This window comes from Homo sapiens, chromosome 1 (assembly GCF_000001405.40).
Source record: "Homo sapiens chromosome 1, GRCh38.p14 Primary Assembly".
Classification (NCBI taxonomy): domain Eukaryota; kingdom Metazoa; phylum Chordata; class Mammalia; order Primates; family Hominidae; genus Homo; species Homo sapiens.
In genome coordinates, this window is record NC_000001.11 from 115,557,406 (window position 1) to 115,841,627 (window position 284,222).

At 42.2% G+C, this 284,222-nt stretch overlaps 3 protein-coding genes, 1 non-coding gene and 3 pseudogenes across 8 annotated transcripts, besides 9 other annotated features; 3 read left to right on the forward strand and 4 right to left on the reverse strand.

Annotated features, from left to right (window-relative positions):
• Positions 6,795 to 6,993: a silencer, noted in NCBI's record as "fragment chr1:116106821-116107019 (GRCh37/hg19 assembly coordinates)". NCBI's record gives its function as "represses an EF-1alpha promoter that drives an FKBP-Casp9 reporter gene in an ReSE screen in K562 erythroleukemia cells {active_cell/tissue: K562}" and the evidence as "EXISTENCE:reporter gene assay evidence [ECO:0000049][PMID:32094911]".
• Positions 6,905 to 7,899, forward strand: CNOT7P2 (CCR4-NOT transcription complex subunit 7 pseudogene 2; annotated as a pseudogene).
• LOC100287840 (tetraspanin 12 pseudogene) lies at positions 19,821 to 20,380 on the reverse strand (annotated as a pseudogene).
• Positions 38,463 to 38,757: an enhancer, noted in NCBI's record as "tiled region #11441; HepG2 Activating DNase matched - State 12:CtcfO, and K562 Activating DNase unmatched - State 12:CtcfO". NCBI's record gives its function as "activates a minimal TATA promoter and a strong SV40 promoter by Sharpr-MPRA in HepG2 and K562 cells {active_cell/tissue: HepG2 | K562}" and the evidence as "EXISTENCE:reporter gene assay evidence [ECO:0000049][PMID:27701403]".
• Positions 49,066 to 49,363, forward strand: RN7SL420P (RNA, 7SL, cytoplasmic 420, pseudogene; annotated as a pseudogene).
• On the reverse strand, positions 64,467 to 64,600 carry LOC124900438 (small nucleolar RNA SNORA42/SNORA80 family). Its single transcript, XR_007067393.1, has one exon. It is a non-coding gene; the product is annotated as a small nucleolar RNA SNORA42/SNORA80 family (small nucleolar RNA).
• Positions 84,297 to 85,286: a silencer, noted in NCBI's record as "silent region_1223". NCBI's record gives its function as "represses an Ori minimal core promoter by ATAC-STARR-seq in GM12878 lymphoblastoid cells {active_cell/tissue: GM12878}" and the evidence as "EXISTENCE:reporter gene assay evidence [ECO:0000049][PMID:35858748]".
• Positions 84,422 to 85,180: an enhancer, noted in NCBI's record as "H3K27ac hESC enhancer chr1:116184448-116185206 (GRCh37/hg19 assembly coordinates)". NCBI's record gives its function as "activates a minimal SCP1, AML or CMV promoter by ChIP-STARR-seq in primed H9 embryonic stem cells {active_cell/tissue: H9 hESC(primed)}" and the evidence as "EXISTENCE:reporter gene assay evidence [ECO:0000049][PMID:30033119]".
• On the forward strand, positions 84,565 to 140,816 carry VANGL1 (VANGL planar cell polarity protein 1). Of its 3 annotated transcripts, none has more exons than NM_138959.3 (8): positions 84,565 to 84,681; positions 93,872 to 94,079; positions 102,236 to 102,368; positions 106,256 to 106,863; positions 124,959 to 125,092; positions 126,539 to 126,671; positions 127,888 to 128,122; positions 133,714 to 140,816. In NM_138959.3, the coding sequence occupies exons 2-8, from the start codon at positions 94,009 to 94,011 to the stop codon at positions 133,972 to 133,974; spliced, it is 1,575 nt and encodes a 524-aa protein (NP_620409.1). In that variant the 5' UTR covers positions 84,565 to 84,681; positions 93,872 to 94,008; the 3' UTR covers positions 133,975 to 140,816. The 3 variants fall into 3 exon arrangements, with proteins under 3 accessions (NP_620409.1, NP_001165882.1, NP_001165883.1); NM_001172411.2 differs by having other exon boundaries at positions 102,236 to 102,362; NM_001172412.2 differs by lacking the exon at positions 84,565 to 84,681 and adding an exon at positions 85,224 to 85,301.
• Positions 93,643 to 93,937: an enhancer, noted in NCBI's record as "tiled region #4355; K562 Activating DNase matched - State 5:Enh". NCBI's record gives its function as "activates a minimal TATA promoter and a strong SV40 promoter by Sharpr-MPRA in K562 cells {active_cell/tissue: K562}" and the evidence as "EXISTENCE:reporter gene assay evidence [ECO:0000049][PMID:27701403]".
• Positions 113,981 to 114,535: an enhancer, noted in NCBI's record as "H3K27ac-H3K4me1 hESC enhancer chr1:116214007-116214561 (GRCh37/hg19 assembly coordinates)". NCBI's record gives its function as "activates a minimal SCP1, AML or CMV promoter by ChIP-STARR-seq in primed H9 embryonic stem cells {active_cell/tissue: H9 hESC(primed)}" and the evidence as "EXISTENCE:reporter gene assay evidence [ECO:0000049][PMID:30033119]".
• Positions 138,807 to 139,306: an enhancer, noted in NCBI's record as "H3K4me1 hESC enhancer chr1:116238833-116239332 (GRCh37/hg19 assembly coordinates)". NCBI's record gives its function as "activates a minimal SCP1, AML or CMV promoter by ChIP-STARR-seq in naive H9 embryonic stem cells {active_cell/tissue: H9 hESC(naive)}" and the evidence as "EXISTENCE:reporter gene assay evidence [ECO:0000049][PMID:30033119]".
• Positions 142,616 to 211,309, reverse strand: CASQ2 (calsequestrin 2). The gene is made up of 11 exons (NM_001232.4): positions 210,903 to 211,309; positions 187,423 to 187,507; positions 183,323 to 183,423; positions 180,819 to 180,930; positions 175,496 to 175,569; positions 169,587 to 169,717; positions 168,103 to 168,148; positions 160,435 to 160,489; positions 147,787 to 147,887; positions 145,516 to 145,590; positions 142,616 to 144,021 (listed from the first exon to the last, which is right to left on the reverse strand). Exons 1-11 carry the CDS (start codon positions 211,134 to 211,136, stop codon positions 143,836 to 143,838), a joined length of 1,200 nt encoding a protein of 399 aa, NP_001223.2. The 5' UTR covers positions 211,137 to 211,309; the 3' UTR covers positions 142,616 to 143,835.
• Positions 153,479 to 154,121: an enhancer, noted in NCBI's record as "H3K27ac-H3K4me1 hESC enhancer chr1:116253505-116254147 (GRCh37/hg19 assembly coordinates)". NCBI's record gives its function as "activates a minimal SCP1, AML or CMV promoter by ChIP-STARR-seq in primed H9 embryonic stem cells {active_cell/tissue: H9 hESC(primed)}" and the evidence as "EXISTENCE:reporter gene assay evidence [ECO:0000049][PMID:30033119]".
• Positions 214,362 to 214,621: an enhancer, noted in NCBI's record as "active region_1555". NCBI's record gives its function as "activates an Ori minimal core promoter by ATAC-STARR-seq in GM12878 lymphoblastoid cells {active_cell/tissue: GM12878}" and the evidence as "EXISTENCE:reporter gene assay evidence [ECO:0000049][PMID:35858748]".
• Positions 273,939 to 283,721, reverse strand: NHLH2 (nescient helix-loop-helix 2). 3 transcript variants are annotated; one of them, XM_047421407.1, is made up of 5 exons: positions 283,543 to 283,721; positions 282,811 to 283,139; positions 280,364 to 280,975; positions 277,478 to 277,653; positions 273,939 to 276,944 (listed from the first exon to the last, which is right to left on the reverse strand). In XM_047421407.1, the coding sequence occupies exon 3, from the start codon at positions 280,965 to 280,967 to the stop codon at positions 280,560 to 280,562; it is 408 nt and encodes a 135-aa protein (XP_047277363.1). In that variant the 5' UTR covers positions 280,968 to 280,975; positions 282,811 to 283,139; positions 283,543 to 283,721; the 3' UTR covers positions 273,939 to 276,944; positions 277,478 to 277,653; positions 280,364 to 280,559. The 3 variants fall into 3 exon arrangements, with proteins under 3 accessions (XP_047277363.1, NP_005590.1, NP_001104531.1); NM_005599.3 differs by lacking the exons at positions 273,939 to 276,944; positions 277,478 to 277,653 and having other exon boundaries at positions 278,972 to 280,975; NM_001111061.2 differs by lacking the exons at positions 273,939 to 276,944; positions 277,478 to 277,653; positions 283,543 to 283,721 and having other exon boundaries at positions 278,972 to 280,975; positions 282,811 to 283,298.
• Positions 283,722 to 284,222: the final 501 nt, after the last annotated feature.

Genomic DNA, 284,222 nt, shown 5'->3' on the forward strand with positions numbered 1-284,222 from the left:
ATTCCCAGCTGCACCTCAAATTGCACCAGAATTGCTGATGACTGTGAACTTCCTAGATTGTTAAATAAATTATAATAATTTTTTAAAGTACCAAAAGTTAACCTTTGAACAATGCAACAATCCGAAAAGCTGGCAACCGACAAATATATAATCTCTACTTTAAAATGATGTTTTTAATTATGAAGCCAAGAATGTAAAATGACGTAACATAAAGTTTCTTTATCCTCATATCTGCTTTCTGAAGTGACAATGACTATAAAGTGAGAAGGGCATCAATCGGTAACAGAACAGGCAAGGGAAATAGAGTGTGAGTAAATTGTTACATTGACCAAGAATCTAATAATCTTGCTCACAAGGGTGAAATCAAAAGTAGGAACTTAAGTTTCCTGGTGAGTTGGATACCATTCCATCTTCATTGGTGATAATGAATCAGTACTCTGGGCAATCAATGATCTCACCAGGTGGGCAGACTCAGAAGGAGGAGCCTTAGTTCCTTTCTAAGGGAGCCTCCCTGCGAGGATCTACACTACACAAGTGATTAAAAAGCAATTCATTGGCTTGTGGCCAACTGCTGACACCATCACTCCAGCAGACTCTGACAGCTGGAGAATTGAGTTAGTTGTTGTTTATCCCCATCCTTATTGGTGCCTCCCTGGGGTGTCTGTACCCCAACCCCACAGTTTTCTAGCTGGGCCTGATGTTTCTCTTTAGACATTTCTAGCAGACCATTTTCTCAGTTTCTCCTATGTGGCTTAGCAATTCTCTCTAATGTCCTTTTTGTTTCATAGTTCTCTTCATTAATTTACTCAAAATGCATTGAATGGCAGGTGTGTTCAAGGCCCCACGCTAGAGGAGTTATACAGTGGAAATGCAGTTGGTTAAGAGACAGATATCATTAAATAGTTCTCAAAAAAGTAGTGAGTGCTAATCTAGGAGAACAGGTACCTGGACAGCGTTGGCCAACCCAGCTTTCTCCCTTGTCACTTACAGAATGCAATGTCCTGGGATAAGGAGGAACTGTCCAGAACAACCCAAACTATGCCCTTGTTCCTACTAGAACAGGGTGTTCTGCAGTCCTTGTGTTCTACAATCCTTGTGTGAGCCCAGAAATGCTCAGGGTATAAAACCCATAGCAGAGCGATTGCAGAGTCTCTCAGCTGCAGAGTGACATGGAACACAGGCAGACAAGATTCCATCTGCCCTGGAAAGTTGTATTGAGCCTTGCTGGACCAAATCCTTGGTTTCTTTTTTTTTTTCTTTTTCTTTCTTTTTTTCTTTTTTTTTTTTCTGTTTATCTGTCAGTAACAAATCTGCTTTGACTAACTTGTTGATCATGGATTCTGTCTCACTGGACTAGGCCTGCAAACCTTTGCAGTAATAAATGTCCCAAGTGGTAGAATGAAGGGTCAGAGGAAAGAACTATTCCATTATGCTCTTCCTTCAGTGACCACTGTTTTCCAGCTTCCTTCATAAGCTCCTTTTCCTTTCTGCCAGTACTCACTTTCCACCCTCTTTTCTACTTACTCACTAGGTAATGCATCTATTCATTTGGCTTTAACACCTAATTCCCAACCCTGACCATTCTCCTTAACTCCCACCCATATTTTCAACTATCTGTTAGATGTTACTACTGAAAGTTTATAGGTCTTCTCTTATGCAGTATGTCTAAAACCAAAGTTATTTTTCTGGAACTTACTGATCCTCCTGTATTCCCAGACTCCAACAATGGCTACAAGCTAGAAACCTTAAGTAGTTTTGATACATCCTATGCCTGGACTCCTAAACCTAATGCTTTGCCAAGTGTGGGTGTTTTTACCTTGGTTTTAAACTTTTTTTAAAACCAATACCATGTTTTACCCCTTAAACTCTTCATCTTATCTGCTTACTGAATCACCTGGTTGTTCTTTTTCAGAACCATTACACCAACCTGTTAACTGTACTCCCAATCTCCATCTCTTTCTTCTCAAACTATCCTCCACTGATACTAGATTGATCACTTTAATATATAAAGTGATCATGTCACTTCCCTGTTTCAGAATCTTATTATTGCACAGAGTAAAGCCCAGATTTTTTAGCATGCCAGAGAAGGCTTTCACAATCTGGTCTAATTGGTGATATATAAATACCCCCTCCAACCCCCAACACACATACATACACACATACATGTTAACTCTTCCAAAAATGTCCTAGCTTCTTAGGGAGAAAAACTTAAAGATTTGAAAATGAAGAAAAGTGATCACTAGCGGTGTCTTCCATGAAACGCTGGCTTTGTCTAGTAGGGCCTTCAGGGATGATCTGATTCTATAGGATTGTATACCTTTGATTGCCTTTGATTAACTAGGCTGTCTTACAGTTCTGTAGAAGTAGAGATTAAACTGTAGAAAATTGACAGTAATAAAAATATCTCTTCCCAAATGTCACTCTCTGTGCCTGAGCTAGGACATCTATCTTCTCCTGCCCCTGGGACATAGGCGTGCCTGGTTCTCTGGCCTTCAAACTCAGACCAGGGCTTACACTATTTGCTTCCATGGTTCTTAGGCTTTTGGGCTCAGAATAAATTACACTGTCAGCTTTCCTGGTCTTCCAGTTTATAGACAACAGATCGTGGGACTTTTCAGGCCCATACTCACCCCTTAAATCTTCGGCTAAAGTCTTCTATTTATCAAACCCAACCAGAAGCCAGAGGACAAGAGACCCCCAGTAGTGTGCTACGTAATGACACGCGGCCTGATGCGCCATGAGGGGAAAAGCCAGCTGGTAAAGACCACCCATGGAGATAAGCAGGGGAAAGCCAACAGAGCCTGGGCCCCTGATGACATCATCTGGCTGCTGCTTCATCGCATCATCCCAGAACCATGTTCTACAGCCTTCTTGTCAGTGCAACAGATGTCTACATATATAAATATGTAACATATATACAGATGTTTACATATATATGTAATATGTATGTTACACACATGTGAGTGTGTGTGCGTATTTCACCACATCACATGGTGAAAGCAGGAGCAAGTGAGAGAGAGTTGTGGGGGGAAGGTGCCACATACTTTTAAATGACCAGATCTCATAAGAACTCCCTATTGCAAAGACAGCATCAAGCCATGAGGGATCCACCCCTCATATATATATATATATTTATATATAGGCCACCAGTGCCATACTCACCTTCCAGGGACCTGGGAATCGATCTGCTCCACCTGATGCAGCTAGCACCAGTGTCCACATACATTATCCATGGGCCTAGGGACTGGCTCACCCCATTCACCACTGCCAGCACCTGTGGACACTGAAAACAGGGGCCTGAAAGCAAGCCTTTTCTGTCCATTGCTGCCACCACTGGTGCCTGAGGATCAGCCCACCTAATATTCCCATTCCCAGAAAAGTTTCATCATAACCTTCACTAACGACTGCAGTGTAAGCCACTAAGGAACTCACAAATTTCACTAATGCTAATTATCACTAAAGAAATCACATGGAAATTATATAACTGCACATGCCCAGAATCAAAGCCGAAGCACCCTGCCTGACCAACACTATAGATAAATCTATAAGTAAAAAATCTTCCCTATGAAAGCCAATTTATAAAATTGGAAGAAGTGACTGTTACACCAGATGCACAGATATCAGTGTAAAGACACAAGAAATGTTAAAAATTAAGAAAGCATGACACATCCAAAGGAACACAATAATTCTCCAGTAACAGATCTCAAAAGAAAGTTATGAAATGCCTGAAAAACAACACAAAATAATAATATTGAAGAAACTCAGTGAGATACAAGAGAACACAGATAAATAATACAAAGAAATCCAGAAAATAATTCATGATCTGAATGAGAAATTCAAAAAAGACATAGATATTATTGAAAAGAAACAATCATCAATCCTAAAACAGAAGAAATCAATGAATGAAATAAAAAAATACAATTGAGAGCATAAACAACAGACTAGATCAAACAGAAGAAAGAATTTTTGAACTCAAAGACAGTTGTTATGAAGTAATCTAGTCAGAACCCTCCCCCCCAAAAAAACAAGAAAGAAAGAAAGAAAGAAAAGCAGAAGAGGAAATAATAAAAAAGAAAAAAAAGGACTGAAAAGGCTGCATGACATATGGGACACCATAAAATGACCAAATATTCAAATTCTGTGAGTTCCAGGAGAAGATATAGGCAAAGACATAGAAAACTTATTTAATAAAACAATAGCTGAAAACTTACTGATATCATTTGGATGATTGTCCCCTCCAAATCTCATGTTGAAATGTAATTCTGTGTCGGAGGTGGGGCCTGGGAGGTGTTTGCCTCATGGCTTGGTGTTGTCTTTGTAATAGTGAGTTCCCACAAGACCTAGTCATTTAAAATGTGTGGCACCTTCCCCCCAGCTCTCCCTCTCCTGCTTCTGCTTTCGCCTGTGACATGCCTGCTCTCCCTTTGCATTCAGCCATGATTGTAAACTTCCTGAGACCTCCCTAGAAGCCAAGAAGACTCCAGCACCATGCTTCTTGTAATTCCTGCAGAACTGTGAGCCAGTTAAAACTCTTCACTTTATATATTACCCAGTCTCAGGTATTTCTTTTTTATTTTTATTTTTTGAGACAGGGTCTCACTCTGTCACCCAGGCTGGAGTGCAGTGGCACAATCTCAGCTTACTGCAACCTCCACCTCCTGGGTTCAAGCAATTCTCGTGCCTCAGCCTCTCGAGTAGCTGGGACTACAGGAGTGCACCACCACACCAAGCTAATTTTGGTATTTTATAATTCAGTTGCCCGGCTGGTCTCGAACTCCTGAGCTCAGGCAATCCACCTGCCATAGTCTCTCAAAGCGCTGGGATTACAGGTGGGAGCCACTGTTCCTGGCCTCAGGTATTTCTTTACAGAAATGCAAGGACAGCCTAACACAATTAGTGAGTTCTCGTTCTGAGTTCACACAAGATCTGATTGTTTAAAAGAGTGTAGCATCTCCCCCTCTCTCTCTTGCTCTTGTTTTTGTCATGTGACATGCTGGTTCCCTTTCCACCTTCAGCCATGATTGTAAGCTTCCTGAGGGCCTCATCAGAAGTAAATGCTGGCACTATGCTTTCTGTACAGTCTGAAGAACTGTGAGCCAATTAAACCTCTTTTCGTTATAAATTATCCAGTCTCAGGTATTCCTTTATAGTAACAAAAGAATGGACTAACACTGTTTCCAAGTCTTGCAAGACATGTAGACACTCATATATAGGAAGCTCAAAGATCACAAAATAGATTCAACCCAGAAACGTCTTTTCAAGGCACATTATAGTCAAACTGTCAAAAGTCCAAGAGAAAAAAACAATTCAAAAGTCAGAAAGAGAACAGCATCAAGTCACATATAACAGAATCTCCAACAGGCTAACATCAGATTTCTCAACAGAAACTTTACAGGCTAGGAAAAAATGCTATGCTATATTAAAAGAGCTAATATAGCCTTTCCCAGACAAGTAAAAACTGGGAAATTATCATCACTAGACTGATCCTACAAGAAATGCTTAAGGAGTCCTACATCTAAAAGTGAAAGGATGATATCTACCATCATGAAAACACATGAAAGTATAAATCTCACCGGTACAGCACATGTACAAATGAGAAACAGAAAGGAGCCAAACATTACCACTACAGTAAACCACCAGACTGCAATAGTAAGCAATAAGAGACAAAGAAAGGAATAAAGGATATACAAAAAAACCCCAAAACAATTAACAAAATGACAAGAATAAGTCTTCACCTATCAATGACAATTTTGAACATGAACAGATTAAATTCCCCACTTAAAATGTGTAGACTGGCTGACTAGATTAAAAACAAAACCAAAACCCAATTATATGCTACTTACAAGAAACTCACTTCACCTGTAAAGACACATATAAACTAAAAGTGAAGAAATGGAAAAAGATTTTCACACAAATGGAAATTCAAAATGAGCAGAAGGGGCTATACTCCCATCAGATAAAATAGACTTTAAGTAAAAAACTGTAAAAAGAGACAAAAAGGTCATTATTTAATGATAAAGGGATCAATTCAGCAAGAGGATATAATAATTCTAAATATATATATATTTATGTATATTTTTGTACATTTTGTACATGTATATTTTTGTACATTTATGTACATATAAATACATGTATATTTTGTACATATAAATATATGTATATCTTATACATATATATGTGTATATCCAAACTTGGAGCACCCAGATATATAAGGAAGCAAATACTATTAAGTCTATAGGGAGATAGACTACCATACAATAGTATTTGGGGACTTCAACACCCCACTCTCGGCATTGTACAGATTACCTAGATAGAAAATTAACAAAAACGTTGGACATAAACTGCACTTTAGAAAAATGGACCCAACAGACATTTACAGAACATTTTATAAAACAAATGCAGAATGTACATTCTTCTCAGCAGCACATGGAACATTCTTCAGTATAGACAATATGTTAGGCCATAAAACCAGTTGCAACAAATTTTTTAAACTCGAAATTATATCAAGTATCTTATTTGGCCACAGTGAAATAAAACCAGAGATAAATAACAAGAGGAACTTGGAAAACTGTACAAGTACATGGAAATGAAACAACATGCTCCCAAATGACTGTGGAGTCAATGAAGAAATTAAGAAGTAAATCTAAAATATTCTTGAAACAAATGAAAACGAAAATACAACATACCAAAACCTGTGGGATACAGTAAAAGCAGTGCCTAGAGAGATGTTTATAGCAGTAAATGTCCACATCAAAAGAGTAGAACAATTTCAAATAAACAACCTAACAATGCACCTAAAGGATCCAGAAAAGCAAGAACAAATCAAACTCAAAATTAGTTAAAGGAAAGAAATAATAAAGATCAGAGCAGAACTAAATGAAATAGATATTAAAAAAAAAAATACAAAGGACGGCGCAGCACGGTGCCGCGGCGCAGCTCCTGCTCGTCTTTCCCCCTTCCTGGGCGAGAGGTGCCTATGGCGCCTGATCGCCGCCGCCGCCGCTGCCGCCGCCGCTACCGCCACAGCCATCGCCGCTGGGCTGGGTGCAGTCTCTATGGCGAGGAGGAGGAGGTGGAGCGCGAGCTCAGCGACACAAGTACATAAATAAAGGAGAAAACATTTTATGAAACAAATCTTCAATCAAGTATAACATTCTGATGCTTGGCATCGAGACCCCCTTGTGCACTCACTACTCCAGCAGCAACTGTAGCTCATAGCCCAAGAATTTGTGAAGTTTGGGCTTGCAACTTGGATGAAGAGATGAAGAAAATTCGTCAAGTTATCCGAAAATATCATTACGTTGCTATGGTCACCGAGTTTCCAGGTGTGGTTGCAAGACCTATTAGAGAATTGAGGAGCAATCCTGACTATCAGTATCAACTATTGCAGTGTAATGTAGACTTCTTAAAGATAATTCAGCTAGGACTGACATTTATGAATGAGCAAGGTGAATACCCTCCAGGAACTTCAACTTGGCAGCTTAATTTTAAATTTAATTTGATGGAGGACATGCATGCCCAGCACTCTATAGAGCTACTAACAACATCTGATATCCAGTATAAAAAACATTAGGAGGAAGGAATTGAGACCCAGTACTTTGCTGAACTTATGACTTCGGGAGTGCTCCTCTGTGAAGGGGTCAAATGGTTGTCATTTCATAGCAGTTATGACTTTGGCTATTTAATTAAAATCCTGACCAACTCTAACTTGCCTGAAGAAGAACTTGACTTCTTTGAGATCCTTTGACTGTTTTTTCCTGTCATTTATGCTGTGAAGTAGCTCATGAAGAGCTGCAAAGGTGGTGGCAGAATAGGTAGAGCTGGAACGGATAGGACCACAGCATCAGGCAGGATCTGATTCATCGCTCACAGGAATGGCCTTTTCTAAAATGAGAGAAATGTTCTTTCAAGATCATATGGATGATGCCAAATATTGTGATCATTTGCATGGCCTTGGTTCTGGTTCCTCCTGTGTACAGAATGGCACAGGCAATGCATATGAAGAGAAAGCCAGCATTCAGTCATGACATGAAATAGTCCTTTTATTTTTATTTTATTTCGAGCTACACACATGCTTGTATATAGATTTTATCTCTGGTTGAATCCCTTGAACAACAGACAGTACCTCCCCCCATCTTTCATGGCCCATTTTATTGTCTGCCTTTCAGTACTAAGCATGACCATTCCTATCTCAGATCTTAATAAAAAGAAACACAGTCAGGTTAAATTTGGCCTTAATTTAATATAATTTAATGGGGAAAGAGACATCATATTGAATATTTTGATAAACTTTACCTACTCGAATTTGGTTTATTTTTCCCTTTTCGTAAATTAACTAGCACTGACTGTAATTTATTTCCCTGTCTCATATCTCTCCCTTCCATTCTGCAGGCGTTTTAGCTATTTGAGATTGTGAACCATCAGTTTTGCACTTTAGAGAGTGATTCTGACTCAAAACCTCTGTTTTATCAGAAATTTTGTTTTTTCTTTATCTTAGCTGGAAAAATGACCATCTGCCAACTTTACACAGTATTTACTTGTTTTTGACCCACAGAATATAGCACATTCATTGTGCAAACTGTCAATTCAGCAAAACCAAAAAAAAGACAAGAAACTACTGAAGAGCTTAGTAAGTGCTGTTTCTGTACATAGCGTTTAATCTTCCAAGCACTTCTAGTGTCTGTCAGTTTCTAATTGGCATGTGTAGGCTGCTCTGTGACTGAAGAATTTTAAAACCAGCTTTACACCGTTCAGGAAAAATCCTTTGTGATTGGATGTTTAGTATCTGCCAGGAAACTGGTACTCAAGATGTTGAAGCTACTGTTATTTTATGATAGCACACTTCCCTTGATCTGCTTCTTTTGTTCCATCACTGTTTACCCTTTATTTTATTTCATTTTGTAGCCATACTTATGATACTCTTGATTTGTTGGTTACACAAATCAATTTTATTAAAATCCAAAGATAACAAGCCTTTAGGTATATTTTGTACCAAATTAAATTAAAGACAAAAATTATGCTTTCATAGTTGCTGCAAAGATAAATAATGAAGAAATTTGGTACAAAACAACAAAATATAACATATATATACATATTCATTTTTATGTATGTATATATATATATATATATACAGCTAATAAAATTACCTGAGGAGTGTAATGCTTTGTTTTGTGTGTGTATATCTTTGCAATCTATTTTATATATATATTGACAAAAGAGACTGAAATATTTAGCCATGCAGAACATGTGACCAGACCAGAGCATTTGTAGGAAGACTTTTTGGTAATCATTAACTCTACCCTGAAATGATGGACTACAAGTTATAATGTGTGTTACCTACACTTCAATCAGTAATATTAGCAAATCTCCAAATGTTAGCCACATTGTTTGTCTCCCTTGTACATTCTTTATTCATGATACTACAGTGCTGTAACTGGGTAATCCTTTTTAAACAAAAGATTATTTACAGAACAGGAGGTATTATTTGTTTTTAGAGCTTTTGTAAATAAAGGCTTCAAAAATATTTTCTTATGAAAAAAGTAAAAAAATACAAAGGATTAATTAAATAAAAAATTGGTTTTTTGAAAAGAAAAAATTGATAAACCACTAGCTAGAGTAAGAGGAAAAAAAGAGAGAAGACTCAAATAAATAAAAGCAGAAAAAAAGGAGACATCACAACTGCTACCACAGAGAACCAAAGGACCATTAGAGACCATTATGAATAACTACACATTAACAAATTGGAAAACTTAGAGGAAATGGATAAGTTGCTGGATACATACAATCTACCAAGATTGTATGAAGAAATAGAAAGAAATAAAATAGAAAACCTGAACAGACTAATAACATTTAATAATATTGAATCAGTAATAAAATTATCCCAACAATAACAAAAAAGCCCAGGAGCAGACGGCTTTGCTGCGGAGTTCTACCAAACTTATAAAGAAGAATTAACACCAATTATTCTCAAACTATTCCAAAAATCTGAAGAGTAGGGAATTCTTCCTAAGTCATTCCATGGGGCTACCATTACCCTGATACTGAAACCAGATAAGGACACAATAAAAAATAAAACTACAGGCCAATATCTTTGATGAACACAGATGCAAAAACCTTCAACAAAATACTAGCAAACTGAATCCAACAACACATCAAAAAGATAATATAGCATGATCAAGTGGGATTTATCACAGAAATGCAAGGATGGTTCAATACACACAAATTTGTTGTGTGATACATCATATCAACAAATGAAGGACAAAAACCTTATGATCATCTCAATAAACACAGAAAAAGCATTTGATAAAATTTAACATCACTTCCTGATCAAAACTCTCAACAATTCAGGCATAGAAGGAACCTACCTGCTATGGTTTTGTTTTGTGTCTCTACCCAAATCTCATGCCAAATTGTAATTCCCAATGTTAGGAGAAGTACTTGGTGGGAGGTGATTGGATCATAGGTGTGAATTTCCCCTTTGCTGTTTTCATGATAGTGGGTGAGATCCAGTTGTTTAAAAGTGTATAGCACTTCCTTGTTCACTCTCTCCCTCTCCTGCTCTGCTGTGGTAAGACGTGCTTGCTTTCCCTTCCAACATGGCTGTAAGTTTCCTGAGGCCACTCAGCCATCCTTCCTGTACAGCCTGCAGAACTGACTCAATTAAACCTCTTTTCTTCATAGATTACCCAGTCTCAGGTAGTTCTTTATAGCAGTGTGAGAACAGAACGGACTAACACTACTTCAACATAATAAAGGCCATATATAACAAACCGATAGCTAATATCATACTGAATGGTGGGGCTGGGACTTGGGAGGCTAAGGTGGAAGAATTGCTTGAATCCAGGGGTTTGAGGCTGCAGTGAGCTATGATCACATCACTGCCCTCTATCCTGGGTGACAGAGCAAATGAGATCTTGTCTCCAAAAAGAAGAAGAAAAAGATACAAAATATCCAACAGATATATGAAAATATGCCCAACAACACTAATCATCAGGGAAATGCAAATCAAAACCACAATGAGATATTATTTCACCCCAGTTAGAATGGTTATTATTACAAAGACAAAAAGAATAACAAATACTCATGAGGATGAGGAAAAAATGGAACTCTCATACACTGTTAATAGGAATGTAACTTGGTATAGCCATAATGGAAAAAATATAGAGGTTTCCTAAAAGTAACTTGGTATAGCCATAATGGAAAAAATATAGAGGTTTCCTAAAAAACTAAAAATGAACTACCCTATGATCCAGCAATTCCACTACCGGGTATTTATCTAAAGGAAAGGAAGTCAGTGTATCAAAGGAATACCTGCACACCCATGTTTATTTCAGCACGGTTCACAAGAGCTAAGATAGAGAATCAGTGTAAGTGTCCATCAATAGATAAATGGATAATGTGATATATACATAATAAAATACTATTCATCCATGATAAAAGGATGAAATCCTGTCATTTGTGACATGGACAGAACTAAAGATCTTTATATTAAGAGAAATAAGCCAAGAACAGAAAGACAGACATTGTATGTACTCACTCATATGTGGGAGCTAAAAAAAGTTGATCTCATGGAGATAGAGAGTAGAATGATGGTTTCCAAAGGCTGGAAAGGGTGGTAGGGAGATGAAGAGAGGTTGTTTAGGGGGTACAAACATACAGTCAGATAGAAGTAATAAATTATTAGTTCTTAGTACCACAAAACAATGACTATAGTTAACAATAGTTTGTTTTATATTTCAAAATAGGGAGGAGAGGCTGGGCACGGTGGCTCATGCTTGTAATCCCAGCACTTTGGGATGCCAAGGCAGGGGGATAACCCGAGGTCAGGAATTCAAGACCAGCCTGGCCAACACTAAAAATATAAAAATTAGCCAGGCATCATTGTGCATGCCTGGAATCACAGCTATTCAGGAGGCTGAGGCCAAGAATCGCTTGAACCCAGGTGGTGGAGGTTGCAGTGAGCTGAGATGGTGCCACTGCACTCTAGCCTGGGTAACAGATCAAGACTTTTCTAAAAATAATAATAATAATAATAATAGGGAGAAGATTTGAAATGTTCTCAAGACGAATGATAAATGTTTGAGATGATGGATATTCTAAATAATTTGATCATTACACATTTATGCATATCTCAAAATATCACATGTACTCCATAAATATGTATAATTTTTATATATCAGTAAAAAAGAATGTTATCAGTATAGTTTACACTTTTTAAATTTTAATAAAAGTTCCTTTAAACAAACAAAAGTGTTTTCTTCCATAGCAGTAAAAATGATTCCTCTCTATAACTATGTAAATGGATTTTGCCCCACAGAGACTAGAAATCACTGGAGGTCAAATCTTGATTTAAACTGATTTTAATATCTTACCAGTTTCCTCATTATTTAAAGAGTTATGTAAAGTGTTGATACATGTTTATTTTAAATTTCCATGAGAGTCATGAATTTGCCATTCTGAGACTATCTTAGCACTTTTGAAGATCATCCACTAAGCTGCTCCAGTGACTCTCCTGAAGGAGTCAGGTGAATTGCACTGCATGAGACAGGCACCCCATGAGCTGCCTAAGTCCAGGCACATCTTTTGTTAGTTCTCAGAGTGGCTTCCAAGTGGCAATGGAACCTCAACTTCTTTGCTGAGTGAACTTTTAATATCAGCAGAAATTATGTTTTATTGTATGTCAGCTTAAACATAATTTTGAAGGTCTTAGAAAACCTAAAACATGGAACTAATATTAAAGTGAGCTAATAAAAGGAAAATATTGGATACAAGCATTGAATACTAAGAATAATTTTAATTTATTTTCTTTTGCTTCTTATTTTCATATGCAATAGAGCAGCTATATCTTTCAGTCATTTTTGCCACTTTAAGAAAGTATAAAAGGATTGGGTGGCTGTAGAAAGTTGTGCTTTGTGTATTCAAGATCTTTGATGATCTGCTAAAATGCTTGTATATGACAGAAGTCAATTACCTATTCCCAATTTTCTGCAAAACAGAAATTAATTACTTTGATTAAAAGTAATAATAATATAGGTGGCTAAAACTATATCAGAACAATAGTAACAAGGAAAATAACCTGTATGTTTATTTTTCAAATGAAAAGAAATAGTCCTAAAGTAACAGTTTCTTCCAGTTAGAGGAAGAAAGAGCATAATGAAGGACAAAGCTCAAGCAGAATGAATTGGATTTGCCTTGGTTTAAAGCATCTGAGTCTGAAAAGAAATTATGAAAAGAAATTATCTACTAAAATTTTGGCAAACTTTGGTCAGTTCTGATGGACCTGCTTTCTGGGTTTATTGATTAATGACTTCATTTACAACGTGAAAGGTTATTAATTATCATCTCTTCAATCTGCCTACAGATAAAAATTTCCATGTCTTAGAATAATTTCCTGTGTTTTGTTGACTTTATGATTATTAAAAAAAACAGAAGTACTAAGTTTCTGTGGAGCTGTATTATTTTCTTTGGTTTATTTTTTAATATTTTATTATAATTAGGTTAAGTTGCTAAATGTTGCTCCTCAGTCACCCAAGACCCTGTCTACATCAAGTGATCAATTCTGTTCCTACGACCTTTCGAATTTGCTCTCCCAAGATCAGGTCCTACATTTAGGACAAATAAAAAGTAATATTTTCAGAATATTATTTATACCTAGAACTATTATTAAGATAACCCCAAGAGCCCATGGAAAATAGCCATAATTTTTTATTTTACCTTATAACTAGGAGAGATGTTAGGATAATTAGGTTTGCTTGGCATGCTTCGTATTTCTTAACCAGCTCAGCATTTATTGTAAGAGCTGCAGAGGAGGCTGGGTGCAGTGGCTCACACCTGTAATCCCAGCATTTTGGGAGACTGAGGCAGGTGGATCACCTGAGGTCAGGAGTTCGACCACCCTGGCCAACACAATGAAACCCCCTCTCTACTAAAAATACAAAATTAGCCAGGCGAGGTGGTGGATGCCTGTAGTCCCAGCTACTCTGGAGGCTGAGGCAGGAAAATCTTTTGAACCTGGAAGGTGGAAGTTGCAGTGGGCCGCCGAGATCATGCCAGCCTGGGCAACAGAGCAGGACTCTGTCTCAAAAAAAAAAAAAAAAAGAAAAAAAGTCGGGTGCAGTGGCTCATGCTTGTAATCCTAGCACTTTGGGAGGCCAAGGCAGGCAAATCACCTGAGGTCAGGAGTTCGAGACAAGCCTGGCCAACATGGTGAAACCCCATCTCTGCCAAAAATACAAAAAATTAGCCAGGTGTGGTGACTCATGTCTGTAATCCCAGCTACATGGGAGGCTGAGGCAGAAGAATCACTTGAACCCAGGAGGCAGAGGTTGCAGTGAGCCAAGATTGTGCCACTGCACTCCAGCCTGGGTGACAGTGCAAGACTCCATCTTTAAAAAATAAAAAATAAAAAATAAAAAAAAACTGCAGAGGAGGAATTATTAAATCATAGAAAACATAGAAAACACTTAGCCCTCCCTGAATTAAGTTTGAATGGGTGAAATATTGTTAATATAAATATTTCAAAAACAATATGCTTTATGTGAAGGCCCTGGAGATTTTTCAGTGTGTTCACTATCCATAATATGTTTTTATCCTCAAGGAAAAATATTGATCAAATGTATACAAAATAGTTATAGGCCAGGCATGGGACTCACACCTGTAATCCCAGCACTTTGGGAGGCCAAGGCAAGAGGATTGCTTGAGTCCAGGAATTGAAGAACAGCCTGGGCAATATGGTGAGACACTGTCTCTACAAAAAAATAATAATTAGCCAGGCATGGTGGCTCGTGCTTGTTGCCCTAGCTACTCAGGAGACTGAGGTGGGAAGATTGCTTGAGTACAGGAGGTTGAGATCACAGTGAGCTGGGATCATGCCACTCCACTTCAACCTGGGTGACAGAGTGAGACCCTGTCTCAAAAAAAAAAAGTTCTGTATTATACCCCAATGGGGAATTTTACTTTCCTACCTTATGATATAATTGGCCTCATCCTTCTAGTATTTCTCATCTACAAATAATTTTTGTTTTACTCTGATTCTTGCCAAACAGCTAAAAAGCTTTTAGAGGCTGTGTTTTCAACTAAGGAAAGTTTCAGAACCCCATGGAAAGTTTTGCATCAATAATTTTCAACTATTGATATTTGATATGGTTTAGCTCTGTGTCCCCACCCAAATCTCATCTTGTAGCTCCCATAATTCCCACCTGTTGTGGGAGGGACTCAGTGAGAGATAATTGAATCATAGGGGTAGGACTTTCCTGTGGTGTTCTCATTATAGTGAATAAGTCTCACGAGATCTGATGGTTTTAAAAACAGGAGTTTCTGTGCACAAGCTCTCTCTCTTTGCCTGCCACCATCCATGTGAGATTTGACTTGCTCCTCCTTGCCTTCCTTGATGATTGTGAGGCCTCCCCAACCATGTGGAACTGTAAGCCCATTAAACCTCTTTCTCTTTCCAGTCTTGGATATGTCTTTATCAGCAGCATGAAAATGGACTAATACAGTAAATTGGTACCAGGAGTGGGGTGGTGATGAAAAGATACCTGAATATGTGGAAGCGACTTTGGAACTGGGTAACAGGTGGAGGCTGGAAGTTTGGAGGGCTCAGAAGAAGACAGAAAAGTGTGGCAAAGTTTGTGGAACTTACTAGAGACTTGTTGAATGGCTTTGTCAAAAATGCTAATAGTGATATGAACAACAAGGTCTAGGCTGAGGAGGTCTCAGATGGCGATGAGGAACTTGTTGGGAACTGTAGTAAAGGTGACTCTTGCTATGTTTTAGCAAACAGAGTGATGGCATTTTTCCCCTGCCCTAGAGATTTGTGAAACTTTGAACTTGAGAGAGATGATTTCAGGTATCTGGCAGAATAATTTCTAAGGAGCATTCAAGAGGTGACTTTGGGTGGTGTTAAAAACATTCAGTTTTATAAAGGAAGCAGAGCATTAAAGTTTGGAAAGTTCACAGCCTGAAAATGCAATAGAAAAGAAAGACCCATTTTTTGAAGAGAAATTCAAGCCCACTGCATAAATTTGCATAAGGAACGAGTTAATTAATGAATGTTAACCCCCAAGCAATGGGGAAAATTTCTCCAGGCATTCAGAGGTCTTCACAGCAGCCCCTCCCATCACAGGCTTGGAGGTCTAGGAGAAAAAGATGGTTTCCCAGGCCGGGCCCAGGGTCCCTCTGTTGTGTGCAGTCTAGGGACTTGATCTGCATTGCAGCCACTCCAGCCATGACTAAAATGGGCCAAGGTTCAGCTCGGGCTGTTGCTTCAGCGAGTGGGAGCCCCAAACCATGGCAGCTTCCATGTGGTGGTGAGCCTGCAAGGGCACAGAAGTCAATAATTGAGGTTTGGGAACCTCCACCGAGATTTCAGAGGATGTATGGAAATGCCTGGATGCCCAGGCAAGAGTTTGCTGCAGTGGTGGGGCCCTCATGGAGAACCTCTGCTAGAGCAGTATGGGAGGGAAATGTGGGGTCAGAGCCCTCAAGCAGAGTCCCTACTGGGGCACCACCTAGTGGAGGTGTGAGAAGAGGGCCAAGGTCACCCAGATCCCAGAATGGTAGATCCACTGACAGTTTGCACTGTGCACCTGGAAAAGCCGCAGACACTCAATGCTGGCCCATGAAAGCAGCCAGGAGAGGGGCTATAACCTGCAAAGTCACATGGTCGAAGTTGCCCAAGACCATGGGAAGCCACCACTTGCATCAGCATGGCCTGGATATGAGACATGGAGTCAAAGGAGATCACTTTGATACTTTAAGACTTGACTGCCGGGTTGGTTTTTGGACTTCCATGGGGCCTGTAGCCCCTTTGTTTTGACTAATTCCTCTCATTTGGAATGGCTGTATTTACCCAATGCCTGTACCCCCATTGTATCTAGGAAGTAACTAACTTGCTTTTGATTTTACAGGCTCTTAGGTGGAAGGGACTTGCATTGTCTCAGATGAGACTTTGGACTGTGGACTTTTGAGTTAATGCTGGAATGTGTTAAGACTTTGGGGCACTGCTAAGAAGGCATGATTGGTTTTGAAATGTGAGGACATGAGATTTGGGAGGGGCTGGGGCAGAATGATATGGTTTGACTCTGTGTCCCCACCGAAATCTCATCTTGTAGCTCCCATAATTCCCACGTATTGTGAGAGGGGCCTGGTAGGAGATAACTGAATCATAGAGTCGGCACTTTCCTGTGCTGTTCTCATAATAGTGAATAAGTCTCACGAGATCTGATGTTTTAAAAAATGAGAGTTTCTGTGCACAAGCTCTCTTCTCTTATCTGCCACCATATGAGATGTGCCTTTCACCTTCTGCCATGATTGTGTGGCATCCTCAGCCACATGGATGGAACTGTGAGTCCATTAAACCTCCTTCTTCTTTAAATTGACCAGTCTTGGTTATGTCTTTATCAGCAGTATGAAAACAGAGTAATACAATATTTCAAATAATAGATTCTTGAATACATAATTCCAAGATTACACAGCTTAGAGAACCTCAGACTGTACCAGTGGGCTAAGCAGGATTTCCATGTCTAGTTTTACTCAGGAAGCAAACAGCTTTATGAAGGCAAACTACTACTGATGGAAAACCCAGTAGCAAAGAATTAATTACAGTATTACGTTAAGTCTCCTTTTTTCCAGGTTTTTTATCTTTACTGAATTTTTTTTTTTTGTTTTTGGCCAAAGAAACTTTTTGATCAAAAAGTTATTCTCTACTGGTAGCAGCAATAATTGAGAATTTGGTTTTATGCACTCACAATTTGGGTTATTTTTCTAGATAAATGATAGACATCTATTCTCTTTTGAGAGAGATGACAAATAATCCCATTTGACACCCCTTTTCCTTTATTTGTCCACGTTTATCTCAAATCAACTAAGTATTTGGTGCACACTGAGAAGAAAAAGAGATTTTTTATATCTGTAATGGTGATGTTTTTGTTTTTGTGTCTATTTTTTATTACTCTCTAGAAAGCATTTATTAACATTTACTTTAATTTTCTTTCCGTATTCTGGAAAATAAATATAATACACAAAATGCAATAAAATGCTCTCTTCCCATTTCAAATAAATATAATTTGCTCTTGCAAAACATGTAATAATCTGTGTAATTCACTACAGTATATGTGTTAGTCCGTTTTCACACTGCTATAAAAAAAATACCTGAGACTGGGTAATGTATGAAGAAAAGAGGTTTAATTGACTCAGTTTCACAGGCTTAACAGGAAGCATGGCTGGAAGGCCTCAGGAAACTTACAATCATGGCAGCAGGAAAAGGGGAAGCAAGCATGTCTTACCATGGCAGAGCAGGAGAGATAGAGTGTGTGAGGGTGTAAGTGCTACACACTTTCAAAAAAATCAGATGTCATGAGAATTCACTCACTATCACAAGAACAAAAGGGAAGTCCACCCCCATGATTCAATCACCTCCCAGCAGGCTATTCCTCCAACACATTGGGATTACAACTTGACATGAGATCTGGGTGGGGGCATAGAGCCAAACCATATCAATTTACTATCAGGAAAATAAGGATAATCCCTAGTTACATTGTCACTTATTTTAATGACTGCCACAAGCATCTTACTCTGGAGAAAAAGAACACCATTGTCTGTGGGATTATATTGACTTGGAGACTGTTGCTTCTTGTTTGGAGGAGGCAAAGATAAACTCTTTTAAAAAGCATTTAGTGTCCACCAGGCACAGTGGTTCATATCTGTAATCCCAGCTCTTTGGGAAGCCAAGATGGGAGGATCTCTTGAGGCCAGGAGTTTGAGATTACAGTGAGCTCTGATTATGCCACTGCAGTCTACCTGAGTGACAGAGGGAGACTCTGTCTTTAAAAATATATAATAAATTTAAATTATGTGTGTGTGTGTGTGTTTAGTGTCAAAAAGTATCTTAGTTTGGGAGAAAAATAGCATCTAGGTCTTTGCTAAATCAACTAAATTGTGTGGTAACTTTCCTGTTAATACTTCCTAGAGACCAGACCACATTCTGAATAATGATTCCTGTGTATCACACTGATAATTTTCAAATTAGTGGTTAAGTATTTGAATTCATAGTTATGTATATGCTATTATATAAACCCAAAACAGAATTTTAAAGCTCCATTAACAGGAAAGGCTAAAAATAATGGTGCTTTACAGGACAAATTTATCTTTTTTACAATTGTTATTATTAACATTATAAAAACTGAAATCTATTGAATTATAAAGACTTAACACAGGCTTATAAATGCTTGTGTCCATGATCACTTTAAGACAATGTGTTAGTTTGCTCTTACAAGTGGTAAGAATATTTTACTAACCAGCAAAAATTACATGTAGGTATTCACATTCACCAATCTTAAAAATTTTCTTTTGTGTAATCTATTCACACTCAAAAGAATATATCGCCAAGGAATAAAAGTCATTATTACTGTTTGTTTTCTTATGTTAGCAGTTGATTGGTACTTTATATACTACCTGGTAGAAGTAAACTAACATTTACTGTAGTTCCAGTCCCGCCATATGTGGCTTATTTACATGGATGAGAAATGCTGATCAAACCATGCCACCTCAAAACATACTGTGTTCAGTAAAAAATCTTACACAGGCTATAAAGTGGGTATTAAATCTGTCCTCAGTATTATAAAGGACATCAATTAGTGTCCAGCTGGTGACATAATATGAAAACTTTTTTCTTCATTTATAAGGGTAGAAAATTATATGCCCAGGCATTCCTTTATAGCAACATGTTTATTTCTACAAATTTCTGTAACAGTTAAGTGTGTACTCAAAAATTCACAAGTCCAATAAAATAAGTTTGTGGTTTCCTTCTTTGACATTCTTAATATTTACTCCATTTCAAAGGGTGTATTAAAGTTGTTTGCCAAGGATGTATGTTCAAAGATCCTTGACAAGCTTGGTATGGACAGTTCTACTGAGTGACATGAGTTGCTGAGAGGTGCTTCAGGGATGTCATTTGGTCTATCTCAGGCTCCCTTCTCTCATAATACAGAGCCCAGAGTTAAGTAGTGGTGAGAATCATGGCCAGGTTTGTGTCACTTTAATGGAAATTCCCAGAAAACTTAGCACTTGTGATTGTTTGGTTCCTTTCAAAAGGAAACATTTTTGTTCCCACAGTCCTCTTGATAAAGGTCACTAAGATCTTCCTGGTGGGAATTCTCTAGCATAGCAGGATTCTGGGGGCTAGTCCGTCCCTGTCATTTCCAACCAGTCACTGAAACATACTACTTCACAACACTTAAATGCCCACCGAAAACTTTCCAACCATGAGTAAGCCACTGGTATCCAGGTAAGTCATATTTGCCATTCTGGCTTTCAAAGTGACTACATCTAACCACTGTACTGGAACCACACACTTCTGTTCATATGTCCAAATGCCACTAGCCTCAGCCTCCTGGGTAGCTGGGACTATAGGCATGTGCCACCAAACACAGCTAATTTTTTTCATATTTTTGGTAGAGATGGGATTTCACCATGTTGGCCAGGATGGTCTTGATCTCTTGACCTCGTGATCCACCCACCTCGGCCTCCCAAAGTGCTGGGATTACAGGCCTGAACCACCACACCCAGCCAGAAATAATTAGATTTATTTGATGTCCGTCTACTATAACAGTTACATGGGAAGAGTTGTCAAATCAGAAAAGACACCCAATCTGCCCTAGGCTAAATTTGCATAGGTAAATGCATAGGTAAATGATATGCAAATACATACATTTGCATAGGTAAAGTGATGTTTGTATAAATATTCCAGGAATTATATATTTTACAAGAACTTCCTGGATATTTCTCAATATTCCTTGCTACTGTATTATTTATTATTTATTATTTATTATTATTTATTATTTATTATTATACTTTAAGTTCTAGGGTACATGTGCAGAACGTGCAGGTTTGTTACATAGGTATACATGTGCCATGTTGGTTTGCTGTACCCATCAACTCGTCATTTATATTAGGTATTTCTAACGCTATCTCTCCCCCAGCCCCCCACCCCATGATAGGCCCCAGTGTGTGACATTCCCCTCCCTGTGTCCATGTGTTCTCATTGCTCAACTCCCACTTATGAGTGAGAACATGTGGTGTTTGGTTTTCTGTCCTTGTGATATTTTACTGAGTATGATGGTTTCCACCTTCATCCATGTCCCTACAAAGGACATGAACTCATCCTTTTTTATGGCTGCATAGTATTCCATGGTGTATATGTGCTACATTTTCTTTATCCAGTCTATTATTGAAGGACATTTGGGTTGGTTCCAAGTCTTTGCTATTGTGAATAGTGCCACAATAAACATACATGTGCATGTGTCTTTATAGTAGCATGATTTATAATCCTTTGGGTATACTCAGTAATGGCATTGCTGGGTCAAACGTATTTCTATTTCTAGATCCTTGAGGAATTCCCACACTGTCTTCCACAATGGTTGAACTAATTTACACTCCCACCAACAGGGTAAAAGCATTCCTATTTCTCCACATCCTCTCCAGCATCTGTTGTTTCCTAACTTTTTAATGATCGCCATTCTAACTGGCATGAGATGGTATCTCATTGTGGTTTTGATTTGCATTTCTCTGATGGCCAGTGATGATGAGCATTTTTTGATATGTCTGTTGGCTGCATAAATGTCTTCTTTTGAGAAGTGTCTGTTCATATCCTTTGCCCACTTTTTGATGGGTTTGTTTATTTTTATCTTGTAAATTTGTTTAAGTTCTTTGTAGATTCTGGATATTAGCCCTTTGTCAGATGAGTAGATTGCAAAAATTTTCTCCCATTCTGTAGGTTGCCTGTTCACTCTAATGATAGTTTCTTTTGCTCTGCAGAAGCTCTTTAATTAGATCCCATTTGTGAATTTTGGCTTTTGTTGCCATTGCTTTTGGTATTTTAGTCATGAAGTCTTTGCCCATGCCTATGTCCTGAATGGTATTGCCTAGGTTTTCTTCTAGGGTTTTTATGGTTTTAGGTCTTACATTTAAGTCTTTAATCCATCTTGAATTAATTTTTATATAAGGCATAAGGAAAGGATCCAGTTTCAGGTTTCTACATATGACTAGCCAGTTTTCCCAGCACCATTTATTAAATAGGGAATCTTTTCCCCATTGCTTGTTTTTGTCAGGTTTGTCAAAGATCAGATGGTTGTAGATGTCTGGTGTTATTTCTGAGGCCTCTGTTCTGTTCCATTGGTCTATCTCTCTCTGTTTTGGTACCAGTACCATGCTGTTTTGGTTACTGTAGCCTTGTAGTATAGTTCAAAGTCAGATAGTGTGATGCCTCCAGCTTTGTTCTTTTTGCTTAGGATTGTCTTGGCTATGTGGGCTCTTTTTTGGTTCTATATGAAATTTAAAGTAGTTTTTTCCAAATCTGTGAAGAAAGTCAGTGGTAGCTTGATGAGGATAGCATTGAATCTATAAATTACCTTGGGCAGTATGGCCATTTTCATGATATTGATTCTTCCTATCCATGAGCAGGGAATGTTCTTCCATTTGTTTGTGTCCTCTCTTATTTCGTTGAGCAGTGGTTTGTAGTTCTCCTTGAAAAGGTCCTTCACATCCCCTGTAATTTGGATTCCTAGGTATTTTATTCTCTTTGTAGTAAATGTGAATGGGAGTTCACTCATGTTTTGGCTCTCTGTCTGTTTTTAGTGTATAGGAATTCTTGTGACTTTTGCACATTGATTTTCTATCCTGAGACTTTGCTGAAGTTGCTTATCAGCTTAAGGAGATTTTGGCTGAGATGATGGGGTTTTCTAAATATACAATCATGTCACCTGCAAACAAAGACAATTTGACTTTCTCTTTTCCTAATTGAATACCTCTTATTGCTTTTTCTTGCCTGATTGCCCTGGCCAAAACTTCCAATACTATGTTGAATAGGAGCAGTGAGAAAGGGCATCCTTGTCTTGTGCTGGTTTTCAAAGGGAATGCTTCCAGTTTTTGCCCATTTGGTATGATATTGGCTGTGGGTTTGTCATAAATAGCTCTTATTATTTTGAGATACGTTCCATCAATACCTAGTTTATTGAGAGTTTTTAGTGTGAAAGGCTGTTGAACTTTCTCAAAGGCCTTTTCTGCATCTATTGAGATAATGATGTGTTTTTGACATTGGTTCTGTTTATGTGATGGATTACGTTTATTGATTTGCAAATGTTGAACCAGCCCTGCATCCCAGGGATGAAGAAAACTTGATCACGGTGGACAAACTTTTTGATGTGCTGCTGGATTCAGTTTGCCAGTATTTTATTGAGGATTTTCGCATCAATGTTCATCAGACATATTGGCCTAAAATTATCTTTTCCTGTTGTGTTTCTGCCAGGCTTTGATATCAGGATGATTCTAGCCTCATAAAATGAGTTAGGGAGGATTCCCTCTTTTTCTATTGATTGGAGTAGTTTCAGAAGGAATGGTACCAGCTCCTCTTTGTACCTCGGACAGAATTCGGCTATGAATCCATCTGGTCCTGGACTTTTTTGGTTGGTAGGCTATTAATTATTGGATCAATTTCAGAACCTGTTATTGGTCTATTCAGAGATTCAACTTCTTCCTGGTTTAGTCTTGGGAGGGTGTATGTGTCCAGGAATTTTTCCATTTCTTCTAGATTTTCTAGTTTATTTGCATAGAGGTGTTAATAGTATTCTCTGATGGTAGTTTGTATTTCTGTGGGATCGGTGGTGACATCCCCTTTATCATTTTTTATTGCATCTATTTGATTCTTCTCTCTTTTCTTCTTTATTAGTCTTGCTAGCGGTCTATCTATTTTGTTGATCTTTTCAAAAAACCAGCTCCTGGATTCATTGATTTTTTTGAAGAGTTTTTTTGTGTCTCTATCTCCTTCAAGTTCTTCTCTGATCTTAGTTATTTCTTGTCTTCTGCTAGCTTTTGAATTCGTTTGCTCTTGCTTCTCTAGCTCTTTTAATTGTGATGTCAGGGTGTCAACTTTAGATCTTTCCTCCTTTCTATAGAGGGCATTTAGTGCTATAAATTTCCCTCTACACACTGCTTTAAGTGTGTTCCAGAGATTCTGGTACTTTGTGTCTTTCTTCTCATTGGTTTCAAAGAACATCTTTATTTCTGCCTTAATTTCATTATTTACCTAGTAATCATTCAGGAGCAGGTTGTTCAGTTTCCATGTAGTTGTGTGGTTTTGAGTGAGTTTCTTAATCCTGAGTTCTAATTTGATTGCACTGTGGTCTGAGAGACAGTTTATTGTGATTTCGGTGCTTTTACATTTGCTGAGGAGTGTTTTACTTCCAATTATGTGGTCAGTTTTATAGTAAGTGTGATGTGGTGCTGAGAAGAATGTATATTTTGTTAATTTGGGGTGGAGAGTTCCGTAGATGTCTATTAGGTCTGCTTGGTCCAGAGCTGAGTTCAAGTCCTGGATATCCTTGTTAATTTTCTGTCTCATTGATCTGCCTAATATTGACAGTGGGGTGTTAAAGTCTCTCATTATTATTGTGTGGGAGTGTAAGTCTCTTTGTGGGTCTCTAAGAACTTGCTTTATGAATCAGGGTGCTCCTGTATTGGGTGCATATATATTTACAATAGTTAGCTCTTCTTGTTTCACTGATCCCTTTAACATTATGTGATGGCTTTCTTTGTCTCTTTTGATTTTTGTTGGTTTAAAGTCTGTTTTATCAGAGACCAGGAATGCAACCCATGCTTTTTTTGCTTTCCATTTGCTTGGTAGATCTTCCTCCATCCTTTTATTTTGAGCCTACGTGTTTCTTTGCATGTGAGATGGGTCTCCTGGATACACCACACTGACGGTCTTGACTATCCAATTTGTCAGTCTGTGTCTTTTAATTGGGGCATTTAGCCCATTTACATTTAAGATTAATATTTTTATGTGTGAATTTGATCCTGTCATTATGATGCTAGCTTGTTAATTTGCCTGTTAATTAATGCGGTTTCTTCATAGCATCGATGGTCTTTACAATTTGGCATGTACTGGTTGTTCCTTTCCATGTTTAGTGCTTACTTCAGGAGATCTTATAAATCAGGCCTGGTGGTGACAAAATCTCTCAGCATTTGCTTGTCTGTAAAGGATTTTATTTCTCCTTCACTTATTAAGCTTCTTTTTGCTGGATATGAGATTCTGGATTGAAAATTATTTTCTTTAAGAATGATGAATATTGGCCCCCACTCTCTTCCGGCTTGTAGGGTTTCTGCAGAGAGATCCACTGTTAGTCTGATGGGCTTCCCTTTGTGGGTAACCTGACCTTTCTCTCTGGCTGCCCTTAACTTTTTTTTTTTTTTTTTTTCTGAGACAGAGTCTCACTCTGTTGCCCAGGCTGGAGTGCAGTGGCGTGATCTCAGCTCACTGCAAGCTCCATCTCCTGGGTTCACACCATTCTCCTGCCTCAGCCTCCTGAGTAGCTGGGACTATAGGCACCTGCCACCATGCCCAGCTAATTTTTTTTTGCATTTTTTAGTAGAGATGGGGTTTCACCATGTTAGCCAGGATGGTCTCAATCTCCTGACTTTGTGATCTGCCCACCTCAGCCTCCCAAAGTGCTGGGATTACATGCATGAGCCACCACGCCTGGCCCTTGGCTGTCCTTGACATTTTTTCTTCATTTCGGCCTTGGTGAATCTGATGATTATTTGTCTCAGGATTGCTCTTCTCAAGGAGTATCTTTGTGGTGTTCTCTGTATTTCCTGAATTTGAACATTGGCCTGCCTTGCTAGATTGGGGAAGTTCTCCTGGATAATATCCTGAAGAGTGTTTTCTAACTTGGTTCCATTCTCCCTGTCACTTTCAGGTACACCAATCAAACACAGATTTGGTCTTTTCACATAGTCCCACATTTCTTGGAGGCTTTGTTCATTTCTTTTCATTCTTTTTTCTCTAATCTTATTTTTAGGCTTTATTTCATTAATGTGATCTTCAATCACTGATATTCTTTCTTTCATTTGATCAAATCTGCTATTGAAGCCTGTGTATGCTTCATGAAGTTCTCGTACTGTGGTTTTCAACTCCATCAGGTCATTTCAGCTCTTCTCTACGCTCATTATTCTAGTTAGCCATTTTCTTTTTTTTTTTTTTTTTTTTTGAGACAGAGTCTCGTTCTGTCGCCCAGGCTGGAGTGCAGTGGCACAATCTTGGCTCACTGCAAGTTCCGCCTCCCGGGTTCACACCATTCTCCTGCCTCAGCCTCTCCGAGTAGCTGGGACTACAGGCACCCACCACCACGCCCGGCTAATTTTTTGTATTTTTAGTAGAGACGGGGTTTCACCATGGTCTTGATCTCCTGACCTCATGATCTGCCCACCTTGGCCTCCCAAAGTGCTGGGATTACAAGCATGAGCCACCGTGCCTGGCCTAGTTAGCCATTTTCTAACCTTTTTTCAAGGTTTTTAGCTTCCTTGCAATGAGTTAGAACATGCTCCTTTAGCTCAGAGAGGTTTGTTATTACCGACCTTCTGAAACCTACTTCTGTCAACTTCTGTCAGACTCATTCTCCATTCAGTTTTGTTCTGTTGGCAAGGAGTTGTGTTCCTTTCGAGGAGAAGAGGCATTCTGGTTTTTGGAATTTTCAGCCTTTCTGCTCTGGTTTCTCCCCATCTTTGTGGTTTTTATCTACCTTTGGTCTTTGATGTTGGTGACCTATGGTTGGAGTTTTGGTGTGGATGTCCTTTTTGTTGATGTTGATGCTATTCCTTTCTGTTTGTTAGTTTTCCTTCTAACAGACAGGTCCCTCAGCTGCAGGTCTGTTGGAGTTTGCTGGAGGTCCACTCCAGACCCTGTTTGCCTGGGTATCACCAGCAGAGGCTGCAGAATGCTAACATTGCTGCCTGATCCTTCCTCTGGATGCTTTCTCCCAGAGGGGCACCTGCCTGTATGAGGTGTCTGTCAGCCCCTACTAGGAGGTGTCTCCCAGTCAGGCTACATGGGCATCAGGGACCCACTTGAAGAGGCAGTCTGTCTGTTATTGGAGCTTGAATACTATGCTAGGAGAACCATGCTCTCTTCAGAGCTGTCAGGCAGGGACATTTAAGTCTGCAGAAGCTGTCTGCTGCCTTTTGCTCAGATATGCCCTGCCCCCAGAGGTAGAATATAGAGAGGCAGTAGGCCTTGCTGAGCTGTGGTGGGCTCAGCCCAGTTTGAGGTTCCCTGCTGTTTACACTGTGAGCATAGAACCACCTACTGAAGTCTCAGCAATGGTGGACGCACCTCCCCTCTCCAGCATCCCAGGTGGATCTCAGACTGCTGTGCTAGCAGCAAGTAAGCCTCCGTAGGCTTGGGACTTGCCAAGCCAGGCACTGGAGGGAATCTCCTGGTCTGCCAGTTGCGAAGACCATGGGAAAAGCACAGTATTTGAACAGGAGTATACCGTTCCTCCAGGTACAGTCACTCACGGCTTCCCTTGGCTAGGAAAGGGGAATTCCCCTGACCTCTTGTGCTTCCCAGGTGAGGTAATGCCCCACCCTGCTTCTGCTCACCCTCCATGGGCTGCACCCACTGTCCAACCAGTCCCAATGAGATGAACCAAGTACCTCAGTTGGGAATACAGAAATCACCTATCTTCTGCATCAATTCACTGTGAGCTGTAGACTGCAGCTGTTCCTATTCTGCCGTCTTGGAAGTGTCCTGTAATAGTATGTTTCACCCTCAGAATAACACCAATCAAAAGTCTAATGATATAGCTCTGCTGCCTTTTCCTATACTTATCAGAGTCCTGGAGGTACTTTGTCTGATATTAGGTCACCTTATCTGTAATAATTTTATATATTATTGAAATATTTAATTGGCCACAATCTTACTTCTTTAATTTGCATAAAGCATCTTCTAGGCCAGTGGTTCTCAAGTTGGGTTGCAGATCAGACTTATTCTTGAAGTTTTATAAAAATATAAATGTCTAGCCCCTACTCCATACTTACTGAATCTTTTTAATTAATATTCTCAGAAAAAAAATGATGTCTCAGGATTATTATATGTTGACCTCAAGATTTTTAAAATCTTTACATGCCTTGAAACAAGCAAATTTCCTCAACAGTTGCATTTTTTATTTTAAGAACATTCATCAGAACTTTTAGGTTTGAAAATTATTAGTTATAAAATAGACCAGGCACAGTGGTTCATGACTGCAATTCCAGCACTTTGGGAGTATGAGATGGGTGAATGACTTGAGGTCAGGAGTTGGAGACCAGCCTGGCCAACATGATGAAACCTCATCTCTACTAAAAACAAAAAATTAGCCAGGTGTTGTGGCACATGCCTATAATCCCAGCTACTTGGGATGTTGAAGCATGAGAATCACTTGAGTCTGGGAGGCAGAGAATGCAGTGAGCTGAGATTGCACCACTGCACTCCAGCCTGGGCAACAGAGTGAGATTCTGTCTCAAAAAAAATAGTTATAAAATAACTGCAGCCATTAAGCCTCTGTTATGCAAGTGAATAGAGACAACCCAAATGAAAACAAGGAAAGCCTATTTATCCTGAGCTTGCTATAGCAAAGGAGCCACCAGCACTTGCATCTTGACAGAGATTCAAAGGCAGGCAGAGGAGTGGGAAAGCTTTACAGTGGGAAGAGGGAAGACTTCAAGAGTGCCCTTACTAAAGGCTGTTGGCCTGGAGAAGTTGTAGGTGGGCCAGCTGGAAGTGGGGCATCCTGTGTGATTGGTTGGGGAACATACTTGGCTTTCTCTGGTTGGTTCTAAAATTGGTAGCAGGGGTGAAAATTAGGGAAACTATCAATTATGAATCAAGTCCTGGCCATTTGAGGACAATTGCTTCCAGGGTTATCATCTGATTTCTTGGACTGGTTGCTACAGAAAGTACGTTGGCTTCCCAGGCTGGTTGCCACAGTCGTGGGTCAGTTCCACTTGTATAGTTTGGTCCATAGAATTGCCTGTCTCATTGTCATTTACAGATAGCTTTTGTTTCATCCAGATACTTGCTTAAAGTTTCTGCTAAAAGCTACAGGTCAGCATTTGTTTCTTCAATAAAGAAGACCACAGTGCCTGCCTTGAGAAAAAGGACTATACAAACTATGAATACTTCAAAGAATAGACTTTTAGGTCCAAGATTCTGTGCTGACATTGCTTAGACAACTTTCATACCACAGCAGTGGGATCAGTCAGAATTTTCAGAATCATTTTTAGTCTAGAAATAGATAGCTTCATGAAAGCAGACTGCTAACCCAAGATCTAACACAAAAATTAATTACATAAGACTGAATAAACTGATGAAGGAAATTTTTTGGTAACTGTTCATTTTTTATATTGTTGATATTGTTTTAGTGGTCTATCTTCCATATGTACATGTAGAATATATAGCTATAGATATAGATATGTATTCTATCTCTTCCTGAGCTTTCTGGATCCAAAAAAATTAATAAACTCAATTTCTGTAAACTCAAGTAAAAAATTTAAAATGATACCTGATTATTCCTGAACCCCAGATCAGAAATTCTAAATTATGAGTCTCCTTGCTTTCTGTGGCAACATAGTTATTTGCATAGGTTCTTACCAGGATATGATTGGACAAATCGTGCAGCATTAGCTGGAGTGTCACATTTCAGAATAATCCTCACTGAATTCAGTATGACCAGCCACTTTTGAGGAACAAGGGTTGACTTCACTTATAGAGCTGGTGCATACAAATCCCCCTTGGGAATATGGTCCTGGTTTATAAAGTCTCATTCTCAAAGGCAGTAAGGAAGATCACTTCCTGGAAAGCCTGGGACTTTAGCAAATTTAGGGGACCTTAAGAAGACAGGGATTTGCTCAAATGTACAGGTATCACAGGTGATGTCTGGTGGAGAGAGTTTCTTGGATTTGACCTTGTAGTGATAGAGACAGGAGACAGCCAAGTGTCCCCTGCCCCCAGAACTGGTGAAAGCCTGCCTTCAACCCTAAAACATCCTGAAGGCTGAAAAACCAGACTGCAGGTCCTAGATGAAGCCTGCCCTTTCCTGACTGATTCTTTCTGAATAATGCCCACCTGAGCACTGGGAGGACAGGGTGGAGCCTCTGGAAGTTCATGTTGTTTGCAGTGGGGAGGAGCATGGCCTCTCCTGTTCCTGTGTAGCAACCTGAGATTCAATCTGTGAGGTGAGAAAGCTGCTAACAGAATTCTCTCTAGCTTTGTTGAGAGTTATTTTTCCTTTTTGCCCAATAAATTCCATTTTTTCTCACCCTTATATGTGTCTGTGAGCCTAATCTTTCCTGGGTGTGTGACAAGAGCCCTGTTTTAGCTGAACTAAGGAGAAAGCTCTGCAACATTTTTGGCACCCAACATGGGGCTTGAGGAAGGGTGAGTAACGTGCAAACCAAAAAATCTTTTTTCCTTTTGCATCTAAGCCTTTTTGTCCCTGGACTTCTTCTGAGGTTAGAGGAAATCATGCCCCCACGGAACATTGCTCCCAGGGGTAGGGAATGTTGGCCTTTTCCTTCTCTTTTTGGGATGGATGTGTGAACTGGTGGCTCCCCAACTCCCTTCTTAAGTTTTTCTCCCTGCTAGAGGAACCCATTGGCATATGAATAAGAAGTTCTTCCCCTAGGCATCTTTCCAACCCTGCACTTTAATTTCTTTTTCCTTTTCTCTACCCTGTCAGCAGTTAATTTTTATGTGAGAGGTTTTTTTCTTTTTAGAAAATATTTTACTAGGCCGGGACCCCAACTATCACTGTTTATATTCTCTGTAAAGTTTTAATATTGAAAAAGAATTTGTGAGGTTGGTCTTAAGCTGTAGCCAATCTGGTGTGCTTTGCATGACTTTTTCTATGGTCAGTAGCAAACTTTGCTGTAGGCTTTCATTTTGTTTTACATCCTTGGGAGTATGACCTGTAACTATGTAGCAATGTTTTGCTTAGCCTCTGCCATTTCACAATGGCAGCTGGATTCACTTTTGGCTTAGGATATGAGTCCTTTCTGGTTTGATATCTGTGCAACCTTTGTATTTGTTGATTCTCTTCCCCTCCACCATGAATCACCTTGGATTTTCCTTTCTCTGAGCCTTTAATAAAGTTTGAAAGCCAGAATTATTGGTCACTTGGTGTGGCTAAAGTCAGGTAATAGGGGATTTAAAAGGATTTTCTTAAATAGCATTCAGCTTAATTAAAAGTGGGTACACAAGATATAGGTATATTTAAAAGGCCTTTATTTTTTTCTTTACTTTGACCTTGTTTTGCTGGAAAAGATTTTTTTTTGGTTGACTGAATTATTTTTCTCCATTTTACTTTGCCACTTTTCATGCATGCACAAGAGGAGAGATACCTCTGTTTTTCTCATGAAACCCCAGGAATTAAAGGCAGATCAATCCCTCTCAAAGTCTGTTTTTGACTCACAGTTATGCCTGTCTATTAAAAGGCCTTAAAAGTGGAATGTTTTCCTAATCTTGTCTCTTAAAGGGCTCCACTCAGAGTCCAATAATCCAATTAGGAGATTGGCAAACAAAAAATCTTATGGCTGCTGGGTTTTCTTATGCCTGTCTCTGTAGTTATATATGTGTTGTGTATGTGATGTCTATAAAAAAGAGCTCTAATTAATTGGCCTAAAGGAATACAAGTGCTTGGATCAAATATTTTTTAAAGGGAAGATAAAAGCTGTGGTACCTTTTAGTTCACATGACTTTAATCTTTGAGAAATAAAAACAGCCTTAAAAATTATTGGTAAAATGCAGATATCAAAATGTAAATAGGTAAACTAAATTATGCAGGTAAGATACTAGGTTTGCTAAATGTTTTAAGGTTATAAACTGCCTTTAAGAATTTTCAACTTGCTGGCTTCACCATTGGTAAGGACTGGGATATATGGAATTAACCATGCCCTTAATTACGCTGGAAGGAGTCAAACCTTGGCTGCATCTAGCACATAATTAAAACAACTTATCAGGTTTTACATTAAAGTTAGAATTGCTAGGAGTTACCATTATAACATGTAATTGCAACTACTAGAAATAGATTTACATGTGAAGTGTGTAAGAACAGTAAGAAGAGTTTTCAGTAAAAGATTGTAAGAAGGCATGGAAATGTAAATTCTTACCTAGGGTTAAAGGATTGCTTTTAATTAGATAATATAAAGCTGGATGTTTGAAAAAAAATGATGGAAGGATTGTCAAAGTTAATCTTGCAAAAAATTCCATGTGTGAACATATTGACTAAATTCAAAATGGTATTACATGGTTTCTCTGTAAATTGAGCATTGAAATAAAAGTACAACAATGTAATCTGAAGGCACTAATCTGCTCTTTAGCAAAATTTGTAAAGGGTTATATAAGGTTTTTGCTTTTTAAAATTTTGAGTCATTTTGGCAAAATAAATTGTAATCTGGAATTCTATTTCATGACAGCAAGTATTTTAAACCTCTAACATATTTAACAAGTTTCCCAAAATCAAACTTCAGTTTCAAAATTGTCTTTCCTAATGCCTGGCTTTTGGATGCTACAGAGGGCCCCTGAAGTATCCAGAAGAGAGGGAAACAACATTTTTGAACATGTTTAGTTACATGGGACTGCCAAAATAGTGTTCAATCTTCTTTCAGTTATATTTTGGTGAATAATACTAATATATGTTTCATAATTGTATGGGATTTCTAAAATTCTAATGTCTAAAGTGTATGCTATCAATTATAATTAAGGTTGTTAAGTTACTATAAACCACATAGATAACCGAACTTCTTTGTCAATTGTGTTTCTAACTGCAACTACCCTGGACATTTTGTTATTCACAGACAATTGCTGTCTTGTTTTGATCCTTTTCAAAAATGGCTTATAATAAGCTATAGGACTCTGATAGGTGCTCTCAAATACAAGTTTCTGATACATTCGGAGATTTTAACACTTGAATAAAGAAAAAACACACAGGACTCTTGAAGAGCTAAAATGTTCATGAATATCAAGCAAAACAAGAGTTAGCTAAATGGACTGAAATATAACACTGAAGCAATCTTTTCGACTTTTGTTTGGAGTAATGCTGATCCTCGTTATGTTTTTCAGAATCAAGGAAACTTATTTTGAACTATTTATGGCCTTTAATAATTGAGTAAGGTATACTCCTGTGAACAAAATTTGGAGCATATTTGTTTCTCTCTCTCTTTGCCTGGCTTCTCCACAATTTGGAAACTAGTTGTACATATTATTAACTTATGGCAATATAGTTGTTTGCATCAGTGCAATAAGAATCCATTTTCTTTTGCAACTGGATGCAATTGGAGAAACTGGTTGTTTTACCAAGGCTTCAACTGGAAAGGTATGCTTCCCTTTAAGGAGTCAAGTTCAACTTGCAGCACCAATAAAAGCTCCCTGGGAAAACTGACCTCATACCCTTGTCTATGCAGTCCCTGTACAGGGTTCCTGATCTGTGGTAAGTAAAGAATATCACTTTTTGACAGGCCCAGGAGCTCCAAGTTTATCTTGGGACCTTAAGAAAAGAGGATTACCCAACTCACAGGTACTCAAGGAAAAAAAACCAATGGCTGGGCTTGGCTTTAAAAGGTCTTATCTGAGATTCCTTGTGGAACAGAGTTTCATCAAAGCCAATCTAAAATCCTTATGTAGAAATAATTATTATTGCTGCACTTTATACAAATAATCAGGCCAAGTGTAAGACTAACTTCTATTTTGCAAAGAAGTCAGTCCTATCATGATTTGTTTTTGTAACAAAAATGAGGACTGGAGAGAAAGAAATTATATTTCAAAACTTATCATACATTTGTCATTAGATTCTAGACTCATTAGCTGTTTTTTAAGTTTTGGCCTACACTTTAGACTAACTCTGCTTCTTCCTGTGAACCAACTAGCAATTTCTGGCTGCAGCTCAGAAAGAACAAAAGGGATGGATGATATAAAAATCTGGATCAATATTCTAGTTCTGAGTAATCATCCTGCTAATCCTGCCAGATGATGTGAATAAATAGGGTGCCCATCACCCGGAGGTTTCCTTTTTGGGAAAGTAAGACCAAGGGTGCTGACCAAAGTCAGGCCCCATGCACCCAAATCTTAGCAAGCATAACTACAGCCACCAGTTATCTGGGCATGTCACAAAACATCCTTTTCTCTTTCTTGTTGGAGGAGGACACAATTCCACAGCTTCACCTTAGCATTCAGCATATGATAAGGAGTCCATACAACCCTCCCATCTCCCCACCACAAGACACATTTTTGTACTGAACTCAATTCCAAGCTTTTGGTCAAAGCCCTAGAAATGAAAATTGGATCTGAGGGATCCAGAGGCAGACAATAATGGAGGTTAAAAGGCAGAGTACAGGTAAGTGTGACTGATTCCTGCCAATTAAGCCAAGCTTCCCATTTCATGGATAAAGGTCACACTAGTGTCCATTGCATAAATGAAATCTAGGGAATTCAAAGGCTACTGACAACAGGAGAGATTCAGTGTACGTGGGTAAGAGCAGATACTCCCACCCCTTAGGCCCCTCTGTTAACATGGGTGAAAGCCACTTTGACACCCATGGGCAGCACCCTGTCACGGTCACTGGGACTTGGTGATAAAAGGATGGTGAAAAGAAAGAGGAATGCCTCATTTTCCCTCCCTCATGTACCCCAGGTATTCATTAGGAAGAGAAGGGAGCCAGGGATGCCTTGCTCCCCATTCTTCTAGATGAATAGCCGTTCATCTTCAGTCTGTACCCCTTTTGAATGCATCCTGAACCCCTGGGACTCCTTTGAAAAAAAAATTCTTCTTTTTTCCTTTCTCCTCTTCCCTCTCTTCACTGATAAGTAACTGTGTCTCCATACTATGGGACACTCCTTTGGATGCATCCTCCAAAGTAGGAAAAGTTAATTTCCCAAACCTTAAACTGGTTAGAATTGGGCTAGGGGAAGGGAACCCAGAAACCTGACATGCCAGAAAAAAGGTAAATTTTTTTTCCAGTCAAGTTTTTGCCCCCTTCCCATCCCTGTACAAACTGGTAAAAGGCCCTGGAATTTTTTAGCTCTCCTTAACCAGCACCCCTTTTGTTTCATTTTGATACATGTCTTCTAATAACCCAGTTTGTCTCTTCTCACCTTCAGGCCATCAAACTCCAAACAGTCATGCAACCAGAGCCTTGGATGATGGCCTCTTCTGCCAGGGACCCTTAGATAGGCCTCTGAGGGAGATCTGACTGCTGTTTTCCCAAAACAGCACCCCCTGTCAGCAGGAAGGAGTTAAGATCAATCTTCATGCTTATCCTTATCCTTATTCTAACAGCAGTTAAAGGTGCTTCTTTAGAAGGGGTAATGATAGAGACAGGAGGCAGCCAAGGGTTCCCTGCACTCCCCAGCAAACCCCGCCTTCAAGCCTAAAATAGCCTGAAGGCTGAAAAACCAGACTGCCAGTTCTGGATGAAGCTCGCCCTTTCCCAGTTTATTCTTTCTGAATAATGCCCACCTGTGCAGTAGGAGGATGGGGTGCAACCTCAGGAAATTTGTGCCATTTGCAGTGGGGAGGAGCCTGGCCTTTCCTGTTCCTGTGTGGTGACCAAGGACTCAATCTATGAGACGGGAAACGTGCTAGCAGAACTCTGTCACTTTGCTGAGAGTTATTTTTTCTTTTTCCTTTTTGCCCTATAAATTCCATTTTCCTCACCCTTCTGTTGTGTTCGCAAGCCTAATCTTTCCTGGTCATGTGACAAGAGCCCAGTTTTAGCTGAACTAAGGAGAAAGTTCTGCAACAGTAGTATGCTGTTTCCTCTGCCTAAAATCTCTACTTAAACCTCTCCATCAGAAGGATTTCCACACCAAACCAAAACATCCTTCCAGACCCAGCTCAAATGCCTCCTCGGGGAAGCCTTCCCTCATTCCTTCTCTATCCAGAAGACCTCTCCCTCTGAGATTCTCAATGCACTTGCATGTTTTTAGTTATCTTGAGAGGCTGAAGGCAAAGAGCAGCACATGACACAACACAGGAGCTGAAAATAGGATGACTGAATGAATGACCAAGTAATGAATGAATGGCTAAGTGATAGATGAATGAATTAATGAAGAGATGGCTTGTGCTAAGAGAAGAGATAGCATTTGAATTGAGATTTCAAGAGGGATCAGATTTTCAAACCAGGAATAAGGTAGGTCAAGTTTAGGCTCTTGACAATGCTACACCTCTTAGCCTCGTAGCATTGACCCACTCACGATCTGCTTGCTGGCAGAGAGATTGTCCCACTTCTCCCAAAAATAAGGTTATGAAACCCTAGTGCTACAAGCTTGGGAGGCAGATCTGGGCTGGAATCCTCCATCCCTTTCTCTGGGGTGAGCCAGCAAGTTTACCTAATCTCTCTTAGCCCTCAATTTTCCTTATCTATGGAGTGAGAAAAACAGTATCCAAATTCTAGTTTGGTTGTTAGGATTTAAGTAGATAATGTCTGTAAAACATTTAGCTCTGTTACTGGCACAAAGTAAATGGTAGCTATTATATTATTATCATCACTTCCTCCCTGGGATCCCCAGGGCCTATGATGTTAGTAAGTGAAAGAGCTGCCTGACCTGGTTGCTGCCCTTTGACACATTTTGAATCCCCAGTGACTGCTTCTACTTGCCAAGCTTTTACCTCCAGAAGTCAGGGCCCATGATTTGTGATTTTTCCCCAGCTAGGTGTATGTGTTTTGGGGACCCTGAGGACCTGGGTGCCCCAGGTGACTGAGCCCAGCCTAGGAGTTTATTCCTGGAGAAGGCTCTGCAGTGACCCCAGTGCTTTCTGTGTGTGGATTTTGGCGGGGCAGCTGCTGCTGAGCCCAGGAAAGCTGGGCTGTGAGACCTGGCCCCTCTTGGGTGGACCACAGCCTCCTTGTGTGTCAGAGAAGAGCTGGCCCACCCACCTAGAGAAAGTGAAGGGAAAGCTGGGCTGCTCCAAGTCCAGGCCAGACCAGAATTTATTGTGTGGGTTTCTCTTAACCCAAAAGGTTTCCTTAGCGAGGAGAGGAGGGGAGGGGAGAGGAGGAGCTACAAGCTAAGACTCTTCTACCCAAGCACCTGCTCCATGTTGGATTCTTTGGGATCCTCTACAGCAGGGCCTTTCACGATTTGAGAATGGCCCAGTTCTCTTCTGTCTGTTGAAGCTTCTGCTACATTTTAAAGAAATGGATAAAAGCTATAACGGGATCATAAAAAGGGCAATTTATAAATTATTAATTAATGTTTTTGACAAAAAATGTATAACTGTATAATCACATTGGGAGAAAGTATAGGGCTCACATTTCAGGCTTTCTGGGCAGGGGAGACTCGGGCCCTCCTAGCCCTGCGCCTGCACACCTGGCTGTCTGATGTGGCCCTCCAGGTGGCGATGGACATGAGGGAACATGTGGTATGTCTGAGGAGAGCAGGCTGTGAATGTGAGAAGAAGGGAACTGGCTGTAGCAATACAAGGTGGGTGCCCCTGGATCTGGGTGTGAGGACTCAAGGACCCCAGTCCTTCCTTCCACAGCCTTCCCCAGCCTTGGAACCACTCCAGGCCTGTCTCCTGTTAGTTTGTAAGTGGTCGTTTCCTTGACTCTGGGAACGCAACCAAGTCCCGTTATTGCAGGATGGATTCCCACACCCTGCCCTGGGCCCCAGGAGTGCTGCTGTCCCTACCTGGACTATGGGTTGCTTTCTGGGGCCCTGAATATGGGAAGAGCAAGACTGAGGCATAGGGACCTGAGGAAAGAGAGGGTAGCCAGAATAACCATAAGGATTGTCTCAGGGCCTAGAGAATCTCTGTGTCGAGAAAAGCAGAAGTGATGCCCCTTGGGCTTTGTGTTAGGCGGATGGGTTGGGGGCAGCTGGGTGGGCTCGCCAGTCTAACCAGGCACAGAGCTGACTTGCTTCCTCTCAGACCCTGTGGCTATCTCTGGTCCAGAGAATCCAGTAGAAGCCTTTGTGCTTGTCCAGAGGCCCAGTGGCCCCCAGGTCTTCCTCTTCACTCCCCAGTCCCCCTCCATCAGCACTTCTCTGCCTAAGGAGCTCCAATAGTCTGATACCAAAGGGCCAGAAGATGCAGGTCCTCAATGCCAGGCAAGGGGTGCGACTTCTCAACAGTAGTGCTTGAAGCTCCAGCATGGATATGTGCAGATTGGTAGGAGGTCATGGAGACTCGGAGGTGCATGCAAGTCGTTGCTGTGGAAACAGCTCAAGTGTGAGGCGCTGGGGGCCAAGGGGGAAAGCAGCGGGTGGAGGAAGGGTCAGCTTCTAGTTCTGTGAGAGGCTGGGAGACTGTTTGAGCCTGGAGACAGGCGGCAGGCAGAGCCAGTGTTAGGCACCATTGCAGCACCATCAGGTCTCCTAGGACAGAAGAAGGGATTGCTTCTGTCCTCTCTGAAGATACCCTGACTGGGAACGGTGGTGGTCTGGGATGTGGGGGGACCCCTGGCCTCTTACAGCTCTGCCCCTGACTCGGTCTTGGGAAATCCACACCATTACTTCCCAAGACTGCCTGCTGGATCACTGTGGCTCAAAATGGGTGGCTTTGCAGAGAATTCTCCTTATTTACGCTCTGCCAATAACTGGAGCCTCTTCCAGGCAGACCATTGTGGGGGTGACTGATAGTGCCAGTGACTACAGTTTAGTCAGCCTGCTAGCTCTGTATTTCACTCCCCTTGAGGAGGTGCTGGCAGAAATCCCAGGAGCCCCATGAGGCTTCCTTTTCTATGCTGGCTGAGGAAGCCACAGCACTGGAAAATTACTGTAAATGTGCGTCTGGCGCCACCTAGTGATCGAGGCCCTCCTGCACCCTGTCAGACAGCTCTCTCAGGAAAGCAGTTTGCCTTCTTGCAGTGCACACTTCCTCAGGCTTTGGTGTGTGTGACGGTCACCTAGGATGCTTGTCAAAAATGAGGACTCCTGGCCGGGCGCAGTGACTCATGGCTGTAATCTCAGTACTTTGGGAGGCCGAAACAGGAGGATCGTTTGAACCCAGGAGTTCAAGACCACCCTGGGTGACATGGTGAGATCCCCCACAAAAATTCCTGGGCTCCAGACCCTGAGGTTTTAACTTAGTTTGTCTGGGGAGGAATCTAATAATGTGTTTTCCTAACTAGTATCTCAGGAATTTGTAAGGCAAGTCTCTGGACTACATTTTGAGAACCAGTCTCTTGAAGGACCATGCCTCTTAAGTGTCTGCTTTGCACAGATCATTATGTGCACTCACTGAGTTTTGAGAACTGTACTGAACACTCCTAAATCTGTATCTTTAGGCAAAGTCTCTTGAGTTTCAGCTGCTATTTTTTGACTGGTTGCTTTCTGTCTCCAGAACAGACGCACAGAATTATCATGGCCAGCTCTGAATTTTTAATCTCTTTACATCATCCCAAACCGCCAAATAACCCTTGTATTAGTCAGGGTTCTCCAGACAAACAGGATGTACATATATTTGGAAAGAGATTTATTAGAAAGAATGGGCTCATGTAATGATGGAGGCTGAGGGGTCCCAGGATCTGCAGTCAACAAGATGGAGACCCAGGAGAGCTGATGGTTGAGTTCTCATCCAAAAGCCAGAAGGCTTGAGACCCAAGAAGAACTGATATTTCAGTGCAAATATAAAGGCAGGGAAAGTTTGTGTCCTGGCTCAAGGCAGTCAGGCAGGAGGATTTCCCTCTTAAAGGAGGGGCAGACATTTTGTACTAATCAGGCCTTCAACTCATTGGATGAAGGCCACTCACAATTAGGGAGCGCAATTTGCTTTATTCAGTCTACTGATTCAAATGTTAATCTCTTCCAAAAACACCTTCACAGACAGTCCCAGAGATAATGTTTGACCAACTTGACCCCATGGCCAAGTCAAGCTGACACAAAAAATTAACCAGCACAAGTCTACTCCTTCTCAACTTGGCATGCATATGCATGTACTTGAACCATGCTAATCTCCAAACAAAGATGGTAACATGGTCATAATTTCACCTACACTGATACAACTGTCCTTTGTACAACAGAAAACACAATAAACCCTTCCACAGAGGAAGAAGCAATGTCTTTGAGCTATGTTCACTCTTCTCTGTGACATACCAAAACTTAAATACTATCATATAAAATTAGCAATACTTAAATACTATGACATAAAGTTAATACATCTTATGTTACATGATAAGGGGAAAAGAGGAGGAAAACAAAGATATTCAACACACACACACACACACACACACACACACACACGCATATGCACACGTATACATATCTTGTTACCTTCTTCCACTACCCATTACATATTTCCCTTATCTTCAGCAAGCACCTCAGCTGTTTGTGGTTCTTTACCTGGTGGGGTGATATAAACCTTTTGTCTGAAGGGTTTGAGCCATTAATAATCTTGTCTGAATTGCGTTGTTTTGCTTTTCCATTGACCTTCATCACAGAGCATGATAATACTAAGAGATATCCTAAGGGATCTACTATATTCCAGAATACTCCTCTTTACCTTCACTGTGGAGCAGTAGTCCAATTTCCCCTTGGTGTCCAGATTGATCATCCCAGCTGACACTGTAACTTCCTTCTTGGGCTGTTGACTTGGAGGAGCGCAACGTGTCTGAGTGTCATTCTTAACTTCCAGTTCAATAGAACCATTGTTGTGTCTCTTGGTGAAGCATTCCTCCCTTTGGAACAAACATCTCTTAGCCACCTGAGCATAAGGCCATAGGAACAGGAAGCAAACATTTTGCTAGTGGGTCATTAAGGGTAGTACTGAGTAGTGTCACTCCCATTTTCATCCCTTGATTCCTGAACCTATAAATCCTGGCTATGAGAAAAAGAGCACCATGTACTAGATGCTGATTCAGAGCATATATAGCTTTGTGGAAAACCTTGCCCTAACCCTGAAAGGTATTGCCACCTAGCTGGCACTGCAACTGAATCTTCAAAAGGCCATTCCACTGTTCTATCAAGCCAGCTGATTAAGGATGGTAGAAAACATGGTGAGACCATTGAGTTCCATGAGCGTGCACCCACTGCCCCACTTCTTCCTGCCTGACTGCTTTTGTACTGAAACACTGTTTTTGTTTTTTTGTTTTCTACCTTCAAACTCTAACTCAAACATTGGCTCTTCCTGGGTCTCAAGCCTGCCAGCCTTTGGACTAGAACTACACCATCAGCTCTCCTGAGTTCCAGCTTGCTCACTGCAGATCTTAGAATTTGTCAGTCTTCATAATTGCATGAGCTAATTTCCTATAATAAATAAACAAAGAAACAATCTCCCACAGAACTCTGACAAATGCAGATTTTGGTACTGACAGTAATGTTTGACCAATTGTCTGGGCAACCCATGGTGCAGTCAGGTTGACACATAAAATTAACAATCATAACTTTTTTGCTTTCATTTAGCTGTTTTAGGAACCATCATATTCCCAGTCACCAAACTAGAAAGCAGGGAATTATCCTTGAGTCTGTCTTCTTCCTTACTTCCCCATAGCTATTCAGTGATTTATGCTGATTTTGCCTCACAGAACTCTGTCTTCTCCTCTCTATCCCGCCTACTATTTGAGTTCAGGCCTTTCTCCATTATTTCATAGATATTTCGATTGCCTCCTAACTGGTTTTACTGATTCTCTCTTGCCCCTTCTTAAATCCATGCTTGATACACTAGCCAAAGGGATATATTTGTTGGTTCACTGTTTAAAACACCTCAATAGTTTCCCATCTCCTAGAGCAGGAATTGGCAACGTTTTCCTATAAAAAGGCACATGGTAAATATTTTAGGCTTTGCAAACCATATGGCTTCAGTCACAACTACTCAGTTCTACTGTTTTAGAATTAACAAAAGCAATATCCAAAATAGAAAAATTCACTGGATGGGTGTAATAGGAAAATGAGATGTCAGAAGAAAGAATGAGTAAACAAATTATCCAATCTTAAGAAAAGAGAGAGGCCAGGTACTGTGGCTCATGCCTGTAATCCCAGCATTTTGGGAGGCTGAGGCAGGAGGACTGCTTAATCACTAAAGTTTGAGACCAGCCTAGGGAACAAATTGAGACCCTTTCTCTACAAAAAAATAGAAAAATTAGCTGGTTGTGGTGGCACATGCCTGCAATCCCAGTTAATCAGGGTCTGAGGCCTGAGGTTTGATTGATCCCAGGAGGTCAAGGCTGCAGCAAGCTGTGATTGTGCTACTGCACTCCAGCCTGGGTCACAGAGGGAGACCCCATCTCAAAAACAAAAAAGAAAAGAAAAAACAGAGAAGAAAAGATATTATAAAGTGAATGGAGCCCCAAGTACCTGTGAGCCAATGACATGGAAGTTCTAACAGAGTGGCGAGTCGCAGAAAGAGAGGAAAACAAGATAGGGGAGGGTAGAGTATATGTGTGTGTGTATGTGTGTGGCAAAAACTTCACAAATTTGATGAAAGACAAAGCTTAAACTGGATAAACTCTAAGAAAACTATATCTATACACATCACAAGCTGCTGAAAACCAAAGATAAAGGAAAAAATCTTGAAAACACCACATTATATATAGAAGAATGATTCAAATGACTATGGAGTTTTCATCAAAAAACCTTGGAGACCAGAAGGCACATCTTTAAAGTGATTTTTTGAAATGACAATCCAGAATTCTATATTGAGGAAAATATCTTTGAGAAATGATAGCAAAATATAGTCATTATCAGGTAAAGGAAAACTAAGAATTTGTCATAAGTCAACCTGCTCTAAAGTAAATGCTAGAAGAAGTTATTTGGTCTAAAGACTAATGACACCAGAGCAAACTTTGGAACTTTAGGAATGAAGAACTAAGAAAAAAGTAAAATATGGGTAAATACAATAGATTACTTTTCTTCTCTTAATTTCTTTAACATAAGTATGAATGTTTAAAGCAAAAATTATAACATTGGTTGGGTTTCCAATATACATGGATGAGATATATATGAAAATTATTTTTTAATGGGAGTTAAGGGATTTATATGGTTGTAAGACTTCTACATTTTACTTAAAGTAGTAAAATATTAACTCTATGTAGACTATAAAAGGAGACAAAAACAAATCATTAGGGATAAATTTAAAATAATAAAAAATAAGTCAGATAAAATATTACATTACATATACATAGTCTAAATACTTCTATTTGTTTGTTTGTTTGTTTGTTTGTTTGTTTGTTTTAAAATAGAGATGAGGTCTCGCTATGTTGACCAGACTGGTCTCAAACTCCTAGCCTCAAGCCATTCTCTCATTTTGGCCTCCCAAAGTGCTGGGATTACAGGCATAACCCACCATGCCTGGCCTAAATATATCTACTTAAAGATCAAAATTTTCCAGATTAAATTTTAAAATCAAGATCCAGGCCTAGTGCAGTGGCTCATGCCTGTAATCCCAGCATTTTGGGAGGCCAAGGTGAGAGGATCATTTGAGCCCAGGAGTTTGAGACCAGCCTCAGCCACATAGTGAGACCTTGTTTCTTTGAAAAATTTAAAAATTAGCAGAGGATGATGGTGCACACCTGTAGTCCCAGGTACTCAGGAGGCTGAGATGGGAGGATTGCTTAAGCTTGGGAAGCAGAGGCTACAGTGAGCTGAGATCATGCCACCGCACTTGAGCCTGGGTGACAGAGTAAGACCTTGTCTCAAAAAAAAAGCAAGACCCAATTAATGTTGTCTACAAGAAAATCACTTTAAATATAAAAGCATAGACAGATTAAAGGTCAAGGGATAGAAGAAATATATCATGCAAACACTAATGAAAGTGGCTATATTAATGTCAGACAAAGTAAACTTCAGAACAAAGAATAATACCAGGGATGAAGAGGGTGATCACATAATGATTAACAGGTTATTAATTCACCAAAAATATATAACAATCTTAAATGTGTATGCACCTAATAACAGATCTTCAAAATATAGGAGGCAAAAACTGACAGAAGTGAAAAGATAAATCAACAAACCCACAATTACAGTTGCAGATTTCAACATTAACCTCTCAGTAATGATAAAACAAATAGAAAATCAGCAATGGTACAGAAAACCTGAAGAAGCTGGGAGCAGTGGCTCATGCCTGTAATCCCAACACTTTGGGAGGTTGAGGGGGGCGGATTACCTGAGGTCAGGAGTTCGAGACCAGCCTGGTCAACATGGTGAAACCCTGTCTCTACTAAAAATACAAAAATTAGCTAGGTGTGGTGGCGGGTGCCTGTAATCCCAGCTACTCGGGAGGCTGAGGGAGGAGGATCACTTGAACCTGGGAGGTGGTGGTTGCAGTGAGCTGAGAACCTGTCATTGCACTCTAGCCTGGACAACAAGAGTGAAACTCTGTCTCAAGGAAAAAAAAAAAAAAGGAAGAAAGAAAGAAAGAAAGACCTGAACAATGCTATTGAAACAACTTTACCTAACTGACATTGATAGAATGCCCCACAAAAGACAACAGCATAATATACATTATTTTCAAGTACACATGAAATTTTCACCAAGATAGACCATATTCTAAACCATAAAACATACCTTACTTAGTAAATCAAAAGAAGTGGAATTTTGCAAAGTATGTTTTCTGACAACAGTGGAGTTAAACTAGAAATCAACAACAGAAAGATACTGGGAAAATCTCAAATTATTTGTAAATTAAACCAAAAAATTGAAATAACTCATGCATCAAACAGCAAGTCATAAGAGAAACTAGAGTCCTTTGGGTATATACCCAGTAATGGGATGGCTGGGTCAAATGGTATTTCTAGTTCTAGATCCCTGAGGAATCGCCACACTGACTTCCACAATGGTTGAATTAGTTTACAGTCCCACCAACAGTGTAAAAGTGTTCCTATTTCTCCACATCCTCTCCAGCACCTGTTGCTTCCTGACTTTTTAATGATTGCCATTCTAACTGGTGTGAGATGGTATCTCATTGTGGTTTTGATTTGCATTTCTCTGATAGCCAGTGATGGTGAGCATTTTTTCATGTGTTTTTTGGCTGCATAAATGTCTTCTTTTGAGAAGTGTCTGTTCATGTCCTTTGCCCACTTTTTGATGGGGTTGTTTGTTTTTTTCTTGTAAATTTGTTTGAGTTCATTGTAGATTCTGGATATTAGCCCTTTGTCGGATGAGTAGGTTGCGAAAATTTTCTCCCATTTTGTAGGTTGCCTGTTCACTCTGACGGTAGTTTCTTTTGCTGTGCAGAAGCTCTTTAGTTTAATTAGATCCCATTTGTCAATTTTGGCTTTTGTTGCCATTGCTTTTGGTGTTTTAGACATGAAGTCCTTGCCCATGCCTATGTCCTGAATGGTAATGCCTAGGTTTTCTTCTAGGGTTTTTATGGTTTTAGGTCTAACGTTAAGTCTTTAATCCATCTTGAATTAATTTTTGTATAAGGTGTAAGGAAGGGATCCAGTTTCAGCTTTCTACATATGGCTAGCCAGTTTTCCCAGCACCATTTATTAAATAGGGAATCCTTTCCCCATTGCTTGTTTTTCTCAGGTTTGTCAAAGATCAGATAGTTGTAGATATGCGGCGTTATTTCTGAGGGCTCTGTTCTGTTCCATTGATCTATATCTCTGTTTTGGTACCAGTACCATGCTGTTTTGGTTACTGTAGCCTTGTAGTATAGTTTGAAGTCATGCTGCTATAAAGACACATGCACACGTATGTTTATTGCGGCTCTATTCACAATAGCAAAGACTTGGAACCAACCCAAATGTCCAACAATGATAGACTGGATTAAGAAAATGTGGCACATATACACCATGGAATACTATGCAGCCATAAAAAATGATGAGTTCATGTCCTTTGTAGGGACATGGATGAAATTGGAAATCATCATTCTCAGTAAACTATCACAAGAACAAAAAACCAAACACTGCATATTCTCACTCATAGGTGGGAATTGAACAATGAGAACACGTGTACACAGGAAGGGGAACATCACACTCTGGGGACTGTTGTGGGGTGGGGGGAGGGGGGAGGGATAGCTTTAGGAGATATACCTAATACTAAATGACGAGTTAATGGGTGCAGCACACCAGCATGGCACATGTATACATATGTAACTAACCTGCACATTGTGCACATGTACACATATGTAACTAACCTGCACATTGTGCACATGTACCCTAAAACTTAAAGTATAATAATAATAAAATAAAAAAAAGAGAAACTAGAAAATATTTTAAACTCAGTGAAAATGAAATTACCACATACTAAAATTAACATAGTGCACAGAGGGAGATTTATTGCGTTCAAACTTTAATTATATTAGAAAATAAGAAAGTTTTCAAATCAGTAGTCTTAACTCCAAAAAAATTAGGAAAAGAAGACCAAATTAAACTGAAAACAAGCAAAGAAAGTCAATAAAGAGCCGAAGACACCAATTACCAATTACAGGAATGAAAGAGTAGAATCACTGTGCATTCTACATACATTTTAAAGGATAATAAAAGAATACTACAAAAAACTTTATGACAATACATTACATAAAACTTAAATAAAATGAATCAATGTCTTGACAAATGCAAATTACCAAAGCCCACTCAAGAAGTTAAACAACCTGAATATTTCTAAATTGATAAAGAAAACTCTATGTCCAGACTGCCTTGGTTGAAATCATGGCTCTATCACTTACTAGGTATGTAATGTTGAGAAAGTTTCCTAATGTCTCTAGGCCTCAGTTTCCTCATACGCAGAAACTTAATAATACTTACCTCATTAGGTTGTTTTGAGATTTAAATAAGTTAATATTTGCGCGGTGGTTGGAAATGTATGGCATCTAGTAAAAAACTCTAAGTATTTATTAAATAAACTAATTAAATAAAAAGAAATCCATATAAGGATGACACAGAAATTCACAACTGAACAGATGATTATCTGATCAAAGACAAGGATGCAAGACAAAAATATAGTGGAAGAATATCTTTAATTTGCTAAGAGAAAAACAACTAAAATTATATAACAAAATACTTTCCAAATACAAGGATGAAATAAATTCATTTTTAGGCAAACAAAATCTGAAAGAGTTGATCACAAAGGACCATCATTAAAAGGTATTCCTAAGAGTATTCTTTAAAAAGAAGAAAAACCATTCTAAGGGAAATATCTGAGGTGTGAGAAAGAATGAGAAAATAAAACAATAAAGATGTGAGTAAATCTACGTAGTACATAGTAATGCCTCATGAAATTTAGAAAAAGAATGACAATAGCATGACAACAATAGCACATAGGTTGCAAGGGGATGGTCACCGTTAGAGTTCTGAGCTTCTCTTATTTTTTCAGAGGATAGTAAGAAGATTGATTAACTGATTAGTATGCATGTTAGCATTTCTAGATTACTATAATGTGAGAAAAAGAGTGAAAAGCTTCTAAACTAGTGAAGTAGAAAAATGTAATATGAAAATGTATTTAATTCAAAAGAAGACAGGAAAGAAGAAAATAATTTAAGTGAGAGAAATAGAATTTATAAAAAAGATGTTAGAAAATCATATGTCAGTTATAATAATAAATATGAATGTCTTAAAAGCTCTAGCTAAAAAATAAAGACTGTCAGACTAGATTTTTAGAAATTCATCTATGTGTTAAGAGACACTGCTGAAAACTAAGGATACAGGCTTGGCGCAGTGGCTCACACCTGTAATCCCAGTACTTTGGGAGGCCGAGGCGGGTGGATCACTTGAGGTCTGAAGTTTGAGACCAGCCTGGCCAACATTGGTGAAATCCCATCTCTACTAAAAATACAAAAATTAGCCGGGCACAGTGGCGTACACCTGTAATTCCCACTACTTGGAAGGCTGAGGCATGAGAATCCAGGAGGTTGCAGTGAGCCAAGATCATACCACTGCACTCCAACCTGGGTGACAGAGAGAGATTCTGTCTCAAAAAAAAAAAAACAAAACAAAACTAAGGATACAAAGAGACTGAATGCAAATGCAAAAGGATGAAAAAATGGGAAAAATATATGTCAGGCAAATGTTACCTTTGAAAGTAGTGCAGTTATATATTAAAATCAGCAAAATAGACTTTGAGGCAAATAGCATTATTAGAATTAAAGAAATCACCCATAAAAAGATTTACTTACCAGAAAAAGTAGCATTCTAAACTTATATGCACCTAATGTCCCTGATCTATAAAAAGCAAAATTGACAGACGTACAGAGAGAAATATATTATTCCATCGTGATGGATTTTATCACACTTTCTCAGTAACTAATGGATCAGTCCTGACAGAAAATCAGTAAAGATATTGACGATTTGAACAACACAATTATCTAATGGACATATATGAAATTTCGCATCCAACAACTAGGGAATACACATTTCCGTCAAACACACATAAAACCAATTTTTGTAAATGCTGGCCTTAAACATCCATATATTTAAACACTTAGAAACATATTTTTAAATAATTTATGGGTTATAAAATTAATCACACTGGAAATTAGATATTACTTAGGTTTTGGGAAACAAACCTTGTGTGCCTTCTCAGTCTCTCAACTACCTCCCCTTTGTCTCTTGGTCAGTGGTCCACCACACCAGGTTGCCTCTACACTTTGGACTTCAATGAAACCCCTCATTGTGGAGTATGGGATCTGGCTTTCTGAGCAACCAATGAAGTCCCTATATCCTGGAAATGTAGGGTATTGAGTATGAATTGGGTATGAATGTTGACTAATGGGAAGTGGGAGATGAAAAAGGCAGCTGGGAAAATAAATTTCTCCTTCTTTCACTCTCCTACAGTTACGTCTGAGGTGAGGTCCCTCATTGCAACCTTTCTAGGGAAATTTAACCCACTGAGTGAACACAGCTGCTGGGTAACAATTGCCTGTTCATGGCTCATGGTGAAGTAGTATGTGGCACAATTGGGCACTGCATCGTATTGCATCAAATGCTACCTTGCCTCATCTCTTTTCTCTCACTTTCACTGCCCTGTGCTTATGCTTTCCAAACATGTGAACATCTTAATTATTGTGTCAAGCTCTGCCTTCTAAAGGACCTGGGCTAAGACAACTTAAAAGTGAATGATGGTGAACATGCCACATATAAAAACATTTGAAATGTAGCTAGAACTATCTAAGAGGAAACTTTATGCTTAAAATATCTAGATTAGAAAAGAAGAAAAGGTAAAAATTGATGAGTTAACTATCCAATTAGGAAGTTAGAGAAGGAATAATAAAATAAATCCAAAGAAAATAAAAGGAAAGAAATAACAAAGTTAAAAGGAGTTAGTGAAATGAAAAACAAAGACATAAGTCAATAAGCCCAAAAGTTTGTTCATTTATAAATGCTGCCGGGCACGTTGGTACTCGTCTATAGCCCCAGGTACTCAGGAGGCTCTGAGGCAGAAGGGTCGCTTGAGTCCAGGAGATCTGGGTTGTAGTGTGCCAGGCTGATAGGATGTCCACATTAAGTTCAGCATCAGTATGATGATCTCCAGGGAGCAGGGGACCACCTGGTTGCCTAAAGAGGTGTGAACTGGCCCAGGTTGGAAATAGAGCAGATCCAAACTCCCACGTGCTGATCAGTAGTGGAATTGTGCCTGTGAGAGGCTGGGCGCCATGGCTCACACCTGTAATCCCAGCACTTTGGGAGGCCAAGGCAGGTGGATCAAGAGGTCAGGAGTTCAAGACCAGCCTGACAAACATGGTGAAACCCCATCTCTACTAAAAATACAAAAAACTGGCCAGGCGTGGTGGTGGGCATCTGTAATCCCAGCTACTCTGGAGGCTGAGGCAGGAGAATCCTTGAACCCAGAAGGCAGAGGTTGCAGTGAGCCAAGATCGCACCACTGCACTCCAGCCTGGGCGACAGTGCGAGACTCCATCTCAAAAAAAAAAAGAAAGAAAGAAATCGTGCCTATGAATAGCCACTGCACTCCAGCCACACAGCATGGCAAGATTTCATCTCTGTTAAAAAAAACAATTAATTAATTAATTAATAATAAATATAAATACTTTAGAAAAGTCTGTGATAGAATGATCAAGAAAAATAGAAAAGGAACAAATAAATGAGTAATGAAGAGAGGGACAAAACTGTAGCAAAGATTTAAAAAATAGTAAGCAAGTATTTTAAGTAAATCTTATGCCAATACATTTGAAAACCTATGTGGAAATAATGATTTTCTGGTTATAACTTCAATACTGACTCAAAAAGAAATAGGAAACTGGAACAGAAGTTAAATCGGGACTTTTGATTCTCATTGGCGAACTGCAGCCACCTAAAGAAAGATCTCTACAGACATCCTCCAAAAACTATGCAGATTAATGAGGAGAACAAATAAGATTACTCTTAACCCACATCTATATTGGAAGATAATTTACATATATGTGGCTATAAATCTCCGCAAGGAGCAGACCCAGCTTTAGAGCCCCCTTTGGAGTGGAGAATCAAGCAGGGATTTTGTGTAAGAAAAGTGCAACAAGATCCAAGCAGTAGCAGAAAATAAATAACTGTCCCCAGAAGCTGGGCACGGTGGCTCATGCCTGTAATCCCAGCACTTTGGGAGGCCAAGGTGGGCGGATCACGAAGTCAGGAGTTCGAGACCAGCCTGGCCAGCATGGTGAAACCCTCTCTCTACTAAAAATACAAAAATTAGCTGGGTGTGGTGGTGCGCTCCTGTAATCCCAGCTACTCAGGAGGCTGAGGCAAGAGAATTGCTTGAACCCAGGAGGCGGAGGTTGCAGTGAGCTGAGATAGTACCATTGCACTCCAGCCTGGGTGACAGAGCAAGACTCCGTCTCAAAAAATAAAAATAAATAAATAAATACATACATACATACATAAATAAATAAAAACAGTCCCCAGAGTACAGCATCAGAAGAAGAGCCTTCCATCCTAGTAGAGAAATATTGACAATACATTTGAGACTAAGTAAATCTGAGCAAAACAAAGAGCCTTAGAGAGTGTGTGAGCCATAAAAACTTCAGGGAGAGAGCGAGGTAACTTGGAAGGAGGCATCCCTTAAAGGCTTGGTAGTGAAAGAAAAGAAGGAAGAAATATCTGAATTAAGTGTCATCAGGTACAGTATCACGAATCACTAGCATGCCCTTTCTCTTTCTCTCTCTGTGTCACACACACACACACACACACACACACACACACACACACACACACACACAATTCATTAAAGAAACTGAACTTCATTATATCATCAGAAGAGGGCACTGTTGAATTTGAAAATCCAGTAAAGCCTGCTGTCAGCCTGGGTTCCCACAAAAGCAGCTTGAGAACAAGGCTTGCATGCAGAGAATTTATTTTGAGAAGTGATCTCAAGGAATAGGCATGAAGGACTAGAGGAAAGGTGAAAAGAAGGAGGGAAAAAGCAAACCAAGTGTGCATTATTGCGCTAATTATTGTTGTAGGCAACTAGGGCTCAGTCTTGCTGGGAACCCTCTGTAGAGCCATGGAGAATGCAGCATTGTCTGCTCTAGGGACAGAGACGAGCATTTAATCCGCTGGTTCCCTCCCCCATTGGTTCATGTGCAGCCATGGAGGTGGACTGCTTGCATCTCCTTTCAAGAAATAACTTGCTACTTAATTAACTGCAAGAAGGGCGCTTATCTGAAAGCCTTCAGCTGAGTGCCTTCAGGATATGCTGCAGCTTTTGAACCAAAGCCATGCTCTTCTGCGGCAGCACCAGTTAATGGGTGAGCTTGGTGGGGTCCCAGGGCTTTGTCATTTCTGCTCAACATGGGCAATCGTTGTTCCAAAGCTCCGTGTTAAGACTGTGACAGATCTGCTTCACCATTTGAGGCTCACCCCGCCCAACCCTGTGTGTGTCCTTGCCTGTTTTCTTTCACAGGTGTCTGAACTGCATTGTGGTCTGAAGAATTTTCCTACCCAGTCCTGCTTCTCTCCCTCTAGCCCACCTTCTTTTAACCTTTCATGAGAGTTATATCCAAATAAACCACTTGCACTCCTACCTCCCTCTCAGCATCTGCTTCCTGGAAGACTCAATTGATACAGTCAAGGATTACCTAATGGGGGTTAACTCCCTCATACTTCCAGGTTTACACATGCCTCAGAATGGTTGCATAGGCTGTAGGCATATCACATGGCAGTGCCAGAGAAACTCCAGGAAGAGTATGCAAGCTAGGTATGCAACACTAGACGTATGCAATGCAGTGGAAGCCAGATGTGGTCAGCTTATTCCTGTGCCTGGCTGGTCACCTCAGCAATGACTGGCATAAAAAGGGTGAGTTCAGAAGATGTGAGGCCAGACTCAAGAGGTGTCCAATACAACCAAAAAAAAAAAAAAAAAGGAGAGAGAGAGAGACAGGGTTTCATTTTGTCACCCAGGGTGGAATACAATGGCGTGATCATGGTTCATTGTAACCTCGAACTCCTGGGCTTGTGGCATCCTCCTTCCTGCCTCAGCCTCTCAAGTAACCAGGACTACAGGAGCCCACCACCATGCCTGGTGAATTAAAAAACAAATTGGTAGAGATGGGGTCTCGGCTGGGTTGCCCAGGCTGGTCTCGAACTCTTGACCTCAAGCGATCCTCCTGCCTCAGCCTTCCAAAGTGTTGGGATTATACAGGCATGAGCCACCATGCCTGGCCCAACGAACTACCCTTTGTGTTTCAGATTCCTGCCTAACAGTATGTCCAAGCTGTTACAGAGCCTTCAGCAGCCAGACTTAACACACAGATGTAGCAAATAAACTAGAATGTGCACTGCTGCAACTGGTGCCCAAGCTATAACTTATATTCATCCTGCCCCCACCCCCACCACCCCCAGATGTCCCTTTTCCTCAGCTGGCACCTCAATGGGTCTAGTTTGCCTGCCTGGTGTGGTGCTTCAGACCTTAATCTCTGAGGGGTGCTTGCTGGGCCATAAAAAGGATATTCCTGGGTTCCAGATGCACTTCTATTGTGTAGCAGAAACCCTATCTCTTCACGGTAGCTAGGGCCAACCACCCCTACCAATACTGCAACTTCTTTCTTTGCCTGCTGCTCCACTGACACGAGGATCCCAAAATGAGATAGTGGTTATAAAGCTTCATTTTCAGTGGAGCCCTGTGTCTCCCAGTGGCATGCACGGAATCTTTCCTACCTCTCCATCCCTCAGTAAACAGCCAGCCAGGGCAGCAAAATGTCAGCCACCTCTCTTTGCAGAAAAATACTTCCCTTATGTCTAAGATTGGCATTCTTTGGGCTGCTCAAATTTAACTTGAGAGCAAGGGAACCCCACCACATTGGCGAGAGGAGGAGAAACTCTAGTGTTCTCTACTCCTATTGGTTCCCTTTTAGGGTCTCCTTCCTTCCTCAAGGACTCACTACTTTCTCTTTACAGTCCTGAGGTGGGTGGGGAATCTGGATCATCTCGGCCACCCCTCAGCAAACCCTAAGATGGGCCCAGTGCCTCTCTTTAGAATGAGGTAGTATTTATCATCTACTGTTTTTAGTTTTGAGGCTTCAGCACAAATTCTGAGATGACTGGAAATGTCCAGTTTAAAATGAAAAGTTGTTCAACCTCACTGTAGTCATAGCAATGTAATAAGCAATAAAGAAATGTCATTTTTGACTCATATGGTTGGCGGAAATTAATAACAGCAATAACAACCAGTGTTGGGCAGGACCTAGAGCAACTCTACAAAAGGCCAATAAGATGCAGTTATAATTTTTTTCTTTTCTTTTTTTCATACAGAGAAAAAAGGCTTTTGTACCTGGAAAATACCAATTTTAGTTCATTTTTAAAGGGTAATATGCAATATATTAAAGTTTTTATTTTAAAACCTAGATTATCTTAAACCCTTAAGTTAAACCTACAAATTTTCTTGTTCTATTTGCAGATTTATCAATAAAAATAATTTTAAAATCATTGATACTGGCTCTTTGATCAGTGTTCAACTAACTTAAATTTAATGGTTTAAATCCTTCTTAAACACTGACTTCACTTCTTAAAAAAAATCATATTTTCTTAGACATTTACAACTACAACCACAACCACAAATTTAACATATCAGATTTTTCCAGGCAAATGAAACCCCTGTTGTGGCAGACTTAACGAGCAAAATTATTCTCAGCAATTACGCTATTTTTGCAAATTAATAAATCAATCTTGTAATGTGGTAAATCAGATTCTCTTACCCATTTCAAACATTATGAAAACAGGAAAGCAAACAAAGCATATACAAAGCAGAGCAATGAAATTTTAACGATTTCGAAACTTATTACAAATCCCATATAATGCAGCCCACTCAGAAGAAATCCACATCCACTTTTTCATTATCTCTATACTTATTTGTGTACCCATCCAGGGTTATAAATCACTCCCCTAAGCTAGGGAAAAAAATCGCAATCTCCGCAGAGTGATCCAATCCAAGATGCAGGTTAAAAAGATGGCAATTTTACTGCCTGGTGTGACAGATGCAGTATCTGCGCCCTGTCTCTCTATTACTTGCCTACCTGTCTTATTGCTCACTTTTTCTACAATGTCATGTTTCTACAATGCCGTGCTGATGCACCCAGATGGGGTGATCATGTAAGCTAATGAGGCCTCATTCATAGCCATGGGCTGGCAAGTTTACACATCCCCAATTCGTAGTGTCTAACCTCTCTTGTGCACCAAACACCTAAAGGAAAATCCCATGCCAGCACACCCCTTTAGAGTGCTTCTTCCCATTTAGATGAACAAGCCTCCATGGCAGGCTTTTTTATTTCTAAAATTTGACTCTTGGTTCAAAAACAAGTCCTTTTATGGTCAGCCAAGGACGGCTAGGGTAGTGTAACATTGTCATAAATGAATCTTTTGGGAACAAAGCTCTTTCATTTCAGTTAGCCATGGTTGAAACTCATGCATGAACACGTACACCTCATAAATTATGTTGGCACATCATGTAGGTTAGCAACAAATTCTTCACTTCTCCCTTCCCTGTTCATCTGAGGTGCAGTCACTGATACCCTCCTCCTGGCTCCATTTCTTCCTCGTTCCTCCACCTTCCCGTCTGCCTTTTGGGAGGCTGAGAATATGTATTCTTACATGGACCCAAAACTTGGCCACCAGGGATGAGCCTGCACAGGCCCAGTTAACAACCTCATCCTACTGCTGTCTTGCTGGTCTGTCCGGATGTCTAGGCTTCAGTCTCCACTGTCTACAATACACTCCCCTATAACTGAATCCCTCCCTATTATGCTTTGAGTGTGTTCCCCAAATTCCATGTACTGCAAACTCAATCACCAATGTACCATATTGGAAGGTGGGAATTTTGAGAGATGACTGGGTCATGAGGGCTCTGCTCTCATGAATGGATTAGTCTATTCACTGATTAATGGATTAAAGAGTTAATGAATTAATGAGTTATCATAGGAGTGGGACTGGCGGCTTTATAAAAAGTAGAAGAGAGATCTCTTGCCATGTAATACTCTGCACCACCTCTAGACTCTAAAGAGTCCCTTATCAGATGCCAGGTCATGCCCTTGGACTTCCCAGCCTCCAGAAATGTAAGAAATAAATTCCTTTTCTTTATAAATTACCCAGTTTCAAGTGTTCTGTTAAAAGCAACAAAAAATGGACGAAGACACTCTAGCAGCCCCTAGTTGAAGGTGTGATGGGCTTTCAGGTAGGGAGACAGTCCCTTTAGGAAAGGCAGGGAATTCTCTTAGGAAGATGGAGCTTTTGGGTTTGAGCTACAAAATGAACAGGTTCTAGAGTTGCTGGGACAGCCAGGCCCCTACAGGGCAAGGCTGGGATATTGACTTTCAGAGCAGCCCTGGGCAGCTCTATAAAGCCCACCTTCTTCTCCCCTCCACTCTGAAGAGCATGTCCCATGTCCTTCCAGGTGTGCGCTCACCCCTCCTCTTTAATGCTTGCCTTTGTGAGTTCTAACCCTTAGGATCTTTCCCCTGCTTCCTTAGGTAGATGCTTAAGAGATGAACCCACACAAATAATTGCTAGTTTGAGGCGCTACTTCTTCTAAATGTATCTAATCTTCATAAGATATCCACAAAGCCATAGTGTGCCAGACCTTAGGTTTTCTTGTCCAACCCCTTCTCTGTGGACAGGAAAATGAACTCAAAATAGGAGAATCACCTGCAAAAGGGCACAGTAGGAAGGGGTGGAGCCTGATGTGAAAAGCTGGAGCCTATTTAGAGCCTGGCATTTCATTTCTAGGATCTTCTCTACCCGCTCCTAAAACCATACCTACATGTGAAAAAGAATGAACGGTCCCCCAGATACTGCCCTGCCTCACTGTGTCTATTTTTTATTTCCAGACCTCTCCCCTGCATGCCAGACTTACATATCCATCTGTCTACTTGACTGTTCCTCTTGGGTATCAAACCTCACATGCCTAAAACTAACCCGAATCTCTTCTCCTCTCCAAACTTGCTCCTCCCATAGTCTTCCTTATTTCAGTAAATGGCAAGTCTCTCCTTCCAGCCTCTCAAGCCAAACAACTTAATCATCCTTGTCTTTCTCTCACACACCATTTTCTAGCCGTCAGCATATCCTTCAGCTCCACTTTCTATGTGGAGCCTGATCTGTTATGACAGAGGCCACAGCATCCTTTCCTTATATTGCAATCGCTTCCTAAATGGCTTTCTTGCTTCTTCCCGCTCCCTGCTTCTCCCCGCTTCCTTGCATCTCCCCGCTCCCTGCAGTCAATACCCCACATAGCACCTGGGGTGGAAGGAGGACCAGGTCTCTCCCCTCTCATAATGCTTCTGTGGCTCCCGTGTCAGGCAAAAGCTGTGGTTCTTACCATGGCCTACAAGTCCTGCATGACACATAGCATCCTCTGGGGCTGCCTCCCACCCTCAGCCTCCACCTCATCTCCTACCACTCCCCACTCACTCACTCTGCTCCACTGCCCTGACCTTCATGCTGTTCCTCAAACTTGCCAAGCAAGGTACAGACTCAAGACCTTTGTGTGAGTCTTCCCTCTTCTGCAACTCTCTCCCCAGATGTCTAAGGCTCACCCCCTTGCTTCCTTCAGGCTCCGCTCCAACCTCATCTCATGGAAGAGGTCTTCTTGACGCCCCATAGAACATTGTAATAGTGGCCCATCTTCCCCTCACTCCCTTTCCCTTTGCTTTATTGTTCTCCAAACCATTCACCATCTGACACATTTTATATTTACTTGTTGGCTTACTTATTTATTTTCTATCACTTTGCTCTAGAACATGAACGCCATGATGGCAGGGAATTTGCTTTGTTTACTGCTGAACATTTCCCAGCATGTAGAACAGCACCTGGCACTTACTAGATGCGCAATAAACATCTGGTGAATGAACAAAGGAGTGATTCTGTGGCAGACACTGTGGGAAGCATTTTATGTTCATTATTTTATTTCACCCTCACAACAAATTTGTAAGATGAATATCACATTTTTCTGATGAGGAAGTGAATAATCAGAACGATTCAAAACTACAAATAAAAGGTTCACAGTGCTCATTGCTGATAACTGGTAGAGTCAGGATTTGAAATCAGTTCTGATTCAATTGTTTATCCATTTTTTAAAATAGAAGAAGGCATTGCAGGAATTATTCTATTATTTATTGTAATATAAAGCCAAACCAACGGAATAAAACACATTATTCTTCCTAAAAATATTTGCATTTTATTTATTTTTACTTTCTTTTCTTTTGTTACCCAGGCTGGAGTGCACTGGCCTGGTCACAGCTCACTGCAGCCTCAACCTTCTGGACTCAAGCCATCCTCCTGCCTCAGCCTCCCAAGTACCTAGGACTACATGCACGCACCACTACACCAGGTAATTTTTATTTTTGGTAGGGATGGGATCTCACTATGTTGCCTAGGCTGGTCTCAAACTCCTAGGCTCAAGTAATCTTCCTGCCTCGATCTCCCAAAGTGCTGGGATTACAGGTGTTAGCCACCATGCCCAGACAGTGTTTGCATTTTAAAAGATAGTATGGAGAATATGGTAGTGTTGAATCCTTGATGGTGGAATTTCATACATTCAGCAGTAGACCTTCCCCAAACCTTCAAGCCGTATCACATAGGTGCCTCCATCCTCTCTCTGCTCACTCCATCTGCAGCACAGGGTGCCTCACCATGCCCCTTTTCATACAGTCATACTGGAGGAGCATTCCTCTCCTGTACAACATCAGTGGTCACCTAGGTAATGAGTAGAACCCTGGATCTGTACTCAGAACACCTGGATTTGAGCTCCTCTCTACAGCATACTCACCGGGTGACTTGGACAAGACATGACACTCCTTTGAACCCAGCCTTGCTCTGTCGCTTTGTAGGGTGGTTATAGGCTCAAAAGAGGACACCTCAGCAAGTGCTTTCCAAACTGCTGTCACAACGTGTGCTGTCACAATGTGTGCTGTCACGATTACCCTCGATGCTAATTCTGTCTCACTTGGAGCTAGACATTTGCATTTTACCTGAAAACTTTAGTGCTGACAGAGACACATCTCTCCAAGCCTGTTCTAAATTGTAATAAGATCAGCAATTCCATTTTTTCTGCTTCTCCTCTCCTCTTGTGCCCTCTGAGCTGTCTCACACCTTTGCTGTCATTCATACCCACACCCTTTCTTTTATTTCACACACATGATGCACATACTTGCTCGCGCTCTTGGACACACCCAAGTGCACAGAGGTTTTCTTCCCCATCCTGAGTTTTGGACGTGCAGAACTGGCAAGAGAAGGTGGCCTTGTGGGAGAAGGGCAGAACAATTAAGGAAACACCTCAAAGAAGGTAATAACAGCAGGAAAGGGAGCCTGTGTTTGAGGAATGGCTAGCAGGCTGGGGCATCTTTACTGTGTATGGTGGGGGTGGATGGGTGGGAGAGTGCTGGGGAAAGCACAGCTGTGAAGGTAGAGCCTGGTGGTCCTTGATCCTGCATGCAGTGAACTGTGGCTGTATTCATCTGTTTTCATGCTGCTAATGAAGACATACCCAAGACTGAGTAATTTATAAAGAAAAAGACGTTTAATGGACTCACAGTTCCATGTGGCTGGGGAGGCCTCACAATCATGGCAGAAGGTGAAAGGCACATCTTACATGGCAGCAGACAAGAGAGAAAATGAGAGCCAAGTGAAAGGGGATTCCCCTTATAAAACCATCAGCTCTCATGAGACTTATTCACCACCACAAGAACAGTGTGGGGGAAACCGCCCCCATGATTCTATTATCTCCTACCAGGTCCCTCCCACAACACATGGGAATTCTGGGAGCTACAGCTCAAGAAAAGATTTGGGTGGGGACACAGCCAAACCATACTAGTGGCAGAAGGTCTCATCACAGTCATCTCACAGTCCTTCCTCACTCTGTGTCGGGGGCCACTCCTGATCAGGGGTATTTCAGAAATCCATTCAGTCAGGGTTTTTATTCTTGGTTGCTGGATGTATTCTTGCCTCTGATAGAGGTGTGTGTCTTGATGACCCTTGCGCTCTTGGTGGGGCGGGTCTCTATTTCCCATGCTTTCTCACCTCCCAGGAACCTCAGGCTTTCTCCATGGCTTCCTGCTCCCCCATCCTAATGAAGACCATCTTCATTATAGCTGAGGTGTCCCAGCCTCATCATCTGCCAGTCAAGGAACAAGACCTCTCTGAGAGCTTAGCTTCCTGTGTGTAAAATGAAAAACTCACCTCTACTGGTCATTGAGAACAAAGAGAGAATCCCATGATAAGAAAATGGGACTTCCTTTCAGGATGAAGAAAGTGGGAAAGAATGAGGTTCCCACTCTACAATAAGGAAAAGCTGGATAAGCTACAAAGTTACAGGTTTTATGGAGCCCATGAGAGAGGCACCAAGTAAACCAAATTCCAGAGAGGGACGAGACCCTTGAAAGCAAGATCGGACACATACAGTCCCTCCTTTGGCAGAGCATGGGAGAAAGACATGGCTGCCAAACAAGCGAGTAAGAAAAAGCAAATTCTTAGGGGCCCAGGATGGACCAGCATGTCAGCTTGGAATGGCTGGGGGCTTTGGACACAAGGAGAGCTTGTTCTCCCTGGCAAGCTCTTCTCCATGAGCCTCAAAGATTGGAGGCAGGCAGAGACTGGCGAGAGCCTCCTCATTTGCAGGGGAAGGGGGATGGTATAAGCAATGAATAGCTGGGGGACAGGCACACAGCCTGCTTACTTACTTCTCTGGACTCTTTTCTTCTATGAAACAAAAAAGCATGATGCCACTTGGGAACAGGTAGTGAGCCATTTAGAACCATGACTTTTTGGAAAATAATAAAGTAAAACCCATCTTTCTCTGGAGAAGGTAGGAAACCATTTCCCAGGACGTGGGCAAAGAGTCATTGTTGCTGGAAGAGTAGAAGCAAAAAGCCCTTTACTCCTAGGGAAGGCAGGAAACCTTTTGGGTCCAGAATCCTATGCTGACACCAAGAATAGTACTGCACAGCTGGGATGTGGCAGTCCATTTCCACCCAGGAGTAACAACAAATACAAAACAGAGTTTCCCTACCACAATGAGGAGTGCAGGAAGATCAATAAAGCCTCATCCCCAGTCCCAGGTGCTCAGGGTCTACCTAAGACTGAGGCCAGTCCAGGACAAGAGAATCTCCTGCCATACCATGAGCCTAGCACTGAGTAACAAGACCTCTACTGTTGAGGACAGGGGAGTAGCAGTAAGAGAGACTCCCTTCTGTGGTGTAAGCACTCAAGAACAGTGAAACGTTTAGGGGTAGCAGAAACACCAGGAGAAACTCACTAGCACCCCAGACCCACACTAAGCAGATGGTAATGGCATCCTACTGCTAGAAGAATTTGAAGCTCAAACCAGTTCAACTCCTGACTAGTCTAGCTCAACTCCCATCTCCCATTCCTACATACACACTAATGGCCTAAGAATAGAAGAGGCATTTCTATTTCCAGGTGTGCAGGACAGGTCCCCAAATGACCTTGGTTAACCCAGCTCTTCCTCCTCTTGCTTGCAATTTGGAACAATGTTCTGAGAAAGCAATATGCTGAGATAAGAAGTACCTGTCCAGAATAGCTTGGGCTTTGTCCTCATTTCTCCTAGAACAGGATGTCCTACAACACTTGTGCACAGTGATCCAGGTTTCCCCTGGGGAGTGAAACCCAGAATGCCATGATTTTGGAGTCCCTTAGCTTTGGTACAAAGTGGGACACATGCAGATAAGACTCCATCTGCTGTGGACAGCTTTCCTGAGCCTTGGAGGACTGGCTCACCATGGATCCTAGGCTTCTGTTGATTCTTGCTGCCTATTGGTGAGTAACAAGTTGCTTTCTCAGACTTGTGTGGGTTTTCTACCTTGCCAGACTCATACTCTGGTAGCTGGGTTTGTGCAAAACCTCCTGCCAGGTCTATGAATCTTAACAAGTTATAAATATTATTTACCTCAGTTTCTACTGTTCTTCTACACATGAGGTATAGCATTCAACAAAAAAATTGTAAGACAGACAAAATTGCAAGAGAAAACAACCTACCTTCAAGAGGTAAAGGAATCAACAAAACCAGAATCAGAGAAATCCAGACATTGGAACTATCAGACAGAAATTTTAACCTAACTAAACAATATGTTAAAGGCTCCATGGGAAAATATAAATCCATGAACTGGAAATTTCAGCAGAAAAATGGAAATGAGAGAAAATGTCTGCTAGAAATTAAAACCATGATATCAGGGATGAATTCCTCTCACAAGCCGATGAGTAAAGTAGACACAGCTGAGAAAAGAAACAGCAAACTTGAAAGCAGGTCAATAGAAACTATTAAAACTAAAACACAAAGAGATAAATGAATGAAAAAAAAGATCAAAGTATTCAAAGCTATAGGGCAATATCAAATGGCCTAACATATATGTAATTTGAATCCTAGAAGAAGAGAAAGAGGACAAAGTGGAAGAAATATTTAAAGACATAATAATTTTTTTTTAAAAAATGAAATACATGAAACAACAGATCTAAGAGATACAGAGAACCCCAAGCAGTAGATGCACTTTTAAAACACCTAAACACATCATTGCCAAACTGCTAAATACCAAAGACGAAGAGAACATCTTGAAGGAAGCCAGAGAAAATAAACACATATAGAGAAACAAAGATTAGAAATACAACAACCTTCTTGTACGAAGCTATACAAGCCAGAAAAAAAAATGAAGTGATATCTTTTAAAAATTGAGGAAAAAATCCCTTTCAGTCAAGAATTTTGTACCCAGAAAAAAATATCTCAAGAATGAAGGTAAGATAATGACTTTTTTAGACAAACAAAATCTAGGATAATTAATTTCAGGCAGACTTGGTTCTATAAGAAATGTTAAGTTATAAGTTCTTTATGTAAAAGGAATATGATAACCAAATTGAAACTTGAATATAATCAAGGAATGGAGGAGCACAAACAGGTAAACATTAAGATAAATATAAAAGACATTCTATTTGTTGATTGCATTATGAGATATTTGACTAACTAAAGATAAAAAGCATAACAATGCATTGTACAGTTTGTAAAATAAAGTAAACTATATGACAAAAACAGCACAAAATAATTGGAAGGAGAAATTGTAAATATATTGTTGTTTCTTATACTACATATGAACTGGTATAATACTATTGAAAGAAAGATAAGATAAAAAATGTATATTAGCTACCCAAGGCCAACCACTGAAAAAGTTAAAAAGGAGTATAACTAAATGAACTAATAATAGATATAAAATGAAATCAAAGAAATAACTAATACAACCAAAGGCAGGAAAAGAACAAATCAAACAAAGGAAAATAATAGCAATGTGGTAATGTAAAGCCAACCACATCTATAATTAATGTTAAATGATCTAGGACATCTGTTTTTAACCAAGACAGAATAATAGTGACCACATTTACACTCCTGCCAGAAACCAAGAAACTGGACAAAATATGCAAAATGATTATTTTCAGTACCCTGAACATTAGTCAACAAAAGACAGTGATTCCTGAGAGATAGAGAACAAACAAAGTGAGACCTATGATTGCCCAGGTATACTCCTTTGGGAGAGTTCCTGGCTCTGGTTCAGGGAAAGCAAACCCAGGAAAAGCCTAGAATACTATCTGATGAGGAGACAGAGCTGAGAGTCCAGGGAAACTAAGGTAGCTAGGGTTTTCGGTAGAGAGTACCAGAAAGTCAACAACTGCAGAGGGAGAAAACTGAGATCTGCAGAGGGTCTCTCTCAAGTATTCTACAGGATACTGATCAGTGCGTGGGTGAGGGGAAACAATCTGAGACTGAGGAAAGAACTACCCAAAAGGATTAGAGGAAACAGTACACGGCATTCACAGTGACTAGGAATAGTACCTAATCATACCAGCCAGGCTGGAAAACCTCACAATTCAGGGGGCATTGGGTAGAGTACTCCAAAAGATCTTCCTCAGTGTTTAGAAATAATGAGCCATAGTCTAAATATGACTCAGGTCCCACCTAACATATATTAAAAGCAATACCTGAAAGGATCTAACTGTTTCCAAGTAACTTAATTGCATCCCTGAACAAAGCTCAAGAACATTTATAGAAATACAAAAATATCCAGCACACAAGGTAAAATTAACAATGTCTAGCATCCAGTAAAAAATTACAAAACATGAAAAGCAGGAAAATATTAACTAAAATAAGGGGGTAAATAAATAATCTGAAAATGACACAGAATTAATAGTGATGTTAAATTTAGCAGTCAAAGGCATTAAAATAGTTATTCCAAAAAATTAAGTAAAAACATGGATGATATAAAAGAGACCAAAATAAAACTTACTTTAAGGATTAAAAATTACAATGTCTGAAATTTAAAAAAAAAACATTGAATGGGATTAACAACTGATTAGACATTGCAGAAGATGCATAAACTTGCTGGTGATTAATACATTCAGATTTTTTAAGTCTAAAAATTTATCTACTTTGCCTTCATTTTTGAAAGATATTTTCAGTGGATATAAAAGTATATTGTGTAGAATGCTAAACTGACATTTTTTTTTTCAGTACTTTAAAGAAGTTACTCCATTGTCTTCATGCTGGCATTGTTTCTGATGATGAATTTGCTGTTATTCTTCTCTTAGTTCTTCTGTATGTAATGTCTCCATTCCCTGTGCCCCTCATCCCCCCAAATGTTTTTCCCTTTGTTACTGGCTTTGAGCAATTTGATGTTGTTGAGCAATTTTCTTCAAGTTTCATTGAGTTTCTTGAATCTGAGAGTTTATCATTTTCATGATATTTGGAAAGTTGGGAGCCATTATTTCTTCATGTATTTTTTCTATCCCCCTCCTGGGAAACCCCTAGTACATGTATATTATACCCATGACTCACTTTTCAATTTTTTTCTATGTCTCTTTTTTTTTTTTTTTGAGACATAGTCTCACTCTGTTGCCCAGGCTGGAGGGCAGTGGCGCAATCTCGGCTCACTGCAACCTCTGCCTCCCATGTTCAAGCAATTCTCCTGCCTCAGCCTCCTGAGGAGCTGGGACTACAGGCACCTGCCACCACAGACAGCTAATTTTTGTATTTTTTAATGGGGTTTAACCATGTTGGCCAGGCTGGTGTCGAACTCCTGACCTCGTGATCTGCCCACCTCAGCCTCCCAAAGTGCGGGATTACAGGTGTGAACCATCGTGCCTGGCCTTCTCTGTGTTTCATTTTGGATAGTATCTATTGCTATGTCCTCAAGTTTATTAATTTTTTTTCTGCAATGTCTTACCTTTTGTTAATCCTATCTAGTGTAATTTTTATTTCAGAAATTATAATTTTCATCTCTAGAAGCTCAACTTGGATTTTTTTGCTTGTTTGACACTGTGCAACCCCCTTCGCTACACACAGCCCATGGGAAGGAGGCTGGGCAATGGTTCAAGGCTCAAGTTTACACTGGCATGGGTACGCTATGAGGCCCACAGAGAAGGGCCCCCAATGAACCCACTACCATGCTGTTGGGTTTGTTTTATGTCTTTCGTTTCTCTACTTATCATGTTTAATCTTTCACCTAAGTTTCTGAATATATGAGATACAACTTAAGATGACCATTTTGATTTTGTTTTTCTGCTTCTATCATCTATGTCAGTTTTGTGAGTTTCAGTTGATATATTGTCCTCCCTGTTATGGCTCACTTTCTCCTGTATACTTCTTTATATGTTTGGTAATTTTTATAGGATCTCAGTCATTGTAAATTTGCTTTATTGGGTGACAGATATTTGTGCATTTCATAAATATCCTTGAACTTTGTTCTGTAATACAGAGTTATTAGAAAGAGTTTGACACTTTCAGGTCTTGCTTCTAAGCTTTGTTTGGCACAACCTGAGCAATGTTTCAACTAGGGGGCTTTTTGTCCCACTACTGAGGGAATACCTTTCTGATTACACTACCCAGTGCTCCACAAACTGAGGTTTTTCAGCCTGGCTGGTCATAACAGGCACTATTTACATTCCTGTGTGAGTTCTAGGTACTGTTCCCTCTTATCCATTCAGAGGATTCTCTCCTCACACATCTGCACTCAACAGGACTCAGCTGAATGCTTGAGGGGATTTGCTGTGGATTTCCAGGGTTTTCTCTCTCTGCAGCCCTCTCATCTCTGTTACTCTGTCCTGCAAACTCTAGTCTCCTTGGCCTCCCTGAGATCCTAGGCCTCCCTCTTCAAGGCAAGGAGATCAATAGTCTCCACTTGGGTTTCCTCTCCCTGTACAACCTAAAAATTCCCTCTAGACAGCAAGCTGTGACAACTGTAGGGAATACCTAATTTGTTTTCAGTCTCTCAGGAATCGTGGTCTTCTGTTACCTGATGTCCAATTTCTGGAATCCTGTTGTTTCCTATATTTTGTCCTAATTCATAGTTATTTCAGGTGGGAGAATAAATCTGGCCCTGTTAGTCTATTGTGGCCCTCATGTTTTTTTAAAAAAACATTTAAAACAAAGTACATGTTTGAAGACTGTATTGTTAAACTTAAAAATATAAAAATATTAAGATCCAAACTTAAAAACATTTGTAATTAAAATTAAGAACTTTGTTTTATTCTGTAACTTACAATTTATTTGTCTTTCATATTTTCACCTGGGAGGGGAGGAAACAAACAAATAATGCTGCAGAGGAATTTTTTTTTTTTTAAGAAAAGGATAGGTAGAAAAGTGGTGGTGAGGATTGGACAGTGATCATTAATTAGGGAAAGAAAGAGGAATAAAGAAACAACAAAAAGAAATCTGCTGGGCAGGGTGGCTCACGCTTGTAATCCCAGCACTTTGGGAGGCCAAGGAGGGTGGATCACCTGAGGTCAGGAATTTGAGACCAGCCTGGCCAACACAGTAAAACCCCATCTCTACTAAAAATACAAAAAATTAACTGGATGTGTTGGTGGGCACCTGTAATCCCAGCTACTCAGGAGGCTGAGGCAAGAGAATCACTTGAACCTGGGATGTGGAGGTTGCAGTGAGCCAAGAACATGCCACTGCACTCCAGCCTTGGCAACAAGAGCAAAACTGCATCTCAAAAACCAACTAAAATAAAAAAAGAAAGAAAAGAAGAAAGAAATCTGATGGGCATGGTGGCACATACCTATAGTCATAGCTACTTGAGAGGCTGGCGGGGGGAAGTTTGAACCAACCTGAGCAACATAGCAAGACCCCATCTCTTTCAAACAAAAAAAGAAAGAAAGAAAAGAAAAAGAAAAGAGATTTGTCTTAGTTATCTACAAATAGTGTGGTAGGAAAGTCCTGAGCTGCGAACCAGAAGACCTGAGTTTAGCCTGTCTTGTGACATTGGTAAAGTTATTTAACCTACTTGATTTTGGAAATTACCATTAAATAAGTAATAGATAAAAATGACTATTACAATGCCTGACACATTGTAAAAACACAATAAATATTAATTGCTTCTGTCTGTTCATTTATATAGTTCACAAATCAGTGAAGATTGAATACAAACCCTTTTTTAAAATGTAGGTTTTATCGGGGGCATGGTGGCTCATGCCTGCAATCCTAACACTTAGGGAGGCCAAGGGGGGCGGATCACCTAAGGTCAAGAGTTCGAAACCAGCCTGGCCAACTTGGTGAAACCCCGTGTGTATTAAAAATACAAAAATTAGCTGGGTGTGGTGGTGCATCCCTGTAATCCCAGCTACTTGGGAGGCTGAGGGCAGGAGAATTGCTTGAACCTGAGACGCAGAGGTTGCAGTAAGCCGAGATCATGCCACTGCACTCCAGCCTGGGCAACACAGCGAGACTCATCTTAAAAAAAAAAAAAAAAGTAGGTTTTATTATACTGGGGTATGGTGAGGCCAACAGATCAGGAGACAATTGCCATTGAAAAGATAGTTGGTTCCTCATAGTTCCTAAGGGGAGAATGCATGCCATGCTGTGCAAGGCCACACAGGGACGCACCACAGTCGGCCAAGAGGCAGACAGAGCAGGCAGGAAACATGGGCAAGAGCTTTTATTGTGGTCCCTATGGGAAGAAACAGGCCAAGCAGGGTAAGCAGGCTTAGGATTGGCTAGTTTAAATAACATCAGCAGGCTCTGGGGTGTAAGGACTGTCTCTATTTTTCTGGTATATGACCCTGGAGTGATTTGGGCAGGGGGATAATGGCCCAGTATCTGACCCCTGCAAGAGCTCAGTAAAGGAGTTGGTTGGGGTACAGGGTCTGGATTGATTCGTTTGCACACGAAAAGGATGCTTATGGGTGAGCCTTTACTATCACTAGGAACTAACTAACCCTGGGAAGCAGGCCTCCAGATGTCAAAGCATCAGAAATCCAGAAAATAAATAGGCATGATTAATACAAAGTCTGACTGCTAAGGTGGGTTAACAGTGTTGTCCTACCATGCCCAGACCTAGCCCTCCTCTCTGCAGCTCCCATGGAGACCACTTGTAACTCAGAAGGGAGGGCAGGGTGGACTGCTTGCAGACCAGGAGCCAAGGCCTTCCTTGCATGCCTGCGTTTCCTCCACAGCCAGAAAGAGTCTCAGCCTGGGCCAGAAGCTCTGGAGGCTGGTTCACCCTGGGGAAATAATGCCACCTGGTGTCAGTCCAAATAATTAGTTCAACACTGTATGTGGTGTGTTATTCAAGTGTTTCTCATAAATAGTTTAATGAATTACTGATGATGATGCCACAGATGAAATAAACAACACTAGAGAAGAAACTTCTGGGTCTCCAGAAGGTGGTATTAGCCTGGTGCAGCTCTGCCCATGACTGGCCCTGAGTGTGATCCTTTGCACTGCCCCAGCAAGTGGAATCATCTGGGGAGCACCCAGCAGCCCTAAGGCCACATGCACTGACTGGTATCTTTATCAGACTCTCTCTCTGCTTGACTTGTATCCTTTTCAATGACAACAAGGCTGCCAAAGTGAGGGGTTGGCTGTAGTCTTGGCAGGATCCCACTTTTGCGACCTGAGATCTCTATCTGACATTGGGTCCCTCCCAATCCCCAAGGTAACACTAGCCACTGGGCCTGGGAGTGGGCCTGCCTGCCAGGGCCTGCAGAGAAGCCTGGCGGGACACCAGTGACTGGCGCGCCTGGGAGTCAGTACACTTGGTCCACAGACCATGACTGCTTGCTTAGGCTCCTGTGGGCCAGTGGCTTTCCACAGAACAAGCTTGTTTCCTGTTTGTATACTACACTCTCAAACCCAGGCAAGGCTATTTACTAGAAAATCCCACCATTCAACTGCTTTTTTTTTTATTATACTTTAAGTTTTAGGGTACATGTGCACATTGTGCAGGTTAGTTACATATGTATACATGTGCCATGCTGGTGCGCTGCACCCACTAACTCGTCATCTAGCATTAGGTATATCTCCCAGTGCTATCCCTCCCCCCTCCCCCAACCCCACCACAGTCCCCAGAGTGTGATATTCCCCTTCCTGTGTCCATGTGTTCTCATAGTTCAATTCCCACCTATGAGTGAGAATATGTGGTGTTTGGTTTTTTGTTCTTGCGATAGTTTACTGAGAATGATGATTTCCAATTTCATCCATGTCCCTACAAAGGACATGAACTCATCATTTTTTATGGCTGCATAGTATTCCATGGTGTATATGTGCCACATTTTCTTAATCCAGTCTATCATTGTTGGACATTTGGGTTGGTTCCAAGTCTTTGCTATTGTGAATAATGCCGCAATAAACATACGTGTGCATGTGTCTTTATAGTAGCATGATTTATAGTCATTTGGGTATATACCCAGTAATGGGATGGCTGGGTCAAATGGCATTTCTAGTTCTAGATCCCTGAGGAATCGCCACACTGACTTCCAAAATGGTTGAACTAGTTTACAGTCCCACCAACAGTGTAAAAGTGTTCCTATTTCTCCACATCCTCTCCAGCACCTGTTGTTTCCTGACTTTTTAATGATTGCCATTCTAACTGGTATGAGATGGTATCTCATTGTGGTTTTGATTTGCATTTCTCTGATGGCCAGTGATGATGAGCATTTTTTCATGTGTATTTTGGCTGCATAAATGTCTTCTTTTGAGAAGTGTCTGTTCATGTCCTTTGCCCACTTTTTGATGGGGTTGTTTGTTCTCTTGTAAATTTGTTTGAGTTCATTGTAGATTCTGGATATTAGCCCTTTGTCAGATGAGTAGGTTGCGAAAATTTTCTCCCATTTTGTAGGTTGCCTGTTCACTCTGATGGTAGTTTCTTTTGCTGTGCAGAAGCTCTTTAGTTTAATTAGATCCCATTTGTCAATTTTGTCTTTTGTTGCCATTGCTTGTGGTGTTTTGGACATGAAGTCCTTGCCCATGCCTATGTCCTGAATGGTAATGCCTAGGTTTTCTTCTAGGGTTTTTATGGTTTTAGGTCTAACGTTTAAATCTTTAATCCATCTTGAATTGATTTTTGTATAAGGTGTAAGGAAGGGATCCAGTTTCAGCTTCCTACATATGGCTAGCCAGTTTTCCCAGCACCATTTATTAAATAGGGAATCCTTTCCCCATTGCTTGTTTTTCTCAGGTTTGTCAAAGATCAGATAGTTGTAGATAAGCGGCGTTATTTCTGAGGGCTCTGAAGTTCTGGCCAGGGCAATTAGGCAGGAGAAGGAAATAAAGGGTATTCAATTAGGAAAAGAGGAAGTCAAATTGTCCCTGTTTGCAGACGACATGATTGTATATCTAGAAAACCCCATTGTCTCAGCCCAAAATCTCCTTAAGCTGATAAGCAACTTCAGCAAAGTCTCAGGATACAAAATCAATGTACAAAAATCACAAGCATTCTTATACACCAACAACAGACAAACAGAGAGCCAAATCATGAGTGAACTCCCATTCACAATTGCTTCAAAGAGAATAAAATACCTAGGAATCCAACTTACAAGGGATGTGAAGGACCTCTTCAAGGAGAACTACAAACCACTGCTCAAGGAAATAAAAGAGGATACAAACAAATGGAAGAACATTCCATGCTCATGGGTAGGAAGAATCAATATCGTGAAAATGGCCATACTGCCCAAGGTAATTTACAGATTCAATGTCTTCCCCATCAAGCTACCAATGACTTTCTTCACAGAATTGGAAAAAACTACTTTAAAGTTCATATGGAACCAAAAAAGAGCCCGCATTGCCAAGTCAATCCTAAGCCAAAAGAACAAAGCTGGAGGAATCACACTACCTGACTTCAAACTATACTACAAGGCTACAGTAACCAAAACAGCATGGTACTGGTACCAAAACAGAGATATAGATCAATGGAACAGAACAGAGCCCTCAACTGCTTTTTTAAGTTTGCTCTTGGACATCCTACCCTTGCCTGAAACTCAATCCATCAAAGATAAAAATTCTTAGACACAGAAGAGCCATTAGAGACTGCTATGTCTAGGGCCCCTGAAAGGAACCAATTAGGTCCCTTGGCAATTTTCTCAATTCGAAGGGCCCATTCAAACTCTTTGCAAAAATTTGGGAAATGTGCGGTTTTTCAGTAGTTTCCATCCCATTGGCAATCAAATTCTCAAAGGGCCCTGAGAAGCCATCAGATACATGTCTTCTCCCAGCTGGCTCTATTTCTTGGCTGACTGTATCTCCTGGCCCCCCTGATTCTGGCAGAGCTTTTTGCCTCCTACCTCATGGCAAATACTGAGGCACCTTTGACCTCCTGCACTCACCGGTGGTCTCACCTCTGTCTGCACCTGTACAAGGCTAGTCTTTCCACCTGTGCTCTCCATCACACATCTTCTTTGTCCCACAAGTTACCCCTTCTTAAATTTTGAACTCGTCTGGTTGCTTCTCCCTGGTCTATACAAAGGTTTCAGGGTTTCTCATGTCAAAACAAAACAACAGCCCCTGCCACACTCCCTATCTAATCTCTGCTTCACACGGTCTGTATTCCTCTACCCACTTCTTGTTCTTTTCTCTACTGCATTGCCAGCTATATGTAATCTCTGAAACCTTTAGTCACTATCACTAGCCTATCTTCTCCTGAGTTCTAAATCTATACTGTTAGAAAGCAGTATTGCTTATGGATCAAAAATGAGGAATCTATGTTCAGCCAGTCTGGGTTCAAAGCCTGGCCCCACCAGTTAGCAGCTGTTGATCTCAAGCAAGTTAACCTTTCTGTGCTTGAGTTTTTCTCTTTGTAAAATCCACCTACATCATCAGTTGTAGTGAGGAATAAATAAGACATGAAATGCTTAGCACAGTGCCTGACACATAACGAATGATCAGTAATGTGAACTATTATTCTTTGCACCTGCACATCCTACAGGTCCCTTACATTCAACATGCCTAGAATTAAACTAACCTTTTCTCCTTGAGCTTCTTCCTCTGCCTGGTTCCCCATTTGTGATTGAGCTTTGCCTGTGAAGGCTGCATTAACTAAGGGCTATTGGCCTCTCTGGGCTTCCTATGGTCTCACCAGCCTCCCATTTGGTCTCCCTGCCTTTACTTTTCCCACCCACCAAACCACTCTCCACACTGCAGTCAAGATTGGCTCATCTTATTCCTCTCCGTAAAAACCCAGTGGCTCCCCATTGTCCATCAGATACAATCTGAACCTTTTTTTTTTTTTTTTTGGAGACAGTGTTTTACTCTGTTGCCCAGGCTCTGGAGTGCAGTGGCACAATCATAGCTCACTCTCACTGTAACCCCAAACTGTTGGGCTCAAGCAATCCTGCCACCTCAGCCTCCCATGTAGCTGGGACTATAGGCATGAGCCACAACACCCAGATAATTTTTTTTTTAATTTCTGTAGAAACAGAGCCTATGTTGCTCAGACTGGTCTCAAACTCCTGGGTTCAAGTGATCCTCCTGCCTTAGCCCCCCAAAGTGCTGGGATTATCGATGTGAGCCACTGCGACTGGCCAAAATCTAAACTTCTAAGCCTGCCATGCAGGGCCCTCTGAGCTTTGGCGCTGCTCCTGTTCCAGGCCCATCCCCACTCTCTCCCCCGTATCCCAGCCTGCTTCCTCTCTTATGCTCCCATGATGCCAAACTGCCAACAGGCGCCCCACAGAGCTGTCCTGCTTCAACACTCTGTACCTGCCTCTCCTTCCCCTGAAACACCCCCACATTCAGCACCTTGTTTCTTCAGACCTGTGAAGTCCATTAGCGTGGAAGTCACAAATGTGCCTTCCTGGATCTACTCTGTCACACTTCTGTGCCTTGGCCCAAAATGCTCTCTCCCCCTTGATCTGCCAAATACACCCTTTTCCTTCTGGTTCCAGAGTTACAACCAGGTGAAGCCATGCCACTTTTGCAGATTTAGCTAGTCCTTCTCTCTGTGCTCCCACGGTGCTCCCATCCTGCCTCTGGTCTCTGTCAGGGCACTGGCACTATCAGCACTATGGTATTTGATGGGAAGACTTTGTTTATGTAGCAGTCTTGCCCTGGAGCGCCTGAGCTCCTCCAGGAGAGTGCCGTATGCACCCTCACCCCACTTCTCCATGTCCTTTCCTGCTTTATTTTCTCCTTAGCACTCATTACCATTGGACATACTACACATGATGCTCATTTGTCCATCTCTCCCCACTAAAATATGAACTCTCTGAGTACAGAAGCTTTAGTCTGTTTTAATATATCCCCAGAGACTAGAATAGTAACTGGTACACAGTGAGTGTTCAATAAATGTTTGTTGAATTAATTGTTGAATCACTGATCAATGTTACATTACCTAATTTTATATCTCTAGTAGCTAACATATTGCCTAGCACATAGTAGATACCAGAAGAAGATATCATAGAAGTCAGGCACTGTGGCATGCACTTATAGTCCCAGAGGCTAAGGTGGGAAGATTGCTTGAGATCAGGAATTTGAGTCCAGCCTGGGCAATATAGTAAGACTGTTTCTAAAAAATAAACTTAAATAAAAATGAAATTTTAAAACACTTGGAAAGAACATTTCAGGTTTATCTGTGGTGCCTGAGCACGTACTCTTAAGGAAAAAAAAAAATCCAAACATTAGTGTTGGATTCCAGGTTCTCTACCTTCTAATCCTGGCCACTCAATTTTGAATCCTCTTTGTCTCAGCATAAGCCTTTATCTTGACCCTGACTGCCCTGCTTCCTGCCCTTGAGTAAATACCAGGCATTGCTCTTCCTCTCTCTGGCCCACACTCCAAACAGAAACACTGTTGAACCATTCTTCAACATGTACATACTGAGCACCTGGGATCCAGCCACTGTCCTCCACCTATGCCTATTCCATTTCTCTTTCCTCAAGGCGAGGACAAATTGACCCTCCCTTGGGAAGCTTTCCCTAACTATCCAGGCCTGTGTGACTCTCTCACTGGGCACTAATGACCCATACTGTAGCACCTCATCACTGGCATTATTAACCAGCAGACATAAAATAAACGTATGTAGATTTTACAGAAAATGGCCCTTTAAAGAATTGGCACTTTTTAACATTTCAAACATTTTGGATGGAAATTTTTCTGATATTTATTTTACATCTTCTCTGTCTTCTCAAATAGAGTACTATATACAGAAGGGCCATCTCACCTTTTACAACGAAGGCACTGTGCATCCCTAGCCATTATTCTGTGATGTGTAGTGTGTCAGGAGCAAAAGAGAAGGGCATGAGCTCTGGAATTAAACAATCCTCATAGTGATCCTCTTTGCAGTCCCTGGGGTCTTCCTGAGGTCACTGCCTGACTCTTTTTGATGTGTTGCTAATCTATAGTGAATCAGATAGTAAAGTTTATTAGAATTGTTAGTAAACCAAGTGTAAACAGTATCTAAGTGGGGTATGAGGGAGTCACTTGTTTATCAACCCTCTCTACTTTAAGGCATAGACTTTGCACAGTCTATTTTGTGGATCAGAGGCCTTTCTCACTTAACTCCTGTTATTTGGGGTTTACTCATAATTCTTGAGGTTGGTTAAGTAACTTCTTAAAAAAGTGTGATTTAATGCATTTAGCATTTTATGTATTATCTTCTGTTAACAACCTTTATATGCATATATAAAAACTCTGTAATTAGATTGTTCTCTGGTTAAATTATTAGCTTCCCAGGGCAAAAAGTATTTTATAGTCATTTACTCATGTGCTAAGTATTTTAGAAAGCAACTACTATGTGAAAAGATCTGTGACAGAAAAAAGATAAATAAGACATGGTATTTACACATTATTGAGGAGATAAGACACAAATAACAATACAAAGCAATAAGGTAAATGTAAAAAATTCAGAGTGCTATGGCAATTCAAATAGAAGAAACTTCTGGTTGGGAGACCTGTGAAAGGCTTCATGAAACAGGTGGCATTTGAGTTGGGTCTTCGTGAACAGGAAAAATTTCAGTGGGTAGCTGAGAAGGAAAAACAAACTCAGTTCTTCCTATGTACTCTCACAACATGGAATGCTTCTCTGACCACAAGTGTAAGGGATTTTCCCACAGACCAAGCAAGCAAGCAATTTTGCAGGAGATACCACCTGGGTATCCTCTAATTCAAATCGATTCTGACACTATGGACTTGAAGAGTGTCAAGACCCACAGGCTGAGGGCTCAGCCTCCAAGAATGCCCTCACTTCGGCCAGTTGCAAGTCCAGGACTCTGGAACTTATGGCCAACTGGCTATAAATCAGGGTTCCCACAACCCCCTCATCAGATTCGATTAATTTGTTACAGTGGATCATAGAACTCAGGGAAACACTTATGTTGATGATAAAGGATATCTGAAATAATACAAATCAACAGTCAGATGAAGAGACACACAGCAGGAGGTCTGGAAGGGTGGCACCCAGGAGCTTCCATCTTGGTGGAATTGGGCTCCGCCACCCTCTAGACACATGGATATGTTCTTCTTCACTGTCCTAGAAGCCTCCATGTGTTTGCCTATCTAGTAGTTACCCAAACCCAGTCCTTTGGGGTTTTTACGGAAGCTTCATCACAGAGGCATGATTGATTAAATCATTGGCCACTGTGATCAGCTTAACCTTCACCCCCCTCTCCTCTCAGCTGGTATCTGCTGCAGAATTGATTGCTAGCTTGGTGTGTGGGGAAATATTCCTACAGCGGGGTCTGAAAAGCATTCTGTATTGTGAGAGTACAATAGGAAGAAACTAAGTTTATTTTTTCTTCTCAGCTACCCACTAAAATTTTTCCTATCCACCAAGCCCCAGTTGAAAAGCCACCAGTTGCACGAAGACTTCTGCAGGTCTCCCAAACAGAAAACAGTTTCTCCTATTTGAATTCCCACAGCACTCAATCTGAATGCTCACCTTGTTGCTTCCTATTGGTTATTTGCATCCTATCTCCTCAATAATGTATAAATACCACAGGCAGAACCCTTCAACCCTGTGACTACAGAATTGGTTTCCCTGACAACCAGTATCTCTCCCCCAATGCTACAAAGTGTTAACTAGGGACTTCCCAAAAATTGCCTCATTAACATAAGCTCAGGTGTGGGTGAAAAGCATTTGTTATAAATAACAAAAGACTGTCTTTCACCTTTATCACTCTGAAACTGTTTCCAGAGCTGCTTCAGGAATCAAGGACAAAAAGTCAAATACTTGAACAAAAGATATCCTTACTGCTCTAGTCACTTAGGAAATAAGAATCTCACAGGAGATGTGAGCCAGGAACCACCATGGATGAAAACCAAAACATATACATCATCATATCACTGCAGCATACCAAGATTTGGGAAAGCTGTGAGAATGAGAAGGGAGAAATATTTGTATGCATTTGTGGAACACAGAGTCTTGAGATCATCCAGTGCATAGTACCCCACTTCCCACATTGAATTTGCAACAAATATATTAGTGAAACAAAGAAATGGCATGTGGCACCCACAATATTACTTTTATTACTAATTAAGGATAAGCTGGAGCACTCAACTTTGGGCAAAAGCCAAATGAGGCTGAACCACTTGGTAACAGTAACCTTGAGCTAGAGCAGGCCTCCATCATTCAGTTCTTGAGAAGTTTTCCAATGCTTACCTTTTCAGCTTGAACACTTAAGATCACTGGAGAAAAATGGACAGTAAATGGCATTTTTTAAAAATTATGCTTCAAGTTCTGGGATACATGTGCAGAACGTGCAGGTTTGTTACATAGGTATACATGTGCCATACTGGTTTTCTGCACCCATCAACCCGTCATCTACATTAGGTATTTCTCCTAATGCTATGCCACCCCTAGTCCTCCAACCCACCGACAGGCCCTGGTGTGTGATGTTCCCCTCCCTGTGTCCATGTGTTCTCATTGTTCAACTCCCACTTATGAGTGAGAACATGCAGTGTTTGGTTTTCCATTCCTGTGTTAGTTTGACAAGAATGATGGTTTCCAGCTTCATCCATGACCCTGCAAAAGACATAACTCTTCCTTTTTTATGGCTGCATAGTATTCCATGGTGTATATGTGCCACATTTTCTTTATCCAGTCTATCATTGATGGACATTTGGGTTGGTTCCAAGTCTTTGCTCTTGTGAACAGTGCTGCAATAAACACACATGTGCATATGTCTTTATAGTAGCATGATTTATAATCCTTCAGGTATATACCCAGTAATGGGATGGCTGGGTCAAATGGTATTTCTGGTTCTAGATCCTTGAGGAATCGCCACACTGTCTTCCACATGGTTGAACTAATTTACACTCAGACCAACAGTGCAAAAGCATTCCTATTTCTCCACATCCTATCCAGCATCTCTTGTTTCCTGACTTTTTAATGATCGCCATTCTAACTGGCATGAGATGGTATCTCATTGTGGTTTTGATTTGCATTTCTCTAATGACCAGTGATGATGAGCTTTTTTTTATATGTTTGTTGGCTGCATAAATGTCATCTTTTGAGAAGTGTCTGTTCATATCCTTTACCCACTTTTTGATGGGATTGTTTTTTTCTTGTAAATTTGTTTAAGTTCCTTGTAAATTCGGGATATTAGCCCTTTGTCAGATGGATAGATTGCAAAAATTTTCTCCCATTCTGTAGGTTGCCTTTTCACTCTGATGGTAGTTTCTTTCGCTGTGCAGAAGCTCTTTAGTTTAATCAGATCCCATTTGTGAATTTTGGCTTTTGTTGCCATTGCTGTTGGTATTTTAGTCATGAAGTCTTTCCCATGCCTATGTCCTGAATGGTATTGCCTAGGTTTTCTTCTATGATTTTTATGGGTTTAGGTCTTACGTTTAAATCTTTAATCCACCTTGAGTTAATTTTTGTATAAGGTGTAAGGAAGGGGTCCAGTTTCAGTTTTCTGCATATGGCTAGCCAGTTTTCCCAACATCATTTATTAAATAGTGAATCCTTTCCCCATTGCTTGTTTTTGTCAGGTTTGTCAAAGATCAGAGGGTTGTACATGTGTGGTGTTATTTCTGAGGCCTCTGTTCTGTTCCATTGGTCTATATATCTGTTTTGGTACTAGTACCATGCTGTTTTGGTTACTGTAGGTAGCCTTGTAGTATAGTTTGAAGTCAGGTAGCATGATGCCTCCAGCTTTTTGCTTAGGATTGTCTTGGCTATATGGGCTCTTTTTTGGTTCCATGTGAAATTTAAAGTAGTTCTTTCTAATTCTGTGAAGAAAGTCAATGGTAGCTTGATGGGGATAGCATTAAATCTACAAATTACTTTGGGCAGTATGGCCATTTTCACAATATTGATTCTTCTTATCCATGAGCATGAATGTTTTTACATTTGTTTGTGTTCTCTCTTATTTCCTTGAGCAGTGGTTTATACTTCTCCTTGAAAAGGTTCTTCACATCCCTTGTAAGTTGTATTCTTAGGTATTTATTCTCTTTGTAGCAACTGTGAATGGGAGTTCACTCATGGTTTGGCTCTCGGTTTTTCTGTTTTTGGCGTATAGGAATGCTTGTGATTTTTGCACATTGATTTTGTATCCTGAGACTTTGCTGAAGTTGCTTATCAGTTTAAGGAGATTTTGGGCTGAGATGATGGGGTTTTCTAAATATACAATCATGTCATCTGCAAACAGAGACAATTTGACTTCCTCTCTTCCTATTTGAATACCCTTTATTTCTTTCTCTTGCCTAATTGTCCTGGCCAGAACTTCCAATACTATGTTGAATAGGAGTAGTGAGAGAGAACATCCTTGTCTTGTGCCAGTTTTCAAAGGGAATGCTTCCAGCTTTTGCCCATTCAGTATGATATTGGCTGTGGGTTTGTCATAAATAGCTCTTATTATTTTGAGATATGTTCCATCAATACCTAGTTTATTGAGAGTTTTTAGCATAAAGGGGTGTTGAATTTTATCAAAGGCCTTTTCTGCATCTATTGAGATAATCATGTGGTTTTTGTCATTGGTTCTGTTTATGTGATGGATTATGTTTATTGATTTGCATATGTTGAACCAGCCTTGCATTCCAGGGATAAAGCCAACTGGATCATGGTGGATAAGCTTTTCCATGTGCTGCTGGATTTGGTTTGCCAGTAATTTATTGAAGATTTTCGCATTGCTGTTCATCAGGGATATTGGCCTGAAATTTTCTTTTTTTATTGTGTTTCTGCCACGTTTTGGTATCAGGATGATGCCAGCCTCATAAAATGAGTTAGGGAGGAGTCCCTCTTTTTCTATTGTTTGGAATAGTTTCAGAAGGAATGGTACCAGCTCCTCTTTGTACCTCTGGTAGAATTTGGCTGTGAATACGTCCAGTCCCAGGCTTTTTTTAGGTGGTAGGCTATTAATTACTGCCTTAATTTCAGAACTTGTTATTGATCTATTCAGGGATTCAAATTCTTCCTGGTTTAGTCTTGGGAGCATGTATGTGTCAAGGAATTTGCCCATTTCTTCTAGATTTTCTAGTTTATTTGTGTAGAGGTGTTTACAGTATTCTCTGATGGTAGTTTGTATTTCTGTGGGATGAGTGATGATATCCCCTTTATCATTTATTATTGTGTCTAGTTGATTCTTCTCTATTTTCTTCCTTATTAGTCTGGCTAGCAGTCTATCTATTTTGTTAATCTTTTCAAAAAAAAAACAGCTCTTGGTTTAATTGATTTTTGAAGGGTTTTTCATGTCTCTATCTCCTTCAGTTCTGCTCTGATCTTAGTTATTTCTTGCCTTCTGCTAGCTTTTGAATTTGTTTGCTTGCTTCTTTAGTTCCTTTAACTGTGATGTTAGGGTATCAATTTTAGATCTTTCCTGCTTTCTCCTTTGGGCATTTAGTGCTAAAAATTTTCCTCTAAACACTGCTTTAGCTGTGTCCCAGAGATTCTGGTACCTTTTGTCTTTGTTCTCATTGGTTTCAAATAACTTATTTATTTCTGCCTTAATTTCATTATTTACCCAGTAGTCATTCAGGAGCAGGTTGTTCAGTTTCCATGTAGTTGTGCAGTTTTGAGTGAGTTTCTTAATCCTGAGTTCTAATTTGATTGTACTGTGGTCTGAGAAACTGTTATGATTTCCATTCTTTTGCATTTGCTGAGGAGTGTTTTACTTCCAATTATGTGGTCAATTTTAGAATAAGTGTGATGTGGTGCTGAGAAGAATGTATATTCTGTTGATTTGGGGTGGAAAGTTCTATAGATGTCTATTAGGTCTGCTTGGTCCAAAGCTGAGTTCAAGTCCTGAATATCCTTGTTAATTTTCTGTCTCATTGATTTATCTAATATTGACAGTGGGGTGTTAAAGTCTCCCACTATTTTTGTGTGGGAGTCTAACTCTCTTTGTAGGTCTCTAAGAACTTGCTTTATGAATCTGGGTGCCCCTGTATTGGGTGCATATATATTTAAGATCGTTAGCCCTTCTTGTTGCATTGATCCCTTTATCATCATGTAATACCCTTCTTTGTCTTTTTTGATCTTTGTTGGTTTAAAGTCTGTTTTATCAGAGACTAGGATTGCAATTCTGCTTTTTTTTGTTTTCCATTTGCTTGGTAAATATTCCTCCATCCCTTTATTTTGAGCCTATGTGTGTCTTTGCACATGAGATTGGTCTCCTGAATACAGCACACCGATGGGTCTTGACTCTTTATCCAATTTGCCAGTCTGTGTCTTTTAATTGGGGCATTTAGCCCATTTACATTTAAGGTTAATATTGTTCTGTGTGAATTTGATCATGTTATTATGATGCTAGCTGGCTATTTTGCCCATTAGTTGATGCAGTTTCTTCATAGTGTCAATGGTCTTTACAATTTGGTATGTTTTTGCAGTGGCTGGGTACTGGTTTTTCCTTTCCATATTTAGTGGTTCCTTCAGGAGCTCTTGTAAGGTAGGCCTGTTGGTGACAAAATAGCTCAGCATTTGCTTGTCTGTAAAGGATTTTATTTCTCCTTAGCTTACGAAGCTTAGTTTGGCTGGATATGAAATTCTGGTTTGAAAATTCTTTTCTTTAAGTGTGTTGAATATTGGCATCCACTCTCTTCTGGCTTGTAGCAGTTCTGCAGAGAGATCCACTGTCAGTCTGATGGGCTTTCCTTTGTGGGTAACCCAACCTTTCTCTCTGGCTGCCCTTAACATTTTTTTCCTTCATTCCAACCTTGGTGAATCTGATGATTATGTGTCTTGGGGTTGCTCTTCTTGAGGAGTATCTTTGTGGTGTTCCCTGCATTTCCTGAATTTGAATGTTGGCCTGTCTTGCTAAGTTGGGGAAGTTCTCCTGGATAATATCCTGAAAAGTGTTTTCCAACTTGGTTCCATTCTCCCCGTCACTTTCAGGTACAACAATCAAACGTAGGTTTGGTCTTTTCACATAGTCCCATATTTCTTGGAGGCTTTGTTCATTCCCTTTCATTCTTTTTCTCTAATCTTGTTTTCACACTTTATTTCATTAAGTTGATCTTCAATCTCTGATATCCTTTCTTCCGCTTGATTGATTCAGCTATTGATACTTGTGTATGCTTCACGAATTTCTCATGCTGTGTTTTTCAGCTCCATCAGGTCATTTATGTTCTTCTCTAAACTGGTTATTCTAGTTAGCAATTCCTATAACCTTTTTTCAAGGTTCTTAACTTCCTCTTATTGGGTTAGAACATGCTCCTTTAGCTTGGAGGAGTTTGTTATTACCCACCTTCTGAAGCCTACTTCTGTCAGTTTGTCAGACTCATTCTCCATTCCAGTTTTGTTCCCTTGATGGTGAGGAATTGTGATCCTTTGAAGGAGAAGAGGTGCTCTGGTTTTTGGAATTTTCAGCCTTTTTGTGCTGGTTTTTCCTCATCTTTGTGGATTTATCTACCTTTGGTCTTTGATGTTGGTGACCTTGGGATAAGGTTTTTGTGTGGACGTCTTTTTTGTTGATATTGATGCTATTCGTTTCTGTTCGTTAGTTTTCCTTTTAATAGTCAGGCCCCTCTGCTTCAGGTCTTTTGGACTTTGCTGGCGGTCCACTCCAAACCGTGTTTGCTCGCGTATCACCAGCAGAGGCTGCAGAACAGCAAAGAACAGCCTGTTCCTTCCTCTGGAAGCTTTGTCCCAGAGGGGCACCTGCCGGATGCCAGTCAGAGCTCTCCTGTATGAAGTGTCTGTCGACCACTGCTGGGAGGTGTCTCCCAGTCAGGAGGCACAGGGGTCAGGGACCCACTTGAGGAACCATTCTGTCCCTTAGCAGAGCTCGAATGCTGTGCTGGGAGATCTGCTGTTCTCTTCGGAGCTGGCAGGCAAGAACATTTAAGTCTGCTGAAGCTGCACCCACAGCTGCCCCTTTCCCCAGGTGCTCTATCCCAGGGAGATGGGAGTTTTATCTACAAGCCCCTGACTGGATCTGCTGCCTTTCTCTGAGATATGCCCTGCCCAGAGTGGAGGAATCTAGAGAGAAAGTCTGGCTACAGTGGCTTTGTGGAGCTGCAGTGGGCTCTGCTCGGTTCAAACTTCCCAGTGGCTTTCTTTACACTGTCAGGGGAAAATCATCTACTCAAGCCTCAGTAATGGCGGATGCCCCTCCCCTCAACAAGCTCCAGCATCCCAGGTCGACTTCAGACTGCTGTGCTGGCAGCAAGAATTTCAAGCCAGTGGATCTTAGCTTGTTGGGCTCCATGGGGGTGGAATCCCCTGAGCTAGACCACTTGGCTTCCTGGCTTCAGCCCCCATTCCAGGGGAGTGAGCAGTTACGTCTCACTGGCATTCCAGGAGCCACTGAGGTATGAAAGAAACCTTCTGCAGGTATCTCAGTGTCTGCCCAAATGGCCGCCCAGTTTTGTGCTTGAAACCCAGGGCTCTGGTGGCATAGGCACCCAAGGGACTTTCCTGGTCTGTTGTTTGTGAAGACCATGGGAAAAGCATAGTATCTGGGCTGGAATGTACTGTTCCTCACAGCACAGTCCCTCATGGTTTCCCTTGGCTAGGGGAGGGAGTTCCCCAATCCCTTGCGCTCCCTGGGTGAGGTGACGCCCCACCCTGCTTCAGCTCGCCCTCTGTAGGCTGCACCCACTGTCTAACCAGTCCCAATGAGATAAGCTGGGTACCTCAGTCGGAAATGCAGAAATCACCTGCCTTCTGCATTGATCTTGCTGGGAGCTGCATACTGGAGCTGTTCCTATTCAGCCATCTTGCCCAGGTCCCCCGGCATGTTTTTTTTTTTTTTTTTTTAATTGAGATGGAGTCTCGTTTTGCCCAGGCTGGAGTGCAGTGGCATGATATCAGCTCACTGCAACATCTGCCTCCTAGGTTCAAGCAATTCTCCTGCCTCAGCCTCCTGAGTAGCTGGGATTACAGGTGCCTGCCACCACGCCTGGCTAATTTTTTTATTTTTAGTAGAGATGGGGTTTCGCCATGTTGGCCAGGCTGGTCTTGAACGCATGACCCCAAGTGATCTGCCCATCTCAGCCTCCCAAAGTGTTGGGATTACAAGCTTCAGCCACCAAGCCCGGCCTCTACATGGCATTTAAAGGTGAATTTATTATTTTAAAATAGGTTATTTGCAACTACCCCTCTTTCCCACAAAACATCATCTGGTAAGGTGGCTAGACATAAGAACCTAAGTGAATTAGAATTACTTTCTGAAAACTCATTGAAGATCTCTGTGTTAATTGGAGCTATTCAGGTACATGACTAGAATTGGAAATCCCTGGCCTGTTTGAACTTTGAAAGTTCTACATTTTAGAGATGAGAGAGACATGTTTTTATAATGTTCTACATTTCTGACCCTGAGTGCTGATTTGGGTGAATAGACCATTGGCTTTACCCATAGGAACCTGGCTGCCTGAGTCAGCAACATCTGCTCTCTGGAGCCTACTGGGAGGCTGGGGGTGGGGGAGGAAGATGGTCTAGGCCACTGAGTGGGGCAGCAGAGCCTGGGGACTAGGAGTGGTGAAAATCAGCCACATTGAACATATGGGTGTCTTCTCAAGGAAATGTGACATATGCGAGAGAAAATGGAGTCTAGAAGGGATGAGGAAGAGGTGATCAAGGGAGTGAGGGGTTCTTGGAGCCAAGGTTCCCTGATTAAGGCTAGTCAGGGTGGGCCTGCATTTCCCCACCCCAAATGCCCGCAATACTCCTGTAGACAACTCTTAGGAAATTCAGCACTTCATTATACACTGCTTCCACTGGAAAATCCTGCCACGTAAGCAGCTTTGGGTCCCAGCTAGATTGGAGATGATCAGTAAGGAACCCTAATGCTACCAACACAAGACAACTAAGAAAAGTGCAAATATTCATGAAAATCGTTGCCAACTGTTTTGTAATCCTCACCACAATCCTGCAAGGTGGACAGCAGCATCCTCACCACTTTTCAGACAGGTAAACAAAGGCTCAGAAAGGAAACAGTACCTGGTTGGAATCAGCACTGAAGCTTCAGCTACCTGCCTGCAGAGATGTGCTCATCTAGCAGTTTCTAGGAGACTAGGCTGGCGGCAGTGCCTGCTCTGATAAGGGAGGAGGAGGGGAGAGGCTTGCTGTGGTGGCTTGTAGGGGGTGTGTGTGTGTGTGTGTGTGTGTGTGTGTGTGTGTCTATTTGTGGGGTCATTTCCAGGGCTACATGTGAGTTTAAGTGTGTGTATATGGGTTGAGATATGGTGTATATGGATATTTGTCGGTCAGTTCTTGGAAAGTGTGTATATGAGTGTGTGTTGAGTGGGGTTGGGGGGTTAGTCCCTGAGCCGTGTGAATATGTGGATGGGGGCACTCGTGAGGGCAAATGGGCTCGGATTTTGTGCATGATTGTGTGTGTGTGTGTGTGTGTGTGAGCTTGAGATTCCAAGTATGTGGGGGAGGGAGGGGGCGGTGTCGGAGATCAATCCCTGGGCCATGTGTTTATAGTGTGTGTGTCTGCCCAGAAGAGAGTGGGTTACTGGGCTGTGCACGTCTGTGTAGGGTGAGTGTGTGTATGAGGGTGAATGAGTGTGGGAGGTGTCATTCCCTGGTCCGTGTGTAAGAGTGTGACCGCGCACGCCTTCGTGTGTGTCCCGGGTGTGTGGGGTCGGGGCGGTGACGAGGTGAGGGGGACGCCGGCCGAGCCCCGCCCTCCGCTGCAGGTGGGCCGGCCCCGCGGCGGGGCCGGCAGCGCTAGCTGTTCTTGGCTCGCGGCCGCGCCGGGCTCGCAGGGCTGGGCTCGGGCTGCGGGGCGGCGCCGGGACAGGAAGCGGAAAGCAGCAGTGCAGCGGCGGCGGCGGCGGGGCTCTGCCTCTCCAGGAGCCCAGCGCAGGCCGCAGAGCCGGGGCCGCTGTGAGCCGAGACCGCGGGCCGCGGAGCTCGGGCGGCCGGCGCGGAGGTGAGTCCCGCGAGAGGCCGAGCGCTGCGCGGCGGCGGTCCCCGGGGCAGACCGTTGGCTGGGAGACGCCCCCACCTCGGACCCCGCGTGCCCCTGCGCCCTCCTCCCGCATTCGCCCCGCCGGACTTCGACCCCGGGTGGCCGGCTCCCGCCTCGGGCCGGGGGCTCCCTCCCCTCCTCCGGAGCGCTCCGGGTAGTGCTTCCTCTGACTCCACTCTTCTCCCCATGCGTTGCGCCCCTCCTGGCCCTGCCGTGCGATCTCCGCCGCACCCCACTCCTTGGGGTCCCGGGGTTCCCTGCTCACACCTCGGACGTCCCTTTCTCCCCGGGCTGGCCTTTGGAGTGCGCCCCTTCGGTGCGCGTGCCGGGGCGGCGGGCAGGCCGGCAGGGAGTGGCCGAGCGTTGGAGGCACCGGGCGGCTGCAGCAGCCGTGCAGGGCGGGAGCCGGGCGCGCACCGGGGTTCCCACCCCTGGCGGGGCTCGACCCGGGCGCCGCCTGGCCCTTCGCCAGGAACCGGGACAGAGCTGGTCTGTGTGCACACCTCGCTCACAAAAAATTGAGCCGGCCCTGGAGGCCTGGGGGGCGAGTCCGGTTGCGCCTCGGAGAGCGCAACAGGCAGGTAGGAGTTTACTTTCAAAAACGCCGGGGTGGAGCAGAGGCGCCTGGCGGGTCTCTGCCCAAGGTGTCCCTGCTGGAGGAAATCTCACCGCGCCGGGGCAGCCTTCGCCACCGGCAGGACCTCATTTCCTTCTGCAGTCTTTGAACTGCCCCAAGCATCGCGCCTAGAGAAGTGTGAAGCTTTATAAAAATTTAAACGCGTCCGTGGTGGCGGCAGCAGTGGGGCGGAGCCGCGGCCTGGCTGCTGTGTGATGAGCAGATGAGACTTGGAGCTGAGGAATCTGTTGCTCAGTTTTCACTTCTCCAAACCAGGTCTAATGCCCACGCTGCGAAGGTGTTGTGAGCTCTCTTAGATTCTCCTTAGGAAGTGTTAGAGCGCCTTATGATGATGATTGTGTAGATGGCCCATGCATTTTGTTAAAACTCTTGACCTGGCTTTGGTTAGAAATGAATGTATTCTTAGACACTTAGTCCAAAAGCTAACAAACTGTAAAAGAATCTGGCATTTTCACTGACATGTTTATAAATTTTACGGGGCTGCTGAAAAATATTATAACTTGTATCACCAGTCAACAATGCTAATTAGCATTCTCCCGTCAGTGGGTGGGTTGAGTACACAGCTCCCAGGCTCTGCAAGTGAGATGGCAGAAATTGTCTGAATACAGGGAGAGGTAATTAGCCATTTTCTGTAACCACTAATTATAGAGTTTTTAGGGTTGAATTAAATCAATGTGATATAGTTGGGGCTTTGATTTGTGGGAGGAAACTGTTTCTTTTTCCAGTTCAAAGAAATAACACGCTTCACCTATCCATGAGCATTAAACATTCCCAAACGTTGATGTCTCTCAGTATAATTAGTGAAAACACTCAGTGTGGAATTTCACTATTAACAATGTTGGCAGTGAGGCTTGCTTGCAACTTAATTTGTAAGTAAAATGGGAGAAGAATTTTGAGAGTGATATATTTGTAAGGACTGCTTGCCAAGCAGTACATTTTTATTGTCTTATGTATTAAGCAACAGGACAAAACCATAAAGGAAATTTAAAGTTTCTTTACCAAGCAACAATTCCATGTCACCCTTTGTTTGAAGGATAAATGTGTTGAATGAAGAAGGCATCCTCCCCTTCATCATCCCCTTAACACACTTATATACACACACTGTGCTTGCTACCCTAGGCCTTATCAGCTATTTTGGTGGGATGGGCCCTTGTCACATTGTGTTTTAATTGGAGGTCTCCACATTGGGGCTGTGAGCTCATTGGGAGTTAGAACTATTTTAGATCCATTTCTTTTCTCCTGAGTGCCCCACGATGCTTGGAACACTGAACCTGTGAGTAGAAGTTGAAATTGCAAAATTCTTAGTGGGGTTATATGTGGTTTGGGACAATTTGTGATTGTTGCTTATACTCCTCTATATAAACAAACAATTCTAGTAATTGCTACAGTGCTGTCAATTTTCTGTAGCTAAGAACACAGGTTCTGGAGTTAGACTCTCAACGTTTAAGCCCTGGCTCCTGTGGCAGTCTGGTTTCCCTAACTAACATGATATTAATGTCTTATTTTTCTTAAACACTTGTTATGCGGATTAAGTGAGATATTACATGTAAGTGACTTAAAACAGCATCTAACACATAGTAAACACTTGACAACTAGAAACTGTTAGACTATTACCATCATCTCTGTAAAATCAGCTAGCTGGTTAGGGTCTCGCTGTATAGGGCATGTGATTTGGGCATCATGCTATTCTATTTTCCTTAAGATGGAAAAGATTAGGTGGGCTTGTGATTGGACCATGTTTCTGTTAGCAATATTGGTTTGGTGTTAGCAGTATTGGTTTGATGTTAGCAGTATTGAAGTTTGATGCAAGGATACATGTGTGTGCTGTTGTCTCTAGCAGTGTCCTTCTGAATCCCAGTTACAGGACAACAGTGATCAGACTCTGTACCATCAGATTTACAGAGGAGATAGTACTCATGAGATCTATTTTTCTGAAGTTTAAATATCTGGCAGGGAACAAGGGAGTCACTTGCAAGCAAATATACATCACATAACTCCAGACATGTTAACGATTCACACCTCTTCAGAAATCTGTACCCAGCTGCTGGAGGTGTTTCAGGGGTAATTAATGACTGGAGCCAAGAGAAGTTATTCTGGCAAGGTGAGTTGAAATCATTGGCGAAACAAGTAAAACAAAGTTGACATTTTCTTTCCTTGTAAATAATGACCCAGAATCATTCATTTATAAGCTGTTGTAATAAAAGAATCATTGGGTTTGTCACAAATGCCATAAGCCCAGCAGATCCTCACATCAGTGACCTGCATGATGTTTGGTGGTTTATAGGCCACAAGTTCAAAATGTTTTATAGATTTGCCCTGCATCTCTGCCCGCTCCTTTCCAGCCCATGCCCCTCCAAATAAACCCACTAAAACACACACGGTTTCCTCTGGTCTCTCTGACATTTGCTTCCAACCTGGGGATGGTAAATAGAGGCCTGTAAGAAACAGAATAGAAATCACTTGTTACTCAGCTATAGCTAATAGTAGCAGTTAAAGGTGGTAGCAGAGACCAGAAAAATGTGTATAAGTTCAGTGAAAATGATACAGAAGTTATATGCCATACAACCCCTTCAGTTCTTCCTAACTGAAGGAATTTTACTCTAGTGAATACTAGTAGTAGTTGACAGCTGTGAGTGCCTACCACGTGCTAGGCACTGTTCTAATAATTTTTATGAATTATCTCATTTAATACCTACCACAGATCTATAATATAAGTAAAATAAAATCTGTTGTTACAGTTAGGGAAACTGAGGCAGAGAGCAGTTAAGTAACTTGTTCTGAGGTCACACAGCTAAGTACTAGAGCCAGGATTTGAATGCTCTTCACCCACAATTTGGGCTCATTGCTACTCTCTAGAAGAATAGTTGACTCTAAACAAAATTATTTCAATTGTCACTTTCCCCTTGAGTGCCATTTAATTAAGAATGGGTACCCCTAAGAAGAATGTTAGCTTCAAGACATAATATAAATAATAATTAATAGCATAATCTCTGCAGAATTCTATGTAAAAATCAAATATTCAGAATAATATACACAGCATATATAAGCATGGTTGTACCAGACACCACTTTTCCTTGGAAATAGATCTACTTACTGCATAGGAAGCAAAATCTCTCTTTAAATTCAGTGCGTGTCTCTGTAACCCTTACAAAGTAACTTTCCAAACCAGAGCTCCCTTAATTACTTAATAGCTCTAGGCAGAGCTGTTGATGTTTTTATAATTTCCTTTTTGCGAAGGTTAGCTTATGTTTACCACTGTCATTATCATAACATATTATTTCCTTCATACGATTTGCTAAACACTGTGTTTTCATATTAAGTAGTAGGATTTTTATATGAGTGAACATGACTTTAGGAGAGAATTCTGTTTGAGGCTGATTATCTTCATTTTGCTTTTGATAAAGGGTGGTGAAGGAGGTTCTTTCTGACATTTTTGCCTAGGAAGTCCAGAATTTAGGACACTGCCACTTAGAAGCACTCTGTGCACCTATCTCCCATTGTTGACCTTGCCTGCATGCAATGTGGTTCAATGAGCCTGGCCGTGTCCTAATATTTGCCTCCAGCCCCTACCCAAGCAGTGCCAAGCAATACACTCTTAAGGGGTGGGTGACCGGTGAGGCAAGATGCTCTTGGGCAGTGGCTGAAAGAGGCTGCTGCTGATTTTTACTCAGTGTGTCTGGCATACGAACTCTGCCCCTGAGTGGGACTGCCATGCGAGCCAGTAGTATAGCTTTTTTTTTTTTTTTTTTGATAGTTCTGGTATCACGCCTCTATCTAATATCTGCATCTTTTTTTTTGCCACCTCTAAAACTAAGGATTTAAAATAGATAATTTCTAAAGTTTCTTCCACAATGAATCTATGGCCTCATGTCCTAAGATCTGCCACAAAACCCTTCATTCAGCAGACATTTATAGGGTACCCATAATGTCCTAGGAGCTGGAAAGACAGGCAGTCATGAAAGTGCCTCTGCCCTCATGGAGCTTACAGCCTGTGAAGAAACTAGACAATAAGTGATCACACAAACAAATGTATCACTGGAAGTTGGATAGAAAGGAAGAGTACAGGGTACTAGAGAAGAGCCTGACTGAGATTGAAGGATCAGGAAAGGCCTCTTGAAAGGAGCAGTATTTAAATTAAGGAGTGATGAGTAGGAATTTGGCAAAACAGGGCATGTAAAGGGTGAGTACCAACAGATATACTGGGCTCTGCCAAAGCCCTAAGACTCTACCTTAAAGGAGCTGGGGCTAGAGAAGGAGGAGGGAGCTAGAGCGTCGGGCAGGACATTGCATACCAAATGAAAGATTTTTGTATTTTATTTAAAGTGCAGTGGGACACCACGGAAAGGTTTTAAACAGGGAAGTGACGTCTGCATTGTAATTTAAAAGGTCACTCTGGCTGCTGCCCAGCCTGGGCCAAACACAATATGAGTCATGTCAGGGGTCAGTATGATAGACAGTTCCAGGTTCTAGGAGCCATATTCCCACCTTTATATGACTGTCCTATTCATGCTGCTGTGACAGCCTATCAGTGTATTACCCTGGGAACCTGATTCCTTTTCATTGCTTTATTGTCTTTTCTGATAAGGGATTCCTTCTGACCTTATCATGAGTTTGGTTAATTTCTTGTGTATGCAAGGGAACTATCTCATAGATATATCATTGCAGTGGTAAGCTTCAGGATATCCTTTTCCATTAAGTCTGTTGAAGTTCTTACCTTGGCTCAGACTCTTTTAAAATAAGTTCACTTCGGATTTTATTAGTTTGCCTCTTATTGCATCCTCTTAGTCCTCACTCAGATCTTGGATAGGATAAGAGTTGGTAACTATTAGAAACGGTATGACTTAGAAGGGGCCTGAGCTGTGTATAGGCTGGTGAGGACACCTGGAGGCTTTGTAGTGGTCTAGCCCTGTGTAGGTGGAGCCTGGAGGAAGTGGGTGGCTGTGAATCAGTAGAGTGAAGGGAGGATCAGAGAGGGTGTTGAAGGTGGCACAGGGTTAGATCCTTAGGATGAGGGTATTGCTTTAGCTGAGGAATTGGGAAGAACAGGACAGGATACTGGAGAGCACCTATGAGAGGGATGATGGTATTCCCAAGGGGAGCAAGAGGAATCTCAGTAGGAAATGTGCACTTGGGATTTAGTCTTTCAGTAAGTATTTGTTGGGTACCTGCTATGTTCAAAATATCCTGGGTGGAGGTAAGACGTAGTTGCTGTGTTCAAGGAGCTTCTGCCATAGGAAATCTGTGGATGGAGAAGACTGAGAAGAGTTTTGAATGTCAAGGGATAACGTGATGAGGGGAGAGGAGAGGGAGTGTTAGAGGAGAAGTAGTAACATAAGCGGCATCAAATTGGAGGCTAGCCAGCTGCAGAGAAACTCTGCTAGGGCAGGCAGCATGCCTTTGTCATTGCTGTGCCCTAGCATTGCCTAGCATGGTCTTGTAGGTGCCACTTAATATGGAGGTGGATGGACTAATAAATGAAATAAAAAGCACTGGGGGAGGAGGACAAGGATGTTACTTGGCTCATAGCAATCCTTGGCCAACTTTGAGTTGTTTCAGTGGAGTGTTGTGGATGGAGATTTGGACTGAAAGTGGAGAAGGAGGGAGTGACAGCATGTATAGACCACTCCTTTGGTAAGTACAGGAAGGAACCATGGGAGGGAAACCAGACTAGGGTGGTTGGTAGAGTTAGATAAAGCCTTTCCCTGGAGGGCAGTTGGGACCCATGGTTTCCTTTGAGGGACAAGCCTGGAGTTGTCTTAATGAATGGCCACAAGTTTTCAATGAGGACAAGGAATGAAGTCCTCTGGCAGAGGGGGAAGGGAATAAAACTTGGGTTACCATGTGCCAGAGACTTTACCTTTGCAGTTTCATTTAATCCTCACAAGAACCCTGGGAAGAGAGAGTATTAAATGACCTCATTTTTATGGGGCAGGGTTGGATAAGCTCAGAGAGGCAAACATTTGCCCCCTGATGTCACAGCTAGGAAGCACCAAGCTGGATCTGCCCACATCTGCGGGGCCTGGGCCACCTGCCTCTGAGACACTCCAGCAGCATTTAGCAAAAAGTAGCTGGAAGTTGGGATGGAATGGGGAATCCAGAGTTATGGGTTGCAAGGCAGAGTGTAGGAGTTGTGAAGGGTTAATTATGAATCTAGAAGAGAGTGGGAAATCGGTGTTCTGGGCCAGGGAACTGGACATTTGAATCTGCAGATCAGCAGAGGCTGGGTGAGGGGCTTTCAGGGAGGATCTCAGTTCACTCAGGGCTGGAGATCTTCGAAGCACATCCTAATGTTGACGTCTGCCTGTTATGAAGCAGGTGAGAAAACAGCAAAGCCCAGGGCAGAAAGGAAGTGAGACTGAGGTGTTGAAAGCTGATTGAAATTGCTAGTGAAAATGGTGGAGACAGTAGGCAGAAAAAAAGATGACTCAGCCCTTGAAGTCTTCTAGGAAAGTAGGGTAAGTCCAGGAGCAAAACTTAGCATTTAAAAAAGGCCTGCTGTGTTTTCACATTTAATCTTTACAGCTACCTCCCCCCACAAACCCCCACCATAATAGGCTGCCTTGCTTCCTTTTTATGGATTGGGAAGTCTCTGAGGCTCCAAGGAGAAACTGCTTTGCCCAGGTGTACAGCTAGTTAGTAGGCAGCGGACTGAGATGTGTGCTCCGTTCTGTCTGACTGCAGGTGAGCCTTGTGGCAGGAAGGCCGGCACAGAGACTCTGCTCTGCTTCTTTCCAAGCATTTCTCTCATTAAAAAGACAGAGGAACAAGCATTTCGGAACCCGCAAAGAGAGTGCTGATAGACAGTGACTTTCGTTTACCTAGCACATCTGGAGCTCGCGCTGGGTGCCTTCATAGTTGTTAGCTCATTTGGTCTTCACGGCAACCCTGATATTTGCATTTTACAGTTACATGTTCAAAGAGGTTTACTAATTTTGACTGGGGCCTGATAGCTAATAAGTGAGTAAAACCCGAGATTGGAACCCACCTTTGGAAACTGTGTCTGCTTATATTTTCAGATCTACCTGTGAGGTCGGTGGCTGGTTGGTTTACCCTGTTTAACAGATGAGGAAACTGAGGCATAAGAAAGCAAGTGGCTTATCCCAGGTTGTACTAAACAGTGGCTGGGCTCAGACTAGAACTCAGGTTTCCCCAGGGCTAGCCTTGGGCTCCTGATGGCAGAGGAGAAGTGAAATGGTAAGTCAGGGCATCAGGGACAAAGGAGGCTGGCCCTGGGTGGCAGACCTTGGAAGTGATCGTACCTGACTCCCAGGAAGAATGAATGGTAAGGGTAAATACACCCTAACTGGGATTAGAGGCTGTGGGGGCTGTATTGGTGGTGTATGGCAATTTGTGCTGACCTGATTCCCTCCAGACTTATGTGTTGTTGCTGGGGTCAGGGAAACTTGGCCTCCTCCCAGGAGGGTTAGGGTATGGCATTTACAGCTCCTTTGTTTTTTCTTCACACTTATCTCACTGGCTGTGTTTGCAGTTTCAGCTTCCAGCGGCTGGAAGAAGGAACCCTGTTGAGCTGAGACTAGCTCTGGGGTGAGGGGTGCAGAAAGAGACAGAACTTGTGGATCTCGGTTTTCTAGAAGTAAAAATTTTAGCATGTGGGAGCTCAGGAATGTACTTGGAAATGTTTCCAATTTATTTTTATTGCAAAGCAATATCTAATGAAAATGTGGGAGAAGACCCAGGAGCCTGCAAATAATAAATTGCCTGCTTTCATTTTCTGTGTCTCCTTTTAAAAATCTTTGTCCTTACATAAGCAATTTTATACAATTGTAACTGTAATGTTGGTTCACTGTGTATCAACAATACTGTATCCTGCTTTTAAAATTCATCATTATAAGAGTTTCTATTCTTTATAATGATCATTTTAAACATATGTGATACTTTTCTGGTGGATGAACCATGTTTTCCTTACCTATTCCTGTATTCTGGGGGCATTCAGATTGTTTCTAGCATTTTATTATTTATAGACAATGAGACCACAATAATTTTTCTTTAAAAAAGAAATCAGTTCCCTCAGATAAATTCCCAGAAATTCGGATCCTAGATCAAAAAGATTGAAGATCTTTTTTTTTTTTAATTGACTTTTGGAAATTATGACCAAATCCCTTAAAAGCAACTTCGCTGGGTATTGTTTTTTTAACCAGCAAACTGGCAGTGGGGGGCTGGGCATTGTGTGGAGGGTCGCAGATGTGGAAAGCCACCTCCTAAAGCCAGTGAGCAGGGGTCAGGTCATCCTGAGGACGTGGACAAGTGCCTCCCATTTTCCTGCTGCTGTGGTAGGGGTTCAGCTTGCTCAGCGCCTATCCTGTCTCCCTCCCAGACACCTGGGAAAACTGGTTGCTGCATGGGTGGAGCATTTACAGTTCAGTTGCTTCACCCTCACTCGCTTGTTCCATGATAGAGACCCCAGAGAGGAGGTGTGGCTTTGTCATTTATCTTTCAGCCCCATTAAGGTTGGCTCTGAAGATTAATGTCTTTTTTTTTCCCCCTCTTTCCCAGAATTTGTTCCTGTTGAAGAGTGGCTCCTCTTCTAATTTCCAGACTCCTTGAGGTTTTAGGAGTCTGGTAGGTGAAATTTTCTACCTCTAAGGAGAAACAGTACCTGCTCCTTCCTCAAGCGCAAGCCCTCCATTGCTATGGATACCGAATCCACTTATTCTGGATATTCTTACTATTCAAGTCATTCGAAAAAATCTCACAGACAAGGGTATGTAAGTTGTTCATTATTACACTTTTCCTTTTGGGGAAACCTACAGGTTGGTGGGGTTCTCTACACTCACTTTTCAGTGACTCAGCGCTGGACATTTGGTCGGTTGGTGCATGAGAAGCTGAGCTTTAAGAGCATTTAACATTCTTGGGAGTAACTACGTCACCAGTTTACATTTTATAGCCACCATTAGAGTTGATGACTTTAGTTTCTCACAATTGGTTTTAAATTAAAGTTTCTTCCTGCAGTGGAAATGTTTTTCATTTCTAGGTATTTCTTTTTTTTTTTTTGAGACGGAGTCTCGTTCTGTCACCCAGGCTGGAATGCAGTGGTGCCATCTCGGCTCACTGCAAGCTCCGCCTTGTGGGTTCACGCCACTCTCCTGCCTCAGCCTCCCGAGTAGCTGAGACTACAGGCGCCCACCACCACGCCTGGCTAATTTTTGTATTTTTAGTAGAGACGGGGTTTCACCTTGTTGGCCAGGATGGTCTCGATCTGACCTTGTGATCCGCCCGCCTCGGTTTCTAGGTATTTCTTATAGGTATCGGCTCTCCTGAAAGCTTTATGAAGAATGTAAATGGAAGATTTAAAAAGTGTTCATTGCTTGTTGCTTTTCACCTGAAGTTGTTGACTCATTGTCCATTATGCCTTTGTCATGAGGCTTATTTAGTGAACTGGTAGGATTGTCCTGGCACCTTATTCTTTTTGACTAATCTTCAGGTGAACAAGTTTGGGTTTTGAAAACACTGTCCTGAGTGATATTGGTCAAACTTCCCCTTCTCTGCAAAATTAGCAGGTGTGCACTGGTATTCTTAGGGCCTGCTGTGTTACTGACCTGTAGAATGTTTGTTAAGTAGAAGAGCAAATGAATGAATAAAGAAATCAGTGAACAGATAGGTGGCACTGTACCAGTTAGAATTGTACTTGGTGAAATTGCAGTGCTGCTGTTTACTTAGCCTTGTCATCTGTAAAATGGGTACAGCAGTCCTCTCCTACAGGGCTGTTGAGAGGATTAAATGAGATTATGCATGTGAAGCATGTAACACAGTACAGGCTGGAGGTCAGTCAACAGTGGCTAAAGTAATGCTGTAATGGCCTTGGCATTTCAGCACTATGTTCCAAGGTATCAACTGGCCCCAGCCCAAATGCCCAGCTCTGCACTGGCTTGGGAATAGTGATTGTAGTGGTTTTTCCCTGACTGCGCTCTTCCCCATACAAGCAGCCGAATGCAGAGTGAGATTTTGTTCTGTAAAACAGCAGTGAGCTACATATATCTAATTATTTACAAGCCCATCTGGATTACTAACGTAGAAAGAGGTTTGGGAGGGTGACCTCCCAAGCTGCCAGGAGTGGTCATCCATAGGGGGAGGCTCGGCAGAAGCTGGAGAATGATGGAAATTTTCATTTATCTTTTTGTACTTGTTCAATTTTTTTTACAAGTGTATATTTTGTAATTTTTAGAAATGAATGGAATATAGTATAAGGATAGGTTCTCAAAGATGTTTGATGACTTGAGGAAACGTTCATGAGACCATGTTAAAAGAAACAGGATTCAAAATGTTGTATGCTGTGATAGTTACATAGACATATGATGAGTATTCACATAGTGACTATGCCTGTCTCTGAGTGTAGGATTATGGTCGTATTTTCTTTTTAACTTTAATTGTTTTCTAAATTTTTATGTATTGCTCTTATCAAAATTTGGGGAAAACATGTCAGCGAGCTTGTGCTGGAGTCCAGGTAAGGCTTTCAAATAAGGATGAGAAACAGAAGGAGCTCGGGGCAGGTGCTGCTGGACGGGGCCTGTGGTGACATGGCAGAGCCCAGCTCCTGAGACAGTCACAAACCCTCTGGCCATAAGAATTGAATCACACATTTCAGCTGGTGGGTAAACTTACCAGATTTAGTTATGAAATACCAGAAACAGCTGTTTTAAAATACCAATTTTGTTTAGCACTACCAATTCCCTTGTCAATACCAGGCTTCCCTCATCCACACCACAATGACAGAAGTAGGAATTTGGGATTCCCTGGGTGCTTGGGGATGAACAAAGCAGGTTGGCTTTGCAGTATCCTTTGTGGGAACCATCTCTGGGCTCTTTTGTCTACACTCGAGTTCTGACTTTCACGCTTCGGGGCCCATTGCTACGCTCTGCTATTTCCTTAGGCCTCTTGGGGCCTCCAGAAATTGATATTCCAATGCCCTTGTAGTAACTTTAAGAGACTGTAACTTCCAATTAAAACAACACGCAGAATTTTTAATGCATTCTTGGACCCATATAGAAAGTACTTGGCAAATGTTAATACAAGCTGAGTCTTTTAATCAATTATTCAAAAAATGTTCCTGGATATCTACTCTGAGAAAAGCTCTGAGAGAGGAGATGAACCTTAGAGATTTGTAGGTGCACTCCATGGGTTCTTTAAAAAACACCACTACCACCTACGGGTGGTGGATTCTCCAACTGACTGCAGCATAGGGCACAGCAACTGTGGGGTGAGAGGCACCATCCCTAGAGAGCACGGGCTGTGGTGTACTTTGCTGGGGCCTAAAGGATGTTAAGCAGTAGGGTTGCCCCCCACAGGCATGAGAGCAGGCCCCAGGCCCAGCTAAGGGTATTTTGTCCAAGGAGTGTTCCTGTGAAGGCTGCCCTGCTCAGAGGTTTGTTGGGAACTTGAATGGAAGGGTAGGAGGCGGGTTGGGGTTGGAGGGGGACCATGCTCTTTGGTAATTTTAGTCAGAGTCCAACTCAGGGAGGAATAATGAAATGCACCAAACTTGATATGCCTGATGACACCATGATCATCTTAGAAGACTGGCCAGGTTCCAAGCAGATGACAAGTGACTGTTTTCTAACAAAGAGGTCAGTGGCCTGGTTTTGCGATGCCTGCAGTCTCCAGAGGGTGTCCAGTTAACTTGCTGGGAGAATGGTGTGGACTCCTGCTGACCCCGCCTAACTTTTGTCATTGTGGTGTGGATGAGGGAAGCCTGGTATTGACAAGGGAATTGGTAGGGCTAAAAAAAAAAAAAAAAAAAAAAAATTGGTATTTTAAAACAGCTGTTTCTGGTATTTCATAACTAAATCTGATCAGTTTACCCACCAGCTGAAATGTGTGATTCAATTCTTATGGCCAGAGGGTTTGTGACTGTCTCAGGAGCTGGGCTCTGCCATGTCACCACAGGCCCCGTCCAGCAGCACCTGCCCCGAGCTCCTTCTGTTTCTCATCCTTATTTGAAGTTGGGTTTGGAGCACAAGTTCCCTAATTTAAACAGAGCAGCTGCCAGTTATGTTAACTGCTTTGGGGGTGTCTGCTAGGCCCCTCCCTCATAGCCATTGTCTCCTATTCTCACAGCAGTCCTAGAATGGCGGGAGGTCATAGCCCCATTTTACGGGTGATGAAATCGAGGCACAGAGGGCAGTGTTATTTGCCTAAAATTACAAAGTTAGTAGGTGCCCTCAGCAGATTTTGGGCCAACCTTGTTTCTTTAGAAGAGAAATGCTACTTTAGGAAAGGGAAACGAAGGGTGACTCATGTGATTGATGTGCTAAAATGCACAAAAAGAGGGCCGCCGGGGCAGTGAGGAATTGGTGCTTTTGTTTCAAGGCTGCTTCAGAGTCTGTGTGTCCTGCGCCCAGCGCTCCTACCCCAGCCATAGCCAAGAGGAAGCAGCCAGCCGGGCCCCAGCAGCCAGCAGAGAGAAAGGACGGGTCGTGGGTTGTGGGAGAGAAGGAAAGGGAGGAGTAACCGGTGGGGCCAGCTTTCCCCAAATAGAAATAGGCAAACAACAGAAACAGGACTAAATAATCTTCCCAGGAAATGCTGACTGTAAGTGAGAACAGTGAGAATTACAGGGGTTCTAGCTGGAACGAGGAGGGTGACAGCAACCCCCAAGGGCTTAGCTCTAGAACCACCTAAACAGATGCATTTGCTCACACACGTGTGGTGCAGACACATGCCCGGGCTGCCTGCATGCCACCACTTGCTCTTCCTGCCCCTCACACAACACGCACAGATATACTTATCTTTACTCATACAGGCAGATGTTGCGTGGAGACAAATTCAGAGATAAAGATACGAAGAAAAACTCTCGTAGCTGACACAGCCACCCAGCAAAGGCACAGAGGTGATCCAGACCACTGAGGCAGAGTTGGAAAAACACACATGTATACATGTGTTTGTAACACCTCTCCCTGTGGCTTGGCAGTCTGTTTACTCTCCTGGTCTCCCATTTCCATACTCTTAGATGCCGTGAACAGATTGTCTTCATCATTGGGGAACCCTCTCCCAGACAGCACTTGGCAGCCATAGGTTTTCCCTGGAGTTGTGGCATCTGGAACTACAGGGATGAGCATTTGAGTACATATTACAGTGAGGTGGCCACACTGTGACCCGCAGTTCTGCAGACTGGAAGGCACTGAATGCCAGGATTTTTGCAGAGTGTCACTATGAAGTCCTGACTTGGCTCAGAGACCTTCTTAGAGCAGTAATTCGGGACCAGTGGATTTCTGATAAAGTTATTCTAATTTTCTAATAATTGTTTTCTAATAAAAGCCATATGGCAGGTCCTGCTCCCTTGGTAGCATGACCAGTACCTGGCGCAGTGCTAGTGCTGAGCTGACAGGAAGTGCCTCACCTTCATCTCTCACTTGACAGTGGGTGGAAGGTTCTTGGCTCGGTATCCCTCAGTCATGACTGCACACTGTCCTGAGCTTTTCTCCCAACTTCATCCACTTCATACTATTTTAATAAAGCGGTGCTGTGTATTATAACATTGTGCAGCTGAGCATTACACTCATGGCTCCCATTATCAAGCCCCTGCTATATACAGGGCATTTCACAAAGAAGCAAACTTCCAAGCAGTCACTCAGCAACCTCCTCCTAGGAGCATTTGGGGAAGAGAATCTTGGGGCAAGTTTCCTTTACCACCTGCAGTCACCTGGGATGCTGGGAAAAATTTTGATTTCTGTTGTCTCCCTTCCAGAAAATTATTTGAGAGTGGGGCCAACAAATCTGCACTTGAGTCCATACCTAGGATAGTTTTTCTGTGCAGTTTTTTAAGTTTAAGAGGTTTTTAAAGTTTAAGACACACTGGTTAGGGTTTTGGGCTCTGGAGGATGAGAAACCTTGCTTGGGTTATCAGATAACAGATTCTTCTCTGGTTTCCCTCCGATGTTATCAGGGGAATTGTTGGTTGTTTCACATTTGGGTGCTCCTGGGCCTTTTAAGAGCCAGGCTGGGAGGGCTGGTGATGGCAACCCTGGCTGGCAACAGAGGCTGTTTCCACCCCTGGGTGGCTCCCCACCTGCTTTCTGCCCTGGTAGGGTTCAGGCTCCGGGAATTGGCACTCAGTGAAAGAATTTTGATTTCCAGTGGAATTTGTGCTGTCACAAGATTTGACCCATGGGACTAGTGAATAGATAGATGGGTTAGGTGAGCATGTGACTTGGCTGGTGGCCGAGAGAGTGATAAATGTGAGAGTAGCTGGGGAAAATGGAAACGGATTAAGATAGAAGAGGGGCATTGTCCATCTGGCCGATGGCAGGGCTGGTGGAGCAGCAGTTCTAGACTATTCTGAGGTTAGTTCAGAAACTGACCTAACAACGTGGGAAGTCTCTCCCAAATTGTTTATAGTTTCTCACAGTGGGTGCCTTTTGAAGTGATTGTATTTGACAGCCCAGAGTGTTGGGCACACAGCTTTGTGCTATCTAAGGTCACGGTCCAATTGTGATTCCTAGCAATAGCTTCAAGGCATATTTCATAGCTCTAATAGTTTTCAAGTATAAGGGTGTGAGAATGAGCTTTAAGAATATTTATGCCATGAAATCTTCCAATTGCTCTTCAACACGGTGCACCATAGTAGGTGTGAATAGAAGTGGTGGCAACAGACCTGAATTCAGGTCTGCCACTGACTATAATACTAGCTTGAGAAGTAACTTGAACTCTGTGAGCCTCAGTTTCCTTGTCTGTAGAATGAAGACAATGATACTGCCTTCATAGGATTATTATTAGGATTAAATGAAATATTATAGTGAGGCATTCAGCAAAGTGTTCTATAAATTGGGGTAGGATGTGAGGTAATTGGCATTGTTAGATGCGTCTCTGGGTAAACAACCAAATTTTCTGCTTATTTGGCTGTTTCCCTAGCTGCCTTGTTAAAACAAAACACCTGAGTTGACCAGAACACCTCTGTTTTTAGAATCTAACTTTGCAGTTGTATTAGTCTCTTCTTGCATTGCCATAAAGAAATACCTGACACCTTCATAAAGAAATGAGGTTTAACTGGCTCACGGTCCTGCAGGCTTTACAGGAAGCATGGTACTGACATCTACTTGGCTTCTAGAGAGGCCTCAGGAAGCTTACAGTCATGGCAGAAAGTGAAGCAGTAGCAGGCACATCACATGGTGAAAGCGGGAGCAAGAGAGACAGTTGGGAGAGGAGGCGCCACACACTTTTAAACAACCAGATCTCCCAAGAACTCACTCACTATCGTGAAGATAGCACCAAGCCATGAGGGGTCTGTCCCCATGATCCAGACACCTCTCACCAGGCCCCACCTCCAGCACTGGGGATTACAATTGAGCATGAGATTTGGGTAGGGACAACTATCTGAACTGTATCAGCAATAGAGTGTGATTATAAGTTATGCTGTAGGAATAGAATTGTTGTCACTGAAAGATTCCCTTGGCCATGGGAGCCTCCTGGCTCTATGAAGGAATCAGCCAATGCTTATCCCAGGGAGGTAATGATAAGGTCGAAGTTTGACAAGAAATCTACGTTTTCTTAAGCTAAGTAGTAGGTTAACAGAAGATATGTTGTGTGTTAATAGTTCTATTTACATCTCTTTCTCCAAGGTTATACACACTCTGCATCACTAAGTCAAGACACCATTCTTTGACACTGGCTAATAGTAATAGCAATCATAGCCACTGTGCATTAGCACTTACTCCACATCCTTGTACTGAGCACTACTTACATTATGTGGTGTTGTCATTGTCACCATTTCATACATAAAGAAACCAAGGTTTTCAGAGATTGAATAACTTGTGCAAGATCACACATCTGGTAGGGCAGATCCAAGATCTGTTTGTCTCCAAAATCTGCTTCTGTCCTGCCTGGGAGACCTTGGGAATGACGGCAAGTGGTTGTAGGAAGGAGGGCTGATGTCAAGGTGGCTGTGGGGGCAGGAGGCTGAGGGAACTCACTGACCCTTGAGGGACTCCTTAGGTGGGGGATTCTGGGTTTCCTGTTGGCAGCTGGAGGGGGAGTGCCAGTTCCCATAAGTGGTTATTGCCCAGGTTGTGACCTTGGCTTGGCCAGTGATTGGTTCATTTTGGAATTTCATGAGTGACCCCCAGGCAGGGTTCTTACAATCACGCTGGAAGACCACCCAGGAAGTTCCTGTGGGGTAAAATGATGCAGCAGCCTGCTTTCCTCAGGAGGTCTGAAACCCTCCCCATGTACACACACACACACACACAAACACACACACATCCACCCACACACCCTCCACCCCTCTTGGTGTCTTTGGCCTTTTTTCCTAGCTTGTTTGTTTCTATGGGTGTCTTCAAGTTCAACTAGAACCTATGGGAATGACTTAGTTTTGAACCTGTAAGAATGAGAAGTAAACAATTCTTTGTACTGACTTTGAATTTCCTTTCTTCTGTTGTCCAAAGGTGAAGGGTGACAATGTGTCCCAGATTTTTTTGGATATTCTACAAAAAAATAGATATTTTTTTGTAGAAAAAAGCTTATTCTACAGTGTTGTCCCAATTTTAAAAGCCCTAGAAAACTGGTTAAGGCAAATTATAACCAAATCAAATCACTAATTATTACAATAAAGTGTAACTAGCTACAAAAATCCTAAAATTACAATTTTAGGCTTTGAGAAAATATCACTGATGATAGAGGAAGAGTGACAGTCTTTGTTTTGGGTCTTGGGATGGCAGAAAGAAAATATTTAGTAGGGAGTAAAGATCAGTGTACCCCTTGAAGTGTGGTGAAGATGGGTGGGTTTTGATGCTCTGTGTGTGTGTGTGTGTGTGTGTGTGTGTGTGTGTATGTAGAATTTCCCTAAATTCAAAATGATACTTACATTTTGATAAACCCAGAGAGTTAATTAACATGGCATAAATGTGCTAGCTCATTGTTGTTTTTCAGGGAAAGAACTAGAGAGAGACACAAGTCACCCCGGAATAAAGACGGCAGAGGGTCAGAAAAGTCTGTCACCATTCAACCTCCCACTGGAGAGCCCCTGTTGGGAAATGATTCTACTCGGACAGAGGAAGTTCAGGTAAGGATCAAAGGTGGTCTGTAAGCACACTGCCACTTGGCCAAGACTCCTGTCTGTAAATGTTTTCCTTAGGTTCTCTTGGATTTTTGTCTTTATTTTTCTAGCATGCTAATTAGTTTATCTATGTCCCATGGTCTCTTGTTGGTCTAAGGACAGCCTGTCCTGCCCTTTGGTAGCGTGGGGATTCTTCTGAAGTATGATTGGTTGGCCTGCTTTACATGGTGTGGAAAAGTAGCCAGCAAGGTTGACGACAGGGTTGGGAAGGGAAAAGCTGAAGTCTCCCACGACTCATTTCAAAATGGAACAGTATAAGGGGGAGAAGGAAACTCAGAAAACCTAAGAAGTTTAAAAAACATGGGGCAGCCCAGACTGACCATTACTACTAGAGCTATGCAGGAATTGAGAGGCCGCACGCTCAGATGCCTGGTAGAGAAACGTAAGTTAATTAAGGAGGCCCTGGGTCGAAAAGAGGGGGCAAAAATATATTAACCTAGCTTTGGGTTAACAGCAATCTGTGCAGTGCCTCAGTGTCAGTGCTGTAGTGTGGTGTGAAGGAGCCTATGGCTAACTGGAGAATGCATTTCCTCTGTAAAGGAAACAGCAGCTCCGCAGCTCCAGACACCTACTGTTGCTCAGGAATGCAGGGATTCATTGTTTGAGAAAAGCTGCAAATCAGGATTTTATGTGGAATCCTAACTTTACAGTATTTTTGAAATACTGATACTTTATTAATTTTTTTGAACCATTGAGTGGGTTCTTCTCCAGGTTCCAACTGTCTGGCAGCCCACCTGATTTAAATAAACATCTGAGCTATACACAGAAACATGTCTGCATACCCTCTGCACATCCTGAAGTATATATACACATGTCCAGCCTTGCCCCTCATAAACAAAGTGGTGTATGATACACAGCTGTAAAGATAGATATAGGACTATAGATAAGCATACATCTGTACATACCTGTGCATACACACAGGTAAGCATTTATAATCAAATAGGTGGACTGAAACTGGAATTCCTCAGAGTACACAAGGTGTTCTTGGGACACAAAACTACAATTGTGGGTTGAACGTGGGATTCATTGAGCAATGAGCAAATGCCTTTAGTGCTGCCTGCCTTGGCTCTGGGATGGCTGATGGTCGGATGGGGCCAGTCTTAGGATTGGATCACCCTGGAGTACTTGAAGGGGTCAGTTTCCTCCTGGATGTGGGTTCAGAGGTGCCAGTGGCCTACAGCAAAGGCTCTTCTTTCTCTGCATCTCCTCTGCACCTCGTAGCTGAGAACACTTTGAGAAGCTCTTGGTGTTGCCCCAGGATGATCTGGTGTGAAAAGCATTGAGATGGGTGTTTGGAGGCTGTATTTTTTAGTAGCTCTGTTACCTTGAGCAGTCACAGCCTTTGTAGGCCTCAATTTCTTTATTGAAAATCTAGGGGTTTTGATGAAAGCATCTTAGGTGCTTTTTCTTCTAAGAACCTGAAGCTTAACAGGATCCTTTGTGTATCTACATGTTTTAGGCATACATGTGCACCCCAGGAAATTCTCTCATGCCCTTTCTAGTCAATCTCTGCCCCACCCTCACCTCTCCAAGGCAACCACTGTGTTGATTTCTATCACTGTAGATCAATTTTGCCTGTTTTTGAATTTAGTATAATTAGAATCATATGGTCCATCTCCTGCCCCCACCCACCCGCCCTGCTTAGCATAATGATTTTGAGATTTATCCATGTTTTGGTATGTTTCAACAGCTTATTCTTTTTATTTTTGCTGAGTAGTATTCCATTGTATCAGTCTACCACAATTTGTTATCCATTCTCCTAGTGGATGGACATTTGGGTTTTTTTTGTTGTTGTTTGTTTGTTTTTTGAGGCAGAGTCTTGTTCTGTCGCCCAGGCTGGAGTGCAGCGGCATGATATCACCTCACTGCAGCCTCTACCTCCCGGGTTCAAGCGATTCTCCTGCCTCAGCCTCCCGAATAGCCGGGATTACAGGCACGCACCACCACGCCCAGCTAATTTTTGTATTTTCAGTAGAGATGGGCTTTCACCATGTTGGCCAGGCTGGTCTCGAACTCCTGACCTCAGGTGATTTGCCTGCCTTGGCCTCCCAAAGTGCTAGGATTACAGGCGTGAGCCACCGTGCCTGGCTGGATGTATATTTTTATTAATTTTTGGATAAAACCTGAGAGTGGAATTGCTGGGCCATATAGCTAAGTGTATATTTAGATTTATATGAAACCGCCAGAGTGGTTTTCCAGAGGCACTGTACCACGGTCCACTTCCACCAGCAGTGTTGGAGAGTCCTGGCTGCTTCTGGCCATCGTCTGAAATAGGAATTTCTCTCACTGTAGGTGATACTTCTGACTTTGCAAGTTGAAGGATTATTAGTTTATGGGATTGAGACCTTCACCACCACCGCTTCTTACCATAGCCCATACATTTCATAAATCATGGTTTTTTTGGTCATTACTAGATTCGGAGTTATTTGATGATGAGCGATGTCTGTCTTGCTGATTTAGCTACTAACTGAAACTAGCTTTTTCTAAGTTGGTGTCCTAATTTCACCCCCTTTGCCACTGCATCTGACTGTTTTCTTTCCGAGTGAAAGGATACATACAAATTTCAGAGGCAGAAACCTCTTTGGCCTCCTGTGTCTTTTCAGCGCCTTGCTCTTATTGCTTCATTATTGTTGCCAGTTGTTTTTAAACAACAAAATCCTTTAAAATTCTATCAACTGGGTTTTGCTAAGTGAATAGACTAATTGCTTTAACTAGCAACGGCCTAGAAGTTTAAAAAGAGAGGAAGCTAGAAAGTAAAAGATAACATTTTAATAATCCTGGTTGTTTCTATGCCCTTGATGTTTAGTTCCTCGTGAAAACATGTTTTAGAAAGAATTTTTAAGCCAATCTGGCCATACACGGATTCCTGGATTTGCTTAGCTTGGTCCATGAGAAATATTGTTAAAGAGTGCTTGACACTGATGCTTGTTAAGTGGATCTTGTGAACATCATAAGGAGATTTTTTTTTTTTTTTTTTGAGACGGAGTCTCACTCTGTAGCCCAGGCTGGAGTACAGTGGCACGATCTCAGCTCACTGCAACCTCCGACTCCCGGGTTCAAGCGATTCTCCTGCCTCAGCCTCCTGAGTAGCTGGGATTACAGGCATGTGCCACCACGCCTTGCTAATTTTTGTATTTTTAGTAGAGACGGGGTTTCACCATGTTGGCCAGGATGTTCTTGATCTCCTGACCTCCTGATCCGTCCGCCTCGGCCTTCCAAAGTACGGGGATTACAGGTGTGAGCCACCGCGCCCCAGTCCATAAAGAGATTTTAAAATGTGGGTCCTAGCTACAGGTAAGCTTGGGTTTGTGTAGTGGTGTAAGTTCCCTTGCTACGCCCTTTGCTCTTCTGGGCTGCTAGAGGGTGTAGTAATACTCCCACCTCCAAAAGTTGGACTTCGTAAGCCTTTATAACCCAGCGTGAATTGGAAAGAAGATGCAGGAGGTTTATCTCTATAGATGAGCTCTCACAAGATTAGTCTAATACCTGGGTTGCGCATTGCAGGGCAAACAGCTCCAGGCCCTCAGAGCTGCTCAAGGCTTTTCAACCCAGGGGATGATAATCAATGTTATGTCAATGAATCAGCCAAACAGACAGAAAGATCACATTATGTTTTCTCTGTTTGAAAAGGTAAATACCTCATACATTTTGAAAATTTCAATGAAAATCGTTTGAGTTAAGAAGTTCTAATATTTAAAGAGTTAAGCTTTCATTTTCTGGAAGCCTTTGTGAATAGGGCTGGGTAGATGCAGCGGGCCCTGCATGTTCACTGCCCTTTGTAGCTTTTACAAATGACCTGTGTCATGTCATCCTCACTGTCTTCTCCCCACCAGGATGACAACTGGGGAGAGACCACCACGGCCATCACAGGCACCTCGGAGCACAGCATATCCCAAGAGGACATTGCCAGGATCAGCAAGGACATGGAGGACAGCGTGGGGCTGGATTGCAAACGCTACCTGGGCCTCACCGTCGCCTCTTTTCTTGGACTTCTAGTTTTCCTCACCCCTATTGCCTTCATCCTTTTACCTCCGATCCTGTGGAGGGATGAGCTGGAGCCTTGTGGCACAATTTGTGAGGGGCTCTTTATCTCCATGGCATTCAAACTCCTCATTCTGCTCATAGGGACCTGGGCACTTTTTTTCCGCAAGCGGAGAGCTGACATGCCACGGGTGTTTGTGTTTCGTGCCCTTTTGTTGGTCCTCATCTTTCTCTTTGTGGTTTCCTATTGGCTTTTTTACGGGGTCCGCATTTTGGACTCTCGGGACCGGAATTACCAGGGCATTGTGCAATATGCAGTCTCCCTTGTGGATGCCCTCCTCTTCATCCATTACCTGGCCATCGTCCTGCTGGAGCTCAGGCAGCTGCAGCCCATGTTCACGCTGCAGGTGGTCCGCTCCACCGATGGCGAGTCCCGCTTCTACAGCCTGGGACACCTGAGGTAAGAGGCAACATCCAGGAGGCAGAAAGGATGGCTGATGTCTTGCTGGGAGACAGCTGCTCTGTAGCACGTGAGGGGTGGTGACAGATGCCAAGAGCTAGGACCAGAGTCTGACTCTTTTCTGGTTTGGGGAGGAGATGCGAGGGTGGGGAGGGTGTCCATGTTCATTGAGTTTCTGGACTTCTAGATGGTGCGGGGCAGTTGCTGGCTCTCACCCAGGTTGAGATTTTGCTGGGCTTGTTCTCAAAGTTATTGGCAGCTCCCAAAAATGATGGAGAAAGGAGATGCATAGTGATGGCTGCCTTCTTTGACTCTGAAATTGGCCAATGGACAACAGATAAAGTGACCAGCAGCTCCATTTTGTCCCAAATGTGACATCTGGTTTACCATGTTGTCCCAGTGGAATAATGAATTGTTCCTTTTTTCCCACTCTCAGAGGCCTGGTTTGGGCAGTAAATTATATGGTCATCCGAGGGACCCTCCAATAAAGAATCAAGTGCAGGTTAGAGACTCCAAATGTGTAATCCTTGAGTGTTGTGAAAATGTATGCGTGAGAAAAAGTTAGAAGTCAGTTGGGTTGTCATACTTACATCTCTGCATAAAATCTCATTATTTTGTGGTTAAATAAGAGTGATTACCATCATTTTATTTGCTTCAAGGTAAGCACTTTATATATAGATTGTGTATTTAGTCTTCATAGAACCCCGTGACCTAGGTATTATTAATCCCTGTGTCACAGATGAAGAAACTAGGGCTTAGGGGATTTAAGTAATTTGCACAAAAACATATGGCTAGCCTCATTTAGGATTCACTCAGATGTCATGAGGCCAGGGCTGAGTGAATGCCCCCATAATGGCATCTCTCACTTTGTGGTTAGTGGCCTATTTTTCCATCTGTTTTCTTCCACAGACTATGAACTCCCTGAGGCCAGGGGCCACCCTTATACCTCATTACATCCTCAGTGCCTGGCATGGAGCATGGCTTGCACTGAGATGTTCTCTGGGTGAATGCAGAGCCTGGGACATTTGACTTCAAAGCCTTTACCCTCTCCCAGGCTCTCTGCCTCCTTAGGCAGTATATGCTGATGTGTGTAGCCTGCTTGGGGCAGGGTAGGCACTTAGTTCATTGCAGCTATTACTGCTGTGATCATGTAGCTGGCAGAGCAGCCAGAATCAGCAAGGGCACACCTTAGTGGGTATCAGAACAATCGGCTTTGTCATAGATTTGGCTGGGCTCCAGGAAGGTGGCTCAGCCTGTATTTGGAGTCAGGCCATGCTGCCAAACCATCTTCATGTTGGTGTGTACCCTCCTCCATTCCTCTGGCTTGGCTTGTGCTACGAGAACGGGATGATCTAGCGTTCAAGGTTGCTGCCACCCTAACTGATCCTTGGTGGAAACTGGTGTCCAAGTCACATGTCTGTGCACCAAAAATCTGGGGTTTAGAGTCCTTCACAGATGCCTGTAGGGCTCTGAAGACAAGTAGGTCACCGCTTTGCTGCATATTCATCTCAGAAGGCTTTCTTTTCCCATGTTTTGCATCAGGGAATGACCAGCAGTTTTGTGTTAAACATCTGCTGTGTGCAGAGCCCTGGACACACCAGGCTGGCTGCCTTCAGAGCTCTATCTCAGCACCTGTGGCACTCACAGTCACTTGGAAAGAGACCAGTGCACCGCTGTCTGGTGGACAGGTGCAGAAACAGGCCTGGGGGTATAGGTGATAGGAACACAGGAGGACAGAGAATTTCAGATTGTGGCAGCAATAAAGCCGAGCAGGAGACAGTCTGTCTCAGAACAGGTTTTGCTGCAGTTAAAGTGGTAGAGAAAAATCCGGCTGTGGTCTCAGTGGAGATGAGTGATATTTGGAACTCTGTATATGTAAGTAGCCAAGACACTGGCCAGGAGTGAGGTCTATGGTGGTTTTGTTTTTTGGCCCTTAGCCCTAGTTGGTGTGAATTCCACCTGTGTAGGTGGGAAAGGGCAGGGCATCTTCTCACCATAGGTCATGCAGGGTGGTGGGACCGACTTACCCCCATGGGCTCCCACATCGCTCCTCCCTGTACGACTGGTTGAGCTGCACACTGCATCTGAGTGGGAGTGGAGAGGGGACAAACCAAACAGCCCGAGGAAAGTATGCCTGTGGCGTGTTCAGAAAGCATGATTAGCAGCAGCCCTCGCCTCCCACCACACAGCTCTGCTGGTCAGGGCAGAGCTGGATGGGAGAAGCCAGACTGATTGTGCTGCATGGCTCCCAGGCTTGCTGCAAACCTTTCAGTCTGCTCTTACCATGACCAACAACTGTCCAGGCTTTAAAAAACTCAAGTCAGTCACCCCAGCTCCCCAGGGAGAACTGAAAGGTGGCAAGTGCCCATCTGCCCTGGGGAGAGCGTTTTGAGGTGGTCCCCAGCCTCATCCTTTCGGCTTCTTTTTAGGACCATTGGTGTTCCTCCTCTCCCTGCCTTTAATAAGGCCCCCTTTGTCCCTCTCGTGGAGAGCCTGAGTTAGGAGGTGGAAAGAATGGCTGGGGAAAGAGGGACATCTTTACTGACAAATGGAGCCCTCAGGGAGAGCCAGATGCCCAAGTGTCAGCCAGTCTGCCAGAGCTGGAGCAGGCTTGGCACCTTTCCTCCTGGCATTGTGTGGGCCTGGTCACCTGCCGATCCTTGGGCTAAATCTGGTCTGAACCCAGCAGTGGCTGGAAGAGTTACTAGGCCAGAAATACAACTTCTAAGGCCTTTTGTAAAGTGTAGAAACAGACAGGAGGGAAGAGGGAGCGGGAATAGACAAAGCAAGCCTCGGAAATCAGAATAGCAGGTCTCCATTAGACCCAGCAGAATCACAGGCTGTTGGCTCTCCCTTTATGTAAAGCCTTCACCGTGGCAGCACCCTATTGGGCTTAGGTGCCAAGCGATGGTGAGTTCTTTTTTATGTTTTCAAAGATGATTTTATCGAATTGACTGAGCTATTTTTGAGAGTTGTCTAAAGAATGTCTACTCTTTAGTTTCTTAAAGAAAATAGGCTTCTCATTAGTTCATAAAAGGTGCTTGCTGTGGCCCTGCTTGTTGGCAGGAATGAAGTTTTGGGCTTATTTGAAAACTTTCAAAAATGTAAAAAGTTGTTGCAGAAAGTAAGATACCATAAATAGATTGAGATACTTCCTAACCTCTGCCCAGTGCCCTAGGAGTTATGAAAAGCTTTTCATAGGTTTGGACTCATTTACCCCTCCTTGCTGCCCTGTCAGAGGTCAGAGCAGGTGGGGTAGAGGTGTCCCCTCTTACAGTTGAGGTCCCCAACCCCCAGGGTAAGGGACCTGCTCAAGGTCACAGGGAATCAGCACCTTCCTGTGCATCACACCGCTTACCCCACCGCACTTTCTACAGCGTCCTGGTGTCTCACACAGTCGCTTTGTCATTTTCCATACACACCTTGCTCGTCACTTTTCTTGGCCCCGTTCTCACAATAAGTTGCTAACTTTTCCAGGATGTTACCAGAGACTAATGACTGTTGATATGACTTTATTTGAGGAGAAACCCAGAAGAATAGAAGAGCCTAAAAATTGGCATTCAATTATCTTAATCATTTTTCAGTTTTGAAACCTCTAAAGGGAAATAAGTGTGAATACTGGTGCACAGGCACTAGTGTAATTGACTGGTTGAATGTGAAATGGTAGAACAACAGAGACAGATAAAGAAAACCTTAACAATAAACAATTACATAGTCTTACTGGGAGCCAGGTACCTTCTGATCTTTTAATGTGCAACTCAGTTTTCACAACAATCATGTGAGGTAGGTTCTGGTAGCCTCCTTTTCAGATGAGCAAACCGAGGCGTGGGAGAGTTAGGTAAGTCTAAGGCCCCACACTTTGTAATTGTGGGAACCAGGATTTGAGCCCAGGCTCTCTGGTTCCAGAATGATCTTACCCATTTCACCATACTACCTCTGAATAGATAGTTGCATGTTCACGTCACTGCTTTAGGAACACATGAACAAACCCAGAAGCATTTTTTGAGTGTTTCCCATGTGCCAGCCTCGGTGCCAGATATTTTTGTATACATTATCCTGTTTCACTTAACACAGAGCTTAGGGCTGGAACAGAGAGAATGTGCAGGATTGTCAAGATGGCTTGCACTCTGAGGTCCATTCCTTAGCTCCACTGGTTATTTTATTCACTCAGTTGACAAAGCCTGGTCCTTAAAGTCATAGCAGTAGGTTTGAGCCTTTGGTCAGACCTTTTTAACTTCCTATACTTCACATGTCTCAAAGAAAATATATTTTATCTATTGTTGTGTAACAACTACCTCACCACTTAGTAGTTTAAAACAACCAATTCAGTATTTCTCACAATTCTGCAGCATGGATTGGGCTCAGCCAGGAGGTTCTTTAGCTGATCCTGCCCATGGTCCTGTGTGATTATACTCACATGGTGAGTCAGCTGAGGCTGACTTTTTTTTCCTGTGTATTCTCTCCTCCTTCTTTTCCTGTATATTCTCTCCTTCTCATGGCCTCTCCTTGTTGTTTCCTCATTAGGGTTGCTAGACTTCTTAAATGGCAGCTCAGGGCTCCCAGGAGCACAAAAGCAGAAGCTCCCAGGCCTTTTAAGGTCTGGGCCTGGAACTGTCCCAGTAGTATTTCCACTGCATTCTCTTGGTGAAAGCAAGCCACAGCCCTATCCCACATTTAAGGAGAGAGGACGACACAAGACAGAGGCTACTAGGATGTTAAGTTCAATGTCACAGACCCCCACAACCACCTCGGGCTGTCTTTCTCAGAGTCTGTTTATTCTCATTTTGCATATAGTTCTAACAAATTTAATTATTGATTTCTACATCTTAAAAAGCCCAGAAGTAATATATTTTGAGGGGAAAAAGTGCTGCTTTAAGGAGGTATATGAACATCAATGAAAAATGATAGCTGATAGTCATCAACAAGGAGGGAGACAGAGAAACCACAAAAGCAGGTATGACTCAGCACTCTGGGAAGCTTTCCACAGTGACCCATTCTATAGGATATTTATATTGCTGAAGCTCCCTTGTACCTAATTCAGCCAGCAGGTTTTAACTGTTTGGGTTTTTAAGCTTCAGGGTCAAAGTTTTGGGGTAAAAAATGCTTCATTCATTGAGACTGAGAGAGAGTAGCTTATAAATTGACACTGACCATAGACCTTGATTTTGTGTCCCCACCCAAATCTCATCTTGAATTATAGCTCCCATAATTCCCACATGTTGTGGGAGGGACCCAGTGGGAGTTCATTGAATCACGGGGGCGATTTCCCCCATACTGTTCCTGTGGTAGTGAGTAAGTCTCACAAGATCTGATCGTTTTATAAGAGGAAACCTTATAAAAGGTGGCTCTCATTTTCTTCGTTGTCTGTAAGATGTGCCATGTAAGATGTGCCTTTTGCCTTCTGCCATGATTGTGAGGCCTCCCCAGCCACATGGAACTGTGAGTCCATTAAACCTCTTTTTCTATATAAATTACCCAGTCTTGGGTATGTCTTTATCAGCAGCATAAAAATGGACTAATACAGATCTTTTAATCAAAGATGTGGTAACGAATCACAGAACCACCTGTGCTTTAGAAGAAATGATCCTTGGATTGCTTTTCAAGCAATGGAAGTTTATGATTGTCACATTGTCAATTGTGATTATATTCAAGGAAGTGTTATGGACTGAATGTTTGTGGTCCCCCCAAATTCATATGTGGAAGCCCTAACCTCCAGTGTGGCATATTTGGAGATGGAGCCCCTAAGGAAGTAATTGAGGTTAAATGTAGTCATAGTGTGGGGCCCTGATCCCATAGGACTGGCATCCTTACAAGAACAGATACCAGAGAGCTTGCTCTGTCTCTGCACACACCCTTAGAAAAGGCTGTGTGAGGCCCCAGAAAGAAGGTGGCCATCTGTAAGCCCAGAAGAGAGCCCTCAATAGGAACCAGGTTGGCTAGAACGTTGATCTTGGACCCCCAACCTCCAGAACTGTAAGAAAATAAATTTCTGTTGTTTAAGCTACCTAGGCTGTAGCATTTTGATACAGCAGCCTGAGCTGAGACAGGAATATTACATACACTGGAGACTTGTGACCCCAAAGACTTTTGACCTGTTGAATAGAGCTCATCTTGTCCTCTCTCCAGCTCATGCATGCATCCTCCCAGCTTGCAAGGGGGCCTTGCTTCTCTGGATTGCACTTTGATTTTCTAGTTTTAAGTGACAAAGGGAGAGTCTTCTAGGGATGTTAAAGTTACTCCAGTAATTCCAGGATATTTCCAGCTCCTTTTGAAATCTTATGTTTGTAATTCTGGGTCAAGTAATGTCCAAGCCAGTGATTACATTACTGGTAGGCATGTCTCTCATGCTGGGCCACGCCCTCCATCCCATGTTCACGATGAGCACCAACGGTCTCTGAGAGCCCAGAGCCAGTGGCTGCAACGTTGGGAAAATTCTTAAATGACCATCAGTGGTTTTGGCTCATGTTCCTACGATTGTGGGTTCATATACCATCTCATTTTTAGAAATGTGTGTTTTTGTACTCCTGTAATTACTTTTTAATAAAGATATTTTGCCAGTCCTTAGCTCCACTCCATAGCAAAGCAAAGGACAAGAACAAGTAAGGGCTGAAACATAGAGCGTGGAGGGTTTTGCTCAGGCCATGCTTTGCTGTGGGAGAATTTTGAAGGCGGGAGTGGAGCTGCCGTTTGTGGTTTGGTGCTGTGGTGCCTGTTAAAAGTGGCTTTAATGAGAGTGTAAGGTGCTGCACACTGAAGCCCTGTGTTTATTCAGCTGCCTCCTGCCAGCGGCTACAGCTGGGATGGCTTCCCTCGCACGGCGTCTGCCCACAGCCTTGCGCCCGGAGCCCAGAGGACTCACAGGAAAAGGAGCTGGCAAAGGTGAAGCTGGTTTTCATGGTCTCCTGAGGGCCCCTGGCCCCTGGGAGATGGGTCACACTCCCTGAATGCTGTGCTGTTGGTTTCCCTGGAGGATTCTTGCTGCAGGCCAGGTCCCGTATTCTCCACACTCACCACAAGTGGCTGGGTGTGACTTGACACGGTGTGAAAGTGGAGGGGCGCGAGCACTCAGGTGGGTGAACAGCCTGCGGCCTCCTTTCCCTGGCTGCAAAGCCGCCACTCAACTCTGCTCCAGCCCAGGTTTCGGGGAGCCGGGATCCACTTGGGCAGGCCGGGAGCCTCAGACTCCAGACTTTTCATGGTGCGCTCCTTCCTGCTTACTCAGGAGGAAGGCGAGGCAGTCCAGCATCCTGGGTGGAGTGGAGGTGTTTCGAGTCCATATCTAAATCTTTTTCTTAGAGCACCCTAAGCAGGCTGCTGTCTTTGATCCCCATGCCTCTGCTGTTTATCTTGGTGTGATTCATCACTGTAATTTAAGACGTGGAGAGAGCAAAGTTCCCATCCCAGGCAGGGGAGGCGCAGTGCAGGTTGGACTGTGTAAGGAAATGGCAGCATGGCGAGGTTTGTGCCGCGGCCTACAAGCAGGGCTGCATGCTCCCCAGGCAGACTGTGGCAGAGCCAAGCCCCTCACTTGTAGGGAAGCGTGTCTCCTAGGTGCCCCAGTAGGGGAGGTCTGCCAGCATCGCTGTGCTGTGGGGAAGGCAGCCAGAGGGCTTCATCCATAACTGGCTCAGCTCCTCAGGAGGAGACCAGCAGTGTGTCTCTGCACTCAGAACTGCCACTGGGTCGTGGTGTTAAGCCCAGGAGGGGTGCATATGTTGACAACCTTGTATTGCTTAGTTGCTGAGACCAGAAGATCCAGGTAATTGCATGAGCTATTAGCTACTTCTGGTTCTCACAAACTCCTCCCAGTGTTGATAGAGAATGGTGTCCTCCGGGCATGCTCTGGGTATAGTTTTATTTGTATTATTAGGGACTCATGGAGAAGTGCTCTGGGTGTCCTGCACACTGCACTTTGGAGATCATTCTGTGATTCCCAAGTCCTGCTGATTCCACTTCCTTGGCGCTCTGGGATTAGATATCCTAGGCTGCCAATCTGCATGTTCATCTTTCAGTGGGGATACCCTGCAGGGCTTGTCCACAGCTTGAATTTCAAACCAAAAGCCAGGTACGCTTTCCAGCCTTCCGATATTGGTTCAAAGAATTTGGCTGCCGAAGCTTTTGTGTAGCTGAGGCACCAGCAGGCCCGAGGCACGAGTGAATCCAGGTGGCCCGAGGAAGAGCCTTCCCATGGGCCTCAGCAGCCACACAGAGCCTCTGATCTGTTTCCCTTTGCGGGATGGTCAGTCTCCTGTGTCTCAAGACCTCAAGCAGAAACCTGTGGATCTCCCCCTCTATCTTGAAAGTCCAACCAAGTCCAGGCCTTTGTTGTGCAGTTTAAACCAGACCTGTCAGTAAACATGAGCTAATTCCAGTTTTTGTCCCTCTTTGTCCTTCTCAAGTTCCAAGGTGATCATTGCCTGTTATCTATGGGACTTGTGTAAGCTAACTTCCCAAATGCAGCTGTGAGACAAACATTTTAATTAAAAGGCAGAAGGGCCAGGAGATATAAACACTCATGTGCCTGGTTGTCAGTGAAGGCGGTGGCGTTCAGCGTCCAGGGGCTAATTATATTCTCTTCTCTGGGACTCACACAAATATTGCCACAAATGTACCTGACTGTCAGACTGAAGTCATTTATCTCCAAGTGTGGGGAGCAGTGAAGCCCACACGTCCAGGTAGATTTAGCTCTTACGGACTCTTCTGGGAAGCAGCAGGTGGGTAAAACTGAAAGCATCAGCTATTGCACCCTAGCTGCAGGTTTTCACAGAAAGCTGAATCAACTTGTATTGGGGATTCTGCATTTTAGAGTTCTCTCAAAGACCTAGGTTTGGGCCCTAAAATGCAGCCACCAGAGCAGGCACACCTTAAAAAGTAGGTAATGAGTGGCCTTAGTGCCTGGGCAGCCGTCAGTACTGGCCTCCTTTGGTTGTCCCTGTCCACTGACCCTCCTTCCTCCCGTTCTCTCACGTTTGCATTCATCTGCAGCCTCCATTACCATTGACCAGCTTTGCCGCTTACCTGCCTCCACCCTTCCTTCCCTAAGTTCGAGTAGTTTCCTAAGTAGCTTCCCCTTAGTTTCCTAAGGCTGAAGTAATAGAGTATAGCACAAACTGGATGGCTTAAAAGTTCTCCTTCTCAGAAAGTACAAAATCTAGGTGTTGGCACAGCTGTGCTCCCCGCAAAGCCTCTAGGGAAGAATCCTTCCTTGCCTCTTCCTAGTTTCTGGTGGCTGCTGGCAACCCTTCGTGTTCCTTTATGGCTGTGTCACTCCAGTTTCTGCCCCCATCATTACATGACCTCCTCTCTGTGGGTCTCTGTATGTCCTCTTTTTTTTTTTTTTTTTTTTTTTGAGACAGAGTCTTACTCTTTCGCCCAGGCTGGAGTGCCTTAGTGCGATCTCAGCTCTCTGCAACCTCTGTCTCCCAGGTTCAAGCAATTCTCCTGCCTCAGCCTCCCTAGTAGCTGGGATTACAGATGCATGCCACCACACCCAGCTGCTTTTTGTATTTTTAGTAGAGATGGGGTTTCACTTTGTTGGTCAGGCTGGTCTTGAACTCCTGACCTCAAATGATCTGCCTGTGTCGGCCTCCCAAAGTGCTGGGATTACAGGCATGAGCCAAAGAGGCCTGGCCACCTCTTTTCTTATACGGATACCAGAATGACTCTACCTTAACTAAACATAACATCTGCAAAGACCCTGTGTCCAAATAAGGTCACATTCTGAAGTTCTGGGTAGATGCAAATTTTGGGAGACACTATTTGCCACTACGGGTTTCTCCAAGTTGTGCTGTCCTGTGACTGAACACTGACCCTGTTGCTCTATTGTGGATGTTTGGGAGGATTAACACCAGCCTGTTTCTGCTCACACTGCTTTCTCTGCCTGGAATTTGCTTTACAGCCTGTTGTCCCTGGTGTGACCATCATTCATCTTGTAAGACTTAACAGCCCAGCTTTGCCCCCACTGTGGATTCCTGGCGGAAACACCGTCCCTCTTCTCCTGGTGTACATGTTCTGTCACGGTCTCTGGATCACTTGACTGTACTTATTGTTTGAGTGGTACTCACCACTAATTGGAGCATAAGCCCCTTGAAGGTTTCATTTACATCCGGGTCTCAGTACTAGGGACTTAGCAGGTGCTCATAATTCGTAACTGCTTTTGATGGAGTTGGAGAGGCTAGTTATTAAGATTTTTCTGAATGTAGCATCCTTAGCTGGCTTTCAGGATAGTGACTGCATGCTCTAAAAGGAGATCTTTGCAGATTTTACTCTATGATGAGAAAACTTTTTAGTACTTTTTCTGTCAGCATGTACCTAGGTAATAAGAAGAATGACGTGACATGTATTTGGGGAATTAGCATACAAGAAGTACTTTGACATTTTCCACGTGTGAAGAAAGCTGTTTTTATTGACCTAGCTGAAGGGATCAAATTCATATTTGAAAAGATGTGGCTAAAACTTGAAAAGGACTTGTCCATGGGGGATGTCTTCATCCCTTCTCCCTGCTCAGGGAGAAGTTGCAGGCCATAAAGTGTGAGGGCATCAGCCTGGATGAGCTCTAAAGCTCAATGTTAATTTCGGATTTTAATAACATGTAAGAATACAAGTTTGATTGCAGAAGCCACAATCAAGTTCAAGGGAGGGTGAATGAATGGGAAGTAGAAGGGACCATGTGTACGTCTGTGTGTGTGTGTGCATGTATGCACACATTTTTTTAGGCTTTGGTTCCTTTAGCTATAAAATAAGGGAGTTAAAATGGGGGTGGTTTATGGTCACGATTGTTTCCTTCAAGTATCTAAAAGGCTTTCACCAGCAAGGGGGACTTGGGTTCAGAACAAGGCATTGGGTGAACCAGTGGTAGAACTGAAAGGTCGTTTCAGTGTGAAAGTGAACTTTCTTTTCAAGCAAAGGCTGGATGTCATTTGGGAGCTTGTAAAAAGAATTGTTATATGGCTGCCAGGCGCAATGGCTCACACCTGTAATCCTAGCACTTTGGTAGGCTGAAATGGATGGATCCCTTAAGGCCAGAAGTTTGAGCCAGCCTGAGCAACATGGTGAAACCCCGTCTCTACTAAAATACAAAAAATGAGCCAGGCGTGGTGGCATGTGCCTGTAGTCCCAGCTACTCCGGTAGGCCGAGGCACGAGAATTGCTTGAACCTGGGAAGCAGAGGTTGCAGTTAGCTGAGATTGCACCGCTGCACTCCATCCTGGACGACAAAGGAGACTGTCTCAAAAATAAAAATAAAAATTGGCCAGGTTTGGTGACTCACACCTGTAATCCCAGCACTTTGGGAGGCCAAGGCAGGTGGATCATCTGAGGTCAGGAGTGCAAGACCAGCCTGGCCAACATGGCGAAACCCCATCTCCACTAAAAATCAGCCAGGCATGGTGGCGTGCGCCTGTAATCCCAGCTACTTGGGATTTGAGGCAGGAGAATTGCTCGGACCTGGGAGACAGAGGTTGCAGTGAGCTGAGATACGCCACTGCACTCCAGCTTGGGCGACAGAGCGAGACTCCATCCCTAAATAAATAAAATAATTAAAAAAAACAATTGGTATATGGATTGGGAGATTGGACTGATGGACTCTTGATTTCTCTGATTCTTGAATCTCTGCTTGGGTGAACACTAAGATTCCTTCCATTTCTAAAATTTTGAGGTTCAGTATAAATAGAAATGGGGTCATGCTTTTGTGGCTAGGAGCTGTGTGTATATTCTAGCCACCAACCAACCCCATCACCGCTGCAAAATGTTCATGCTTATTATTAGTAATGCGATAATTTTTTGTGTTTGTACAATGCATTATAGTTTATAAATGCCTTCACTGTCATTATTTCATTTGCTCTTCTCAACAACCACATGCAGTGGTTGGTGTTATCTCTTTATCAAAAGCCAAGAAAAAGGCCAAGAAGGGGGAAATGACTTATACAGGATTACAGGGTAGGTAGCAGGAATCTAGACCTTCTGGAATCTAGTACTCCTACAATGGATGCCTCCCTATAGGTAGGTTTGATTTTCAGGAGGCTGAGAGTTGGCAGGAAGTACTGCATAAAAACAAAGAGTAGCATAACTTTGTGGCCCCAGTCCCTAAGGAAAACTGTGCAGAGTGGACCCATCTTGGCTCATTTCCCATGGCAGTACCCTCATGGTGGGCCTCTGGAGGAGGTTGGTACAGGCGCACCTGGGATCAAGTTGGCCGCTTCAACATATATGGCCATATAAGCTCGTGGTGGCTATCGTTTATGAATTATTTACTTTGAATAACCACTTTAAAATGTGTTATTTCATCTTCAGCACAGACCTAAACCAGGCAGGCTACTCCTCTTTAGGAAGCAGGAAAGTGGTGGGTGAACTCCCAAGTCTCCAGTATTTTTCCTGGTATAAATGCCAACTAGCTTTGAAGTCTCATAATGTCATAGAACTTGGAATCATCCCAATGGATATTTAAGCTCATGAGACTTAACCTGCCTTAGGGCGATGCCGACCTCAGCCAGCACCTGGTATACTTGGATCTCGCAGGCTGCTGCTGGAGGTTCCGAGTAGCTGCCTGTACCAGGCCTGCCCCAGTCAATTCATTAGCCTTTCAGTAAGACGTTTTATGCCACTGAGTATTTTGGAGCCCACTTATCATGGTAATCAGGGTTTTCTGTGCTGCTCTTCCCATCCTGCAGATGAAGAGTATGAGGTTTGGAGAAGTGACTAATTTGTTCAAGGTGAATGAATGAGTGAGAGAGCCTGGAGTCATGTTGTCTGGGGCCAGAGTCTGCACCAGTTGCACTGTGCGTGCCTCCTCCCACAGCCTCTGTGCAGACTCAGACATGCACAGAGCATGGGGAGGCAGTGGATGGTCTAGATATGCAGGGCATTAATTTGGTTTGTATTTTTTTCTTCAGAATTTATCTTTAAAAAATATGTCTTTCAGATTTTTGTGCATTAACATTTGAACTACGTTTTGAGGTGCTTCTTTCCAGGTCTGTTTAAGAAATGTAGCCCAAGGGCAAGCCCCTCTTCTCTGTTGCCATGGCAGTCATGTAACAGTTGTCAACAACACTGGAAGTGCTTTCGTGGTTGATTAGACACAAAAGACCACAGCATTTCTCATTCCACCCTCTTTGTCCTGCAAAGAAAATAGGCCAGTAGGCAATGTGGTCAGCAGTGGGTTTTAAATTAAAATGTAGCCATCAGATTCCCTTAGACCTTTGTGTAGACCCATTGCTGGCCCGTCCTTCCCAGGAGTTCAAGTTTGGACCAGCCTAGACTGAAGCCTATTGAGGAGGTTTTTATGCATAGGTCTCAAGCGAATTTCTGTCACAACTAGGCGTACCTTCATGTGCTGTTTTCCACAAATCTATGTGGTCTGGGAGAGAGTATTTCTTTCCCTGGGTTGTGACTAGGCAGGTATGTTGGCATGTGGCACCAGTTGAGCACAGAGTCCTCTATCTTGGGAAAATGCTCCTTGTCATAGGTTTCTGAGGGGGCTGAGTCCACAGTCTATACTTCAGGCTCCCCCTGATGGTAATACAGGGGTCCTGTTCAGTCAGGCTACTGCCTTTTCTCTCTGAATTTAATGGTGATAACAGAGGGGGCAAGTTTCTAACCAACTTGATTTTTCTTGCCTCCCACATTTCCCCAAGATTGTCTGGTCTAGAGATTGGGGTTTGTAGAAGGATTTGCTTTTGTTCATCTCTGGGGCCCTTTTTGCCTCTGAAATTCCATGATTTTATGAAATACATATTCAAGACTGATCTTAGGCCTGTGGGAATTCTAAGATTGCATGAACAGAGAAGTTAAGCCTGCAAGTATTATATACCCATGGAGGAACCAAAGGACGTGTCCCCTGTGTGTCAGGGATTTGCATGGGCAAGCTTGTTGAAGGGGCAAGACCAGCTTCCTTGACTCCCTCGAAGATATCACAAGTCATGTGTCATCACTGTTGATGCTGCAAGTTTAGGGACAGATCAGTGGGGACTGGAGGATTCGAAAAGCCTTCCTGAAAGAAGCCAGTCCTGTGTTGGCTTTGTGGTTCCTTCCATATTTGGAGGGTGGAGAGGAATCAAGGCAAGAGGAATGCTGGGCACGGACAGTGGCGGAGGGAATGGCTGCTCCCTGCATCCTGGCCTCCCGGGGCTATGACTGAGGCCATGGCATAGTAATTAGGAATGACTGATAGCAGTAGTGAGGGAGAATGTGGAAAAAATGTAAACAAAACAGCCTCACCTATTCACACTTGCTGCAGCTTGGGACAGAGTGGGGATAGATGGCCTCCACCTCCTGATGGAACCCAGTGTCTTCACTGCCTTATGTACGTGGCACAGCTCACTGTTAAGATGCGTAATCATCATCTGGAGTAATCAAGAAGACTTAAATCATATATCACATAGCTTACTCTCTTCAAAACGATGAAGAAAGGCCAGGCACAGTGGCTCACACCTGTAGTTCCAGAACTTTGGGAGGCCAAGGTAGGCGGATCACTTGAGCTCAGGAGTTCAAGACCAGCCTGGGCAACATGGTGAGACCCCGTCCTTACTAAAAATACAAAATTTAGCTGGGCGTGGTGGCACGTGCTGTAGTCCCAGCTATTTGGGAGCCTGAGGCAGGAGAATCCCTTGAACCTGGAGGTGGAGGTTGCAGTGAGCCGAGATTGCGCCACTGCACTCCAGCCTGGGTGACAGCGGGAGACTGTCTCAAAAAAAAAAAAAAAGAAGAAAGGCATATTGGATTTTATCCCAAAATGTCACAACCATTTTATTTAAGTTGTGCACTTGAGTTTTGTGTTTATTTAGTTACTTGGAAATTCTCATTCCCTAATACTGCCAGGTATGCTGGGCATCAAACAGACCATCCTCTGTAGGTGAGAGCATGCACACTCTTGGAGGCGTTTATCAACTTCACCCTGAGATCTCTTCAGCTCCAGCATTGGCTTCTCAGCCTGTGGGGCTGGCCAAGCCCACGGCAGGCTCTGAGTCATCCTGTTGCTTCTCTGAGAGGGCAGAGCCAGAGGGAGTGCAGGACGCCTGCACTTTCCCCTTGTTTGGTATTTTTGAGCAAAGACTCTCACTCTTTGGGAGGACTGTGAGAGCCATGCCTGTGACACCCAGGGCTGGCATCCCACAGTACCCGCCCCCACCCTGGGCACTTCCTGGGACGCCAGGACTTTGCTCTGAGGGGCTGTCAGGTGGGCTGTGGACTTGGCTTATTTGGAGAGCTGGCCCATTTGGAGAGCATCTGCTGAGGCCCCGTGCTGGAAGGCGGTGGGCCGGGAGCCCTGCTGGAGACAGAAGCCACTGCTCTGGGCAGTGCATCACACTCACAGGGTGGAGGGTGAGAGACACAGCCAGGAGGCTCCGACCCACCCATCCCCTCACAGGCCCCAGCTGAATTAATGGGATTCCCTTGACCCCTCCTTGCAGCCTCGCTGAACAGAAAAGCAAAACCCAGCAACCACAAGATAGTTTTGAGTTGAAAATGGTTCTGAGAACTTCTGATGATTGCTTTTTAATTTTTAAATTTAGATCAGGGTAATGCTTTTCTGTTGGAATCCAGGGGCCTAGAGATGTTTCTTTATCAGTGGAGGAGGGGGGATGAAGTGAGTTTGAACCCCAGTGGGTCTGTGTGTATAAACTGAGTCTTACAGCCATGTGGAGGGAGCCTCAGAAAGCCCAGGCACTCCAGAAAAGGCATGCACAGGGGTGGGAGCTGAGCTAGGCACACACCAGGGAGTGTGTGTGTGTGTGTGTGTGTGTGTGTGTGTGTGTGTATGTGAGAGAGAGAGAGAGAGAGATCAGGGAGAGGGTTGCAATGAATCTCTGGATGGGGTAGGAATAAAGAAACACTTGCCCCTCTCTGGAGAATGCCATGGACAGGGGGCAAGGACGGAGTTGGAGCCACATTGACTTGGAGATTGCCAGGTGAGACCTTCAGGGCAAGCAGACTAGACTTCTGCAGGAAGAGCTCTCGTGACACACAAACCTCCACGGAAGTCCGCCTCCTCAGGAAGGCTGCACCCTGTCCCAGGCAGCCAGAAGCTCTTCTCCGTGGTTACTCAGCCCCACGTGTTCCAGCATGAGAACATACTCACTGTCATGGGGTTCATGCTCCAGGTACCAGCTAAGGTCTATCTTCATATTCCCAGGGCTTAGCAGACACAGGCACTCAAATATGGAATGACGAGTGAACAACTGAGTAACTGAATGGTCAGAATTTTCAAAATGCAGATTTGCTGTTAGGAGTCTTAGGTTTACTTCCATTATGCAAAGTTGGTCTCACCGGATTTCCCCTGATAGTGTTCCCCAGCCTCACATGACTGTACATTATCTAGGACGATATTAAGTACCAACTGAATGCGGGCACTGTTGGGGATATAACTCAGAAAGTTTTACCATGATTCTGCTCTTAAGCAGGTTAGCTGACTGACTTCCATATTCAATTCTGTTCAAGTCTTGAAGCAGAGCTCCAAGGGGAGCCAAATGGGTGGGTAGACAGAATTTCCAGTGGATAGTTTAGGAGCTCCCTTGTCTTGGTGTGAAGTGAGGATCCCTGAGCCACCTGGAGAGTGTTGGAACACAGTGTGGTCATCCAGGAATCAAAGGGAGCCCCATCCTGGTGCTCTGGCTACTGCAAATAATCCTTGTAAGCCGATCTGCTTAGCAGAGTACTAGAAAGGAAAATCCAAAGGGCAAGATAAAAATATATCTGTGGTATTTAACATGGTGGTGGTTGGAGATGTCAGCACGTACGCTGTTACACAGAGTCCGCATGTTACCGGGAAGCCCAACTTGGAGGTTTGTAAATCATATCAGAGTTCCAGCTCTCCTGTTTATTAAATGCATACTGTTGTGCAGGTCATAGATTTTTGAGCCTCAGTTTTCTTACCTCGAATGATTGTGAGGGTTAAATGAGAATCAGGTATGTGCAAACCCTTGCTGTATCATTGCAAGGTGTTCTTCAAAGTGGCAAGTGTTCTGCACCATAGACCAAGGGCATATTCTTTTGCTGTCTATACTCATTTCCAATTATAAGTACCCTCCCACATCCTCTCTCCCACTTGTTGATGGTACCTGTTCTTTGTTCCCCTGCTGCTCTCTGAGGACCAAGCAGGGGATAGTTGGAGACCTAGAATATCGGAACATAGATAGTCACCTTCATACCCCTCTGCCAAAGGCCAGAGATAGCACTCCAAGGGGCAGGGGGACCCAGAAAGATCAAGTGGTCTCAGCGGAGGCTCTCTTTTTTTTGTTGTTTTTTTTGTTTTTTTTTTTGAGACTGAATTTCACTCTTGTTGCCCAGGCTGGAGTGCAGTGGTGCAGTCTCGGCTCACTGCAACCTCCGCCTCCTGGGTTCAAGTGATTCTCCCGTTTCAGCCTCCCGAGTAGCTGGGATTACAGGTGCATGCCACTACACCCCGGTAATTTTTGTATTTTTAGTAGAGACGGGGTTTCATCATATTGGTTAGGCTGGTCTCAAACTCCTGACCTCAGGTGATCTGCCCACCTCAGCCTCCCAAAGTGCTGGGATTACAGGCGTGAGCCACCGCGCGTGGCCAAGGCCCTCTTAAGTACGCTCTGCCCTGGATGGCTGCAGTTGTTCTGGTCTGTATAAAACCTAAGTTCCAGGATTCCTTATACCCAGGGATACCAAGGCCTAGGGGACAAAACCCTGAATGAGGACCTGAGAAACCTGAATCTATACTTTGTTCTTTCACTCATTAGCTCTGCAACCATTAGTAAGTCTCTTGCCCTTTTGGGGGCATCCTCAGTTTCTTCTTTTGTAAACCGAGGAAAAATAGAAAAAGTTCTTGTGTGCCTAAAGCTAAATGTAAGTTATGAGTTACAACTTCTTCCTCTTTCAACAAAGGGCTAGATGGGATGTGGCTAATCACAGGTCCAGGAGAGGGCACAGAAGTCACCTGGCCATGGGGCTTAGTTTCAGCTTTAAGTTCTCATCCTGGAGACCAGAAGTGTGGTGGAACCCAGTGGACTTCTGTATGAGATTATCTTTGATGTTGTGTTCCTTTACCTGACTCCAAAAGAGGATTTTTCGTTTAGGACCTGCTTCTTCAGTGAAAAAGCTTTGCATTAATTTTGTTCTTTTTTTCTCAGTATCCAGCGAGCAGCATTGGTGGTCCTAGAAAATTACTACAAAGATTTCACCATCTATAACCCAAACCTCCTAACAGCCTCCAAATTCCGAGCAGCCAAGCATATGGCCGGGCTGAAAGTCTACAATGTAGATGGTATGTGCCTTGAAAGGGTGTCCGTGGTGCTCACAGGGGCACAGTTGGGTGACTATTTAAGATTCATGGTACGTTTGGTTCGACTTCTTCTCTGGGCCTACCTTTATGGTACATTCTTGTTTCAGAACAATTTCTCTTTTTTATGTAGGCAGACACATGTTTAGAGGAATGTTGATTTACCATCTACCTGTGTTGGAAGCCTGTTCATTTTGGGATTTTATGATTGAAAACAGCAGCGGTGTGTGTTTCCTGCCTTCTGCCAGGATCATCTTATATTGGAAGCTGTTAGGAAAGGGTTGCTTTTCAAAATTGGTGCACATTACCCACAAACTCAGAAAGCTACCTAAATCATTAAGACTAGAAATCTCAGTAGTCCAGGCATCTGGTGAGATACCTGCGGGCACTTCTTACTCGTGGCTAGGAGCCGGAGTTGAGTGGGTGGCAGGAGGCTGGAGGCCAGGCTGGGTAAGTCCAAGCTATGTTTCAGGGTATCACATGGTTAAGTGCAAGAAACAGGATGCGGTGTCATTTCTTCCTGGGTATGTTGGGTGAGGGCAAGAACTTTGCAAACCCTAGGAGAGGATTATATTTTCAACAAGTCAAGTGATTTATATACAGTGTCAGTTTTTGTTGGCAATATCCTTTCAGTTATTTGTTTGTTCATTTTTTTTTGGCTATATGAGGTGTGAGCTCCCTCACGAAGCCTGAAGGATTGATAAATTTCACCTGTGATCTAAAAACTTAGGAAAGATTCCCACTAGTGAAACCAAGTCACCAGCCAAGTAGATCATCCGTAAGAAAGCCTGAAATCTGCCTATGTTTCTGAAAAGTTAAGGTGGTCAGTGGTCAGGGGACAGGACAGGACTTCTGAGTCTGTATTCATTAACGGGTCACGTTGCACACCCTCAAGCATTGGTATTTCCTAGAAAAGTTGTGGCTGCCATGACATTCTAGCATAGCTTGCTTTCCATTGTAGACTCAGTGTCTCATGTCCTTTGACTTTCTTTTTTGTCTGTCTGTCTGTCTGTCCTTGGTCTCCCCATCCCTCTCATTCTGTCTCATTGTCTTGCTGAAATTTGATGTCCCAGCCGCCCTTATGGCCAAACTGAAACTTTATGTAACAGATGGTAACATCTTCAGCACACTCTATGTGTTGTTTTTGGCCAACATTTTAATTGCCACCGTTCTTCATGCCCTTCTGAGTTCTTTTTCCATTTCCACTGACCAGATTGGGGTTTAGGGAGATTCCTCTGCTCCCTTGCTTTGGACATAGTGAATGTGGAGCCGGGGCACAGTTCACCCTCCTGGGAAGTGACCTTTAGGATTTGTGTGTGTGTGTTCCATAGGGGGTGGGTAGACAACACTGACAGATTGGGTACTAGTTTTCTGCTCTGTTTCCCACCCTCGTGGTATTAACACTATTCTTTCACTGTCCTTTCCCCAAAGGCCCCAGTAACAATGCCACTGGCCAGTCCCGGGCCATGATTGCTGCAGCTGCTCGGCGCAGGGACTCAAGCCACAACGAGTTGTATTATGAAGAGGCCGAACATGAACGGCGAGTAAAGAAGCGGAAAGCAAGGTATACTGCCCTCCTGATGCCAGTACCCTCTTACAGACTTTTAAATTTTTATTTTATTTATTTATTTATTTATTTATTTAGAGACAGAATCTCACTCTGTTGCCCAGGCTGGAGTGCAGTGGCAAGATCTTGGCTCACTGTCACCTCTGCCTCCCAGGTTCCAGTGATTCTCATGCCTCAGCCTCCCAAATAGCTGCGATCACAGGCGCCCACCACCACGCCCGGCTAATATTTGGTATTTTTAGTAGAGATGGGGTTTCGCTATGTTGGCCAGACTGGTCTCAAACTCCTGACCTCGAGTGATGTGCCTGTCTCAGCCTCCCAAAGTACTGTGATTACAGGCATGAGCCACCATGCCCGGCCTCTTGTAGACTTTCAATCTTTCCTTTCTTACCACTAGAATGAGGTTTCTGTTTAAAAACATGACCTGCTGGGACACCTTTGGAGTGCACCTTGCTCCAGTGTTTCTCAAACTGAAGCCTGTATGAATATCACTGGGAGGGCTGTTCAAATACAGGCAGCAGGTTCTGGGCCCTGCTTGCAGAGACCCTACCCAATAGGTGTGGAGTTGGGCCCAAGAAATGGCATTTCTAACAGATTCCTGCGTGATGCTGATGCTCCTGGCCCCCAGCCCATACTTGAGTGGGTCTGTTCTGCACCCCTGGACCCTTGCTGGTGTTCACCGTCAGGTCATATTCACTGAAGGGGACAGAGGTGCATTCCATCATGTGTGCTGTGCCTCTTCCTGTTTCCCAGGGGCTGCTGGTGTGGGTGGCTGGACCAGGGAGCACGCAGCTCTGCTTCTTTGTAGGGCTGCTTCTGCACCACCAGCCACCTCTCTCTGTACAGAGCCTTTTATAGCCAGTCGGAGGGGCCTCAGAACTCTTTTCATCTAACCATTGCAGAGATGAAAAAAGGACTAGTGCATTTCCCAAGCTCATTGGTGGCAGAATTCAGAACAGAGTTCATCTCCCAGTCCTGGGGCTCCTTTCCCCCAACCCCTGGGGCCCCTGTTCCACATGTTATTTTTGCTGTTGCCTTTCTTTCTCCCTTCCTCCCTCTCCACTCTCTGAGGGACAGCTAAGGATGCAAGCAGCGTGATTGGGCCTTGGGTATGTTGGCAGGTTGGGCCGCAGCAGGGTAGACAAGCGTCATTCTGTTCTCACACCCTGTGGCAGGCACCATCCTGATTACTTAGTGTTGCATCACCTTCTAGGCTGGTGGTTGCAGTGGAAGAGGCCTTCATCCACATTCAGCGTCTCCAGGCTGAGGAGCAGCAGAAAGCCCCAGGGGAGGTGATGGACCCTAGGGAGGCCGCCCAGGCCATTTTCCCCTCCATGGCCAGGGCTCTCCAGAAGTACCTGCGCATCACCCGGCAGCAGAACTACCACAGCATGGAGAGCATCCTGCAGCACCTGGCCTTCTGCATCACCAACGGCATGACCCCCAAGGTGCGCTGCTCCGGGCGGGCTCTGCCACCGTCATCCTGGCTTGTCACTGAGCTTGGCCAGTTGAATTATAGCGTGTTACTAGAAGTGATAAAATCGAAAGGCATCTCTAAAACTCAAGTAATAAGAATTAGTGATTCTCACTTATTTTATGTTATGTTAGTACAATTGTTTTTTTAAATGTGCCTTTCGAAGGCCTCTGGATTCTAACAGAGGAGAGAATTTCGCTTGGAGGACAGTATGGAATAGTGATTGGAGACAGTATGGAATAGTGATTAGGGGTGCATTGTGGACTCTGGAGCTGAACTGATTCATTCTAACCTGGCTCCTCCACCAACTAGATGCATAACCTTGGGCAGATGGCAATAGCTCTGTGCCTCAGTTTCCTAACCTGTTAATTGGTTAGGATAATACTAATAACTATCTCATTTGTATGTTTTGGGAACTGAAAGAGCAGGATACACATATAGTGCAACATATAAACAGAGGTCCTTATAAAAAACAGCTACCAAATGTTACACGTGTACCACATGCCAAGCTCATCTACTCTCTACCATGCGATTTACATGCCTTGTTGCCATATTCAATGTAATTCTTACACAACAACCCTGTCAGAGAGATATTATTATTATCCTCATTGATACAACAGCAAACAAGTGTAGAGGAACTGAAACAGTTAATTCATGTGAAGTGCTTGAAACAGTACCTGTCATATGATGAGGATGGACTAAATAGCTCTATTTATTGGTAAAAAATAGAATGGCGTGAACCCAGGAGGCAGAGCTTGCAGTGAGCCAAGATCGCACCACTGCACTCCAGCCTGGGCGACAGAGCGAGACTCCGTCCAAAAAAAAAAAAAAAAAAAATGCCATCAGGCATTTTGGGTGTTACAGAATTAGTTTTACTGAGTGGTCTTTTAGATTATGATATTTAGGACACTTTAAGAAGTGTTACAAGAAACAGCCATGTATCTAATAGAGAGTTGTGGCCAAGGAGGCAAACTAGAGTAAAGATACAGCAAATGACTTCTCTACAGAGAAGTGGGTTCAAATCCTGGCTCCACCACTTAATTGTTTTGTGACTGTGCACAAATTACTCTACCCTCTATTAGATATATGGCTGTTTCTTGTAATATCCCTAAAAGTGTGCTAAATACTGTAATCTAAAAGACCGTTTGGTAAAACTGACTCTGTAACACCCAAAATGCCTGACAAAGCCATAGCATTATTTTTACCAATAATAATAATAGCAATTTAGTCTGGCCTCTTCATATGACAGGTACTGTTTTAAGCACATCACGTGAATTAACTCTTTCAGTTCCTCTACACTTGTTTACTGTTGTATCAATGAGGATAATAATAATATCTCTCTGACAGGGTTGTTGTGTAAGAATTACATTGAATATGGCAACAAGGCATGTAAATCGCATGGTAGAGAGTAGATGAGCTTGGCATGTGGTACATGTGTAACATTTGGTAGCTGTTTTTTTATAAGGACTTCTGTTTATATGTTGCACTATATGTGTATCCTGCTGGTTACATTGTCAACCAATAACTACCCTTAGGAAAGCAATGTAGAAATAGTAAGAAACCAAAAAGTTTTCTGTATTGATTCACTAATCTCTCTCCTAGGAAAACTATTTCCTACAATCATATATACACATGAATATACACAAAGGTGGTGTTTTGCAAAACAATCTGTAATCCTCCACAATGGAAATAATTTAAAACATAACAGTGGCTTATAAATTATGGTGTATCACCTGTTGAATCATGAAAGAATCTGTTAGAATAGTAAGTTACAAGAAATAGAATGCAGAAACATGTGAATACTGTGGTTGCAAATGAGGAAAATATGTCTGCAGGTATAAAATGATGGCTTGTACCATGTAGAACCAAAACAGTTGTTTTTCTTTTTACAAGATTTTAGAAAGTTTCCTGGTTGCTTTTTGTTTCATTTAAAAATTTTATACTTTTCTGAATTAAAAATAATAGCTGTTTTTGGTATAGAAATCCAAACATTAAAGAAAAGTATCATGCGGAAAATGAAGTTTTCAGCCCCTGCCCCAAAACAGTTTTTACCGATAAGGAGTTGGTATATATTCTTTCAAATATATGTAGATGTTTTTTAAGCTGAAATGGGAAAACAAAACAGAAATTGGGTCATTGCTCTCTCTTTCTCTGTGTGTGTGTGTGTGTGTGTGTGTGTGTGTGTGTGTGTGTGTGTAAACCACAGGCACACGCCACCATGCCTGGCAATTTTTGTATTTTTGTATTTTTTTGGTAGAGACAGGGTTTCGCCATGTTGGCCAGGCTGGTCTAGAACTCCTCAGCTCAAGTAATCTACCTGCCTCAGCCTTGCAAAGTGCTAGTATTACAGGCCACCACCCCGGCCTATATATATCATTCATTAGGTAGATAGATAGATAGATAGATAGATAGATAGATAGATAGATAGATAGATAGACACATAGATAGATACATAGATAGATACATAGATATATACATAGATAGATAGATAGCCTATATATTATCATTCATAGATAGAGATTTACATACTACATCTCTCTATACAATGTATATTATCTTTCTCTATATATATGTAGAGAGATATAGATATATAAAACTTTGCTTTTTTTTCTTAAAGTCATCCGTTGGCTGTCTTTCCAAGTCAATACATACAGATCTTACTCATACAGATATAACTACAGATATAACTCATTTCTGGTAATAGCTACGTCTTATTCTACCAAATACCATGATTTATTCAACTGATTGTCTGTTGATGCACATTTGGATTAAGAGTTTTCATTAGTGAAAGCCAGGGGCTTGTTGTATTTGTTAATCAGATTTTATTGGCACAGAGCCATGCCCTGTTATTTATGTATCACCTATGGCTGCTTTCACTTTGCACCAACAGAGCTGAGTAGTTGTGACAGAATATGGCTTGAAACGCTGAAAATATTTACATCTATGGAAAAGTTTGCCAACCCCTGGTTTAAACAGCATTGTGGTGAATACTTTTTTACATATGTATTTGTACAAGTATTTCTGAAGCCTAAGTTTCAAGTAGAGGAAAAGCCAGGTCAGAGTTGTAGATCCTACCAAATTGCCCTCCTAGGGGGTGTACTTTTGCATGCTTTGCCTCTAACATCTGAGATTTTTTATTTCCCACATACTCGGGAGCATTGGATGTTATTTTTTAAAATCATTGCCTATCTAATAGGAGGAAGTTAGTTTTTAATTCTTCTAATTTATATTTCTTCTTTTTTTTTTTTTTCTTTGAGACGGAGTCTCACTCTGTCACCCAGGATGGAGTGCAGTGGCACGATCTCGGCTCACTGCAAACTCCACCTCCCGGGTTCACACCATTCTCCTGCCTCAGCCTCCCGAGTAACTGGGACTACAGGCGCCCACCACCACGCCCAGCTAATTTTTTTTGTATTTTTAGTAGAGACGGGGTTTCACCGTGTTAGCCAGGATGGTCTCAATCTCCTGACCTCGTGATCTGCCTGCTTCAACCTCCCAAAGTTCTGGGATTACAGGCATGAGCCACTGCGCCCAGCCTATATTTCTTTAGTTAATAATGTGATAGAAAAATTTTTATATGTTAATTTTCCAATAATGTTTATTCTATAAAATTATTGTTTTAGTTTCATTTCTCTAATTGTTATTTTCTTTTTCTTATGATTCATAGGAGCTGTATTTATATTAGAAGTGTGGGAGTATGCAAGGCCTTACTTTTCTGCCTTACAATAGATGCTCCACAGATGAAAAAAATATATACCTGGCAGTAGCAGCAGGGTGTGAATAAAAGAGGATACCGGGCCGGGCGCGGTGGCTCACACCTGTAATCCCAGCACTTTGAGAGGCTGAGGCAGGTCAATCACCTGAGGTCAGGAGTTCGAGACCAGCTTGGCCCACATGGTGAAACTCCGTCTCTACTAAAAATACAAAAAAAAAATTAGCCAGGCGTGGTGGCGCATGCCTGTAATCCCAGCTACTCAGGAGACTGAGGCAGGAGAATTGCTTGAAACGGGAGGCGGAGGTTGCAGTGAGCTGAGATCGTGCCATTGCACTCCAGCCTGGGTAACAAGAGTGAAACTCTGCCTCAAAAAAAAAAAAGAGGATACTAGTTAAAAACTGTTCTTCGCCAGGTGCAGTGGCTCACGCCTGTAATCTCAACACTTTGGGAGGCCAGGCAGGCAGATCACTAATGGCCAGGAGTTCAAGACCAGCCTGGCCAACATGGTGAAACCCCATCTCTACTAAAAACACAAAAATTAGCCAGGTGTGGTGACACATGCCTCTAATCCCAGCTACTTAGGAGGCTGAGGCAAGAGAATCACTTGAACCCGGGAGGCGGAGCTTGCAGTGAGCCGAGATTCTGCCACGGCACTCCAGCCTGGGCAACAGAGTGAGACTCTATCTCAACAAAACAAAATCTGTTCTTGACTCTGTCTGGGACCTGATTGATATATCCCAGTATGTTTCTATCTGTATTACTGGCTCATTTCATTCTTCCTTCCCCTCATGGCTAAATCAGTGTATTTATTTGATTTAATTCGCATGCTGTCAAACTCCTAGTATGTGCTAGGCACGTTGGAAATTCAAATTAAAGAAACAAAACATACTTCCTGCCCTTCAAGAGAGTGAAGTGTAGTGTGGGGAGCAGACATGCAAGTCAGCAATCACTTTGAAAGTAAAGGGTCACACGAGAGTCAGTGATTACAGGAGCCTGAAGGAGGACATGTTAATCTGCCTGAGAGGTTCAAGAGAAGAGCCTTAAGAAGATTTGAAGGGCAGGGAAGAATGAGCTGAATGACAGTGTTTAGCTGGAGGAACAGCACATGTATCAGAACTCCATCGAGCCAGGTGCCACTGGAGCAGAGAACTCAGGAGAGGGAAGGGGGCATCAGGCCTGGGCATCCCCTGGACTGGCCATGTGCACACTTAGCCCAACATGGAATAACCATTGCTTGCTTACCATGTCGGGCATTGCTGTGAGTGCTTTTTGAGAGCTAACACTTTCATCCTTACGGCAGCCCTGTGACTTAGGTAGTGTCATTGCGTCCACTAATAGAGAGTGTAAATGACTTGTGCAGAATCACTGCCAGTAAATGGTAGCGCATGCGTTCTTATTCATGCAAGTATATGCAGCTTGTATTTCCTGACTGCTCCTTTGGGCCCGACACAGCCCTGGCCCTGAGAAACTTTTGGTTCAGGAGGAGGAAGACATGGAGAAACACATCAAGTAGGACCATACCCTAAGAATGGAGTGATGCAGCCATGACGGCTTCCAGCCAGACACTGACACCAGCCACCCCATTTTCCCTCCCCTCTGTGGGTACCACTATTCTTGCGCTTGGTGGATAGTAGGTAAAGGGGAGTGAGGAAGTCCAAGAAGTCTTCCCTCCCCAGTAATGACTCAGTTGTGAGGGTCTGATGGGAATTGAGTGTGATGAGCTGGGCTCTGGTCTAAGCTGGTTTATTTGGAAAAAGTTCTTTATAGATGTGAGAGTGGATAGCCGCCTGGCAGTACTGCCCTTAAAACAGGCTGTTTCTTCCCTAATGGCCTTTCTCCTCTGCTTCCAGGCCTTCCTAGAACGGTACCTCAGTGCGGGCCCCACCCTGCAATATGACAAGGACCGCTGGCTCTCTACACAGTGGAGGCTTGTCAGTGATGAGGCTGTGACTAATGGATTACGGGATGGAATTGTGTTCGTCCTTAAGTGCTTGGACTTCAGCCTCGTAGTCAATGTGAAGAAAATTCCATTCATCATACTCTCTGAAGAGTTCATAGACCCCAAATCTCACAAATTTGTCCTTCGCTTACAGTCTGAGACATCCGTTTAAAAGTTCTATATTTGTGGCTTTATTAAAAAAAAAAGAAAAATATATAGAGAGATATATATCTATGCCAGAGGGGTGTCTTTTTTAAAAATTCTTCTTCATTGCTGACTGAAACTGGCAGATGATTGACCAGTATCCTTTGACCATCTGCACTTTATTTGGAAGGAAGCAGGGGCTGTCCACCCTGAAAAAGAGTGACTGATGACATCTGACTTTTGTCGATGGGACTTCTCAAGAAGCCATTCCTTGGAGCTTCTGTTACAGCTGTAAACCAAAGTGGAGCTGGTGCTTCTTGGGAGCCTCGCCTTACAACTAATTCCTGCCTTTCGTCCAGTACCAAGTCCCCCGTTGCTTCTGGTCAGCCCACTTGTAGACTTCCAGGGGACACATCTTTATTCTGTTTCAGGAAACCAGTCACGACACGTCCACATATGTATTTGTGTATGTTAATGTCCAGTATCACATCACCCATGAAAGTCGTGGGCAGTTCAGGAGATACCTGCCTTCATCTTTGTTCTTTGTTGCCTTAGGTTCTTCAGAGAAAGATCACAACAAAAAATGTACACTGTCGTTTACAGCTATTAAGTGATTTGATTTTGTTTTTTTCCCAAAGAGAAAACCTACCTGCCCTGTTTCTGATCCCACCCCTCTGCTGGCTTGAAGCAGGTAACCCTTTCCCAGCCCTGCAGCTGCCCACCTGGCCTCCATGCCATCCTGCCCCCACCTGGCTGGCAGCCCTGGCTCTCCATGTGTGCCCTCCGGCTCTGTGTGAAGCCTCAAGTCAGTCCCAGCATTGTTTCCATAGGGAAGTGTGGGGTGCCCAGCAGGTAAAGCACAGGGAGAGAGGGCAGTGGGAATGCCACCTTTAGGCTGCAGCAGGAGCCCCACACTGCCCAGTTTTCCTCCCCACTGTTCTACACCAACCAGGGGAGACTAACACTGTGACTCTGGGATTGGCAGGTGCAACTTGGAGCCACTTAATTTCCTGGGGACGTAAGTTCTTCCCAAGCTTAGAGCAAGCTGCCCTGCCAAAGGAGACCAAACCATGCCAACCACGCTGGCAACTGCTGCTGTCCAGTCCCTGTGTTTTCTGACCACCGTCACTGTGCAACTCATCGCCTCTGCCACTTAGGACCAGGAAAGAGGCTGGTTTTGCTCCCACTCTTAGTTGCTGATAAAGTGGGGAGAAGGAAAATGGACACTCTACAGAGTTTGGGGAAGGGAGAGTAGGGAGCCCATCTTGTCCAGAAAGATTCATCTGTGGTCTGTCTGTTAAACACAGCTGATTTCAGTGGGCTTTCCCCTGGCCCTGGGGGAGCAGACACTGACTGGGTTGTGGGCAGAGGAGCCATCCTGGCGGAGCCCTGCTGCAGGGGAGCTCCTTCAGGAGCCCCATCCGGACCTCTTGCACTGGGCTGCCTTTGCCTCCATTTGCCTTCCTGTATCTGCAACAAACCTTTTAAAAGTGTTCACTCTTGCTTTTTCCAGTATTTCGGTAATCAGCCATCTTGCTGTAGTACAGGATGACATTGTCGAATGCTCTTTGTATGTGTGCACACCCCCTTACTCCCTTACTGCTTCATACACTCCACAAGTGGTACAGTATTTTGTGTCATTGTAAAAATCAAAATTGGCTTTGGATCTTTGTAATACACCTGTACCTGAAAAAGTAAACAACATTCTTCAATTACTAGCCTTCAGCTTGAAAAGACATGCTGGAGAAGAAGGAAGGGGGAACCCATAGGTGTGGCGTGGAGCCAAGATGTACTATTCAACTATGTGTTTCTGTTTATAAAAAACACATACCATGGAACCATGGTGCTTTTGTTCTTAGTTTTTGCCGTTAGATCCCTTCAAACTGGAAGTTCCTTACAATATCTTTCTCAGGAAATATTTTGGGAAATGGGGTAAGAGATGGCAAGTGTGAGACGGGCTGTGTCAGAGGTTGCTACGTCATGGATACAGTGCAGTTCCAAGTGCCATAAGTGTATGTACATATAGTTAATAATGACACTGTTCATCACCATTCTAAAATACTGTTCTTCCAACCCTATCTTCAATGACCAGTCCAGAAGGGGTTAAGCTGGATTCATTTGCTCTGGCATGTGCATTCCCAGCAGGGTGAAGAAAGGTTTAAATTAAAGAATTTATTTTCTCTCTCCCCCTTCCTCTTTCTCCCAGTCTTTGCATAGGAGAATGTTAGACATTCAGAAATTACTGTTTCTGTTTTAAATTGAGTATTGATTTTTTTATATTGACTTTGTATTGAGTTCTTTTTGAAAGAATAACAAAATAAAATGCAGGATCTTTGTAAAGCCTTTGCACTTTCAACCTCTTTATAGCTTGAGTTACTTTTGCAGTGGGAACAATGTAAATGACATTTAAAAGATTTAAGGTTTCAGAAAGCTGCATCCCACAATTGAACACAATGCATTTTTATTTCAATTCTTGGAACTGGTAGGCTATTCTTTTTAAAAGGGGGTAAACTTCGCCCTAAGGCTGGTAGAATGTATGTTCACATTATAGTAGACAGGATTTCATTTGCCTTATATGTTTATAGATTTTTTATAATTTTCATCCTACGTTATTAAAATTAGAGCATTGAGTGTTAAAGAACTTAATGAGGAGTCTATATCTGAGATTGCTCTCTTCCCTGGTGATGTTTTAACTGGTAGATAATTTGTTCTTAAATATGTACTTTTGAAGATAGGACAGTTTTTATAGTCCATGAACTGAATGTTAAAAAGTTCTGTATGCATTCTCAGAGAGGATTTTAAAGCTATATAGTTCATCCATCCTTTGCATTATCAAAATGTTAAGTCAAATCTGTAATACTTTGGCTAAAATTCATAAAGTAAGCCCTAGAGAAAATACTTGACCACCAAATTTTTGCCCAACTATCATCACCTCCCTTCCCCCGCCTCTGTTCTTGCCTTTTGACATCTACATGGAAGACAAGTTCTTTACAGCAAATGGTAAGAGGCAGGTGACCTGGTGTGTTTGCTGTGTTGTAGTTCATTGCCTGGGGCTTGGGACTCCTTTTTTAATGGAGAGACTAGCTGTGCAGGTGTGTGTTGGATAGGGATAAAGTGCTCACCCCTGCCCTCTCTACAGTAGTTGGTGGTAGATTTCTCTCTCATTTTGCCTCATAATCACTTTCGAGTGCATGTATTTACCTAAGGGCTGTAGCTCTGTGGGATGCTACCAGCATATTGGACTGACAGAAATTGATTACCTTGCCACTCCAACCTACGTACTGAGTGAGTGCTCCAGCCACTCAGTGAAACCAACAAAAGTGAGTCCTTGGTTTACCTTCCAATCTGGGTCCTGCTGTGTAAGTATCCCTAAGTGGGGATGCATATTTGTTTGTGCGTTTTTATTTCCATATATGTGAGCATTTCTCTGAGTGTATTACCAGACGGATAGCACATTTATATGTCAGACATCTTAACATCTGTGTTATCTGTAGCAGGTGTGTAGCTCAGCAGATACGTGTCATTGTGTATATAGCTGAGTGTGTGAGGGTGTCTGTGTTTCTGCAGTCCCCTGTGTTTGAGAGATGACTTAATAACCCTGTGTTTTGAGAGGTCGCTCTAAACCAGTGACTTTTCCCTCCCCTGCTTTATTCCTTTCCCTCACTGACACTGGCTTCTCCCGCTAGAGTAAATGGCTTTAGCACAGCACTGTCTTCTGGGGAGCCTGCTGTCCTGCAGGCAAGTCCATTAAACTCTTTCTTGCTTTAGGACTCTGAAAACAGCAAGAAACAAACAAACAAAGGTCAAGCTCTAAGAAAATTACTGCTCAAACTTCACTACCCTGGAAGCCTTACTAGATATTTCTTAAGGTAACTTAAAAATTGGGCTTTATTTTTAAAAAGTGATAGGTTACTTACAGTAGCACAGAAATGTTAGCATATTTATTTAAATAGTCCTGCAGCAGAGACCCTGCGATTGTAAAGTGATTTAAGTATTTCTGGGTAGTGTTTGTGATTTACGGATTTGTTACTGAAAAACAAAAAAATCACTACTGTGAATTTACTACTATGTAACCTTGTGGTCGTATTTCATTATAAATAAAATAAGAATTGCTCTTCTGCCCACCGTTCTTGATTGGTATTCAGTGCAGTAGCGAAATGAGATAGTTTAGACACTGTTGAAATAACTGCATTGAGCTTTAACCAAGTGTATGCTCAGAAAATTCAGTTTTGGATCACATTTTGACAAAACATGTTTTGGTCAAAGAAAGGAAAGGCTACTAACACATTTATCAGGTAATGTATGTCACAGTCCGTGTTCCACCCAGCCTTGTTATCCCCACATTCTTTCAAGATAGGAGTCATCTTGGTTTTTCGGGTGAAAAACGGAAGGTCAGAGAGGAAGGGGCTTGTCCAAGGTCTCATGTCTGGTTAACAGAATTTCAAACTAGATGTTTGATTCTAACCCCTCAGTCCACTGTACCTTGAAGTATGGTCTAAATGATTCGGCACTTCTGGATGTTGAGGAAGGACCTAGAGACACATCCTTGAACTAGAACCTGGGGTGAGAGTTCATTGGGAGGCAGGATCTCTTCTTTCACTTTGGATTTACACCTTGTCCCTTGGAAAGCTTCTCCACTATGCTAGCAAATATCTTAGGATATTTGATGGAAAGAACTTGAGAATCCCTTCTGGAAAACCCAGCCTTTCAGTGTTAACACCTGCTGCAAGACAGGGATGCTGTTGTTCTGGCAGCCCCCCTTTGCTTTTGCCTGGCCCCACCTTCTGCTCCCACTCTGCTGGCTTGGGCAAGATGCGTGCCTTGGGCCTTGGGTGCAGGGAGGCAGGCAGGGGCTTGACCTGGCCTCTCTCTGGTGCCATGGCAACATTATGCCCCAAACTTCTTCCCTGGTTGGAGTGAGAGGGGCTGTCCACAGCCCCATCCTGTGGGGATCTCAAGCCGGAGTCCCTGGCCTGGCCTCCTTGACGTAGGTGTTCTCAGCAAGCAGTTTGCATCCCACCGTCTTTCTCACACTTGCCCCCAAGACTTTTGACAGAGCAGACGTAAAACAGGACTCAGAAAACCATTTTTCTCTGTTCCCATATGTAGTAAGTTTTGATTCAGTTGTGCATAAACCATAGTTTTCTGCCCTGCTGTTTGCTTTCAATGGAAGACAGTAAAGGGAAGATGGTGCTCACATCTCTCCATGTGACATCTCATTAGGAATTAAGATGCGATGGATTAGAAATGTAAAACTTCAGAATAAAATTAAATTTCAGGGCTCTATAAGTCCCGTTTTCCCAGGTCCTGTTCCGTTTCTACGTAGATAACCCAATTTGTTTTGTCTATGAAATAAGCCTCTTTAGTGGGTTGTTTTAGTCTCTCCAACAAAAGAGCAGATTCCTAAAGCCAGGTGCAGCACTGTGAAAAGTTTCTTTCAATATGGCACCAAGACTCTACCATTTATGTCTCTCTCAGCTTACAAACATCAGCGTTTTGTCCTTGTCATAGTGGAAGAAAGACACTTACTTTAAGCTTTGGGGACAAAGGTGACAAACCCCAGGCTTTTATCTTAAAAGTGTCTTTGGCACTTCTTTTGGCACTGAAATGGTATTTGGGAAGCATTATTTGAATGTACAGTTGTTTGGTTTTGTATGTGCTTATCTTTATCTGAGCTTTCACTTGTAGACATGGCCTTTTGTTGTGAAGTTGCTCATCATTTAGGAGTGTTTAATTCTAAAAAGCCTTCAGCCTAAGAAAGCTTCATCTGTGGGGACCAGAGACTTGTTGCTCAGGGAGTTAGTGATGGGACTTGGGCATCTGATCTGCAGGTGACAAGTTTAGTTCAACTGAAGTTGTAGGGAATTTAGACAGTTGCACATCATTGCCGTTCTAGGGGCCTTGTAGAAAGATGAAACAGTTGTTTTTCATTTACCAGCACCTCTCAGTTATAGAGGTAATGGAACATTCGCTTACTTTTCATCATCATTCTTTAAAAAGGGAACATACAAAAATCTAAACTATGGCAATAATTTATTTTTATAATAGTTTACGGTAGGCTTTAATTAAATGGCAAACTCCTCTGGGACCCCTAAGTTATGGCGTGATTAGCCAAATTTGATTTCCAACAGTCATTTATGGCCATAACTATTGCATAGAGTGCAGGATGCCAGCAAAGATGAGGGTGGGGGCAGATACTGGCTCAGTGATTTAACTCACATTATAGATGACCCCTTCCTCAACAGAAATGCTACTGAGAGAACCAGAGAGGCCTGGGCCAGGCAGGTCTTATTTGAGAGGAGATTATTTGATAATTGCTTTGGTTAGAAGGACTTTACATTTCCTGATTTCAAGTCCAGCACCAATTTAGAAAGTTCAGAGATGAAACCACCTGTCTTTACCTGACAGAGTCATAACGGTTTGTGTAAAAATGTGGTCAGGGACCTTTTTTGTTCTTTCTGATTAGTTAATACTGTACATTGTAACCAGGAGGGGCAGTTTTGCCAACCAGCCTCTGCTCATGGTCACCATATGTGTATGACAAGGCCTGAGTGAGTTCCTGCATAAACTGGGTAGTGGGCTCTTTTGACACATTTGCAAGCATGTAAATGAATGAATGACACTACCAGCAACCATCTGTACAGGTCCATTTACTTACATTCATAAGGTTTATGCTATGAAACTTCTTCTCATTGTGATGTCAGTAACAGAGTTAGTGTCTCTGATGGAATAGTGTACCTGTCACCCAAGTTATTTTGTTCCTTTTTGGGTCCTCCAGTATAATCCCCCCCTCATCCCAATTAACTGTAAAATGTTTTACACATCACATTTTTTATACTGTAAACTTGGAAAATAAACTGAAATATCAAATTGTGTCTTGTTTCTTTTCTTCATGTGATTATTTCAATCTAAAAAGTTGCTTACTTTTTCAGGGACATTTTTCACTCTCGCATAATTTTGAGACCTTCAGAATTTCAAGACAACCTGTCATATTTCTATAAAAACCAAGACAATTGTGATGGATTGGGAAAGTAGAATTACCATTGTAACAAAAACTACTAGTTGTCAATCATTTTACAGTGAAGAAAATGTTTTGAATAGATAACTAAAAATGAAATCCTCAGGCTCTAAAACATGGAGATGAAACAGATCTTTTGAGTAAACCAGCAAGTGGAAAGGTATTTGAGTCAAATAAGAAGACAGAAAAGTAACAGACTTTGGGTTGATGTGGGAGGTGAATATTGGATTATTTTCCTGAGTGGCTTGGGAATTCAAGTTAAATTATCAACTGATTTTAGATAGGTCTATTTAAAGGAAATTTGATTATTTGCAAAGAAATATGAAGCCTGTTTTCCGCTAACCTCAGTGGTAGAATTTTGACAGCACACAATCAAATTCTTAGCTATTGCATGGACAGAAATTAGAGAAAGCAATTGACTCAAAGATATTCATTGGTTAGATTATTGATAAGCTGTTTCTTTGGGCCATTAAGCAAAATGTACACAATTTATATCTACATAAGTAAACCCTGCTAATACACTTTGTGCTATCATTTGGATATTTGTTCCCACCAAATCCCCTGTTGAAATTTAATCCCCAGTGCGGCAGTATTGAGAGGTAGGGTCTAAAGGGAGTGATTTAAGAACTTGAGAACTTGGGTCATGGGATGGATCTTTCATGAATAGATGAATGCCCTCTCTGGAGGAAGTGGGGTGTGAGTGGGTACTCGCTCTGTTAGTTCCCTGGAGAGCTGGTTGTTAGAGGCTGGCACCTCCTCTCTCTCATGCTTCCTCTCTCACCATGTGATCTCTGCACACACTGGTTTTCCTTTACCTTCTGCCATGAATGGAAGCAGCCAAGGCTTTCACCTGATGCCCAGTATTGCAGCCAGCAGAATTGTGAGCGAAATAAATATTTTTTCTTCATAAATAACCCACTCTTAGTTATTCCTTTATATCAATAAAAACAGACTAAGACACCTTGTAAGCTCTGTTACCCAATAGTGCTGGGGAATTATAGGTATTCTAGTTAATCAATTATTCATCCACCAACTCAATAAATGAGTATCTACTTTGTGATGGGCAAAGCGCTAAGTGCTAGGGATTCTAAGATAAATTCCTTGCCTCTAAGGAGCCTGCAATTTAGTGAAAGGACAGACATGCAAATATATGTTATACCTTAAATGATAAGTGACATGATCCAGGGATGCACAAATCACAGGGGGGAAGGGGCACCTTCAGGTCACCTAGACAATTGGATAAATGGTGCTATCACCCACCCAAACTAGGACTCCATGAAGAGGAGAAGATGTTTAGGGGAGAAGGCAATGAGTTCAGGTTTTGTTGTGTTGAGTCTGAAGTGCTTGTACAACAACAAGTCAAGATATCCAGAGGCAGTTGAATGAATGTGTCTAAAAATAAGGCAAGGAGTCAAGGTTAGAGACTCATATTTGGAGGTAATTAGCACATGGATAGTATTGATGGGCACGATGACATCATTTTGGAAGAGTATGTAGAGTTGAGATGCTGTGAAACACCATCATTCAAAGAGCAGGCAGAGGAAGAGGGGCTAGAAAGGAAAATAGAGAAGAAATAAGGAGGTAGGACTGGAGCCAGATGAGAATGAGCAGAGTCAGAAAAATCAAGATAGGATTTTCAACATTGTCTGAATATTTTCAAAATATGAGTTTAATGACAGAATTAGTTAGCTAGTATTCCACAAAAAGTATTGCTCTATTTTCAAAAAATTTGCACAGTGTCTTACACATGTGCTAAAAGATTGAGAAAATAAATTAGAAAATTATACTGCACACTTAACACTAAATCTACCAAGCACAATGTAACTTTTAGACAGCTCAGAAGGCACTTTGGGATTTTTTTTTTTTTCAGTGCCTCAGGGCATCAGTATGAACTCCAATTATTGTTGCCCTGGCCAATTGTGGGAGTACTGATAACTGGAGAGTTAATTGACTGCTGGATAAAGCAATCTTTAATCTAAATGGGAAGGCTCACTAGCAGCTACAGAGAAGGGGTATTCAGATCCCAGCTTAGGCTAGGAAGCCAGCTGACCCAATCAGAGACATGAACCCATCAGAAAAATGTAAAAGTTTTCATCTTTCTAGTTTTCCCCCACCCTCCACTCCTGCTGATGAATATGTGAGACTTGCCAACTAGAGGGAAGTTTAGAGAGCAAATCAACCTCCCATCCCAGTTTCCTAATATACTAGAAATGATGGTGACACCTGTACACATTTCAAGCCCTCTCCATAGCCATCCAAAGGCTTGAATATCCAAGTTCATAGTGATATGAATGACCATCACTTGAAATAAGTTTAACAAAGCCATGAGAATATGATTTATAAGTTTGCTTCCAAGGCTGAGCCTTCTCTAAGAAGGATCATCTTGGCTGGAGGAGGGATCCCAACTGATGTTCGAGGTATGGAGGGAGCTAAATCATTAATCATGTGTCTTCCCTGGGCTCTGATTAAAAGGTCACTCTATGCCTGTGAGTTAGAAAGCTGTCAATTTTGTTACTGTCATAATCAAAGACAAGTAAACTTGTGTTAGGGGATTGTTCACCCTAGACTGCCATGTTCAGGCACTGCCATGACCCTTGATGGTCCAGCAAAGAACAAGATCTGTTCCGTGACAGTCAAGACAGTCAACATGGGAATAATTTTTCTCCTGTCCCTGCTAAGTGGGATTGCTGCATTTGAAAAGGCATTTGCTGAATGATGCTGCTCCTGACGCAAAGGGAGTGGGAAAAGAGATGATGGAAAAGGGAAAGGAGCTGGCTGGGTGTGGGGCAGAATTGCTTGCTGCCACCTTGTGCTGTCTGTATGGTAGTGGGTGCTGTGATTTTGTTTTCATCAGAATTGTTTGGAGTTGGGCTATTCATCATCATCGTCATCACTGTCATCATTATCCTCTTCATCAGAATTATCATCATCATCATCATCTTCATCATCATCTTCAGTGTTTATCTTTCCAGAAAGCACATCCTCAATCCAGTCCTCCAGCTCCTCAGCAGTTGGAAGATCGTCATCATCTGGAATCTCCATCCAGACACTGTCAGCCTGCAGTGAGGGACAAAATGAATGAGTGGGTAAATGCATGAGGGCTGAACCAGACCAGGGATAGCCGTGCTGAATAGCTATGCTGAGTGCCCCCCGACTCTCTTACACTTATTAGGAACGTGCACATTGTTAAATGGAAATGCCAAACGGCAAAACGGTATGTGTAGTATACTGTTTGTGTTGCATAAAAGGAAATGTGTATTCCATTGCCCAGTGGAATATATATGACATTTCTGGTAATATACCCATGCAACAACCACCAGTGGTTCCCTCCAGGAATGAGACTAGGGGTTGGGTCAGGGGAGTAGGAAATACTTTTTACTTTGACCTTCTAATCTACTGTTCTGTTTTAAAATGTTTTCACTTGAGCATGTTTTAAAAGTAATGTATTATTATTAATTTTAAAGTAGCTTACAAAATAAATGAATGTAGAGTTCCCTAGGTGATTGAACACCTATCAACAGGGGAGAAAGACATTGCTAACTGGCCCCCATTCTTTTTTATTTTTTTTTTGAGATGGAGTTTTGCTCTTGTTGCCCAGGCTGGAGTGCAATGGCATGGTCTTGGCTCACTGCAACCTCCGCCTCCTGGGTTCAAGCGATTCTCTTGCCTCAGCCTCCCAAGTAACTGGTGTTACAGGCACCCATGACCATGCCTGGCTAATTTTTGTATTTTTAGTAGAGATGGGGTTTCACCATGTTGGCCAGCTGGTCTTGAACTCCTGACCTCAGGTGATCCACCCATCTCAGCCTCCCAAAGTGCTGGGATTACAGGCATGAGCCACCACGCCTGGCTTGGCCCCCATTCTTAAGAGATTCTATCTTAATTAAGTATGGCTCTAATAATCCTCTGTGATCATCCCTTTCTGTCCACTGTTTGCCTGATTGTATCTGTCCCCACTTGAGTTTTATGATGGTGGAGTTGTATGAGATGTATGGACTGAGATCTAAGATTTCCTCGCATTCTGCCAGTGTACCTCACTAGCCTGTCCCACCCTCGGTTCAACAATGCCTGAACTCTGAGGAGAAGCCCCTTACTCGCATATGATTTTCTTCCTTCCCTTCTGCAGGCCTGGTCTCCTGCCTGTAGAGTAGTTGCCTGCCTGGGATTCTAGGCCACAACGGCCCCATCACCCATTGTGCAGTGATGGCTCCTGGTGTGGGTTCCCTTTTGTAAAGAGACCTTTTTGTTTGCTGTTTGACTTTGGGGGTAAATACAGGAGAGTTTACTTGAAGGGAAAGTTCCAAATCAGTGATTCAGGAAAGGCTGGCCCCATAGGCAAGAAAATGTGCCCATGGAAGAGAGCCATGGAACCACAGATTGGGACTGGCTCGGAGACCAGGCGTGGAACACACTGGCAAGTTTCCTTGAGCAGGACCCCTGCCCTCTTCTGAAAAGGCTGGGCTACTATAGATGCTCTCACAATCTAAGCTGTGTAGCAGAAGACAGGGCAGGCCAAGGGTGCCTGAGCAAGCCTTCACAGGGGATACTCACATCTGTGACATTCACCACCCCAATCTGTGGCCTGAATAGGTCAATCTTGAAAGTCTTCTCCCAGTAGGCAACGAGCTGCAGCAACAAAAAAATAAGATTAGACAGCAGGCAGAGGGCATTCTCTGTTAAGGACCCACCCGCCGTCCCATCACAGTAACTAGGTCACCATTGGTTAAAGGTCTTCAAAACAGCTGTGAGCACTTAGCAAATTGAAGACTTGGCCCCAGCCTTCAAGCACTTCAAATAAGCATTAAATAAAAGATGACACAGCATAAATTATGGAAACATGTGTCTGCAGCTGTAAGAGAGAAAATTATAGAGGTGGTCTAATGTTGCTTTCCAAATTACTTGTGGCTGTTTTATAGTTTATAGAGCCATTTCCCTCCACCTCTTTTTAATGTCCCAGTTTTAAAAATACCTTATCTTGTGCTACATGAGATAGCTGGGAAAGCCATGATGGGTCATAAGTTGCCAAGTAAGAAGAAGGCTTCTTCATTCAACCAGGCTTGGACTCCATGTGGACAAATCTCTGACTGGGGCAAAAATAAAGGAGCAAGGGGCCACAGGATTTTTTTTTTTAATGGAGATGTCCAGTGGTAGGAAATCTCCCACGCAAATATATGGCCTAGTGGGGACTAGGGATATTCAGGAATCTGGAAATCAGAATAGTCTGAAGATTTCTTCTTTGCAAAAACCAAGGCAAACACATAGAACTGGCCAGAAGAGAGTCTGGGCATGGTGGCTCATGCTTGTAGTCCCAGCACTTTGGGACTGGAGTCCAGGAGTTTGAAACCAGCCTGAGCAACATAGTAAGACCTTGTCTCTACAAGAAATTTTAAAAATTAGCTGGGCGTGGTGGCACATTTCTATAGTCCCAACTGCTCAGGAGGCTGAGGCAGGAGGATTGCTTGAGCCTGGGAGCTTAAGGCTGCAGTAAATTGAGATTATGCCACTGCACTCCAGCCTGGGTGACACAGTGAGACCCTGTCTCAAAAAAAAAAAACAAAAAAAAACTGGCCAGGAAAACTGCAAACCATCTGCAAGCTTGTATAACAAAATAGTCAGATAAACTAGAAACACAACCAGGCAGAAGCTATATCAACAAAGCTGTACTGTATGCAGTCTTATATGGCCATGACTTTGTTATAATTACCCAGTGCTATGACATTGGTCTCAAGTGTCATGGAAGCCTCTGCCTTTGATTCACCCCCTCCTCTACATAGGGCTGATTTTCAGGACCCTTGAGATCCCTCTCAATTTTCTCTATTTAATCACAGTATCATCAGTCATGACCTATGCAACTAATGATAATTCCTGGAAGATAAAGTCATCATTCATAACCTAATGATAACTAAACTTGTACTGATTACTTCAATAAGCATTTACCTAAAGCAGTCGGTAGACCAGGCTTTAGCATCATGTAGACCTAGATTGGAATATCACATCTATCACTCACTAGCTTTAACCTCCCCAGCTATCATTCTCTCCACCTTGTGACAGGGATTATAATAGTACCTACTTCACAGGGTTGTTGAGAGGATTCGCTGTGATGAGGCATGTAAAGTATTACTCTAGTTCCAGGCATACAGTAGAATATATCAGCTATGCTTATTATCAGTACCAGTACTTATTATCAGCACCAGAACCAGTACCAGGGTTCAATACATGTAGTGTACAAATGCTGTTTATTCTTTTTTAAAAACTAAGTATAATCAAAAGTTTCGGGCCATTGATCATGCACACTAGCAAAAGTGTGGACTTGAAGTTTCTTTCACATTCATCGTAGGCTAGACACTATGCTAGGTCCTGGGGAGAACACGATGAACATGACAGGCACGCTCGCTTTCTCTCCACAAAGTTCTGAACTCGCTGAAAAATGTTCATCTCTGATTTTTATTACTTAGTAATTCAGGTGGCCTCAGAACGATGGTCCCCACCCAGAAAATAAAAGTAGTTCTGGGGACTGGGAATGGAGTGATGAGGGGCAGCTCTGGAGCTGCTGCCGAAGGAGTTTACCCTGCTCACTTGGGTGGGACCCCGAGGGTCAAGGGTTTTCAACTCCTGGACTCCAGGGAGTAAGCCGAATCCTTTCAGGGTCAGCACCAGGCCCCAAGTTCAATACTGCCCCAAGGGCCAAGACCTCCCACACTGGGTGAGGACCGCCACTGGGTTTCTTCAAGTGCCCCTGCCTATTTCACCTCCTCAGATGCTGAACGCAATCATGAGGTTGTGACAGCAACTGAGGGTGGGGCGCTGGCTGGAGCCACTCACCAGAGGAAAGTCGTCCGGGTCGATCCACAGGATGCTCAGATCGGGGTTGTCAGTATTGTCCCGGGCAACCTGTTTCAGGATCTCCAGGAATTCGTAGCCATCTGAAACAGGATTCAAGAGAGTTGAGTAACCCCTGCACATACACAGCTTCTAATGTGGAGAGCAGAGTGTGATTTTTCCACGAGGACTTCTTAGGACATTTGGTGCTCACCCTCAATTATAGGATTATTCTATAGAATGAGTCAGATGAGAGCTCCAGGCACAGAGCAGATTATACAAAGGAAACAATAAAAAATTTGAACAAAGGATTAAAAGTTCACAGAGAACTGGCTGGTTTTTCACTGGAAGCCAAACTTCATTTGTGAAAACTGCCCAGCCTTGGGTCAGAAAGTCAGTCACGGAACAGAGAAATTCCTGCCTGTCCTTACTGATCCTGTGCGATCTCTTGAAACAGATGCTTTGCTGTCCCCTAGAGTCCCCAATAACATTTGCTCTAAGGACCAAGAATGTCTAAGCCTGGACCCTTAGTTTTCTACAACCAGGAATTGCTAAAACCTTCAAACCAAACGAGCTTCTGATTTACAGTTGGTTTCACAGCTCTGAGATAGTAAATGGGGCTTCCCTCCCTCCCTCCCTCCCTATTTCCTTGTATACTGGGCCCTCCCTCTGTTCAGTCAGCAGCAGTCATTGCCCCAGGGGTGGGATGATTCCTAAGAAAAGCAGAGAGGAGCTTTATAAGCTTCAAGAACACAAACTTGTTAGCTTTAAAAGCCTAAACCTTGAAGGACTAGGAGCATACAATTTTTGCCATAAACAAAAATTTTAGGAGAACGTTTAGTAAGAGATAGCATACTCTCAACCCTCAGCACCACTCCCCAGCCCCCAGCTAGAAACAGAAAAAATAGTTTAGATTCTGGAAGGTCCCTGAGAATAATAAACTGTGCCTGTGTGTGTGTGCGTGCGTGTGTGTATGTGTGTGCGTGCGTGTGTGTATGTGTGTGTGCGTGTGTGTGTGCACGCGTGCATGTGCAGAAACACAAGCCATGTGTGCATGTGTGTCCACGTACAGAATCTCCATTGTTTCAGGGAATCCCAGAGTATAGAAGACCCATGATTTGTTTCAGAATTAAACTCAGGCAAATGAAAAGATCCCAGAATCCCTTAGAGAACCCCCTAGTATAGGAGCACTAGGGCAGAAAAGCCTGTCAGAAGGCCCCATGGAGTTGTCTTGTCATTCTGAGGAACTTGAACAGGTAACGATGACCCATACCAGATGTGCACCCCACTCAGATATGCCTGGGAACCAGAGAGACCCTGGATCCCTTGGGATAGTGGGGTTGGGGTGGAGGACCTTAATTATCAGCCCCAGCTTCCACCACTCAGTGGTATACACTCAAAATTGAAATTTAGGTTCAGTTCTAAATAATAAAGTTACATTTCTTGCATAGCTGAATTTGTGGCTTGAAATTTATACGTTGAATACAAGTAACTCACCAGCTACTTGGGAATTCAATTAACTGTGCTTTCTTTGCACAGTTTTTCTTCTTTTGTCTGGAGTCTCAGCAAACTTGAGCTCCTCCCTATGGCCTCTGTTTAGCAAACCTCTCCTCTCTCCAGGAATGCTAGCTTTTGTTTGGCTCTTTTGGACTCTTGGTAAAAGTTTTTTTCTACACTTCTTTATCTCTAATGCATTCCAGGCAAAACGCATACTATTCTTAGCAACTCTACTTTGAGTTTTTGAGTTGGTGTAGTCACTGTTGCTAGCTCACACTGAAGATTCAGGCTGAGCCCCCTTAGGCCTTATTACCTGGGAAGCACAGCGACCTCTAGTGGAGAAATAGTTCCTTTTTTTTTTTTTGTCTGTTGCCCAGGCTGGAGTGCGTGGTGGGATCATAGCTCACAGCAGCCTCGACCTCCCAGGCTCCAGTGATCCTCCTGTGTCAGCCTCACAAGTAGCTAAAACTACAGGTGTGTGCCACTATGCCCAGCTAGTCTTTTAAATTTTATTGTTTTATTTTGTGCAGACAGGGGTCTCACATTGTTGCCCAGGTTGGTTTTGAACTCCTGGGCTCAAGTGATCCTGCCTCAGCTTTCCAAAGTGCAGGATTACAGATGTGAGTCACTGTGTCAGGCCTAGAAGGGGTCTTTATGGCCGGTGGCCACTTCTTGCAGAAATACAGAGTGGACCTCGGTGATCTTTTAATCCGTGCTCATAACCATATTGCAAATGAGATTATGACAAACACCGGAGACTGACAGGGCCCTAAGCATTAGACTTCATTTATCTGTCATTGCAGGGCTGGGGGTGAGGTGGGGTAGGGGCATTACTCCTGCTGCCTGTAGGTGGAACTGAGAAGGTCCTGCCCCTCCAGTGTATCACTGACTGACGTGTGGACACTATGGGTCGTCCTTTGGCCATGTGTCTGTCACAGGAGAGGGAAATATGGTGCCACCTTGGTTATCTGTAGAGATAGAAATCATAGTACAAAGACCACAAGGAGGAATTCCTCCAAAACAACTTCAGTTACTGTTTTTAGCTGCAGAAAATAAAGAAATGATAATCAATGAGGTGACACTGCCAGTACTTTGGAAGATGAGAGAGAGTCAAATGTAAAAGGGACATGACAAAACTGAAATTCACAGAGAGGATGAAATGCAAAAACACAGACTCAAATGAAAGTAGAAAGTAAACTTGTGGTGCAAGAGACTGATTCACATAAAGGAAAGGAGAGTCTAGGCAGGCACAAGTGTTGTGGAGGGACAGGATCTGTGACCCAGAACTATAAGCTGAATACACAACGGAGCACTGTTGTTTTCTTATGGGAAAAACTCTCTTAACATTGAGATTCATCAAAAGGAATGTGGTATACAAGAACTTACCTACTACGTTCCTATTTGACATTCTAGAGCAGGTTAAGAGATGAAAAGAAAAACTGAACTGTGCAAGAAAAATCAAATGGGTTGTAGTTTTTTTGTAAACGAGTGAAGTCAAAAGTGTGGCTTAATGCCCATTTTCAAGAAAATAAAAGGTTTTTGTAAAGAGAATATTCTTTGTGTCTATGGAGAAGCAAAGAAATCCCAAAAACCATTCCCAGAATAAATTAATAAATAAGGTTGACATTAAAGCTGAAAAAGTTTCCTCTAGATCCAAGGGCAGGTTTCTGATGTTCAGGGTGATGAATTCTGTAATGGACAATGTCTCTGACCCCAAATACTTTCAATGACAGAACAGAGCCCATTCTTCAGGGAGTCAGCCCAGAATGGCCCTTAAACACACAGACTCTGGGGCCAAATGACCTTGGCCAAGGTCGTGGATGTACCCTTAGAGTGTGACTTAGAGCAAGTTATTTAATGTTTCTCTCCTCATCTTTAAAACAGAGATGATGAAAATGATAGCATCTACTTCGTCGGGTAGTTGTGAGTTAAATGAATCAGTATCTCTGAAGCACTTGGACAGTGCCTGGCATATAGTAAGGTTTAGCCATTATTTTACTTAAATTACCTGACATTCTATATTCAAAGGCAAGGAAGCTGGCTGGAACTCCCTAAGCCTGGCCATTCCTCTGCTCATTTACCACATCGGTATTACGTTCAGTGATCTGGGCACTGGGAGTGGGGTAGAGGCAGTCTTGGATCCACGTGGTACATGCTGACAGAAAACTATATCACAAAAGTGTACAGCGTGGGGCAGCTCCTTCCAGCTCCTGTTGCCGATTCTGTGACCAAAGGCTTCAGGGATGGCTGTGCCAGCTGGTGAGACCACGAGAACCGTGCCTTGATAACTGGGTCAGGGAAAGGTTTAATTCCTTTGCTTTTAAGGCATTAGCTTGTGTGGATATTCCTGATCAAAGGCTTAAAAGCCTCCAAGGCTCTCCCCTCTTCAGACACCAGCCTTGAGTGCAGACCTGTTAAAATGGATTGTCAATCTGTGAAAGTGAGTTAAGGCAGCTAACCTGGTCTCACATGTATTCAGTTGCTAAAATTGTAAGTTACAAGTTCAATTTTTTTCCAAAGAGAGCCTCTGTTTCTTTGTAAAACTGGCAAGTCCCCTGGAAAAGAGAAACGTTCTCTGTGGATCCTCCCTTTTTGACCAGGAAGGCAGGTGTAGGAAGCCGCATTTCACTTTAGTAATTCAATGTTAAGCAAGGACTAGTCCACTGTTAAAATTACATGGATGAATGACTGAGTTTAAAATGAGTAAATGTTTCCTTTATCAGTGGTAGACATGGCTTGGAGCCCTTTCAAGACTATGGTCATGTATGTTTCAGAAGTAATATAGCCTATACTTCAAAAAACTGTATAGAGAAAAGGGGGAAGTACTATTCAGAGATGTGTAGGCTAATAGTTATCTAGACAAAGCAAGTAGAGGACTATTCTCTGCAGTTATCAGAAAAGCATCAGTTCTCAAAATCAGAAGAGACCCCCGCAACCCAGACATTCCAAACTCCAGGTAGATGAATAGCCCTCACTCAGAACATTTGTCTCTGTTGAATATTTCCAGGACTGAGACCGTTTGACCTTGCTAAAAGGCTGACTACAGAGTTGATCATTCTAACAGCCAAGAATCTTATCCTTGCATCCAATTGAAATCTCCTTTTTTTCACATGACGTTTACTCCCCAATTTCTTCCTTTATGGACACTGGACATTGTTCTTTTTTGTTTTGTTTTGAGATGGAGTCTTGCTCTGTTCCCCAGGCTGAAATGCAGTGGTGCAATCACGGCTCACTGCAGTCTTGACTTCCCAGGCTCAAGTGATTCTCCTATTTCAGCCTCCTAAGTAGCTGGGACCAGAGGCACACACCACCATGCAGTTAATTTTTTTATTACTATTTGTAAAGATGAAGTCTCTCTGTGTTGTCCAGGCTCATCTTGAACTCCTGGGCTCAAGCGATCCTCCCACCTCAGCCTCCCAGAGTACTGGGATTATAGGCGAAAGCCACCATGCCCAGCCAGGACACAGAACATTGTTCTCCATATGCAGAAAGTCTATAATCACGCTGCTCCAACCTTTATTTTCTGAGTGTCTATTGAACACTTACTGGGTACTGAGTACTTTTACATTTGATTTTTACAACTAGTCTTGATGGAGGTTAGGAAGATTTTATCATCTCCATTTTAAAGAGGATGGAATTAAGACCCAAGGAGAGCAAATGACTTGCCCAGCATCACACGGGAGCAAATGGTAGAGCTGGGAGTTGAACTCAGGTCTTAAGTCTGCACGTCTGGAGCCACTTCCACTGTCTCCTACCCTCTGAGGTCTCTGCACTCCTACCAATGTTGCTGCCATCTTCCTTCCTCGAGTGCTTGAGATTTTTAAGCCCAGTGTGAAAGCTTCAACATCAGGGAAGCAGGGGCTGGGACACTGAGGAAACTGTCCATGGGGTCAGTCCCAGGGCTGGCGGGCTGGCCTCTACCTTCCCATGGAGGGGTCCCTTCCCCTCCTTCAAACCACGCTGCCAAGCCCTCGCCTCCCAGCAGCTGTAGTATGATGGGTTGGCTAACTCAGGGATGGCTCTGAGTGGGACTGGCGTCTCAGAGATGGATGTAAATAAAGAGACCTGGAGCTGTGAGAACTGCAACTCCTCTCCTGCCACTCAGGCTTGGAGTCCTGAGAGACCATGACCCACAGCCAAGGGATGCACGTTGAACCAGGAGGTTTCCCACGGCAAGCGACTGGCCTCTGGGAATCACATCTTTGTGGGAGGAGAAACTGGTGATTATCCTCTTCTGTTTCCCTGGCAGGGACTGGTGGGAATGAGCCTTCACCAAGCCCTAGGGGACCGGTCCCAGGCCAGGCACAGCCAAGTCAGGAGCCAAGGCCACATTCGGCAGAGGCTCATGTGTCTCAGACCAAGCAGTGGTCCAGGAGTGAACAGGTCCACAGCATGCAGCCTGCCCTGCCCTGCTATCTGTCCTCATGGCCCCACTCCTGGGGGAGCTGGCTGTGCTCACTCCACAAAGGCACGGAAAGGGACCCTTCCTGACTCCATGCCATGGGAAGTTCTGGGCCTCAGGGTCTCTGCTCCTGTGAGGAGAGGCCTGAGCTTGGGAGGGCCAAGCTCTTAAAGTGGGGTCCTGCCCTTGCTTGTGTGGCAGGTGGACAGATAAACGGCCGGGGCTGGAACCACACAGCTTAGAGGTTGTGTCTAAAGAGGGCACTGGGTCTGGAGTTTAAAGACCTTGCACAGGTTGCTTAACCGCTCCCCTTTCATCTCCTCCTCTGAAAGTGGAGAGAACAGCTGCCACATGACTTCTCAGGCATGTTGATATAACGAGATGCTATCAGCATGTGGGTTGGGCAAAGTGTGTAGGGAGACACATGCAGAAGGTCCTCATAAAGACTTTGTCTGTCTTCTTCCTTTCTCTCCTCCACCCCCATCAAACTCTTACTCATTTTAAGATTTTTTTTTTTTTCACTACTTTGATCCTTCGTTGATGGGAAGGGTTTTTGTTTGTTTGTTTTGCTTTGTTTTTGTTTTTGAGATGGAGTCTCACTCTGTCACCGAGGCTGGAGTGCAATGGTGTGGTCTCGGCTCACTGCAACCTCTGCCTCCCGGGTTCAAGTGATTCTCCTGCATCAGCCTCCTGAGTAGCTGGGACTACAGGTGCATGCTACCATGCCCAGCTAATTTTTGTATTTTTAGTAGAGACGGGGTTTCACTATGTTGGCCAGACTGGTCTCGAACTCCTGACCTTGTGATTCACCCGCCTGTAATCCCAAAGTGCTGGGATTACAGGCGTAAGGGTTTTGTTTGTTTGTTTGTTTGTTTTCAGCAGGCAGGTATAATTTGAGTTCCCACAACATCTTAAGCCCAGAGCCTGAGGCTGAGACACAAGGGTGAATAGGACAGGTCCTCTCTCAGAAAGACCTTGTTGGTCTCTAGACCAGAGCTCACTCAGTAAATATGGAATTCTCAAAAAGCAGCCCAGCATCTGAACTGGATCCTTTGGGAAACCTCAGAGGGACAGACAAGGCTGGGAGCTCTCCTCTCACAAGATGGAATTGCCAAGAAGTCACCCGTGAGAGTCAGACATCCGCGTAGGACAGGGGACATTGTCTGGGCCCCACAGCTATGAGACGGCACTTGAGACATGTGAATACGCTACCACTCCTTACCACACCCTCTTTCTCTGCCTGTCTTCTCCTGGCGCTAAGATCCCAGAATTGGTGAAAAAGTCAAATGATATGGTGTTGTGATGAAGAGAAGCTTAAGCTGATGGTTACAGAGCCCAGACTCGGGGCTGGACTGCTGGGTTTGAATCCCAGTTCTATCACTGATTAGCCATGTGAGCTGGGGACATTATTTAACTTCTTCGTCCCTGTACTTTATCATCTGTACACCGGGGAAGATGATAAAAACAGCACCTAACACGTCGGGTTGTTGCAAAGGTTAAATATGTTGATACTTGTTAAGTGCTTGGAATAACATTCAACACATAGTAAGAACCAGGCCAGGCACAGTGGCTCACACCCATAATCCCAGCACTTTGGGAGGCTATTGAAAATACAAAACTTAGCCAGGTGTGGTGGCCCATGCCTCTAATCCCAGCTACTCGGGAGGCTGAGGCAGGAGAATCGCTTGAACCCGGGAGGTGGAGGTTGCAGTGAGCAGAGATGGTGCCACTGCACTCCAGCCTGAGCAATAGAGGGAGACTGCCTCAAAAAAAAAAAAAAAGAAAGAAAGAAAGAACCAAATGTTAAATTTGGTAAACCAAACTTAAAATCAAAAGCTCAAGGAGGCAGTTAGTGGTCCTACTTGAGACAATTGGTCTCAAAAAGATTTTTACAAGAACCTGAAGCAGTGGAAGCTTGGATGGAACAGAGCTTGGAGACGTTCCTTCCAGGGCCTGTCACTAATTCTGTTCCACGTGTGCAGACAGCAGCCTTTCCTTGCATTTCCAGCTTGTTAGCGCTAATATTCCCAGTGCCCTTTGAGGATATCCATCTAGCATGCACTCATGTAGAAACGCTGCTTTGCAAACCTTTCATCACATGTTATAAAGAAGATGTCAGCCTGACACAGACACATCTAGGGGTGGTGAGGAAGACAGTCATTCATTTTCAAACCTGTCAGACGAGCGGCTCTGGCGGGCACTTTGAGCGCAGGAGCTGGAGGAAGACTGGCAGCACCACCAGGCAATGGGCAAGAGCACAGGGCTAGGAAATGTCCTTCCCAGCCAGGCCTGCCTAAGGGCATGGGATGAGTACAGCAGGAGAGATCTGGCGATTAGGCTCGAGGGCCAGGAGAGCAGACTCTGCCTCCTGGCAGGTGGAGGTGGGAGTACAGGGTTGCTGCCTTCCCTCAGCTTCCTACCCTGGGTGAACTCAAGCTCTTGGCCATGAGGATCATGTCAGAACTGCTGGGGGAAGAAAGTGGTTGGGGCAGCTGGATCACTGGGACATGTGGTTGTTGCTGCTGTGTAATCTTAGATCCCAAACCTGGACAGACAGTGGGAGGAAGCCTGACTTTTCTTCCCTAACTAGGCTCTCAAGCTTCCAGGTGGTTTTGTGCTCTTCTCACCTCCGCCTGCTCTGCCTGCTCGTGTCCCCTTCCCCAGTACATGCGGCAGCACTGCACATGCTCAGAGCCTGCACTGGCTGGGGCATTGTTTGGAGTTGGTGTGATAGGGTGGACTGTGCACAGGAGGGGCCCTTGGGAAATCTAAGCTCGATTTCCCACTATTCCTATAACCCTGTGATCCCGAACATGCCACTGCATTGCCCTGGGTCTCCGCTTTCTTGTCTTTCAAATGTTGGAGGTGGAGGAGATGGTGAAGGGCAATAGAGAGGCAGGAAGGAGGATCGAATGATCACTTAGCATAAGGCCCTGCTACAGACGTATATGCCACTCAGAGTTGCTAACCTGACGACTTCATATAACTCTATGGCAGGGCCTTGTGGTTAAGGGTGTGGGCTGGGAAGCCAGACATCCTCAGCGTCATTCCAACTTCATGCTTCCCAGTGAGGTAAGCTCTCTCAGCCTCAGCTTCCTCAGTTGTAATAAAAATAATGCCTTCCTCATGGGGTTCTTGTGTACATATAAGTACACAGTAAGTGACAATCATCATCATCTTCCTCATAGTCATGATGTATTTAGAGGTCAAGATAGCCTGCTTGAATTTGAATCTTGGCTTAGGTATAGTGAGTGATTTGGGCAACTTATTTAACCTCTAAAACTCACGTTCCTCATCTGACACTAGAATAATAATCATCATGCACGTATTACAGAGTGGCTTTAGGTGCTAAATAAGGTCATCTACATAAAGCTCCTAGCACAGTTCCTCAATACTGTTAGTTCTTTAAGAAGAACTGTATTATTTTCCTGGAGGTATGATCTTCTTCCTTGGGGTGGTGGGGTTAGGTGTTTGGTTGGGGTGAAAGGCCATGTCTAACTTGTTAGCAAGAGCAAAGGAATGCAGAGGGACTGTTTTGCAGGAATGACATTCCTAGTCCTGCAGTCAGGCCCATTGCCCCAGGTTACACATCAGTGCTCTGCAGGTAAATCACTGATTAACCACAAATTCAGAGTCAGGGACTTTCACAGACAAGTCTTTCCCTTTCCCAACCCTGAGTGGCAAGGCCCTTGCTCACAGAAGATGCTTCTAGAGCTCCTCCCTATCCCCCTGCCCTCACCTCAGTGCATGCTTACAGCTTCCCAGTACAAGCCCCAGCTTGGGCTCTTTTGGGGAAAGGCACAGCTTCAGGCCCAGGGATATTTGTGCAGGGAGGAGGTGGAAGTAGTTTCTGGAGCTTGATTCATTACAGCAGCAATCTCGGTCAAACAGGTTCTTACAACTTCAGGGAGGCCTCTTTGTTCTATTGTTCCAAAGAGCCAGACAGGCTTCCCCACAATCCTGGAAGGTGGCAGGTGAGGTGGGGAAGGAGCCCTCTGGAGTCTGGCCAGCAGGCTGCTGCCTATGGCAACTGCATCTCTGTTCACATAACACCAGGGATCCGATTCTGTTTGATTATAGCTTGTAAACCTTAGGCAATTGGCTTCCTTTGCTATTTGCTCCTCCAGGGAAGAGTGGTGGCCGGAACCTGTGGAAAACCCACTGAAACCACACTAGCTTTTTCTTGAGAGGTGGAGACAAGGGCTAGATCATGTTGAAAAGTGAAAAAGACAAGAGAGTGCTCAGATAATTCAGAACATAAATTTGGTTTTGATACAATGGAATATTATTCGGCCCTTAAAAGGAATGATATGTGCAATGTCATTGGGACACCTTGAAAACATCATGCTAAGTGAAAGATGCCACACACAAAAGGCTACATATTAAATGATTCCATTTATATGAAATGTCCAGAATAGGCAAATTTTAGAGATAGTAGGTAATTCCTGCTTGCAGAGGTGGGTGAGAGAGAAATGGGAGTGACTGCTAATGGCTATTTATCAAAATGTTCTAGAATTAGATACTGATTATGTTTGCACAACTTTGTGAATGTCCTAAAAACCACTGGAATCTTCACTTTAAAAGGGTTACTATTATGGTATATGGATTATATCTTGATTTTATAAATTATATGATAAAAAATGTGGGTTTCACTCTGTAAGAAACTATGGAGGCTATTAGTGTATTGCCAAAAAAGGGAAGGAAAAGCTGGTCTGCCAGTGAAGATTTTGGGGCTCTGTCTTGGTTGGTCATCTAACTCTCTAATCATCTGCCAGACAAATATTTATTGGGCGCCTACCACGAGTCAAGACATTGTGCAAGAATCAGCTATATATTGATGAAAAAGGCGATCTGTTCACCCTTCATGATCTGCCACTAACTGTGTTCTCTTGGGCAGTTTGTTTAACTTCTCCAAACCGCTGTTTCCTGATCTGTCTAGTGGAACCATCTCTAGATCTCTCCCTATGAGTATACAAGAGACTGAGGTCCCCAGCAAATACCATGAAAGTCTACATTCCCTTGACTTCTCTGGTTACATTCTGGGTTGTCCCAGGGTTTCCAAAATGCACTTCAGAATCTGTGCTTCCACTTTCTCTTGGGGACTCTCTGTCTCACAGAGCACTGCCATAGGGAATTGCTACCTGCAAAATCAATTTTCCTGCACTTCACTCTCCACTGGTGTTGAAAAGAGTGAAACCAGAGAAAAGTTGTCCAAGTTCCAAAAACAAAGTTACCCATCCATTTACAGGGTCATCTTGCACTTTCAAAATAAGCTGCTCATTTTCCCCAGGTCTCATTATTTAGGGGAATGTTTCCTACTTCATTTCCTAAGCACAGACAATATTTTATGGATTAAAGTATACATTTATCCTATTTTCAGGTAGAATTGTGGTTGATATAGGCTAGATGGCAAAATAGGTAAATAAACTTTTAATGTGAACAGAAGTTCACACGTGCACACACACACAAGCACACACACACCCTGTAAAGCTGGTATGTTTTAATATCTCCCCCAGTGCCCAGTGTACCTTTCTATGTTTGGGCAGCAAAGCAGAATGTTTGAGGTTCTTGAAAGCATCTCCAAAAACACTTTATAAAATCAACTGGAGAAAAAAATAAAATCCCGCTAGGCTTCCCACACCATCGGCAGCAATCGTGAAGCTGGCTTGCCCTCTGGCCCACTTCTCTTCACTGTGTACTACCCCAGGATAATGTAGCCCTTGTCACAAGACTTGTTGTCCCTTCTCTGTTCTATAGACAAAATTTAAGACATGGTGAGATTAAAAGTGATATGGTTTGGATCTGTGTCCCCTACCCAAATCTCCTGTTGAAATGTAATCCCCAATGCTGGAGGTGGGGCCTGGTGGGAGATGATTGGATCGTGGGGGTGGTTTCTTATGATTTAACACCATTCCCCACTTGGTATGAGTTCTCACAAGATCTGGTTATATAAAAGTGTGTGGCACCTCCCCACCACCTTGGTCCTGCTCCTGCCATGTGAGATGTCTGCTCCCGCTTTGCCTTCTGCCATGAGTAAAAGCTCCCTGAAGCCTCCCCAGAAGCAGATACTGCCCTGTTTCCTGTACAACCTGAAGAACTTTGAGCCAATAGAAGCTCTTTTCTTTATAAATTACCCTGTCTCTGGTATTTCTTCATAGCAATGTGAGAATGGACTAATACAATAAGATTTCCATTTGAGTTTCTCTTTTAGGTTCTGCATACCAATAAAACTACTGACATCAGCTGGTCTAAAAGGCTGAGCAAGGAGCTGACTTATGGAAGAATGCAGTTTCCACATCCTCACGATTTCATCCCCTTACCCAGATCAATCAATGACCCCAATTTTCCAGGCCCTCACCTTCCATGATCCTCTTAAAAACCCTTGCCCAGAACCCCTTGAAGAATTGGATTTGTGGCCTGAGAATCCCTCCTCTTACCCATTTGGCAGCCTTGCGATTATTAAACTCTTTCTCTGCTGCAAATCCCACTGACTCAGTGTGTTGGTCCATTGCTGTGCAGCGCTGTAGGAACCTGGTAGTCTATAACATTCTGATTTGTTCACACCTTTTCTTCTCTTAGCCGTGTGCACAATTGAAAACGAACTCATACTTAATGGGCGACCACCAGGGGGTGCCCAATATCTTGCAGTTGCATTGTGGATGGGATGTGAGAGAAGAGAAAGGTGAGGGCTGGCAAAGGTGAGAAATCAGTTCTTGCTAGAGCTGTAAAAGAGCAGGTTGAAGGTTTCCTACCTGGATCACTCTTCTCTGCAAAGGCCACAATGTGGATCCCATTCAAATCATCTTCCTGTATGAGAAAAGTAACAAAAGTTACACTTCCAGCTGGAGGGATGCAAAGGACTGAGCCAGGGACAGGGACTCAGAAGCTGGAATGGGAATAGGAGAGGTAGGGAGAGGTGTGGAAGCGGGGATGAACACAGAAGCACAGAGGAGTACAGCGGGGCTCACATTAAGGAAGGAATGCTGAGGAGCAACTGCCAGGAATGCATAGGGTTTGGATCAGGGACTCAGATAAATGAGTTTGCAAGACAGGAAAATACCAACCACACGCAAGACATTAGCACTAAATGAGCCTCACTCCTGTGGTCTGGTGGTTCCAGGAGTGCAGCAGTAAAAGGCAAAATGAGAAAGAACATGAGTCTGGTTTATCAGGAGATCTGAGAGCAACAATGGCTCTGGAGGCAGCTCAGTAAAAGCAGCTGTCAGTCTCTGTTTCAAGAATTTACCACTGGCAGATAGAGTCAGTGATACACCAGATTATGGAGGCTTCTGAATGCTGTGGACAGATCCTGAAACTATATCCAAATGGATGGCAGACAGGAATCATTGAGGTCAATTAGGATGTGGGCTGGTGTTGTTCACACAAGAATCACAGACAAGGGTTGTGCTTCCCTGTTAGGACCCTGCCTACAGAACCCATGTAGTGTGTAGGGGACACTGCTAGAAGTGGCCTCTAGGTGACTTCCTTGAAGTCCTTGCCCAGTCAGTATAGGCCTCCAGTGCATTTCTGAGGCTGCAGGAATTGTCTGGAATTTGAGCGTAAGGAAGGTTGAGGGTGTGCGATTGAGAAAAGTGGTGTATGGCTGTGGGGGCAGGGGCAGGAAGAAGAACCTAGAGAGAGTATTTTAAGTCTATGGGGCAAACAAGGCGCATTTCATGTCTCTACACCCTGGGCAGCAAGGACCCTATGCCTTGTGTCTCCTTTGCAATGATTATTCCTGGAGAAAGAGGAGCTAGAGCTTGGAAGGGGCTCTGCTATCACAAATGTGATTCTCAGGAGACTTGGGGAGGAATATGTGTGAGAAAGAGGCACCTGGGGACAAGGCCGAGTGCATAGTGATGATGAGACATGGGGAGAGGTATGCTTTGGGCACCCTGAACATCATATCAGAATCATCCTATGGAAAAACCTCCAGGCGTCTCAACCTTCCCATGATCTCTGTTTCCATTTCAATTGATTTTAATGCTGGCGCAATCCTATCTAAATGCTAATTTTTTTCCTTTGAGTTTGGAATGGACAAAGCCTCCACAAATTCTAAGAAAGATTAAATGGAAAATATTATTATTAAAAACAAGACAGTGGGCACTGCCTTGGTCAGATTCTCTGGAGAATTTAATTTTACAGATACGCATGTGTGTGCCTGTGTGTGCCGGCTTATTACACAAATCGACAGCAACCAGAAGGGGAGTCTGAGGTTTCACTGTTTTACATTTGCTATTATCGCCAGACAGAATATCCCGATCAGTTCTCATTAGGCTAGCCTGTGTCTCTGTCTCCTGCCATCAGATGGGAGTGAGCGCTGTTAATTCTGTGAAGCAGGCTTCATTTCTGTGTGCCCTGCTAGAACGCATTTGGAATTGGCTTTAGAATTAAGAATCCATATTTGTTTTCTAGAAGGCTGCTCATAATACGGCTGTCACTCCCCAGACCCAAGATGGTCCCTGGAGGGAGCACTGTCACCAAGGGAAAGAGCCTGTCACTGTGTGCGTCACAAAGATTCAGCATGCAGACCTGTATTCCACATCCACAAGGAAGCAGGCCAGCGCTAGGTGCCAGGCATTTTCAAGTAATAAACTCACAGAGCCAGAACCCATGGGCAAGCTGGCAAGTTGGGGTTACTCAGTGAGAACCCAGCTTGCACAGGGGAGGAATAGCTGTGCTGACTTCAGGGCTGAGAACCCCCGGGGCTTCTCTGAATCCCACAGCCTTTGCTACCCAGATCTCTCATTTGGTCTTTAGGTTGTCTTGGAAATTCTGTTTTTAATTGCATGAATCTTCCCTCCTCAACTAGATGGAAAGCTCACTAAAAGAAGGGATTATGCCTTAAGATAACAACAGTTATTAAAGTGGCAACAATATCTGCTATTTGCCACTTTTTCTGTACTTACTTTGTAAGTACATTATCTCAAAATCTCATAAGAAAGTCTTATTCTTATTGAATGCTTGAAGAATCAAAGTGTCTTACCTAAGGCCACAGAACTAGTAGTGACAGAAGGGGGATTCAAGCCAGTTCTGTCTGGCCCCAAAGCCCACTGTCTTGGTTTATTCGGGCTGCTATAACAACATATCAAAACCTGGGTAGCTTATAAACAACAGAAATTTATTTCTCACTGTTATGGAGGCTGGGAAGTCAAGGCGCCGGCAGATTTGGTGTCTCGCGAGGCCTGCTTTCTGGCTCAGAAGCAGTGCCTTCCTGCTGTGTCCTCACGGTGGAAGGGACCAGCTAGCTCTCTGGGGCATCTTTTAGGGCATTAATCCCAACATGAGAGTTCAGCCCTCAAGACCTAATCACTTCCCAACGGCCCCATCTCCTCACACCATTACCTTGGGGGCTATGATTCCAATGTATGAATTTGCATGGGTACACAAACATTCAGACCACAGAACCTGTACTCTTTCTTTCTCACCACCACCAGCAGAACAGGCTCCATGAATTTATTCCCCTGCAGGGTTTGCAGAAAATGTTGTAAACTTGGATCAATGGCTCTTAAGTTGAAAGAGGCTGGAAAGAGACCTGTATATAAAGTAACTGAGTGCAAGATTTCCCAAAGAACCGGAGATTTGGGAATAACGTCAGTGAATCCCTTCCTTTGGATACCCCAGCACTTTGTACGCCCCCCTGTCGCAGCAGTGAGCATGCTGGGCTGGCGTTATATGTCTTGAGACTGTTTCGTCTACTTAATCTGAGCTCTTAAGGACAGGACAGCAATGTTAGCTTTTATAACCTCATTGTTTAGCACAGAGGTTCTTTTTAACGCCTATAGACTCAAAAAAGGAGTATGGCAATAAAAACCTTACTCACTGAAGAAAATTAGAAAATATTAGGTATACCAAGAAGAAACTATGCTTATCAATTACCTACCAACAACATATATTACCACTTAATATTTTACTCAGTTTCCTTCCAGTCTCTGTTGAATGTTTGTTCTCATGTTGAATGAAGAGATGCAAAGAAAAATGCGGTTAAAATAAGCAGGCTTCCTATTTAAGGTGCAATGGAGTGACCTAGATGCTTGTCTGGGGGTCTCTGACCCCATCTTGAAAGTATTTTGTTGTTGCAATATAGGGAGGCTTCTTTTAGAAGAAATTGCTGACTCTCCTTCCCTGTGGGCAGTTCCCCAGGACTCCAGCGGGCCACTTGGCTAGATGGAGGGTGAGGTCTCCAGGGGGAATGACAGATCAGCACTGGGTCTCCTTTTGCCCTGCCTCAGCTTGACATTCTTTGAGTATTTAAAATAAATAAATAGCTTTCCAATGTACACACAGCAAATATTACCAGGCACCAGTTTCTTTAGTAATCATATGTGATGTGTTTTCTATGGCCTGCATCTTAAAAACCTGCACAATTAGAGTGAGAGAAAGATCAATAGTTGTTTTAGTCCTAGCTGGCTTTCCCATCTTATTTAAATATTTCTCAATGTCTCGGGAAGTAGATGTCTGGGGAAGTGGATGTTGAAGATAAAGACCTTTCTTTTTCTTTCGAAACAGGGTTTCACTCTGTTGCCCAGGTTGGAGTGCAGTGGCACATCTCAGCTCACTGCAGCCTCTGCCTCCCAGGCTCAAAGGATGCTCCTGCCTCAGCCTCTCAAGCAGCTGGGACTATTGGCACACACCACCACACCCAGCTAATTTTTGTATTTTTTGCAGAGATGGAGTTTCGCTATGTTGCCCAGGCTGCTCTCGAATTCCTTGACTCAAACGATCTGCCCACCTCAGCCTCCCAAAGTGCTGGGACTATAGACATGAGCCACCTTGCCTGGCCAAAAAGACTTTGAAGTTCATTAACTGGTCACTTTCCACAACCACATCTGTGGTTTAAGTTGCTGTGGCCACGTGGCCCACAGGGATGGCACTCTTTAGAGCAGTGACCTGCTAGGGGGCCCAGGTAGAGGAGGGGGTATGGAAAGTGGCTCCTCAGAGGTCCTTTGGATGGACTGATTTCTGTTTCTCCCTTTCAAGGAAACAAAGATGACACTGGAGAGGCCTGTCCTGCCTTCCCCCTAGTTGGAGACTTGAATGAGGGGCTGACTAGGTCTGGTTAGGGTTCCTGGGTAAGACATGAGGCTGTTCCAGAACGGGGAGGGAAGGAATAAACCATTTCAGTTGCCCTTTTCTCTGCCTGGTTAAATTCAATACGCTGCTCTCTTCCCCAAGTTAAGAACAATTCAATATGCAATAATGTGGAAAATATGAGCCATCACCATTATTTTATATTATAGCAAAAGGCTGTATTTTATCTTATTCATTAAATGAAAAGAAAGGAGAGAATGAGTTCCAATGAAACCAGACACTGAACTTCCTTTCTGAACATCTGCCTCTAATGTGTCAACAGGGAGTATTTCTGTAGCAGTGTGGGATATGTGAGGACACAGGCTCCCCATCTACAGAACACCATGGTCTTGAGTGATACTGCTATGACAGGAAGGAAAGACCTGGGAGAAGGGGTCCATAGTGGTATATTCCCTCCCTTCCTAGAACCTAGATAATTGAGACTTGCCTCTTAGGAATAAAGACAATAAAAAGAAAAAAACTGAAGATAAAGCCACAGCAGAAGAGAACATCAATAATGACTCTCAATTTAAAGTGATATTTTGTGCCATGAAAGACGAAGACCAAGACCCTGTTCCAAATTAAAGGTGACTAAGGAAGCATAAGCAGGCCGGGCGTGGTAGTTCATGCCTGTAATCCCAGCACTTTGGGAGGCCGAGGAGGGAGGATCACCTGAGGTCAGCAGGTCAAGACCAGCCTGGCCAACATGGTGAAACCCTGTCTCTACTAAAAACACAAAAACTAGCCAGGTGTGGTGGTATGCACCTGTAATCCCAGCTACTTGGGAGGCTGAGGGAGGAGAATCACATGAACCTGGGAGGCAGAGGCTGCAGTGAGCCAAGATGGTGCCACTGTACTCCAGCCTGGGTGACAGAGGGAGAATCCGTCTCAAAAAAAATAATAATAATAAAAGAAAAAGAAAGAGAAACATAGGCAAATGTAAGTGTGGAATCCTGGATTGGATTCTGGGCCAGGAAAAAGAGACGTTTTTCTTTTGCAGTAAAGGACATTGATGGGACAACTGGCCAATTTGAATAATGGTAGTAGACGTATTATATCAGTGTTAATTTCCTGATTTTGAAAATTCTATCTCTCTATATCTATCTATCTATCTATCATCTATCTATATCTCTCTATATCTATCTATTTATCTATCTATCTATCTATCTATCTATCTATCATCTATCTATGTATCTATGTAGCTAGAAGGGATGGTAAAATGTTAACATTTGGGAGATCTAGGTGAAGAGATATTGAAGTTCTTTGCACTATTTTGGTACATCTGAAATTATTTTAGGGTAAAAAGCAAAAACAATTTAAAAAATACTATTTTAAAGCACTATTATATCTTTTTGCTATTACTATTTTAAAATACATTAATAAGACTCTTTTTTTTTTGAGACAGGGTCTCACTCTGTTGCCCAGGCTGGAGTGCAGTGGTGCAATCACAGCTAACTGCAACTTCTGCCTCCCAGATGAAAGTGATTCTCTTATATCAGCCTCCAGAGTAGGTGGGACTACAGGCGCCTGCCACCATACTCGGCTAATTTTTGTATTTTTTGGTAGGAATGGGGTTTCACCATGTTGGCCAGGCTGGTCTCGAACTCCTGACGTCAAGTGATCTGCCCACCTTGGCCTCCCAAAGTGCTGAGATTACAGGCATGAGTCACTATGCCTAGCGATAAGACCCTTTTAATATCTTTGAAAGGTTTAAATGTTAGGAAAGTTTGTTTCTATTGTGCTGAGTTGTTATTAAATAGTCCGCTCCTCTGGACTGGATTATTTACCCTTTGGTATCTTGTGAAATGTTTGCTCTACCTTCAAACATCCAAGTAAGTTACAGACCAGTAAAACAGTGTCAAGTTGCTCCCTGGTTCTGTTCATCCATCACTTCAAAGAATTAAACAGATAAATACTTCCGTGTTAATTCCTTTCTCCTCCTTCCCAGCCCTCACACCAAATGGCCCCTTGTGGGGACATAGTCACTCTGGGGAGGCATTCTGCAGAGAACACCAGGTTTGGCTCCAGATGGCTTATATTTAAGTTCCAAGAACTAATGGTTTTTAGTTATGTGTCTTTTAGTGATTAATCTGTATGAGCGTCAGTTTCTGACTATGTCAAACGGGGCTAAAATAGTATTTGGTTTTTGTTTGTTTGTTTGGGGAGACAGAGTCTTGCTGTGTTGCCCAGGCTGGAGTGCAGTGGCATTATCATGTCTCACTGAAGTCTCAAGCTGCTGTGCTCAAACAATCCTCCCACCTCAACTTCCCAAGGAGCTGGGACTACAGGCGTGCCCCACTATGCCCGACTAATTAATAATACTTGTTCTACATCACTTTCTAGAGCTATTGGAAGATCCAAATAAAAAGATGCATGAAATGCTTTGAAAAATGCTCCACAGCCTTTGTTATTTATGAACTTCTGTACATAAGGTGTGGGTTGGGGGTTTATCTCCAAGGCCCTCTATCTAACACTGTTTGAGCTGCCTGACATATTATCCATGACACAAACCTAGAAGACAAGTTGGCTCAGCTGCTTGCCAGTGCCTTCAGTTGATATTTTTAAAAAACAGCTACCATATAGTGAACTCTTCATATTCATCCTTATAAAAAGTCCCAATTTTAGATGAGGAAATTTAGACAGCTCAGAAAGGCCACAGGACTTGACATAGTACACAAAGCTACTAGGTGGCAGATTCTGGACTTGAACCCTAGTCTCTATTACTTTATAGCCTGAGTTCCTTCCACTGTGTTACTGTGTGGCTCTGATGATCAATGAACAGAAGCTATAGTCACTGCAGGAAATTAACTAAGAGCAATTTTGCCTAGTGAGTAGTACCAAAGAGGCTTGGATTGATCCATGGAGAACTGTGTTTTAATTGAGCATGAAGTTGTCCATGTTTTTGTTTTGTTTTGTTTCATTTTTTTGAAACAGTGTCTCACTCTGTTGCCCAGGCTGGAGCGCAGTGCCAGGATCACAGCTCATTGCAGACTTGACCTCCCAGGCTCAAGTAATCCTCCTGCCTCAGCCTCCCAAGTAGCTGGAACTCCAGGCACATGCGACCATGCTCGGTTACTTTTTGCATTTTTTTGTAGAGACAGGGTTTTGCTATGTTGCCCAGGCTGCTCTCAGACACCTGAACTCAAGTGATCCCTGGCCCCGGCCTCCCAGAGTGCTGGGATTACAGTTCTGAGCCGTCGTACCCAATCTGTCCATGTTTCAAATACTCATCTAGACATCCACCTCAGCCAAATAAACTTGGTTTGAGTTTGGGGACTTAATCTAAGAAGCACTCCTCTTTGGGACTATACTCATCTCTACAAGGCAAAGAGAGTTTGCCTCTTTCTTACCCATGTTTCAAACATTTCTTCTGGGCGCAGGCGACGTAGAGTGGGTCTGGAAAAAAAAAAAAAAAAAAAAAAAGAAAGAGCTTCCTTGAGTAGGGATCACTGTGGCAGACACAGCAGCCACAGCATTATGAAATGTAAAATGAGATGATGCTTCCTTTGCAAGGCAGGGAGAGCCCTAAAAACCCACTTATCTTCTAAGGAAACAGACCTGCTCTACTCTGCTGTGTCAGACAGCGAGCTGGGCCAAGGCACTCAGCCTTTTCATAGACCCACTGATCCAAGAATTATAAAGTCTTTTACAAACAATGGGTCAGAGGGCACAGGGTCAGCTCATTCCCAGGGCAAGATGCCATTTCCTTCCTCACAGATAGCCACCACTCCAGAGAGCCCACAGCAGGCCTGGAATGAGAAACCTGAGGGGGAAAACAGGAAATCTCGGATTTTGTAGGTTAAAACTGCCTTTGTTTTATCATCTGGTGTATACATTGAAAGTCCTTTAGGGATATTTAGGGGAGCAGACAGGATCTATATTTTGCTCATAGTTTCATTTCTTTCTGAATATTGGCAAATAGTGCTGGACATATTAATATTTGCTCCTCCAAGTACTGCCTTCCTGAAGGAACTAGGACTGTCCAGGTGAGGGGGATCACAGTACTGCAGGTCCAATGAACACACTCGTGTACATGCCAGGTAGGGTGGAGGGACAAGCCAGTGAGTCCACTACCATGTTCCATATTCCCATATCTTCCCTCCCTCAAGAGCAGGGGTCAAAAAACTACAGCTGGTGGGACAAATCCAGCCAGGGCCTCCTGTTTTCCTAAATAAACTTTTACTGGTACACAGCCACACCCATTTGTTTATACATGATCCATGGCTGCTTTCATGCCACAGCCGCAGTTAAGTAGTTGCTACAGACGCCATCTGGCCCACAGAACCTGAAATATTTACCATTTTGTTCTTTACAGAAAAAGTTTGCTGATCCATGCTGGAGCTACACTAAGTGGTATCAAGCATTTCTCTCCCAGAAGTTCTATGCATAGAGTGTTCATCCTTGGCTAAGTTACTTAACTATTGAGTCCAATTCCTTGATCTGTAAAATTGGGATAATAATAATTACTCCCTAAGGTTGGAGATTAGATAAAATAGTTTCCCTAAAGCACTGGGCATGGTTATTGGTATATGGGAACTTTCACTAAATTGCTCTCATTCCTAGTATAGAATTTTATTTATATCTTGCCCTGGCTTTGAGGGGATTTGCTGACTGAGGGATTTATCAAACTCTGCTTGCAGGTGCAGACTTAGATTCAGAAGTAATAACATCCCTGCTAGTCATTACTGATCAACAAAGCCATACTACTGAGTTCTGTACTGCTGGGGTACTAACTAGGTTGTTGCTCTTGGCAGGTCTGAAATGTTAGCACAGAGAGGCTCCTCTCCATTCCCCAGACCCCAGGCCCCCAGCCCCCACATGCCATCTCAGGCACCTTTGGTGTTCCTTCACAAACTCCACCAGCTCCTCTTCTGTGTAAGGTTTGTTGGGGATGGCAATGGGCTCATCCATAAATGGCTCATAGAAGTCAACCTCATTCATCTTCAAAGATAATTTCTTTGCAACCTGTAACCATTAGAAATAAGACAAAGTTTATTTGAATACTAGTCTAGAATAGCAGTGTGTTGTCCATCTAAGATAAGTGTGTATGTTTTCCGGCAAAGACATAAAAACAGATGTACAGTTTTAACTTCAATGTTGAAGTGACAGGAACTTATCACCCAAGGCCTGGCTAGACTAATCTTCTTTTGTGATCAAAGAAGGAAAGATAGGAAGGAAAAAGACTTATCTAGCAAATGAGGGTCGGGCAGGGGCAGGGAGCAGTTGAGATGCGAAGTGGGAAATTTAATTCTACAATCACCATCACTCTACTGCATTTGCCAGGGCTGGATGGGAAGCAAATGCCAATGGAGCATATTTACTATCCTGTGTTGTATGGATTTAATGGAACCAATGTTGATAAAACAGGCAATTGATGGAGATCCTTAAGGCATATAGGTACTCAGAATCAGAACCCAACCCATTAGCCTGTCTTTGATCTGCTCATAGCCCTAATTGCTTTTTAGGTTGAAGTGCTGGCCCTACAGTTAAATCTCTCAGTACCCAACTTGCTTCATGGTTTGTCAGGCTTTGGGAGCTGCCCAGTTTGTCAGCAGTTATGAGGTGACTGACCATCTTGCTTTGTTCTGGGTGGAAGGGCTCCCTGGGATGCAGGACTTTCAGTACTGAAACTTGGACAGACCCCAGTAAGCCAGGATGATTTGCTCATCTTACAACAGATAAAGAGCTCGGAGAGCCAGCCGATAGCCAGGAAGACATTTTCTCTCTGGATTAAAGCAGCCACATGTTCAGTGTGTTGTCAAGGCAGAATGGTTGCTGTTTGCCTGCACAGCTGCTGAACTCAGGACCTCTGTTTGTGAAATGATTTCAGAGGCCTGGAATGTGCAACGCTCTATAGAAAACCAAATGCCACTCTTTTCTAGTTCAGAGCTGTGGTTCAAGAAAGCGCAGGGATGAACAGTGGTTCCCTTTAAGCTGAAGAGGAATTGCCTAAGAGCTGATGCACTGTGGTGGTAACCCGTGGTGCCGTGACCCAGGGCGGCTGCAACTAACTGGGGAAGGGGAGGAGCTGGGTATTGCATAAGCTCTTACACAAGGAGATCCATTCTGAGGAAACATTGATATCCATATGGTTTTTGTCATCAATTGCTATGAATTCCAGGTCACTATATTCTGAAAGGCATTTCATATAGTACTTAAGGGAGAGAAATTCCAGCATCCTACTCAGAGATCAAGAAAACAGGCCATGTTGACAGCTATAGTCAGTCAAGGGAGATTTTATTGTCAGGTTAATTTTAAGAGAGGGAGATGTGGAGTTTTTTCTAACTGTTTTTCCCTCTTCTCAGGGGTAGGGGGGTGATGTAGATGATGAGGTGATGAGGCAGGGAGCCAGAGTGGGCAAGAAAATGACATTGAATTCTGGTTTTCTGAGTTCACTTACTATGTATTCTAGGAACCAGAAGACTGTTTCCATGAAAGGAGAAGTGATCAGAATGAAAACAGTAATAATAACAAACATATGGAGTGCTTATCACGTGCCAGGCACTGCTGCCAGGTGTTTTAGGTTGATTCTTTGTTTAATTCTCACTTTGATTGTATGTGGTAAGAATGATTATCATAGTTATTTTACAAATGATGAACCTGAGGCACAATTTGGGTAAGAAATTTGTCAGGATCATATATCTGGAGGGAGCAGAGCCAGAAGTCAAACCCGCCTGGTGGTGGTGATAGTCTCGTCTCTGAATGCCAATGTCTGGGTCCACAGTGCTGTCTAAGAATGTAAAAATTGGATTGTCGTGTCCTTAATTTAAGTCTTGGAAATGCTAAGTAAAAATTTCCCAGGGATCTCTTCACTGTCTACCTACCACCATCATGGAGTGCTCTCATCTTGTATCTCAGAGAATCCCTCTCTTTCATTCTTTTTTTTTTTTTTTTTTTTTTTTTTTTGGTGAGACAGAGTTTTGCTCTTGTTGCCCAGGCTGGGGTTCAATGGCACAGTCTCGGCTCACTGCAATCTCCGCTTCCCAGGTTCGAGCGATTCTCCTGCCTCAGCCTCCCGAGTAGCTGGGATTATGGGCACAGGCCACCACACCCAGCTAATTTTTGTATTTTTAGTAGAGATGGGGTTTCGCCATGTTGGCCAGGCTGGTCTTGAACTACTGACCTCAGGTGATCCACCTCCCCCCTCGGCCTCCCAAAGTGCTGGGATTACAGGCGTGAGCCACTGCGCCCGACCCCCTCTTTCATTCTTATTATTCCTATCTTGGATGGTAAGGACTGAAGGGATTTGATTGGTTGAAGCTTTTATTCATTCATTTATTCAGTAAGTATTTAGTGGGGCCTACTGAACCCAAGGCATTATTCCAGGAGGAGATCTGGTTCATGGGTATTAGCATTATATAAGAATGAATTATATTATTAAGAACCAAATGGGTCCATAAAAATGAATTCTTTCATGCTTTTATCTGTTAACTAGTTGGAATAGATTTCAACAAAGATAAGAAAACTACAAAGTACAATGCCAATTTTCTGACATGTGCATGTATATGAATTTTGATACAAATCATTTTTCCTCCAGTTAGCAAGTCATTTTAGTTGTTGCCAATGAAACCAACTCAAGTATTAGGTTGGTGCAAAAGTAATCGCAGTTTTTGCCAAAAGTAATGGTTTTTGCCATTACTAAATTTAGGTCTTCCCAACATCTATCTTCTCCACTAACTTTGTTTAGTCACAGCACCCTTTGGCTCCAGTGTGATTTAAAAAAGAAAGTGATTTTTCGTCTCATTGTTCACTCAGACAGAGAGAGGAACAGGTCAGTGGGCGGGGACATGGGATTTTAAGAACTGATATTTTTCAGGCTGTGAGGTGCAGCAGAGTGGAACCATCCTTGGCCCTCTGACACTTTCTTGTTCTAACTGCTTCTTCAGAGAGGTTGGGCCTTCGTGTGGCTTGATTTAGGATTAGTATTAATAGATCAGTACTGGTCCTAAACCTCCACACCCTTTAAAATTCCTTGGGTGGCTTTTGAAAATGCAGATTCCCAGACACTGCCACAACCCTAAAAAATTAAAATTTCCAGGGCTGGGGCCCAGAGACCAATGGTTTTAAAAGCTTGTTGGAGGATACTAATATGGATAGTGGTTGGGAACTACTGACTGACAAATTTACATCAGCAGCCATGACATCTCACCCTCTTTACAGTCTTGCAACTCATATGATGTATTTATTGGTTTGTTTACTTTTGAACTTTCTGTCTTTCCATCTTCTCTTTCCCACAATAAACTTTAAATTCTAAAGGGCAGGAATCTGCTTTGCTCAATGTTGTGTCCCTGGCACTAAGAAGAGTGCCTGGCACATAAAGGGCACTCAATAAATACTTGTTGAGTGAATGACTGAATTAATTAATTAATTAATTAAGGACATTTCCAGTTGAATGTTTCCCCAACTTTTAGAAAATAGAACTCATAACCCCATCTCTTGTTCCTCAATAGATTCTTCTTCCTGGATTTCCTAATGTTTTCAGTAGCTTCATAATTTTTGCTGTCTTAACGCCAAGACTTGCTATCTTAAGTTATTTTGAGGCCTTCTCTCATCATCTCATCAATGGCCAGATCTTCTTGTTATATCCACTTTTACTAGTGCCAGTTGTTTTTTGCATTTTTGTGACCGCATTAGTGCTTTCTTGTCCCTTGCCTCTCCTGGTTTCAGACCTCAACAAAGCACCTCCAGGTCCCTCTGAGATTCCCTAGGATGTGTTGTACAAACAGGTCCTTTCAGCCACTTCACATTTATTACTTTTCTCCTCTTCTGTCCTAGCACTCCCTGCTGGAAACCACTGAGGCTCTACCAGGTGCAGTCATGCCTTCTGGACTCCACCATCTCCCCTTGGACACCCCCTCCACCCCAACTGATGGATGCAAGTTCTTAAGCACCAAATGGCATCAGAGTCCTCTCAGTGCTCTCCCCTCTGTGTACCTTTGTCTCTTTAAATATTCTGAAATCCAACAAGGCTACATGAACACTGGCACTTATGACTCAGTGTCCTACAGAATTTGAATAAAGCATCTCTCTGAATTTTTAATCATAGCCTGACCTCACCTTTTTCATGGACCACAGGCATGAAGCTATACAGTTGCACTAGGAGGCACTTCTACAAACAAATACTACCCTGAGCTCAACGTTGAACCACCCCTCTAAAAACTAAGGCTTTGTTGCTGGACAAATTAATTGGCCTGCCTCTCTATTCCTTTCAGCTGGATTCTTACCCAGGAGCCTCTTTAGCCACACCTAGTCCATTAGAACCAAATGGTCCATCAGAACCATATGTCAGTAATGGATTCAGTTTCGGCTTCTCTGTTCCTCCCTTTCTCTACTAATATCCTATCCAATCCTCCCACTTCCTGGGCCTAGATGATTGCTTTCTTATGAACAATGGTGCTCATAGCTGGCTAACTATTACTGAATGCTTCCTGTGTGCCAAAAACCAGCTAGGCAGTTTGCATATATTGCTTCTTTCTCTGGAGTAAAGTAGGACAGAGCATTGACTTTGAAGTCAGGCTGGTCTGAGATTATAGCAAGCTTCTCAATTCAGTAACTACATGATCATGAAAAAATCACTTAATCTTTCAGCACCTCAGTTTCATCCTCTGTAGAATGAGGATACTAATTCCTCCCTTATGGGAGTGTTGAAAGGATGAAGTGAGAAAATCCATGTTAACTTCTTAGCACACACTCTGGCACAAAGAGACTTCTTAGCACAGACTCTGGCACATAAAAATTTTTTTGAATTTATTATTTTTTATATTTTTATTTTTTGAGAGAGGATCTCACTCCATTGCCCAGGTTGGAGTACAATGGTATGATCACAGCTCACTGCAGCTTCAACCTCCTGGGCTCAAGTGATCCTCCCACCTCAAGCCTCCCAAGTAGTTCGGACTACAAGTGTGTGCCACCACACCCAGCTAATTTTTGTATTTTTTGTAGAGATGGGGTCTCACCATGTTGCCCAGGCTGGTCTCCAACTCCAAGGCTCATGCAATCCACCCCCGTCAGCCTCCCAAAGTGTTGGGATTACAGGTGTGAGCCACAGCACCTGGCCCATAATAGACACTTAATACATGATAGCTTTTTTGATTATTCTTGCTCAAGATCCCTCCCAACTGTAATACAACTAATTAGGATAAACATTCTTCAAGTTTAGATTATGTTACTTGGATTATAGAGCACTCTTCTGGATCATAGGCTTGAAGACTGGGCCATGTCTACAGAAGTGGTTCATCATATACATGAACTGAATGCAATCTCATCCCACCACGTCCCTTCCCTGCTTCAGCTCACTGACTTCCTCTTGTTTTTCGCAGAACACTTGCTTGAACTAATCACAGAGGAGTTCCCATTCTACTTCCCATCCTGACGCAGTAGAAGGGGAAGTATGCAACCCCAGGAAGGGAGAGGATACCCCCTAAGGAAAAAGGAAGCAGTGGCTCAGTGGGCTGGCACACTCTGGGCCCACACGTTTCCCATCTCAGTGTATAAGAAGATAATGGTGGGTCATCACTTTTCCTTGGATGTTTTCATAAATATCCTTACATCCTCTGACTTAGTCATCTTTGTACTCATCTTAAATCCAATAGTGATTTAGTGATATAATTCTTAACCCTTCTAGAGAAAGAGGCAAGGGAGGATGGTTAATGTTGCTAAAAGAAAAGAAAGAGTGGTGAGAGTTCAAACTTTAATTCTTCATGCCTACAAAACTGTTCAAATTGGGGTTTCATAGGTACTTACCCCTTTGTCAAAGGTGGCAAAGAATTTGATGTAAGGCTGGAAGTGTTCAGCTGCTTCTTCAAAAGCCTTGTAGTCTAAGGGGAAAAATAAAGATGAAGGGAGAGACATTTTCAAGATGAACACAGAAGAATCTTCTTTTTAAATGGTGTAGAGAGTAGAAAGCCAATTAATCCTGATTGGATAATAATTTAGTAGGTATTGTTTACATAGATGTTATTTAATATTATTTAAGCCCATAGTTCCCCCCAAGGAGTTGGAATTGACTGGCATTCAAACGCCCAAGAGAAGACCCATTCACCACACTTTTATGAACTGCAGGTAGAAAGCACGAAACAGAGGGAACCGGGAGGAAAAGAGAGAGAAAAAGACGCGTAAAACTCCAAACCAAAATAAAAAGACCTTTCATTCTAACTCACTGCTACTTATAATCATGCCCTCTAGAGAGAGTGCAGTTTGCCAGAATAAATGAGCCCTAAGTAAGAAGGAAATTCGTCTCACAGTGTAAAGTAACCTCAATCACAATTGACATCACAGAAGTATTTTAAACTTCTTCATGGAAGTACTCCTGTTGCTGAATTCTAGTTTTCTTTCCCTTTTTTTCATTTTAAAGTTTTCTTTTTTATTCTGATGCCTCAAGAGGATTTCTTAAACTTAATCAAGCTCTTGATTGACTATGGTCTCAAACTTGAGTCCATACTGGCCGAGGCAGTATGAGATCAGGTGAGTGTGGGAGTGCTGTACCTTGGTACACCTGGGGAGTTACTTGGGAAAGAGATTTGTCCTCAAACCTTAGTTGTGAGGGTGATGGTAATTGTGGTGGTGGTGGTGGTGGTTATGAATAAATGCTATAAGCCTGAGAGTCAATGAGCCTGTGATTTATTCTTAACAAGATTAGCTTCTTTCCATTTCATGGAATTCCATTTCCCTTAACCGTGTGAAGTATAAGCCTTTGTTAGAATTCTGGGACCATGCAGAATTTACTAAGATTCTATCAAAATTTTTTTAGAACAATGTTAATCCAGAGGATACCAAAATGAATAAGACAAAGATACTGATCTTCAAAAGCTCTCAGCCTAGAGAGAGCTATTGATCCTTAAAGAATCAAAATGCAGCATGATAGTTGTTACAACAGAGGTGAGTGCCGCAAGCACAGGTGAGAGAGGGGTTGGAAAGTCATGAGAATACTTGCACATACTGATACACACTCACACTAACTTGTCCTCATAAAAGTAAGCAGGTAGTCAGAAAAGATATCCTGTAACATCATAGCTGGGGTCGAGAATTGGGTGGAGGGGAGAAGTTGGCTGAGAGCATTTGAAGAATGAATGGAGTGAAAGTAAGGAAGTAGAATGGCTAAAGCAACACCTAAGCCATCTGTGTCTAAAGCAGCAGTGGGCTCTATCAGAATCCTCTATCCCCCTCTTTTCCAATCCCCATGTCCCTGATGAATTTCTCTTCCCCTCCATGAACTCCCACCCTGTTGGAAAGAATGGCTTAGGCCTGTGTCAGGAGCTTCCCTTCCTCTCTTGGAGAGCTGGTCTACATCACTTTAAGATGAAGAATGGAGCAAGGTGACCTCCAGATGGGTGATTCAAAATGTGGCTTGACCTTTAGCCTCAGCCAAACAGCAGTTGTTTTCCAAGAAGCCTCCTCTTGTCTTCTGCTCTGTTGGAGCTCAGGTCATCTCTAGGCTTTCCCTGCCTCCTGACCAGCCTGTTCCTGGTCCCTTCCAGTCAGACCCCTTTCCCACTTTCTTTGATGACTCTTTTGGCTTCTGGAATAGGCTCCTGAACATTGAGTTCCCAGCCTCCAGCTTACTAAAAACTTATCTTAGCATTTTCTCTCCTTTCTTCCCCCTCTCTCAGGGTTGTGCGTACTGGATATTAGTATCACAGACGTTAGTAACTGGGTGTGGTTGATGGCACCAGTTAGAAACCCTGACCAGAAATGCTTGGAATAATATCATCTGTCTTACAAAGAAGAACCAAACCAATTTGTTGGGGATGAAACATTCAAAGAAGTAAATAAACATGTCAAAATAGATTCTGAAAGCACTGCACAAAATAAGTGTACACAATTAAATGTATAAACTTTATAGTGTATGAATTCTATACACAGTTAAACTCTGAAGTCAGATTTTGAATGTCCAAGTTCATGTACTGATAGTACAGCTACAATGACAAGAAAGTGTAAAGGCTTTACATCAAGCTCTTTCTGAAAATCTTGAGATTCAAATAATATTTATTCAGAGAAAAAGTTCATCATATAAAGGTTTGCCTGTGAATCTGCATTCCACAAAAAGGTTGTTATTTTTAAAAAGTGACTCCAATAACATTCAAACCTGTATAACTCCTTCTCTTTATAGCTTTTGGTGAAGAAATGGGTTCAGGAGACCTCTCCCTGCTCTTTCATCCTAAAGTGGGTTAACTGCGCAAGAATTTTACAGAGTTTATTAGCTAAAAACTAGATTTAAAACTATGCTATGAATTATGCTTACTTTGAAAATATTTTGAGGGATCATTATTGGCTTCAAAAAAGGCTAGATCTTGCTAAACACCTACTTGAATGTACTTAATTGAAAATTGCAAGGGCTACGTGAAATATATAATGTACTAACAAAGTTTATACATTTAAAAACAAAAATTCAACCTTAAAAAGAGGTTAAAATGATTCACTAGCAATTTTATTAAATTTTAAGAATGATTATTAAGATCAGTAGAGCAATATCTGTGTATTCCTAAGGAAAAGCTTCATTATTATTTTGAAATATTGATGATATACAAAATTTAATTAAGATCTGTAATCCTTTCAAATTCATTCAAATTATTATAAGGAATATGAACATTACATTTGTCAATGAAAAGAAAAGTGATAGCTGTCAGATTGAACTAAGTGCCCTTGAAGGACACTTTAGAGATGGAATTATCTGAATTATGTCCAATGGCAAAAAAAGAAAGCTCATCAGTCAAAGAAAGAGCAGGCCGGACGTAGTGGCTCACGCCTGTAATCCCAGCATTTTGGGAGGCCGAGGCGGGTGGATCATCTGAGGTCAGGAGTTCCAGACCAGCCTGGCCAACATGGTGAAACTCCATCCTTACTAAAAATACAAAAAATTAGCCAGGCATGGTGGCAGGCGCCTGTAATCCCAGCTACTCAGGAGGCTGAGGCAGGAGAGTTGCTTGAACCCGGGAGGCAGAGGTTGCAGTGAGCCGAGATTGCACCATTGCACTCCAGCCTGGGCAACACGAGTGAAACTCCATCCCGAAAAAAAAAAAAAAAAATAGAAAAAGCAATGGATATTGTCCTCCCATTTGTCACTATCCACATATACAAGTGAAGTCTCTTGTCCAAGGTGACCATCAAGAATTTGAAGAGATCATCATTTAAAATCTTGATAAGGAATTTCATGTTGCTATTTTAAGCATAAAACCTAATATCAAAAAGCTATATCCTGGGTTGGGCACAGTGGCTCATGCCTGTAATCCAAGCACTTTGGGAGGCTGAGGCGGGTGGATCACTTGAGGTCAGGAGTTCAAGACCAGCCTGACCAACATGGTGAAACCCCGTCTCTACTAAAAACACTAAAATTAGCCAGGCGTGGTGGCGGGCACCTGTAATCCCAGCTACTCAGGAGGCTGAGGCAGGAGAATCACTTGAACCCAGGAGGCAGAGGTTGCAGTGAGCCAAGATCATGCCACTGCACTCCAGCCTAGGCAACAGAGCAAAACTAGGTCTCAAAAAAAAGCTATATTCTTGAGGCAAGCATAAGATTCTCATTCAAAATTTTTTTTAAAAATTGGAGGTTTTTTACAATGCAATATGTAATATATTTCATATTACTTTTGTACACCATACTAGCCATGTGATAATGGGCAAGTTAATTGCACCTTTCTGTTCCATCCTTTCATCATCATTAACATGCAGGTAATAATGATAATCACCTCACAGGCTTGTTGTGAGAATGAAATTAAGGCATCCATATAAGCTCCTAGCATAGGCCCTAGCATATGAAATGTGTTAATTAAATACTATTATCATGATGATTCGTCTAGGCGGGGGAAGACGCCAAGGGTACTGAAAGGTGTGCTCTTTATCCTAACCTTGTTTTGCTTCCCTCTTATCTGCCATCCTGAGCTACATGGATGAAGAGGATAGAGGAACATAAAGATGGAAACAAATTGAGACAGACGAACTGAAAAGGAAGGGGAAGGAGAAGCACCCCAGAGTAGTCAGCACTGATACGGAAATGTACAAACTAAAATAAAATTGCCTAAAGAAGAACTGGGGCAAATCTCCCTGGTTAGCCACCTCCCTCTAGCACATTCATTTTAAGCACTGTAAATGGAGGTTTTAATGAAGCAAATGAAAAGAGGGTTAAGTTGGGGCATGGGAGACAGAAAATGAATGGGTTGTTGATGAGGTGACTAAGGATGCTAGTGGGAAGACTGGTTAAAGAAATGGGTTTGCAAACAATTTCAGAATATTTTGGGGTTCTCAGAAATAGTCATAAGCAGCCCACATTTGTACTTCCTACGTGTATGAATGCTACCAGAGTTATGCTCACCCGCTCTAATGCTGTTCCTCTCTCCAAGGCTGAGATACCAGAAAAAAGCCTACCTCACGGGGGCCATGCTGCCAAAGCAGTTTTAAATATGTACAGTACTCAAGTGCTTACTCCTCCTGGTCCCTTCTGCCTGCTCTTCCTGACTCACCCCCACCACCCGCTCATCCCTATATGGGCTGTAGTGATGTTATCATAGGTTCTGTGTCCACCCAAAACCTGGTCACAAAGCTTTCAAAGGGAATATGTCCAAGGGTGTGGCTGCACTATGACAGGTAGCCTTGGTGGTCAGCTGTGGGCTTGGCCAGCGATTTTTCACATTCTGTAGCCACTGCTAAGCCCATCCCTACCCCAATTTTCCACTCATGCTTTCCAATTGACTGCAAAGCTCTCCAGCTGGTGACCATAGGAGCTACCAATGCCAGGGAGACAGCCCATTGCTTGTCCCATTGTAGGGGAGAATCCGACTGGGAGGTGGGTAGGCAGGAAAAGTGGAGAAGAGCTTTTCTCTTTTTTGTAGAACACTCAGCCTGCTTTAAAGCTGGAGAACCTGGCCCCTCCTTAATATTCTTGCAGCTTTCCTGACTGTTTTGTACAATTTTTGCACATGTACTCCACTGTGTTAGGCTCAGGAAGAATTCTAACTTCTATTCTACCCAGCAAAAGAGGTGCTGAAGACCCATCCTCTTTTGGGGTAACCTGACATACCTTGTTTGGAATCTAGCTTTTAGACTGATCGGCTGGGGTTGGCAGACAACTTACATTCTGAGTCCTCACTCTTGAAAAAGCCAATGAGTTTGATGTAGTCTTCAATGCGTTCGAAGGCTTGGACTTCCAGTTTGCTGCTGATGATCTCCACTGGGTCTTCAATTAGCTGAAATGCCACACGCACATACACACATGTTCAAACAAGAGATTTCCTTCTTCACTGGGGAAACAGAGTGCATTGGAGGGAAGTTGTAGCGGACTTTGTGGTTGGTGCCTCAAATATCTATTCCATTCTCCCCACAATCCCCCAGTGAGCATACCAGCAGTACCTTCTGAGGAATAGAACTTAACTTAAAGAGTTAAATGATTGGTGGGGGCAACCTATTCCTTTTGCCAGTTTTAGAAAACATTTATTTTTAATTGTAGATTGACAAATTATAGTTGTATGTATTTATTGGATGTAAAGTGTTGCTATGATCTATAAATATGTGAAATAATTAAATCAAGCTAATTAACCTATCCATCACCTCAAATATTCATCATTTTTTGTGGTGAGAACATTTGAAATTTACTCTTTTAGTGATTTTGAAATATGTAATACATATTATTCACTATATTCACCATGCTGTACAATATATCTCAAAGAACAAAATCTTATTTCTCCTGTCTAATTGAGGCTTTGCACCCTTTGATCATTATCTCTCCATTCCCACCACCCCCACCCCATCCTGCTTTTGGCAACTACTCTCTGCTTCTCTGAGTTCTCGTGTTCTAGATTCCACATATAATAAGTGAGAACATGTTGTATTAGTCTTTCTGTGCCTAGCTTATTTCACTTAACATAATGTTCTCCAATTCCATCTGTATAGTTGCAAATGATAGTTTTCTTTTTTTAAAAAAAAAAAAAGCTGAATAGTATTCCCTTGTGTATGTATAGCACATTTTCTTTTCTTTCTTTTTGAGATGGAGTCATGCTGTGTTGCCCAGGCTGGAGTGCAGTGGCACGATCTAGGCTCACTGCAAGCTCCGCCTCCCAGGTTCACGCCATTCTCCTGCCTTAGCCTCCCGAGTAGCTGGGACTACGCCCACCACCATGCCCAGCTAAGTTTTTTTATTTTTGTATTTTTAGTAGAGATGGGGTTTCACCGTATTAGCCAGGATGGTCTCGATCTCCTGACCTTGTGATCAGCCCACCTTGGCCTCCCAAAGTGCTGGGATTACAGGCATGAGCCACCACGCTCCGCCATGTACCACATTTTTTTTAATCCAGTCATCTGCTGATGGACATTTAGGTGGATTTCATAACTTCCCCTGCCAGTTATTGATTCAGGAATGGGCAAGTAACTGGCCCAATAAGGACAGATTTGCTGAAGGCTTTGGGAAAAGTTCTTTACTCTTAAAAGGGCAATGGGAAGCCAAATTTGTTTTTCTGTCATGAAATATGAATGAGGAAATGCAATGTATTTGTTCCTACTGCTGGCCATCTTATAGCTAACTTGAGAATAGTCAGCTTGAGGACACAAGCAACATACTGAAAACACAGTTATCTGTGATTTACAGAGAAAAATGGAGGCAGTGTCTGGATTCGATCAAGTCTAAAGTCTCCTCTAACTAGAGCCTTCTACTTAGGTAAGTCAATCACATTGTTTATTGTTTGAAGCAGTTAGTCTTATTTCCAAAAGCCTCCCCCTAGCTGATAAAGCTGGGGCAGCACCATGCTGTCCCAGAGTTGTTCTGTCACCCCTCTCAACTTTTTTAGGGCATGTGGGTGTGAGTCAATGAGATGGCCAAGCACAGTGCGTCATGAGATGGCACTTTTTTTGGTAAATGTAGCTTCCAACTCACTTCTGACCTTCCCTCTGGTTTTTGACACTGTAGAGAAAGAATGATAGACCACTGGGTACTGGCTGGTAGATAAAGAATCATCGGCATGGATGCTCAACACTAGGTTCTTTATCTGTGCAAGAATATGTGTTCAAAGCATTGAACTTCACAGCGGTTACTGCAAGTGTGAGTTTATCTATGGATGAAATATTTTTATAATGTTTGTTCCTATGTTTGTCTAAGCATATGGATATGAGGCTGTGCTATGTCCATGGCTGAAAAAGTGTGATACTGGGGGGCTGTTTAGCTCTGTCACTTCTCTATGTTGCTCTGAGGGTGGCTAACTCAGGGTGACCTGGCTGATTGGTACTCCCATCCCTCCTCTCTCTTCAGGTGGCTGGTTAGCCCCCTCACTCCCCACATTCCCCAGCTCCTCTTCAGTAGCAGTGGAGCAAAACCAAGGAGATTTCAATAGACGTCTATGTATAACTGGTAACAGAATTAGCATATTACTACTACATGGCCCCCAACAGTTTCTAGGGTGGCTTAAAGATCACTTTCCCAGTAGAGTAGACAGTGCAATAATATAGGTGCTCCTTAGTTTTTTGTGAATCCTGAAAAACCTGTCACAGATGAGGCCAGGTTCTCCAGCTTGTCCTTTCTTTGGGGTTCTATCTCTCCCTATATTTGAGGAGAGGCAGCTCCATGCAGGGTCACTGTGTATAAATACTTACATCCAAGAGGAACTCCACCAAGACATCAGCTGCAAACTCGCCATCAAACTCTATTGTGCGATCACCCTTAAGAATATACAGGCTTCCTTCTTCATCAAAACCTGTAAGAAACAAAGAGGCCCACAGAGAAGGTCATCCTGACGTAGGAAGAGTGATTGTATTGGCTGAGGTCTGGCTGAGGGTTTCTGGGTGACAGTGGGGTCAGGATTAGTGGAACTAGCATTAACCAAAGAAGCAGTTGCCTTGAAATAACACTTTTGAAGAGCTCCTGAAGTGAACATTTAATTGGAAATAGTCCAGAACAATTCCAGCTGGATTTTGACTTAAAAGAAAAGTCTATTCTCCACTCCACCACTGCTTTAGTTTTCCAAAAATACAGCTGATCCCATGTCATTCTCTTTATCAAAGAATTGTAATGGCCACTGCCCACCTGACTCCTTAACCTTGCTTTAAAGTCCCTCCAAAATCTGTTTCCAAATCTATCCCTTTCATTCTCCCTTAGGTAGACTTGTACTCCTTTGAGAACTGCTCTCTTGTCCCCTGTGGGACTCCCTTTGCTTCCTGTCCACATGTTTATATGAAAAGGTGAGTAAAGGAAAAGTCACTGAGCATTATTCTCTAGACTTAGTTTTTCTTGTTCTCCCAGCCTGGAATGACCTCCATCTTGCTTAGCTTCTTCAGGTCTCAGCTTAGGATTCATTTTTCTTAAGAAAGGTCACTTCAATCTCACTGAACTCATGCCATTATTGATCTTTGTTCAGCTCAATTTACAGGTCTTCACTATCAAAGTGAGTTCTCTGAGGGTAGGATCATTGTCTTCTTGGTATCCCAGAGCCTTGTACAGAGGCTGTGTACATCAGCAACCCATTAATGTATGTGGCCAGGATGGACAGCTTGCTTTCCTGTTCCAGCTGAATCCCACACATCTTCTTTATCCAGTTGGCTGGTAGATGCTGCAAGGACAGGCTCAGCGTCTTCTTATTTTGCTGCCCTTTAGCACCCTTGGTCTGATGTTGTGTACCTTAACAAATGCTTGTTGGAAAAATGCATTTTCCTCCTTAGGAATGTTAAATAAACAAAGCTGGCATTTAGTCCAATTGCCTGGCATCCTTAATTCCTTAGATTGTTGTAAAAGTCTGTTAGCTGGAGAAAGTTTTCTCCAAATGAACTCTTCTGCAGAACGTCCAGGGACAGGAAAGCTGGACTGCAGCCTGCTGTGTCCCAAGGCATGCATGAGGTATAAGCAGCCTCTGGCACATGGGCGGGAAATGGTAGAGGCACCATTTGTAAATCAAAAGGAGCAATGTGCCAGGTATTCTTTTTGTTTGTTTGTTTTTTGAGACAAGGTTTTCCTTTGTCACCCAGGCTGGAGTGCAGGGCCATGATCATGGCTCCTGCCTCAGCCTCCTGAATAGCTGAGACTACAGGCATGTGCTATGATGCTGGCTAATTTTTCATATATAAGTATATATGAAAAATTATATATTTTTTATATATGAAAAATTATACTATATATGTATATTACAAGCATGAGACACCGTGTCTGGCCCTGCCAGATTTTCTTGATATCAATGATGGCCAATCTCAAAAGGTGCCCTAGGGAACATTGGCCAGTGTCCTGCTGTTGGATTTTGTCTTGAGCAAAACCGCAGTAAGAAGACTACTGCAATTGTTGAGGCACAACTTGATAGAGGCCAAAATAAGGCAAATGGAAAAGAAATGAAGATGAAGGAGCAGGTTCACAAAATACCTCCACTCTCCTATAAACCCCCAGGGATCAAATAACCGGAAGGAACCTACCCCAACTCCTCCAAACTGAGCTTGTTTCAGTGTATCAAGCGCCATCATATTCTTTGCTAGTCTATTTTTATGTATACTTGCCCAGCTTGTCCACCCAAAATTTTTAGATCACTGGGACACTAGTATTTTTCTCTAACTAAATTTGCTGGAAATTCTCCCAAATGCAACTTCTCATTAAACCAATGGGAAGGCAGAAGAAGAATCAAGAGACTGCTGGGGGAGGAGACAGAACTCATTAAACTGTTTGTTTGTTTGTTTGTTTGTTTGTTTGTTTGTTTTGAGATGGAGTCTCGCTCTGTCTCCCAGGCTGGAGTGCAGTGGTGCGATCTCGGCTCACTGCAAGCTCTGCCTCCCAGGTTCACGCCATTCTCCTGCCTCAGCCTCCCGAGTAGTGGGACTACAGGCACCCGCCACCATGCCCGGCTAATTTGTTTGTATTTTTAGTAGAGACGGGGTTTCACCGTGTTAGCCAGGATGGTCTCGATCTCCTGACCTTGTGATCCGCCTGCCTTGGCCTCCCAAAGTGCTGGGATTACACTGTGCCCAGCCATTAAACTGTTTTTGACTCTAGGGAAAGAGTTTAACATATTTTGCTCCCATACTCAAGGGAGAAAAATATCCCTCAATGTGTCTCCAGGGAAAGAGACATCCCAAGCATTCTTTATTTTTGTTTATTTATTTATTTATTTATTTATTTATTTATTTATTCATTCATTCATTTATTTTGAGACAGAATCTCACTTTGTTGCCCAGGCTGTAGTGCAGTGGCACAATCATGCAGGCAGAAGTCACGGCAATCTTGATCTCCCTGGCTCAAGCCATTCTCTCATCCCAGCCTCCCAAGTAGCTGGCACTACAGGCACATGCCACCATGCCCAGCTAATTTTTAAATTTTTTGTAGAGATGAGGTTTTTCTATGTTGCCCAAGCTGGTCTCAAACTCCTGGGCTCAAGCAATCCTCTGCCCTTGGCCTCCCAAAGTGCCCAGACATTCTTAATAACTCATTATCATTGTATAGTCCTAAATAGTTTCCTATAATTTAAATCTTTTTTTTAAAAAAAGACTGGTCTTCTTGAAAATAAAATAGAAAACAGTTGTCTGTAATTTTCCAGGATAACGGACTTTTATGTACCTGAAAGTATTCACTGAGCCACCACTAATCTTTTTTTTTTTTTTTCTGTACTTACTACTCCAAATCCAATTAACCTTTCTTCAAAGATCCTGTTTTATAACCCGCTATTTTTTTTAATAGCCATTCTTCACTGGTCATGCAGAAAAAGCCAAATGGGCAGTACATGTGTGTCAGTGTTTGAAAATCAGAGGAGCGGGCCGGGAGCTATGGCTCACGCCTGTAATCCCACCATTTTGGGAGGCTGAGGCAGGCAGATCATTCAAGATCAAGAGTTCAACACCAGCCTGGCCAACATGGTGAAACCCTGTCTCTCATAAAAATACAAAAAAAAAAAATGAACTGAGCGTGGTGGCGTGTGACTGTAATCTCAGCTACTCAAGAGGCTGAGGCACAAGAATCGCTTGAATCCAGGAGGCAGAGGTTGCAGTGAGCTGAAATCACATCACGGCACTCCAGCCTGGGTGACAGTGAGAACCTGTCTCAAAAAAAAAAAAAAAAGAAAAAAAGAAAAGAAAAAGAAAACCAGAGGAACTACCTCCATTCTCTCTCTTTGGGATTACAGGGTTGTGAATCCTAAAGTGCACTGCACTTAAGCATGACATATCGACACTAGAGAGTACAACTTCCATGTGCGGTCACTTAACCATACCTCACCTATGTCCTCCCCTCTCATCCTTGGTGATAATGCCCAACTGGGGTTTAACCTTAAATTTAAAAAGCACTGTTACCCTGGAATTATTACTATTAATGCTGTCTTTTGTTGGCTGCTTCAGCCGCAAGGCAACGAAATAATACATGATGAAAGAAGAGAATTTTTAACTCTCTCAGAGAGATCACCACAGTGGTGAGATAAGAGAAGCTGGACTTTTAGCTTGCTTTAGAAGCTGAAAATAAAAGCTTGACTCTTTAGCATCAATTTCTCCAGGAAGAAACCCTCTTCATCGTACTGATACAACAATCTCTTACATGATTAATGTGAAACCATTCAATTCAGGCCTATATTTACTTTTATGAAACTCTTCTCCAACCAAAGATGAAGGTATGCAGGATCATTTTATATATTTTAAAAGATAGTCCGCTTATGCAAGAATAATTGCAACTGTACTTTTCCTTTTGCAAGACACATTCGTTTCTTTCCCACATACAGTATCTCAAAAATCACACTTACCCAGTTTCTTGGCAAGCTTGGCTTCTTTCTTGGCATCCACCATCACAAAGCCTATAGCTTTATGTTCAAGGACCTGGGCCACAAGCTGAAGAAACAAATGGAAAGATGAGTGTGCTAAGGGCAGAAAGATGGTAGAAAATATTACAGGATTACTATCCTCATGTATCAATGGAAGGGTTTCCTCTATACTTGCTGTTACTATGTGACCAAGTTGAGCAGCAGCAAAGGAAATGTATTCTTGTCCCCTCAGGGGAAGGATGATTCAGGAGAATGCTGAGAATCAAGGAGGGAAAATCTGAGGAGCAGACCTAAGACAGAAAATTTGGAAGAATATATCCACTGTCACATACCAGTTTCTGCCCTTGGAGTAGATAAAACCTGGATCGGGAGAAAGAAGAATCAGGAAGGAAGCATGGGTGCCTGACAAGGGGCCCTGAGCCCTTCTCTAGCTGCCAAATGTACCTGGGGCAGAGTGGGAACACAAGAGGACCTAAGAATAAAGGAGGCCTATGTCCTCAATATCCAAACATTGCGCTCAATTCCCCCACTCCTGGGCTTGTGAAGTAGGAATGCCCATTGGGTGAATAGACCTGAGATGTCTTCTCAAGGTTTCCTGAAGCACACTGAGACTAGTAGAGTATCGGGGGTCAGGGGTTCGGCTCCAAAGGCCAAGAGGATGCAGCAGTGTCCTAGATGGACAGATAGCTGAAAACTTCTCTGGGTAGACACCAGCATAGATGATGACATCAAGCACAAGATTGGCATTATGTTAAGCTTCCTGCAATGCAGATATGAGCAAGTAGGCAATACTTGCTTACTTCAGGACTGAGACCTAATTCTTGCCATCTGTTTGAACAGGGACTTGAAACAGAAACAGAATGGAGATGCTACCAGACAGATCATGAAATATTAATACTACTTTTTTTAGTTAAACTTAGAAAAAAGATAATTGTAGATTAACATGCAGTTGTGAGAAATAATACAGAGAGATATCTTGTACATTTTACCCAGTTTCCCTCAACAGTAACATCTTGCAAAACGGAGGTACAATGTTACAAATTGGATATTAACATTGATACAGTTAAGATACAGAACATTTCCACCACCACAAGGATCGCTCTGTTGTCCTTCATGGTCACACCCACTGGTTCGTGTCCCTATCCCCTCTTTTACCCTGGGCAACCACTAATTTGTTGTCCATTCCTATAATTTTGTCATTTCAAGAATGTTATGTAAATGGAATTATATAGTATGTAACCTTTTCAGACTGACTTTTTTCACTCAGTGTAATTATGTAGAGATTTGTCTAGGTTGTTGCATGTATCGATACGCTGTTTTTTTTTTTATTGCTGAGTAGAATGTATGGTATGAATGTATCATAGTTTGTTTAATCATTCACTCATTAAAGGATATGTGGGTTGTTCCCAGTGATTGGCTAGTATGAATACAGCTGCTATAAAGTTTAGTGTATAGGTTTTTGAGTTAAATATTAGTCTTAATTTCTCTGAGATAAATGTCTAATAGTACAATTGCTGGGTTGTATGGCAGTTACATGTTTAGTTTTTAAAGAAGCTGCCAAAATATTTTTCAGTGTAGCTGTATTGTCTTACCTTCCCATGAGCAAGGTATGAATAATCCAGTTTTTCCACGTCTTTGTCAGGACTTCGTAGCATAACCATTTTTCATTTTAGTCATTTTGACGGGTATGTAGTGCTATCTCATTGTGGTTTTAATTTGCATTTTCCTAATGGCTAACAATGTTGAGCATTTTTAAATGTCCTGATTTGCCATGTGTATGTTCTCTACTATGAAATGCCTGTTCACATCTTTTGCTCATTTTTCAACTGGATTGCTTTTTGGCTGTTGAATTTTGAGAGTTTTTTTAAATACCAGTCCTTTTTCAGATATATGGTTTACAAGCATTTTTTTTTACTCTGTATGTGTGTTATTTCATCTTCTTTTTTGATTTGACAAATAATAATTGTACATATCCATAGGGTACACAGTGATGTTTTGATTCATATAATGTATAGTGATCAGATCAGGGTAATTAGCATACCTGTCATTTCAAATATTTATCACTTTTTTGTGTTGAGAACATTCAATATCCTAATCATTTCATCTTCTTAATAGGATCTTTCACAGAACAAAAATTGTCAATTTTGATGAAGTCCAGTTGATCACTTTTTTCATTCATGGATTGTACTTTTGATATTAAGTCCAAGAACTCTTTGTCTAGCCTCAGATCCTGAATTCTCTTATTTTTTCTAAAAATTTTATAGTTTTTCATTTTATATTTAAGTTCGTGATTCACTTTGATAAAATTTAAGATAGGTTGAGGTTCCTTTTTCTTTTTTTGCCAATAGATGTCCGACTGTTCCGATATTTTTTGGTGAAAAGGCTGTCTTTCATCCATTCAATTGCTTTTGTAACTTTGTCAAAAATCAGTTGGCATATTCATGTGGGTCTATTTGTGGTTTCTCGATTCTGTTCCATTGCTCTATATGTCTGTTCCTCTGCCAACACCACATAGTCTTGATTGCAGTAGCTAGGATCAAGTATATCTGAAAGCAGGTAGACTATCTCTTTTCACTTTATTCTTTATTTTTCTAAATTGCTTTAACTATCCTAGTCCTTTAGCATTTTTGTATAAACTTCAGAATAATCTTGTTTATACACAAAAAAAAATATTACTAGAATTTTGATAGCAATTGCATTAAATCTGTGTATAAACTTGGGGAGAGTGACATATTTACTATGTTGTCTTCCAATTCATGAATATGGTATGTCTCCATTTATTTGATCTTCTTTGGTTTCTTTCATCAGCATTGTATAGTTTTCAGCCTACAAGTCTGGCACACATTTTGTTAGATTTATATCTAATCAGTTAAATTATTTCAGCTACTGTAAATTGTATTGTATTTTTAATTTTCATGTCCATGTGTTTATTGCAAGTATATAGATATACAATTAATTTGTTAATGTTAATGCTAAACTCACTTATTAGTTCTAAGAGGTTTTTGTTTTGTAGATTCCTTGGGATTTTTCTAGGTAGACAATTTTGTCACCTGCTAATAATTTCTTCCTTTTTCTGCATGCCATTTTATTTCTTTATCTTTACTTACTGCACTGGTGAGAACTTCTAGCACTATTTTGAATAAGAGTGGTAAGAATGTCTTGTTTTCTTAAATTTTTTGTTTCTTTCCCATTCTTAGAGGTTTATTCATTTTTCCTTTCAGTTCTATCAGTTTTTGCTTTTTGTACTTTTCAGTTCTATTGTTTGGTCCAGACACATTTAGGATTTATTGTCTTCTTGATGGTTTGACCCTGGATCTGTTTGGCTCTACAACTCATACTATAAATCCCTCTACTTTCTTTTCTATGTTTGTTTCTTTGATATCTTCTTCATTTTTATGTCTTCCTTTCATTGTTCCTAGAATCTGTGTCTTCTCCTTCAGAGTTCCTCTTCTGAATATCTTAAGGTTTTTCTTTGCATATTTATTCTTCCCTCCCAGACCTTTTCATCTGTTCCCAGCCTCTTTCTTTCTCTCTGGCTTCTAACTGTTTCCCTTCTTCGAAGAGCAAGGATTGTGAGCAGAAGCACCAAGAGCAGCTCCGAGGAATACCTCTGGTGGTTGGGGACTGAGGGGTGGGAGTGGAATGGCAGGTAACAAATAAGCCTACCCCCACCCCCACCCCTCATTCAGCTTTCTCTTATTTCTTTTATTTTGCCTGTAACTAGGCAACACTTAAGATGAAAGGCATCATCAGTGTTTATGTATGACTCATGTTGAGATTTTCTGCAGTGCCTAAACAGACCAACCTTTCTGCAAGTCACTTGGCTTCACTCTATTGCATTTAATCTGTTAGACAAAGCCATTTTTTAATGACTTTTCTGGTTTCCAACATAAGCCCCTGTGTTCTATTTAGTGCTGTCAAAATCTTAAGTTAAATGTTCCCTTGTATATCACTCAGAGTCAGTAATGATGGTACCTAATGGCTTTGCGGTATAGTAAGTTTCCTTACTCCTAGTACGTGAGCCTCTGACAGTGGTTCTTAAACTTCAGTGTGCATAAGAATCACCCAGGGACTAAAGTGGGGCTTCCTGGGCCTCAGCACAATACAGTAGAAAATAGACCTGGGTGGGGCTCAGGAATCTACGTTTTTATAAACCACACTACCACACCCCATTATTCTAATACAGCAGATCTCAAGACAGACTCTGAAAAACACTGCTATAAATGGTTGTCAGCACATCCAAAGTGATATGACACAGTGCTCTTCTAACTGCTGGGCTCTTTAAGCCCCTCTCTCTACCTTTGGCATAGGAGAGATGTATTAATAATAGTAAGAATAACCAATGACATAAAATAAGAAGTTAACTCTGAGAATTAAACAGAGAACTTAACTCTGATCTCTCCTAGGTACGCACTACCATGTTTTATTTGGTTTTAGGTAGATCCAAATGTGTGCCTCTCGTAGGCATGTAAAGCATGGCCTTCTGGTTATCTTATGGATATTTATATGTGATTTTTGAAGATTTATGAGTGGGAGGTGCTATCTCAAATGAACTCGATTCTTTTTTCCCGATTCCCTGGTTAACTAAATACAGCCAATCACTGTCCTGTGCCATAGATGGAGAAACAGAGCAGGCAATAACACATGGGCCAGGATCCCATGCCTAACTGAGACTTTCCCACCTCCTCTTTGGCACCCTTAGGCAAAATCCCTCCAGAATTCCCATCACTCTTGCCTCCCACGCTGATAAGACCCAAAACTTGCCCACTTGAGTTCTGTGGTCACTGCCGCCAGTCCTAGCAAGTCTCCTTCATGGGAGCCAAGGGTGCCAGGTAGGTGATTCCTGACATGGCAGCCAGGAGCCTCTGCTGGGCCAGTGGGGCAGGCAGGAGTCTGTCTACCTCTCACATTTGGCTTGGCCTTGCCTCCACCTTTACTTTGGCCCTAAATCTGCAGCTCACATGTTCCCTTCTCTCCTGCAACCTAGTCTCACTGCATTCTCAGGTCGCTACCAGTCCTGGCCACCGTTGGCTGCAGAGCGCAGCTCCATGTTCATCTTTCACCCCATTCTCCTCTCTGGAACTCAAAAAGCCCCTCACAAGGGCACAGTACTCTGGCACTTATTGTGTAATCATTAGAGTTGTGTATAGTCTCTACATTGTGACTCTTTCCTCCATAAGAAGAAGGACCCTGTTTTGTGCTTCTTTTGTATCTTGCAGTTTCTTGGAGACACTCAGCATACTTGTGGATGAATGGGTGGATTGGTCCAAGTACTTCACAAGTTCAAGGGCCTTGTGAGCCAAGGAGTTAGAAGCACTTGTCATCAAATACAGTGACAAAGAGTTACATACGTGAGAAAAAAAGGTAGAGTCAATATATCTCCTAAATTCCCAGAAAACTAGTACAGACTTTTCATATAGGATTGCAATTTTCTCCTGTTGACGTACAACTGTTTCTCTGCTGGTTTTGTTTGTTTGGTCAGTTACCTCTCAGATAGTCCATCCTAGTGAATGGGGTTGTCTCTTATCGGTTGGTTATATGCAGCCTCTGGGCATTGGTCAGTGCTCATTCTTTCTAGAAACATTAGGATTTGCTTTAACCATTGCTGATTCTTTTAAGTACAAAAAAGTGTTTTTTAAAAGTTATTTTAAGGTCCTTAAGGTTTTGTTCTGTTTTGTTTTGGGACTTGGTCTCACTCCTTTGCCCAGGCTGCAGTGCAGTGGCACAATCACGGCTCACTGAAGCCTTGACCTCCCAGGTTCAAGCAATCCTCCCACCTCAGTCCCCTGAGTAGCTGGGACTACAGGCCTGCACCAACACACTTGGCTAATTGTCTAAGTTTTGTCGAGATAGGGTCTTGCTTTGTTGCCAGGACTAGTCTTGAGCTCCTGGGCTCAATAATCCTCCCACTTTGGCCTCCCAAAATGTTGGGATTACAGCCATGAGCCACCGCGCCCAGCCTAAAAATTCTATTTAAATAATATGCATAATTCAATAGGAAAGAAGTGGATATTTATAATATAGCTTTACTCTTGTTAAAAGATTGTATCCTGTAGGTATGTATCGCACCTAATGACAGGGTGGATCCAAGTAGATCTCATCTTCGAATGAATAAATGACTCATGGATACTATGTCCCAGTTGTTAAGTGCACAGGGCTTGGAATCAGAGACCCGTATTATTGACTTGTCCACAAGCCTGTGCTGTGACTCCAGTGTAAAAAGTGGACAATACCAATATCTATTCAATGGGACTGTTTTGATGATTAACTGAAATAATGCATGTAAAGTGCTTGGCACAGTTCTTGGCATGCAGTAAGTGCTTAGTAAACATTAGATTTTCTTCTTAATATTATGACAGCTGGCTAGGGTTCTGGATCTTGTGCCAATTCAAAAATGCCATAGTGTAAAGTGTTATAATGGAAAGAGAACAATTATTAATTGAGAACCTACTGTGTTAACAAAAATGTGTAAGACACGTGTCAGCTCCAAGGGCCTTGTGATTTAAGGAGGTAGGAAATTCATTAAAAAAAAATAGCTCTAGGGCCGGGCGCGGTGGCTCACGCCTGTAATCCCAGCACTTTGGGAGGCGAGGCAGGCGGAACACGAGGTCAGGAGATAGAGATCATCCTGGCTAACACGGTGAAACACCATCTCTGCTAAAAAAAATACAAAAGAATTAGCCGGGCTTGGTGGCAGGAGCCTGTAGTCCCAGCTACTCGGGAGACTGAGGTAGGAGAATGGCGTGAGCCCTGGAGGTGGAGCTTGCAGTGAGCCGAGATTGCGCCACTGCACTCCAGACTGGGCAACAGAGTGAGCCTCCATCTTAAAAAAAAAAAAAATAGCTCTAGGTGCTACAGGAGTAGGACAAAAAAATAAGGGCTGTGGAGACTTAGAGAGTTTGTGGGCTGGGAGGTCAAATCCTGCAGAGCCCAGTGGGCTGTGATGAATACTGTGGATTAAATTTCCATGCACTCAGGATGAACCTAAATCCCTAACATGGCCAAGAATGTCCTGCACTCTTTGTCCCACCTGTCTTTCCAGCCTCATCTGGGGTCACTCTATTTCTTACTTAATACAATTGTCTTCAGCTCCGCAAAACATCAAGCTTATTCCTGGCTCAGGTGTTTGCACAGGATCACCTCCTTCAGCTGTGCTCTCAAGCCCTAGGCCAGTTGAAGCTTCAGCTTCTTGCAGGGACGCCTTGTTCTAATTCACACAAAGCCACCAACACATGCTCTGCTTCTACACACACCCCTCACTCCAAATAGAATTCCTTTTCCCCGACTGTTTGCTGGTTTCTACTTTCCTTGAAGTCTGCATTTAAATGTCAGTTCCTCAAAAGGCATTCCCTGACTCCCAATCTCAATTTTTCCCTTTTTACCCTTGATCATCACACTCCATGCTTTTCCTTTGCAACCATTTCACAGTTGCAAGTGCACATTAATTTATATGATTCTTTGTCTAGCAATTGTCCATGTTGTAGCCTGTAAGCTCTATGTCCACGTCTGTTTTTCTCCCATGCTATCTCCAGCACCTAGCGTAATACCTGAACAGATTAGATCTCAAAAATAAAAAATAAAAACAAATAAAAGCGGTAGTTTCTTCAGTAAATGAATGAATGAAGAGGGAGGCTGTTTAGAAAAGGGGAGGCCAGCTAGAACTTGGAGGAGGAGTGTGTGGATAGGCGGAGGGGGCTGCAAGGGCATCCCAGGAGGAAGAAATGGTATAAGAAAAGGTTTGCAGGTGGGAATGTGCAGGGGTGTGCAGGAGAACAGGCTGACCTGCTTGAACAGTGGGCTTATTTGGGGTGCTGAAAGAAGTCCTGTGTTAAAATCACATTAGAAAAAAAGTGTGAAGGACTTAACTACTAGGACTGGAAGCTCTGATTTGGGGATCGTCTGAGTAGAAGAGTAATATGACTAAGTTGTGTTTGGCAAGAGTGGATCTGAGTGCGTAGAGCAGACAGAAAGGAGAGTGGAAAGGAAAGGCCACCAGTTGGGAGGCTGATGTCCTAGTCTGTGTGAGAGATGTCTCTGATCTCAGACCAAGACAGTGTCAGTGGGAGAAAAAGTGACACGTGCAGGTGGTGCTACAAGTTGAGAATCAGTCAGACCTGGTAAGTCTTCCTTGGTTTTGGAGAGAAAAGGGAGAGAGATCAAAGAAGAGGGAGGAGGCAAAATAGTTTGAGGGTCTCCCATGAGGAAACAAAGTGGAGGACACACAGTGATGGCAGGAGGGCATGACAGAACTGGGGAAGCTTCTCAGCATGGATTCAGACCCAGAGAGTTCACAGTCACGGCAGTCCAGCCCAGACCCGGAGGTGCTGATCTAGGGCTCGGGGGAGAGGTCCTGCGTGAGAGGTCAAGGCTTGAGGACAGGTGACATCTTTGGGAGACGAGTATGAAAGAAAGCCACAGGGTCAAGGGCTGGCTGTCTCAGAAGGAAGAGAAAGAAGCCTACCCTGGAGGCAGAGCGGAGCTATGGGAGAAGTGCGGGGAGAGAAAGGATCCTGGTGTAGTGACTCCAGAGTCACAAAGGAGCGGGTGGTCATATCAAATGTTGCAGGGAGTCAAGGAGGGGTAGGACCCCCATGAGGCCTCTCATCTCAGGACTGGTAAGTCACGGGTGACCTTTTAGAGAAGAGCTGAGACAGAAGCCAAGCACTGGGAGTTAAACTGCTGGGTGGGTGGCAAAGACATGTTAGAGCAGGTGTGTCTCGCTTATTCAAGGTGTCACACAGAGGCGAGAGGGGCGCCCTGTGCTGCGTGACTGCCGCTGGGGCTCCCAGGGCAGCACATCCAATACCTCCATAAAGACCCCACCCAATCCAGTCTCTTCATAGGACTTACCAGCTCTAACCCAGGGAAAGACAGGAAGAAAGTTATATTTGTACCATTTCCCAAGAACTGTCTTTGTAGAGGAGAAAGACTAATTTACTACACAGTCAGAGGGAAGGTGGGGAGGTGGAGGGTCATAAAGAAAAAGGAGGTGGTTACTTGTTGAAGGGAGGTGGGTGGGGATTACTTTCTGCAGGGCCAAGAATCTGAAAAAAAAAAAGTTGAGCCTCGGGGAAAATGTCACAGATCTCTGCTCCAAGTGAATGTCCCTCAGGCCAGTCATTAAAAACACCCTGGCTGTAACCCTGCTCTTTTCATGTAAGCCAAGAGCCAAACGGCTGTTTGTACCCACTGTCCCTCATGCCATCTGGCAACATGTCAAGCAATTCAACAACTGTGTGTCCTTCCCTGAAACCAGAGAGCCGACGTTTCTCTCCGGTAATCTCCTGTCACTTTCTGCCGCCCTCAAAGTAGGCCTGAGCTATGTATAGCTGGGCAGTTGGCATGTGATGTGTTCACGAAGGAGGCTGGCTCAATGAAGGGACGGCTATTTTATGGGGTTCAAGCGAGTATCGGGGGCCTCTTTAGGGCTGGAATAGGTGGCCTCTGAAAGAGCCTTCGGGGAGAGAGAGGCTGTTGATTGTTTTTATTGGCATTTTGGACTATCACGTTGGTCAATGCCAAGGAAAAGACCCAAGGGAAGATGCTATGTATTTTTTCCACCCCACAATTCTGAGAGGCTATATAACAACAACAATTTTTAAAAAAGCACTTACTGGGTGTTTACTATATGCCAGCTATTGCTCCAACTGCCTTACAAGAATTATCTTATTGAATCTCTACAAAACCCTCATGAGGTAGAGGCTTGCAGATGAGGAAATAGAGGCACAGAGTGGTTAACCAACTTGCCTGGGGACACACAGAGCTTAAGTGACCCAGCTAGGATCTCAACCCTGACACTCTGGCTCCAGAGCCCGAACTTTCATCTGTTACCTTTTGTTCCTATACCTGGGCCTCTGAGGGACCTGGGCCCAAATCCTGGCTTTGCAACTTATCAGCTGTGAGACTCTGGGCAAGTCACAACTTAACTGATCTTCAATTTCCTTAGAGATCCAATCTCACAGGAGTATCATGTATACAAGTACGTAGTGAAAGTTCCCTACCAATTAACTACAGGGCAAACCCCACTACACTAAGTCAGTGGTTTTAGAACCTGGGTGCACATCAGCATTCCCTGGAGGGGCAGCCAGTAAAAAGAGATTGCTGGGCCCACCCCAGAGTTTCTGATTCAGCAGGTCTGGGATGGGACCCAAGAATTTGCATTTCTGCCAGGGTCCCAGGTGCTGCTGAGGCTGCCAGTCTCGGGCCCACACATTGAGAGCTGTGGCTCTTCCAGTCTCTAACACAAAATCACAATCTTTTATTGCGTAGCATTTTGCCATGTCCAAACTGACAGAATGAGGGAAGCTGTCCCTGAAGGCCAGGTTTGTTTTGTTTTATCTAAAAATATTATTGCAATGGAATTTTTAAAGAGTGAATTTGACTGACATGGGGCAAGGCCATGCCCTTTACCAATTTTTCTCAACAGAATTCTGTGCCCCAGAGCCTGTGAAAATGCAGTCTGGAAGCCCAGGCCCTGACCTCCTCTGGTAGTCCCTCCCTCAAACTCTCCTTGGGAAAAAGTTTCACATGATACTCAGTGCTTTCTGGAGCCAGAGAGATCATCCCTTTTTAAACTAACCTTCAGTGGAGGTTGGTACACCTCATTTTAAAAAGGGGGTGAGGTGCTTCCTCTCATGGAGAGGCCTCATGAATGTAAAATAATGACTGAACGAAGAGATCCTTGACTTATTGCTTCCACAGTGCAATAAGCAGAAAAGGAACCTGTTCCTGCTTGGCTGAACTTTCTGAAATGTCTGACTAGTGTTTATTTTGATAGCATCTGCTAATGACAGCAAATGCCATGGATAACTAACTTGAGTGGAGAGTGGGAGTTTTCAATGTGCTTTCACATACACAATGATTTCAGGAGCAGCCCTTCACTCAGCACCAAGCGTGTGCCCATCACTTCACACATGTTACCTGTTTTGTCTTCTTAAAACCTCTATGAGGAGCGTACTGTGGCTTAGATTTTATAAAGGAAGCACTCAGCCTTGAGGAGCTAAGTGACCCGCCTGCAGTCACACAGCTAGTGCAAGGACTCAATCCCAGCTGGCTCTAACTCCAAAGCCTGTGCATCTCACACAGCTAGGTGCTACTGCCAATAGTCGTTTATGTGTTGCATTGTTGCATTCACTTCTTCTGTGTCTGGAGGATGCTTCACTCCCTTCATAAATCAGAGGTGTGTGGTCGGGCTAACAGTTAGATATCCGAGGCCAGAGTAATTGTGTGTGTTGTATAGGTAGAAGCAGGTGAGCATGTGAGGGAGTACCTGTTGGCTCTCCTGGACACCCAGCTCATGGCAGATGGTGAGGAGAGGCCTGTCTGGCTTGGGGCACCTGGGCAGCAGGTGGGAGCTCCTGGAACTGGCACTCCGGGCACACAGAAGCAGCTCTGGCTTGCCTAGCCCATCACATTGCAAGATGCCTTACTGGCCCCTTTCCTGCATGGCTGTCCAAACAGAAACAGCTTATCTGGATAATTCTGGCCTACCACATCCAGTTTATAAAAAGGGAAGCCTTAGAGGCTTCTTTGAACAGGCTCAGTTCTTCAGGGGGCTGACTTTCTAGGAGGAACAAGTCATTTTGAATGAGCACTAAAGCTAAGCTGACAATTATGCAAAAATACTCTGCACCAACCTGTAAAGCTCAAACTGCCGCAGAGTAGGGCTGCTGAGTAAAGAAAAATCTTGTGATTTGGAATCAGATTTTATTTCTTACTTTTAATTTTACTGCCTTATATCATAATAGCCCTTATAATATTTCTGCAGTGGTGACTTTCATGGTATCTCACGTCCCCGTTTTAAAATTTATAACTTTGGGGGCTGGGCATGGTGGCGTGTGCCTGTAATCCCAGCACTTTGGGAGGCTGAGGCAGGCGGATCACCTGAGGTCAGGAGTTCAAGACCAGCCCAGCCAACATGACGAAACCCCGTATCTACTAAAAATACAAAAATTAGCTGGGCAGGGTGGCACACGCCTGTAGTCTCAGCTACTCAGGAGGCTGAGGCAGAAGAATCGCTTGAACCCGGGAGGCAGAGGTTGCAGTGAGCCAAGATTGTGCCACCGCACTCCAGCCGGGGAGCCTGGGTGACAGAGCGAGACTCTGTCTCTAAATAAATAAATAAAAAAAAACTTATACCTTTGGGAGGAGGTCTACCTCAGGAATGTTATGAATAGGTGTCCTATTTGGGCTTGCGCAATACCGGGGGCTTTGGAGATAGGAGTAGTGAGAAAAGGTTCCAATGGTCTAAAAACTTCTGAATCAACCATGTATTTTCCAGTTCGTGAAACCTTTATTTCCTTATAATTCCATAGGTGAAAGGAAAAATTTAACTGTAATCAACTCAATCCATGCTTTTACAACTAGCATTTCTGTTCTTTTACCGTCTCACTCCAAGGATCCCCTGTATTACCGATATGTGCCCAGCAACCCTCCACACAGAATTCAACAGCACTTGGGATTCACAGAGAACTGCGATTTAAAAGTGAGCACCTCCTGAGAAAGTATGGGCTCTATGAGAGGCTTTGTTCTCCAAGCCAAACCAAAATAAGTCTGACCTCATCTAATTTTTCAGAGTGGAGCAGGTGTGAATTTGGAGATTGCCATTTTTGGTCAGTGAACAGTTGGAAAAAAAATACCTGAATCCTGTGTGTGTTGCTATTCCCTCCCCAGCGTTTCCACGCAGCTCCATCTGCAGATTCACTCAACTCCAGCAACTTCATTTTGCCTTCCTCTCTTGGGGTTTGGAAATGCAACCACCACTGGGATATTTGCCAGTGCTAAATAGGTTTAGAACAAGGGTCAGCCTTATAAAGCTTGGAGGCTTCTGCCCACGTGCATATATATTTTGGGCTAAGAATCCCATGGCTTAAAAAAAATCAATTTTACCCATATTTTGGTGGGATTAAGCAAGGGTAACGAACAGGTTCCTGAATCTGGCAGATTCAACCTCTTTACAATTGTACTCAATACTTTAAAAAATTTAACTCAATTTTAAAAAGAGATCAAGGAGAAGTATATTTTCAGTATAAGCAATTTATTTCTAATTCTTGACCTTTCCCTTCTTCCCCTCTCCATCCAACCATCCAGCAAACATTTATTAAATTCCAAGTGCCAAGCAACAGCCCATTGGCTCGCATTAGTCATTTAGGTTCAACACATAGTCTAGTTGCACAATTTAATGCAGCTCAAGTGTGAGTGAAAATCCAGAGTACAAACTAAAGACATCTGTCCCTTCATAAGTTGGCACTGCTTACAAACATGAAGCAATCCCTTTCAGCTGCTCCTTGGCATACTGGAAGGGACATGTCATTTGAAACAAATAGGTTTGGGTTCAAACTCTGCTTCACAATCTAATGTTTTATAGCTTTGTGAGTTTAGGCAATTTTTACTTAACTCTCTGGCTAATTTCTCTGTCTGTAATATTGTAAGAATTAAATAAAATAACATATGTAAAGCCCCATATTGGCATGGTTTATGGTAAGTTCATAATATGTGCTTCTCCCTTCTCCTCCTTCCTCTTCTCTTCATTCAACATTCATTTGACAAATGCTGTTGAATACCTACTGAGTCAGGCACTGGTTTAGGTGCTGGGGTATAGCAATGAGTAGAACAAAGTCCCTGCCTTTGTGAATGTCACATTCTATAGCAGGTGCTGTAGTTTGGACGTTTTTCCCTCCAAATCTTACATTAAAATTTGATCCCCAATGTTGGAGGTGGGGCCTAATGGGAGGTCTTGGGGTCATGGAGGTGAATCCCTTATGAATAGATTAATGTCCTCCGTGGGTGGGGCAGTGACTGAGTGAGTTCTCACTCTATTAGTTCCTGCTAGAGTTCCTCTGAGAGTTGGTTGTTAAAAAGAGCCTTGCACCTTTTCTCTCTCTCTCGCTTCCTCTGGTGCTGTGTGATCTCTGCACACATCAGCTCCTTTTCACCTTCTGCCATGAGTGGAAGCAGCCTGTGGCCCTAGCCAGATACAGATACCCAATCTTCAACTTTTTCAGACATCAGAATTGTGAGCCAAATAAACCTTTTATTCTTTATAAATTACCTAGTCTTAGGTATTCTTTTATAGCAACACAAATGTACTGCAAGAAGGGGTGTCAGACAATATGCAATATGTCAGCCAAGTACTATGTAGAAAAAGCATAGAGGAGGGTAGAGAAGGTAAAATGAGTGCATGGAAAGTGTGATTTACATAGGTTGTCAGGGAGATAACTTCTTTGATAAAGTGACATTTAAGCATAGACCTAAAGGAAGTGAGTTCTTATCATCAATAAAAGAGGGACATTTCCCTAGACACTGGGGCCATTCCATCTGCATCTTTGTAAGTGCTATGATTTGGGTGTGGTTTGTCCCCATCAAAACTCATGTTGAAATTTTATTCCCAATATGGTAGTGTTCAGCAGTAGGGTCTAGTCAGAGGTGTTTGGGTTATGTGGGTGGGCCCCTTATAAACAGATGAATAGATGAATGCCCTCATTCAAGGGTAAGTGAGTTTTAATGAGAACAAATTAGTTTCTGAGGGAACAGGTTGTTTAAAAGGGTCTGACTTCCTTGGCTTCTCTGTCTTTCTTTCTCTCTCATCACATGATTTCCTTGCCCACTCCTCTATTGCTTTCTGCTTTCTGCCATGAGTTGAAGCAGCACGAGGCCTTCACCAGATGCAGCTGCCAATTTTGAACTTTCCAGCCACTAGAATCATGAGCCAAGTAAACCTCTTTTTATAGATGACCCAGCCTCAGGTATTCTGTTATAGCAACACTAAGCAGACTTAGACAGTAAGTAAGTAAGATGAATATTTCATGAATAAATGAAAGAATTAATATTTCTATTCAGGTGTTCACTAGACTTAGTTTTATATTACAAAATACTCACCAGTTTTCTCTGAGAAGCTTTCCCATGGTTTCCATTAAACATCATAACATCTTAATATCCCACTTCCATCTACCTTCAGGGTTCTTAGATTTGCCATCTCTTTTGGGGAAAGGGCTAATGTGCCACAGCAACCAAATAGACGCATGTCTTCTCTTTCTGAAGGTCAACTCTGAACCCTGACCTGAGGATAGTTAGAAGGCCACCTTCTGAGTTGGTCTTTAAAAGCCAGGCAATTCAACTAGAAAGATCTCAAATAGGGTAATACTTCTCAAGTCCCAGATCATTTCCTTCTAAGGAGGTCCAAAGGATTAGTCACTGATTGTGTGAGTGATGGGTCAGTGGGAGAACCCCGGGAGGCCTGGCTGAGTCCCAAATCAGATATGAATCCCTGCACCCCTAGAACAAACTTAACATCCCAGCGACTCTCCAAATTAGAGCTATACTGACAGTTCCAACACCATTCTGAAGAATGAATGATCCAAAGGTCAAACAGGTAACAACATGATTCTGGTCATCTGGAAAACTTTCCCAACCCAATAGACTGTCACAGTGCTTTGCAAACTTTAATGTGCCTACAAACGACACAGGGATCTCATTTAAATGCTAAGTTTGATTCTGAGATATGGCCTGAGATTCTTTGTTTTTAACAGGGTCCAAGTGATGCCATTTGCTACTGGTCTGGGGTCCGCCTTTTTATTCAGATGAGGTCTCACTATGTTGCTCAAGCTGGAGTGCAGTATCTACTCACAGGTGCAATCATAACACACTGCAGCCTCAAACTCCTGGCCTAAAGCAATCCTCTAGTCTCAGCCTCCCAAGTAGCTGAGCTGCTCTCAGCCTTGGGGTCCACATTTTAAGCGTCAGGTTTCAAGTGGCCTTCAAACTTGGCTGCATCTTAACAGCACTCAGAAAGCTTTTAAAAACTGTAGCATCTGGACATCAGCCTTTACCCAGTGACCAATTAAACCAGCACCTGTGGGGATAAGACCCAGGAATCGGTATTTTTTAAAACTCCTTATGTGGTTCTAATATGTGGCCAAAGTTGAGAACTACTACAATCGACTAAGAACACGTGTAAAAGTTCAAGTGACTAGTGAAGAAAATTCACATTGATAAGCACCCACTATACTTCAAGCACTCAATTAGTCATTCTATTAATACATAGATGAATTTCTTCAGTAGTAACTGATGTAACAAAAATAATAAAACCTGACTCTTTTATACCTTCTTATAATTTTATAAGAAATTCTTATTCACCTGTTTTCATTTAATTCTCCTAATTCATGGAGGTAGGAGCTAATGGTTGATTTTATAGATGATTTTACACATAGATTTTGTAGGTCAGTGTAAAGAGGTGAATCTGTGTGACTTACTCAGGATAGTGGGTAAATAGAAGAGAAGTTCAGGTGCTCGGCTCTCAGTTTTCCCAAGCACTGCTACCTCATCTGAGGTTGGACATAGAAAAATGGTGGTATACCAGCCTGGCCAACATGGTGAAACCCTGTCTCTACTAAAAATACAAAAATTAGCCAGGCATGATGGTGGGCACCTGTAATCCCAACAACTCAGGAGGCTGAGGCAGAAGAATTGCTTGAACCCGGAAGGAGGAGGTTGCAGTGAGCTGAGATTGCCCCACTGCACTCCAGCCTGGGCAACAGAATAAGACTCAGTCAAAAAAAAAAGAAGAAGAAGAAGAAGAAGAAGAAGAAGAAGAAGAAAGAAGAAGAAGAAGAAGAAGAAGGAGAAGAAGAAGAAGAAGAAGAAGGAGAAGAAGGAGAAGAAGAAGAAGAAGAAGAAGAAGAAGAAGAGTTCATAAAGTGCACATGAGTCTTGTCAATGATGATGCTGGGCACATTGCAAAGCCTGAAGAGGCTACAGTCACTCTCCGCTAAAGTTTACTTTTTATTGATATACAGATAGTTTAGGAGACCGAGGCCCGAAGGAAGAAGGAAGCTCAGTCTGTTAGGGGCTCTGGCAGACTGAAAGCAGAAGCATCAAGAGATCCACTAAACAGCTGCAAAACTCAGAGGCCTACATTACCCAGGATTATGATTCTTGATCCTGTCATAGATGATGAAACCAGCATCCCTCTCCGCTACAGGGCTTAATAGATAATCTGCATGAGTCATCCTCTAAATATTATTGGAAAGTAACCTATGTTTCAGCACAGGAAAATTGGTTTGCATTTTTAGGTAGTGGTCCTGCCATTTAATACCGAAGAAAGCTTACGAGAGATCCCCTGGACAGGCACTGTGTGGATGGTAGCAGAGCATCCCAACAGCCTCTATTGGTGAGCTAAAATGAGACCTTCTTAAGCAGGAAAAGCAGAAGAACTACACCAAGTGTACACCGGGCAGCAGCCTTAGACTTTGAACTCTAGTTGCAGCCTGTTGAAAAACTACAGGACTGGCAGGTAGACCTGGTTCAACTTCCAAGAAGATATGGCCATTTTTGTGCCAAGACTCCAGATACCCTGACTGAGCAAGGGACCTATTTCACCCTAAATGAATGAACCAAGCTTTACTGTTCAGAATCTGGAAAGTATTGCTTGTTCCTTATCCATACATTCAATGATACATTCATTTACTCATGCAAAGATTATTGAGTGTCTGTTAATAGCAATGAAAATTTAATAAATGAATGAATATTTCTATTCAGGGATTTACAATACTTGTTTTCATGTTCTGAAACACTCTCTAGCTGCCTGAAAAAATCCCCCATAGCTTTCCTTAATCCAATAAATGCATGTTGGTTACAGGTTAGTCTATTTAGTTGCTATTCCCCACTCTCCACCCTGCCACCCAAAACACATATACATGGCTAACAGCATCAATTTTAACTACAAAACATGTGAATATAAAATGAAAAGTGCCCAGAGGTCCTAAAACTGAGCTCTGAGGTCCTTGCATGTCTCCTTCCTCTTTTCCTTCTATAGACGATTTAAGTGGCCATAAAATTGTTTCTATGTAAGTGTGAAGCTCACCCGGAAAAAGCTTTTGTCCTTTTCTTGCCTTCTTTTTCAGGCTGGAATGCTGGACTCCTAGCAGTGAAGTGGTGTAGAGGAAAAGATAAAGGTCTTGGAGTTAGGGACAGGATCTGTGTCAAGGTAGAAGGGGAAGAGGAAGGAGTCGATGATTCCTCATCCCAGGCTGGGTGCTAGGCAGAAAGGTAATGCCATGTATAGAGGGCTCAGGAACTCACAATGTGGAGGCCATGTTGCTCATGCCTGGCCAGCTGGGGCTCCACCTGTCATGTTGTCATGTGACCAGTGCATTTATTTAGTTGTGTTTTTGAGTCGCAAGCAGTTTCTTGATCCTTGCCCAATGTGAACTTGGCTCAGTTTGCTTTTGTTTTGTTTTGCTTTGCTTTTTGCTTCCCCTATTACGAAGTTTGATTTTAATTCAGGTTGTTTTCATGAGGCTTCTAATCTAGAGGGAAAAATCCAACCCATGTCTCCATGGGGGGAAAGAGTAAGGTAGAAAGGATTAGAAGGAAACTGGAAGCACCTCTCAAAGTAGGTGAGACTGAACCATGACTGAAAATGGGGCAAGGCCTAATTTAATAAATGGCATGGATGAGGTGATTGGACATAGCCGACACAGGCTCAGCAAAGCCTTGAGAGCAGAGGGAATGCCAAACAGGAGTACATCGAGAGCGACCTGTGACCGCTGGCAACTCACTCCTCCTCTCTAGCCCCAGAGAGGAGGAGTGAATAAGCAATAAGAGGAGGAGCAAATCAAACTGGCTGTGAATAAGCAAGATGGCTGCATTTCCAGTACCCAGCTCCCAAGGCCTGATTTCCTCAGTTTATCAACTGATGGGGTTAGCTGTATTGTGTTTAGAATCCTGATGAAATAGTGAGTGTGGGCTAAAAGAAGCTAGCATTTGTTAAGTATCTTCTGTGTGCCAGAGCTATGCTCTTGCTGGGCAGCCTCATTCAATCCTCACAACAGCACTGTCATCTCCATCTTGCAAACAAGGAAACCAGGTCTATCTGATCTGGAAGCCCGTGTTAGAGCATGCCATCTCTCAAGCACTTCAACCTGAGGGAAATGGTGACATTTCTCAACTCAGGTTGAGAAATGAAGGACTTTCTCTGGCAATATTTATAGGACATGATAGGAGCAGTGGCTTGCACAGCAGTTTCAAGGAAAAAGAGGAAGCAGGAAACAAAGCAGCAAGGAGAAACTGAATTACCTGCCCATGTCCTCTGTCTCTGAGTCCTGTAATGCTAATGGAAGTTGGCCACTGTGGTGTGACTAAATTTACTATCTTGGTGGAAGCTGTAAGAGACAGCATGCAAAATTGCAACTCCCTTTATAATTTGTGTTGACACCCCAATAGAAAAATGAGAAAAGGCATAGAAAAATAATTTATGAAAGAAAAAATACATAAATGGCAAAAGAATTTTATAGAAAACTTTAGCCAGAAATCAAAGAAATGTTCATTAAAACAACAATGAAAAGCGAAGATTTTTAAAACTCTAAAAATTGTGTCAAGATCCAAATATAGGGTAATTATTTTAAAAATATGTATGATGATACAGTGGAATACTATGCTGGTATTAACATTACTGTTTAATAATATAGAAATACAATATATGGATGTGAAAAAAAGCTGGAAACAAAACTGTATAAATGGTATAATTCCCAATTGAAAAATGTATATTTATGTATAGAAAAAAATACTGGAAAGAAATCTACCAGAACATTATCCATGTTTATTTTGGTGTGATTACTTTTATTGCCTTTTAGTTCTTTTCCACATACTCTGAAATTTCTAAATCATATATGCTGCTTTGTTGATGAAGAATACCCAAGGAATCAGAACTGCCAGCTGTTTAAGTCAGGGTTACAGCTATGAAATGAGGGGTTCAGAGCAACCTAGATGACTCCCACAGTTCTTTTGAGCTCTAACATTTCATTCATTCATTCAACAATCATGTGTAGAACATCTGCATAGAACTATGGATTATACAATGACCCTTGGGCCCTCCAGAGCTGGACTCTGGCCAGATTGGAAAGCAAAGTTTGAGTTTGCTGCCTCCTGGTGTCATATTACTTGCCTTTTTCTTGCTAAGCTGTATAGACCTTATCTTCTCCACCTTCTCCTCTTCCCCTTGTCAAGCCCTGTTCTCACGACAGAATTCAGACTCAGGGGATGTAAGTAATTGGCAACATCTCAAAGATCTACCTCTCCCAGAGGACCTTGACTAAGTAGGGACAAAAATCTTACCCTAAAGAAATGAGGCCCTCTTGGCCAAATTTTAGGAAAAAGCTAGCAGGTGGAAAAATACTTGAGAGCCATCAGAATATTTGCTGTTTTGCCAGTAAATTCCTACTCATTTCACAAACCAACTCTGGCCCTTCCTCTTTCCTCTACTCTCCCTGATAAACTTCTAAGTTGCTGTGTTGTTACAGCAACCTCCCTGCACTGTAGCTCTTAGTTTGCATGTTTTCTTCCATGTTCAGCTGTGAGCCACTTGAGGGTCTCATTTTCCCCGTATCCACAGCATCTATCCCAGGGCCCCAACAAAAATTAGGTGGCAGATGCATGACTAATTGAATGGTATTTCAAGTGCCCCTCATCAGGCAGTGACCTCCTCACTCTGTGGATGGAGCTGTTTCTGGCTTTTTTCATTGACATCCCTTAGAGATGCAGACAAAATATACATGACTGGCCACAGTGCCCTTGGAGTTTCTTAGAATGAATGGGGTGGCCCTAGTGTGAGGAGCTATGAGTTTCTAATTCCTAGAAATTCCTCAGGTGTTTCAGCCTGGGGATGGCAACTCCTCACTGGAGAGGGAAATCAACTTAATAGGTTGAGATCAATTTTTAAAATGAAATAGAAGAGAACAGGATAAAAATAGAAAAAAAAATTTAATTCCCCAAGTAATAATAATAAGTATAGTTCATATGAAATTTTTGTTTCTGGTGTGTGTGTGTGTCTGTGTGTGTCTGTATATACTGGGTCATAGTCGGTTATGATAAAAAGTGTCAGAAGCCGCCTTAAGCTGCGAGGGGGAAGGGAGCTGCCTCCCCTCCAGCTATTTGTCCGTGGCTGAGACCACACTGCCTGTTGGATGGACACTGGGAACTGCCTCCTCTTTTCCCCCTACCCCCTAACAGCCACAGCCCTGGAAGCTGACAGACTATTTTTCTTAGTGCAAGTGTGGGGTCTAGAGGATTAAGAGGACAAAATAGATGTTTTGACCATGAAGAAAGTTTAAAGGCATGTTCGCTCTTTCCACTCATGGACTTCCCGGAGCCATTTTTTCCCTTGATGCTGCGCCTGACAAGTATCTCAACAAAGGCCCGCCCCTTCCTCAACCTTCACTAATGGAGCCCAGGCCTCCTCCTCAGTTTGCACTTTTGCATGAGCAGCGCCTCCAGGCCATGTACTTCTCGGCCATGCTGGTGTACAGCTGGCATCATCAGACCCGGGTCCAGAGGCTGAGCAACTCTGTTTAAGGAAGACTCTTGAAACCATCTTAAACAGGCTACCCAGAAGCCCCTTGGGCGTTTTCGCACTGATTTCAGGAGTAGTACCGTGTAGGTGTTACGTACAACTGCCTTCATCTGTAGTAGCTGTGTGACCTTGGACAACTTAGCCTCTCTGCTTCAGTTTCCACATCTATAAAATGGAATTGGTAACTGTACCTACTTAATAGAATTATTGTAAGGATTAAACAAGCTAACACATACCAAGTGCTTAGAACAGTCCCTGCACTTAGTAAGCATTTAATCAACATTATTATTATTTAATCATTTCTTAAGCTGCATGATAGTTACTATTTTTCCATATTTATAGATAAGAAAATGAAGCTCTGAGAAATTACGTAATTTGCCCTGTGTCCTGTGCCTAGTAGAGACAAAGCCAGAACTTAAATCCAGATATCCTGACTTCAAGGTCTGTGTTCTTTTTCTCCTAATGATGCCTCACTCCAGCTTTAGCAGCCTGAGGGGCATCAAATTAACTCCTGTGGTGAACTTTTCCTTATCGGTCTCTGCTGGGCCGGCACCCACTGTGAAAAGGGCACTCTTGGATCAAAGGTGTCTGGAGGGATGGTAAGCCCAGGGGAAGTTTCTGTTCATGATTTTGCATAGTCTTTGGGGACAGATATACTTGGGGGAGCTAGAGATGATAGATAGATAGATAGATAGATAGATAGATAGATAGATAGATAGATAGATAGAAGGATGATAGAAAGATATTTCTTTTTTAAAAAAAATTAGAATCAGAAATGAATGTCCTTGCCTGTACTGGCCACCCAAAGGCATTCTTTTGGAGTTCTAGGCTAACTGGACAGCGATGAGCATATAGGGGAGAATCCTTATGCCTTCAATTAAGTTTTCATAACAATGTCTCTTGATAACTGAGTATGGCAGTTTGAGATGGAGATATAATGTAAGTGTTGGTTTCATGTGCTAAGCAGCAGCTAAGTTCTATGTCTCGTTCTTTTCCAGCCTGTGATTTGCTCATTTCTATAAAATAAAGTCTTAATAACTATCCCTGCTTTCTCTTTTCTTGCAACCCACAGAGAGAACTGAAATTCCACATTCAGCACCCAAGGTTGGAGATATACTTTTGATGTATTTGGGATAGTTTTGCTGGATTTTATTACAGTCAATTTTTCAATTTGAAAAAATTCAAATCCACATGGGTTTTATATGATAATCCTATTAAACTATTTCATCAACCTGAGTTCTCTGATTGTGCTGGTTAATAAACTGTAATTCTCAAATATCCCTTTCACAGGTTTGCGCCTGGGCTAGGCGTGGAGACTGATGAGGCATCTTGGTGCCCACTAGCATTCTTGGCACCCTCAGGCCCTCTTAAAGTGTAAGCCATCTTAAGCTGTCCAGGAGGAGCTGCAGGAATAGTTTCTGGGGCACTCGCAAAGGATTAGAAAATGGGCCCCAGTGCCAGGTTACAAACAGGCAGGCCATGTAATGCGGATAAAATAAGAACTGACTTCAGCTCTGCCCTAAAGTCACACCAAGAACTTTCTGAGAAAAAAAATCACATAAATGAATATGCTGCTCAGAAGATCTGCACACAACTACATTCTGTAATGCTGACTGACGCAAAACAAGAGAGAGGAAAGTCATTTAGTGATATTCTCCGTCTGACCCCCAGAGAGACGCAAGGTCAAGTAACTCTGGTCTCTCCAGGATCATGGGGAGATTTGAGGGAGCAAAGTGGGCACACTGAATGAAATCCACAAGTAGTCCCTGGATTTCATTTCAGCCAACAGTTTTAACAATAGTTTCTACATTCTATCTGGGAAACAATGGCTGGGACAAGGGCCCTTGAAAAGTCAAGGGGGCCATAAAGACTTTACATCAGACCCATCGTAGTGTAGCACGTTTGGTCCTCTTCATTTGAAGAGTTAGGACCCACCCCTCATTGTTCACACATCCCAGCTGTGTGACAAGGGCATCTGATTCACGTGAGGCCAAAATAAAGCAGAGTTCAGTATATATTCTCTGCATCCTCGTTCCCATATCCCAACCCCTGGCCAAAGGCATTCCCTCGGCACCTCACTGAGGCAGCGCAGACAGCATGCCCTTTGGTTACTTACCTCAAGCACGATTTCTTTCAGTTGGAACTGTTTTTGCGTGACCTTATCTGAAGACACCGGCTCATGGTAGTAGAGGCAAAGCAAGTCATATTTCTTTAAAACCTGCTTGAAGTTCTTCTCGGAAAGACTTACCACTCGGTCCTTCCCATCATATGTGGGGAAATTAAGCCCCTCTTCTGCCCTGCAAGAGGACAGAAAATAAATCCCCACAATAAACAAGTGAGTTCTCTTCATTTGGGAAAACTTTTGTTTCTCGTTCCCAAATATGCTGTGTGCAGAATAGAGGACAGAAGACTGTTAGAGGCCTTGTTGAGCCAAGGAGAGAGCAGACAGGCTGATTTTCTCTCTTCTTTGCCCTTCCTGGGGCTGAAAAGTGACTCTTCACCTCCTTGGGTCCAGCCAGCTCTGGAATCGTGGGCTCAGGACAAAGAGCAGAGGCACACACACACACACACGCACGCACGCACGCACGCATGAGAGTAGAAAAACAGCCAAGCTAGGGAGGCTGGGAGGCCAAGCCCCAGATACCTTACATAGCTCTGCTCAGCCTCTGTCTCATTAGGAACTCCATTTTTAGGATGCAGTTGTTTCAGGCTAAAAATAAATCATGCAATGAATAAAAAAGTTAGATACGACACTGTAGAGGGATTCGCTGATACAGTCTGTCCGACTGGTGAAGAGGGAAGAGGCAGAAGGAAAAAGACAAGAATGTACACGCATGAAATAAGGAGGCTAGAAAGGTCAAAGAAGAGAAAGAAACTCGAGAGGGAGAGAGATAAGGGACTATGGTGCCAATAAGCAAATGGAGAGTTCAAACATACGGAATGACACTCATACATTACTGAATTGTTAAATCACCCCAGGGTGGTAACTCAGCCTGTCCCCTCACGGTGGTTGTTCATCCTCTGTTCCTCACTGCAACATGGAACAAAATGGAGCCCCGAGGTAGACTTCTTCATGTTCTACTCCTGTCTTTTTCTGCCTTCCCTCCTCTCTTCTTAAAAATCCTCTGCCAGCCACTGGGCGAGGGGTGCAGGGACACCCTGCTGAACCCAGCTGACACCAGAAGAACCTGTCCTCATTAAACTAAAATGAAACAAGGTTCACAGTTCAAATCCCTACTCTGCCTTTTAACAGCTAATGAACTTTGGAGGGTCACTTGCCCTCTCTGATTCTCAGTTCCCCTCTATGTAAAGTGGGGCTGATAATAACCATAAAGTTTCAAACACATAGATGAAAAAGCATGGCACAAAATAGGTGCTCAAAAATAGTAGCTATTATACTTACTTCTCATTGGAGCTGGTGGAACATTGGTTATATAATGGATATTTGTCTGTTTCTAATATGAATGGTTTGTGAACCCTTTCTTGTCCATTTTCTCCTTGAATCCAGTAGGCAATTGGGGCAAAAGGGATCAGGGCTCATCCTACCGCTGAGCTAACAGCAACTTGTCTGAGTTTGCAGCATTTCTAACTGCCGGAGCAAGAATCCAACCCTGCCTCAAAGCTGCTGCTCCTGGCTGTTTTGCCTCTGACTCTGGGTGATTCCCTTGCAGACACCCCTTTTCTTAAGTACCTTCTTGACCATCTCTTCCAGTCCAACCCTAGTCCAGTCATGTCTCTCCACTCTTCAAAGGCATCTAGGGCATTCATGATTCTGACCAAGTTTTTGTTCTCCTTCAGTTATAAATCAGCTTTGGAAAGACAGAGTACTCTGTCATGCACAGCTTCTGCAGGGGCTAGAAGGCAAAGAGAAGATCCGTGGCCTCTCTGAGTAAAGCAAGGCTCCCCTGCAGTCAGACGGCCTTACACTGAGAGTCAGGCTGATAAGGGGTTGTCTTGATGCTACACTCTCATGTGCAGAAAGTTGGGGCCTTGAAGAACCCATCACTAAAACCCTTGACGGTATTCCGTTCTTTCTAATGGTGTAGTCTCTAAGTTTTCAAAAGATGGAGCCAAGAATATCCATTCTAAGGTGCACTTAGCTTTCCAAGTCAGTGGCAAGCATGCAAGATCTCTGCTTTCTTTAGGAAATTTAAGGGGAAAAAGATTTCCGAGTGAAACAATGTGTGTCTTGTCTTTTTGAGGTCAGCCTCCCCAGACTGTTCCCAGTTGTCTCGATCTCACTGGGTTACCTTTATTTAGAATTTGCTCCACTTTTCTTAATATGTAAGTAGGTTTTTTTTAACTGTTACTGAAAAATTGGAAGCTATTTAAAGTCAGAGTCTTTTAATTTCCTTCTGACTTATAATTGACAAAACTATAAGGGAAAAGAAATAATTTTTTAAACTTTAGTTTAGCCTTCAACTCTGGTTTACTACAAAAAGCCCGAGCTGTGGAAAGTTCCTGCCCCTAGATCATGGACTCGATTTGGGCCAGGCAGCCCAGCCCTGAGGACATGCAGCCACTGACATATGCTGTGGTGATCAGGTTTCCCCCAAGCATCCATGGTAGATATGAGGTCTACATTCATGCCCCACTCTCAGCAAAAGGTAGGTTTTCATAGTTTACATTTAACGTACCAGGCTTATTTTCTGTCTGCCTTTCATTTTCCTATTTTTGTTTTTCCTCTGTCTTATTGCTCACCAACTTTAATTTTTTTTTTTTTTTTTTTTTTTTGAGATGGAGTTTCGCTCTTGTCGCCCAGGCTGGAGTGCAATGGCGCGATCTCGGCTCACCACAATCTCCGCCTCCCAGGTTCAAGCCATTCTTCTGCCTCAGCCTCCCGAGTAGCTGGGATTACAGGCACGTGCCATCACGCCTGGCTAATTTTGTATTTTTATTAGATACGAGGTTTCTCCATGTTGGTCAGGCTGGTCTTGAACTCCCAATCTCGGGTGATCCGCCTGCCTTAGCCTCCCAAAGTGCTAGGATTACAGGTGTGAGCCACCAGGTCCAGCCAATTCATTTATTTTTTAAACAAAGAATGCTTCACACATTTCTGAGTCAACCTTACATCCTGCAAATCAGCTGTTTTGTTCCAGCTTTAGCTGCGCCCCAAGCCAATGTGTCATGTACTTCTAGTTTATGTGGTTGTGCTGAAATGTGTGCATTTTTATGTGCCATTAGTAGGTACTTTTTGTTTTGTTTTTAAACAAGAAGGGGTAGAACAAAACACACAAATCAATACAAATAAATGTTTATTGTTGTCACAATATATGCCGTAGGCCCCTTGTTTTGCTAACCATTTCCAGTCCTTCACTGTGAGTGGCCGCCAACTACAGTCCCTTAATCTAACCTAGCTCATTTACTTTGTTTATTCTTGACAGGTGGCAGAATGATTTTTCTCTCAGACCATTTTATCTACAAAGAGAAACGTATGTGCTCACGCCTCCCTTCGAAGGTCTGCAGGTCTCCATTTGGGCGCCTCTGAGGTGCCTCAGAGAAAGAACCGCCCCCAGAAAGGCAGGAGACCTGCGTTCCGCCTGCCTGTGTGATTAGGTCAGGAGCCCTGAGGCTCGGGCCCTAGCACTTCCAATTTGTGAAAGAGGGTTAGAGTCACCAAGCTCCTAAGGCCCCCTTTCTGGCTCTAAGATGTTAAAATCTGTTATAAGATTTTCTTTTACCAGGATAGGCCTCAGCCCAACACACAGTGTGATGAAGTCTGATGAGTGTTAGCTGCGGAGGAGGGTTTTGATGGGCGTGACTCCGGACGAGTCCAAGCTTGCCTCTTCTCCAAGGCAAAGATCGCCTACAATGTCACTGCTGCCAAAGGACCCTTCTTTGGCTAAAATACTCCACCCAGTGGACAAAACAGAAAATGGCCTATTTCTTTGCTCCCGTTCCTGGAAGGAAGCACAGCCTATTGGCCTGGTAGAAAGAGTGCAGAAATGCTCGGGTCTAGAGCCCTGTGCTCCATGAGCCTCCAGCATCCTCTGGCCAGATCTAAACAAGCCTGTTAGCAACCCCAAGGCCCTCCTTTTCTCTCAACTTTAACAGGTGGTCCCTGGAGCCTTCCTGCCTCCTCTGCACCAGGAAACTCCTCAACAGAAACGAGCAGAAAGAGATCAATGCTATCCTGAAAAAGAGCCCCAAAGCTCCACCGATATGATTCCAGGTTTTGACAAATGTCACCTACTCAAGGAGGCCCTCAGTGTAGACCAGGAGCGGACACTCACTCCCCTTACACACTATACTTCTCCTTGGAAACACTCCTCTCACGGGAGATCCTTCTCCCTCTCCCCGCTGAACCTCATTGCTTCAGGGGCAGCATCTGTTCACAGCATCCTCATAGCAAGTAGTAGTTCTCATTAAATGCTTATTAAATAAATCTGTAGCATTACTTTGTGTCCGGGCCCGGTGGCTCACGCCTGGAATCCCAGCACTTTGAGAGGTTGAGGCGGGAGGATCACCTGAGGTCAGGAGTTTGAGACCAGCCTAGCCAACATAGCGAAACCCAATCTCTACTAAAATACAAAAAGACAGGCATAATAGCACCTGCCTGTAATCCCAGCTACTCGGAGGCTAAGGCAGGAGAATCGCTTGAGCCTGGGAGGCTGAGACTGCAGTGTGCCGAGATTGCACCACTGCACTCCAGCCTGGGCAAGAGAGTGAGACTCCATCTCAAAAAAAAAAAAAAAAAGCCAGGTATTTTAACAGCAGCAACAAGAGAAGGAGAGACAGAGAGAGAGAAGGAAGGAAGGAAGGACAGGGGAAGGAAGGAAGGAAAGAAGGAAGGAAAAATTTAATTCAGTAGACAAGAACAGATAAATGGAAAGCTTAGGGCTACTTTGTCCTGGAACTAGGGGGGAAATACAGGGTTCTCAGGGGTAGCAGTAAAAGAACAGAAAAAAAAAACCCTAATATGGAGGTCATATCAAAGGGTCCAAATGGAGGGTATGGTAGGCGGAATAGTGCCTTCCCATTCCCCCACCCCCCATCAGGATGTCCAGTATAATCCTCAGAACCTGTGTGTGTGTGTGTGTGTGTGTGTGTGTGTGTGTGTGTGTGTGTGTGTGTGTTGTCTAATATGACCAAGGAGTCTTTGCAGATGTGATTAAATTACGGATCTTGAGATGGAGAGATTAGCCTGGATTATCCTGGTGGATGCTTGTGAAACAGAGGCAAGAGGGTCAGAGTGAGAGAAGGAGATGGAGGATGGAAGCAGAGGCTGGAATGACACAGGCCAGCAGCCAAAGCATGTAGGCAGCCTCTAAGAGGTAGAAAAGGCCAGGAGAGGATTTTCCCTGAAAGCCTCCAGGAGGAATGCAGCCCCACAACCCATTTTAGACTTTTAACCTCCATAACTATAAGATAATACATTTGTGTTGTTTTAACCGCTAAGTCTGTGATAATTTGTTACAGCAGCAATGGGGAACTAATAGAGGGTGACAGTGAAAACCGACTCCTAAAGTGACAAAAAGCTGCCTATCCTATAGCCTCAGCTGTTTTATCTGCAAAGTAACCTGTACCTTCACCTAGCCCCATTGCCTGTACCAAATAGATGAGAAAACAGCTCGGCACAGTTCAGTTGATAGGGTCATTTACATTTATGGTTCCTTTGATCCTCACTCCATGAGGGAGCTGGGACATATGTCTCTTGAGGCAGGTCACTAACACCTCTGAAGGCCTCTAAAATAATCTAGATCCACATTCTCCTACGTTTTTGACCTTTCTTTTTTATGTTAATATACCATCTCTCAATATCTCTCCTTAGGAGTTTTTTTAAAGTTGCCGTTTTTGTGTAATATATTTAAAAAGAAATGATTTTCAAATATGTCTAGGTTGACATATTATTACAGACTCTTATAAAATTCATTTTAATATCATTCTTAATAATCATTATATACAGAATGAAGATAAATTATACTTTGCCAGTTTATAAATGATTCATTGTTTAATTTAATTAAAATAGACAACAGAAAGGTTGATTTGTTAGCAAATGTTTAAATGGCATATTGGTTTAGGAAACAAATATATATGAGAAATAAAGATTGAAGTTTTTCCTTTTTTTAATTTTTTTAATTGAGAAATAATTGATATACAGGGAATTGCACATATTTAAAGTGTGACATTTGATACATTTGGGCATATGCATACATGCATGAAACTATCACGACAATCAAGATATTGAATATATCCACTGCCTACAAGTTTCTTGAGTCCTTTTATAATGCATCCTTCCCTCCTCCTCCCACTAGTCCTTAGGCAACCTCCAATCTTTTTTGTCACTATAGATTAGTTTTTATTTTCTATAGTTTTATGTAAATGGAATCATACATTACCTATTCTCTTTTTTTTTCTTTGATGTGGCTTCTTTCACTCAGCATACCTATTTTGATATTCAGTAATGTTGCCTATATTGTCTTTCATTTTTATCACTAACTAGAATTATATGGTATCAACATATACAATTTGTTTATTCTTTCCCCATTAATGGAAATTTGTGTCATTTTTACACATAAAGCTAAAATTAAAATCTGTGATTCAATCTAGTTAATATAATGTGAATAAGTATGAATCAAAGTAGGGGTGTTTTGGCATATTCCATTGTTCTATATTATACTGTTTCTTGAAAAGACTCCAATTCTACTGAATTGCTTTAACATGTTTGTTAAAAAGTGGTCACCCAGCCAGATGTGGTGGCTCATGCCTGTAATCTTAGCACTTTGGGAGGCTCAGGCAGTCGGATCACTCGAGGTCAGAAGTTCATGACCAGCCTGGCCGACATGGTGAAACCCCATCTCTACTAAAAATACAAAAATTAGCTGGGTATGGTGGTGCACGCCTGTAATCTCAGCTACTCCAGAGGCTGAGGCAGAAGAATCGCTTGAACCCAGGAGGCGGAGGTTGCAGTGAGACAAGATGGCCCCACTACACTCTAGCCTAGGGGACAAAAGCGAAATTCTGTCTCAAAAAAAAAAAAAAAAAAAAAGTGGTCATCCATATATATGTTGGTCTATTTCTGGGCTCTCTGTTTTGTTCCTTTTATTTATCTTTTTAAAATGTCAGTGCTATGTATTAGTTTTTATTACTGTAGCTCTGAAAGTCTTGAAATCAGGTACTGTTAGCTGTCCAACTTTCTTCTTCTTTTTCAAGTTATTTTGGCTATTCTAGGTCCCCTACATTTCCATATGAACTTTAGAATCAGTTCAACAAGTTCTAAAATAAAAATCTGTTGGGAGTTTTAGTGGGGAGAATTCATATCTTTGCAACATTGAGTCTTCTGAAACATGAACAAGATATATCTCTCTATAAATTTAAGTCTTTAATTTCTTTCAGCAATGTCTTATAGTTTTCCCTATTTAGGTACTAGATCTTTCATCGATTTAATCTTTAAGTATTTCATATTTTGGTGCTTTAAAAAAATGATAAAGTTTTAAATTTTTTATTTCAATTTGTTTGTTGATAGCAAATATAAATATAATTGATTTTTGTGTGTTGGTGTTATATCCTGTAAACTGGCTAAATTTATTAGTTCTAGAAGGTATTTTGTAGATCCCATTGGATCTTCTTCATAGATGTTATTTCATCTGCAGACAAAGACCTATTTATTTCTTCAGTTGAAATTTGGATGCCTTTTTTTTCTTTGGCTTGTTTTATTGCACTAACTAGAACCTCTAGTACAATGTTAAACAGACGTGGTAACTTTAAACATCCTTGTCTTGTCCCTGATCTTAGGAGAAGAGTTCAGTTCACTTACTGGCAGGGTGGTAGCTACAGTTTTTGTTTGTTTGTTTTATACAGATGCCCTTTGCTAGGGTTAGGAAATTGACTTCTTTTCCTAGTTGGTTGAGAGTTTTTCTCAAGAATGGATATTGCACTTTGTCAAATCCTTTTTCTACATCCATAGAGATGATCATATGTTGTTGTTTTTTTACTATGTTGATTTGGTAAATTACCAAATTGATTTTTTTTAAGTTAAATCAACCTTGGACATCTAGTATAAACACCATTTGGTCATGATGTATTATCATTTTTATAAATTTTTCAATTTCATTTATGAGAATTTTGTTTAGAATGTTTGCACCTTTGTTGATGACGGATATTGATCTGTAGTGCTTTGTGCAGGTCCAGATTGCATTTGGTATCATTTTCCTTCTGCCAGAAAAACTTCCTTTAACATTCTTGTGGTGCAGGTATGCTGACAATTCTTTTAGCTTTTGTTTGTTTGAAAATGTTTTTATCTTGCTTTTTTTTTTTTGAAAGATATGTTTACTGGTTAAAAGTTTTAGGTTGACTTTTTTTTCTTTCAGCACTTTAGAGTTGCTCCACTGTTGTCTTGCTTATATTCTTTTCTATAAGCAATTACTGTCATCCTTATGTTTGTTCCATTGTATATAATTTCTTTTTTCCTCTGGCTGTTTTCAAGATGTTGTTTTTATCAATAGTTTTGAGTAATTTGATTATGATGTGCCTTGCTTTCATGATTTAGGTTTTTGTTTTTTTTTTTTTTTTCATGTTTCCTGTGCTCCTTGGATCTGTGCTTTCATAGTTTCCCTGAGATTTGTTGAATATTTCGCCATTATTTCTTCAAATGGCTTTTCTGTCTCCTCCTCATTCTTAAGGGATTCTCATTATATATATTAAGCCACATGGGGTTTCCTAATTTATGTTCTTTTTATTTTCTAAAATTATTATTATTATTTATGCTTCATTTTGTATAGTTGCTATTGCTGTGTCTTCAAATTCACTAATCTTTTCTTTTTTAACACATAGTCTTTTGTTAATACCAGTTAGTGTTGTTTAATCTTGGAAATTATGGTTTCCACCTCTAAAACCCTGATTTGTGTCTTTTACATATTTCTTTGTCTTGAATTAGGTTTTTAAAGATATGAAATACAATTACAGTAACCATTTTAATGTTGTTGGCTGCTAATTCTAATATCTGTGTCGGTTCTGAGTCAGTTTCAATTATTATTCTTCTCATCATTATGATTCATATTTTTCTGCTTCTTTGAGTACCTAATAATATTTGATTAGAGGCAAGACCTTGTACATTTTACTTCATTAGTTACTGATTTTAAAAATATTTTTAAATCTTTTCTACTTTTGTTCTGAAATGCAGTTAAGTTATTTGGAAACAGTTTGATCCATTCAGGTCTTAATAATAAGATTTTGTTTTGTTTTGTTTCGTTTTGTTTTTGGTAGGGCAAAAGCAGCGATGAGCCTAAGACTAGTTATTCTCCACTACTGAGGCAAGACTTTTCTGAAAGCTCACCCAATGTATTCATAATCAGAATACACAGGTATTCTGAGGTTTTCCAGCCTGGTTGGTGAAAGTCGGCATCATCACTGGCTCTGTGTGGGCACTGGGTACTATTCTTTCTAGTTGAATCCTTTAGATTGTTCTTTTCGCTAGTCTGACATAGTTTCCTTAAAACACATGCATTGATCAGTGCTCTGCTCAAGAACCGGAGGGTAACGCCCTGCCACTCTTCCAGGCTGTCTCTCTGTGCAGCTTTCAGACTCCTTGGTCTCCTTGGATCCTCAGTTCTATCTTCCCAACAGAGGAATCCTCCTTAGTTACCCCTCCCTGTGCCACTGCCTAAAAGCTCTCTCCAGGCATTCTGTGGGGCAACTGTAGGCTTTAAATGATTTGCTTCCTATCTCCCAGGGATTATGCTCTTTTGTTGCCTACTGTGCAGTATCTTAAAAACTGTTGCTTCAAATGTTTTTTATTTTTTTATTTTTTAGTTGTTTCAGATGGGAGGGGAAATTGGTTTGGTCCCTGTTACTCCATTTTGCCTGGAAGCAGAAGCCTTAGAAAATTGAAAATGTGTGTCTTAGTCAATTTGGACTGCTATAACAGCATACCATAGACAGGGTGGCTTATAAACAACAGAAATTTATTTCGTACAGTTCTGGATATTGGGAAGTTCAAGATGAAGCTGCCAGCAGATTTGGTGTCCACTGGAGGGCCTGCTATCTGGTTCATAGACAACTGTCTTCTCTTTGTGTCCTCATGCAGTGGCAGGGCTGAGGAATCTTACAGGGGTCCCTTTTATAAAGACACTAATCTCATTCATGAGGACTACCTTTCATTACCTAATCACCTCTTGAAGGTCCCCCCTCCAAATATCATCACATTGAGGTTTAGGACTTCAACATATCAATGAGGTAGGGGCCATAAAATTTCAGTCCACTTCATTTATCTATGTATTATACAAGTAAAAGTAGACAAAAACTGCTTTCATGAGCGGATGGTGAGTATTCTTGCAGATTACTTATTTCAAGTAGTTTAGTTTGTATAAAGTTTTGTTTATTTCTAAATAATTAGAAAAGCTAATGATAGGCTGGGTGCCATGGCTCATGCCTGTAATCCCAACACTTTGGTAGGCCGAGGTGGGCAGATCACCTGAGGTCAGAAGTTCAAGACCAGCCTGGTCAACATGGCAAAACCCCATCTCTACTAAAAAACATTTAAAAAATTAGCCGGGCCTGGTGGTGTGCGCCTGTAATCCCAGCGAAACGCCATCTCAAAAAAAAAAAAAAAAAAAAAAAAAATAGAAAAAGAAAAAGAAAAGAAAAGAAAAAAAGCTAATGGTATATCAGTAAGATTATGCTAGAATGCAAGTAACAAAAATCCAATGCAAGCTAGCTCAGCTTGTGTAACTAGAGATGGGGAGGGCTGTAGGGTCAGTGTGATTTGTCTGCTCAAGAACACCTTCAGATGTTTTCTGTTTTCATCTCTCTGCTCTGCCTTCTCTTGTCTTTTTTTTTTTTTAATACTTTAAGTTCTAGGGTACATGTGCACAATGTGCAGGCTTGTTACATATGTATACATGTGCCTTGTTGGTTCACTGCACCCATTAACTCTTCATTTACATTAGGTATTTCCCCTAATGCTATCCCTCTCCCATCCTCCTACCCCACAACAGGCCTTGGTGTGTGATGTTCCCTGCCCTGTGTCCAAGTGTTCTCATTGTTCAATTCCCACCTATGAGTGAGAACATGCGGTATTTGGTTTTCTGTCCTTGTGATAGTTTGCTCAGAATGATGGTTTCCTGCTTCATCCATGTCTCTGCAAAGGACAAGAACTCATCCTTTTTTATGGCTGCATAGTATTCCATGGTGTATATGTGCCACATTTTCTTAATCCAGTCTATCACTGATGGACATCTGGGTTGGCTCCAAGTCTTTGCTATGGTGAATAGTGCTGCAATAAACATATATGTGCATATGTCTTTATAGTCACATGATTTATATTCCTTTGGGTATATACCCAGTAATGGGATCGCTGGGTCAAATGACATTTCTAGTTCTAGATACTTGGGGAATCGCCACACTGTCTTCCACAATGGTTGAACTAGTTTACACTCCCACCAATAGTGTAAATGTGTTCCAATTTCTCCACATCCTCTCCATCACCTGTTGTTTCCTGACTTTTTAATGATCGCCATTCTAACTGGTGTGATACGAAATCAATGAACAAAAATCACAAGCATTCTTATACACCAATAACAGACAAACAGAGAGCCAAATCATGAGTGAACTCCCATTCACAATTGCTACAAAGAGAATAAAATACCTAAGAATCCAATGTAAAAGGGATGTGAAGGACCTCTTCAAGGAGAACTACAAACCACTGCTCAATGAAATCAAAGAGGACACAAACAAATGGAAGAACATTCCATGCTCATGGATAGAAAGAATCAGCATTGTGGAAATGGCCATACTGCCCAAGGTAATTTTTAGATTCAATGCCATCCCCATCAAGCTACCAATGACTTTCTTCACAGAACTGGAAAAAACTACTTTAAATTTCATATGGAACCAAAAAAAAGAGTCCTTATAGCCAAGACAATCTTAAGCAAAAAGAACAAAGCTGGAGGCATCATGCTACCTGACTTCAAACTATATTACAAGGCTACAGTAACCAAAACAGCATGTTACTGGTACCAAAACAGATATATAGACCAATGGAACAGAACAGAGTCCTCAGAAATAACACCACACATCTGCAAACATCTGATCTTTGACAAACCTAACAAAAAGAAGAAATGGGAAAAGGATTCCCTATTTAATAAATGGTGCTGGGAAAACTGGCTAGCCATATGTAGAAAGCTGAAACTGGATCCCTTCCTTACACCTTATACAAAAATTAATTCACGATGGATTAAAGACTTAAATGTTAGACCTAAAACCATAAAAACCCTAGAAGAAAACTTAGGCATTACCATTCAGGACATAGGCATGGGCAAGGGCTTCATGACTAAAATGCCAAAAGCAATGGCAACAAAAGCAAAAATAGACAAATGGGATCTAATTAAACTAAAGAGCATCTGCACAGCAAAAGAAACTACCATCAGCACGAACAGGCAACCTACAGAATGGGAGAAAATTTTTGCAATCTACCTATCTGGCAAAGGGCTAATATCCAGAATCTACAAAGGACTCAAACAAATTTACAAGAAAAAATCAAACAACCCCATCAAAAAGTGGGCAAGGGATATGAACAGACACTTGTCAAAAGAAGACATTTATGCAGCCAACAGACACATGAAAAAATGCTCATCATCACTGGTCATCAGAGAAATGCAAATCAAAACCACAATGAGACACCATCTCACACCAGTTAGAAAGACTGCCTTCTCTTGTCTTAAACCCTCATCATAGTAGTGGCTAAGCCTGGTTGTTGAAAGATGACTGCAAACAACTCCAGGGCTCCATAATTTTTCCTCCAGAAAGAGAGTGTGACGATTTTTTGTCCCCTCAGAAACCAGCCCAGCCATCTTCTCCAATCTCATAAACTAAAATTGAATCATGTGCTCACAACTGAAAAATAGAATCCACTCAGACTCCGGTGGGGTCAGTTCCCTGAAAGCTGGGCTGCCAGAGAGGGGTGGAATACCCAAACAATACTCAGGTCACTGTCAAAAGTCAGAGGATTGAGGAGACTGAGGACACTGCAGTCACAATGTCCACTTGGGTGGGTATCAGACCATTTGTAAATGCTTTGAGACAGATAACATAAGTGTGAGCAATCTCTTCCTTCCTAATAAATGAAAAGCCAAATCTGTTATAATTATGATAGTATCTTTTGCACTCTCATTTTAGATATTTTAGGAGACATCTGGATGTGTACATGGGATTTAGGTCAGATAAATTAAACTAATAGAGTTATGAAAATCACCTTGAGGTGAACTTGCAGAATTAATAATATTGGTATGTTCCTCTTCCCTTGTGTTTCAGTACCAAAGTTTCTTGTATGTTCTTGTCTTTATGTGTTATAGGCACAAATTAGGCAATATGGTGACTAAGAACAAAGATAATTGAAAGCTCTGCAAGAATCAAAACCACTGTGGCAGCTGAGTGATCATCTGAGAGCGTGAGTCAGGAGCTGGCCCATCTGACCCCACTAAGGGCCATGTGGACTAATATATTTAATCAGAGGCACTCAGCAGTTTTATTTTAAGTGGCAAGACATTTAGGTTAGTATTTAAGATACTTATAAAAAAATAAAATTGAATAAGATGCCATAGTGCCATTAATGTCATGAACCCTGGGAACACTGTCACAACCCCCAGCTGAGAAGTGCTGAAACAGGCCATTTGTAGGACTCACCATGTCCCAAGTGCCGTACCGAGCATCTTACATGCAATGAAGAATATATATCCTCACAGATATATATTCTGTGAGGCAGAATAGAAGAATGCCAGAAGTAGTCACTGGCATTGTCTACATTTTACAGATAAATAAAAAGGTGAAAAAAGGTGGTATTCCCTTGCCCGATGTCGCCTGATAGTAGGCAGTAAAGTTGTGTCCCAAGCAGCTGGGATTCTGGCACCAGAGTATGTGTAATTAACCACTACACTGTACACTTCTGTTAAGTGCTTGGGGCAAAATTTTTAGCTAAATAATGGCTTTGGCTTCACAGATATGAATAAATCAACATAAGTGTTGGATTTTTAGCAGAGGTCTCTGTATTTCACGCCAAGTTCTAGTCTCAGGAAGTATTGTTGCAAGTGCTTTCACTTCTTTTGAGGCTTAATACCAGAAGTCTAGATTAGTTGATTCTCAATCAGAGGTGATTTTGATTTGGCAGTGTCTGGAAACATTTTTGATAGCCACAACTCAGAGATGTGTTGGCTGGGGTGTTCCTGGCCCCTAGTGAACAGAGCTCAGTGATGTGCTAAATATTCCACAATGCACAAAACAACTCTCCACTACAAAGAACTGTCCAAACCAAAATGTCACTAGTGCTAAGGTTGAAAAACCCTGAGCTACACTGAAACAGAGCTTGCAATGTGTGCATTGAGATCCCCTCTCTATGGACACTTCCCGGAGTTTTGTCCCTGTGACTTGAGTAGCAGTCATCGTGCCTAACCCTGCTCACAGAGCCTGAAGAATACATGGCACATTTCACTCCTTGTTAGGTATATGAGCACTGGTTCAGCTTGTGTCGCCCTTTATAGCCCTGTCTCCTTGCCTCACAAGCTATGGGATAAGTTTAGAGTGGGAGGAATACTTTCTCCTTAACTGTTCCAGGACAAGCATTCTCAGTGTGTCTGGCTCTTTTAGGTTTTCTGAGTCATGCTTTAATATAGTCCTTGGATTCTTCTTTCTGCCTGTCCTGTTTGCTAGGTTCTTGTGGTAGCAGCCACCCAGTCTCTGAAATCCCCTGTCATCCTCAGCATACAACCAGCCTGATGCAGCTGAGGTGCTCAGGTTTCTGTGTGATTTTGTCCTGTGGTCAGAGCTCTCAGGTGCTTTGGAGTGCATAGACACATGACTGAGGTAAAGCATGGGGCAGGTCCTTGTGGTGTTGGTGCAGTGGCACCCCAAGGCCTGTGGGCTCATAAGAACAGGAATGATATCTGCTAGGGCAGCATCTCAGCACTGCTTCAGGAATAGCTGCTGTATCTTGCAACATGTGGTCTGCATTGGTAGCATTCAGAGACATTCCATTGCCACTCCTTCCTAGAGTAAAGGAACTGCTAATCCTCCCTCTGACTCATAACTAAAGCCAGCTTTCAAAGTGGTGAGGTTGCAGAGCTTGAGGGAGGGGCCTCATGGTCCCAAATACCTACTCCACTTGTTTGCTACTCCAAGGAATTTGTATACAGTCAGTTAATATTATTATCACTCACTCCAATTTTATAGATGAGAATCCTTGAACTCAGAGAAGTTAAGTGACTTTTCTGAGGTGACACAACTAATAAGCTAGGTGATCCATGTCTATATATTTCACATTCACTACTCTCTGCTGGGCTATTACCAAGAAATTCCTTGGCCTTACCTAATACTGGATAGGACTAATTAAGTGATCCAAGTATCTAAGCAACAAGGGTATGTCTGCACCAACAAACCTGAATGTAACTTCTAGATCTGAAAAATAAAATACTGATGGTCCCTAACTTATGATGGTTCAACTTAACACTCTTTAAACTATACCATGGTGCAAAGGCAATATGCATTCAGCAGAAACCATACTTTGAGTACCCATACAATTGTTCTGTTTTTCACTCTCAATGTAGTATTCAATAAATTACATAGGATAATCAATTATTTCTTATAAAATAGGCTTTGCGTTAGATGATTTTGCCCAACTATAGGCAAATATAAGAGCTCTGAGCATGTTTAAGGTAGGCTAGGCTAAACTAAGATATTCAGTAGACTAGGTATATTAAATGCATTTTCAACTTATTTTCAACTTAGAATGGATTTATTGGGACATAACCCTACTACAAATAGAGGAGCAAATGTATCTGGAATAAAAAATATACTATATGGGATTAAACCCAGATTAGACATTGGGGTAAAAATAGATCAGTGAACCAGAAGAAATAGCAATGAAAACTACGTAAATAGAGTATAGACAAACTAATTTGAAAAAAATAGAATCCCAGTGACCTATGAGACAATGATAAATAGCTTATTGTACACATAATTGGAAGCCCTGAAAGAGCAGAGAGAGGAGGGATCAGAAAAAAAAAAAATTTCAAGAAATAAATGGCTAGATACCATCTCACACCAGTTAGAATGGCAATCATTAAAAAGTCAGGAAACAACAGGTGCTGGAGAGGATGTGGAGAAATAGGAACACTTTTACACTGTTGGTGGGACTGTAAACTAGTTCAACCATTGTGGAAGTCAGTGTGGCGATTCCTCAGGGATCTAGAACTAGAAATACCATTTGACCCAGCCATCCCATTACTGGGTATATACCCAAAGGACTATAAATCATGCTGCTATAAAGACACATGCACACGTATGTTTATTGTGGCATTATTCACAATAGCAAAGACTTGGAACCAACCCAAATGTGCAACAATGATAGACTGGATTAAGAAAATGTGGCACATATACACCATGGAATACTATGCAGCCATAAAAAATGATGAGTTCATGTCCTTTGTAGGGACATGGATGAAGTTGGAAATCATTCTCAGCAAACTATCGCAAGAACAAAAAACCAAACACCGCATATTCTCACTCATAGGTGGGAATTGAACAATGAGAACACATGGACACAGGAAGGGGAATATCACACTCTGGGGACTGTTGTGGGGTGGGGGGAGGGGGAGGGATAGCATTGGGAGATATACCTAATGCTAGATGACGAGTTAGTGGGTGCAGCGCACCAGCATGGCACATGTATTCATATGTAACTAAGCTGCACAATGTGCACATGTACCCTAAAACTTAAAAGTATAATAAAAAAAAATAGGAACAAATTGGAACAGGTTAGATTTTCTGCCTCTGAAAAAAAAAAAAAAGAAAGAAAGAAATGGCTAAAAGCTTTCCACACTTGATGAAAACTATAAACCTACACATTCACGAAGTTTAACAAACCCCATCAGAGAAAGGATAAAAGGAAAACAAGGCAAATTATAATGAAATTTCTGGAGACAGAAGATAACAAGAATTATTAAAAGCAACTAGAGAAAATATTTTATCTACAGAGGAACAAGTATAAGAATGATAGCATACTTCTTTCTAGAAACTATCCAAGCCAAATAACTGTAGAGAAAAATGAAAGAAAAAAACCTGTCGACCTAGAATGTTTTGCTAAGAGAAAATATGTTTCAGGAGTAACAAGTAAGAATGGATTTTAAAAGGGCATAAAAAAACTTGTGAGGATGGAAAAGTTTATCATCTTGATTTTGGTTATATATACATGCACAGAAATGCACATAAAATTGTACATTACATAGTGCAACTTACTATAGGCAAATTATATATCAATAATGCTATATAAATTATTAATAAAAAGGAGAAATTAAGACTTTTTCAGATAAATAAAGGCTGACAAATTCATGATCCACAGACCTTCACTACAAGAAGTGTTAAAGGAATTTCCACAGGAAGAAGGAACATGATGTCAGTTGAAAATTTGGAACTCAACAAAGGAATGTGTAGCTCCAGAAGAATCTGTTAAGTATGACTGTTTAAAGCAAAAATGATATAAATGTATTATGGGATATATAGCCTATATAAAAGTAAAAAGACCTTGACTCTTTTTTAAAAAAGTAAAATGTATTATAACAATAGCATAAAGAATAGAATGGGAGAGATGGAGATTTACTGTTGTAGGGTTGTTATTTTATATATGAAGTAGCAGTATATAAAATGCAGATATGTTAAAGACAGGACAGAAAAAGAAATTTCAAGTAAATATTAATACTAATCAAAGGAAAGTTGGAATGCCCATATTAATTTTGAAACTAGGAATTTACCAGAGATAATGAGGAACATTTCATAAGGATAAATGGGTCAATTCACCAATATACCTAAAATCTATAAGTCTATATGCACCTAATAATATAGCTTCAAAATAAATAAGACAAACCTGATAGAACTGAAGGGAGAAATAGATAATATACTACTACGGTCAGATATTTTAATTTTTCTCTCTCAATAACTGATTTTAATATTTCTATATAGTCCGATATTTTAATATTTCTCTCTCAGTAACAAGTAGGCTGAAAATTAGGGTATAGACATCTTGAATAGCACTGTCAATCAATTTGAGCTAACTGATATTTATGGAATACTTCACTTTTTAATGTGGCAAAATGCGCATACTTTTTAAATACACATGGATCAAGAAGGTAGACCATATTCTGGGCCATGAAACAAGTGTCAGTGGATATAAATGTTGAAATCATGCAGAGTGTGTTCTCTGATTACAGTAGAATTAAATTAGAAATAAATAACAAAGGCCAGGCGCGGTGGCTCACACCTGTAATCCCAGCACTTTGGGAGGCCGAGGTGGGTGGATCACCTGAGGTCGGGAGTTCAAACCAGCCTGACCAACATGGAGAAACCCCATCTCTACTAAAAATACAAAATTAGCTGGGAGTGGTGGCACATGCCTGTAATTCCTGCTACTCGGGAGGCTCACACAGGAGAATCACTTGAACCTGTAGGTTGCGGTGAGCAGAGATCGCACAATTGCACTCCAGCCGGGGCAACAAGAGTGAAACTCTGTCTAAAAAAAAGAAATAAATAACAAAAATATGAAAACAATCATCAAATATTTTGAAATTAATAAGACACCTCCAAATAGCTCATTGGTCAAAAGTAAAATCACAAGAAAAATTCAAAGATATTTTGAATTGGATAAACATAAAAACACTAGATATCAAAACTTGTAAGATACTTCTGAAGTATTTCTTTAAAGGAATTTGAGAGCATTAAATGCTTATTGAGAAATGAGGAGAGGTCTCAAAGCAGTTATCTCAGCTTCACTTGTAAGAAACCAGAAATAAAGCAAAATTAACTCCAAAATAAGCAGAAAGAAGGAAATTGTAAAGATGAGAGCAGAAATTAATGAAATAAAAGAGAAAATAGAGAAAATTAATGTACCCAAAAGATGGTTCTTTGAAAAGATACATAAAACCGATAAAAAAACTTCACCAATACTAATCAGAAAAATGACACAAATTACCAAAATTATGAATGAAAGCAGGAACATCATTACATATCTTACAAAATTCCTTGAAAGATACAAACTACCAAAATTTGTTCAGGAAGAAATAAATAAGCAAAGCAGCCTTATATCTATTAAGAAATTTGAATGTGTTGTTAAAACCCTTCTCACAAAGAGTACTCCAGGCCCATATGGCTTCACATTTAAGGGAGAAATAATCCCAACCCTACTCAAACTCTTCGAGAAAACAAGAAAGAAGGAAACCCTCCCCTCTCATTTTTAGGAAGGCAAGAAAACAAGAAAATGATATTGTAAGAAAGAAAACTACAAACCAAAACTACAAAACAAAAATTCTTAAAATTACCTTAGCAAACTGAATCCAGCAGTATATTATCATGACCAAGTGGGATATATTTCAGAAATGCAAGATTGATTTTGAAAATTAATCAATGTAATTTATCATATAAACAGAAAAACAAAAAAAAAGTGATCATTTCAATAGATGGATAAAAAAGCATTTGAAAGCTCAACATCCATTCATGACTAAAAAAAAGAACTCTCAGCGAATGAGAAATAGAAAGGAATTTCCTCAACTTGAAAAGGAGCAATTTCAAAAAATCATAAATAACTTCATATTTCACAGGGAAAGACTGAACACATTTTTCCTCCTAAAATTAAACAGGACTTTCAACTCTCACCATTTTTATTGAACATTGTACTGGAGGCCTAGCCAATCCAATAAGACAAGAAAAAGAAATACAACATATACAGATTAAAAAGAAAAAAAAAGTTTCCATTTGTAGATGACATGATGGTCTATGTAAAAAATTCTAAGGAATTTACAACAAAAGCTTCTACAACTAATCAGTGAGTTTAGCAAGGTTAAAAGACATGTCAGTATGCAAAAATCAACTTTATTTCTATATGCTAGTAATCAAAAGTTAGAAAGTAATTTTAAAATACTATTTACCATAGCAACATTTACAGGGATATATTTAATAACATGTACAAAACCTTTATACTAAAAACTATAAAATATTGCTAACAGAAATAAAAAAATTACCTAAACAAATGAAGCAATACACCATGCTTATGGATTGGAAAATTCCATTTTGTTAAGACTTTAATTCTCAACAAACTGGACTATATGTTCAATATAATCCTAATGAAAATCTCAGAAATCATTTTTATAGAAATTGGCAAACTGACTTTAAAATTTATATGGAAATAAAAATGATCACCACTAGTCAGAAGACTTTTGAAATAGAAAGCTTGAGGACCTACCCTACTTGATTTCAAGACTTACTGTAAAGCTACATTAAAGAAGATAGTATTATATTGGCATAAGCCTAGACACAATGTAACAAAACAGAGGTCTGAGAGCAGACTCAAATGAATATGATGAATTGATTTTCAACAATGTTGTCAAGATAATTCAATGGGGAAAAGATAGTTTTCAAAAATAGCCTTGAAAAAATTGGATATCCCTGTGCAAAATAATTAAACTTAAACCTTGCTTCATGCTATACACAAAAATTAAATTAAAATTCCTTGCAGTCCTAAATGTAAGAGCTAAAAAATAATGATACTTTTAGTTATGTGACAGAAAATATTTGTGACTGTGAATTGGGCAAAGTCTTCTTAGGTAGAACATAAAAATAAAGAACCACTAAAAAGTGATAAATTGGACCTCATTAAAATTAAAAACCTTTTATCTTTAAAGGATATTCAACCTCATTAAAATTAAAAACCTTTGATCTTTAAAGGATATCATTGAGAAAATGAAAGCCATAGACTGCATGAACATATTTGCAAAATATATATCTGATCAATAACTTGCACCCAGAATATACAAGTAATTTTTACAATAATAAGACACATAATCCAATTAATAATTGAGCAAAATATTTGAATGAACACTTCACCAAAGAAGATACATGAATGGTGAATAAACATGTGAAACAATGCTTAACATCACTAATCATTAGAGAAATGTATATAAAAATCAAAGTAAGATACCACTGCATTACTCACTGGAATGGCTAAAATTAAAAAGACTGACCACATTAAGTGTTAGCACGTGGTGCAACTGGAACTCTCAGACATTTCTGGTAAGAATGCAAAATAGTACATCCTCTTTGGAAAACATTTTGGTGGTTTCTTTTAGGGTTAAACACCCTTACCGTACAACTCAACGATCCTCTAGATATTCATCCAAGACAAGTGAAAACTCATGACCAAAGACCTGTAAACGAATGAATGAATGTTCCTAGCAGATTTATGCATAATAGCCAAAAACTGGAAACAAATTAAATTATGAACAGGTAAAACTTTGTGGTGTATCCATATAATGGACTACTCTTCATCAATAAAAAAATACAAACTGCTGATATATGCAACAACGCGAGTTGTCATGCTTAGTGAAAGAACTCAGAGTCAAAAGACTACATAGTATATGATTCTATATAAATGAAATTGTAGAAAAGACAAGCTATAGCTATTAATTTTTCAATAGGTGAAAATTTTATGAGGTGATTATTAAATATGACCATGTTGAAAATTAAATTATATAAACATGATTAAATACATTATATTAAAACAAAGTTAACAAATACCCCAGTCATACACTTCTTGCTTATTTTACTATAATTTCCTAATAGATATGCTCTTCAAATTATTTTAATCTATTCTATCTGTATTGCAGAAATTCTGTATAATGGTGCTCTATTGCACACCTCTTACCAACTCTGCAGTCAGTGATGTCATGTTGGTAACATGAAATTGATCATGATGAGAATATTTACACCATGGAAACTGGCAAATAATAAATTAGGGTTTTGTTTGTTTTCCAGGAGCACTGTTAAACATTTGCCAGCACACCACTGAATATATGCATAGAAGATTCTGTCTCAGGAAAAGGAGGGAATATATAGGATGGATGAAAAGATCTTTCTGGAGGAGGCTGGATTTGAAATGACCCTTGGAAAACGTGCAATATTTAGCCTGTTAGAGAAGGAAGAAAAGGACATGCCAGGCACAAGAAACAAAAGCAAAAACCAAGGGACAGTCTGGCTGGAGTGAAGGCTGTGTATAGCCTTAATGAGCAATAATGCTGTGAACGTATGCTGGATCCCGGCTGAAGGAAGCCTAGAATGACAGCTGTGATGGATTTCTGTTATCTCTCTTTCTTCTTACTTTCCCCCTTCTTCTCGTAGTAGCCTTCTGCCAGCAGCCATGCTGCACCAGTGGATTCTGCCCCACACAGAGCACACCCCACCCTCTGTCCATAGTGATAGGTCCTAGGAGAGACACACAGCCCAGGATGGTCCAAGCAGAGCCCCCAAGCAGATGTTTCTTAACTGGATACGGTATGCCAAAAGACATTTTCCCCTTCTGTAGTTACTAAGCTTGAAGAATGGCAGTCCAGAGCTGACTCAAGACACATCAGGAGGAGATAAGAGAATCAACACATAATAAAAGCAGAGATAAGAGAAGAAAGAGAGGTTTTTGAATCTTTCGTTTCCGTTGTCTTCAGATCAAATCTCCCTGATCTTTCTGAAGCTGAATGTGCAAGCTAATAAATTCTCCCTATTTTGCTTAACCTGGATCAAGTTTTTTTTTCTGTCCTTTGCAATTAAAGATTTGAAAATAGTACACTATGCTCAGAATTTTTAACATATACTCTTTATCCCTGAAAACCTGAATTTGTGTGTGAAAGAGCAAAAGGCAGGGGGCCAAGTCTTTTATAGCCAGGTGTCCCACTGTTGGGAGGGGTTAGTTTCAATCTTTCGCCTGTCTTAGAGGGCACTCTAGCAGACGAGGTGAGCCCTGCCTTGTAACAGGAAGGACCTTTGAGGTCATGTAGGCCAATAATTTGTTGTGGTTTGCCAACTAAATTCCTGGAGCTGTTGGCTTCCACGGAAATGCCCCAGGATGTGTCAAGTGGGCCTACAGGGAGGTTCTCAGCTCCCCTGCTCTACTAATAGCAATGCAGCTGTGGATGGCAAGGCAACCAGAAGGATGCTGGCCTAGTACAGATAGCACATTGAATGTATTTATGCTGTAGTCCGACACATCACGCACGCTGCAAAGAAACTGTTTTCTTCTGAAATCAAACCCCAGTATCCTCCAAGGTGTGAGCAGAGAAGAATGCTGGAAGAAGAATCCACCCAAGCAGGAGAGGCAACTGAACAAGAATTTTTAGAAACCATTCTCCTGAGTTTTCACCTCCCACTTGAGATTCTCACCCTAGGGCACATCAGTTTCCATTTAACAGTCAAGTTCAAAAGTGGACAAAATTGTTTCCCTTGGTTCTTCATAGCACAGCTGAGACAATCTGACATTTTCAAAATGAATTTAACTAAATACTAAGGGAGAACAAAAATGAAATTATAGCAGTCAGTACAAATAGCGACTTTCCAGAGTACTGATTTCTGATCCTAAGGTAACCACGGGGTGGTCTTAAGGATAGTGTGATAATTTAGATTATTGTTCAGCAAATATTCATTCCCTATCCCTTCCCACTGTGGACAGAATATACATCCCTGTCTCATTGATGCTGAGCCATGCCTGACTTTCTTTGACCAATGGAATATTAATGGACGTGACATTGACAGAGACCTTAAATGTGCGTGTGTCGTTTGGCTTTTGCATCCATTGATCTTCCATGAGAAGATAAGCCTTCAGTAGCACTTCCCCTTCAGCCTAGACCCTAGAATGACATGTGGACCGGACCTAAGCCCAACCTGAAGCCAGGAGCACCACCTAGAAAACCCACAGCCTGAAGCAGAGACTCCTGGGCGGCTCATCCTAGAGCAGCTAAATTGTAGAAAACCTGCAGACCATAAGCCTGAGTGTAAAGGCTGGCTGTGGTGACCACTGGGTGCTAGGCCAACTTGTTTCTCAGCATTCCAATAAGAATAGTTGATTAATACACATGACAAGTCTTGTCTAAAATGCCTCCCTTAGAGGAAGTCCTGCCCATCTTATTGCTTGCTACCCAGGTGCTGTATCAGGACATCTTGACCTCGTTCCTACTGGCCAGTGCAACTGAGGAAAACATGATACCTGCCTCCAGCTGCTGATGAAGTGTTAAGTTTATCATCCTGCTCAGGAAGAACCCCTGCCACATCACACATGCCCACTCCCACAGTGGAAAGCAGTCTTGCTCTAAAGAGTAGTATAGTATAGTATAGTATAGTATAGTATAGTATAGTATAGTATAGTATAAAATATGTCTGAACCAGACAATAATTGCAGTGAATAAGAAGACCTGGCACACTTGCAACTGCCATGCTCTTCCAGCAGCTTGGAATGCCCATCCTTCCCTTCTTTGTGGAGTGAACTGCACTTACCCTTCAGCTCTCAGCACAGTTGACACTACCTCAGTGACCTTCCCTGAGGAGATAAAGTCCCCCACTAGCCACTTCCATAATTCTTTTCCTCTTCACACCACTTAGAGGTACAATTTCATGCTCACTCATAGGAAGATTTGTTTACTGTCCATTTGTCCCAATATGTGAGCTCCATGAAGGCAGGGGCAAGCTTCAGGTTGCTTTTGCCATGCCTGGCACATGGAGCGTTTAATAAGTATCTGCTAAATAGACTAGACTCATAGGCTCATGTTTTTTTCCAAGCCTCAGATCTGCCCCTTTTCTAGGTAATCATTTGATTACCTGGGTTTTCTTTCCTTTCTATAGCACTTTTTATCCCACAGCTCATGAACTCATACGGTTCTGACCACAACTGCAAGGTTTCTCCCAGCCCTTCAAGGTCATAGAAACAAAGAGATCACACAAAAAGGTCTTACCATCTTCATCTTGGATGTGAGGACACAACCTCTTCAATTAACAAAGGAAGAAACTGAGGCACATTCTCTCATCCAAGTTTACTTGGCCAGCCATTGGCAAGTGTTAGAGCTGTTGACAGGAAACTGGTTCTGCCCCCTTATGTTGTCCCTGTGGGCATAAATTGTTTTCCTCCTCTAACGATGACTTTGGCACCAAGTACCCTAGGTCTGAAACACCGGTTTCTTATTAAGCAGCCCTGGCTTCAGAGGGTCTGTGAGTGAATAAGGACGGATTGGGAGCCGTCCACTGGCCAGGTGTTTGGTAGCAGCTGCCACTTTCCTTCCTTTGTTTTCTCTACCATCACTGGTTTTAACCCTCATCTAGAAGGCCACTTTGTCTGGGACAGGGAGATAATTTAGTCTCGCGTCCGTTTGGCAGCTTCCTGATTACCAGCTGAGCCTGATTACACAGTCTGTGTGCCTGTCCCAGGACAGACGTGCTGCTGCGTGCTGGAGGAAGGAGGCGGCTCCAATAGTGGAATTGCATTTAGGGTCTCATTTCTAACACCTCTCTTTGGCTAACCCAGACCCAGTCCCACAGGCGACTGGCTCTGAGTTCCACTGTTAATTTCAAAGAACTTTCTCTCTCCAGCAGGGGTCCTAGTGGATAGACCAGGCTCTTGTCTCTCTCCATACCTCAGATCTGCCCCTTTCCTAGGAGATCCTTGGTTTTCTGTACTTTCTCTAGTAAGAATAACTTTCATTCATGAATTCAACAAGTTTAACTAAAACAGTTGGCAAACATTTATTGAGGACTTTTGTGCCAGGAATTTGAGATATGAGTTGAGTAAGACACAGTTCTGACCCCAGGAGCTGTCAGAATAGAGATAGAAACAGATATGCAGCAGTTCCAATAGTGGGAACCCCCAGGAAGAGACTAGATTTCTCAGAGAAGGGGTGGCAGGGAGTAGTTCTAGAAGGCTTCACAGAAGAGGTGCCACCTTGGTCGGTCTTAAAGAGAATAACTGGGGTTTGCTACTATGTGTCGCTGAGTAACACACAGAGGCATGGAGATCCAAGGCAAGTGAGGTAGGGGGAACAGCATGGGTAATCATGTCCATGGTGGGTCAGAGAAGGTGAGTAATCAGATATGCCTGGAAGACACCAGGGGAGGGGTGGCTGAGGCTGGAAAGTCTGGCTGAGGATAGAGGGTGAAGGATGCTATCTGACATGCTGTGAGGCAGGCAGAGTTACAAGCATCAGTTGCAAACATCAGCACCTGTGTGAACATGAAGCAGTTCATGAAGCTTCTACTTCATATAAAAATATTACTTTTATGTGATTGGTTAAATATTTTCCTGGAAAATAAAACACATATAAGTAAACCAAGGAAGATTACTTCTAAAAGATTTGGATAATCGTCAAAGGGAAAGCTTGACATCCATTGAGCTTGCAGTGTATGAGACACTGTATAAGCATTTGATATATATTTACCTCCCTTGGCCCTGACAACTATGCTAGGCAGCTGATATTATTTTTATCATTCCCATTTGGTAGGTGAAGAAAGTGCCTAGTCGTGGGCCTTTGGTGAGGAATACAATTTGAAGTCAGTCAATCTGATTTCAGGGACAATGCCATAATCTTTATGTTCTTTGAGAGATAATCAGAATCCTAAACTAAAGAATGCTTAAGATTTCCTAATTTCTACAGGCAGTGGGGAGCCACAGAGGATTGCTGAGCATAGGGGAGATTTAATAAGTTGATGATGAACTCTCTCTGTTGAGCAGATGAGGAAGATAGAAGAAATACTTGCAGAAGTTTCAGGGGTAGCACTTCAAACAATGAGACCATTGGGAAACTTCAGTCCTAGGGAGGCTAGGCATGTGGGGAGGGTTCTGCTGAAGAAAGGCTTTGTGCTAATGTGTGTCCATGGAGCCAACTGCGTGGAGTGACAGGCTCTGAGGATGGAGCCTGCCTGTGCATATCAAAGAATGGCCTTCCTATGTCTCCATGGCACAGACCCTGGTCACATACCGGTCTTTTTAGCCTTCCATATCCCTTAAATCACCCCTCAGCAGGAGCACCTGCAATTATGAAGTCAAATATTCTAACCTGAATTCCTTTTCTATTCGTATGACCAAATTCAGCAATCTAAGGACAATCTCATAAATGTTAGGTGGAAAAGAGCTTTACCTTGCCAGTCCAAGTACCTAAAATGATGTATGTGTTCCCCAACAAGCAGAGGCGAAACCTGCTTGTATTAATGACCTCTGCCAGGGCATTTTCAGAATTCCTGCAGCATGAGATGCCTTTCACCCACCACACTGGAGTTACTTCCCTCGGATTCACCACTTCATGGCTTTCCAGTCTGTATTGTCTTTGTTCTTCTCTGATCATCTTTCCAAACTAACCTCAGAATTATGTTCCTGCTTTTCCTGGGGTCTGCAAATCCTCTGTAATGAGCAGCCATCTGCAGATTCATTTTTATGCAGTTTCCCTTCCCCCTTCAGACTGGTAATAAAAATATTAAACAGGACTAAACCCAGGGCTGACCCCTGCTGCACCCTGCTAGACAGCCCCCCTTGGGATTGGCTGCCTTTTATCATTGGCCTTTTTTTCTTGCAATGTTTTGTCCAATTTACAGTCACCTCCCCCTGTCCTCAGCCTAGTCAATTAGAGCCGAATGTGAGAGCAAAAATGTTGAGAGATATCCCAAGCTTTTCCAGTTAAAGTCCAAATCTTTGTCTGTTTCTATATATCAGGAAACAATTTTGGGTAAAAACTGAATAACACCACATTAAATATCAACATATTTTTATGTTAACCATAATCTGTACTGTTGACTTAATATTTTATTTTCAACAAGTTCTTTGGTATCCTGTCTTCATGAGTTAACGTTTGCTAATAAAAAGTAAAAATTTCACTCAGTTTCTCTTTCTGACTGTAAACTCAGACTTGGGGCATTTTGTACTTCAGTTTCTTCAGATGTAAATAAAATAAACTAATTTGTGTTTACAACAAACTCCAAGAAATGTTTGATAGGACTACAAAGGATTGTTTATCCTTTAGAAATGCTTTGTCTTTTGACACAATTATTTCCCCCCATTTGGGGATCTTACCAAGAAAGATGCTGGGTAAATCTCTTTCGTTTTTATTGTGTGTATTCCACACATCTAGAAGTCCTGGAAGACGAAGAGGAGCATATCACTCCGCTGGGACTGCTTTCTGAATGCATGGATGTGCTATGAAATATAAATGTATCTCTTCCTGGACAGAGTTTTCTTTTTTCCCTTGCTCTCCTGGGACGCAGGGCTCATGGCGTCAAAAGCTCAGGTGCATCTAGCCATAAGAAGGAGCCTTTTCAGCTCTCTTTATCTCTGCCTCAGTACCCTCATCATAGTAATGAGGATGGACAGAGATTTAAAAGCAAATATGATCTAACAAATAGGCCAGACCCCTTTCTAATCCAGGTTCAGAACAAAAGATAGCACTTCCTGGAATTAACTCCTCGGGAGAGAAACACTCTCATCTAGTTGTGGAAAATCTTTTCCTTTCTCTCAAAATATTCAAAAAGTCCTATACTTTTAAAAGGACCATAAAGAGAGAGCCTTCAATATTTGGTCTATAGTTTAAAATTTTGTGTGACTTTTTCTTGGTCAGGAATGCTTTAACAAACAAGATCATCCAAACTAGGAACTTTAATAATAATTTTTATATTACAACTGCACAAAAATGCTTGAAATAAGAGAAACCCCACCATTCTTCATATATTTTGACTCTATTGTATACAGAAAAGATATAGTAAAAATAAAAAGGATTGTGTAGTTCACAGAACACTCAAGATATCACTCTCCATGATGAATGAATTTCTGAAAATAATATATATTAAATATACCATATATGACAGATTGACTTATTCTATACCCATAATATTTGTGTTGTATATTATTCAGGTGCTATTTTCATAAATGTATGTCTAAAAACATCTATAAATGTGACTTCACTGGTTAGCTGTCTCGTTGATACGGTGATGTGGGTCTTCAGCCTGGCTTTCTTTGTATCTCGGTACATCAGGTCTCAATGGCAATGGAGTGGGAGCTGTCCCGTTTCTGAGTCCCTGAAGCCCAGGTTGTGTTTGTGTATGGGGAGAGTTAATGAGAACAGAATGGCTTTCTTCCCCTAGCTTCCCCAATCCCATCTGTTCAAACAAAAGGCTGAAAGGGAAAGAGAACTGAGACCCTGCTGGTCAAGGGGGGAGGAATAATAACACATATCCTTGGGCAACATTTCAGCACATGCAACCCTTTTATACTGTGCTTAAGCTTTTATTCAGACAAAAGGAAGTCGGGCCAATGTAGGTTCCATTTAAAACTACAATTAAAAAAAAATACGTTAGGCCCAAAGGTCTTTTTTTTTTTTTTAAATAACTACATTTGTAAGTCTAGATTGAAAAATGAGAACTATGAAAGGAAAGGAAAAAAGCAATTTGTACTGAAATCTGCTGAGTAATCCACCTGTGTAGACAGTTGTAGAAGACCAATTTCACCTACTTTGAATGAAGTTGAAGGACAAGTAATGAGCATTATAATAAAAGGAGTTAAAAAAAAAAAGGCACTTCCTTAACTTCCTAAGAAGGGTCCATGAAAATATTGTGATTTCCAGTTGAGGACAAGAAAACCAGTTGCCTTCGGTTCATCAGGTTAGCGGCTTGCCCGCAGAAGCATGGCAAGCAACTCTGGAAGGTCAGAGCAACATTCCCTGGAGCAGTTCATTGAGGCTGACTGGCTCTTAGAGACGACTGCTTAAATCCCAATGGGCCACCCTCAAGGGATTATTTCACAAGATTTGCCAATGCCCTGATACATGCTGCTGTTCATTAAGGCAGGAGAAGAAAAGATTTCCTGGGTATTTACTCTACAATTAAAGCCAGAGCTATTGGGCCATCTTACCATCTATGGGAAGGTGAATTTGCAATCAGTTTTCTTTTATCTGTATTATAAACCATATATTTTAAGTCAGTCACCGCAATAGCTGCATTACCATCACATACATACAGACTTACCATTTTTTTAAAAGTGTATAAAATAAATTCTACCCTCTCCTCTTAACTTTGATGCTATCACTTCTGTAAAAAGGAAAATAAGAAAGGATGAAGATATTCACAAACTGAGATTGCCAGGAGTTAAGATGTTTAGGTCACTATATATTTGGAAAAATAAAAAAATCCACATCTTCAGGATATTTCCCAAATGACAAAAAAAGAGAAAGGAAGGGGAAAATAAAAAGTAAATGTGAGCATTAAGAAATGTCATCTTAGGACCTCCTGGGAATTGTGAAAGCCTGAGAAAATTTTATAAGGAAATGCAATTAGAACACCTAGGACACGCTGAGGCACAAAGTCTGGCTCCTTCCATAGAAGGGCCACCAGCTACTTAAGAAAGGCAAACCAAACCTGGAATCTAAGGGAAAAGAAATTTCCTGAATGATGGGGGTGGCCTCTGAAGGATAAGTAAGCTTGTGTAAAGTATGAGTTTAGCAAATCTTGATTATCTCGGTGAACATTTTCTCATAAATGTTCATTTTTATTGTGTCATCAACATACAATTGTGCATGCAAATGGAAGCAAAAGCAGGGAAAAGACAGTCCAAAGTGGTGATTGAGCAAAACCATATTATCTGGCTTTCACCTGCATCATATTATTCTTTTTTTACAAAGCGTTTTCTTTCCTTATTATTTATTTTTGCTTGGGCTAATTTTAAAATGAGTTTTTATTCCCTTGGTACAACAGTCAGTGTTGGCCCGGAATGAAAAACACACCCCTGATAATCCACAGAGAATGTAATCCACAACATTAATAACTGGCAGCTGAAAGCATTTGCCTATTCCATTTTCCTCCTTTATTCCTAAAGGAAAACAGGAATATAAATATGCCTACTTTATAGAAGACCTGAGTTCTTTAAAGGGTCAGCTACAAAAAAAATTTTTATTAACAAAATTAGATTTTGCCATGACTGTCCATCTCAAAACTAAAGTTGTATACCATGTAAAAAGTTTGCTTTTGGAGATAATAGGAGCCATATTTACAAAACAATATGACTCTAAATGAAACTGCCTTTGCAAAATTCTGACAGTGAGAGCAATCTGATGTAGTTGACTCCATCTTGCTTCTAACCTCCGAGCTGTTCTTGGTCATTACTGGGCGTAGGCCAAACTAACTTTGGGAGAAATATAGTTTATAGTTTAATCTTACAGCAAGGATGATAATAGCCCTTCCCAAAACTAAACTGCCTTTGTAAAACTAATGAAAGCTTACAAGGTTAGGATTATGAGGGGCCTGATTTCTGCTAAGACGTAGGCGTAGTTAAATGACAACTAGCCATTGTTCCAGAGGTCACAAGAATTGTAACTTCCCCAATTACTCCTGTAAATAATATCACTGTTGTAGAACCTATGATTGGCCTTTTGAGATGTTTTTCAGACTTTTGCATTGCTAATGAGGGCTGACCCTACCCAGACCCCCAACTCGTGTCTCAACTGGTCCTTTGGCTCCCACCCAGAGACCAACTCAGCACATCAAGACCTTTTTCCACACCCCTATGATTTCATACCCAATCAAGCAACATTCCTCATCCCCTAGTCTCTTGCCCACCAAACTATCCTTTAAAACCCCTAATGTCTTAGTTTTTAGGGAGACTAATTTGAGTGATAAATTCAGTTCCTCCTCATGGGCTGGCTTCACATCAGTTAAACTCTTTCTCTACTCCAATGCTGTGGTCTCAGAGAATTGATTTTGCCTGTGCAGTGGGCAGGAAGAACCCACTGGAAAAATCACATAAAGATATAGTACATATAAGGTTGAAAAAATGATCAACGCTAACTATTGGATGATCTCCATTGGACGATTTTCACTATGCTGTCCACAGTAGCCACAAGAGACAAACATGCCATGGTTGAGACAGACTCCTTAGGTATGACAAGGACTCCCCCAACCTGTGCCCCTAGCACTGCAGTTTCAGGCTGCTTTAAAAAAAAAAATTTGTTCTGTAGTTTTCGCTGCCATTTCATATGAGGTCATTATACAAGTAAATGGGACCTCTTCTGTCGGTTATCATTGGTGAGGTATATATACATTTTAAAGAGGCAATGTATTCTTCACATTTGACTTAAATTTAGACTTGTCAATTTATTCTATAACCATTCATTGTGAGACTTGAATTTAGATGTATCAATTTATTATATGACCATTAATTGTGAGACACTAAATAAAGGCTGTAATGGATTAAAAAATGCTTTGTCCAGGTACATGTGAGGGAGTGGAGAATATGGTCTGCCAGGTTGGGGCTTGGATATTTATCCAGAGGGTGATGAGGAGGTACTAGAGGTGGAAAACAGAGAAGGTGTGAGCAGATCACTGAGAAACAAGCATACCTCAGATATTGCAGTTTCAGCTACAGATCATTGCAATAAAGTGAATATCACAATAAAGCAAGTCACACAAATTTTCTGGTTTCCCAGTGCATATAAAATTATATTTACATTATACTGAAGTCTATTAAGTGTGCAATAGCATTCTGTCTAGAAAACAGCATACATGCCTTATTTTAAAAGTACTTTATTGCTAAAAAAGTGTTAACAATCATCTGAGCCTTCAGAGAGCCATAATTGTTTTGCTGGTGGAGAGTCTTGCCTCAGTGTTGATGGCTGCTGACTGATCAGTGTGGTGGTTGCTGAAGGTTGGAGTGGCTGTAGCAATAGATTGCATCTTCTTCCAATGCAAGGCTATTTCATCTACTTTGAAAATGTGTTGTTTAGTGTAGCTGCCTACACTATTATTATTAACTATTATGAATATCAGCAATAAGGCTGTTTCACTTTCTTATCATTCATATTTTCTTTTAATTTCCTTCAAGAATTTCAAGAACTGTTCCTTCAAGAACATTTTCTTTGCATTTGCAACTTGGTTAACTATTAGGTGCAAGAGCCCTAGCTTGTGGCCTGTCTCAGCTTTCAACATGCCTTCTTCACTAAGTTTAATCATTTCTAGCTTTCAATTTAGAGAGCTGTGTGACTCTTCCATTCATTTGAACACTTAGAGGCCATTTTAGAGCTATTAACTAGCCTAATTTCAATATTGTTGTGTCTCAGGAAATAGGGAGACGTGAGGAGACAGAAAAAGACATGGAATGGTTAGTTGGTGGAGCAGTCAGATCACACAACATTTATCAATTAAGTTTACTTTCTTATATGGGTATGGTTTATGGCATCCCAAAACAATTACAATAGCAACATCAAAGATCACCAATCACAGATCACTATAACCAATGTAATAATAATGAAAAGTTTAAAATATTGTGAGAATTACCAAAATGTGACACAGACATCAAGTGAGCATATGATATTGGAAAAATGGAGCTGATAGATTTGCTTGACACAGGTTGCCACAAACCTTCAATTTGCACAAAAAAAAAAAAAAGACTGTAAAGTGCAAAAAAGCAAGGCACAAATAAGTGAGGTATGCCTGTATTTGCAATTACAGTTGACCGTTGAACAACAGGAGTTTGAACTGCACAGGTCCACTTATACTTAGATTTTCTTCTACCTCTGCCACCTCTGAGACAACAAGACCAACCCCCCTTTTCCTCCTCTTCCTCAGCATGCTCAAAATAAAGACAGCAAGGATGAAGATCTTTATGATGATCTACTTCTACTTAATGAATAGTAAATATGTTTTCTCTTCCTTATGATTTTCTTAATAATATTTTATTCTCTCTAGCTTACTTTAAGAATACAGTATATAATACCTATAACATGTAAAATATGTTTAACTGACTGCTTGTTATTAGTAAGGCTATGGTCAACAGTAGGCTATTAATACTTCAGTTTTGAGGTAGTCAAAGTTATACGCAAATTTTCAACTGTGCAGGATAGGGGGGCGGGGGGATGGGGAGATGTTTTCCCTAACCCCTGGGTTGTTCTAGAATCAACTGTATATTCTTTAGTTTAACCAAATTCTTTCTCACTAAATGAATTAGTGGCATTGAGAGTTTCCTGCAAAGACATAGCAGACTAAAACAAACAACAGAATGGCAGAGCCAACATTCTACTCTTAGCCTGAGTTGTTTGTCAGCCATGTTATGAGATTAAAGCAAAGATGATATAATAAACTCTGAAAAAAGTCAGCCAAAAAAATTAAAAATTAACAAGAGTTTTTGAAATACAGCTTTGTATCATTAACCACAGGGTATGATTTATATGGTGTGTATTATGTTTTCATGAAGTGAGGTATCTTTTTGGCTACATCTGCCATGAAAATCTAGTGGATAAATAAACTAGGCTTAGAATCACAACTTTGAATTACTACATTGTAAAACATTAAACTAAATTTGATTTTTAAAAATAAAGTGTATCCAACTACATTACTCTCACTAAAAATATTATTGTGAATTATAATTATAAAAGAGTACAAAAAGTTTTCGTATCATTAATAAAAAATAATTTTAGAAATGTTAATTTCATCTTTCTTATTTTTTTCCAGTTACTGTGCTACGGAACAATTCATCCCAAAACTTACTGGCTTAGAACAGCAACAATATTGATTTTACTCACTATTTTGCAAGTTGGGGAAAGCTTTCAGAGATAGCTTGTCTCTCCTCCACATGGTGTCATTTTGGTTGGCTTGAAGGCTGGGAGCTAATGCTAACTGTCAGCTGCTTTCCATGTGGGCCGTCTTCTCCTATGTTGGCTCAGGGCTCCCAAGGCATGTGTCCCAAGAGAAAAAGAGCTAGGCAGAAGCATTAACTTCTTTTATGACCTAGTCTAGTTAGCCAGCACAGTTATAAAGTTCTGCCAGGTTCAAGGGGAAGGAACATAGCCTTTCAGTCAAGTAGTGTCAATGTCACACTGCAAGATGAAAAGGTAGGAACAGATTATGTTGATATGGCCATCTTTGAAAAATGCAATCTTACAAAATTATCATTTTTATTATCATACAACATTTTGTGTTTTACACAACATATCAGTACATCTTCATATTTTATACATAACTAAATATGTATATATTTATAACATTGTCAGAATGCTTTATAAATTGGAGTGCATAATCAAAATTATTTGAAAACTTTTCTCATTTAGGAAACTGAAAGTAAAATAAAATGTATCTTTGCATGGCATAGGAGATACTAAACATATTTTTTCATCCTTTCTCATTGGCCTTCAGACTAATGGGGGGTCAGTACCTTGTAAAATAGTGTTTCACTAGGACTCTTTGCAGTAATTAATCTCCCTTTCCCCTATATTCTAATAGCAAATTATGCTTTTGGTACCACATTTCTCACATTGGGTTTTGCATTCAAGTTAAGTACATATGGTATGTAAGACAAAGTCTTATTCAGCTCTGTGGGCTCAACAGTTTGTAGAATGCTTTTTACATAGTAGATGCCCCCCAAAATACTGAATTGAATGGACTAGCTAAAGTTTTAGGATCTTTACTCCAGCAGTGGAAGTTGGTGGTGGAAGAGCTGATTTACTTAGAAGAAGAAAAGAAGGGAATATGCAATGGTAGTCTATTTTCCAGACCACAGCTCTCCCTAGCATGTACTATACATCGTCTGAACCAACTCTGAGGGCCATAATAAGTAAGTGGGTAGAGGAAGATGAGTAGGTCCTTAATATAAAGGATTGTAAATATCTACTGCCCTCCGTTGTCAAAGATGGCAATGTTTCTGATCCCATGATCATGGTGTAGCAGAAATAGCTCCAGATTGGCAGCCATGACATTTGTCATGGGGTAACCTTTTGGCAGTTAACTTTTGGTTTCTCCATCTGTGAAGGAGTGGATTTGTATTAACAAATTCTTAGGTGCCCCACAGCTTGAAAATATTCTGATTCTCAAAACCCCTGAGATGCGGTTCTATATGAGTAGTTATGAAGGTGAAGCAAGGTTGGTGATCCCAACTTGTGATCCGAATATGGCACTGTCTTATGATTTAAAGAAAACCATTGAAAACATAGATTATTATTCTTATATACCCAATGCCTAGAATAGTACCTAGCTCAAGATAAATGTTCAGAATATTTATTGAATGTGATATAATACAGAGTGTAGTTGATTTTTGCCCATGGTTCCTGGCTCAAAATTTCTTGGAATTTTCTGAATAATAGGAGTGTCTTTTGTTTTCATAAGAGCCCCTTTTGATCATACCTCAGTTTATGCTAATGAGGCAACTCATGGTAAAACCTTAGTTTTAAGGGAGAGGCTGACCATGACAGAAACACCGAGATGTAATGAGAATGTTGGAATTTTCAGCCTCACCTCCTCAGCTCCAAAGAGGGCAAAGGAGCTAGAGATTGAGTTCAATCACTTGGCCAATCATTTAATCAATGATACCTATGTAATGAGACCCTAGATAAATACTCTGAACACCATAGTTCAGGGGAGCTTCCTTGTTGGTGAAGAGGTTGATATGCTAGGAGGCTGACACACCCAGAGAGGGCAAAGAAGCTCCAAGCCTTTCTCCCAGACCTTGCTTTTCTCTTCCATTGGGGTGTTCTCCGATTGTGGCTTTTATAATAAAACCGTAATTTTAGTGTGCTTTCAGTAAATTCTGTGAGTCATTTTAGTAAATGACTAGAATGTGGTCATGGGAACTCCTAAATTTGTAGCCAACTCAGATAGAATTGCAGATATCCAAGGACACTACTTTCAGCTGACATCTGAAGTAAGGGCAGTCTTATTGGGGACCTTGCCCTCTAACTTGTGGTATCTAATGTTAACTTCGAGTAGTTAGTGTCAAAAGCAAATAACTTTGCCCTTAACTTGTAGAGTCTGCCCTAACTGTGGGTAGTTAGTGTCAAAATTGAATTGAATTCTAAGATATCCACTTGGTGTTGGAGAATTGAGGTTAGAAAGTAGCAAATCATAATAAATCACATTAATGAGTACTCATTCTATGCCAGGTACTGTTCTGGATGCTTGATATGATCACCTCATCTAATCCTCACAAGAAAACAATGAAGTAGATATCATTATCATCCCCATTTTACATGTAGGAAACTGAGGCATAGAGGGAGTAATTTCAGTGTTATACAGCTGACAAAACTGGATTTAAACCTGTTTCCTAAACCACTACCCACACAGAGTCATACTACTCAGCCCTGTCTTCTTGATCCTCAGGCAGCTGAAGCAACACCAAAAAAGTCAGACTTGAAGATTCTGGGCATACTGATGGCAAATGTTCAGAAACATGGAAGAGATTGCTTCTGAGACACTTCATAAAACAGGCTAGGATGTGGTTGCCAGTTCCCCAAGAATTGAAATATGCCACATGCCTCACCTCCACTCAGGTATTAAGTGTGAAACACCTCAGACCCTATTAATCAGACCCATCACCAGAATCAATATTCGTTAAACAGCCATGTGCATGAACAAAAGCTAATCACAAAGAAGACATAGATGCTACTCCCACGTTGGTTCTGCCCAAAAGGAGAGATAACACTAATGGAGACAAACCTTCCTTCCTGTCTTGAGAAGAGGGAGGGTGGAAAAAAGGCCCACTTATCTGAATGGATTTGGAGCACTACACAGCTGCCCCTATGCCCTCCTCATATCTCTTCATATGTAAAGTATTTTCTATTTGGAGGACAGAGCAAGACTAGATTAACGGCAGGTCTGATGACCCCTATCTTTAAAGGGCCTTAACCTCTCATAAAAATACTTAATAGAGTTCTTTCCCTTTAATTGCATGCCACAATCTTTGGGGGCCCTTCTATCTCTATGGATGCTCTGGGCACTAGCCTCCCTTTGTAATGTGGTTCTGCCTGAGTGTGGAATCAGCTGATGAGGCCAGGGGTCCCAAGGCAATACACCATCTGGCCAAGGTCATGGGTGGCAGATTATCAATTAGGAAGCATGGCGGGGAGGATGTTGTGTGGCTGGGGGTGGATCAGCCATTAGTAAGGGAACCAGTGTAGGTGTTGCAGCAGATTAATACACAAATCTTTGCTCTCAAGGGATCCTGCATGAAATCTTAGATTTGGTCACTAAGAGCTTTCAGAGGTAGAAAATGGAGCAACTGCATTAAAACATGAGCATGCACTTAGAGCAGTGTTTCTCAAACTTTAATGTGCATGTGAATCACCTAGAGATCTTGTTAAAATGGCTTTGGATTCAGTGGGTCTGAGGTGGGCCTGAGATTTTGCATTTATAATAACTCAGGAGATGCCAGTGCTGCTGGGCCATGAACCACTCTTAGATGCAAAGGCTTAGAACACATCCCACCTTGTTCCCTGCTTCCCTCTTGAAGGTTTCACCTGTTGGAACCTGGTTTCTATAGCCCTGCCTTCCACTCCAATTCCATAGATTAAATAAGGTCCCTCTCGCATGCTAATGTATGTTAATCATGAATAAGAAAAGCCAGGTTCCTTTTTTTCTCTTTTGCTTTTCACTTACTTTTTAACTGTACCAGTAATACATGAATATATCTGGAGTATTTCAGCCAACCCAAACATCATATCATTTAATCTACGAGTTCTTTTTTATCTATCTTTAACATAAAGACTCTAAAAAACCACACACACAATACCATTATTATTCTCAACAAAGCTAATAATAATTCCTTTATGTTGTTTAATATCTAGTCTATATTCAATTTTAAATGATTGTCCCAAAAATGTCTTTTTATAGTTAATTTGTTTAAATCAAGATCTAAATCATAGCTACACATTGCATTTGATTGATTTGACTTTTAAATCTCTTTTAATCTCTAACGGTTTCTCTTATTTCTTTCTTTTGTTATTTCATTCAATTTATTTGTTGAAAAAACTAGGTTATTTGCCCTGTAGAATTTCTCTCATTCTGAATTTGCCTGATTGTATCCACATGGTGTCATTTAACATGTTCCTTTATTCCCTGTATTTACTGTAAATGAGTAGTTAAATCCAGAGACTTAACTAGATTCTGTACCTTTTTTTTTTACAGTAATACACTAAATGGTATGCTCTAAAGCTGTGTGCTTTGTATCTCCATCACATTGCAGGGAACACTATTACTGGTTGTTTCACTTTTAGAGATATTGGAATTGATCATTGGGTTCTGATGCCATTTAGCTGAACCATGTATTATAAAGTCTTCCATCAACCTTTCACTTAGTGGTTTTAGATGTCATGGATAACCCTTGTTTGCACTCTTGAAAGTGTTTCTCTGGCATGCTGTGCTTCCCTAGTACCACAGTTTATTCCTTAATTTTCTCTACTTGATGGTAAATTCCCTCAAGGCAGGTTCATATCTCTTCCTGTCTTCAGCACCTAACCCGATATCTGGCATATAGTTGGTATTCGATAATTATTGAATGAATGAATTCTGCCCCTAACATCTCCTGAAACCAATGGATGCATGCCATAAATTGGCTCTTAGGTTACATATGTCTAGGGTGTTTCAGGGGATTTTAAAGCCCTGCTAATATCAAAGGCATTCCTTCTAGAAATTCTGCCACCCTATTGGACTCAGTATGGGCCTCAGAAACAAGGTAGTATTTTAGCCATGACTGGGTTTCCCAAGTCCATGGTGCCACAGAGGAGATAAGGAGAGAAAAGGAAGGGATACTTTTATAGAGCCTTTCCCAGTTGTTGAATTAAGAAAACACATCTCAGGGTCAGACACATGGTCACTGGCAGAGACTCACTGAGGATACAGATAAGCACATACTTTGGGAATGAAGCAAGGAGATACTCCAGGTAACAATGTTTTGTATAACAGTTGGCTGACTTGAACCCTGATATCTCATTTCAGAGTGGAGGGGTCACTGATGCTTGCACTGAACTTTGTCCTCTCTTCCAGAAGTCTTTGAATCTAACTAGGACTTTAAAAGGCCCTTACGTGGAACTATTCCACTAATGGGATGGTAGATGGCCTCTGAACTTCTTTAGTACAATAGTGACAGGGGAGAAAGGGGGTGGTTGCTCGAATAGCCTAGCTAAGATCTTAGCTTTTGTAAACTGAAGGCTTAAGGACATCATGCCCAGTAGGGGGAGCCCTTATCAACAAAGATACCTGTGGGATGTTGGAATGAACAGGAAATGCTAGGAGGGTTTGCTGAGGTCCTGAAGACACCCTTAAAACAAATATGTAAGATTAAAAGGAAACTGCTAACTTTCCAAGTTCCAAATTCTACCAACTTTGTTGTCTTCCCTATTATTCCCATTGCTAATGTGAGCCTACACACTGATACCCAAGCCTAAACTGTAAAACAGTGGTTCTTACCTGGAGGCAATTTTGCTCCCAACTATCCCCTAACCCCCAACCCCCTACCCCTTATTCTCAGGACACATTTATCAGTGTCTGGAGACATTGCTGGTGATCAGACACCTGCACAACAAAGAATTATCTGGCCCAAAATGTCAATAGTGCTGAGGTTAATAAATCCTGCCTTAAAACAATATTTTATTTGTTTGCAAGTTACAATGATATTGAATTGTACAAACTCTCCAACTCTTAGTTTCTCATCATTCTTCTGTCTTTCATCTGAATTCCTAAAATCACACTCTCAAATTTCTTGAACTCTTCATTCAGAGTTATCCTGTAAATAGTTACGTAATATCCTTGAAAATCACATGTCCCAGATGTGTTTCTCTCACTAGACAAGTCTCCACCCCATCATCCCCATCCCAAGTTCCTTCTTTCTTTCTTTCTTTCTTTTTCTTTTTTCTTTCTTTCTTTCCTTTCTTTCTTTCTTTCTTTCTTTCTTTCTTTCTTTCTTTCTTTCTTTCTTTCTTTCTTCTTTCTTATCTCTTTCTTCTTTCTTTCTCTCTCTCTTTCTTTCTTTCTCTCATGTTGTTTTTTTATTATTATTATTATTTTTTTTTTGAGACGGAGTCTCACTCTGTCGCCCAGGCTGGAGTGCAGTGGCACTATCTTGGCGCACTGTAAGCTCTGCCTCCCCGGTTCATGCCATTCTCCTGCCTCAGCCTCCAGAGTAGCTGGGACTACAGGCACCCACCACCATGCGCAGCTAATTTTTTGTATTTTTTAGTATAGACGGGGTTTCACCGTGTTAGCCAGGATGGTCTCGATCTCCTGACCTCTCATGATCCGCCTTCCTCGGCCTCCCAAAGTGCTGGGATTACAGGCGTGGATCCTACTTTCTACTTACGTATCTAAATTTTGTTATATATGGACCTCCACCTCTTACAAGACATGAAACAGCTCATAAGTTTGAAATCATAGTTTTAAAAAGCTATGTACTCTTCCCATGAAAGCCTCCAAACTGTTAAGGCAAAGCTTCAGATTCAAGTTTCTTTTGGTTTCTCTTCACTCCAGCATGTGATCTGGAAATTATTTCTTCCTATAGATGGTAGTGGAAGAGGAGGTGGTAGTAGAAGGCACACTTCCCTCTCTATATTATTTCCTTAAAATTACTGCATTTTCTTCCTCAGGATCCTGGTCAGACATGGACTGTTAGATCTTAAAGGGACCTTACCAGCCTGTGGTGAATATAGCAAACTGCTTGACTCAACCTCCACCCTGTCACCTCCTGGTCTGCTTCCTGTACTGTGAGTGCTGGAAAGTTCAACATTTCATTTCTCAAGCTTTCCTTGCAAGCAAGGTCTTACATACACTTAGGTTCTGCCATTTACATGCACAAGTGAGATTTGAATAGTGGAAGCAAGGCAGAGGCTGCCTTCCTGTCCCATTTGCTGTTGTTGCTGGTAAGCAAGATTGAGGACAGAGGGCATGTACTGTGGTAGTGTCTGTCCCTAGCTTCCTGGCATCAAGAGGTGGTGGAGGCAGCAGAGGATGTGGATCCTTGGGTAGCAGGCATGGCGGCGTGTCTTTGAACTCAGCAGTTCCAGTAGTGGCTTTCTGGAGGCCCATCCTAGAATCCCGTCCTCCCACCCTTTCAATCACTTTGTATTACTTCATTTTCTGTATTGCATTTCTGTGTGCTTATAATAACCAACTTTCTGTATTCTGCATAGAACACTGCCTCTACGAGGTCATAAACAATGAAGAAATTCCTGTCTTGCTTGCCACTAACCTAGGTGCAGAACTGAGGGCCCCAACAGTAGTGGAGAGTGGGAGATAATGAAGGGAAAACCAAGCCAGGAAGTGGCAGGGCCAGGGGAAGGGAGTATGCTGTTACATGTGCTGTTACACTTGGTTGTGGGGAGAACTCAGAGAGGCTTTCCAAATATATACAAGGATGTCATCATGTTTACTGGAATGTAAAATGTTCATAGTGCCTAGGCTTGTCATTAAAAACAAGAATGGGCTTGGACTACATAATGAGCAGAAATACCTATTAATCTAAGTCCTCGTCTGGAAAAAGTGTAGAGGAGGTGGGCACCACTTATTAAATGTATCTTATGTTTTATAAACCAGCTGACAAAGTGATAAAAGTAAGGTGTAAGATTGTGCACAAAAAGCTTGTATTTGCATAAAATCAAACCTCAGGTTTTCTGGCTATGGATTATACCCATTGCTGAGAAGTTTAATTTACCAGCTGTTTACAGCATGTTATTCAAATAACCTATAAGTTGCCGGCACAGCAATGTATTGCATTTCTAGGACATACTGTAGATTCTTGCAACTGTTGTTCAGTGTAAATTCTACTTTACAGTATCTGAAAATTGCCTACAGTTCTGTACCCAGTTTGGACATGACTATCTGGCAAAAGAAATAAGCTGGAGAGTTGAAGAAGGACAATTAGACTTTTTGGAAAAGCTGAAAATTAAAAGGTGAAGTGCTGTGTTGGACAAAAGCAAGACCACCAAGGCCACTTGGAGAAGAGCGGAGTGGCCTTGGACTCTGGATAAGCTGGGAAACATCCTCCCAGTGTTTTCTGCAAGTGTTCATTCCTGCCCATCTGTTCTGTGCAATACATAAGTGCCCCACTTATGTTGTTTGCACAGAACCTACTCTGTGGTGAAATGCCAGGTTCTGGCTGCATGCTTTCCCAACAGTCCCTTCTTCTGTCACTCCAGAGTTGGGTGTGTGTCAGGGGTCCCCAGGCGCTCAAGGTTTCATTGACAATTCATTAGAGAGATTCACAGGACTCAGAAAGCTGTTGTACTGATGGTTACAGGTTATTCCAGCAAAAGGATATAGATTAAAATTAGCAAAGGGAAAAGATACATGGGGCAAAGTCCAGGAGAAACCAGGTGCAAGCTTCCAGATGTTCCCTCCCAATAGAGCTGCACAGGATGTATTTAATCCTCTCAGCCTCAGTGTGTGATAACACATATAAAGTGTTGCCAACTAAGGAAGCTCACCCAAGCCTTGGTGTCTAGAGTTTTTATTGGGGATCTGTCATGTAGGCATGCTGTACCTGTGTGACTGGTTTCAGCTACTCAGACTCCAGCACTCCTAGACCAAAAGCAAGTGTTTGCCACAAGTCACATTGTTAGCACAATCTGATCCAACTGGTAACATGTGACCCAAGGCCTCAAGCAAACAAAATGTCCCTTATCAGGCAGAATATCCAGGGACTCAGAGCTTATCTCCCGGAAACTGGCCAAGGGCCATTGCGGAAATCAGGCCTTTCTTGGGAATGTATAGGGTTTGAGCAACTCAGATCTCCTGAGCTAACACTTTCCTTCCCAGCAAGAAGGGGTAGTTTGGAGGCAGAGGGACTTTTTCTGGCCAGTGGCCTCAGGACTGAAGCCTTTCTGCATAGAGACTCAGCTCCCCACAATAGCAGTGTTTTGGTAACCATGAGCATTTGGTCAGACCATCTGTGCTGGGCATAAGGGTTGATAGTGTCCACACTACCTATGCTACTGCTGAGAGTGGGAAACCTGCTGGGGGATTCCTTCAAGGATGAGTCATCCTCAAGGGGCCTCAACCCTTTGTCCCCACCGAGCATCACTCCTAAGTGCTACCCATTTCACCCTTAAACATTACTCAGACCTGCCCTTCCTCTGAGCCTCTGCCAGCATTACCTAGTCCAGATCAACGTCATCCTTCACTTGTACCATTGCAGCAGGCTCCTCCCCAGCCTCCTGGCCCACTGTCATCCCACTACAGTCAGAGTGAGCTTTAATGAAACTAAGTCTCCCCTTCAGTGGCTCCCCATGGCCTGTAGGATGAAATCCAAGCTCCATGACTCTGAATGGAACATTCTCTTGCCCCTACTCCAGCCTCTTGTCTCCTCTGCCTCTCAAGATTGCCTTTGACAATCCAAATTGCTTGTAGATCTCAGTATAGAGCTTGTTGTTTCTGTCTGTTGTTTCTTTGCACCAAGAGCCAATCATAATCCCAAAAGACACAATCTCAAATGTGATAATCCCACATGTTGAAATCCCCAAAAATCAAAATCACAAAATTACAATTCTGGGAAAAGTAATTTTAAAATTAGTTTAAAGATATTTTATTTGAGATACATATAAAAATGACAGAACACTCACAGGCCACTTTATACAATAAAATAGATAAAAGTAATACATTTTTGCAATCATAACTACTCAGGTATACTGACAGTCACATCGTGATGAGCAGACAACTGTATTCATAAAGAAATAGGTCAAAAAGTGAAATGTATATATAAATATCATTATGGTTGGTAATTGTGTACACCCAGTCTCATAACTGTAACCATCTGAAATACTGTGATAAACAACCTAAGTCTTTTGATGAAATAGATCAAAAAATGCAATGGGTCACCAACTCATCATATGCACTTTCTCAAAGAGCTGAGATCTCGAGAAATTGTTTTTTTTTTTTTTTTTTTTGAGACGGAGTCTCGCTCTGCCGCCCAGACTGGAGTGCAGTGGCACTATCTCGGCTCACTGCAAGCTCCACCTCCTGGGTTCACGCCATTCTCCTGCTTCAGCCTCCCGAGTAGCTGGGACTACAGGCGCCCGCCACCACGCCTGGCTAATTTTTTGTATTTTTAGTAGAGATGGGGTTTCACTGTGTTAGCCAGGATGGTCTCCATCTCCTGACCTCGTGATCCGCCCGCCTTGGCCTCCCAAAGTGCTTGGATTACAGGCGTGAGCCACCGTGCCCGGCCGATCTCGAGAAATCTTATCTTTCATAAATACAGGTGCACAAAAAGGACATCTCTTCATTTGTTGAGGAAGTTTCAGTGTTTTCTAATGTCCAAGGCAGCAGAAGAAAAGTCTGTTCCAGCTCTCAGATGCCAATAGCCTTCTGTATTTGTTCTCTCCAGGACCCTTGCCGATTGGATGGTGTCCTCTAATATTGGGTAAAGATCTTCCCCAGCTAATCCACTCAGTCTCAGGCACTAATCTCCTCTGGAAACACCCTCACAAACACACCTAAAATAACGCTTTACCAGATTTCTAGGTATTCTTTAATCCAGTCAAGTTGACATTTAAAATTAAGTCCACAAGTTCACCCCTTGTCAACTTGGCACTCACACACATCTCCTTAAACATACCTCATTTCCAATGAAGACAATAACAAGTAATAGTTCTGCCTAAAATGATACGTCTATACTGTGATTGTAATTTAGACTTTAGGGGTTTAAATCTTTTGGGATTTCAGTATTCAGGATTATGGCATTTTGGATCATGTCTCTCAGGATTATGACCCAAACCCCTTTGCAACAGTCCTACTGCCTGGAACATTGCTCTCTTCTCACTTCCTTGCCTTAGCCTAGCCACCCTCTACTCCTGGACTGAGCTCAGGTATCACCTTAGGAAGTCTTCTCCAACTCCCTTCCTTAGCCCCACAAGCCAGGTTAGCTGCTTTCCTCCTCTGTGCATTATAATTATCTGTTCACTTGCCTGCCTTCACTTCTAGAATAGTCTCCTTGAAGACAGACATGGTGTCTTATTAGTTTTTTTTTATCCCAAATAGCTAGCACAATGCCCGCACAGAGCAGGTGCTCAGCAATTGTTTAGTGTATGAATAAATGAAAGGGTAAATTAATAAATGCATTAGTAGACATGAGAATGAATCCAATTTGAGCCAGACTTGTCTTGGCTGCTTTTTGAGAAGTCTGTCTTCCTCTTAGGCAGTTTCTTGCACTGTCATAGTCTTCTCTGCCTAAGTCTTCCTCTTAGGCAGTTTCTTGCACTGTCATAAGCATAGACTCTGGGTGTGTATCTCAATTCTGCTTAGTATGTGAACCCAGGCTAGTTACCTAATCTGTCTAAATCTCAGTTATCTTAGAGTACAGCAGGGACCCTAATCATGAGGTTATTGTTAATATTCAGTGAGATGAGGTCTATGAAGTGCCTAGTGCAGTGCCTGCCATATGATGAGCGCTTCAGATAGGGAAGTGTTTTTATTGCCCCTAATTGATTTGCTTCTACATCTTGTCTGGTCTCCCACCTGGACCAACTGGAAAAGCCTTCATGGCTATAATCTTCTGAATCTTCAAGTCTCATATTCAGTGGATAGCAAAATGCCCCTTTCTCCTGAGATTGGGATTTTGGTGGAAGGTAGGGGAGCTAAGTTCCCAAGACAAGGGTCTGCTGGCATTGTTTACTAGATCCCCTAACCACTTGCTTCCTTTGACCCCAGGAGCTAACTGGTCACCAGGTCCTCTGATTCTGCCACCTCAGATTTCTAACTCCAGTTCTCATTGCCATTGTTAGTAAACTTTACAATTTAGGGACAAGGGACTAAACCACTGAGACCATGGCCTCTCCTACTATGTCATCCCTAACCATTTATTTTGCTTCTAGCCCATTCTCAAACTACTGTCCAAGTCCACCATCCTCATGGGGTGATTATGAAGGCTAAGTGAATGCCTGTGAAGTGTTTAGCACGATGCCTAGATTATAGTGAGTACTCAATAAATGGTCACTATCATCAGATCTGATACCATTCCTCTGCTTAGAAGCTTCCACTGGTCCACAACTGTCTATGGAATGAAGTTCAAATTCCTGAGCACAGCATTGAAGGCCCTTGATGATCAGAACTCCACCTACACTGAACTTTTCCAGCTCTGTCCCCATCTTACATTGTTCTCACTTGGAATGCCTTTTTCCCACCTTGTCTGTTGAAACCTGCCCACAGAAGCCCAGTGTGAATACCATTTCCGTGAAGCATTTCTTGATTCACTTAGTTGTAATTAATCATCTTTTCTCTTGGGATCCCACAGAGTTTAATTTATATTTCCACACTACCTCTTTTTGCCCTTTTTGTATACTAATTCGGCTATTGAACTTCTTATCCCTCCTCCTACTAGAGAATAAATTCATGGTGCAAACAAACATTGGCTACAGGCATCTTGGCAATCAGCAATAGAAAATATGTGGGTGGGACAGACCAAGCCTACAAAATAGAGCTGCCAGAAAGCCTTTTGGAGTAGACTTAGAGAGAGCGTGTGAGGCTAGCATGCCAAGGAGAAGCTTATCAGAGTCACAGTGATCAAGCCTAAGCTAAGGGCTGGAGATGACTGGTAGTCAGTAGTCTTGCAAAGATGTCTGCTCTCCAAAGAGAATGTGGACTTTATTTGAATGGAGACTGACCTACGATTAACTGGCACCATCTCTTTATGGGTCATATTGTCTCAGGGACACAATAATAAATAATAAATTCATGGTGCAAACAAATGTTGACTACAGGCCTGTGCTTGTGTCCACCTCTCACAAGTAGTTAACAGAGCTGAGCACAGGCTCCAACTCTTTGCATTATCTGCATTATCCCAAGCCAGGTGAAAAACAGGGTTAGAGACAGGCAAGACCTCTAACTATGCACCCAGAAACTTAGCATGGGAGGGAACAGGATTCTTCTGCAGGTGGTTCTGAGGGTAGTCTGGTCCTTTGGCCTGTGAAGGACAAGGGAGGGAGGAGCTTGAGGCAAAGGCAAACTTGTCCCCCAACTTGTATTCTGTCATAATTCCTTCTCAGACACAAAATTTTCTAGTTTTCCCTCATTGCTGCTGGTCTTTTCCCTCCCCTTTCTTGTTATTCTTTTTCTCCTTTTTTTATTCTCCTTCCCTCCCATATCTGGGTCACGTTAGGTCATCTTGTCCTTAGTAATTCTTCCAATGCCCAGACTGACAGCCTCTTGGTTCCAGGCAAATGTTTACAACCATGATTCATTTTCCCAGAATAAACACGCAGTAATTCACAATGACAAATATCAAGAAAGTTCAGTAGGATGGGGTGGTTTTCAAATCACAGCATTCAGGAATGAAGGCTTTGGGACCTTGTGCTAACTGCCTCCACACTCTATCATCATGAGTGGAATAGAAACACAAAAGTGTACCGTTTCAGTAGTTTGGCTTTGAATAATCTCCAAAACAAAGTAGCACTCTATTTAGCCTTGGGTGAACACTTTCCTGGAAAGCTAATACCCAAGATGCTCCATGAGGGCCAGGGGTGAGAGGCTGGGAGATATGAGGATGCTTGTCATATTGCGATTTTCCTTTATTCATGGGGAAAGCTGTCCTTCTGCTCTCTCCAGCTCTTTTTACTTTTATTTCATGATCACCATAATCACCAAGCACTCTTCAAATTACAATTCACTTGTAGGCTCACCATAGGAAGAAGATATGCAGGCCAGGAAAGTGGAGAATCCAGTCTACTTAATAATCTTTTTTTTTTTTTTTTTAGACAGTCTTGCTCTGTTGCCCAGGCCTGAGTACAGTGGCTCCATGTCAGCTTACTGCAACTTTGACCTCCCAGGCTCAAGCGATCCTCCCACCTCAGCCTCCCAAGTACCTGGGACTACTGGTGCACACCACCATGCCTGGCTAATTTTTGTATTTTTGTAAAGATGGGGTTTCACCGTGTTGCCCAGGCTGGTCTCAAACTCCTGGGCTCAAGCAATTTGCTAGCCTCGGATGCCCAAAGTGCTGGGGTTATAGGCATGAGCCACCATGCCCACCCTTAATAATCGTCTTTCTTGTGGAAAATTTAAAACTTGGAATGTAACTTGGGAGAAACGGGGAAAATGATAAAAAACTAGAGATCGCACTCTGTACTCTATTACTTGTTCCCCAAACCCCAACTCTATTCACCACCCACATATTTTTAATCCAAATATGTAAAGGGACAGCCCTAAAGGATAAAAAATAAAAGGCATAAAAGGGCAACCTGTGGCCAGAGGGAAGCAGGTGGAAGTGGGGAGAGGCTTTGCTGGGAGGTCATGGAAGGATTTAGGCACTGGTTGTGTAATTGAGGCTGGGGCCTTTTCTAACACTAACTGAGGGCGCCTCGTCCTTTTACACCATCATCTATTAAATAATTCCCCAAATCACCACTTGTGATTGTAGACTGAATTCAGTAAACTCACTTCAGAAATTTACAGCCTACTTATTTTCCCCTAGTATACATGAGCAATCCAATTAAATCCTGGAACTTAATAAAAAGAAAAAAAAGTCCTTGGAGTACAGGGATTAGATGAAAAAGATAGAAAGACACTCATTGTGTAGTTCTTGTTTCTCCACCCTCAATCCATCTTGTTCTTCCTAGGGTGGGGAATTATTGCACATTAATTGGTGTGCAACTTCCTGTCCGCTGTTCAGGGGAAAAACCTCCGAAACAAGGTTGGGTTTAAAGGTGCTGGTCCGGTGAAGGCAATTTAAGTGGCAGCAGCCCAAGTTTGAGAACAGGGCTCAGATCTTTAAGGGTGCCTACTTCCCACAACTGTCCATTAAATAATCATTTTACTGTGGTCTGGCTTCCCCAAGGCTGTTATATCAGAAGTAGGAGGCTGATCGTTAGCTGGGTATTATCTTCTAATATCCAGGCAGAAGAGATGTCTAATTACTACTCAATTACTTTCTCCTACTTAAGGAAATAAGTTAATAAATAAAATATTTATCTTGAAGTTTAGCAATATACAGCTATCTTTTAATTTATGATATACTATAATTATTAAAATATTTTTACCTGGATGTTATATGCAAATAGCTAAGAAATCAGATAGTACAAAGGGTGTCTATAATAAAATACCACAGGCTCTTACCTGGCTACCCAAGTCTGCTCTCTGAGGGGCAACTACTTTCAATTGTTTTTGTGTTGAATTCTTAGAGTGGTTCCTTCCATATTTCTAAATTATAGGAGTATCACATTAGACGTTACCTGTTAACTTCTGTCAAGGTGGACGATGCTTTAGTTCTATACACCTTCCTGGCCTTTCTTCCTCCCTACAATTTAGTTATATAACTATTTTTTTATTTCTCTACCTTTAGTAAAAATACATAAACCCCTCATTTTTGTTTTGTAAACTCTGATTTCTTACTTTGTAAGTTGAGGATATTAAAATCCCTATACTTCTTTCCACCCCTTCTGCTCTCCTTCTATCCCTCAACTGCAATCAGCTACACTTTTTTTTAACCTTGATAAGATTGATAACATTCTGTTTTGTAACTACTATTAAGTATGCTATTTGTCTATAGCTTTATTCTAAAAGTCAAAAACTAATAAACAAAAGAGATGAATAAATGAAGAAAATACATGTTCTTGAAAAGGAAGACTGAACATCTTTTTTTCCTAAATTTATAAACCCAATGTAATACAATAAAAAATACCACCAGGATTTTTTTTTCTTTTTCTGTATCTACACAAGTTGATTATAAAGTCCTTTTGGAGGGAGAATAAACAATAATTGATAGAAAACCTTTGAGAACAGTAGTGGGACCAGGGTCTAGACCTACTAGATATTAAGGCATATTAAAAGCTCCTCTGAGCCATAATGAAAACAGGATGGCATTTGCCCATGACTAGACAGACAGAACAATGAAACAAACTTTCTGAAAATGTAGGAATACTCAACTACATATGAAAATTTAGTATATAGGCCGGGCGCAGTGGCTCACGCCTGCAATCCTAGCACTTTGGGAGGCCGAGGTGGGCGGATCACCTGAGGTCAGGAGTTCGAGACCAGCCTGGCCAACATGTTGAAACCCTGTCTCTACTAAAAATAAAAAATCAGCTGGGCATGGTGGCGCACGCCTGTAGTCCCAGCTATCAGGAAGCTGAGACAAGATAATCGCTTGAACCTTGGAGGCGGAGGTTGCAGTGAGCCAAGATCGCACCACTGCACTCCAGCCTGGGCGACAGAGTGAGACTCCATCTCAAAAAAAAAAAAAAAGGACAGAAAATTTAGTATATGACTAAGGGAAAAGTTCTGTTATTAGGTACATGCACAGTCAAGATTGTTATGTCTTCTTGAGAAATTGATCCTCTTACTATTACAAAATGTTCCTCTTTATCTCTGGCACTACTTCTTGCCTTAAAGTCTACTTTGTCTGATATTAATACAGCCACATCAGATTTTTTATGATTACTGTGTGCATAATATATCTTTTTTCATCCTTTTACTTTTAGCCTATTGGGACTTTGAATTCAAAGTGCATCTGTCCTTGATTTTCTCATTATTTGGGCTAGGAGAGTGTTGAATACAATTTTAGATATTTCTGGTTCACCTTCGAATTTGACTCTGATAAGTGTCCAGAATCCAATCACTATGAGAAGGCATGGAACTACGTGATTTCTCTGCTTATTAGCCCCTCCTCTGCTGCTATTTTCGCAGAAAAGCCTGGGGTTTCCTACTTCTAGGAATTTGCCCTACATATACACTAACAAAAATACCAAAAGACGTATGCACAAGATTTTATATTGCAGTACTATTTATAATAGTAAAAGACTAATAACACCCTAAACGTCCATCCATAGGAAACTTGTCTTATTAGCTATGATACATCTACACAACAGAGTACTGTGCAGCTGCAAAAAAGTAATTACCTAGGAATGAAATGATTGACTTGTGTGATACATATATATTTAACTTTTAAATAAAATGATATGTCCATACAAGTACTGACACATGAATGTTCATAGCAGCTTCATGTGTTAGAGTCAAAAGCTGGAGACAATCCAAATATCCAAAAATTGGTGAATGAGTAACTAATTGTGGTATATCCATTCAATGTGATACTACTCAGGAATAAAATGAAACAAACTACTGATACATAGATAAATCTTAAAATCATTGTGCTTAGTGAAAGAAGCCAGAAATAAAAGAATATATTCTATTATTCCATTTACATAAAGTTCTAGATTATGAAATTTAATCTATGGTGACAGTAAGCTGATCAGAGATTGGAAATGGGTAGATGGAGAAATAAATTATAAATAAGTGCAAGGAAATTTCTGGAAGTAATAGAAATGTTTGTCATCTTAGTTTTGGTGTATGCACATGTCAAAAGAGATCAAATTGTATACTTTAAATACCTGTAGTTTATTGTCTTTCAGTGATACCTCATTAGACTTGGGCAAAAAATATTTTTAAAGGGAATCTGAATATTTCTACCTGTTGTTATGGAGTGATTTTCAGGATATACTAAATGAAAACACAACATGAAGATAAATACATATAGTATGCCACCATTTATCTAAGAAAGTAAGAGATATTAATATACACAAGTATGTGGGAAGGTGTGCATATATATCTGTATATATACACATACATATGTACATATGCACATACACATATATGTGCAGATATGTGTGTATACGTATACACACACTTATTTGCAGAATAAAAAAAGAACAAACCATGAAAACAAGTTTCTATATAGAGAGAGGAAACAGAGTGGAGCGGGTCATGGGAATAAAAATTCTTAAAATATACCTAATTCTATAGATATGGCCTTTGAAATATATTCTAAAATAATTCTAAAATAAACTCTATATTCTAACATAATTCTAAAATAAAACTAAATTTAAAAAAGCAAAAGTGAAACAAATAAGTCCAGTTGGTAGCATTACCACACAGAGAGAAACTATTTCAAGTAACTGTAAAATACAATAGGCTGGGTGCAGTGACTAACACCTGTAATCCCAGAACTTTGGGAGGCCAAGGCTGGCGGAACGCTTGAGCCTTGGAGTTAAAGACCAGCCTACGCAACATAATGAAACTTCATCTTTATAAAATATAGAAAAAATTAGCCGGGTGTGGTGGCATGTGCCTGTAGTCCCAGCCACTCAGGAGGCTGAGGTGGGAGGATCGTTTGAGTCTGCGGAGGTCAAAGCTGCAGTGAGCTGTAATGGCACCACTGTGCTCCAGCCTGGGCTACAGAGCAAGAACCTGTCACCAAAATAAAATAAAATAAAATAAATATGACAATTTTATCTAGTAGTATATACTCTAAGACAAAAAGGGCTGTCAGAAAAAAAAATCTTAGACTGTTTCAGTTATCATATTTTTTACAGTAATATTGTTTCTGTTATTCTGTTATTCTTAAGACTGTGTTTTTATGTAGGATAAGGCAAATAAAAAAGGAATCATATTGGTGTCATTGAGAACTGATATATTCAGCATGAAAGAAAGGAGATAGAGATATAAAATCAAAAGAAGGCAACTAAAAGCCCTGTAGTCTTGACTTTGAATTGAAAGTTATAATTTATCCTAAAGCAAAACAAGGAATCAAAAATATTTCCTAGCTCTTTACATTGAAAAGATTTGGTAGCAACAGCCAAGCTAGTAGCAATGAGGACCCCTATTCACAGATTGTGGTTTATAAGCACCACTGTGCACTAAAAAGAACTAGGGTACCTTGGAGAAATGGCTGATTCACGATCTGAGGAAGGAAATGTATAAAACAAACTTGGAACATCTTGTCATATCAAAAGCAAGAATATTATGAAACACTACTGAGATCATGTTGAAAAGACCTAGAAGCCAACCTGAAAAGGCTGTCATTGGCCAAGAATGGGGCAATTTAAGTATTAATAAGGATAATAACTGCAATGGATGGAAACACATCATCTACTTTAAAACCATGATTTTATAACACATAGAAAACATTTAAAAATCTTATTAGTCACCTTTGGAAGATGCTAGAGAATCAACTCATTAATGAAAACTGGTAAATTAATGTAAAGAAACAACAACTGATCCTGTCTTTCCTATTTGTTGAGCTGTACCTAAGGTTAACCAAATGGTTGATGACAGGAAGTTTATCTTCATAAAGTGTCCCAAATAATAGATGAAGAAAGAATAATAGAATTAGAAAAACAATTTATAACTGCTAATGAATTAATGAACCTAAGCCATGGTCATCAGTGGCTGCTAATATCAAAAAAAGAGAATCAACTAGACATCATGAGCCTTCTGATAGAAACACATACCACTGCCTATGAAGCAGATTTGCCAACAATTGAAAACTGAATTTGGTCAAGCTTCTAGATCTACTTACCAATTTATAGAAAATGCAAAATCCCAACAATGGGGATTTAATTAGAAAAATCCAGACTGTGAGAAACTCAATAGAGAAAACTATTTGGTTTCTACAAAAAAAAAAATACATAAATAAAAATAAATGCAAAGAAGAAGAAGAAATATCCTATGGATTAAAAGGGACTTAGGGGGCATATCAAGCAATGTATAGAGTTTGAAAAACTATCATTTAGAGCTAAATACTAAACTATTTATGGATTTCATGATATAATGACTTAGAATATATTTCCAAATAATACAGGGAGTGGGGAGTATAAATGAAAGAAAATTGACCATGAGATGGATCAGCATTGAGGCTGGGTAATAGGCATAAGGAGTTCATTGCACTGTACAATATGTTTATATGTGTTCAAAATTTTTCAGAATAAAAAGTGAAAAACAAACTACAAACCACATTTACAGTTTATGACCATGCAAATATTCAATGCAAAGTGGCATAGTGTACTATGGTCCCAAAGTCCCAAACTCTGTGCCTCTCAAAAGACATGTTTCTAACATCAAAGCTAAATACTTATTCCTTTCTTGCAATATTCTAACTGCTAAATATTTTGTTACATTTTGGTGTTTCACATCTGGACTATGCCCTTCTAACGCATTTTACCTTTGAGAATAGATTCCTGTTTTCTACTTGAAGCCCACTAACTGCTCATATTTGGATGGCTGCTTTATATTTTTAACTTTAACATTTGTATGAAGCTTTGTATTTTTCCTGATGTTTCTAGTGACCTTTCCAATTTCTTTTGCATGCCTTCAAGTTTATTTTTCCACAGACCTCAAGTATATAGAATCCCTCTGATAATGAGGGACCTCCATCCTAATACCTTCTCTCTCTGCTCCAAACTAGACCATTTTCTTTCTAGATTAGTTATGCCATTATCATCCTGGGACTTTGCTTCTTTGCTCTCCTAAACAGCATTCACTCTTTTTTGGCTTTCATAATATCTTGGTTTTGCTGTGGCTGTTTAAGCCCTTATTTTTCTTGCAGTATGTATTCAAATAATGTACTAAAAAAGGGCATGTGAAAGGCAAATGTCTTGAGGCTTTGCTTGTTTAAAAAAGGTTTTATTTTTGTCATCACAATTGATTGATAACTTTGCTGGGTATACAATTCCAATTTCAAAATCATTTTTCTCTCAACCCTTTGAAGATACCGCTTCATTTTCTTTTGGCATAATACGTTGCTGATAGCAATACAAATCATGTTCTTTTATAGGATACCTTTTTTTTTCTTCCTGAAAACTCAGAATTTTCTGTGTATCTTTGAAGATCTAAAATTTCCTAATAATGTGCATACTGAAGTATCCTTTTCTTTATAGAAATTTTTATTGTGTTACTTCTTTATAATATTCTCCCCTCCATTGATTTCATTTTCTCTTTCTAGAATTACTATTTTTGATCTTCAGATGTTAATATCCATGATTTATGTTTTCTCTTATATTTTTCATATTTTTGTTCAATGTTGTGAAAGATTTTCCTGTCTTTATTTTCTAACTCTTCTAGTTTTTCTGCATGAATTATGTTGTTTTACTCTAAAAAGTTATATTGATCTCTGATTTTACTTTCTCTTATCTTGTTCCTTTAAGAATACAATATCTGAGGCTGGATGCAGTGGCTCACGCCTGTGATCCCAACACTTTGGGAGGCTGAGGCGGGAGGATCGCCTGAGGTCAGGAGTTCCAGACCAACCTGGCCAACATGGTGAAATCCTGTCTCTACTAAAAATACAAAAAAAATTAGCCAGGTGTGGTGGCACACGTCTGTAATCCCAGCTACCCGGGAGGCTGAGGCAGGAGAATTGCTTAAACCTGTGAGGCAGGGGTTGCAGTGAGCTGAGCTCGCACCACTGCACTCCAGCCTGGGCAACAGAGTGAGACTCTGTCTCAAAATAATAATAATAATAATACAATATCTTTACTAATATAATCTCCTGAGGGTACTACTCAGTTACTTTAATAGTTTTCTATTTTCTGAATTATCTTTCTTAATTCTAGTGTCAAATGTACTTATCTTAAGACTGACATCAGCAAGATGGCATAATAGGACTTTCTAGTGCTCATCCCCTCACAAAAACATCAATTTGAACAACCATTCATGCACAAAAGTATCTTCCTAAGACCTAAGGAATCCAGGTAAGTGACTATAGCACCTAAGTGAAGCACAAAGTAAAGACTCATTGATAAGGGTAGGAAGGACAATGCCAAATTATTTTCCAAAATAGCTGGGCCATTTTACATTCCCACCAGCAATGTATGAGAGTTCCAATTGTTCAACATCTTTGCCAGACCTTGGTATCATAAGTTTTTTTTTTTAAGTTAATCTAACAGTAGTAAAGTGATATCTTATCATGGATTTAATTTGCATTTCCCTATTACTAATAATATTGAGCAACTCTACATGTGCTATTTGCCATTTATATCTTTTCTTTAGTGAAGTGGTTGTTTAAATCTTGTGCCTCATTTTTAATTGAATTGTGTGTTATCTTATTGTTGAGTTTTGAGAACTTTTTGTTTTCTAGACACACTCTAAACACCATTTTGAACACTTTTTTCCTTCAAAAGTCCCTTGAAGAAAGTACTATTATTATACCTATTTTATAGATGATGAAATCAAAGAAGAGAAAAGTAACTTATTCAAATCTTGTGACCAGAAAGTAGTGTCAGCACTGGGATTTGAAACCAGGCATTCTAATTCTAGGGCTCTTCCTCTACACCAGGAGTTTGCAAACTTTCTGTAAGGGACCAAATAGTAATAGGTTTTGTGGACCGTAAAGTCTCTCTTACAACTACTCAACTCCACCATTGTCAGCTCAAGGACAGTCATAAACAACACATAAATAAAGTGTTGCTATGTTCCAATAAAACTTTATTTACCTACCTTGAAATTTGAATTTTATGCCATTTTCATATTGTGAGTATTGTCAACCCTCAATTTAAACCATGATGCTGTACTGCTTTCCACTTGAACTACTGACATTTTCTATTCATGTGTCCCCAAACACCAAAATGTTAAGTACTTTCTATAAAATATTTATCTTCTTGCTGTAAAATTGTATATTCCTTTTACAGTTATTCATATATGATACACAATGGCACGTAAGTACTCAGTAAGTATCTGTTGAATTGAATTGAAATAACTGAATTGAATTACTGGCCTATGGTTGAGACACACATTTCATTCCGGATCCTCTTCTAACTATTTTATATTAATAATTACTGGGTAACTTCTCCACTGTTGTTGTTCTTTATATATCATAGTTATTATCCTCCATAATAATAGGTTTAATGATTTCATAACATTTGTCTCCCTCCCTGTGAGATTTCCTTGTTACACCGTCTTGAACAGTTTGCAAAGCTTGCTATGATGTTCTTCTAGTTTATATTAAAATATTGAGGGCATGTTATATACCAGGCACATCACAGGTGCTGATGATTCAATGGCCAATAAGTCAGATTACCTGCCTTTGAAAAGCTCATAACCTAGGAGAGAAGTGAGAGAAATAAATATGCCAGTATAGTGCAGTGATATCAGTGTTATGATGGAGGCCGGTACAAGGGGTTATGGGACCATTTAGAAAGCTCCTAGCTTAGGGGAATCATGTTAAATTGACCCTTCCCAAAAGCCTTGCATGTTGGTATTGTAAGCCACAACCTAAGGAGGACAGGGGTGAGGGAAATCATTGAAATTGTCTTCGGGTGTTTCTATTCACTTTCCAAATCCTCCTTTCTTTACCAATTTCATAACTTTTAAATGTAAAAAGCTAAAAAAAATTACCTGTGCCCCGGTCCCTTTAATTTCATGCAAGAATCCACATATATCAGAGGCACATTTTTGTTTATTTTGGCTGCATCATTCATTCTGACATGATTCAGAAAGATAGGCAGCTGGTTTGGATCCCCCTGTGAGTTCCCACTCAAATATCGGTTATCTGCTCTGGGAAGAGAGCAGAACTTGCAGTGGCATTGTCAGGTCTACAGCCCAGATCAGCATACATGGCCTCTGGATCTTCCCATTGCCTGTGAATCTTTCCCAATTTGAGTCCTGGTTTGTGGCTTCCTCCTTTTTTTGTTTATGCTATGGTGTTAGCTAGGCTGCATTTCGCCTCATGTAGACCATTTTTAAAAATCAATGGCTGATAATACTGTTATCTGTGGTTATACAGCTGATACCAGCATTAAGGACCAAGGTGTCTGTACTAGTGTTTGTATTGCAGGAGGTGGAGAGCGAACAATACCATGAAAAGCAACAAGTTCCTGTGTGCTGCTATATTTGGATAAGAGAGGAAGAATGAGATGGAGGGACTTGTTACATACACTACCCTTAGATAATTTCCCCTTTTAATAGTCAAAATTATTGTGTGAATATTTCACATATTGACTGTGCCTTTCCTCTGAGAAGCTGGAGAACAAAGCTCCTTCCACAATCCCCTCTGTGCTTTGATTCCAGAGGCCATCTCTTAGTATCACCATCTCTTTGAGGGGCAAACCTCCAAAAGATAGACTGTCCAATAGAAGAGTAAACCTGATAAAAATTCTCTTGTCCTTTGTACTAGAAAATAATTTTAGCATCACACTCTGTCCATCTGGACATCATTAATATCGTCAACCACTCCCTCCAATAGCCTTTAATGTCTAAATAATTACTCCCTGTGGCCACAATCCGACATGATGTCACTCCCCTCCTGATTTGCATTTCATAGATAACAGACAGCTTGGGAATTACAGGAGCCTTTGTGAGCTGTGCTGAAAGCCTAACACTCCCACCATCACCTCAATCACATGATGTCCCCTCCTCTAAATCTGTCACCTAAATCTCTAAAACTGCACAACCTTCCCCCACTCAATTACCCTGTTCCTTCTGTTACACTATCATTGGCTCTGTCTATACGGAGCTCAACATCCTGACTGATAACTGGAAACAAAGTTGACTAATCAAGACATTTCAGTGCTTTGCTTAACGTGAATATCCTTGACTGGAATTTTGGCTTTTCATTGCTGAGTGTGAAAATCACCCCTGCCCCCACCCCAGTATATTAATCACTTTTCCATTTTGTAGCCTCTCCCCTTCATATAGCTGCCCTCCCTGGGTAAGCCTAATGCCCAGGCATTAGTGCCAAGTTTGCTTCCCTAGGTCTCCTCAGGATTTCTCTTCCCAGTCATTCTTTTAAACCTTCCCCTCCGGCCTCCCCCAACCCCCCCACCCCCCATATAACCCAGACCTGGACAAGCAGAAATGCTTTTCATGGAGCCAGGTAAGAATCAGGCCAAGGTGTGGGCTATGAAGAAATAGAATGTTGTTCTTTTTTAAAAAATTTACTGGTTTTTATGTTTTACCTTTCTTTACATTTTTTTGTCTTTAATTTCTCCTTTTCTTTCCCATCACCACTCAATTCCCCTTCTTGCTGTCCTCTTAACCACCTCTTGGCTTCCTTATTCCCAGTTCGTTATTTTTCTTTTCCGTGTTTAGGTTTGGTCTTTGTCTACACAATACCAAACATCTGGATCTATAGTAAAAACGTGCTGTCAAATACTCAGATGTTTGGAAATATCTGGGTATTTTGGCACTTAACAGCAGCAACAGCTGGATAATGGAATTAATTTTTCACTTTTCAGTCATCTCTTGACATGGGATGGACAGAGTCTTATCAGCCACAATCTAAACACGGGCCATTATCTGCTAGCAATTCTTTTATCCTCTCACATGGGAAATTATTTCTGTCAATCACTTTATTGTCAAAGAAAAGAGGAAGGAATGTGTGTCTTCCTGGGCCCGCAGTACATCCGCCCTCTCTGCCTCAGCTCTTTTCTTACTGAAAGAGCTCCCAGGAACTGACAATTTCTTTAGCCTTTCCCACCCCAGAGGCAAGGAGAAAGAACAAGGCATATGAAACAGTTTTCTCCATTGAAGTCTGGAGAATTTGACAAGAACTTGTTTCTTATTAGAAACGCTCTGTCTGGTTTGAGATCTTGTTTTCCCCTCATTCTCTCCTATAGTCTTTGTTGCTCTATTTATAACAGCAAACAAAATAACGGCAATTTATTATTCCTGTCCACTGCTGTCCACAAAGGGCCGGCGTTATCTGTTGGTGTTTTTCTCAGGTAGCTCAGACTAACACTGCTGCGCCCCACTGGGGCCTTCGGTGGAGGGACGCTCTCCCGAGACTGCCGCAGACAGCGAGGTGTCATCATTATCGCCGGTTACGTCCGACAGCCTCCGAGTGACTTCCAAGGTCCCGTGGCCGCGATCCCACCTGCGGCGTCCGCGTCCGCCCGCTCTCCCTGAGGTCTGCACCCTGAGAGGAGGGGCGAGCGAGCCAACTTGGGGCAGGGATCACCGTGTCCACAGGCGCCCACTGGTGTGGCGTCCTGAGAGTGCGTGCGTGAGCGAGCGAGCGGCTTATCCTAGACTGAAGACCCAGGGAAACAGATCTGTGTGGAGGATGTTTCTGTTTTCAGCAGAACAGACGCAGCCCCCGAGTCAGTGCCGTCAGAAGACACGTCAGTCAATTCAGTGGAAAACACTTCCAGTGTGAGGCGTTCGCCGGCGCCCCTTAGACGCGGCCGGGTCTGAGGCGCCTGCCGAGCGAGGTGGCGCGGCCCGGGAGCTGTGGTCGAAGCCCCTGGGCCTGGCGTGTAGGCTGCGCGGGCGGCGGCGGGCTGGGGGCGGGGCTCTCCGCCCTCCGCGCGGGTCCGCCTGGCCCCTCCCCCGCCCACCCCGCGCCCGTCCCGCCTCCCCCACCTTCTCCCAGAGGAGGTGACAGACGGGCCTGTAATTTGGTTCCATTCGCTCGACTGGAGCAACACCTGCCCCCCTCCCCTGGGACGCGAGGGTCTCATCCCAAACCAGACAAGAAGCCAAAGACAAATCCCAGCCCACATGCAGATCCGACGCGGAAAGGAGCGCGGCCTGCGAGGCAGACGCTGCCCACCACACACCGAGCCCATCCAGGGACACCCGAACTTCACATTAAACATCACCCACAACTTTCAGTCTCAGATTTACACTTTTTTAAAAAATCAAGAGTTAGCTACTATTGCAGCAAGTGATAGTTTCTTCCACTCACACCACCTCACAATAACACCAAGTGCCTGGCGTTAGGCTGTGTTGACAGCGAGGTTAGGAACCAGAGCCAGGTATAAAGAACAAGGCGATGGAGGTGTGCGGCTGCGTAGACGTCTGCCGGCCGAAGATGGGTGTGCGACCCCGGAGGGGATCACTTTCTTTGTGTAAGGCCTTTAGTGCCCATATCTAGCCTAAATTAAGAAGGACACTCATTTCCTTCTCCATTTAGTGGGCGTTGTGCAAGGGCACTAACCACTAAGCCTTTCTGAATATTTCCCAAAGTCTAAGCATCCTCGTCAGGATCCTCTGGTGAGAGTGACTCATCGGGATCTCCTCCCCCAGGCTTGATCCAGAGCTTATATAAGGCATGATGTCAGCACAGAGCCTTCTCCAGACACACGCAGAACCAGCCCACACGGAGGCCTCCCTCACCTGCTGCTTTGCAGTCCCTTTGAAGTTTCGGACTCTCCGAGTGGCACCAGAGGACAAGTCCACTGAGCAGGGCCCATTTCTAGTCCAGGGCCTACGCCGCTTAAGGGAAAACCTGTTCTCACTTTCAGTTGCTGTCGTGTATTTTTATTTATTTTCACAACAAAGGAAACGTATTTTTTTTCCTTTTATCAAAGTATTTGCTTTTTAATTGTATTGCCCTAAAGACTCATTTTCCCATTTCAATCCTAACTAGCAATGTGACCTAGGGCATATCACCTAACTTCGTGTCTCAGTGTCTTCATCTATAATTTAGGAATAATAACACCTTCTACTTCACTGAATTTTTAGAGAATTAAATGAGGTAATAATGGACAGTGCCTCGCACAGGGTGAATGCTATGCCTATGCAGTTTTTGCTGATGCTATTAGTCCCTAGGCCGCAGCCCAGGGTAGACAGTGTGGGGTCTATGTGTGGAAGGAGCACAGGATTGGTGTGAAAGGCTTCTAGGTGGCTCCGCCCTGCAGGATGTTGAGACTGTGAGCAAGTCACTTAACCACTCAGGTCAGCTGAGCCCTCTCTACCAGGGGCCTGAGGGACTCACAGACACAGAATATGCAACAGACCTCAAAGAGAGGCCCTGGCCTGTTGTAAATGACCCTCAGGCTCCAGGCTGCTGCTGCCAGGGAAGTCTAGGAGGTCCTCACTCCAAAGTTCCCTCCTGAGTTTAGTGCCTGGCCAATGGCTGAAAGAGTCCACCCGATTTTTATTTAATCTTTAAAATCTGCCTAAATTGGAATCTGGCAGCATATCCACTCTAACATGTTCCAGCAGTCCCTGATAGCTTCCCCTTTACCTGTGGCTGTATTTAGCCAGCCCCCCGCTGTCAGCTACCCCAGTACACCCCGCAGGGCAACTTTGGGCCATGGATAGGCTTCTGTGCTCAATTCTCCATCTCCTACTAACTGGCTGTGGCCTTGAACCAGTTACTTAATTCTGTGCCTCAGTTTTTCCACCTGTAAAATAGGGAAAATATAGTACCTAGCCAGTAGCATTGTTAGGAGAATTAATTAAGTTAACTCATGTTAAGTACTTAGAACATGTCTTGTGCTTATAAAGAGCTCAATAGCACTCACTATATTAGCATTTATGGCAGGAAACCTTTTTAACAATGAATTAAACAGTTTAATTATTCTTGAGATAATGGAGAGAGAAATTGTTGGAATTTCCTGCTTCATTTCAGTAAGTATTTCCAGGTCAGGAGGGAGTTCTTCATCTCCTTGCTGATCATTCCAGCAATATATCAGAAAAAGGGAAGATTTCAGGGGCTTCTTGAATCAGGAGAAAGGTGGTGTGATTGGTAGATATGTATATGGGGGCGGGTCCTCTTAGGATTCCCTGGGGTTAGGATGGAATAACTGAAAATAAAAGGCCACTGGAGTCAGTCTGCCAAGAGGGACAGAGGATCATTGACCAAAGACAAAGAAAAAAACTTTCTCCAGAGATGACTCTGTGGAGCAATACCTGGTGCATTCACAAAAAGTAACCAGGGCTGGAGATGGTTCTCTGAGTGGCATGAGGTGACTTGTGCTAAAGGGTGGAGCTCTGTGAAAGAGGGTGGTGGCCTTAGTTTAAGCGGGAGTCGACTTCCTGGTGAGTAAAAATCAACTGGCACAAATTTTCTGAGCAACTACATTTTAAAAAACGCTCTTATGGAAAACTGTTAAAACATCTCCAAAAGCCAAGAGAATAGTGAAATGGATTCAAATATACACAACACCAATAAGTACATTTCATTTATTTTCTTATCCTGTCTTTCTCACTACCCCTTAAGACTTTTTGAAGCAAATCCCAAACATCACATCATTTCATCCATGAAGACATCAGTAAGTATCTCTTAAAAGATAAGGACTCTTTTTTCTTTTAACAACAAATATACCATTATCACAGTAAAACGAACAGTATTTCCTGAAAATCATCTGTGAGCACTTGCATATTTGAGGGGACTTTCACAGCTGATCTAACCCACCTTCCCTGATGACTTTTCCTTCTATCTTAAAAATGTACCCCTTGTCTGGCTGGGCGCGGTGGCTCACGCCTGTAATCCCAGCACTTTGAAAGGCCTAGGGGGGGGCGGATCACCTGAGGTCAGGAGTTCAAGACCAGCCTGGCCAACATGGTGAAACCCCGTCTCTACAAAAAATACAAAAAATTAGCTGGGCATGGTGGTACATGCCTGTAATCCCAGCTACTCGGGAGGCTGAGCCAGAAGAATTGCCTGAACCTGGGAGGTGGAGGTTGCAGTGAGCCAAGATTGCGCCACTGCACCACTGCAGCCTGGGCCACAGAGCGAGACTTGGTCTCAAAAAAAAAAAAAAAAATTTACCCCTTGTCGTCCTTAACTTTGGCAATTGCTCGTACACACACATTGGATGTGAGTGCCCGCTCATCCCCCTCTGCCTGACCTATCATGGGTGAGCAGGCCTGAAAACTGGCCCTCTGCTTCTAGACCTATCTTTAAAAATTAGCTTTGACAGAGTCTGTGCTTCTGACCAGTCTGCTATAGTGCTTATCACAGCATTCGTGCTATGGGAAAAACCAAGGTAAAAGAGAAAAGGCATAGACTGGGCCTTTATCATGAGTCGAGTGGGGCTTTCAGACCTGTAGATAACTCTACAGGTGTGCATGTGTGGTGTATTCCATGGATGACTATTAATTTACCTATGCTTCCTGTCTTAGAAGATGGGGATGATTTCTGGCTGACTGTTGAGTTAGTAATGTATCATATGCAGATGGATATAGTTGGTGGAAACCACAAATCATTACTATATTAAAGAATTAAAGCTGATTTTAGCTTATCCTATGTTAATTCCTGTGCATATTATAAATACAAAGGTAATGAAAATAGCTCACATTTATTGAGCACTTCCCATGTATTCCTATTCTGATAAGCACTATACATTATCCCATGGAAACCTCATGACATGCATTTGAGATTGGTACATACGTTGTCCCATCTTATGGATGAAAATGGAGGCTTGAGGAGATATAGTAACATGTTCAATGTCATACACTTAGAATAATTGGAGCCAGGGCCCGAACTTGGCTCCAGAGTCTTGGGTCTCAAACACAGAGATGGGAGAAACAGGTAAATTCAGTTAAAACGATGTATGTATGTGGGACTCAGAGAACAGAGCAGCTAATGCTTCTGAAAGAAACGGAAAGCTTTGTAATGATACGTGTGGTTACGTGTGGTCTGAGTTGGGTCACAGTGGAATCATCGGAATTTTCTGGGTAAAAAATGAGGTTAGGGGAGAGCATTGTGAGTAAAGGGGAAGTAAATACAAAGGCCCAGGTCGTAAAAGAAAAAGACTTGGCCTCTCTGGGGAAGTGAGGAAACCGAGTTTGCAGGAATATTTAATCTCTGGAGAGTGGCTGAAAATGGCACTAGTGAGGGTCTGGAACAAGACTGTGAAACATTTCTATGCCTAGATTGGGAACTTGAATTTTATTAAAAAATAAAATGGACATTCACGAAGGAGGATGGCACGCTAATTTTTAAAGATAGGTCTAGAAGCAGCGTGAGAATGGGCTGGAAGGTGCAGAGGAGTGTGGATGGAGCCAGCCTCACCCATGTGGTAGTGAATGACGGTGCCCTGGTGGGGGAGTTGTCACAGGGCCACCATTATCCTATAGTGTTTTCTTGCAAAGTAGAAAAATGCTCCCCTTCCTCCAGGTAGTCCAACTTCAAGCCAAGGCACATGCTTGACTTGGCATACAGAGCACAGGCTTGGTTTTGGCCTCCACTGGTCCCATTGGTTGGGCAGCTGTGTGTACTGCAGACGCAGCACTCCTTAGGCATTACATGAGCTGAAGCTTTCCCTAGGCACATGGATGGAAAGATGCAGTGCAGGCACCAAGGGGGGTGGTGTGTGAGTGGCACAGCTACCCCTCTATCAAAGGACAACTCTAGAGGATGATGGGTAGGGGCAGGCACTTTGATAAACTGATAAACATGGCTTCATGGCCCTAAGCAAGTCATCTAATTTCTTTAAGCCTCAAATTCCTCATCTGTTAAATGGAGACAATAAAAGTACCTACCTCACTGGGTGGTTGTGAGAATTACAGGAGATAATGCATGCAAAGCACTTTAGTAAGCATGTAGTATACACTCAACCCACATTAGCTATTATTTCGACTACTAATACTGATAAATGAGATAGCACATCTAAATATGGAAAAGGGTATTGGCTGTGCATGCTCTTAAGTTGGCCCTCTTCTCCCCTTAAATTCTCTCCACCCCAAACATCAGCAAGAAAACTGGTAGCCAGAGACAGCAGTGAGGAGAGTTGGATAAATCACAGCATCACAGAGGCTGGCTCTGGCTACTCGCCTTATCATAGTGCTCTGGTGATACGTGTTCATGGGGCAGGGCCACTGGAGGGAGCTCCTGCAAACAGCATTCCTGTGGGAAGCGGGTATTCCCTCCAGAGTCCCCCACTCCCACCCAGTCTCATTTCCTCCTTACCCATTCCTCTCTCCTCAGTCGGCCCTTCCTTTACCATCCCATCCCATCATACACTGCCCCTCCTCTTCCCCTCTCCCTGGAGAGGAAGGTTGTTTTGCCCAATACTTTTACCCTTGTTCTCTGGAAGTTTCCGGGCAGTGGTAGAAGTGAGGGGAAGTCCATTTGGGTGGAGAAATATTCAGCACAGGCAGTCTTGTCCGCTGGGCCAGCTGGGGCTAGGCTTTCTGGGGAGCAGCAATGGCCTGGCAAGTTGTTGAGTGGCTGTGGGCAAAGAGAAGAAGGTGAAGGGACAGCAGGAAGACATGTGGTTCTGGGTCTGTTTGGTGAAAGACCAAGCTCAGGGTAAAGGATGAGGCTGGGGCCAGCTGCGGAAAGGTAAGTGACCTGCACAGACTGTTTTGGTCGCATGAGCACTCAGAACATTTTAATAGGATGAGAAAAGAAAAGGCAGTGCCAGTGGCAGCAACTGTATAAGCTGGTCCAGCAGGCCTAAGTCTCTAGGCAGAGGGTACCAATGTATTTCCTCAGAGAGGCTTTCTCCAACAGCCCTCTCTAAAATGCTACCCAGCACCAGCACGTCCAGCCCCCATCCTGTGTTCTTTACCCTGCTTATTTTTCTTCATAGCATTTAGCAATATCTAAAATCAAATATTGGGGGTTTTTTCGCTTCAGTGTACTGCTTTTCTCCAGTAGACTTTGTCTCATGTGTTGCTCTATTTTCAGCATTTAGAACAATGTTTGGCACACAGTGGGTCCTCAATAAACAAAGGTTAAATGTAAGAATGAATGCTCACCATCGTCATTCAAAGAAGAATCGAGACCTCATGGATGGGCGAATAATCACTGTGTCTGCGCTGTGCTCAGGGAATGAGCCAGTCACCCTCTGGTCTAGCAGACTGCCACCATGCTTGTCTCTCTTGGAGGGTGCTCAGCAGCTTTGGATTTGAAATGACATTGCAAAGATCCTCTCCTGAAATCACATGGGTTGCATAGCTAGGAAGGGATGCTGCCCTTTGTCCAAATCCCTAAGGCCCTTTGTCCAAATCCCAAGGGCCTTTTGTCTAGGGGAGTGTATCAGTAGGTTCCTCCTACATGTGAATGGGAGGTCTGTGTTGGTCAGTTGGAAGTTGGGCCCCTAAACTGGGAAAGACAGGCACTTGGAAGGTTTCCAGAGGTTAGAAGTTGACTTCATACCCTTGGCATAGGAGCAGGGCTAATTATTCTCTTGTATAATAGAGAGGTGCTATAAGAACTAGGAGTGGTTATCCTTCCACACTGCCTAGAGGTGAGAAGGCCTACAGGCACTCATGTGTTTTGCAGGTCACAGAGTAACCAGTCATTGCTCTAGTGGCCAGGACATTGTCCAGATACAAGGCAACAGAAGGTGCTGTTCTTTTTCACACACTAGGAAGTACTTTCCTACTATACACCTTCATATAAGGGAGAGGATGAGGTCCTACCTAGTAGGTATCTGTGAAGCTGACAAGAAGACACCTGGGTGAAAAGTGAAGAATACCAGCAATCCCACAGACATTTTATATGCATAAGGCCAAGCATCCATCTAACTGCATTTACTCTGAAACCAGAGATTTGGTGTGATATAGACTCATACTTCATAATATTCTATATATGCATATGTACATATAGTTTTTAAGTCATTTATGTCTTCTATTTGTAAGCAATACATTTCGCATTTTTATACTAGCCACAGGTTTTTGCAGATGTCATTCTTCTTATCTCAAGGTTGGTCCAGGGCTCAATTTTTTTTCTTGTTTGCGGATGCCCTGTCTTGAATCTGTGTACTGATTGGATGTTTGAGTATTACAATAGTAATACACACCTTGTTCTTAATAAGTGCCATGAGGATTGAGAGTCATCACATCAGGGATCTTCTTCTCACTGCCATTAAATAGCTATGTGTTTTAGTGTAGGTCACTCCTTGGGCCTCAGTTTCCCAACTCTAATTTGAAGAGGCTGGGTTAGAGAGTTATTAAGTTTTCTTTTAGAGGCAAAGAATCCACAATTCAAGTAATATTTTATATAAACACTATACTTCTTTTCCTCATTGTAGAATGATCTATGTCACCATCATATGTAGGGCATCTATTTATGGGACTGATCCACGTCCAAATTTGAGCATCAAATATTTCACTACATAAATATGTTTATGTTAAGATTTTGTTGTGCTTACCAGTTCCTTTCTAAGGAATTGAGTCCATTAAGATATTTCATGCTCAGCTAACATGTCCATTATTTTTAGACAGTGTGCTTAAAATAAAAGAGAGGACTTTATTTGATACCTTTATTTATATGCAAAACAGCGCACCATTCATGAGATATGAAAAACTCGTCAGATAGAAACCAGATTATATCTATTTTCACTACAAAATATTGCATTATATAAAGCAACAGAGACACAAAAAAACCCTGAAAAAGACTAAAATCTTTGGATAGCAGATGTGGTTTTTTTCCCTTGTCTCTAAAATACACTCCTTGTTTTAAGAGTTTCACAGCAGAGAACATGAAACATTTTCAGGTTATAGACTTTTCTTTTTGGTGTCACAGAGGAAAGTAGTTCTGAATTCTTTTTTTCTTTTTTTTTTAGGAAAATAACTTAATTTGCTAAATTCATCACACGCACAAACATCACACACACAAAGAAGCTACTCTCCTTATAAACAGCTTGTAAAGGACTTCTCAGACATAACTACAGATAAGAATAATACACTTTTTAAAAAACTATAATAGTGAAGTGCTAGTGTTGCTGATCTCACAACAAAAGAACCTTTCAAGAACAAACATCTTAATATATAAAATATGTTTAGAAACAGGGAGAAGTGGGAAATTTGTTATACAAGTGCAATATAATTAGAGCAGAAAGAAAGACCACAGTATAATCTCAACAAACACGTAAAAAGTTAGACATAATTATTCCACAGGAAAAAGTGTAAACACTTGACTATAAATAAATTGGCACAGAGTATCCAAAGTAAAAGTATCACCACTCTGAAAAATAAATGTCTTGAAAAAAATACTCTACTCCTTCTAACATAAATAAAAATAGGTTGTCTTTTTCTAACTGCACCTATGGGTCCACATGTTTAAGGTCACAAATAGATGTTTTTGGATATATAAAGGGGCACTTCGCCTGCAAAAGTAATCAGATATTAAAGTTTCCATTTAAATATGGATTTTCCTGTCTACCTTGGTGTCATATCTTGGGGATAAAATATCACCAAGCTCAGATCCTCCCACAGTGTGTCTACTTGTTCTCAATTTGTCTTTTTAAACTTACTAAATATTCAGGGTTTATTTGGATTCTAATATAATCTTTATTTTCACAACAGAAAGGAAAGTTTCCAGTCGCACCTTTCTGTGCCTTCCATCTCTATGGGAGAGATCCCTCCTCTCTCCTCCTTCCCAGTGTTTGGTGATTTGTCCATTAGAAAAATTCCAGATAGCCTAAAGTTATGAGCCTGCATACTCTGAACTTCTGCCCTCATTCTTTCAACACATTAAGATTTGTGGCGGATGAATGTAGGAGAACTCAAAGTCTCCAGTGGGTTAAAACCACAACCCTTGGGGAGCCCCAGAAGTGGCTCATCTCGGGTGTCTCCACGAGGTTCTCCTGGCCTGGAAAATCCCCCCTGCGAGCCCCCGGGCTCGCCAGACAACCCCACCTGCCTGCGTCGGAAACCTTCCCTCGTCGCCCTGCTGACCAGAGAGAACAGGTAGCGAGCTTCTTCCCCGGCCGTCTCTCGAGGCGGCCGTCTCGCTGGGCCACCGCAGCCTCCGCCACCCGAGCGACGGCGCCCGTCCGGATCCGTAGCGTTTCGCGGACGCCGGGACAGGCGGCCCCCCGCGGCGCACCCCGCCCTACACGTCCAGGACGTGGTTGAGATAGGAGATGTAGCAGATGGCCAGGCGCAGGATCTCGATCTTGGAGAGCTTCTTGTCCGGGGGCAGCGTGGGCAGCAATTTGCGGAGCTCGGCGAAGGCCAAGTTGAAGGCTTCCACGCGGATGCGCTCGCGGGTGGCGTGGGCCGAGCGGTACTTGGCCGTGGCGCGCCGGCGGCGGCGCTTCTCCTCGCGGCTCAGCTGCTGCGGGTGCGGGTAGAGCGCGGCTCGGCTGCCGCCCTTGCCGTCGCCCTCGGCCTCCTCCACCGGCTCCAGGTCCGACACGCTGCCGAGCACCTTGGTGTCCGTGCCGCCCAGGGACTCCGGATCCGAGTGCGCCGAGCTGGGATGGTCCGAATCTGCTGCTTGGTCCGGACTCAGCATCATTTTGGAGGCTGAGGAGGGGTCGGAAAATTAATCAGTAAAAGGAATCAGGGTATTTTGCTGGAAGGATGGCTGCCGAGGCCTACCACGCCGGTCCTCCCAGCGGACGCGCGGCCCGGGCCCCCTCCCCACAGCAGGCCGGCGCGCGACGCGGGAGGGCGCCGATAGGATCTGGCCCGAGGGCGCGAGCCCTGCGCCTCGCCCTGGCGCGGGAGCCGGCGGGGACGCGGTTGACCCAGGCCGCATACTAGACTGGACACCTCGACTTGCAGACGGCCACAGCGGGCCTGTGGCCCTGGGCCTGGGGAACAACCGCAGGCCTGTGGGGTCGCGACTGGGTTTTTGTGCCTCTTCCGGCCAAATGCCAACCGCGCTATTCCTCCTCCCTCCCTTCGTCCCCTTCCCGGACAAACGAGCGATTTCGAACAACGAATACATCTGGGTTTTCACGGGGGCGGGGAGACGCGGGGTGCACTTCTCGCCCCGAGGGCCTCCGGCGAAGCAACCCGGCAGCCGCGGCGCCCGAGGGCCTGGCGCTGGTCTGGGGCTGCGCCGGGGGCGCCTGGCTCTGGGGTGCGGCCGGTCAGGAATCCCCATCCTGGAGCGCAGGCGGAGAGCCAGTGGCTGGGGGCGGGAAGGCTTCTTGGACCCCTCGCGCTTCTCCGAAATCGTAAAGAAATGACTAAACAAACGTGGGGGAGCCTTTAAAAAGAAAATTGACTCCGATGCCCTCGCAGGCTCCCGGAGCACCATCTGTCACGCAGACAGCCACACACATAGGGGACCTAGGGACACGGCGACGTGGGATCAGACAATGCGCCCGGCAGTCTGGCGACCACCTTGCGGGAAAATGCCGGCAGCCGGGCCGCTGAGGGAGGAGAGGATGCAGAGGGAAGGGAAGAGAAGGGAAGGGCCCGGGGCGGGGCAGGCGGGGACTAGCGGGTGCAGCGCGTGTTGTCCCGGCGGGAGCTGCATCTCTGCCGGCAAAGTTCGGGCGCTCCCGGAACCGGAGCTCGGCAGGCTGCAGCTGTCCCCGGGTGGCCTGGCCAAGTCCGGGCATGTCGGTGCTTAGCCTTCCTCTAACTTAACTGTGCCCTCTTGGAAACGCCACCTGGCCAGGCTTCTCTGGGGCGCCTGGAGCACTGGCCCGGACTGTGCGCCTTCTGGGAGGGGGCCGCTCAGAACCGCTGGGCTTCCGGGTAATTCGGGCTTCGAGAAAGGGCCCGGCAGGAGGAGAAAGGCCCCTGCAGGGGCTGCACGCACCGCCCCTGGGCGTCGGGAGTGAGGACCAGGCTGAGAACTCGGGGCCCCGGCGTGGGCAGCCTCCACGACGCTCGGCACGGGAGAAATCCGCGTCGGCGACGTATAGGAGCGTTTGCTTCTAGAGAAACAAAAGCAAGGGGATGGGTGATCGGTTCCCAGCACCGCACTTGCAGAGGAGCGAATTGGGCCAAAACAGCTTTAATTTCCCTGCGAGGAAATCAGGTCCTCTACGGCAAAATAAAAACAAATGCTCCCAGAGAGCTGCATGTGACTCCCTACGGGCTTTTCTCGGGTACGTTTATGAGTAGAACAACTTGCACCTACACAGTCAGCTTGAAAGGGCAGAAATAAATAGACGAGTAATGGAAAATCACAATAAGCCACTAAATAGTTGTAGTTCTGGTAAAAAGTTCCTGGGTTGCCCTCAAAGCACATTAAATTCTCCTCTAGATCTTTAAAAATATTCATAAATAGTATGCCGTGTATGCGTTTTATCTCTTTATGGAATGAACTGCATCTATAGATACAGTATGAATAATCTAACTTATTTCAAGCTGAAAAAAATTATTTAAAGGAGTCTTACCTTGCAAAAGCCTTTTTGATAATCTGTTCTCCAATCTTTAGAGTTAAAATTCCAAGGAATAGCGAGGGGAGATTCCGGAAAATATTAAAAGCAGCAAATATTTATTACATTCAAAAATGAAAAAGCAGCTGTCATCTCGCTGGTGTCCGCAGCGAGGGACAATAATATCTCAGGATGTAGACGATATGAATGATTGTTCACTTAGTTGATAGATTTTTTAAAAAACGCTTTTTCCTTTTAATTGTTCTCAAACATTGCAAGAAATTCGTTGATGATTTTTTTAAACGATGTGTTGAAAAGTCTCGTGCCTTTTTTCCTCTTCTAGGTCTCTAAAAATAACAAAAGAGATGCAGAGATAAACACAATCACATCAAAGGGCTGATTCCTCCACTTTCTAATAGCGGAATAATCAATAAGAAAGATGGTTAAGATAAGATTCCGCTCCTATCGTATGCCTTTCTTTTCCTTAATACGGCTGAGCAGAAACTGGGAAGTGCAGGACAGAGATGTGATCTTGCTCAGAAGTGATTTTTTTTTTTTTTTTGAGATAAGGCTTTGTTCAGCTGATATCTCCCCAGTTCCCAGGAACACAATACTGTAACTAGGAGCTAAGGTTGCCTCTTCCTCTTCCCTCACTTACTTGTATGTTGTATAAATAGACACCTATTTTCCAGTTTCAAAGTCTTTCAAGGTTTGGCTATATCCCCCGTCCCCAGCCCCTCTTCTCTTTACCTTGTAGCAAAATATATATAGTCAGTGGCTTGGAGATGCTTGGAGAAAGGTTGGTGAAAAGTGAACGTCTCCTGGAGTAACAGTGACAAGGAAGCAGAGAAAGACGGGAAGAGGGTGGGAGAGCCAGAGCAAAGAGGCAGAGATGCGTGTGTGGCTTCTGGGCTCTCCTGGTACCAATTGATTCAGCCTGGAGATGGTGGAAGAGATAAAGGCTTAGGAAGGGGGATGGAATTTTTTTCCCCTAAATTGATATTTAATGGGAAATCCTATTGGACAGAAACCTGGACATGAGTCACTTAATTGGACTTGACATCTGTCACAGTGTGGGAGTTTTCACAGCCCAAATATTTTAGCAGATCAGATTCCCACTGAATCTGTGCCATAAAATATAACAATTGAAAAGCAGTTCATGATAGAAATCTTAGCCTCTAAACAGTATCTAGCCGTAGTCAGGCTATTTCTCTTTTCCAGATTATTGATGAAATATTTAAGTACAAATAAACAATATATTGACTATCAAAGAATTCCCCTGGCATATTACAAAGCCACCACTTTCCCTTAATATTTAGAAAAATATTTGTGTCCAGAACATGGAAATATATACTATATAAGATGCTGCAATAAAGTATTTAGACATGCAACAGCCAACATTTATTAGAGATCATTTACATTTTAAAAGA

Coding starts and splice junctions, on each gene's coding strand:
- VANGL1 (NM_138959.3), top strand. CDS start 94,009: ATGGATACCGAATCCACTTATTCTGGATATTCTTACTATTCAAGTCAT. Junction 126,672..127,887: donor GTAAAGAAGCGGAAAGCAAG/GTATACTGCCCT, acceptor ATCACCTTCTAG/GCTGGTGGTTGCAGTGGAAG. Junction 128,123..133,713: donor CCAACGGCATGACCCCCAAG/GTGCGCTGCTCC, acceptor CTCTGCTTCCAG/GCCTTCCTAGAACGGTACCT.
- CASQ2 (NM_001232.4), bottom strand. CDS start 211,136: ATGAAGAGAACTCACTTGTTTATTGTGGGGATTTATTTTCTGTCCTCT. Junction 180,931..183,322: donor TGGTGGAGTTCCTCTTGGAT/GTAAGTATTTAT, acceptor GTGGCATTTCAG/CTAATTGAAGACCCAGTGGA. Junction 168,149..169,586: donor TTTGTGAAGGAACACCAAAG/GTGCCTGAGATG, acceptor TTTTTTTTCCAG/ACCCACTCTACGTCGCCTGC.
- NHLH2 (XM_047421407.1), bottom strand. CDS start 280,967: ATGATGCTGAGTCCGGACCAAGCAGCAGATTCGGACCATCCCAGCTCG.